The sequence below is a fragment of the Microtus pennsylvanicus genome, chromosome 6 (assembly GCF_037038515.1).
Source record: "Microtus pennsylvanicus isolate mMicPen1 chromosome 6, mMicPen1.hap1, whole genome shotgun sequence".
Classification (NCBI taxonomy): domain Eukaryota; kingdom Metazoa; phylum Chordata; class Mammalia; order Rodentia; family Cricetidae; genus Microtus; species Microtus pennsylvanicus.
In genome coordinates, this window is record NC_134584.1 from 49,747,067 (window position 1) to 49,997,275 (window position 250,209).

Below are 250,209 nucleotides of genomic sequence, written 5' to 3' on the forward strand. Positions count from 1 at the left end.
AAAGTTGGTGCCCCATTCTGCCCTCTTACAAACAATGACAGAGTGAATAAATTTGCCTCCATGCACCTGTTTGCAAGCCTGTCTCCAGTGGATGGTTCACAGACTCTGGAGTCCACCAGAATCACCTGAGTGGTTTCTTAGACCGCGCCTGCTGTCTGCTGCCTCCTGCCCCCTTTCTGAGCTTCTCCTCTGATTCTAGCGAGTTCTCAAGTGGTGCTGATGCTGCTGTAAGACTTTAAGACAATTCTGAAGCCATTTTTGACAACTCTGAATCCTCTCAGCCTCCGTGCCATAGTGCTTCCCCTCCTCCCCTGGGAACCAAGGACCTAACAGCTACACATGCACGTACTCAGTTGCTGAACAATTACCCATATACGTATGCTTTGATTCAGTCCCCTGGAAAACGGGGTCAAAATGACCTCTTACCTCATCTGATCTGGCAACAGCTCTCCAGTCAATTATTGGTAATAGCCTTTCTGAATAAGCCAATCACAATCCCCCTTGATTCTGTGGCCTTCTCCTTTAAAAGTAGCCTGTGCCCACTATTTGAGGTCTCTCTGCTTCCCGAATGCTGAGGGACCCTGTCATGACAGAATTAATAAAATCCTCATGCTTTTGCATTGGCTGTGGTGTGTGAGGTGGTCTCTGGGGACGACTCCTCCTCGGTGTTTGGACGCTAGAGTTCAACACTGCCAGCCTGAAAATCCCAGTCCCAGAACCGCTGTCCTAGGCTGTGCATGCTGGAGCCAATGGCTCCACCAAACACTTGTGCATCTTCCACATAGTAAGTAGTGACAAATGGCTCTGCAGAAGGACTTCAACCGTGCGCTTTCCCACAAGGAGCTGGAGTTCTTTCTCACAGCCATACTTGATGATGCAACACTTCTGAGGTTTGCCAGCCTACAGAACATGGAATTGTATTTCACCTTGGCTTCCATTTATGTTTCCCCAAGGAAGAGGCTCAGTAGCTGTCTGTAGTCCCCTGGGTTGTCTTTTACCTGCCTTGTGTATTCACTCTTTTTGCTATTTGCTAAATATTTAACCTGTAACAAAAGACAAATTTTGATTAATGGCCCACGACCCTACCTTCTGTGTTGGCCTTCACACTACATTTGAGTAGTCTCTCCATATTGCCGGGGCTCCTGCCCAGCAATTAAATAAAACCCACAAACCTCTCACCTTTCTCCATTATTTAGACATATGTATTGGCATTTCACTTTTATTTTAATAAATAAAGCTTATCTGAAGATCAGAGAGTAAAACAACCCCACTGGTCAGCCTTATTGTCAGGGACCAGCCTTGTCAAAAATAAAGAGTACAAAGACGTGAAAATAATCAAACAGAAACCATAGAATGGTACCAGGAGGGAGTTCCAGTGAATACTGAAATCACTCACGTTTAATTTCCAATTGCTTAAAATACCCCAACCCCAACAGGTAGGAGTAAGATAAAAGACTGCATTAACGTGATACAACGACTTGAACAGGCCAGTTGAAGGTTGTGTCCGTAGTTAAACGTTCAGTTGTTAGCACGGTCACACCCTAGACCGAAACATTCCGTAGGCAAACCACTCCCTGGGTGGAATCCATTGTTATCTCATCAGCGGAACTGGAACCTTAGTTGGATCCTTGGATTTCTGTTTGAGGTGGAAACACATCTACTTCTCTCGCTGAAAGACAAGGTCTGGATATTAGCACACCTGTTGATGTTAACCTTGAGAGAACAGGACCCTAAATCTAAGTGGGACCTTTGTTTGAGGTAGTAACACAATAACCTTGAAGGAATAGAGGTAAATTCCAACTCTCTGACCTTTGGTCGAGATAGAAAGAGGCTCACATTTTTGAACCTCCATACCTTACAGACCGGGTAGTGGTAACACACACCTTTAATCCCAGTAGCCGTACTAGTTGCCATAGAAACCAGTCTTAGACACAGTCTCAGTCTGAGATCCCTGAAGGCAGGATCGCCATTTCAGACTGAGGTCAAGGTATGAGTAAGTGACTGTTTTGCTTTTTGGATCTTCAGGTTGAACCCCAATTTCTCTCTCTGAGTTTTTATTAATTGTGCTGAATTCAGACATATCCTCACAGCCCCGCCCCCCACTCTGTGTCATAGTATCATCAGAGATCCAAAAATAGTTATCTCTTTGTGGGAGTCACAAACACTTTAAAAAAAAATTAGCCTTCTCTTCATAAAAAGAAAAAGTTGATAGGCTTCATATGTACTTTGAGTTAGCAGTGCCTAAGCGTGACTTACACCTGTAAATCCAGTACTCAGATGTATGAAACGTGAGTATTGCCGCGTGTTGGAGGTTAGTTAGCCTGGGCTACATGTTGAGTTCTAGGTCAACCTGGGCTACAGAGTGAGGCTATTTGAAATAAGAACCCTAAAACAAAGAGCTAAAACTAGCAAGCTCAGTTTAGTGACAACAATGTGCATTTTCTAGGGGACGGCCCATTCCACGCACAGCGGGAATCCGCTGTACCCGAGATGGACCGTAGGTGGCGCCGCAGGGACGGGTAAGTGCGTCCGGGGTTCCTCTAGGAGACGCGACTAGAGGGCGGGGCGATCCAGCCTCCGGTGCGGTGGGAGGAGCCTGCGGCCCGAGCCACGTGTTCACGGGCGCGCAGGCGCAGGATGGGGCACTCCCCCGGGAGTGAGGGCTGCTGGGCCGGATGACGTGGCCTGGCAGCGTCCGTGCCCGTCCTGCCTCCGGAGAACGGCGCTCCCGGAACGGCCCGCGGCCTAGTCCCGCCCAGCGCGCGTGTGCCTGCCTGCCGAGCCCAGGCTAGCGGCGGGGACTGCGGGGGACGGCGCGCCGCTGACATGGGGGAGTGACGCGCCTGCGCCCGCGCTTCCGGAGCGGCGGCGAGACATGAGGAGCGCCCGCGGCGCGGGCAGCGGCGGCTCCTGAGCCGGCATGGAGGACAAGTACGGCGGGGACGCGCGGGCCGGGCCCGGCGGCGGCCTCGGGCCTGTGGACGTGCCCAGTGCCCGGTAAGGAGCGACCCGCGGCGGACGGCGGTGCCGGACTGGCTCCCCTGCCGGCTGCCCCTGCGGTCCGTGGCTTGAGATCCGCAAGCGGGCGGGAGTCCGGGCTCGGGGCGCCCCGCCTGCCAGTTTCCAGGTCCCTGGAGAGACGATCGTGGGTGTCCCTCCCCGCCACGGTAACGCGGGGCTCCTTCCCCTCTCCCACGTCTGCTCGAGTGCCTATGCGGAAGGTGTCACCGTCTCGCGCGGAGAAACCAAAGTACAAGCCGATGAACTTAGGTGTTCAGCACTGCAAAAGTCCAGCCCTGCCTGTCGTTGGGTTTTCGTGGGAAGGAGTGGAAGGCTTATTTTATTTTAATAGTACGAAATGCGTGCTGCTCCCTTCTCCCAAATTCGTACGGTACAGGAATTGATGAAGTGAAAGTTCTTTCCCCTTCCCTCAAGCCTGAATAGTGTACAGCGGCACCAGGCAATTGTGTGTGTCCTTTCTGGCCTGTCCCAAGTTCTGAGGTAGTGTTAAAGATACATAAACTAGCCCAGCTTTTTTTTTAAACGAGATTCAGTTATTCTAAGCAGTGTGCCCTCTGAGATTTAGTGATTGTTTAATAATGCTCCTGGAACGTAGTAACTGCGTTACCAGCTAACTTTGGTTTGTGAAAAGGACACATGCTGAGTAGAATTTAAACCAACTGCGGGGTTTGTAGCGTACATTTGGCTTTCTGTGTATTTTGAGCGATTCATTTATAGTGTGTCACGTGTTAATCAGTGGCCCATAAGAGCTAAATGCGGACGGAGTTACTAGTATGGATTGGTAATAGAGGGGAAATACCAGACAGGAACAAGACTAGACCAATTCACAAAATTGGACTGTGGAAACAGACTAAAGTATCAGATGATTGTTACATTTCCTGTTGGAAACTACTGGTTTCATAGCCTTTTCATTGCCATAGTCTTAGGAAGTACAGATACTTCAGGGTAAAGTGTGCTGTACTCATTTACTCTCAAATAATGCAAGGGTTGTGTGTGTGTTAGAGTGTGAGTTGTTTAAAAGTGTGTGCTTATGAGCCTCCTGTCTTAGACCAGTATGGGAAGTGTCGGTCCTTGGCCGGCTTACCTGTGGCATTACTAGCCTAGCAGAGTTGCACTTCTTTTGTAGTTGATTGCAGAATCTAAATTTTGACTCAGGACTGGTTGAGTTTTCAGGTTGCCAGGGTTTTCTGTATGGTCAAGTGCTGGTTATTAACTGCAACAAAAATTATCGGATCCTCTCATTGTGCCTGTTTTCATGCCTGGGTTCACATATGTCTTAAATAAAGGATTCTGCTTCGGCTTCATTAAGTCTTTGGTGGTCAGGACAGCCAGCGTTTGCTGAGCACCTCCTGGGCCCCACAGACTCTTAGTCTACACCTCCCTTTAATCTTGACAGCAGCCCTACAAACTTAAGAAGTAGTGTCCTTGTTTGATATGTCAGGAAACTGAGCTGCCTGAGGTCACACAACTAATGAATGACCCGGAGTCCTTGTTTCACAACGCGTGTATTACATACGCCTTCTGCTCACACCTGTGGGTACTTGACTATGTATTCGATGAGGTGGACTGGTATTGTTATTATTATGTATCCTATTTCTTTTTGAGACAAGATGTCATACTGTGGTGGTCAGACCGGCTCCTCCTTCAGCCTTGTAAGTGCTAGGATTACAAGCCTAGACCACTGTGTCTGGTCAGCATACTGCATTGTTTGTATATATGTGTGTTTTATGTACTCAAGTGTCCTGCTCTGTCACTACCTTCTTCCCCTGCGACTAGGTCTCTCCCTCGACCTGGAGCTAGCCTGGCAGCCAGCAAGCCTCATCCAGCCTCCTGTCTCTTCAGTGCAGGGATTGGTTAGCACCCTGGCTTTTACATGGGTGCTGGAGATTCAAACTCAGGCCCTCACGCTTAAACAGCAAGTGCTCTTACCTACTGAACTATCTTCCCAGGCACTTGGCTTTTATTTATTTATTTATTTATTTTTGGTTTCTCCGGACAGGGTTTCACTGTGTAGCCTTAGCTATCTTGGAACTCACTCTGTAGACCAGGCTGTCCTTAAACTCACAGAGATGCTTCTGCCTGTGCCTCCCAAGTGCTGGAATTAAAAGCGAGTACCACCACCACCTGGCTTATTTTAGTTTTTTTTAGTTTTTATACATGTAAATGTTTGCTGGGTATATCCCGCTCCTACCCCTTTCTACCCCTCCTCTGTTGTAATATCTAGAGAACTATGAGTGACCGTGACGAGCGAAGTTCTTGGAGTTATAAACCCATATCCAGATTTTAATGATTGCAAGTTTAGAGGACTGAAGGACTGTCTAACCACAGAGGAGACCAGTTACTTTTTTTATGAGATCACTTAATAGCAAATTATGGTTTCTAAGTCGGGCTGAATGCTCTGCATTGCCCTGAGGTCCAGTGGCCTTTACAAGAGCCTCCCCTTCTCTAGTCATTTCCCTGCTTAACATGAACTACGTGTTCGTATGTGGTTATTTAGCCTTAGCCAGTGTTTCAGAGATGTCTAGCGGGAAGATGTATTAACTAGAACTTTCAAAGTCAAAGAATGCCGGAGCCAGCAGGATGGCTTGCTGCCAAGGCTGATGGCCTGAGTTTGGCCCCTTGGACCTGCACTTAGAAGAGGAGAACCAACTCCTACTAGTTCTCTGACCTCCGTGTGACAGTGCCTGCTGCATGTGCGCACATGCCTACACAAGTGACAACAGTGAAGTAAATATGTGTAAGAGAGGGGACATGAGTCAAAGAATGTCAAAATAATTTTCCTAATTTGATAATTATAGCAGAGTATATGTATTGCATGAAAGAGTCCAGTGTCAGAATATGTGTATGGTTGCAAATGTGCATAGAATAATATGTTTATACACATAGCGATGAAAAGGAAGAGGTTTGTAAAGCTATACCCAAATTGGTTACCTGTGAGGAGAAAGTTAGAAATGATTTAAAGCCTTTCCAATAATTGGCTGTTCAGGAGTTAACATTGTGACCTCTGGGGTGCTGTGCGTGCATGTGTGTATGAAAATAGAGTTTGCTTACTCTGACTAGCATATTATCAATGAGTGTTTTATGTGATCTATATCATTCAGGCACCAATTTTTGAAATTTTTAGTATTTATACAGAAGTCATGAATAAATCTATAATCTTTGTAAAATAAGTATGTTAAATATAATTTGCCTTTTCCTTGATTTCAGTCATATGTAATCTATTGCTGAACTAAATCACTAGATTGAGCTAAACTTAAAAGCAGTAGAATCTTCAAGGCCTTCTTCCGTGTTCCTGTTTTGCACACGTGCTGTGCTTTGACATAGCCTTCCCTTCCCTCTTCTTAATCCCTGCATGGTCTTTAGTGCACATAGATCTCAAACGCTGCCGAGAGACCTTTCAGTTCTCTACAGGTCGGTAGAATCTTCTGTAAATATACTCGGGTCTGTTTCCCTGTTCTCTCCTGGAGACCCGGAACTCCTTGAGGGCAGAGTGCTAGCCTGGATTGAGTGTCTTGGTTATTATGTTGAAGCTTGAAACTGGAGAGGCTCAAACAAATAGGGATTCTCTCACAAAAGAAACCAGAGGGGTCAGGTGGTGGTGGCGCACATCTTTAATCCCAGCACTCAGGAGGCAGAGGCAAGCAAATCTCTGTGAGTTTGAGGCCAGCCTGATCTACAGAGCGAGTTCCAGGATAGGCACCAAAGCTACACAGAGAAGTCCTGTCCCTGTCTCGAAAATTAAAAAAAAAAAAAAGGCCCACGGTGATACCCCCTGAGACAAATTCGTTACTATTGTTTACAGTGTATTAGCTTTCATATTCAGACATATAAAATGGATGCAACATCTTTAGCTAAATTTTTTAAATTTTATATATTTTGGGGTTGTTTTAGGTAAGTTAGGTGTGATATAATAGGCAAGAGAGTCGTAAGTTTTGAGACCAGTCTGGTCTACATAACAAGACTCTGTCTCAAATATAGGGGGTAATTTTTCCTTAAAGGCAGAAATAAGGTGGATCAGTTCAAGGTACTTCTTTCCCTGCTGAGAGGAAGAAATGAGGCTGTACCTGAAGCCACCCTGCCAGATCTCCCTTGGTCCCAAGGGCCATATGTAGCATCCAACACATACTGAGTGAGCATGGGATATTCATCCAAACCAAGCTGGAAGTTGGGCCTCTAGTGGTTAGGAATGAGTATTTGCCCGAATGTGGGGAAGCAGGAGTCTGGGGGCCTGGTTTCTTGGAAGCCTAAGCTCTCCCACCCGTACTTTGCAGCTTCTTGTAGTGATAACAGTGGCAGGGCTGTGTCCCCAGCACCCCGGCCACCTGGCTAGATTATGCCCCAAAATAACAACACACAAACTGTATTCTTTTAAACACTGCTTGGCCCATTTCTATCTAGCCTCTTCTAGGCTAATTTTCGCACCTGGACTAGCCCATTTCTAATTATCTGTGTAGCCCACGAGGTGGCTTACCAGGGAGATTCTAGCCTACGTCCATCCTGGGTCGGAGCTTCATCACATGTGCCTCAGAGAGCAGAGCTATCCCCAAGTCCACCCAGGAGAGAGGAGCATGGCGTCTCTGCTCCAGAGAGCAGAGCTGTTGAGTCTGAGCTCACTTCCTCTTCCTCCCAGCATTCTGTTCTGTTTACTCCTCCCACCTATGTTTTAACCTATGAGGGCCAAGCAGTTTCTTTATTGCTTAACCAATGAAATCAACAGATTGATATATGACACTCCCACATCAGCTTCCTCCTGCCCTTAGGAAGTATGTCCAGTCCTCCTTTTCGGAACTCTGGGTCTAGTCACTTTCTACCACAGCCAGTGCAGTCGTTATCAGGACAGAGGAGGGACAGATGCCTCTTGCTGTGTGTTGTAAATTTCTAGTCTCTTCACATACAGAATGTGGTTTCTGCTTTGTTTTTGTGAGTCTCATTTTTGACTAACAATAAATAAAGCATATTTCAAATTTCTCCTTGAATTTGCTAAACTATATATATTGTCTGTGGGGGTTAGGGAGCACTGGGAATTGAACCTATGACTTCCCACAATCTACGGAATCACTCTACCACTGAGCTACATCCTCAGCCTCTTGCTTATTTTTTTGTTGTTCTTTTTTTGAAGATCAGGTCTCACTAAGTTGACTGTGCTGATTTTAAACACACTTTCTTCCCAGGCAGGGGTCTGTGAGTTCAAGGACAGCTTCGTCTATGTAGTGAGTTCCAGGCCCGCCAGGGCTACATAGTGAGACCCTTTGGGGTCAGGGAGGGGGGCAGATCCTTCTACCCAGCTTCCCAAGTAACTGGGATTACCCTGCCTGCCTCAGTGTTGCTTTACATATGATGTTAATGTGCATTGAATATAAACCAAGAATATATGTACCAAAACATAAACGTAGTTGTGTGGATGGTGAGTTATTTGGGGGAAGGTTTTTATTGTTGGTTTTTGTGTGTTCATGTGTATTTCCATGATTTTTAATGTCCTCCTGTACTTGTAAACAAGATTACAGCAGTCGTAATGATTTTAATTATATTAAAATTGTTTCTGTTTTTATTTTTCAGATTAACAAAATATATTGTGTTACTGTGTTTAACCAAGTGTTTGAAGGCTGTGGGACTTTTTGAGTCATATGATCTCCTAAAAACGGTTCACATTGTACAGTTTATTTTTATATTAAAACTGGGGTGAGTATAGAGAGAACCTTAATGTTTCTTATTTCTCTGTATCTTTAAGAAATCTTACCTACCTATCCTATGAAGTTTATTCCTTCTGACAACTATTTGATAATTTTTTTCTTTAAATAGAAGCTTACATAAGGGTATAAGTCCAGAGACATATCAGAAATGGGTTATTTTAGCTAAGTGTAGCAGTCTGTAATCCCAGCACTAGGGAAGTTGAGTCAAGAGGATCATGAATTGGAGGCCAGCCCCAGTTTACATGTGAGACTGTCTCAAAATAAATTAAAAGATGGTTAAATTCTTACGACTTTCCAAACGCTGGGTTTTAGTTAGTTTGTGCTGCTAAGATTTTTGCAAAGCTCTTTTAATACCTATTTTAATAGATGCTTTGGTTCTTATCTATCTTAGGAACCAGTCTTTTGTATTATCTTGTATCATTTAATCTCATGGGGGTAGGTGGAAGGCTCCCCTTACACTCATGAGAACAAGTGTAAAACTATGTCTTTTTTTAATAAAAAAAAATAATAATTTTGACAGTTTCTTCCGTGGTTAAGAGCAGTTGCTGCTCTTGCAGAGGACCTGAAGTTCCCAGCGTCTACTTGTGTGGCTTACAATGCCTATGATGTCAACACCAGATCTGACACTCTGTGGCGCTGTGGGCACCAGTACACACATGCGGACAAACACGTCCACATACCTGAAAATAAAGTTCATCTTTAATAGTTTTGGCTTTGTACTTCCCTAGGGATTTATAGACTGTCCCTGATGTAGCTCAGTCTCGAGGCAGTCATAAAAATGTTACCTGGGGTTTGTCTTAGCACAGACATTCCATGTTTGCAAGTTAAATCATGCTGTGCTGTGTTCCCTACACAACCCATCAAAGGACAGGGTCCTCGTGTATAGTTTGTATATAGTGTTCTTCCTAAATACTGATTTTTGGATCTTGAGATTAATAGTAATTCTCCTGTGTGTTAATAAACGTTTATCAAAGACGCTTGAGGGTGTAATTTGGTGAGTTAAGAAAGAAATTCTTGACTGGAAGAATTGACCGTTTTTATATAACTAGTAAGAAGATAGCTGCATGTTACTGTTCAAGATTTATCACTACTAAATATAAGAGAAAATGAGTTGCTCTCTGTGCTTTGTTAAGGTATTGAAAGTATTAAGAGCTAAGTATAGTGGCTCATGCCAGTAATTCCACCACTTAGAAGACCCAGGCTAGAGAATCACAAGTTCAAGATCTGCCTGGACTGCATCATGAGATACTTATACAATACAATACAATAATGAGTCTTGACACTCTTTATTACTTCTGTGTTCTGAAGACAGTTACCAGAGAAGCTCCTGGTTTTTGCCATAGAAGCCTCTATCACTATAAAGGCAGTGGCTACTACACTTCTGTGACAGAGGCACTTTTGTGGCTGACTTTGAACTTGCTTTGTAGATCAGGCTGACCTTGAACTCAGATCTGCCTGCCTCTGCCTCCTAGGTTAGTGCTAGGATTAAAGGTGTGTACACCCAGCCTAGAGCAAGGTTTCTTTAAATGCTATAGTCATGAAAAATTTGGCAACAAAAACTTAATTCAAAATCGAATGCATAATGACTCTAAGGTGTTTCTGTAGTACGAATTAGCTGTAGCTGCAGTCTTGTTTCTGCACACAGTATGAATGCTTTGCACTGTGCATGTCATCTTGCCATACAGTTCCAAAGAATACTTCTGGCTCATCTTGACTAACACTCAAGACTCTTAGGTTTTGAATTAGTATTTTTACATTATATATAAAATTTTCTAGTCTTAGAGAAACATAATGGTTTAATTACAGAAAGCAAAGAGTCAATATTTCCTAGTGTCATTCTTCAGCATGTTCATATCACATTAATGTATCTAAGGATTGTACATACATCCATCTCATTAGGGTGCAAATTTGCTTTCACATCTAATAGTAAAACTGTATACACCAAAGCATTTAAGATATTTTAAAGCCGGCCTTTAATCCCAGCACTGGGGAGGCAGAGGCAGATGGATCTCTGTGAGTTTGAGGCCAGCCAGGTCTACAAGAGCTAGTTCCAGGACAGGCTCCAAAGCTACAGAGAAACCCTGTCTCAAAAAACAAAACAAAACAAAAAAAAGATATATTTTAAAGATAAAATTTTGCTGATTTGTTAGAAGTAAATGTTTGATTTATGTATATATTTTACATACCAATATATCACAATAGCATAAAAATATATCAGATAGGAAGGGGCCATAGGAAGAAAGAGTGTAAAAAGCTCTGCTCTGGAGGATAGCATGTTTCCAGTTCCAGTGTATTTGTTAAACTACACCTAATATTTAATGTAATGTTAATATATTATTCTTTCAATGTTTATAGGACTGCGTTTTTTATGGTTTTGTTTCAAAAACCGTTTTCTTCTGGGAAAACTATCACAAGGCATCAGGTGAGATGTCGGCAGAACATTTGGTCCTTCAGCTTCCCTTTCAGTAGTCCAGAATAAAGCGCCGTTTCTACAGTTTGCCTTTGTTGTTGCTTCTGTGTTTGAGACAGGATCTCCTATAGCCCGTTCTGGCCTCAATCTTGTTATGTGGCCAATGACGACCTTGCACTCCTGACGACCTTGCCTCTGCTTCCCTAGTGCTGCAGGCTCCCACCACCATTCCCAGTTTACATGGAGCTGATCCTGGGACTCACGCATCTAGCTACATCCCCAGTCCTAGAGTTAACTCTCCCCTGACTTGCCTTTCCAAAATTGAGGCTCCAACAGTGAACTATAAAATCTTAATGTAATGTAGAAAAGGGTAACAAATTTTAAAGGGGTGTCTTTAACACAGTCTCCTTACTCAGAAAGGTACACAGATCAGACATGGAGTCATGCACCAGAGGCTGGAGTGTCGCTGGGGAATAGATTATGTGCAGGGGGTAGAAGTTGGCCCCTAAAATCAGCTATATTCATGTCTTGTACTACTTACATGATTTCTTTATTCTTAATTTTGCTTACTTATAAAGTAAAGATAACAGTATTGTTTTGTGTATTTGTGAGGAATAAATTATTTTATCCATGGGTTTATTTTTTAATTATACCTCACATGTGAGTATGCAGTACATATGCAGTGTATCACCCTGGTCATCATCGTAATTCCCCTCAGATGCCTTCATGACAGAAAAGTTCCTCATTGAGCTTAGCCTCTCACAAAGTGACTCCCTGGAGTAGTTATATTTTACTGTGTGTCTCTTTCATGTCACAGTTATGGCCCTCTACCATATTATCAGCATGGCAAATTGAAGTTCTTCTATTTAAGATTTGTTTATGTATGCAGCATTTCTGCTTGCATGTGTCCCTGCAGGCCAGAAGAAGGCACCAGATCTTATTATAGATGGTTGCGAGCCATCCTGTGGGATGGGAATTGAACTCAGAACTCTGGAAGAACAACAGCATGTCTCTTAACCTCTGAGCCTTTGACCCCGGAAAGCAAGACATTTTAAAAATACAGTTAATCTTTTTAACTTCATCTAAGTTTCTTTCTCCATTTTCAGATAGCTATAGCATAAAAATTCCTCATGGAAAGCCAAACATGGTCGTAAATACATGTACTCATGATACCCACGACATCAGAAAGGAAGATTAATATGAGTTCAAGGCCAGCCTGACCTGTGTAGTGAGACCTTTTCTCCAAAAGAATCCTCATAGAGATTTTAAAAAAAAAAAAAAACAACCTTTATTCCTAGAAAACTAATGGAAAAAAATAGAAAATTGTGCTGTGTAGGAAAAAAAGATTTAAGACCTAAAAGGTAGGTGTAGTGGTGCACCTCTTTAATCCCAGCACTCAGGAAAGGAGACTGATTGATGGACCTCTATGAGTTTGAGGCCAGTCCAAGCTACATAGTAAGACTCTCAAAAAAAAAAGAAAGAAAAGAAAAGAAAAAACCTAGCAACAGATGAGAATATAGACAGTGGAAGTAAATCTAGCTAATAAGAGGATTTTGGCATAACGGGGTCTCACTGTTAGCCTGAGCAACTTGGAATTCATTATGCAGACCAGGTTGGCCTGAAATTGAAGGTGTGCCTGCCCTGTCTCCTGGGTTCAGAAATCAAAGACATGCTCTACCATGTGCTGCCTTCTGTAGGTGTTATTTAAGCGTGGAATATTTACTAGCAAATGGATATGACTGAGGTTTTTAATTTTTTTTCTATTTATAGTGGATCAAAATATTTAAACATGCAGTTGCTGGATGTATCATATCACTTTTGTGGTTTTTTGGCCTTACTCTTTGTGGACCACTAAGGTAAATAAAAACATGTATTTTCGCTATTTGTTTACATTTATTCATTTGAATCTTAATTTTGTTCTGTATCTTTTAGTATTTGCATGTGCATGTATGTAGAGGTCAGATGGGTCTTGGGGATCATGAAGATTATTATTGCCTGGTATTTTGTAGCCTCATTCTTTCTAAGACAGTTAATACCAAAATATTTTCCAAAGGAGTTGTCCATATTTCTCTTTCTCGTGTTTTGTGAAACCAAAGGGATTTTCTTTTCTTACTCTGACTGAGTTCATACTTCCTGAAAAAGGTCAGATCCATTCCTGAGCAGTGTTGTCTTTTCGTAGGACTTTGCTGCTGTTTGAACACAGTGATATTGTCGTTATCTCACTGCTCAGTGTGCTGTTCACTAGCTCTGGAGGAGGACCAGCGAAGGTAGGTTTGCCATCATTAAACACATTGTTCATAGCAAAAACAAACCATATCTTTTACCATTTATAATAATGAAGAGACTTAATACTAGCTAAACATTTTTCTGGTTTCATTTTGATATGATTATAGTTTCGTAGGAAGTTGTGAAAACAGTGCAGAGATGTGCTTTCTAGTCAATGTTTCCCAAAGGAGACCTAGAGGTTGCTAACAGTATAACCCATGCTTTAATCCTTTACTCGGGTTTAGCAGTGTCACGCATGTACTTGTAGATTGTGTAAACACCTGTATAACCACAGTAGAGAGCTGACAGATCACCTGCCAAGATCTCCTTCACGTGCCACCTGGAGCCCTCTGCCTTATTCTTCACCTTCATAGGAAAAGCCTGTGAGCTTGCTGTGTTTATTTAGTCTGCTGAACAATTACCCAGAGACTCACCAACTTGTCGTCCCTATTGAACAGAAATAATTTAAGTATTACTGTCTTTTGGAAAATGAGTTGTCAGTCTACCGTCCAAATGTTAGAGCTGGCACTATACTATCTCCATTTTACCAAATTAAAATATTCCTACTCATGGTGCCTTGTCCTGGAAACTGGCATCTGATTCCATAGCAGTTGCATCCCCTCCCCTACCACACACAATAAATAAATCTAATTTTTAACAGATAAGAGAATTTGAGGCTAGCCTGTACTACATAGTGAGACTCTACCTTTAAAAACAAAAAGATGGGGCAGCAGAGACCAGGGAAAGGAAAAATGAAAGGAAATGGGGGTTAAGAGAAAGGAACATTTTAATTGTGTAGATTTTTTTGTATGCTGCCTTTGGCCATAATTCTCACCGCACTAAGAATTTATTGAACAGATGAATGTCTTCTTTTCTTTTTCTTTCTTTTTTTTTTGTTTTGTTTTGTTTTTCAAGACAGGGTTTTCCCGTGTAACAGTCCTAGCTGTCCTGGAACTAGCTCTTATAGACCAGGCTGGCCTGAAACTCACTGGGATTCACCTGCCTCTGTCTCCCAAGTGCTGGGATTAAAGGTGTACACCGCCACCGCCAGGCCAAATGTCAGACATTTTTTTTGTTTTGTTTTGTTTGGAGACAGGGTTTCCTCTATAGCTTTGGAGCCTGTTCTGTAACTAGCTCTTGTATATCAGAGCTGGCCTCAAACAGAGATCCACCTGCCTCTGCCTCCTGAGTGCTGGGATTAAAGGCGTGTGCCACTGCCACCCAGAATGTCTTGTTTTTTTTTTGTTTTGGGGGGGTTTTTTTGGTGTTTTTTTGTTTTTTTTTTTTTTTTGGTTTTTCGAGACAGGGTTTCTCTGTGGCTTTGGAGCCTGTCCTGGAACTAGCTCTGTAGACCAAGCTGGTCTCGAACTCACAGAGATCCGCCTGCCTCTGCCTATCGAGTGCTGGGATTAAAGGCGTGCACCACCATCACCTGGCGGAAATGTCTTGTTTTCATTTAAATTTTTATTTACTGGAAGTTTTATAGTTCCATTGCTAAGTGTACATGATATTCTTATGTAAATGTGTGAAATAATACATGTAAGTATAAATATTGCATAAAATACTTGTGAGTTTACAGATAACAAATTGTAGTAAGAATATGAAGTTTTTATATATAACTTTCTGAAATGCTTATATAAACTAGGCTTATACATTTTCTCTTTAACTTTCTTTTATCCAAATTCTTTCCCTGCAATGACAACACAGACTTTAAAAGTTTATCAGGAAGCTGGGTGGTGGCGGCACATGCCTTTAGTCCCAGCACTCAGGAGGCATAGGCAGGCAGGTCTCTGAGTTGGAGAACAACCAGGGCTACACAGAGAAACCCTGTCTCTTAAACAAGGTTTATAAGGGCACTTGGGTATATGGCTGTGAGAGCAAGGACCTGAATCCAAGTCCCCAGCACCCATGTAAAAACCAGGCCCCAGGCCTTGCTCTTTATGCCTGTAACCCCATTGTGGTGTGGTAGAGACAGGTAGATCCTGGGGCAGGCAAGCTAGCCCGCCCAGTCAGAGCAGCCAGTTTCAATTTCGGATTCATTGAGAAACCCTATCTCAAAAAATACAGTAGAGAGGTAAGAGGATTGGAGTGTGGATTTCCAGCAACCCCTCTGGGTGGCTTACAACTGCTTGTAACTCCAACTCCTAGGGATCTGACACCCTCTTTTGTTCTCTGACGACACCTACTTTCATGTGCACAATTCCCACACACGTACACATAGTTTAAATAAAAACGAATCTTAAAAAAGTAGAGAGCGATAGAAATCACCAACTGTCTTCGTCTGTCTTCCTTATGCTTGCGTAAAGCACACACATCCACCATATGCATCTTTAACACTCTCTTAGGAATGATTTGATTTTCTCAGCATGGTCCCATGGACCTTTTCCCTAGGGGAGCACTAGCTAGACTGTTCTGTTTCTTAAATGTTGCAGAATGTGAAACAGCTCTACTAACTATTGTTCCTTAGATACTGAGGGCTTTTCAACCAAAAATTAGGAAACTTAGTCTGTAAACCTTAATGATTTGTTCATATTAATATGCCTGGTAACATTTTGAAGGAGATACAGTGCTAACATTAAAATGCTCTGCAGAGTTTATTTCTGTTGCTTTTATTATTTGTTATATTGTAAACTCTGTAAAGATGATAATGTCAAGTGTTAACTTTCACTAAATGTTCCATTTTTGTTTTGTCTTGTTTATCAAAACAGGGTTGCTTTGGAGCTTGCCCTGGAACTAACTCTGTAGACCAGGCTGGCCTTGAACTCACAGAGATCCACCTGTCTCCTCCCCAGTGCTGGGTTTAAAGACCACCACTGCCCAGTATACATTTTTAACTCTTCTGAAGACATGCTTAGTGGAGGATTGTGAGTACAAGGCCAGCCTGGGCTGTGTAGCAAGAGCCTGTCTCAGAAAGTGAAAGGGACAGAAACCTTTTCCTCTAGCATTAGTGCGGGTATCATGCTAATAATTAACCTTTTAATAAAAAAACAAAAATAGAACTTCTGTTTCTTCTCTTTCAGACAAGGGGGGCTGCATTTTTCATTATTGCTGTAATCTGTTTATTGCTTTTCGACAATGATGACCTCATGGCTAAGATGGCTGAACACCGTATCCTTTTGCACTAGATTAAAGTCTGAGAGAAAATTAGAAGCCGGCAGAATGGGAAAAAGAAGGAAATTAAACTCATGGGTCACAAGTGACTTTCAGAGATTCATGTTGACATTAATCACTGTTCAAGTAAATAGTAAAATTATTCCAAGTTGAATATTTTAGAATATCCCCAGTATTTTTCTACAGTGCTCATATTTTAGAATGTCCTGCTGCTGGAAAACAGCAAAACATTTAAAGTCCTTTGCCCTAGTTTTCACTGCCTTGCCCCGAATTGCTCTTGCCTGCTCAGTCCATACTCTTGAACCCATCTTCCAAGTCAAATATGTCTGTTCTCTACTCTCAACTCTATAACCTGCCTTATTCTTTTCCAGCCATACGCCTTTGTCTATTCTGCAATACACCAAAGTACCAGTTTTCCTCTGAGTGCTGACACTTGGTACCCTGGGGTTTATTAGTTTACTAATAGCAGTTTATTCTGTCACACTGAGATGGGGGCAGAAAAGGCTCCAGATTGTATCTGCTACATCCACTCCCAACACACCCTTCTGTCTGCTGCTCTCTTTGCTGGGCCTTGTGTGCTCAGCAATGTAGAGTAGACAAGTTGAAGACCGATTTTACAGACTGACCTGCAGATGTAGCATTAAGGTCTGCTTCCATCACAGGAGTGGACCAAAAAGATGCCTTGCCTATTTGTGCATCTTTTGGAGGCTAAGAACCAAAATGGAGTCACTATCTCAATACAGTCATAGTCATACAGCGGTCCACACACCCAGAAGCCAAGCATGGCAGCCCATCCTTATAAGCCCATCTCTTGGGAGGCGGGGCAGGGGTTCAGGATTGTGTAATTTGTACATTTTTTTTTTTAGAATTAAACTGAATTGTTTCAAAAGTACCATGTTACTAAGGGTAGTTGAAATGGCATACCCAGGCTGGTTTGTCTTCAAAATAATTAAACTTTGAACAGAACTTTCGCTTTGGGAGCTGAGTTTGAAAAGTGTTTTCCTTTACTACAGCTTCCTTAGCTGAAGGACATCATGACAGCGCTCTAACTCACATGCTTTATACAGCTATTGCCTTCTTAGGTGTGGCGGATCACAAGGTATGCTCTTCTCCATGTTGTAACTGTCACTGGGGGAGTGGGGGGCATGGGAGGCAGGGCTTCGGGTAGCCCAGCTCTCCTAGAACTTGATGGGTAGCCAAGGACGACCTTGAACTCTTGATCCTCCTACCTCTACCTCTAGGCCTATGCCACCATAGAAAGTATAATTTTTAAGTTTCGTTTAAACCTGGCATACGTCTTTACTCTTCACACTGAAGCAGCTGAGGTAAGAGGATCTCCAGTTTAAGGCCAACTATATTATCAATACTGTCAAAAATATATATATTTAAACTAATTTATCTCAGGACTGGAGAGGTGATCTCAAACGTTTGTAAAGAAATGTATAAGTCTTTACATATTTTGAATATGATAGTATATATGCTTTAATGAGATGTTTCTCGTTTCACTTATAGGGTGGTGTGCTCTTGCTGGTGCTGGCTTTATGTTGTAAAGTTGGTTTTCATACGGCTTCTAGAAAGCTCTCTATAGATGTTGGTGGAGCTAAACGCCTTCAGGCCTTATCCCAGCTTGTTTCTGTGTTTCTCCTTTGCCCGTGGGTGATTGTTCTTTCTGTGACAACTGAGGTAATTGTTTAACAAATAGAGTTACCATTAGAAATTTCAGTTCAGCATTTTTTAATTTGAGGTTGAGAGTAGTTTAAATTATCCTCATTTTTTTCTTTGATTTTTCCCCCCTTTTTTGAGTTAATTTTAATTGTTTATAAAAATGTAAGTCAGTACTATTACATTTACATATACTTCACATTCATTCCTATGGCCCAAAGGAATTGATGAAGAAAATCCAGCTAGTAGTCTTGAACTCAAAGATTTTTGGCTCCTTAGTATTATAAAATTAAACAAGCTTGGAGTTTTTTAGTACTCTGGAGAATACTAGGGAAATGTACTGATACTTTGTGACCCTTCCATGTTGGCATGCTGTGAATTGTATTGAGTCATGAGTATTTGTTTCTATATAGATAATCAACAAACATTCTGTGAAATCTGCTCTCCCCCCGTAGAATACTGATGGTGTTTTGTGTTGTCTGTTTCTGTTTCTAGAGTAAGGTTGAGTCTTGGTTTTCTCTCATCATGCCTTTCACCACAGTTATCTTTTTTGTCGTGATCCTGGACTTCTATATGGATTCCCTTTGTTCAGTCAAAATGGAAGTGTCCAAGTGTGCCCGCTATGGATCCTTGCCTGTTTTTATTAGTGCGCTCCTTTTTGGAAATTTCTGGACACATCCGATAACAGACCAACTCCGGGCTGTGAACAGAGCAGCACACCAGGAGGGCACGGAGCACGTCTTGTCTGGAGGAGTGGTAGTGAGCGCCGTGTTCTTCATTTTGTGTAAGCATTCGCCCTTGCTTTTATTTGCATTAATCTGCTGTGTGGTTTCTGCTGTTTAAACCTTCAGTATAGAGGTCGTTCAGTACTTGCATTTTAGTCCTTGTTGACAGTGACCATGTTGGTGACTTAAATGCTCAAAGCTTGTCTAATAGTCTCCTTTTCTCTTTGTAGCGGCCAACATCCTATCATCTCCCTCCAAACGAGGTCAGAAAGGCACCCTCATTGGTTATTCTCCTGAAGGAACACCCCTCTATCACTTCATGGGCGATGCTTTCCAGCACAGCTCACAGTCGGTCCCTAGGTTTATTAAGGAATCACTAAAACAGATTCTTGAGGAGAGCGACTCTAGGCAGATCTTCTACTTTTTGTGCTTGAATCTGGTAAGAATTCTAAATATTAGTCGTATTTTAAAGCACGGTGTTTTTATTTTGGCATGATACGTAATTTTAGCACTTTAGTTTCTGACAAAGATGAGCTAAAATTTACATTTTTCTCTAATTAGTAGCAAGTCACCTATTCAGACGAGGCACACAATTTCTGCAGTACTGTGGGAATTCTGGTTTAGTATGCTGTTTTAAACTACTGCTCCCGTAGCTTGTAAGAGGTGGAGTTGCCTCTTTAATAGGATGTCAGTGCACACTGCTGATACTGACGTTTTAAACCTTGCCTACAGATACACAGATCGAACAGTGCCTTCTAGTTATAAAATGGTTATGTCTGGGGCCGGGCGGTGGTGGCGCACGCCTTTAATCCCAGCACTCGGGAAGCAGAGGCAGGCGGATCTCTGTGAGTTCGAGACCAGCCTGGTCTACAAGAGCTAGTTCCAGGACAGGCTACAAAACCACAGAGAAATCCTGTCTCGGGGAAAAAAAAAATGGATATGTCTGATAGAGCTTAGTTCTTTATGATCTTATGAAATACAGTTTCCAGGTTAAGTGTCAGGTAGAGTTTGAAACACATCTTCAAAGACAGTTTGGGTAATTAAAGATTAAATTCTTATGATTAAAGTTAATAGAGTTCTTTACTGTAATTTATTCTCAACATGCTCCTCCTGTAATGTTTGAAACCTTTTTAGCTTTTTACATTTGTGGAGCTGTTCTATGGCGTATTAACCAATAGTCTAGGCCTGATCTCAGATGGATTCCACATGCTCTTTGATTGTTCAGCTTTGGTCATGGGACTCTTTGCTGCCCTGATGAGTCGATGGAAAGCAACCCGGATTTTCTCCTATGGGTAGGTATGCTATCAAGGCACTCAGTTTCTTTAAAACAGTTCAGATTCCATCTTCAGAAACAAAATACATTACATCCCATAGAGATAATGCCAAATCTTCACTTTTATTTCATTTTAAGTTAATGGGGAATAAGATCTACACATTGACTAATAATACTGATAATACTGACTGGCAGTCAGCTCAACAACATCTGTTTAAAAGCAAAGAGAAGAAATGCCACCTAAATCATTTGTGGTTTTGTTCATCATGTTTCTTTGAGGGCATGAAATATTCTTGACCATTGGCATCTTTTTGTTAAAAAGTATTTAAAATTTGAAGTGACTATATGAAAATATCCTCACATTATGACAATAATTGAACAAATGTCAAATCTCTTTTGCATGCAAGTTGTTTTAGTAAGACTTACTCTAGCTAGGCAGTAGTGGTACACGCTATTAGAAAGAGAAGCCATGTCTCATAAAACCAAAAAGAAAAAAAGAAAGAAACCTATTTAAATAAACATACCCCTTAGTGATTGTTTATATTTTGGAATTCTTGTGTGTGTGTGTGTTTTGTTTTAAGTGTGTGTTTGTGTCTGTGTATGTTTGAGTGTGTTGTATGTGTTGGCTGCTTATATGTGTGTACCGTATGCATACCTAATGCCCACACACTGGCCAGAAGAGACAGTCAGATGACTTGGGACGAAGTTAGACAGTTACAACTGCTGTGTAGTTGCAGGGACTCAAACTTGGGTTCTCTGCAAAAGCATAAAGAAGTGCTCATAACTTCTGACCAGTCTCTCCAGACCCAGTGAAAAGAGGATGAACCCAAAACACAGTAGTTTTGGTAGAGAACAGAATGTGTGCCGTGAGAGATACGGGACACATCAGAAGTTTAGAGAGAGATGATTTGTTGCTACAAAACCAGACAAGGCTTTCTGTAAGAAGGGCTGTATATATACAAAATTCCAATAAATATGTATTTGGGGTGACTTTTGAACATAAATAATATTTTTAAATTTTGATAATTTTATATTATTTACTTAGTAGTGTGAAAGCCTGGACTTGTTTCCTCACTTATTATAAGTTTATAATGTATATATTTAAAGTACTTGTTTTTCCTTTCTAAAAAGTACTCTGTGTTTTTAGGTATGGCCGGATAGAAATTCTCTCTGGGTTTATTAATGGACTTTTCCTGATAGTCATAGCTTTTTTTGTGTTTATGGAATCAGTGACTAGATTGATTGATCCTCCGGAACTAGACACAAACATGTTGACAGTAAGTATTTCTCTTTCCTCTTTGAGCTCCTGCTTGGTTCACGCTCTTCCATCAAGGCTCGACTGACCTAGGGCAGTTCTGACTTTGTTAAGTCAACATGACTTCCATTCTGGTGCATTGTCTCCTCGTGTACTGTTTCATTTCCTGTGGTCTTGGTGACAATTTTATCATGGTGTATTAAAAGAAAAGTTTCTTAAATAAATCTGAAGTTTTAAGTCATTTTTAAACAAGCTATAGTGATGTATACCTTTAATCTCAGCCCTTCAGAGATAGTCCAGAGGACTCTGTTTTATCACATTGCATTGTTATCATGGTTCTGTTTTATCTCTGTTATTAGTCTCTTACTGTGCCTGACTTATACTTTATCATAGGTATGTATGTGTAGAACAAAACGTAGCATATGTGGGTGGATTTGGTATCATCCTCAGGCGTACATTGAGGTCTTAAAACATACACCCCAGCCGGGCAGTGGTGGCACATGCCTTTAGTCCCGGCTCTCAGGAGGCAGAGGCTAGCAAATCTGAGTTCAAAACCAGATAGTTCCATGACAGGCTCCAAAGCTACAGAGAAACCATGTCTCAAAAAGGGGGGGGGGGCATATGCCCCAACAAAAACAAAGACTAATAATGTATTTACATTATTACTGCAGGCTTTTAGAAACCAATCCTTAGCCGGGCGGTGGTGGCGCACGCCTTTAATCCCAGCACTCGGGAGGCAGAGGCAGGCGGATCTCTGTGAGTTCGAGACCAGCCTGGTCTACAAGAGCTAGTTCCAGGACAGGCTCCAAAACCACAGAGAAACCCTGTCTCGGAAAAAAAAAAAAATAGAAACCAATCCTTTTCTCAGATACCTTGGACTAATAATGTTAACTTGTATTATGAAATGTACAGGTTTTGTTATGGTTTAATAAATATTTTTTCTTTCAAGATTGTATTTTTAGATACCTGAAGGCATTTGTACAATGTTAGAGATAAAATCAGAAAAATAAAAATTGTACATATTTTACCCAGTAGATTACATAACTATTATAACAATTTTAGTTCTTCCTGTACCCCAATCCTTATGCATTGTTTCTGTAGATGGCATGTCTCTTCTGTTGGGTGCTTTCTGTTAAGCCTCTTCATCTCACAGTTTCTCAGGCTCTCTGACCTGGGGTTGCATTCCTCCACAACTTAAGATGTACTCTTAGACCTTGAGTTATGTATCACTAACTTTTTAATGCTGGCACTTGAGTCTTTTAATTATGTGTATTTTGCCTATATGTATGTCTGTATACCATGTAACAGGCTAGAGAGGTCGTGGGATCCCCTGGAACTGGAGTTGTAAATGGTTGTGAGCTACCATGTAGGTGGTGGGACTCATATCTGGGTCCTCTGGAAGAGCAGCTAGTGCTCCTAACTGCAGAACCATCTCCCCCCTGACCTATAAGTAGCAAAATGACACTTAATTCCCAAATCATTGAAAGCAGTTTAGAGTTTTGGTTTGCTTGTACAGTTGAGCCAATGATGTGCCATCTGTTTTGAGACAGGGTCTCACAATGTAGCCCTAGCTCACCTAGAACTCACAGGGATCCAACTACCTCTGCTTCCTGAGTACTGGGATTAAAATTGTGCACTACCATGTACTGCCAGAATTTGCCATTCTTGATCACATTAGAGTAAATTCAAATATGTGTACCAGTTTTTTCTGTTTTGTTTTTTTTTTTTTAATAATTTTATTTTGGTTTTTCGAGACAGGGTTTCTCTGTGGTTTTGGAGCCTGTCCTGGAACTAGCTCTTGTAGACCAGGCTGGTCTCAAACTCACAGAGATTTGCCTGCCTCTGCCTCCTGAGTGCTGGGATTAAAGGCTTGCGCCACCACTGCCCGGCTTTTTCTGGTTTTTGAAAGTTAAAATTATCCAAAATTTTTTGCTTGTGGAACTTAGTGACGTTTACTGTGAAGTTCTTAAGCTGTGCGTAGGAAAAGTATACAGCCATGTAATAGCTTCTAAATAGCAACTTTGTTTTCTAAGTTTAAAACTAAAGTTTTGCCTATCTCCTTTCTGCTAGCCAGTCTCCATTGGAGGACTGATTGTAAACCTTATTGGGATCTGTGCCTTTAGCCATGCCCATAGCCATGGCCATGGAACTTCTCATGGACACTGCCACTCATCCGATCAAGGCCATTCTCACCATAATCATGGACACGGTGATCACGGTCACAGTCACGGCTTCACGGGTGGAGGCATGAATGCTAACATGAGGGGTGAGTTCTTAGGAAGTCCTGTCTCCTGAATTGATGTTCTTACTTGTTTTTATTAAATATTGGCCTGCTGGTGTTACCACTCTAGAGATGGTGGGACCTGGGAAAATGGAGCCAGTAATGAAGCAGACTAAAATCTCATGAAATAGCTGTCTTTATTTAGAGCCTTAGACAATTTGTACTCTGAGGGTTTGGTGCGGGAGAATTGTCTGTATTTTGTCAATCATATTTTAAATAAACGCTGATTGGCCAGGCAGGAAGTATAGGTGGGTTAACCAGACAGAAAGTAGAGGCAGGGTGATGAAAACAGGAAAATGCTGGGAAGGAGGAAGCCCATTTCTCCCCATTCCTGCCCAGATCACCAAAGAAGCAGTGTGTGACCTGCCCGCTGAAAAAGGTACCGAGCCATGTGGCTAACATAGATAAGAATAATGAGTTAATATAAGCTACAAGAGTTAACAAGAAGCCTGAGCTAATGGGCCAATAAGTTTTATAATTTATGGAGATCTCTGTGTGATTTTCTTTGGGGGCTTGCTGGATGTGGGAACTGGGCAGAAACCCCAACAAGCCAGCCCTCATGTTACAGAATGGCGCCCAGTGTGGGGGGATAATGCGTGAAACAATCCCACACCAGTTTGGATTCAAAGGGTTATTTATCTGAGGGGGGAAAAAACTTACAGAACACCACCCTACAACGACAGCCAGGAAAGGAGTCTAGTCGTTGGAGCTGCTTTTTAAAGAGAGAGACCACACCCCAGTGGGCTGGTATCTCAGCGACTATTGGCTGAAGAAGAGGGAGGAGCTCCCGCAGCAGGGTTAAGAAAAGTCACGAGTAAAGTTCGCATGAGTTCAAGCTGTATACAATCACAAGGACAAGCCACATGTGACAAAAATGTTTTTCCATGTAGAGAATAGTTTAAACATTTAATTGAACAACAGCAAGCATACTGAGTGATCTGAGTAAACTTACCCCATCTGCTATACCTGGGAGGAGCACAAAACATCTTCCAAAAAACAATCTGTGTTTTGAAGAAACTGAGGTCATAAGACTTTTGTCTTTTGTTTTCTTGGAGTTTTCTCACAAGCACTCAGAATTCTCACACGATTCTGTTCATGAACTGTCTTCTGAAATTCTGGTACAATTATTACTCAGGATTTTGTTGTTTTTTGGTTTTTTGTTTGCTTGTTTTGTTTATGAAGACAGAGTTTCTCTGAGTAGCCTTGGCTGTCCTGGAACTCGCTCTGTAGACTAGGCTGGCTTTCCTCTCCTTCTCAAATGCTAGAATTAAAGGCATAAGCCTGGTTTATTCAGGATTTTTTTTTTTTTTTTGGTTTTTCGAGACAGGGTTTCTCTGTAGCTTTGGTGACTGTCCCGGAACTAGCTCTTGTAGACCAGGCTGGCCTCGAACTCCCAGAGATCCGCCTGCCTCTGCCTCCCAAGTGCTGGGATTAAAGGCTTGCGCCACCACACCCGGCTCAGGATTTTTTTAAAGGAGAATGCTAAGACTATAGCTCAGTGAAGAGTACTTGCCTAGTGTGCCCAAGGCTCCCAACACTAAAGGAAGAGGGAAGCAGGGACTATAAATGCAGCAGCATCGATCAGCCTGGGGGACACAGTGTCAGTGAGGTAAGCTCATCACAGAAAGATGGCTTTCTCAGAAGTCTGCTCTCACGTGATGAGACTTAGGCTCAGCATGGAAAGGGAGCCAGGGAGAAAGGTAAGGACAGATGGGTTCTTGGGCCTGAGGTTCCTAATGAGTAGTTCTGAAGACCCACAGTCTATGAAATCTTACACCTGTAGGCCACATGATGGATTACTATACCATAAAAGGTAGGGAATGTTCACTCCACAATAAAGTCATCTTAAAAAATGGAAATGAAGGGGCTAGAGATGCCTACCTTTGATTATTAACATCATAAAACAAAAAAGGAAATACACTTGTGCTCAAATGGCCATGTTTGAATCAATTGCTGTACCATTAATAAACTTGTGACTGACAAAACAAATATTTTTTGTACTATAAAAAGACCTGGGTTTTATTCATCTCTTTTGGTATTGAATTGTTTATGCCAGTTAGTAATTTGGGTAATGCCAAAACTTGGCTCAAGCCAGATGGTGGTGGCACCCACCTTTAATCCCTGCACTCTGGGAGTGAGTTCCGGGACAGCCAAAGCTACACAGATAAAAAAAACTTAGCTTAAGGGAACTGGTACAGTGTGACTTGGTGGGTAAAGGCTCTTACTGATCAGTGATGCCTGTTGGCCAAAATGTAATCCTAGAATCCATGTAAAGGTGGAAGGAGAAAACCAACTCCACAAAATTGCATCTAACCACCACACATGCATCAAGGCATGTACGTCCATACACATATATCATCATACGTAGTAATAAATACATTTTTTTCAAAGAATACTTAATTTTACTTTGTTTTTGTAGGAATAGCTTTTAAGAACATGATTTTTTACACATACCAATTTGACTGCATTATTTTTAAAAGGTCCTTCTGAAAAGATTAAAAAATGCTTGGTTTTGTTTTGTATTTGGTTGTTCGGTGGGTTTTGTAAGGGTGGGGGGAATGAGACAGGGTTTCTCTGTGTAGCCCTGGCTGTTCTAGAACTCACTATGTGGATCATACTGACCTCACACTTAAGAGATCCACCAGCCTCTGCCCAAGTGCTGTGATTGAAGCTATGTGCCACCACTACCTGGCACTAAAAGCGCTCCGTTTTTTAGATAGTTATATTACTTTTTTAAAGACAAAAATCTTTAAAATTACAAAATTTTAGCCGGGCAGTGGTGGCGCACGCCTTTAATCCCAGCACTTGGGAGGCAGAGGCAGGCGGATCTCTGGGAGTTCGAGACCAACCTGGTCTACAAGAGCTAGTTCCAGGACAGGCTCCAAAGCCACAGAGAAACCCTGTCTCGAAAAACCAAAAAAAATTAAAAAATAAAAAAAAATAAAATTACAAAATTTTAAAGACAAAATGAGCTAGTGTTGAATGCAGAGTCGTACTGTGTAACTGACCTGGAACTCTCTGAGACCTGCCTTATGTTTTCCTCTTGAGTGCTGGGATTAAAGGCCTGAGCCACTGAACAGTAGAGCCTTCCCAGACAGATACTATGTCACGATTGCCTGCGTCCTTACAGAGTCTATACTCTGGGTTCCTTGACAGTAACTGTGCTTTAGCTGCTAACAAGGGGCCTGGCACTGATAGGCCAGTTAGATAAACTGTCCTTGCTCATGTCCTTAACATTTTATTTGTAGGTGTATTTCTCCATGTTCTGGCAGACACGCTGGGCAGCATTGGTGTGATTGTTTCCACAGTTCTTATAGAGCAGTTTGGATGGTTTATTGCCGATCCCCTGTGTTCCCTTTTTATTGCTGTGTTAATATTTCTCAGTGTTATCCCACTGATTAAAGACGCCTGTCAAGTCTTACTTCTGCGACTACCACCTGAATATGAAAAAGAACTACATATTGCTTTAGAAAAGGTAATTTCCTCACTACTTTATCCTTTAAAAATAGCGCTTAAAGTTGAGTAATTGTTTTAACAAATAATAAGGTATAAATTAATATAATAAAGTTTATCTTAAAGAACATAAATATAGTAGATCTGGCCTTAGTGGCTCAAGCCTGTAATCTCAGTTGCCCTGGAAAGTAAGATAAGATGAGCAAAAGTTTAAGACTAGCCTGGGCAACTTAAGTAAGTCTGTCTGAAGATAAAAAGAGCTAAGAATATGTATATTATAGTGACAGAGTACAGGGGAGAATGGGCAGGAGAGGGAGAAGGAGGAAGAAAAAGACAAGACAGTACACAAACCAAGAACTGAATAAGTATAAGATTCTGTATGACAAAGATGCTAAAAAAAGATTTTTTAAATGTATTATGTATACATTGTTCTGCCTGCAGGTCAGAAGAGGCACCAGATCTCATTACAAATGGTTGTGAGCCAACATGTGATTGCTGGGAATTGAACCCGGGTCCTCTGGAAGAGCAGCCAGTGCTCTTAACCACTGAGCCATCTCTCCAGCCCTGATGCTAATTTTCTAATCTCTATTCAGTTCTTTGTCATTAGAATTTTGTTTTTGGTTTCTTTTGGTCTCTTTTCAGTATTATTTTAAAATAAGGCAAGAAGCTATGGTTCAGTCAATAAAGTACCCACCTCACAACCCTGAGGATCTGAGTTCAATCCCCAGAACCCATGTCAAGATGCTAGGCATGTAATGTCACCTGTACTCCCAGGGGACCAGGATAGCCTGATTTAATAAGCTCCAGGCCTGTGAGATGCTTGGTTTGGGGTTTTTTTTGTTTTGTTTTGTTTTTTGATTTCCGAGACAGGGTTTCTCCGTAGCTTTTGGTTCCTGTCCTGGAAGTAGCTCTGTAGACCAGGCTGGCCTCGAACTCACAGAGATCCACCTGCCTCTGCCTCCCGAGTGCTGGGATTAAAGGTGTGTGCCACCACTGCCCGTCAAGATGCCTTGTTTTAAAGATGGATGGTATTTTTAAGGAAAACCTCACTAACCTCCACAGACAGACAGATACACATACACACACGTGTGCACATAAAAAACTTATTTGAAAAAGTGCTTAAGGGGCTGGAGAGATTGTTCAGCGGTTAAGAGCACTATAACTCCAGTTCTAAGGGATTCAACACCCTCACACAGACATACATGCAGGCAAAACACCAATGCACATAAAATAAAAATCATTTTTTAAAAAAAGGCACTTGAGAATAAACAAGAAAATAAACTTACAGAATTAACTGAGTAATTAGTAGAAGCCTGTTTTGTGATTATAAAGTTATAGAATTAGCTCACAAACTGATAGTATGTACTTACACCTTTTTTCTTTTTTTCTTTTTTTTTTTTTTTGAGATAGCGTCTTGCTACATACCTCTGGTTGGCCTGGCACTCACTGAGTAACCTAGGGTAGCCTTGAATTTGCGGCAGTTCTTCGTCAGTCTCACCAGTGCTAGGATTACAGTTTTCATTTTAATGAGTTACTTAAGTTTTCTCACATTCTCATAATCAATGAATACTATATCATACTTCTTTTAAAAGATTTTGTTGCTGGCTTATTTTTTAAGATAGGGTCTTGTGTAGCCCAGTCTGGACTTCAATTCCACATGTTGCCTGCTTCCCAAGTGCTAGGAATACAGGCATGTTCCACCACCATCTATTTTTTTTCCAGTATGAGGGACTGAACCCAGGGCTTTGTACGTGTTAGGCAAGCCCTCCATCAACTAACAACATCCTTAGTTCTAAAAAGTATTTTTTTTATTTTAAAAAATATCTCATAAGGATAAATTGCCATTTACCTCTCTAGTTGGCAGCTAGCAGTGTGAACCTGGGAGGGCGGAGCCTAAAGATGAGGTGGCCTGACAGTCTCATGACATAGCAGCTTTATTCAGAGCCTCAGTTTACACTCTGAGAGTTAGGAGTCACGTGAGCAAAGTGTCCCAGTCACAAGGACAAGCCGAATGTGGCAACAACATGGGCTTTTGCAGAGGCATATGGATAAATAACAGTAGCCAGGTGTAGGAGTGCTCTGAAGAACACTCACGGGTCCCATGGGAGGTGCACAGAAGCATTCCAAGAACAGTTCATGTTTTCAAAGAAATTGAGCTCACAAGACTCTGGTTTTCTTGGAGTTACCCACAAACACTTCAGAATTCCCCTCACGCAGCTCCATTCACCGACCATGTTCCAACAGTTAAGAGCACTTGTTGCTCCTACAGAAGACCCAGGTTCAGTTCCCTGTACCCACATGGCATCTTGATTGTCTGTAAATCTAGGGGATCCAGTGACCTTCATGAGCACTGCACACAGAGTGTATTTACATACATGAAAGCAAAACATTCACACAGACACACAAAAACTGTATCTTTAAATAACAACAACACATATGCCCATTACAGAGAAGTTTGAAGTACAGCAATGAGATGAAATTTGACAGCACTTTATAAGTTGTTTCACTGCATAAAATACTTGAGGGCTGGCCGTGGCTCAGCAGGTTAGAGCACTGGCTTATCTTCCAGAGGACCCAGCGTCAGTTCCCAGCATCCACGTGACTGCTCCAGTGGATCCAACACCCTCTTCTGGCCTCTGAACACCATGCACACACATAGTGTGCGTACACATGTAGACAGAACACCCATATACATAAAAGAAAAACAAAAATAAATACTTTAGCTTTCTCCATTTAATACCATATTGAAGAAATGTATATGTTAATGGCAATGCAATATTACATTTATTTAGCCAGTTTTCTGTAGTTGACAATTTAGCCAACCCTCTGTCTTGAAAACTAGGCTGTCTTTTAAATCTGTTATCTCTGTGACTGTATGCATGTGTGCGTGTACATTATCGGTGTAAAGGAAACTATAGTTATGTAAATATGCCCGGGCAATGTTTAGAGTAGGCGAAATATGTTCTCTGTGTCTTGAACAGCTTATTATAAACTGTATCTTTTTATTTCTTTGACCTCACCATAATGATTCCTAGATCAAATAATCTGTATATATTTTATAAAAATCATTTATATCACCTCTCTACTTAACTTCACAGATACAGAAAATTGAAGGATTAATATCATACCGAGACCCTCATTTTTGGCGCCACTCTGCCAATATTATAGCAGGAACAATTCATATACAGGTGACCTCTGATGTGCTGGAACAAAGAATTGTGCAGCAGGTAACTTTTGTCTGTGATAATTCACTTATAAGATTCTATACACTATAGGGCTTAGTAGCCATTTACTCATAAAATATCAATCTTGCTGGACCTGGTGGTGCTCGCCTTTAATCCCAGAACTCAGGGACACAGAAGCAGGCAGAGTTCCATGAGTTCTAGGCCAGCGTGGGCTACATCTCAAGACCCTGTCTGAAGAACAAAACTGTACTAACTACATTATTCTAAATTCTTTAATTTTCTGAATTTTTTAACAGATTACAGGAATACTTAAAGATGCTGGAGTAAACAACTTAACAATCCAAGTGGAAAAGGAGGCGTACTTTCAGCATATGTCTGGCCTGAGTACTGGATTTAATGATGTTCTGGCTATGACAAAACAGATGGAGTCTATGAAATACTGCAAAGATGGTACTTACATCATGTGAGGTGTGCCCGTGTGCATGGACTGTGGAGGCTGAGTATGTATAATGTCACATCAGCATGAAAGTTGCACACAACTGTACAAAGTCTTTTAAAGCTCCCTGCTGTTGGATTAAGGAGTCTTTTAAAAGAAAATTGAAATGCAGAATGAAGCATTATTTGTACAAGAAAACTGTTACTCTGTTTGAATTATGTGTATCATACTCTTAAATATGAATGAACATGATGTAATTATATCACATCATCTTCAGAAATGAACACATAATGATGGATTCTGGTAAAGACCAAATTTCTTCTGTGCATTTATTTTCTATCAGAAAGCATCCCCACTGTGAATATGTATTTACATGTTTATTACAAAGACCCAGAGGAAGTTTTTAGTCGATTTTTTGCATATCTGAAGGACAAAATGGGAATAAAATTCTATATTTATGAATTTTCTGTATATAAAACTGATTTCTAATTATAACTTAAGTATATTAAGTAAAAACTGTATTTCCACTTGAAATGTAAATTATTCAGGAGAAATTTCAACCCTGATTTGAGATAAACAATGAGAATAGAGAACTATAATATAGTTCCTGATGTATTACATGATTTAACCACTCCATTAAATAAATTTTTTTATTTTTGGTAGTATTTGCAAATGAATAATTGATTAGGGCAAAGAACTTGCACTAAGTTGTGTCGTGTTACTTTCTGTTGTCTTGCATCTCGGAAGTAGAATATCCTGTCTTGTGTGCATCTTACACCCCAAGACCCTTCTCATCCATCTGCCCACTAGAAGAAGGCTGAGTGAGATGGGTCAAAGACGCTTGGCAGATTTAAAACAAGAGTCTATAAGTAAGAGAAGAACAGTCACAGTGGCTAGAAGTGCCACCATAGGGTGATTTCCAAGACTAAGTATGGCAGCAGTGAACGTGAGGTTGAGAAGGAACATTATCCCAGCCATGTTAGAGTAAGAGAATAGCGTGGGGTTCATAACTCAATGTGAGTCAATACCCTAGACTCTGGCTGCTTATTGAGGGAGATACTTACAGATAGGTTTCACCGCGGTTTCATAAAAGAGGAAAGAAAGGCAGGTCTCCAAAAGAATCAAAAAAGGTATTTGAGCTTTGGGTGTGGAACACTCTTAACTCTGGACAGGTGACCCAATGGTGACAGAGTTTGCATCTTTGCTTCTTGACCAAGCAGGATTTGAAACAATCTGGTCCAATGTCATACTGGTCTCTGGGAGAATTTTACGAAAGACTCGATCTCCTGGGTTATATAAAGAAGTGACCCTGAAAAGGTATATTGATACCTGGGGTTGACCTTATCCTAGTACTCAGTGATAGATCTATCTTCCTTGGATTGGAGTCTGGAATGTCAAGGTCTTCTGCCAGGTCTAAGCCATTGATTCTGAGAGTGTGTAGACAGTATCGCCTGCAGCTCTCCCTCCCAGGATGTCTACAGTCTGAGACTTCCTCCTCTATAGGGACCGCCACCAATATTAGCCTCCTCATCCTGATGCATATAATAAAGCTGCTGAATTTTCTGGCTGCTGCAGGTGCATCCCCCTAAGAGCCTACATCCTACCAGATCCCAGCTTTTCTGAACACATTCCTGTTGTTTATTCATTATCTGTGACCTCCTCCGGTTACCCCCAAAGCCATGCGTGTCCTGGCAAACATGACAGTTTCCAAAAGGACCATTTCTTTAAATGCTATTAGAACGTTATCAGGAGCTGGGCAGTGGTGGCTGACACCTTTGATCCCAGCACTCAGGAGGCAGAGGCAAGCGGATCTCTGTGAGTTTGAGGCCAACCTGGTCTACAGAGCTAGTTACTGAGTAAGGGGTCTCCTTTTCTTTTAATGCGCTCTAGTCTGAAAGTCTGTTTTATATGACTTTGTTCACCTCCCAGGGACCAAATAATTCCAAAGGCAGTTTGAGGTCACTTTGACAGCAGACCAATTCAGTTCAGTAGCTGGACCAATTTTAGGGCCAAGATTTAGAGCCTAGTTATGATTTAGATGAAGCTTTTCTGTCCTCTACCTGGAGAGCGTGGGAAGCATCAGATCGAGAAAGACGACACGGGTCTGAGGTTCCTAAAATGACTATTTCTTGACTGGTGACAGTTGGCTTCGTTGCCTGTAGAAAAGGTGTTCACTGTCATTCTAGAAGTGGAATGAGCCCTCAAACTCCCTGTCTCATTGTGTGGCAGGCCGTGTGTAATTTGAGTGCGTCGTCTTGCTATCCTAGCTACAATAGCGTTAGGAGCTGTGTGTTTCAGAGCAACGTGCAAGGCTTCTCAGAACTTGACATGCCTGAGCGCTGGTGGTGTGCCATTCATGGTTCAACCTTGGACCCTGTGTCCAGGATAACGTCCATAGTTCTCACTGGTGACTCCAGAACACGGGGACTATTCTCCACCAAGAGCTTCCGGCTAAGTCAGACTCCCAAAGACCTGAGTAAGAGCACATGTAAGAAATCCCAGAATGGGGGCTGGAGAGATGGCTCAGATGTTAAGAGGATTGCCTCCTCTTCCAAAGGTCCTGAGTTCAATTCTCAGCAACCACATGGTGGCTCACAACCATCTGTAATGGGGTCTGTTGCCCTCTTCTGGCCTGCAGCATACACACAGACAGAATATTGTATACATAATAAATATTTTTAAAAAAAAAAAGAAGAAGAAATCCCAGAATGTAAGAGCTTTTAGGAAAAGGGAAGGATTGGGGAAGTCTCAACTAAGCAACCTGAGACACGCCACCTGATTCTCCCGTGTTCTGTACCTCCACACCAGACTGTTGGCTAGATCAAGGGTTGGCGTACTGGGTTGTTTTATGTCAACTTGACACAAACTGGAGTAACTGGAAAGGAGGGAACCTCAATTGAGAAAATGCCTCCGTAGATCTGGCTGAAATGTCTGCCGTCGGTGCTGCCTCGGGAGGCTATAGGACGCCCACGGTCCCTGCTGCTGCTGGCTGTTGTAGGCAAGGGAGCATCTTCTGCAGACTCATAGTTGAGAATGACAGATAGCAAAGATTTCTGTGACAACCCCTCCCCTTCACCCACCCACCCCGAAAATAGTCTAGACAGGAAGTCATTGAAGAAAACCCTTAAAAGTTGTTATGGGGGGGAGGGGGGCTGGAGAGATGGCTCAGCTGTTAAGAGCAGTTGACTGCTCTTCCAGAGGTCCAGAGTTCAATTCCCAGCAACTGCATGGTGGCTTATAACCATCTGGCCTGCAGGCATATATGCAGACAGAACACTGTATACATAATTAGGAAAAATATTGCTTTAAAAAAAAAGTTGTTATAGGGCAGCAGGGTGGTGGTGGTGCACGTGCTTAATCCCAGCACTCTGGAAACAAAGGTAGGTGGATATTAGTGAGTTCAAAGCCAGCCTGGTCTACACAGAGAAACCCCGTCTCAGAAGAAAAGAATGTGATAGCAATACTGAAGGGTAGATCTTCACAATTGATGGCTCTCGTGGGGGGGGGGGACAGTTATCTTTAAGGGACTGGCCATTGGAAGTTTGACCATGCTCCAGTGAGTATACTGGCAACACAAATTGGACTTGGTGTATTTTTTTCTTCTTGCTATATTGGGGCGGGGGGAAGGGGGATGCACAAGGATAAAGAAATAGAGAGGAGCCCTGGGAAGGGATGTGATCAGGGTATATTGTATGAAATTTCCAAAAATCAATAAAAATATTATGTTAAATAAATAAAGAGCTTTTCACACTGACCATGGGAATTCTTACCATATACCTGAATTCTTTGCATCTCATCTTCATTGCTGTGATTGTTTTCACTACATAGAACACTATGTATTTTCTACACTATGTAGCTTTCAGGGTACACCTTGTGAGCCAAAGACTAAATCAATCCATTCTGAAGGGTTTCTCTCTGTTCTGTTTACAAAATAGAAATTAAGCTATTTTCAAAAAAAAAAAAGTCAGCGGTAAAGCATGTTCTTAACTGCTGATTGATGGGGGAGTGCCCAACCCCTGGTGGGCGGAGCCATCCTGGGCTTCTCTAAGGAAGCAAACTGGGCAAAGCTGGAAAGCAGCCCTCCTCCTCTGTAGCAGCTACTGCTTGCATTCCTGTCCTGGCTTCCTCCAGCGACAGACTGAAATGTGGAGGAGGCAGCCAAACAAACCCTTCCTCCCCAGTTTGCTTTGGGCCACGGTGCTTCATGACAGCAATAGTAACCCTGAGTGGGACAGAAATTGGTACCAGGAGTGTAGGGAATTCTCAAGAGCATCTCACCTGGCGTAATCTCGCCTCCCTCAGCAGATATAACTCCCACCTCACCCCCTGAAACATGGCCTTTTGCACCTTTGATTGAGGAAATTAATCCTTCGTTGTCTGCTAAACCAGCAGTGACTGGATCTGAAGGGGATGCCAGGCCGGACAATACTGATCTCCCTAGGGACCCCCCAAATAGTGGCTTCTAGACCTATAACCAGACTGAAAGCTAAGCAGGCTCCTAGAGAGGAGGTAGAAAGTGTAGCCTGTGGGGAGGTGCGTACACCACTGAAGAGCTTCATGAATTTGCTAAAGCATTCAAGCACACGCCTGCGGAATACGTGTAGGAATGGGTTTTAAGGGTCTGGGATAATGGAGGAAGGAACAGAAAACTGGGTCAGGCTGAGTTGATTGATACGGGCCACCTGAGTAGAGATTCTAGGCTTAATATGGAAGCTCACACAATTTTTTTGAAAAAAAAAAAAGCTGTCAAAAGTTTGTTTGAATGGTTGGTTGAAGCATTGTCAAAAGATGGCCTACTGCCGGTTAGTGGTGGAGCATGCCTTTAATCTCAGCACCTGGGAAGCAGGTGAGTTTGAGGCCAGCCTGCCAGTCTACAGAGCGAGTTCCAGGACAGACTCCAAAGCTACAGAGAAACCTTGTTTAGAAAAACAAAAGAAAAAAGAAAAAAAAAACAAAAATCTGACCTACCGAAAAGGAGTTGGAGGTGCCTGATATCCCTTGGCTTAGTGTTGATGAAGGGAGTTTAAGGCTCAGGGAAACTGCAGTGCTCCAGTGGGTGGGTACCCTGTGTAAAACCCAATCCTCCACAACGGGAAGGTCCAAAAGACGTGCCCTTCATAATTCTATAAGACAAAAAAAATGGTAAGAGGACAGCACCAGCACATTTGAAGAGCTCTGCTGTCGCTCCGTTCCTCGTCCCAGACCTTAGGGTTGGAGACGCTGCAGCTCAGCTGGATTAATTAAATGCAATGGGTTTAGTTGGGCCTTGAAGTAGCAGAGGCCAGGTGGCAGCCCTGAATCGCCAAAGGCAAGGTGACTGAAGTTGCTGTAAAGGGCAGGCAGCTAGACAAAGCAAGGCCCTTAACGGCCTGACTCACTGGTCAGCCCAGGCAGAGTGATTTTGACATTACAGGACTCTGTGGGCTAATCAAGCAGGGTGTTTCCAGGCATGAAGTAGATAAGAAGTCTACTGAATTTTTGTTGGTAAGAGGAAAAGCTCCCAAACCAATGAAAGAAAGACCACATTGGATCATGGCAATAGGGAGTCTCAGTCCATAAACCAACTTCCAGACTTGAGCCAGTTTGCAGTCCCTGAACCCCTTGAACAAAGGGTTGGCTGAGTTCCCCTGAGGAAGGACCTTGATCAAATACTTAAGGGTCTTACTGCCAGCCTTTCCCCAGTCCTTCCTCAGGGGGACCTATGACCTTTAGCAAGGGTAACTGGCACTGAGGGAAAGGAAACAGCCATACTTTCCAGTGTCTATTGGATACTGGTTCTGAACTGACTCTGATTCCGGGAGAACCCAAGAAACACTGCGGCCCTCCACTAAAACAGGAGGTCAGGCGATTAAAGGGATTTTGGCTGACTCCTGACTCACGGTTGGTCCCAAAACTCATCCCATGGCTATTTCCCACCCCCAGAATGTATAATTGGGATAGATATACTTAGAAGTTGGCAGAATTCTCACGCTGCCTCCTGACCTGGGGGGCGGGGGGGCTATTATGATTGGAAAGACAAAATGGAAGCCTTTAGAGCTGCCTCTGCCTTCCAAACCAGTATTACATCCCCAGAGAAAATAGTATCACCAAGTCGGGCGGTGGTGGCGCACACCTTTAATCCCAGCAGAGGCAGAGGCGGGCGGATCTCTGAGTTCAAGGCCAGCTTGGTCTAGAGAATGAGTTCCAGTACTATAAGGCTGCACAGGAAAACCCTGTCTAGGGAAGAAAAAAAAAAGATTGTGTCACCACCAAGAACTTGAAAGATGCAGGGGTGGCGGTTCCCGCCACATTTCCCTTTAACTCTCCTAAGTGGCCAATGCAGAAGATAAATGGGACTCTTAGCTATTCCTCCAGCACCGTGTCTGCCTGCATGCCACCAAGCTGCCCGTCATGATGATAATGGACTGAACCTCTGAAACTGTAAGTGAGCCCCCTCAATTAAATGTTTTCATTTAGCCGGGCGATGGTGGCGCACGCCTTTAATCCCAGCACTCGGGAGGCAGAGGCAGGCGGATCTCTGTGAGTTCGAGACCAGCCTGGTCTACAGAGCTAGTTCCAGGACAGGCTCCAAAGCCACAGAGAAACCCTGTCTCGAAAAACCAAAAAAAAAAAAAACGTTTTCATTTATAAGAGTTGCTGTGGTCATGGTGTCTATTCACAACAATAGAAACCCTAACACATATGGTGACCCCCAACCATAAAATTATTTTTGTGGCTACTTCATAACTGTGTAATTTTGCTACTCTTTTGAACCATAATGTAAATCTTTTTGGAAACAGAGGTTTGCCAAAGGGGTATCAACCCTGGAGAACTGCTGCTTTAGGGTGTTTCTTGGGGTTACCATGTCCTGTGATTAATGTCAATGGAAAACTACAACAGCATAGTCAAGACAGAATGAGAAAGAGCACAGACCCATCAAGAATGAAGGTTTGGGTCCTTCTAGGAAAAAGCTAAGATCTGCTGAAGTGCTTGCTGAGGATGGAGGAAACACAGAACAGGTAGGAGAGGAGGTCGTTATAAATACCAGCTAAGGGCATGTGACCAGTTGCAGAAATGAGGTTTGTAATTGACATGAATGTTTCTGATGCATTTTGTTAAGAATGTGTTTGTAAATCGGGCGGTGGTCGTGCGTGCCTTTAATCCCAGCACTCGGGAGGCAGAGGCAGGCGGATCTCTGTGAGTTTGAGGCCAGCCTGGTCTATAAGAGCTAGTTCCAGGACAGGCTCTAAAAATCAACAAAAAATGTATTTGTATATATATTTGTGTTACATACATTTAATTCAGATTATTTGAGCTGGGAGCGATATGCTTTAATCCAGATCTAATCTGATCCACACTTTCTGCTGTATATAGAAGGACATGGAAGAAGGAAGCTTTTGCTCTTTGCCTGCGTGCCCTCAACTTGCTAGCAAGTCCACTCCTTCTCTGGCATTGGAGCCTACTTCTTTGGGATTCCAGCGTGTACTGAGGACCAGCTGAGACATCTAGCCTTGTGGGCTGAGCAACTACTGGATTCCAAATGAAAACAATAACCAGGGCACAATAATGCCTTAACATGACAAACTATCCCACTTTATAACTGTGAACATGTTATACATTTAACTAGGTCATAATTACGCCCCAAAATGGTATTGATCCCTCGTACAGTGGCAAACACATTATGAATTTAAAATAGGTGGCAGTGTCCCTCCAGGAACATTCTTTCAATAGCCAGCAACTGTTTGATTTGATTGACCACAGCCTGTAAGTCATTCTAACAAATTCCATGGAGAGAGAGAGAGAGAGATTCATTCTGTAAGTTCTGTGACTAGATAAAAGCCCTGAATGCAGTGGCTGAACATGAATTTTATATCTTTTGTATTTTATTTATTTTGGTGCAGGGTATGTGTGTGGGTGTACATTTGTCACGGCACACATGTGGAGGTCAGAGGAGCCAGCTCTTTCTTTCCTCCTGTGTGGGTTCAGGTCAGCAGGCTTAGCAGCAAGCTCCTTTATTCACTGAGCCATTGCACTAGCCTAACAAAAAGCATTTAAGAGTCTGTTGACAAATCAGGCATGGTGGCATTCACCTTTAAAGCCAGTACTCAGGAGGAAGAAGCAGGAGGATCTCTGTGAGTTCGATGCCAGTCTGATCTACATAGAGAGTTCCAGGATAGCCAGGGATACATACATAGAGACTCTGTCTAAAAATAAGTAAACAAATAAATGTCTGTTGTCATAAACAGACCACAGTGACTGTTATCATCAGCATAACTAAGGGTCACAGTTAAGGGTCAGCATCTGGTTGGGTTTTTTTTGTTTGTTTGTTTGTTTGTTTTTGGTTTTTCGAGACAGGGTTTCTCTGTGGCTTTGGAGCCTGTCCTGGAACTAGCTCTGTAGACCAGGCTGGTCTCGAACTCACAGAGATCTGCCTGCCTCTGCCTCCCGAGTGCTGGGATTAAAGATGTGCGCCACCATCGCCTGGCTCAGCATCTGGTTTTGATACAACCAAATCTTGTATAAAAATTTACTATTTCTTGGAGAGTGTGTGTGTATGTGAGGGGGGGAGGGAGAGAGAGAGAGAGAAGGGGGGTTAAAAAGATTTATTTTCTTTTTAATTATGTGAATGTGTGTGCGTATTGTGTTGGTATGTGGAAGGATGAGGCATAAAGCCACAAGGAAGGCACTGGATCCCCTGGAGCTGGAGTTACATGAGGCTGTGAGCTACTGGACACGGGTGCTGGAAACCAAACTCAGGTTCTCTGAAAAAGTAGTATATGCTCCTAACCAGAGAGACATCTCTTTGGATTCCAGCTTTTACTGTTTTTGGACCCAATTTGTTTTTAATTATGTGTATTGGTAGGTCTGTGTATGGAAGTATATTCTCAGTGAAATATAATAAAATATAGCTTTTTGCTATTGTGATTTTTTTTTAGCGTGTGTGTTGTAGCAAAAGCTAGAAGAGGGCTTTGGAGCTCCTGGAGCTGGAGTTTTAACCACTCCTAAGCCAATCAGCATGGACCCTGGAAATTCACCGTGAGTCTGCGCTGGAGAAGGGAGCTCAAACATAGGTTTAAGCCAATAGGCAGTCTTTATCAGCTGACCAGAGACTACACTGGGAATTCAGGATCGCAGTGTAGCCCTGAGTCTTTCTCAGGCTGAGCGTTTAAGCACAAAACATATCTTGGGTTAATAGCTACTGTTAGACACTAAGAGAGGGCCAGTCATTGTCTTCAGGTGAGTACCACCAAGGAGCCCACCAGGCGCCAATGAAAACTCATGGTCACACAGATGATCCTGAATAAGTTCAGTAGGTCTTTCTTTTCTTTCTTTCCTCCCTCCCTCCCTCCCTCCCTTCCTTTCTTAAGATAGAGCCTCATTACATAGCCCTAACTGGCCTGAAATTCTCTGTGTAGATCAGGCTGGCTTCAAACTCTTAGAGAAATGCTTGCCTCTGCCTCCCAAGTGCTCGGATTAAAAGTATTGACCACCACACCTGGTTTAAACTCAGTAGGCCTTTCAAAACAAAACCAACAAAAAACCCCACAAAAAAGTCAAGGCTTGCAGGGAGCAGGACGGGGTGGGGGACTAAGACTGGAGGGACAGCAGAGAGGGTAAGGGGCTATAATAATCAAAACGGCTTTATTCATGAAATTGGCAAAGAACAAACTCAATAAGGTTTTTTTTTTTCCTTTTTGGTGAGTGACTTAATCTGACTGGGATCCATTCGCAGCACCACAAAAGAAAATCAGCAAAGTCAAAGCACTACACACTCGCACAATAGCTAAAGTTGAAAACTTTAGCATCAGTTGACAAGGATGTGAAACAACAGGAACTCTTGTTTGTTGCACGGACATGGGAAATGACATGCATGGAGCCATGAATACTAATCCCAGTACTCAGGAGGCAGAGGCAGGAGGATTGCAGTAAATTTGAGTCCAGTCTGGTCTACACAAACAGGGTGTAGTCAGGCCAGTCAGAGTTGTTTCAAAAGAAAGGGGCAGCCAGTAGATGGGCCAGTGGAAAAAGACACCTACCACCGAGCATAACAACCTGGGTTTGATCCACTGGACCCACAACCATCCACACGGGCGCCTATGGGACCATTGGCAGTTAATGGTTGCTGGGAGAGAGGTTTTGATGTAGCCACTGAAAAGTTGCCTATGCGTTGTAAATAACACCTTCCCCATGCTATGCAATCAACCCTAATTCAACTCAGCCACACACAAAACAGAGAAAAAGCATTGCCACAACTCCCAGTTGCTTGGTCCTTGGTGGGACACGCCTTTAATCCCAACATTCAGGAAATTGAGGTAGGAAGATCACTACACATTCCAACGCCAGCCTCAGACACGTAGTCTTCCAAGCCAGAGTGAGCTATGATAAGACTTGTCTCAAACCAAGCTTTTGTGCGTGCACACAGAGAGGAGTGTGGTAGGTTCAGGGATATAGTATTTGCTTACTGAATATATTAATTTGTATAGCAAGGATTTCTAGAGGGCTGGGGATACAGCTCCACTGGCAGTGTTTACCCCGCATGCTCGAAAGCGCGGCTTCAATCTCCAGCGTGATGTAAAGTCGGTGCTGTGGTGTACACTTGCTATCCCCACCCTGAGGAGGTGGAGGGAGAATTGGAGATTTAAAAGCATTCGCAGCTCAAGCTTGAGATCCTAGTCAAAAATAAATAAAGACTCATTAGGGTTACTGAAAACTAAGGTGGAAAAAAAGTTTATGAAGTTAATAAAGAGCATAAGGTAAAAGAATGGAGAGTTGCATTAGGGATTCCTCTTAAAGAAGTAGATTTTCTTTTTGGTTTTTTGAGACAGGTTTCTCTGTAGCTTCGGGGCCTGTCCTGGAACTAGACCAGACTGAACTCACAGAGACACCCCCCCCCCATCTCTGCCTCCTGTAAACAAATAGATTTTACTTATTTTTTATTTACTTATTTTTTTAATTATTTATTATTTATACAGTGTTCTGTCTGCATGCCAGAAGAGGGAACCAGATCAAATTACAGATGGTTGTGAGCTACCATATGGTTGCTGGGAATTGAACTCAGGACCTCTGGAAGAGCAGCCAGTGCTTTTAACCTCTGAGCCATCTCCCCAGCCCCATTATTTACTTATTTTTGAAGTAATTGTAAGCTTACAGCAAAATTGAGCAGAAGGTACATTATCTTTTACCACTGGGGCAGAAACTGTGAGGGTGATATTTTAATTTGTTTAATTATAACAACTATTTATTATGTATATGTGTGCTATAACTTCATGCTGTAAATCTCAAATATCTATCCCAGATAGCTGTTGGAATAATCTTTTTCTTTTTGGTTTTTCTTTTTTTTTTTCTTCTCTGTAGCTTTGGAGCCTGTCCTCAAACTAGCTCTTGTAGACCAGGCTGGCCTCTAACTCACAAAGATCCACCTGCCTCTGCCTCCCGAGTGCTGGGATTATAGGCCAGTGCTACCACAGCCCGGCGTCGTTTTGGTTTTTCAAAGTAAGATTTCTCTGTGTAGCCCTAGCTGTCCTGGGATTCTCTCTGTAAACTAGACTGGCCTCGAACTCACATTCTCCTGCCTCTGCCTCACGAGTGCTGGGATTAAAGGAGGGTAAGAAACAATAGTAGGGCGTCTCCTAGGCTAGCATAGACTGCACAAAGTAGACTGCACACAAGTAGGCAATTGCACACCATGCCTACCTAAGGCAGGTGGCCGCACAGCAGGGAGTGCGCAGGCGCCGAGCCTGAGCTCGCGTGGGGTGGACCGGGCTGCGGGGGTCGCAACGTGGCTCTGGCCCCGCCCCCGCCGAATGTGGTCGCGGGATCGCCCAGGAAACGCATTCTGCGGGAACTTGCAGCGCCAATGGGAAGAGAGCGAGTGCCACGAACGGACCAATGAGGAGCGAGCGGCCCGGGGTTTAAACCCAGGCCCGGCAGACTCCTCTCGGCTTGCTGCGGAGGAACGGCTGTTGGTGTCTGCCTTTGGCTAGCCAGAAGTGGGCTCTTTGCTGCTGGTCGCTGAGCCTCTTCTACAGGAGGAGCCATGGCGCTCAGGGTCACTAGGGTGAGCCGGGCGGGGGCTGCGATCGTCGGCGCGGTCTTCTACCGCGGCGACCAGGCGAGGGAGGGGGGTCCCGGGGGGTCCCGGGCGAGGTGGGGGAGCGAAGGATCGGCTGGATGGTGGAAAAGATCTCTGAATCTATCTGGGCATAAGGACTGGGAGGAATGCACGGTGTACTTTTGTGATGAAGGCCCCAGAGCGAGCACTTTGCTTTCCCAGAGTGCTATCTACAGCTGAGGCTTTTGTGTTTTTTTCTTTCCGATGTAAATTCACGGTCTTTAGGATGGCATAAGGGGAAGTTGGGTAATAGGTGAGTGTAAAAAATCCGGGTGGAAACTCGGCGTGGCACGGCCCGAGGCTAGACCCTAGAATCCTGGCTTTCCCTCAGGGAGCCTCAGTTGAGTCTGTCCTTAATTAACGCTTGATTTCCTGGGGCCTCCATGAGTCCGCTCTCAAGTGATTTTTAACTTTTTTTCAGAGCACGAAACTTAACACGGAAAATAAGGCCAAGGTCAGCATGGCAGGCGCCAAGCGTGTGCCTGTGGCAATTGCTGCAGCCTCCAAGCCTGGGCTGAGACCAAGAACCGCTCTCGGAGATATTGGTAACAAAGTCAGCGAACAGGCACAGGCCAGACTGCCTCTGAAAAAGGTAACTATCTTCCTGGCCCAGCTGTCCTGAAAGAGCCTGACTTCCAGCTGTCACCCTTGGGAAAACCTTCTGTTTTCTCCATTCTGTCCATAGGAACTAAAAACTTCAGTTACTGGGAAAGTTTCAGCCAAAATCCCACCAAAACTTCTGGAGAAGGTTCCTGTGAGTGAGCCAGAGGTGGAAATTACTGAGCCTGAGCCTGAACCTGTTATGGAAGAAAAGCTTTCTCCTGAACCTATTTTGGTAAACACAGCATTTTTAAAACATCTCATTTCTTCTTTGACGCATTTCTCTCTGATACACACGGCAGCATTTAAGTATCTAAATATTATTGAGTGCTTATCAAAAGCCTTTACTGTGCACTAACACACTCTGGAGTAGGTATTAGCTATAATTAAGATGGTGGCAGATAAATGTGACTTTGTTTTGTGTAGACAGGGTCTCACTGCTGCTGGAGGGCCTGGAACTTGGAGGTTTGATTGCCTCCTGAGATCTGGGGTCAAGGGTGGGCACCATCATTTTTCTCTGTGTCTGTGTAGCCATCGCTGTCCTAACCTCTGGTGCTAGGATGAAGCAAATGGGTCAGATCTTTTCATTGCTTTATGTGTAGTTTCCTGAAGCAAAGGTTTTTGTTATAGTGCAGTAAGTCCAACTCTGTCTGAAATTAACAGAATGAAGCAGAGATGTGCTCATGAAACTTTTACTCTCTAATATGGCCACTAAATTAATAAATCTTAATTAATTTATTAGAGTAAATTTTTTTCAGACAGAAAATAAGATGAGTTGCCGGGCAGTGGTGGCGCACCCCTTTAATCCCAGGGAGTTCAAGGCCAGTCTGGTCTACAAGAGCTAGTTCCAGGACAGGAACCAAAAGCTACGGAGAAACCCTGTCTCGAAAATTCAAAAAAAAAAAAGAAAAGAAGATGAGTTAAATAGGGTGTGTGGTGGTGCAGCCTCTAATCCCTGCACTCTGGAGCAGAGGCTGGCGGATCTCTGAGTTCAAGGCCAGCCTAGTTGATTAGCAAGGTCCAGGCCAGCCAGGGCTACATATAGTGAGACCCTAATCAAAGGGGAAAAATGAGGTTTTGACTGGGATCGTAGCGCTGTCTGTTAGTTTTTCCTTTGACTTCCTTTATGTGTGTGTGCGCGTCTGTATTAGGCCAGAAGAGGGTCCCTTGGAGCTGGAGCCGCCCAATGTGGGTGCTAGGTTCTGAATTCTGGTCCTCATGGTGGAGCAGCAAGGGTTCCCTAATTGTGAGCCATCTTCAGCCCCAAACCCTCGTTCTCAAAAAAACAAAAACCAAAAAGTTTTTTACATTATGTTTTGTGTATGAGTGCACACTTGTAGAGGTCAGAAGATACCTTTTAAGTCAGTTTTTCCACCACATGGGGCCTGGGGGTTGATTCAAGTTGTTAAGCTTGGCAAGCAGACACATTTACCCATCTTGCCCAGTTCCTCCTGTTTTAAACTGGCTTAGTTTAAATTGGGATTTTTACTTTGAATGAATCCAGATCTCACTATCGAAACCTGACTGACGTGCAGTTTGCTATGGAGACCAGGCTGTCTTCAGGTCACAGAGATCTGCCTCCCACGTGCCCAGATTAAAGGCATATACCACCATGCCTGGCTCTGGAATGTCTTTTTTAAGATTTACTTTTCATGGGCAGGGCAGGGGTTTGCACTTGAATTCAGTGCTCAAGGAGGCCAGAAGAGGGCATCATATCCTGGAGCTGGAATTGTGAGTCAACCTGGTCCTGCATAAAAACAGGATGCCCTTGGCAAAAAATCAAGTGCTCTTTACAGCTAAGCCATCTCTCCTGCCCAGTATATACTTTTAATAATGCTTTTTCCTTTAGTGAAATGAATTACATTTATTTAGAATGATTTCTTGGGATTGAGGATACCAATACTGACTTTCCCAGACTATAGCAAGTTCTCTTTGTTTCATGGAGTCTCTCCTTTTTAAGGTTGATAATCCTTCTCCAAGCCCAATGGAAACATCTGGATGTGCCCCTGCAGAAGAATATTTGTGTCAGGCTTTCTCTGATGTAATTCTTGCCGTGAGTGATGTGGATGCAGATGATGGAGCTGACCCAAACCTCTGTAGTGAATATGTGAAAGACATATATGCTTATCTCAGACAACTGGAGGTCAGTATTGTTACAGTCTGCTTTTACTAAATGCTTCTAGGAGCTAAGTTTATTAAAAACTGTTTTCTTTCTTTCTTTTTTTTTTTTTTTAGACCAGATTTCCCTGTGTGCCCTGGCTGTCCTGGAACTGGCTCTGTAGACCAGGCTGGCCTCAAAAAGTTGTACGCCAGCCAGGCATTGGTGGCCTGCCTTTAATCCCAGCATTTGGGAGGCAGAGGCATGCTGGCCTCTGAGTTTGAGAGTGAGTTCCAGGCCATCTAGGGCCCACACAGAAACGTCTTGAAAAAGTAAAAACAGTGTGTGTGTGTGTGTGTGTGTGTGTATACATACGTGCATGTATGCTCATGCAAATGCATGCCCTTGGAGGTCAGAGGCAGCAAATTCCTCCTGGAGCTGACTTGCACTAATTGTGAACAGTTGGTGTCGGTGATGGGAAAGAAACTCGTGTCCTTTTACAAGAGCAGTACCCAGCTGGGTGGGGGTGGTGGTGGTGCTCGCCTTTACTAAAGAAAGACATAAATGCATTTGGGAGGCAGAGGCAGGTGGATCTCTGAGTTCAAGACTCGCCTGGTCTACAGGACAGGCTCCAAAGCTACACAGAGAAACTCTGTCTTGAAAAAACAAAAAGAGAAGTACCCACCTAATGACAGAGCTCCTCCTGAAAATACTACAGTCTGTATGTAACTCTAGTAGTTTGGAGGTGTCATCACTTTTGGTCACCTACCTATAGCAGTTTTCATTGAATACTTTTAGTCGGGCCTATTAATGTATATAAGAAATTTTTGCTGGGTGGTGGTGGCGCACGCCTTTAATCCCAGCACTTGGGAGGCAGAGGCAGGCGGATCTCTGATTCGAGGCCAGCCTGGTCTGTAAGAGCTAGTTCCAGGACAGAAACCCTGTCTGGAAAAACAACAAAACCAAAAAAAGTTGTATACCATCAATTCAGCAATTAGATATTTTTATCAACAACACACTTGAAATTTCTTCGCAATAGATAACACTTGAAATTCTGTTTTGAAACAGTAGAAATAGTCACTAAGTCCATGAAGTGGACTTGTCACACGAATACAGCATTTCTGTGTTGGGGAGATACCGCTATGCAGACACATCACAGGTGGTTTGAGGAGGAGGTTGATGAAGATGTTAAAGGGCTATAGCTGTCCCAACACGAGGTGTGTTAATCAGTGTGCTTGGCGGGGAAACTATTTCATGTGTCCAAAAGGAGCACACTCAAAAAATTCAAGTTGTTTTGTCAATTTTGGCTGCTTGGAAAACTTAATGGCATTACCCTTTCACCTCTTTAAACAAGACAGTTCTTCTAATGTAGCTTCATCACATTGCCACCCCGAAGCCTAGGAACAAAGTACAGGACCTTGGGCGTGCTAAGTGGGTGCTTAAGCCCTGAATTGTATCCCCAGCATTGTCGGGTTACCATTGGTCTATCCAGTCTCTTGTCCTTGTGACAGGGTGGTTGTGGCTGTGCTTATGTGGAGGTCAACAGTTGGTTCTCCTTCCGCCTTGACATCAGCACTTTACCCATTAAAGCCATCTTCTTGGCTCCCATTCCTTTTGACATCTATATTTTCTAAGGGAATCTGCAGTAAGATACCTGTCCAGGCGTGCTGTCTGTTAATTCTTGTTAATACTAAAAGGTTTTTGTTTTATATTTGTTTTCTAACTGCAGAATTGAATTTGGCAGTTGAACATAGTGGTCCTTGATGCCTTATTTTCTTTATGCTATGTTGGTGATTTGAATTTATAACTTAAAGCAAGATTCTAGCTGGTCTAAAACTTTCACGATTATTTTTTCTATATCACAAAGCTTAGGTTCTATAGTACCAATCTTTTTTTTTTTTTTTTGGTTTTGTTTTTTGTATTTTTTTTTTTTTGAGACAGGGTTTCTCTGTAGCTTTGGAACCTATCCTGGAACTAGCTCTGTGTAGACCAGGCTGGCCTTGAACTCACAGATCTGCCTGCTTCTGCCTCCCAAGTGCTGGGATTAAAGGCGTGCGCCACCACCACCCAGCTATAGTACTAATTTTGAATGAAGATGAATCAAATCTATATTGGTAGGAACTGACAACAGGTGCAAAGATGTGGGCCTGCAGTACCACTGGCTAATTGAATGTCACAGTGTCTTCAAAATATGAAGTCTGTCACACTCTTCTAATCCTTTCTTTTTTTTTAAATTAATTTATTTATTACGTATACACGTATGCCTGCAGGCCAGAAGAGGGCACCAGATCTCATTACAGATGGTTGTGAACCACCATGTGGTTACTGGGAATTGAATTCAGGACCTTTGGAAGAGCAGGCAATGCTCTTAACCACTGAGCCATCTCTCCAGCCCCTAATCCTTACTTTCTTAGTGAAGTTTTGCCCAGAGCTGTTTTATGTTAATTAACTGGTCTTTGTTGTCATTAATGGTACATAGAGTGGTGCCTCTAGGCTAACCGACATTTTCTTTTGCAGGAAGAACAGTCAGTTAGACCAAAATACTTACTGGGCCGTGAAGTCACTGGAAACATGAGAGCGATCCTAATTGACTGGCTGATCCAGGTTCAGATGAAATTTAGGCTGCTACAGGAGACCATGTACATGACTGTTTCCATTATTGACCGGTTCATGCAGGTGTGTATGATTCAGTAATTGCGAGTTCTCCATGCCTGAGTTCTGTGAGAGCCTTGCGGGGTGGGAAGTGGACACTGGCAGTTGAACCCAGGTCCCAGACATGGTGGCCAGATACCTTAACCACTGAGCCTGAAACAAATAGCTTTCCAGGGAGATGAGGTGTGGCCAGTTGATGTTCAAGTCCATATTGTTCATTAACATTCCAATACAGGATAATTGTGTGCCCAAGAAGATGCTGCAGCTGGTTGGTGTGACCGCTATGTTTATTGCAAGTAAATATGAAGAAATGTACCCTCCAGAAATAGGTGACTTTGCTTTTGTGACTAACAACACTTACACCAAGCACCAAATCAGACAGATGGAAATGAAGATTCTGAGAGTTCTAAACTTCAGTTTGGGTCGCCCTCTGCCTCTACACTTCCTCCGTAGAGCATCTAAAATTGGAGAGGTACAGATTACTTGAAATTTTTGCTTTGCCACATTAGATAATACAGATGCTGACTTAGATAAGTGGCTAACTACATGGGAGAAGGATATGGCTGTTACTATTTATAATCAACCTCTGTATTGTTTGGTTGCTTACTCTTTTTAATCTATAATGTATATAGTGTTCTGGGCACCAGATCTCATTGTAGATGGGTGTGAGCCATCATGTGGTTGCTGGGAATTGAACTCAGGACTCAGAACAGCAGTCAGTTCTCTTAACCTCTGAGCCATCTCTCCAGTCCAAGGTCGCTTACTCCTAAGACCTTCTGTGGGCCTTTGTATTTGAGAGTGTGCAGTCACAGATGGTACAGAGAGTGTGTAGTCACAGATAGGCCTTGCTTTGTAAGTGACTGCTGAAGTAAAGCTCTGCCAGAGAGGCTCAGCATGTGGCTCTGTTCCAGGTTGATGTTGAACAGCATACTTTGGCCAAATACCTCATGGAGCTCACAATGCTGGACTACGACATGGTGCACTTTCCTCCTTCTCAAATTGCAGCTGGAGCTTTTTGCTTAGCACTGAAGATCCTTGACAACGGTGAATGGGTAAGCTGTCTCTCCCAAACCCAAGCTTTCGATTGTAAATGGCCTTTGAATGCACACCTCCTCAGCCCTTAAGACGCTTTTGCGCCTAAACAGGAATGTGATGTGAAGGCTTCCATTTCTTCAGCTTTCCTCTTAGGATAACACCCTTTTGGAGTCTGCTTAAAATCCTTGCACACATGGAAGCTAAGCCAAGTGGTCTAAAACCCATTCACATTGTTATGTACCAGATGCTATCCTGACCTTGGGGTAGAGAAACCAGCAGCTACAATGCTGTGGTTAGATTTAGAGCACAGGCTCTTGCAGAAGCATACCTGGGCAAAGAGATGACTTAGATTTCAGCTGTGATTACCATGCACTATCCCCCTGCCGGACTCGTGAATAGCATCTGGAAAGTTTTATGAATGACTGGTGTTTTAACGTGTTTTTGGCTGGACAATGGTAGCGCACACCTTTAATCCCAGCATTCTGAAGGCACAGGCAGGCAGATCTCTGTGAGTTCAACAACAGACTGGTCTACAGAGCTAGTTCCAGGACAGGCTCAAGCTACAGAGAAACCCTGTCTCAAACCGTGTTTTTGCTGTCTTAGACACCGACTCTGCAGCACTACCTGTCCTACACTGAAGAATCCCTTTTGCCTGTTATGCAGCACCTGGCTAAGAATATCGTCACAGTGAACCGCGGCCTTACAAAGCACATGGTGAGTTAACTGAAATCTTAATTAAAGGTTAAGACCTTTAATTCTGCTGGTTGGTGGTGGCGCACACCTTTATCCCAGCACTTGGGAGGCAAAGGCAGGGGGTTCGAGGCTAGCCTGGTCTACAAGAGCTAGTTCCAGGACAGGCACCAAACAAAGCTACAATCTCTTTTCTCCCTCCAACCCCTCCAGTGCACACACCCCATTGGGAGGGTTTCTGTTTTCTTTCTTATATAGTTCTTATATAGTTCTTATATAGTTCTTCTCTCTTACAGACTGTCAAGAATAAGTATGCAACAGCCAAGCATGCCAAGATCAGCACTCTGGCACAGCTGAATTGTACACTGGTTCAAAATTTGTCCAAGGCTGTGGCAAAGGCATAACTCAAGTAGACCACCACTACACCCGCAAATGCGATTGGCACCATGTGCCGCCTGTACATAGTGTACGTACATTGTTTGTGTGTTCTTCAATAAAGGTCATTTTACTTCATAGCTCACCTCATTTGAATGGTTTGCTTCTGACTCTAGGATAACAAAAGTTGTCGTTTAGGAATTTTTTTTTCTTATTTTTTGTATCTTTTTTCTGTTTTTCATTTAGGAATATTTTTAAAACTGGTTTTACTTTAACAGGGGATCCAAGCAATGTATATAATTGTAGCCTATGTTTATATACCTTTTATGTGTCCTGATCATGTCTTAAGTCAACCTGCAAAGTCCTCTGCCTAGCTCTGGTTTCAACTGTATATCTACCGGCTTGTCCTTAGTTCCGTTTTCTTCAGGTGGTTGCTGCCCTTCACCATCTCTTGAGCTATGGACTTTCATAGCTGAAACCCAGGTTTTTGTGTGTAATTATTTATTTGTTCTTAATTGACTTGGAAAATAGGATGTTTAAAACTAAAGATATCTTCTAAAAGAACTTGCCCCTCAGTCTCAATGTCCTGTATAAATGTAATCATGCATGTGTTAACAAGGAAATATTTTTAATATGGGTTCATTTTTCCCAACAATGCCATTCACTGCCTATATTGCATTCATAGTGTGCATTTTGTACTGTATGTATTCAGTCTTCCCTTCAAAGACATTCGGACTGCATTCTCTCATTGCCTCTGTTATACATAGTACTGCTAAATGCTGTTTTGTGCTTTGCTTCACCTTATACGTAGCAGCTTTCCTAGGGGGAGTATGCTTCAAATTCTGACACAGCTGGATAAGACCAAGGTGCCACTTCCTCTCTTTCTTCTGTCTTGTGACTCTGGCAAAAATCATGTCTCTTTCTGTTTTAATTCATACATCCAGTAAGAAAGTTGAATAAAATTTTATTAATGGAAAGCTTTCCCAATTTTCCCATTTGCCCTTTTGACTGTTTGTTTTCCTTTGCTGTATAGAAACTTCATGTTGCTAATAAACATCTTTGCCTTCAAATACCGACTTGTGAGTTTAAGGCCAGACCCTGTCTCAAAATTTGTTTTTCTTTTTTTTTTTTTTTGGTTTTTCGAGACAGGGTTTCTCTGTGGCTTTGGAGCCTGTCCTGGAACTAGCTCTTGTAGACCGGCTGGTCTCGAACTCACAGAGATCCGCCTGCCTCTGCCTCCCAAGTGCTGAGATTAAAGGCCTGCGCCACCACCGCCCGGCTCAAAATTTGTTTTTCTAAAATGCTTTCTCTTTTAGGTGTATATTTCCTTAGTAAACTGTAAGCGGTATGATGGAGGTCACTGTGATAAAACATCTTAGGTGACAATGGCCTCTGATCTAATTGAAGGGTTGTGTACTGAGTTTTAGGAGTTTGTGGGGCCAGATACAGCTTGACTACTTACAAGTGCTTGGTGGTGTCAAATATTTGCCGCATGAACTTTGAGGTTGTTTGGTTGCCAGTACATGGTTTTACCTGTGTGCTAGCTTAGAGTACACTGGCATATATTTTCCCATTTGGAAACTTCTTGTTGAGCCTTCACTATAAAATCCTGAGTTTCCTCAAGCTTATTGCTGTGATTTTACTTTTTACTACTTTTCCATTCTATTTTTTTTATTGATATTTATTGAGCTCTACATTTTTCTCTGCTCCCCTCCCTGTCTCTCCCCTCTGCACTCCAGCCCTCCCCCAAGGTCCCCTTGCTCCCAATTTACTCAGGAGATTTTTTTTTTTTTTTGATTTTTCAAGACGGGGTTTCTCCGTAGTTTTTGGTGCCTGTCCTGGAACTAGCTCTTGTAGATCAGGCTGGCCTCGAACTCACAGAGATCTGCCTGTCTCTGCCTCCCGAGTGCTGGGATTAAAGGCGTGCGCCACCACTGCCTGGCTACTCAGGAGATCTTTTTCTACTTCCCATGTAGATAAGATCTGCGCAAGTCTCTGTTAGTGTCCTCAGTGTTGTATAAGTTCTCTGGGATTATGGTTTGTAGGCTGGCTTTCTTTGCTTTGTTTTAAAAACCACCTATGAGTGACTACATATGATAATTGTCTTTCTGTGTCTGGGTTACCTCATTTAAAATAATGTTTTCTAGCTCCATTTTCCTGCAAAATTCAAGCTGTCATTTTTTTCTGCTGTGTAGTACTCCATTGTGTAAATGTACCATATTTTCCTTATCCATTCTTTGGTTGAGGAGCATTTAGGTTGTTTTCAGTTTCTGGCTATGACAAAGCTGCTATGAACATGGTTGAGCAAATGTCCTTGTGGCATGATTGAGCATCCTTTGGATATATACCCAAAAGTGGTATTACTGGGTCTTGAGGAAGCTTGTTTCCTAATTTTCTGAGTAATTGCCACACTGACATCCAAAGGGGTTGTATCAGCTTGCATTCTCACCAGCAATGCAGAAGTGTTCCCTTTACCCCACAACCTCTCCAGCATAAGTTGTCATCAGTGTTTTTGATCTTCATTCTTTCAGGTGTAAGATGGAATTTCAGAGTTGTTTCAATTTGCATTTCTCTGACTAAGGATGTTGAACATTTCCTTAAGTATCTTTCCACCATTTTAGATTCCTCTGTTGAGTTCTCTGTTTGGGTCTGTACTCCATTTTTTTTGTTGTTGTTGTTGTTGGATTATGTGTTCTTTTGGTGTCCAATTTCTTGAGTTCTTGTATATTCTGGAGATCAGACCTCTGTCTAATTAATGTGGGGTTAGTGAAGATCTTTTCCCATTCTATAGGCTGTCATTTTGTCTTGTTGACTGTGTCCTTTGCTTTACAGAAGCTTTTCCGTTTCAGGAGGTCCCATTTATTGTTTCTCTCAGTGTCTGTGCTGCTGGGCTATATTTAGGAAGTGGTCTCATGTGCCAATGCACTTCCTACTTTCTCTTCTATAAAAGGTTCATTTGGCTGGCTTTATGTTGAGGTCTTTGATCCATTTGGACTTGAGTTTTGTGCATGGTGATATATATGGGTCTATTTTCATTCTTCTATATGTTGATATCCAGTTATGCCAGTACCATTTGTTTTTTTAAATATTTATTTATTATGTATACAGTATTCTCAGTAATTTGTCTGCAGGCCAGAAGAGGGCACCAGATCTCATTACAGATGGCTGTGAGCCACCATGTGGTTGCCGGGAATTGAACTCAGGACCTTTGGAAGAGCAGGCAATGCTCTTAACCTTTGAGCCACCTCTCCAGCCCGCCAGTACCATTTGTTAAATATGCTTTTTTCCATTTGCTGTTTTTTGCTTCTTTGCGATACTTTTTTAAATTAGAATATAATTACATAGCCGGGCGATGGTGGCGCACGCCTTTAATCCCAGCACTCGGGAGGCAGAGGCAGGCAGATCTCTGTGAGTTCGAGACCAGCCTGGTCTACAGAGCTAGTTCCAGGACAGGCTCCAAAGCCACAGAGAAACCCTGTCTCGAAAAAAAAAAAAAGAATATAATTACATAATTTTCCTTTACCTTTCTTCAACTTCTCCCATGTTAATGCTCCCCTTACATTCTCAAATTTACGGCCTCTGACTTTATATATATGTTTCTATGTTCATAAAGTAATATGCTTAGACTGTATAATGTTACTTGTGTGTATAGTTTCAGCACTGACCATTTTGGTATTAGAGATGAACTAGAGAACCTCCTAGGGAAGACTTCTGTCATTTTCAGCATTCCTTCGTTTCCTGTAGTTAGACAACTACAGGTTGGGACCCACCTGAGTTTCCCCCTTCCGTGTGAGCATGTCTGGCGTCATGTTGTTGAGACTTCATGGATGTAGCTTCCCTAACTTTTCATGGGGACAGACTCAGTCTTCCTGTTCACTGACTTTTAGCAATATTTATGCCCCCTCTTCAGTGTCTCTTGAGTGAGCCTTAAGTGAGTTGGGGTGGGACACTACAAGATAACTTGCTCTGAACTGTGAGAGGTTGTGGTTTTCTGTGGGTACAAGATAAGAATTTAGAACGCTGGCGCACGCCTTTAATCCCAGCACTCGGGAGGCAGAGGCAGGCGGATCTCTGTGAGTTCGAGACCAGCCTGGTCTACAGAGCTAGTTCCAGGACAGGCTCCAAAGCCACAGAGAAACCCTGTCTCGAAAAACCAAAAAAAAAAAAAAAAAAAAAAAAAAAAAAAAGAATTTAGAACGCAGTGCTTCTAACAGCTGTCTCCAGCTGGCCTGGCTCTCAGTGTTTCCTCACCCTCCTAAATGCTGGAATTACAGTGCTTCACAGCCTGCCTTAGGTTTGTTTCTATTGGTATGGGGGGAGGGGTGGCATAACTCAGGTCTCATATGCTTGTAATTTAATCACCACCCAGTAAAGATTTTAAATCTTGAATTTTTGAGAATTTGGTATAAGGTGTTTTGTTCCAATTTGCCACCCCAATCCCTTCCAACCCAACTTTGTATCCTGGGATCTGAGTTTTAAATTTATTCTAACACCCTCTCCCACCCCTGGGTTTCTGTAGCCATAGCTGTCCTGGAACTCACTCAGACCAACCTGACTTTTTTTTTTTTTTTTTGTCTCTACCTCCCAAGTGCTAGGATTAAAGGTATGGTTCCCACCACCCATGTGGGGGTAGCTCTGTATAACAGCCCTAGCTGTCCTGGAACTAGCTCCATAGATCAGGCTGGCTTCAAACTCAAGAAGATCCAAAAGACATGCACTTTAAACAGAAACTAACAGGACAGGCAAGGTGTGATCTACTTGGAATAGCAAGAGAGAACATCCAGCACTCCAAAGAAGTGCTGTGCTTGTTCAACAAGGCGCTAGATATACATAACCTTAAGTGACCATGGAAACCTTAACAGATCAAGCATTAATATAGGGCCAGCTTTCCTCCATTCCTCAACTTCAAGGCTCAATTGTAACCTATCAAGTCAAACAGCCAATTTTCAAATGATTTTCAATCCCAAACTTCCGGCCAACTGGCAAACAGAACCTTGCCACATACTCTGTCCAGGTAATTACTGTACATCCCAGGCTGGCCTTGAACTCACAATCTTCTCACAGTGAGCCTCACAAGTTCTGGGATTGTAGGCCTCCTTCCTCTTTCTGCTAGGAATCTCACTGTTAGCTGAATGGAGGACCAGAGCAAGGAATTGAAAGACCAATCGTGGGTGTGACATGGTAAACGCTGGGCTACTTAAGGCATTCGTTTCTCCACTAAACGGGAGATACGAACCTTACGGCCGATGAACAAATACCTAATAGAGACTGGGGATATAGTTCAATAACCAAGGGATCCTAGACTTCTTCCCAGCACTGAAAGAGAAAAGTTTTCAGTACAATACTTCAAGAGCCATGTCATTCTCAGCACTTGAAAGGTGGAGGCTGAGGATTGGGAGTTCAAGACCAGCTTTGAACTGTACGGGACCCGATCTCAAAAAATTAAAGAGGGAGGAGAGAGCGGAAGCTGGAGAGATGATGGGATGTTTAAGAACACTGGCGCCACTTTCAGAGGGGTCAAGTTCAGTTTTCAGCACCCACGTCAAGTGGCTCACCGTAACTCCAGTTTTGGGGGGACTCTGATGCCTTCTGGCCTCTGTAGCCACCACTACAAGCACATGGTTCATATATCCCATCCTCCAAACCCAGACCTGAAGTGTAGTAGCAGGAGGGATAATAACAGCACCCAGGCAGGACGAAAGTCAGAACTCCCGCCCCCCCCCCCAGCTCCCGCCCACTCTTAGTTTGAGTTAATTTACTCCCGGATTACCTCCCTTGGCTTGTTGCTGGGTCGATCGATACCCGAACATTCTATTTGCTAAGTAAACGCTTTACCACTTAGCTACATCTCCACATACCCCTACCCAAAAGCTTCTAATCGACAGAATGTGTTAGTGAGAGTTCAATCTACTTCTCCTTGGAAACCAGAGAAAAGAACGCAGCGCCGTAACTACAGCGGCAGGAGGTGGGGCTTTAGGGCGGAAGGGGCGGGGCGGAAATGGGCACTTCCGGGTTTCAATTTCGTGGCGGGACTAAACGCTCGGATGTTCCCATAGAGATCAAACCTATGGCCTCTGCAATGGAGCAGCCGAGGCAGAAGCCCGCAGCCGAGGCTGAGGACTGCGGAGAGGTGCGGGATCTGCCGCAGGCTGCGGAGAAGTGCTTCGAGGACCGCATCCGCCTGCTGCTCAGGTGCCCCCGCCCGGCATCCCGTCCTTGCTCAGGAGGCCCAGGGTTCAAATTCAGACTCACTGGCTGCCTCTTCTGGCTCCGAGCCTGAATGCACTTTTAAGCGTTTTAAATTCGTCACTGGGGAAGAGGGCAGCAAAGGATACCGTGCGTGCAGAGCTGCTGGGTCGGGGGTTAGATGGGCAGTGCCCGGTACTTGGCAAGGCTTCGAACCTGTTCTGTCTTACCTTGTCACTGTAGTCACGGCTGGTTGAGCAGTACGTCCAAGCCAAACTACAGGAAGCGGAGGAGCCCAACCTTTCCCCCACCCCCTTTTTTTTCTTTTGATTTTTCGAGATCGGGTTTCTCTGTATAGTTCTGTCTGCCTCAGGAGTGTTGGGATTGAGGCGTGTGCCACCCCCTCTCGGCCCAACCCACCTTTTGTTTCCTATGTTCTCCAGTTAGCGGTTTCTAGGGACATTTCTAGGGAAAATTTGACGTCAAGGAGCTGATTCAGCCCAAGGCCAGGACCAAATCCACTCTTCTGATCTTCTAAGAAAAGCTGTCTCCTGGACCGGAAATGGGACCCAGCGTCTGGTGTATGCGTAGCGAGTGCTCTACCACTGGGCTTCAGCGTAGTTCTTCCGTGTTTAAATAAGGATGGGAGCCAAAAAGATTTCATAACACGTGAATCCGAATGTTAATGCTCGTAAAGTTTTATTGGGACTCAGTTTCCTGCTACAGGGGCAGAGATTAATAGATAAAACAGACTGTATGACTCCCGAATTCTAAATTATTTGCTATCTGGTTCTTCACAGGAAAAAAAAAAAAGTATTTTTTGCAGACCTTTAAAAGTCATAACAAAGAGACTTGTTTGAATTTTTGGAACAGGGTCTTGCTGTGTAGCACTGGCAGTCTGTAATTATGTATGCCAGGCTAATCTTGAAATTTATAGTAATCCTCCTGCCTCTGCCTTCAGGGTGATAGAATTATAGGCATTAGCCACCATACCCAGCCATACAACGGCATATCTATTGGTTTTAACAAAATCTCAACCCTTGGATTTGACCGGTAAAGACTTAGGATCCAGATGCTGGTGTGAAAGCCTGCTAGCTCAGAGAGGCAGAGAAGGCACCCAGCTGGCCTTCCTCCTTAGCAGAGGTCCAGAAGCTGCCACTTTCTCAAATGAGTCTCCCTGTCCGTCCATCCTCCTGGCTCCCTCTAACTCTCTGTCATTTTTCCTGTGTTCGCTCCCTGTCAACTGGTTGCTTGTTCTGTCTCTTGACCTGTGGTTGACTTTATTTAATCCTGTTTACAATATTCAAGCAGAAAACTGTATTAAAGGTGTGTGTTAGGTCTGAGCCACACCACAACTAGAAACAGGTTTTTCCAGTAAATGACACGATCTCGGGATTCACAGTGTGATCAAATATCCTACAATACACTGTCTGTCTGCCTATGACAGCTTCTTTCCATTTCATCTGAAAAAGAAACTTTTTTGTGTATCTATACTTAACACTTCTACTTTAATCTGTAATAACTTGTCGGAGGCGGGGGTTTTGGCTGCCTGAAGCATACTGGGCAAGCGCTCTAAGACTGAGCTACATCAGCCCTTTTCTCACTCTTTATTTTGAGATCAAATTTGCTAAGTTGCCAAGACTGGTCTTGAACCTGCTCTGAAGCCCTGGTAGGCCTGTGCTGACTCTGTCCTCCTCCCTCAGCCCTCCAGGTCACTGGGATGACCAGCCTGGTACCTGTCACTTGGAGAACTTGCTGTAGTGTAAGCTTTCGTAATGTCAGCTGTTTCTTAGCTGTTGATATAGGTCTCTAAAAACCAACACTCAGGACTATGCAGCCGGCACTAGAAGCACTTGCTATCATTCTCAGCTTTTTTTTATATTTATTTTATATTTTATTTTGAATTAAGAATAACAGAACTAAAAAAAACTACTAAATATTAAGTACTTATCTTGCTACAAATATTTTTTGTTACTTTTTTTGTATTTACTGAAAATGCTTTTTAAGATTTTTAACCAGGTGGTAGTGGTGCACGCCTTTAATCCCAGCACTCAGGAGGCAGAGGCAGGAGGATCTTTGTAAATTCGAGGCCAGCCTGGTCTACAAGAGCTAGTTTCAGGGCATCTAGGACTGTTACACAGGGAAACCCTGTCTTGAAAAACCAAAAAAAAAAGAAAGAAAGAAAAGAAAAGAAAAAGAAAATAGAATTATAGAGCTAAAATTTTAACTTTTCCTCCAGGATACCCTTTTCCCACTGTATTCCATTTTATGACTTCCAAGTTTCATTGTTGCACAATGATTGTAACCACAATCCATAAATACTTTCCTATCTCTTCTCATTTTCAATTTGCAGGCTGAGAGCACAGACAAAACAGCAGCTCTTAGAATACAAGTCAGTGATTGATGCAAGTAAGTAGTTTCATTTTCAAGTACTTCTGCAAGTTGGCTGATGAATACTGTATTTTTTAAATTACTTATTTTTATTGTATATGCATGCATTTTGCCTGCTGTATATCTGTACCCATAAAGCCAAAGAAGCTGTTGGATGCCCTGGAACTGGAGTTGCAGAGGTTATGAACCACTATCTGGGTGGTGGGAAATGAGCCCAGATCCTCTGCAAGAGCAGCCAGGCCTTTTAAATGCTAAAGCCTTCTCCAGCCCCCAGGTTAATGGTATTCTTGGGGGCTGGGGAGAATCAGCTTTACAAAAAGTTGTTTTTCTCAGGCATGGTGACTCACACCTGTAAATCCAGTACTCAAGAGGTAAAGAGAATCAGATCTCTGTAAGTTTGAGGCCAACCTGAATTCCATATCGAGTTTCAGGCTAGCCCAAACTACACCATGAAACCCTGTCTCAAGAGATAAACAAATTGTGTAGATTCTGTGTAGCAACCCAGGTAAACAAAGAAACAAGCAAGAGAATTATGAAGGGTAGGAGGGTGCAGCAAAATGGCTCCGCTGGTTAAGGTGCTGGCCAATAAACCTGACACCTGAGTTCAGTGCCTAGAACCCGTGTGGTGGAGGGGAGAGCTGACTGTCCCGTGTGTTCCCTGTTATGCACACACACACACACACACACACACACACACAATACTTATTTAAAGAAAATTGTTACTGACTTAAAAAAAAACTTTTTACTTGTAGATGAAGAAAAAACTCCTGAAGAGACCATGCAAGAAAAACAAATGGAAGTGTATGTCATGTTTTAATATTTTATCTGTGGCTTTTACTAAGATTTCATCATACGATCCGTACCGCCTTCTTTTTTTTTTTTTTCCTTAGATGCTATCCACTTGGGTTCTTCATTTGTTTTTTTTTTTTGTTTTTTTTTTTTTAATTTATTTATTTATTAAGGATTTCTGCCTCCCCGCAACCGCCTCCCATTTCCCTCCCCCTCCCCCGATCAAGTCCTCCTCCCTCATCTGCTCGAAGAGCAATCAGGGTTCCCTGACCTGTGGGAAGCCCGAGGACTGCCCACCTCCATCCAGGTCTCCTAAGGTGAGCATCCAAACTGCCTAGGCTCCCACAAAGCCAGTACGAGCAGTAGGATCAAAAACCCTCTGCGATTGTTCTTGAGTTCTCAGTATTCCTCATTGTCCTCTATGTTCAGCCAGTCCGGATTTATCCCATGTTTTTTCAGACCTAGGCCAGCTGGCCTTGGTGAGTTCCCGATAGAACATCCCCATTGTCTCAGTGTGTGGGTGCACCCCTCGCGGTCCTGAGTTCCTTGCTCGTGCTCCGTCTCCTTCTGCTCCTGATTTGGACCTTGAGATTTCTGTCCCGTGCTCCTCTGTCTCTGTCTCCTTTCATCGCCTGATGAAGGTTAATATTCATGAGGATGCCTATGTGTTTGTCTTTGGGTTCACCTTCTTACTTAGCTTCTCTAGGAACATGCATTATAAGCCAAATGTCCTTTATTTATAGCTAGAAACCAAATATGAGTGAGTACATTCCATGTTCCTCTTTTTGGGTCTGGCTTACCTCACTCAGGATAGTGTTTTCTATTTCCATCCATTTGTATGCAAAATTCAAGAAGTCCTTGTTTTTTACTGCTGAGTAATACTCTAATATGTATATATTCCATACTTTCTTCATCCATTCTTCCGTTGAAGGGCATCTAGGCTTCTTTTTCACGGAGTCTTTCTTTGGCAGAGCTGTCTGTCTTTTCCTTTGTAATTCCAAATAAATAAGCCGCGCCTATGTTTGGAGGCTGTTGATTTGCAGCAGGGTGTTTGTTTGGCGTTGGGGCTGGTGGCTTCTGTGCTGTCTGGCATTCCCCCTCACTGGCTAGATCCAGCTTAGTGAGGAGGCTCAGCCTTCAGCTCCCCAGCTGTGGAGATGGGCTGCCTTGTGGTGAACCTTCGCTTTCTTCTGTTTTCCAAGACTTACTTCATACACATTGCAGTAACAACTTTACTAACATTGCAGAAATTCTTTGGTTCATGTTTCTTTAACAGTAAAATTGAAAACCTGGAAAATGAAATTGAAGATGTAAAAAGTAATTTCGAAAAGAAAAATCTGGCACTAAACAGGTAACTCTTACCTTAATACCACTAAGAATTGTGAACTAAATGCAAACATGAACTTGGAGAGGTTAAGGGGATTTTTTTTTCTTCTTTCTTTCTTTCTTTTTTTTTTTTTTTTTTTTTTGGTTTTTCAAGACAGGGTTGTCTCTAGCTTTGAAGCCTGTCCTGGAACTAGCTCTTGTAGACCAGGCTGGCCTCAAACTCACAGAGAGCCGCCTGCCTCTGCCTCCCGAGTGCTGGGATTAAAGGTGTGCTCCACCACTGCCCAGCAAGGGGATTATTTTTAACTAAGCTAAATTAAATGATGATTAAGGCCAGGCATAGCCTGTGATCCCAGCACTCAAAAGCTTGAAGCTGGAGGACCAGGAATTCAAAGCCAGCCTTGGCTACATAGGGAGATCCTATCTTTAAATGGAGGGTGGCATGCAAGGGGAAGCTGGGAGTAGTTGGTAGTGTATATTTTTAATCCCAGCACTTTGAGTACAGAGTCAGTTGGATCTTTTTGAGTTCAAGGTCAGCCTGGTCTACTTGGCAAGTTCAAAAACAGTCAGTCTGCCTAAGTGTTGAGACCCTATCTCAAAACAAAAAACAAAACAAAACAAAACAGAAGGGCACAGAAGAAAAGAGGGAGGAACAAAAGAGATGATGATTAGATAATGTTACAGAAACTTGACCCTGAAGAACTGCGTTATTCATTGGTATCTTCCTTTGAAGAAGGTATGTAGGAGGGTCTGATAAGGGGTCTTCATGAAGTTAACAGAGTTTCAAACATGCTGGTGTTTAAAAGCGGTACACAGGTCCATTTATTTCAGTAACTGTTAGTACATAGAATTGTGACAAAATTTTTCTGATGCAGAGTCTCATTCTATAGCCCAGGTTGGCCTGGAAATTGGGGTGCAGTTCAGATTGACCTAAAACTTACCAGAGTCTTCCTGCCTTAGCCATCCAAGTTCTGGGGTGACTGGAGAGGGCCACTTCCCTTATCATGAAGTTTAGATGTATTTTAATTACTGCTTTTGCTTTTGGGTTTGTCATTTTAGATTTGTTTGGGTTGTTCTGTGTTGTGTTTTGTTTAGAGATAAGAACCTAGGCTTGGAATTCATAAACTTCCTTTCTCCTGTTCTGGGACTACAGGCATACCAATTTCCAGGCGATACTGTTTTTAAAACATACTATGTTTTGTGTGTATTTGAGGCGAAATCAATCTTGTTAGTCTTATAAAAAGTTTTAATACCCTGTGTTATTTGTTCTGTGCAGTACAAGCTTTTTCTCTTAGGTCCCATTTTCTTTTTTGTTAATTAATGTTTCTTTTTCTTAGGATGAAACTTTCAGCTGCTCTTAGAAATAACTTGGAGAAGATGGGCGCTGAGAGTAGGTATGGCCTTTACATTTCTTTTCTTTCTTTTCTTTTTTTTTCTTTTCTTTTTTTGGAGACAGGGTTTCTCTGTAGCTTTGGAGCCTGTCCTGGAACTAGCTCTTGTAGACCAGGCTGGCCTCGAACTCACAGAGATCTGCCTGCCTCTGCCTCCCAAGTGCTGGAATTAAAGGTGTGCACCACCACCTCCCAGTGGCTTTTACATTTCTCCTGGGTTTGGAAAGAATGGGAACAAGAAGGGAGGTATGCAAAATGATTTTAGGTTGTGACTTTTAAAAATATATGTACATGAGTCAGTTGTGGTGCACAGCTTTAATCCCAGCACTGGGGGGCAAAGGCAGGAGGATCTCTGTGAGTTTGAGGCCATCTTGTTCTATATAGTGAGGTCCAGGACAGTCAGGACTATGTAGAGAGAGAGCCTATCTCAAAAAACTTAGAAAAAAAAGTGTGTGTGTGCATGTGTGTGGACAACTTGAGGAAAACTTATCCGTTTTCTCTTGACATATGGACCCTGCGAATGAAATAGGACACTACTTGTTTTTCATTGGTAGAAATGAGCTTGTTTTAACTGCCTGGGCTACAGGATGAGTTTAAGGATAGCCTGGACCACTTAATGAGCCCCTGTCTCAAAATAAATAGTTTTTAAAAAGGTCTGGGATGTAGCTCAGTGGTAGCTCTCATAGTTAGCAGGTATGATGGGGAAGTTCAGTAGCAGTTCTAAGACTCTGAAAGTCTTGGGAGGGATAAAGTGCCCTCCTGGGAGCCCCGAGAAGTTCTGGGATGGACCCTGCTGCCTCTCCCATCTTGATGTTTCAAGGCTGATTTATAACCTCTCCAGGTTCCCGCTGGCTCAGAGTCTGGATCCTAGACTCTGAAGTTTCAAGGCCAGGTGTGGTCGCGCCTGCCTTAAGCTCAGCTCTTGAGAGGCAGAGGCAGTCTGAACTCTGGGATTTTGAAGCTAGTCTGGACTCTTGTGAAACCTTGTCCTAAAATTTTTTTTTTTAACATTTATTCATTTTTGTATGGGGGTGGGTGGGTATGGCACCCACATGGAAGTGAGAGGACATCGCGTCTCTCCTCTGCTTAGGTTCCAGGGGTCAGACTCGGGTCATCAGGCTTGGCAGCGGGCAGTCTTACTCACTTAGCCCTCTTGGAACCTTACACCAGTAGTGAAGCTGGAGAGACAATACAGCAGCTAAGATCTGGCTGTGCTTCCAGAGGACCTGGGTTCCATACCCCACACCCACATGGCAGCTCACAACCATCTGGAATGCCAGTTCCCAGGGATCCAGTGTCGTTTTCTGGCCTCTGAGGGCACTACACGTGTTTTTTGTACTTATATATGTGCAGGTGGCAACCCACACACATAAAATAATAATTTAAAAAACAGAACAGTTTTATGTTAAAGGTGCAAAGTGCAATTTAGACTCCCGTTACGTAACAGAGGCCATGCGTTGTCTGCAGCCTATTTTGGTGTTTACCACTGCTAACAATCATTTGAGTAGGGCATCATTAGTGTGGACATCTCTAGCTCCTCCTGAGTGGTGCCTTAGATTCCTCCCTGAGCAAGCTGAAGCCCAGTGTAAGCAGTAAAACAAACCACCTTCAAGCTTTTAATTAAACACTCTCACCTTTAACCAGCCAAAGGTTCCCTTAGTTGGCTTCTGTGAATATCTTACAAATGTCCCTCCTCTGTCCCCTGGCTCTCGAAAAACACTGAGCCCTGGACTCTGGTGTGCTCCAAGTCACAGGTCTGTTCTGCTCAGATAAACTCATTACTTCGTGGTTGGGTTTTTTTGTTTGTTTGGTTTGGTTTTCTTATGGGTTTTTTGTTTTGGTTTTGATAAAGGTTCTTTCTGTGTTGGCCATGCTGGCCTTGAACTGATTTCATGGTACAGGCTGGCTTCAAACTCAAATCCTATCTTACCCTCCAAGTCCAGGAGTTGCTGGTTTGGCCCCTATGCCCCGTTTATACAGTCAGGGGTGAAATCTAGACCATGGTTCAGATTTGTTCATCCTAGGCAGGCAGTCTGCCAGCCAAGTACATTCCTAGCCCCAAAGTTTACTTTTTTTTTTAATTACTTGATATGGATGAGTGTGTGTGGTTGTGTTTGTATGTGTACCGCATGCATGAAGTGCCTGCAGAGGCCAGAAGAGGGCATTAGATCCCTGGAACTGGAGTTACAGTTGAATTGTTCAGTGAGCTGTCATGTATTTGCTGGGAACGCAAACTGGGTCTTCTGCAAGAGCAGTAAGTATCTTAACCACTGACCCAAGATTATTTTTAGCTTAAGTAGATAAATCATACTTTGTTTGCTTTGCAGTGTGCTCTCTGATGACATGAAGCAAATATTAAAACTACAGAAGTTGATAATGAAGTCCCAGAAGGTGAGCTGGCACATGGGGTGTGTGTTTTCAGGGTTTCGATGGGCATATTGGGCTAACTGTATGAATTCAGGATTGAGGTGTTCACTGGGACCGTGTGTCTGCAGACTGCTTTCCTTAGGTTGTTTTTGTTCTTTTACTGAAGGTATAGATTATCAACATAATTCAAGTGACTATTTTCTTCCCTTGGCTTTGTAGTAATAGGGGAATTGTATCAGTGCATATGCCTGTGGTCCTTAGCACTTAGGAAGCAGAGACAAGGACTAGGAGTTTGCTCATTCTTGGTTCCATAGTGAGTTGAGGCTAGCCTGGGCTATCTGAGAGATAACTGGGAGTACTGGAACAAGCCTTTGCTATTAATCCCAGCATGCAGGGTGAGTTCAAGGCCAGCTACATAGTAGACTTCTTTCTTCCTTCCTTCCTTCTTTCCTTCCTTCCTTCCTTCCTTCCTTCCTTCCTTTCTTTTTTTTCAAGACAGGGTTTCTTTGTGGCTTTGGAGCCTGTCCTGGAACTAGCTCTGTAAACCAGACTGGCTTCCAACTCACAGAGATCTGCCTGCCTCTGCCTCCCAAGTGCTGGAATTAAAGGTGTGCAACACCACCGCCCATCTAGTAGCCTTGTTTCAAAATCAGACACAAACAAAAAAAAAAGAAAAGACAAGAAGGGACTGGAGAGATGGCTTAACAGTTAAGAGCCTGGGCTGCTCTTCCAGAGGTCCTAAATTTAATCCCCAGCACCACATAGCAGCTCATAACTGTCTATAACTCCAGTTGTAGGGGATCATACACCCTCACATAGACATACATTCAGGCAAAATACCAATGCACATAAAAACAAAGACAAGGAGAAAGGGGGAAATTGGAGCCTAAGTCAAACTAGGCCTGAAGAGATTGCTCAGTGGTTGAGAGCACTGATCCTTCAGAGGTCCTGAGTTCAATTTCCACCAACTCACAACCATCTACAGTGGGATCTGATGCTTCTTGCATAAAGGTATACATGCAGATAGAGCCCTCATATATATTAAAACAAGAAGAAAAGAAAAAAAAAGAGGAAAATCAGACTAGTCGGAGGTGGTGGTGCACGCCTTTAAACTCACCACTCGGGTGGCAGAGGCAGGTGGATCTCTGTGAGTTCGAGGCCAGCCTGGTCTACAGAGTGAGCTCCAGGACAGCAAAGGCTACAAAGAGAAACTCTGCCTTGAAAAACCCAAAAAATAAAAAGTGAAGAAAATCAAACTCTGTGAAGCTCAGTGATATATGATTGCTTTATCATTGAGTGACATGTTTTCATTTTCATAAACAGGAGTCTGCGGAATTAGAGGGAAAACTGCTTGACATTAGAAAGAAGAGACTTCGTATGTAGACTGTGTTTACAATTTTTCTTACACGTGTGTGTGTGTGAGTGCTGGGGTACTCATGGGGAGGTTGGTGAACAACCCTTACGAGGTGATCTTTCCTTCCGCCACCCCAGCTCTCAGGCTTGGTCGCAAGGGCCCTTACTCACTGACATCTTGCTAGCCCTTGGTTTTGGTTTTTCCAGACAGGGTTTCTCTGTGTAGCCCTAGCTGTCCTGGAACTTGCTCTGTAGACCAGGCTGGCCTCAAACTCAGAGACCCGCCTGCCTCTGCTGGGATTAAAGCTTTGTACACCACTGCCACCTGGCCTCACTGACCCTTTTCAATTATTTAATTGCTTATAGAATACTTTTTATCTACTTCAGCTATTAACAGGGACAGATTTCTCAGCAGCTGATAAATTTAATTATCACAATTTCTGAACATGACACTTTCAGATTTTTAGATCATGGTCAGCTGTGGTGGTCTGCAAAGCGAGTTCCAGGACAACCAGTGCTTCACAAAGAAATTCTGTCTTGAAAAACCAATAAATAAATAAGTAATAATGAGAAAAGCATGTATCCTTTTGGTGAATGTAAAACTGAAAGTGGCTAAACATTTATGAGAACCAAGGCCTAGGAATTTAACTCAGTTGGTAGAGTTTACCCAACATGCAAAAAGCTGTAAATTTGGGTCTGGCATTAATCCCAACATGAGAGAGAGAGGGAGACAGAGAGAGAGACAGAGAGACAGGAGGATCAGGAATTCAAAGTCAGCCTGAACTATATGAGACCCTGTCTCAAAAAAACCAAACAGACCATAGAGAAGGCTCAGGGTTAAGAACGCCGACTGCTCTTCCAGGGTCCCCAGGTTGGACCCACACGACAGCTCATGATCATCTCTAACTTCGGGACCAGGACATCCTCTGTGTACTGCACACACTCGGTGCACAGAGCTACATGAAGGCAAAACACCATATACATAACAATAAAATAAATAACTTCTTGACTGGAATAACCAGGAAGTACTCTGCTTTATAATCTCTCATGGCCCTTGTTTATAAAGTTGTCCTCTGTGTCATGGGAACGCACGCCTTTTAGGTAAGTTCTGAGTTCCAGGTCAGCCAGGGCTACATATTGAAAATAAATATGTCCATTTAAAAAAAAGTAGCCTACTTAAAAAAAAAATGCCAGGTGGTGGTGGCGGTGAGGCAGAGGCAAACCATATAATGTTGTTTTATCTTTAACCTAACAGAATTAAAACAAGCTTCAAAAACTAAGCTTTTCGAGATACAAACTGAGAAGAACAAAGAGAAAGAGGATCTGGACAACATGGAAGATTTGGAAATGATAAAGACCATGCAGAAAAAGCTGCAGACGGAGATAAAGGTTACTACAGTCATTCAACATGTGTTCCAGGTAACAGTTCTATGCGTGAAGAACAGTGGTGGTGCACGCCTCTAAGGCAGAGGCAGGCAGATCTCTGTGAGTTCGAGACTAGCCTGGTCTACGAGAGCTAGTGCCAGGACAGGCCCCAAAGCTACAGAGAAACCCTGTCTCAAAAACCTCCCACAAAAAAAAAAAAAAAAGATATAACTGAACAGAGATGGGGAACAGTGGTGGCAGCACACACCTATTATCTGAACACACTTAGGAGAGAAAAGCAGAAGGATCAGGAGTTCAAGGCCATGTCTCCAAAATGCAGAAATTGACACAATGAGAGTTGTGTCATTGGTTAGGAGTAGTGGCTACTCCTTCTTCAAAGGTCTCAGGTTCAATTCCTAGAACTTACATAGCACTCATAACTATGTATCACTCTAGTCCCAAGGGATCTGATCTCCTCTTATGGCCTTCATGGCAATAGCCCTGGTAAGCAGATAGGCATTAGGCTTGTAGCTAAAAACCCATACATATAAAATTAATTATTTCAAAAAGGCAAAAACAAAAATGTCTTCTTTTTTAGGGGGTGGGGAGGCAGTTAGTGTTTTAAGACAGGGTTTCTCTGTGTAGCCTTGACTGTCCTGGAACTTGTTCTGTAGATCAGATTGGCCTTGAGCTCACAGAGATCCACCTGCCTCTGCCTGTAAGTGTTACAGTTAAAGGCATGCCTCACTGTTGCGGGAGGTCCTCCCGCTCCTCCAGCCTATAGCCGCTAAGATACCAGCCCATTGAGGTGTGGTCTCTCTCCCTTTAAAAAAGCGGCCACTTCCCTCTCCTCTCTCTCTTCACTTCCTGCTCTGCTGGCAACTAGACTCCCTTCCTGGTTGCGCAGAGGGCTGTTTTCTGGGACGGTGATCTGTAAGTTTTTTCCCCTTTAAATAAATACCACCCTATTAATCATAATTCCAAACTGGTGTGGCATTGTTTATGACTTACGCCTTCACCTCACCCACCACTGCCTGTCAAGAATGTTCCTTCTATAAAACAAATTTTTTAATGTTTTTATTCATAATAGCATAACACTTTCTAAAATCTGTGTAAATATTATTGCAATAAATAAGTCACTATCTTTGAGCCACTGTTTATTGATAGGAATGACCAGAATTCTTATTAATTATGATCCTAATCATTTCTTCATTGTCCACTCATTGTCTGCCACAGAAATGTTTGTCAACATTTTCAAAGGTTTAAAACGTTGATGAGGCCGGGTGGTAGTGGTGGCGCACACCTTTAATCCCAGCACTCAGGAGACAGGCAGATGGATCTCTGTGAGTTTGAGGCCAGCCTGGTCTACAAGAGCTAGTTCCAGGACAGGCTCCAGAGCTACAGAGAAACCCTGTCTCGAAAAATAAACAAAAACAAAAAACCGTTGATGAGCGAAACTTTTTTTTTCTTTTGAAAATAAAACGTACCCGTTCTAGTTACTGTTTCTCCAGAGAGGGATGAGGTGCACATAAGCAGAGCTAAGTGAGCCCGACTCCAGGCAACAGTACTTTCCTCGTAGTCTGACCGAACACTGCAAGGATTCTTAGTGAGTAAAATCTGACCAGGGAGCCCATAGGTGAACCCTGGAAATACCATCCGGCATTATGTGAAGCGAGGATGCCATGGTTGCTGTGGTCCTGCTCTTCCTCTTGATCACAGTGCTGCATCCCAGTAGATGCTCAGTGGATATTAGATGAGGTCAGTGCAAGGATGCTGGGGACATCGCTCAGTTGATAGTGTTCACCTGGCAGCACAGAGCCCTGGGTTTGGCTCCAGCACACATGACCTGGACATATTGGCAGGCTGCTGTAATCCCAGCACCCAGGAGGTGGAGGCAGGAGCATCAGAAGTTCAGCATCATCCTCAGCTACACAGCTGATGTATAGCAAGTTCAGTGCCATCCTGGACTACATGGAACCTGTCTGTCTGGGAAAAAAATAAAAAAAAGGAAAGGATTCATTAATCTTGTTAAATTAGGTACCTTTTTTTTTTTTTAATTGCAGGGCCTTATTTTGGGGAGTCAAACCAACTGGGCAGAGGATTCTGCCCTCAAGGAGATTGTGCTGCAGCTGGAGAAGGATCTCACCACGATCTAATAAGAATCCTGCTTCGGCACCTCAGCAGTGGTTTTGTGCCCAGTGCTCTAAATAGCAGAATTGGTGGAAAATGTAAGAGCTGGTTTGGGAGCTGCTCTGATGTGTCAGCTCGGAGGGCCCAGGTTGCTGTTATGATGTGAAGTCTTCTGTTTGAAACACGACCAAAGTGACTGGAATGCACTGCAGGAGTCTGAGCATTGCAGTCTTGGGAAGGAGGCATCTGGTCCAGCTGCTACAGAATGTGGACATCTTCACCACCATTTTCCCGGGAGTCCCTTCCAGGATGCTTTTGTGCATCTGTGCATTGGTTTATCAACCAGCACACTAGGAAGGATCCGAAGTATGAAATGTTGATTGTTTAAGTACTGTTGTGGATTGTGACTTTTTCTTTTTTCCCCTTCTCTATTTAGCATGCATTTTACTTTTGTAAGTTAATGAATTAAAAGAATAAATGTTACCATCTTATTAATTAAAAAAGAAAATGTCCAGTGGTTAAGGGCACTGGCTGTTGTTGCTGCAGAGGACCCAGGTTTGGTTCCCAGGACCCACCTGGCTGCTCACAACCATCTGTAACTCCTATTCCAGGGAATCTGACATCAGCTTCTGGCCTCAGCCGAGATACCAGGCACGCATGTGGAGCATGTACATACATGCAGGCAAAACACACACACATATGAAAAAAATCTTTAAACCAGGCAATGGTGGCTCACGCCTTTAATCCCAGTACTAGGGAGGCAGAGGTAGGTGGATCTCTGTGAGTTCAAGGCCAGCCTGGTCTACAAGAACTAGTTCCAGGACAGGCACCAAAACCACAGAGAAACCCTATTTTGAAAAAAAAAATATTTAAAAGAACAAAAAGTTGTCATTTTATAGTCTTTATGTTCCATTTTTGGGTAACTCGAGTATTTGGAGGTTGTGATGGTTAGTGTTAATTAGCTGCCTGGCAGAATCTACAGGCATCTGGGAGATGCCTGCTGGGGATTATCTTGATTGCCCCAGTTACGCTGAGAAGACCACTGTGCAGTGCTTTTCAGTGGTGGACCCTGGCTGTGGCTGTAACTCAGAAGTATTGTGCTTGCTTGGCATGCACAAGGCCCAGGGTTGGACCTCCAGCACTGGGTGTAGGAGGGACTAGCTGAAGGAGACCCTAGGGGTGGGCTCCTTAGTCATGTCTTCCTGCTGTGACACTCTAAAACTGTGAGCGTGAATGAATCCTTCCTACAGTCACCACTAGCTGTTTTACTCAGCAATGAAGAAGGGGTGGGGGGGGTTCATTTTCACATTTCTTTGTGCTTAGGACCTTAAGAGGGAAGGGTTATAAAGGCTGATGGTTTCAAAGGTTTTAAACCATCCATGGTTTTAATTTGAATCTGTGGTGAGGCAGATGACATGGTAGAGGAAACAAAGCTCTCAAGAAGTAAAAGAGGGCTGGAGAAATGGCTCAGTGGTTAAGAGCATTGCCTGCTCTTCCAGAGGTCCTAAATTCAATTCCCAGCAACCACAACCATCTATAATGAGGTCTGGTGCCCTCTGCTGGCCTGCAGGCATACATGAAAACAGAATATTATACACATATATATATATCTTTTTTAATATTTATTTATTATGTATACAATATTCTGTCTGTATGTATGCCTGCAGGCCAGAAGAGGGTGCCAGGCCCCATTACAGATGGCTGTGAGCCACCATGTGGTTGCTGGGAATTGAACTCAGGACCTTTGGAAGAGCAGGTAGCACTCTTAACCACTGAGCCATCTCTCCAGCCCCAGTATTATATATATAATAAATGAATAAATAAAAAAAAAGAAGTAAAAGAGAGCAAGGGCTCACTCATGGTATCCATCTTTCTCCCCCTGGGGCTCACATCTCAACGGTTCCACCACCTCCCAGCAGGCCCACAGACCAGTGACCGAACCTTCAATGCATGAGCTCTTGAGGGACACTTCAGATCTGAACTTCAGCAGGGTTTTTTTCAAAAGCAGTTTCACGTGGCTCAGATTGGCCTTGAACTCACTCTAACTAAAGCTGACCCTGAATTCCTGATCCTTTTGACTCTAACCACTGAGTACTGCACTTAATGTATCTGCATATCCAATATGCGGTCACCCTTTTAGAAGAAAGATAAACATAGAGATGAACTAGATAGATAGATAGATAGATAGATAGATAGATAGATAGATAGATAGATAGATAGATAGATAGGGATGGATGGATTCAGCATTCAAGTTGGGCAGTAATGGCACAAACACTTGGGAGGCAAAGGCACATGGATCTCTGAGCTCCAAGGCTACACAGAAAAAGCTCTGTCTTGAACTCCCACACCAAAAAAAAAAAAAAAAAAAAAGAACAGGAAAGATGTATCCAATGAATAATAGCATTTAAAATACATTATTTCTTGAGGAAAGGGTTGCTTTTTTTGAGATAGGTTGTTTTGTTTTTAAAGACAGGGTTTCTTTGTGTATCTCTGGCTGTCCTGGAGCTCTGTACACCAGGCTGGCCTCAAACTCAGCTCTGCCTGCCTCTGCTTCCCGAGTGCTGGGACTTAAGGCATGTGCCATCATGCCAAGCTTGATCTAGTCTTTAAATTAGCAGAAAATGATTTTGCCTAAATTAGCAGAAATAATTATTTGCTTAAATTTAAGTTCTGAATACTTCTCTTTGAAATATTTATAGTTATTAGTTATATATTTCATTTGATAAATCATCTTTATGTCTAGTTTTATGTTTTTGCCATAGTGCAATGTCTATAGGTTACTTTAATGTAAATTATATTTTTGTTATGCAGAAACGTTATTTTGGGAAATTACTGATTTGGAAAATTTGTGATTCAAAATCACAGCAACAAATAAATCAATAACTGCTTTTTCGGTCGTTTGTGGTGCTGGGAGTGAAACCCAGAATCTTGCCTGTAATAAGCAAGCTCCACCCAGCCCTCATGCATGTTCTGTCAATCAAGCTCAGCCTAGATTATCAGCATCATCTGGAAGAGCTTCGCCTTTTCCTGGGGTTTTATTGTTTTAGGCATTCCTTACTTAGCTGTAAGAGAGAAATATATCACTCTTCCCACAGCCCTGGGAAGTAACAGCCCCAAGTCCCAAACTGTAACAAATCTCCATCCATGTTATATAAAAGGATAGCATGTAATAATAAGTCATGAGGACTCTGTAGCCAACAAGATTTATCACATCTCACCTAGTCTCAGAGCTGCTCCCATGTAGAGGGATCGGCCTATATGTCACTTGTCTTGTAGTTTGTCTGTTTCTTCCTTCATGTCTACAGTTGAGATTTTCAGGAGGTCTATCCCGGTAAAATCTGATCTTTATTACTTTGAAGAAATCCATAGCTTTTGTTTCCTATGAAAACAAAGGCATAACATTTCCCCCAGAGCAACACATTTCCTGACTTCTACTCTGAAGTTAAGACAACTTTAAAATATATAGACTGGGGCTGGAGAAATGGCTCAGTGGTTAAGAGCATTGCCTGCTCTTCCAAAGGTCATGAGTTCAATTCCCGGCAACCACATGATGGCTCACAACCATCTGTAACGAGGTCTGCTGCCCTCTTCTGCTGTGCAGACACACACAGACAGAATATTGTATACATAATAAATAAATATTAAAAAGATAAAATATATAGACTGGTTTAATTCAGCAATTTTTCCCTACAATCCAATGTCTCTCATCTATTGTTTATTAGCATTTTAAAAAATTAAAGTTAATAGAACATTATGTACTCTATCTCGTGGCTCTCTGTACCCCTTTCTGTTTATTGAGCATCTCTTTAAAGTATGATTGGATCTTTCTACAACTGCTTGTCCTGAAGAACCGAATGGTCTGCCTGTAATATGCTTTATGTTGTAATAAGTGAAAGCCTTTCGTTTTCCCTGTTGATCTGCATTCATTAGTCCAGTGCAGCCTTTGCCACACCTCTCTGTATTCCAGAAGGCTGGGGCCTTCTTTTTCAATTATTTCTAGAAAAAAAAAATTTTTTTTTCTAGGAGCGCCTTGCCTACAATCCCTTTTGAAATGATCTTGCTTGCCAAAGCCAACACATTTGACCTTTTGGCTTTTCTCAAAACCTATAGAGATTACTTCTCCTATTAAAGTTGCATCATAAGTGTGAGATCCAAATGAGCCGTATTTCCAATCTACTCATCTTTTCCTGCTGATCTTGCCTTCAGAGGCCTGATCACCTTTTTGCATTCAGAATTAGCATTCCAGAAGCCGAAGATTTGATTAATATGTGTCTGACTTCTAGATCTGATACTGTCCTATTTACAGTTGAGGTCAAGAAATCAGTGAAAGCTTGTTTTGGGCCTTGTATAATTTTAGTAATGACTCAGACCTCTTTCCTGATTCTTTAACCTTGTCCCAAGCATTTAAAGCCACTAAATGACATGGTACCAAGGTGTGGTCATCAAATTCAAATTGCCTTTGCTATTCAGCATGCTGGCCTTCACCTAGAAAGTGATCTTGGGATATATTAATACATCTAGCCCTGTTTCATTGTTCTACGGCCCTAGCTTCCTCTTTCTGCCATGTTTACCTTTGTAACTGAGGACCAGCTTCCAAAGTTGCAGATGCCAAATCTTTCCAGTCTTGGGAGATAATTCTGTTCTGAGTTGCTCATGAGTTTAACATCTGCTGCACATAGGGTGAATGCATACCATATGAAGTGACTGCGTCCTTAAATCTCCTCATCTAATATTTCTACAGGATTCCACTTAACTTCTTCATAACCTAAAGTTGGTTTTCTAATAACCTTAGGTCACCCTTCTTCAGTTCACCATGTGGAGCCATGGTAGGTTCTTGGCTAAATTCCTCTGTGTCTGCGTATGTTTCCTATTTTCTTTTTTTTTTTTAAATATTTATTTATTTATTTATTTATTATGTATACAATATTCTGTCTGTATGCCTGAAGGCCAGAAGAGGGCACCAGACCTCTTTACAGATGGTTGTGAGCCACCATGTGGTTGCTGGGAATTGAACTCAGGACCTTTGGAAGAGCAGGCAATGCTCTTAACCACTGAGCCATCTCTCCAGCCCCTCCTATTTTCATTAATAGAAATAACTTCATTATTTCTAAGACTTGTATCAGCCAATGTTTCGTATTTGGCACAATTATCAAACCAATTTTTATATTTGGCACAAAAAACCACCGTGGCTCTTAAGGATAAAATATGAATTACCAGACTGACAGCAATTACAATTGGCATACGTCAATTTCAGCTGAGTCATTTAGCTCCTCAATTACTGCTTCCATTGTCAAGCCATCTATAGTAGCACTATACGGGATCCTCCCTCCCTGTCTTATGGTATTTTACACCCTTAACGTGGGAAGGATTTTTATCTTCTTAATATTATTTAACTCTCTCCTAAAGGACTTCCCAGGTGACTCACCAAATCTGCTGACTTGTCAGTTTTGCAGCAGCAGCGGCAGCAGCGGAGGCAGTAGTGACAAACTCGAGCCCCTTCCGCCGGAAGCGAGCCAGCTTTTCCGAGTCCCCACAAACAGCTACACTAGTTGGCCTGACCTGACCTCTCTATTCCCGTTGGAGTGCCAAATAATGCAGGTCTTTCTTTGGAACACCAGCTCCCAAATAGTGACATGGAGATTTTTTTATTACGAAAACTTAGCCTTAGCTTAGGCTTATTCCCAACTAGCTCACCTGGAGTTCAGACTGACCTCAAACATATGGTCTTCCTGCCCTGTTCCCAAGAGTGCTGGGGTTACAGGAATGAGTCTCTGTGCCGAGCCAGATTATGTAGAAGATATTCAAGACAGTGCCTTTCAAATGACTTCAAAATGAGATGCTCTTTCGTTCTTTGGGTTTTTTGTTTGCTTGCTTGCTTGATTTGGTTTGTTTTTTTCAAGACAGGGTTTCTCTTGAAAGACTCTAAATGCATTTGTAAGCTCCCTCAACCCTAAGGCATTTTTCTAAAACCTTACACTCACTCTATCTAGGAAAAGGGACGGCCGGGCGGTGGTGGCACACACCTTTAATCCCAGCACTCGGGAGGCAGAGGCAGGCAGATCTCTGTGAGTTCGAGACCAGCCTGGTCTGCAGAGCTAGTTCCAGGACAGGCTCCAAAGCCACAGAGAAACCCTGTCTCGAAAAACCAAAAAAAAAAAAAAAAAAAAAAGGAAGAAAGAAAAAATAACCACATGCTGGACTGCTCATCCCCCTGTGTCCTTGAGAATAAGCTTCAAATGTAACTCCATTTTGGGAATTAAGGCAAATACAACCCACAGATGTTAACTCAGTTCCTGATGTATTGATTTAGTCACTGAACCAAAGGTCAGGAAGACCACAGAGATGCTCTCCCTTACCACCTGACCACGCAACTATTCTCCTGCCCTGGAATAGACCAATCACTACTAGTAACCCTTTGTTTTTTGTTTTTTTGTTTTTTTTGTTTTTTGGTTTTTCGAGACAGGGTTTCTCTGTGGCTTTGGAACCTGTCCTGGAACTAGCTCTGTAGACCAGGCTGGTCTCGAACTCACAGAGATCCGCCTGCCTCTGCCTCCCGAGTGCTGGGATTAAAGGCGTGCGCCACCACCGCCCGGCTGAATAAGCCAATCCAATAAGTTGGAAAACAATTTACAGGTTCCCCCCCCCTTGTGTCTGTGGCTTTTCGCTTTAAAAGGTGGACTGTAACAGCTATCAATGTCCTTCATATCCCGAACCTGAAGGACCCTGTCATGACAGAATAAAAATCCTCTTGCTTTTGCATCAATTTGTGGTTATGTGAGCGGTGTCTGAAGCAACTCTTCCCTGATGTTTGGACATCTAGTCTAACACTCTGTGTAGCTCTGGCTGTCCTTTGTAGAGCAGGCTGGCTTCAAACTCACAGACATCCCCCTGCCTCTGCCTCCCAAGTTCTGGGATTAAAGGAGTGCACCACCACCACCCAGTGTGTTTGTATATTTGATTTCCAGCTGATGGCTCAATGTTTTGGAAAGTTGTGGAATTTTAATTTTTAATATTTTTTATGTTATGTGCACAAAAACACAGTTGTGGGTGTCAGAGGATGACCTTAAACTTTTTTTCTTCTTTTTTGAGACAGGGTTTCTCTCTAGCTATGGAGCCAGTCCTGGAACTTGCTCTGTAGACCAGGCAGGCCTTGAACTCACAGAGATCCACCTGCCTCAGTCTCCTGAGTACTGGGATTAAAGGCATGTGCCACCATTACTTGGCTCTTAAATTTTTTTAAAAAATAATTTATTTTTATTTTCTTTGCATTAGTGTTTTGCCTGCATGTATGTCTCTGTGAGCGTGTCAGATCTTGGAGGTACAGACAGTTCTGGGCTGCCGCGTGAATGCTAGGAATTGAACTCATGTCCTCTTGGAAGAGCGGTCGGTGCTTTTACCACTGAGCCATCACCTAGCCCCTATTTTTATTTATTTATTTATTTATCTATTTATTTATTTATTTACTTGGGTTTTTTGAGACAGGGTTTCTCTGTGGTTTTGCAGCCTGTCCTGGAACTAGCTCTTGTAGACCAGGCCGGTCTCGAACTCACAGAGATCCGCCTGCCTCTGCCTCCCAAGTGCTGGGATTAAAGGCGTGCACCACCACCACCCGGCTCCCTATTTTTAATATTTTTTAGATTTAATGTGTATGAGTGCTTTGTCTGCATGTATGCATGTACACCACAGGCATGTCTGGTGCCCTTGAAGTTCAGAAGATATCAGATTCCCTAGAACTGGACTTATAGATGGTCGTGAACTACCATGTGGATGCTGGGATATAAACCCAAGTTTATAGTAGCCAGTGCTCATAGTCACTGAACCATCTTTCCAGCCCAAGCTGTGCCATTTTCAAGAGGTAGAACGTCATTAAGGGCCTGAATCACGGAACCTTGAGGTTTTATACTCTGTGTCTACTTCCTGTGAGTTCTTTGGTTCCTGAATGAAGATGTGACAATACCAAATGCCTCACACTCCGGCCTCCATGCCTGCCTGTCCTGCCAGCATGAACCATCTTCCGTCAAACAAACAAACCATTCCTCCCTTAGATTGCTTTTTGCCAGGTATTCGGTCAGAGCAACAAGAAAAGGAACTAAGGCAATGCTATCTGACGACAGTCTTTGCTTTAGGGTTGGTGGCAGCTGGTGGTCCGATAATTTAATTAATGCATTCCAGAAACTTACCTAGTAGTTAAAAACATGTTATTTCAGACACAGAAATGGGTGATAATGGCTATCTGCAGGACTAAAGATAGCCTCAGATAATTTTGGCTCTCGATCTGCAGTATTCCAGTTCTCCACACACCATGCAGGCTTTGGTCAACCAGGCTGCAGAATCTTGAACACGGTGTGGCTTTTGCAGGAGACGTTAGTTCATAGCCGAGTAGGAACATCTAGGTAGATGCTTCCAGGGGTTCAAAGACCTGACTTCTCAGTCCTCAGAACTCGCAGCCTACAGAGAAGCTGCCCCTTTAAAAGCCAGCATCCTTCTTTTACCCTTCTTTTAAGCTGGCCAGAAGCCACTTAACCAGACATGCCACCAACCCTGTGGCCAGTCTGATAACAAGACTGATGTTGCGTCACGACCCAGACAGGAAAAGCGGAGAATGCTTTACAGAGCAGAAAGAGTTAGCTGACCTACACAGGCAGGAGGCAGACGATTCCTATGAACCCGGATTTTAAGGATGTTTTATTTAGAGCTTTGGCATGAGATTTGGCTCAAAAGGTGGTTTGGGTGGGTACCTGCCTTGAAATACAAGACTTAACCCTTTGCCAAAGACCCCGAGGTTTGGTGCACACTTACCAACACCCAAAGAGATTGTCCAACACTGAGCTAAACTACAGCACCTGAATTGCTGTAGCCGTTGTGGAAGAGGGGACTGAAAAGCCTGGAGTAGTGGTTCTCAATCTCTGGGCTGCACGGACCCTTTCACAGGGGTCGCATATCAGATACCCTGGGTATCAGATATTTACAGTGTGATTCATAACAGTAGCAAAATTACAGTCATGAAGTAGCAATGACAAATTGTATGACTGGGGAACTGGATTAAAGGGTTGCAGCATTGGGAAGGTTGAGAACCACTGGCCTCGAGAATACTAGAGATGTATATCAGTTGGTGGAGTGCCTGCCTGGCATGCATGAGGCCTTCAGATCAACCCCGAGTACCAGGTAAACCAGGCTTTGTGGTACATGCCTGTAATCCTGTAATCCCAGCATTCAAGAGGAGCAGACAGGAGGATCAGAACATCAAAGCCATGCTCACTTACCTTATATCAAGTCTGAGACCAGCTTAGGCTATGTGAGACCCTGTCTAAAAAACAAAGCTCAGGAAGGGCCTGGAGAGGTAGTTCAGTTAAGAGCACTGGCTGCTCTTCTAGAGGGCTGGGTTTGATTTCCAGCACACATCCAATTCCAGGGGGATTTGGCGCTCTCTTCCGGCTTCCATGGGGGCAAGTGGATTCACGGATGAAATAGGTCCCTGACCTTAGCACACCTGACACCATGATAGAAGTAACATTCAGGTCTAGGAACTCAGCATGTAGGTAGCAACACCTGCCAAAAAAAAAAAAAAATACAAAACAGGGAACTAAGACCTGATCCATCAGAGTCCATAGTTCTGGGCAAGTTCTCCTGCTTTTGATTTCTATAGTTCCTCTTCAAACTAACTGTTCTTATTAACTGAGGTATGTCAATCAGGATATGGATTTTTGTGGTTAAAAGCTCCCCTGAGCTGGGTGGTGGTCCACACCTTTAATCCCAGCGCTACAAGGTAGAGACAAGAGGATCTCTATGAGTTCGCGGCCAGCCTGGACTATAAGAGCTAGTTACAGGACAGCCTCCAAAGCTACAGAGAAACCCTGTCTCGGAAAAAAAAAAGCCCAAAAACAAAACCAAACCTCACACTGAGAAAGGCTCAGGATTGTACTCAAGTCTCAAAAGCCCAGTGTAACCCCCATCCAGCTAATAAAGACTTTTTGTTTTGTTTTGTTTTGTTTTTTGAGACAGGGTTTCTTTGTGGCTTTGGAGCCTGTTCTGGAACTAGCTCTTGTAGACCAGGCTGGTCTCGAACTCACAGAGATCCTCCTGCCTCTGCCTCCCAAGTGCTGGGATTAAAGGCGTGTGCCACCACCACCCAGCCATAAAGACTTTTGTTTGTTTTTCGAGACAGGGTCTAATAAAGACTTTCTACTGACTTGAATCTTGTCCAAGAGGTCTTCTCTGGTGAATACCTCACAACACAAACATTCATGTAGGCAAAACACTGATACTCAGAATTCTTTGTTTGTTTGTTTGTTTTTCGAGACAGGGTTTCTCTATAGCTTTGGAGCCTGTCCTGGAACTCTGTAGATGAGGCTAGACTCAAACTCACAGAGATCTGCCTGTCTCTGCCTCCCAATTGCTGGGAATTAAGGCATGTACCACCACTGCCCAGCCATAATTTTTTTTTTTTTACTGTTTCAAAAGTTCAGGGAAATGAACCTACTGAAGAGGATATTCTTTTTTACTTAGTTTGCCTGTTTGAAACAGTGTCTCCCTTGTGTGGCCTGGAACTCACTATGTAAACCAGGTGGCCTCTATCTTAGAGAGATCCCCTGCCTCCTGAGTGTAGTGAGGTCCCACCATGCCCAGGGAGAATCCGCTTTGTTTGTTTGTTTGTTTTGTTTTGTTTTGAGACAAGGTTTCTCTGTAGCTTTGGAGCCTGTCCTATAACTAGCTCTTGTAGACCAGCTTGGCCTCACAAAGATCTGCTCTGAAGCCTAGAGGGATGTGAGCCCCAGCTTCAGGCACGGTATCTGATAGGACCAGGTAGTGCCTTGCTCCATGTCCCACTTTTGACTTGAACAGGCCTAGCTTCCCTTGACTCTGGCTCTGCTCTCCACAGGGATGAGTGCCAGGAAGGTGAAGCGTATCCCCTCTCAGGTGGTCCTGCAAGCCTCATCACCACAGCTCCCTGCTGCGATGGAGGGCTCTACCACACAGGTGTTAAACTGAAGAGATCTAAAATAAAGGGCTCATGAAACTAACTACAGATTCTAGACAGAAAGTGAAGGGCCAGTCCTGAGACAAATTCCCTCAGCCACCTGCAGTTCAGCCAGACATCACACAGGAAATGTGTACTGGATGGAAGGGGCCATGGCATGTCCTAACATTTCAGTGGGAGAAAACATCAAGTGTTCATTTTAGCTCAAATTCCCTGCACACATTCCTGGAATAGTTTAGTTCCTGAAGAGAGTGTTGCTACTTCTTGGTTGTTTAGTTCCCCACTCCAGAAAGCAATGTGGACTTGGTAGTGAACCTCCAGGGTCAAAGCAAAGAACAGTTCTTTTAAAGGGAACAAAAGATCTCTTACTCTGAGCCAAACATCAGTAACTATGACCGGAGAACACTGATTCCGGGTGCCTTGAATGATGTGTTCCACGGTGGAGAGGTCACATGAACTTCTACAGTGGTGGGAACATCAGGAGGCAACTCCAGCAAAGCCGAAGACTTTGCTTCAGGTCTCTGGTACTATCTGATGACATTCTTATTTGGGTGGAAGCTATTGATGTTCTAGATTAATGTGTTCAAAGGTGTTCTAGATTAATATGGTCATTGGTGTTCTAGATTAATATGTTAATTGGTGTTCTAGATTAATATGTTCAAAGGGTCTTCTCTCATAGTCACAAAATGTTCCCTCAGATATAGGGTTGGTAATGTTATGTAGGAGGCTAGCTCTGGGAGGGAGTAACCAACAGGCCACCAAAGATAGGGTGGACTCACACACACACACACACACACACACACACACACACACACACACACAATGGGTGGACCAGCTAAAGGCCTTGAAATGGTGCAGAGATAATGGTGGTGGTTGGCTGGTGGTCAAGATATAAAGACAGTAACTAGTCAAGTAGAGATAGATAGGCTAGCTCAGGCTGGGAAATAAACTGGCAGGTCCATGCTAGCTAGGCAAGACTGTAGCAGCTCTAAGATCTCCCGTGTGCAGAGAGCTGTAAAATCTTCAGCTGTGGGCGTCCTTAAACCCTATGCATAGTCTTGAATCTTATCTACTTACATATACTCGGCTTCTGAGAAAAGTGTACCCCTGTCCTAGAAGATCCAGCTTAGGGCAGGAGGAAAACAGAGAGAGAAAAGGAATAAATACGAACCCCATGGCTATCAGGGTGGAGGCTTTTGCTGCCTGGCTTAGCCTGCAGTTTTTGAGGGGAGAGCACATTTACGTATTTATCTATTTTTGTGTATATATGCACATATGTGCATGCATGTACACACATCATGTCATGCCTTCAGAACCAGAAGACAACAGTTCTCCTGTGACGCAGGTCCTGGGGATTGAATGGAGCCCAGATCATTGGGCTTGGTGGCAAGCACCATTCCTCATGTCACCAGCCACAAACCTATACTTTCTCTAAAGACTCTATGCTTGTTTCCTTGGTCGTTCCAACTGAATTATTTTTATTTTTTAAAGAGTTATTTATTTATTTATTATGTATGTAGTGCGTTCTGCCTGTATGTATGTCTGATTTGTTACCCTTGCTCTACCACTGTGTCCCATCTGAATTCTTTTTCAGGAACGTAAAAATCCAGACTGATGCTGGGTGGAGACCACAGGAAACTATAGACGTCGCTATAAACCAGTGACTCTCAGCCTGTGGGTCACGACCCCTTCGGCAAACCTCTATCTCCAAAAATCCTTACATTGCCACTCATAACAGTATCAAAATTACAGCTATGAAGTGGCAATGAGAATAATTTTATGGTTGGGGGTCACCACGACACGAGGAACTGTCAAAAGGTCACAGCACTAGGAAGATTGAGAACCACCGCTAAAAACAGCAGCAGTACATGGCTACTAAGCGGATCTTTAAAGATCGCTCAAGATGGTTTGGGCTCTCAATCCACAGCATTCCGTTTCTCCACAGTCAAGAAGTCCTGGCGTCAATCAACTGCAGAATCTTCCGCATAAATGTGGCTCTAGGAAACTTCAGCTTAGTTTCCCATACAGAAAAAAAGGACGCGGCCTGGTTCCCCTGTGTGGTAATACACACCTATAATCCCAGAATTTGGAAGGTAAAGGTGTCAAGATCAGAAGTTCAAGGTCATCCTTGGCTACTAGCAAATTTGAGGCCAGCCTGGGCTATGTGAGACCTTTCAAAAACCAATAAATAAAACAAAAGAGAATACACATGGGTGATGTGGAGTGAACTCCCTGGCCTCTTGCTCCTTTACTCCATCCTTTCTCCTTTTCCACCTCTCAAGAGTGAAACTGGCTGGTCGGTGGTGGCGCATGCCTTCAATCCCAGCACTCAGGAGGCAGAGGCAGGCAGATCTCTGTGAGTTCGAGACCAGCCTGGTCTACAGAGCGAGTTCTGGAACAGTCATGGAACTGTGAAACTGTGGCAGAGCACATCTGCACTTCGGTCCCTCAGAGGCAGGTGGAGCACAAGTTTCCACCAGCCTGGTCCACACAGTGACGCCCAGGTCTGCCTGGGCTCTGTAGCTTGACACTGTCTCAAGGAAAACAAAAGGGCACACCTCGGATCTCAGATCCTTTCTAATAGTGCTCTGGGGCCAGACCTAGGAAGCTCTGCTCTCACCTCCGGAGGCTGTTGTCCTACGTCTAACCCAGAACTGGGCTGAAGGGCAAGGCCGAGTCAAGGTCGAGTGTCTGAAATCTGCCAATGCTGGGCTCAGTGCTGCTTCCAAAGGAGAAAATATTTGCTCTGGGTTCATGCAATCCAGCTGGATGAGCCAAACACCCATGCCCTCCCAAACCTCCAGGCAGGGAGGCGCTGCCAAACTCCACCCCTTCTTCTTGCAGGAAGAGGGCACGTCCTTAAGTCCTCTAGCTGAAGCATGTGTGTTTGTGCACGTGTGTGCATGCATGTGTGTATGTGTGCGCGTGCGTGTGTGTGTGTGCGCGCGCGCACGGCAACCAGAGATCAACCTCATGTAGCATCCCTCTGAAATCCACTTTGCTTTGGAGACAGACTCTCTCACTAACCTGGAGCTCCCCTGATTGGTCCAGACTGGCTTGTTTACACCTTCCCAGCACTGGGATTATGTGTGTACGCCATGACGCCTGTTCTTTTGATGAGTTTCAAGAAGTTTTCGTTTTTGTATAGCAAATAGTACTGGTTGAGCTATTTCCTGGGCTTAGAAATATATTTTACTTTTATTTTTTTAAAGGTCTTTTAAACTTATTTTTATTTTATGTGCATGAGTGTTTTGCCTGCATGTATGTCTGTGTACCATGTTTGTGCCTGGTGCCCTCAGAGGCCAGAGGAATAAAGACGATTGTGAGCCACCAGGTGATACTGGGAATCAAACTCATGTCCTCCGGAGGAGCAGCCAGTGCTCCTAACTGCTGAACCATCTCTTCTACCCGCTGGAAACATGTTTGAGTGTCTGCCTCACAGCTGAATCAACACTCTCCTGGTTTTATTTTTATTTTTAATTTTTTTAATGGCTTTTTCGAGACAGGGTTTCTCTGTAGCTTTGGTGCCTGTCCTGGAACTAGCTCTTGTAGACCAGGCTGGCCTCGAACTCACAGAGATCTGCCTGCCTCTGCTTCCCAAGTGCTGGGATTAAAGGTGTGTGCCATCACCGCCTGGCCACTCTCCTGGTTTTATTACAGAACGTAGGACACCAGAAGTGTTCGGAGGCAGAGCTCTTGACATTTTAGCCTCCATTTCTGATTCACGAGAAGGGAAGTATTAACGGCAACATTTAGGGTGTACCTGGTGTACCTGCTGTATGGATTTTCATGCAATCTCCACAAAGACCTCCTCAAATAGGCTGGTGGAAATTACATCCATTAACCCCGTCCCCTCTTTCTCTTTCTGATCTCTCTTCCTGTTGTACCCTTCTGAATGCTGGGATTCATGGGCTTGCATCACTACACCCAGTTTAAACTTTCTTTTTCCTTCAAGACTCTTTACTTAATAAGAGCATATAAATATTTCCATGCTGGGTGTGTGGTGGTGCGTGCCTTTAATCCTAGAACCCAGGAGACTGAGACAGATGGACCTCTGCAGGTTTGTGGCTAGATGGTCTACAGAGCATGTTCCAGGCCAGTTGGGGTACACAGAAAGACCCTTCCAATGTAGTAGCGGTGTGTTTAAGATGGCAGCATGTGAGCTGGGGAGATGTCTCCGAAGTTAAGGGCACTCACTGCAGGGGACTCTGATTTAGTTCCCAGCACACGGTAGCTCATGACCATTTTCCAGCTCCCGGATTTCTCATGCTCTCTTCTGACCTCCACTGGTACAACAAGCCCATTATGCCCATACATACATGTAGGCAAAATACACACATACATAAAAATAAGCATAAATACATTTTTTTTTGTTTTTTGAGACAGGGTTTCTCTGTTGCTTTGGAGCCTGTCCTGTAACTAGCTCTTGTAGACCAGGCTGGCCTCGAACTCACAGAGATCTACCTGCTTCTGCCTCCCTGAGTACTGGGATTAAAGGCGGGCGCCACCACCACCCGGTTTAAATAATTTCTAAAAGTCATACTCTACCACTCCTGAGGAAAATGCATTGTAACCCTTATCTAATTTATACAGACTCCATAAAGTTTTAAGCCATTACCCTTGTCATTTAGAGCTAGCCCCATTGGAGTAGGTGTTTCCATTTCTTTGGGCATTTGGACATGCCTGAGGATGGCCCTCAGGCAGCTAACGGACCTCTTCTATCTCAGCCTCATCGCTTATTGCCATCCCTCACCTGGGCTCCAAGATGGCATATCCAAGTTACTCCCCAAACCTTGGAGCCCAAACCTGCCCTAAGATACCTTTCACCTGCTTCAGTGACCCCCACCCAAAAATGTTCAGCATGACTTGTTATGATATGATTGACTTTTTTTTATTCTGTAACTTGTCTACACAGATATCCAAAGATTATTTTGAACTGCCATTACTACTTAACTTGACAGAACAGAACAGTTTTAGTTTGCTTGCATAAATATTGAAGGTTTTCATATGGTTTTCCCCTGTAGAAATCCTTTCCCATACTCTCCTTCATGGCAATCTCAAATTTGGCTCAGAGATTTATTCATCCTGCTGACAGCTAATCAATAAATATTTTAATTATAATTGAATTGAGTCTATGGTTATTTTCCCCAATGTCACAGACTCCATAGCAACAACTTTACCCAATGAACCATCTTACTGGCTCTAGTTTTGTTGTTTTGTTTTTTTTTGAGACAGGGTCTCATGTAATCCAGGTTGTCTCTGAACTCACTGTGTAGCTGACATTGGTCTTAAACCTCTGATTCTTTGGCCACCCACTCCCAAGTGTTAGAATTATAAGCATATGTCTTTAGTTACATTCATTTTATTTGGTAGTATTGGGAATCGAACTCAAAGTCTTGTACATGCTAACCAGTGCTTTAGTACTAAGCTGTATGTGCAACCTCTAAATACATTTTTTTAGTTTATATTTTATGTATGAGTTCTCTGCATGCCAGAAGAGGGTATCAGATCCTATTATAGATGGTTGTGAGCCACCAGGTGTTTGCTGGGAATTGAACTCAGATTCTCTGGAAGAGCAGCCAATGCTCTTAACTGCTGAGCCACCTCCCCGGTCCTCTTAAATACATTCTTCTCTCTCTCTCTCTCTCTCTCTCTCTCTCTCTCTCTCTCTCTCTCTCTCTCTCTCTCTCTCACACACACACACACACACACACACACACACACACACACACACACACACGGTGTTAAACTGTTACGTCAGTATAGAGACTTGCTATTTCAGTTAGACTAATAAGTCTGTTTCTGATTAGTAACCCCTGGGATTCATCTGTCTTTACCCCCCAGCAATACGGATGTTGGGTGTGTGTGCACACCCATGCATTCCTTCTGAGACTAGAGAAGGATTTGGAGGTCAGAGGACGATTTGTGTATTTATCATTCTCAGCTTTATTCCTTTGAGACAAGGTCTCTCACTGAAACTGGACCTAGATTGGTGGCCAACTATCCTCAATGGTCTGATCCTCCTGCCTCCACCCTTAGACAGCACTGTGGCTACAGGTGGGTGTGGGGCCACACCCAACTATTTATATGGGCTTTGGGGAACCAAACTCGGGTCCTCATGCTTGCTCAGCAAATCAGTTACCTGAAGAAGGACCCATGTTGAGCGCCAAATGAAGAAGGACGCTTAAAAGAAATCCTATAGTTACCCACTGTACCTTTTTAGTCCTGATATTTATTTATTTATATATTTTTTAATATTTATTTATTATGTATACAATGTTCTGTCTGTGTGTATGCCTGCAGGCCAGAAGAGGGCACCAGACCTCATTACAGATGGTTGTGAGCCACCATGTGGTTGCTGGGAATTGAACTCAGGACCTTTGGAAGAGCAGGCAATGCTCTTAACCACTGAGCCATCTCTCCAGCCCCCTGATAATTATTTCTTATAGTTCTGTATTAATCTACGCCTTTCTTAGCAGAAAGATGATAACTAGGTACTGGAGACAGCTCTGCAGTTTAGAGTGCATACTGCTCTTGACCAGGGTTCAGTTCCTGCACACATGTTCATTGTTAGCAATCAGCTATAACTCCAGATACAGGGAGATCCGATGCCTCTCAGTTCCGAGGATACCTGAACTCATGGGTACAATGCCCCCTTAGCTGAAAATAAATCCTGTGAAAAATGATAACTGAGAAGCTGGCAAGATGGCTCAGCTGCTGAGAATGCAAACTGCTTTTGCTGAAGACCAAAGTTCAATTCCCAGATCCTGGATCAGGGAGCTCACAACTGCTTGTAATTGTAGGGGATCCAATGCCTCTAGCTCCTCAGGCAACTATACTCACATGCACATATAAACACAAGTTTTTAAAACGAGAAGTGAAAACCTTCTCATCTCTGGTGGTTAGGAGCTGAGAAGCAATCAGCTGACCGACCCTGAGAGCCTTGGGATTTAGAAGTCCATCTCTTCTGTGTGCTTGCCTGCGGAAGGGCCCACCCTGAGTTTCTCTTCAGCACCACAAGACAAAGAGCTAGTACTTCTGACTACAGTGCCCTCCTTCCTGCTTCTTCTCTGAAATGCTGGTCCAGGTGTCACTTGATTCTGCCCTCGGTTACCACAACAGATGGTTCTTGCCAAGTGATTGTTGTTTGTGGAGCTCTGATAGTCTTTACCTTTCTCCTTTTGCCTCTCCACCCAATGCCATATAGTCCAGGTTTTTGTTGTGTCAGCTGCTCACTTGTGTACCAATATCCCGTATTTGTGATAAATCACGAATCATTAACCTTTATCAGCAAAATTAATAACTCGATATTTACAGCAGTTTAAAGCTATATTACTTACAAAGTTATGTCAAAAAGGCCACAACATCTATTATAGTGAGATAAGCATATAGATACACATTTATATATGTAAGCATATATATATATATATACACACACATCAATATGCACACATATTTTTTATTCATGTAGTATTTAGAATTAAACTCAGGGCCTTACACATGCTACATATGTGTCTTATGGGTTATACCCCTATCTTTTACATATTAGGATCTAATAGTCCATGCTGTTGCCCTAGCTGGCCTCAAACATACAGCACCTCTGTTTCAGCTTTAAGCATTAATATTACTATAGAATAGATTTGAATATAATAAATTAAGATGGCTGGTTATGTTTCAAAACTTAGACTATGATCCAGGAGTAGTGGTGTATGCCTTTTGTCCCAGCACTCGGGAGTCAGAGCCAGTGAATCTCTGTGAGTATGAGGTCATCCTGGTTTACATAGTGATTACCCAGACAGCCAGGGTTATATATAGAGAGACTCTGCCTCAAAAAACATGAACAAAAATTAGTCCATGAAATTTCTTTTTTTTTTTGGTTTTTCGAGACAGGGTTTCTCTGTGGTTTTGGAGCCTGTCCTGGAACTAGCTCTTGTAGACCAGGCTGGTCTCGAACTCACAGAGATCCGCCTGCCTCTGCCTCCCGAGTGCTGGGATTAAAGGCGTGCGCCACCACCGCCCGGCTAGTCCATGAAATTTCTGAGTACTCTCAAACTTGGCGAAAAAATGTAGTTAAATATCAGGAATAGTGAGTTATGGAAAACAAGCTGAAATCAAGCAATGCCCACCAGCAAGGGAGTAGGGATTGGCTCCCATTAAGTCAGAATTAACCCTTCCTTTTGTGCGCTAAGTAAATCTCAGGGTTTTTTTTTCTTTAATTAAAAATATTTTTTTTCATGCAACATATTCTGATTATGATTTTTCCTACTTCTCTTGGTTTCTACCCAGCTCACCTCCCATCCAGAACCACGACCTTTCTGTCTCTGGTTAGAAAAACAAACAGGCATCTAAGGAGAAATGATACAGTACAATAAGATAAATCAAAAACAAGCAAAGTGGAATAGGACAAAATAGCCAAACAAGAAAAAGAGCCAAAGAAAAAGCACAAGAAGGGCACACATATACAAAGACACACACGTTCACACACACACACAGGAATCCCATTAAATATACGAAACCGGAAACAGTAATACACACACACACACACACACACACACACACACACACACACACACACACACACGTATTCAAAGGACCTGCAAGGTTTAAAAAAAAAGTGTCCTGACTTAACATTCTTAGACAAAGAACCGCCAAAGGTGCAGGTGAGTTCATTTTCTGTCGGCCATCTGTTGGTTGACATGCCGCCTACCCTAAGAGTGGTTTGTTCCCCAGTGAGACACCCTTGGAGAAAATTTTTCATTCGCAAGTGGCTATCGATTGGAGATAGGCTGTGGGTTAGAGATGGGGGCACGAATTCATTTCTCCTTCAGCTCTGGAACCCCATCTGAGCATATCCTATGCATGCTGCCCCCGTCTTTGTTCCTGTGAGCCAGCCCTGTTGTATCTAGAGGGCCTTGATTCCTTGGTGTCCTCTGGCTCCTAACACTTTTCCTCCTCTTCTGCAGAGTTCTCTGACCCCTGAGGGGAAAGTTTAGATGCAGACATCCTTTTTAGGGCCGAGTGCTCCCAGGTCTCTCATGATACATATCGTCTGGCTGTGGGTCTCCGTATTTCTTCCTATCTGTTGCAGGAGGAGACTTCACAGATGATGGCTGCGCAAGGGAGGCATCTATGTAACTTCCAAGTTTTAATAAAATTATTTATGTTAGGAAACCACAGGAGGTTGTATTACTTCTGTTTCAGATTAAATTTTGTAAAAGGCGAAAGATTTATACGATCTGAAGAGAAACCAGAGTTCAGATTAAATTTTGAACTGTACTGAAATTAGAAACTAGCTATCTGGGAGGGAAATGGTCCTAGATAACTTGGGATGGTGAACCAAACAATTCAACCGGTTGCTGCAAAAGCGCTACAATAGAAAAGGCCAGAGTTGAGCGCCAAGGGCGGGGAAGAGGGGTGGGTCCTGGAGCGGAGGGGTGGAGCTTGCCTTTACAGCTCCTCAGTGACATCACACCGGCTCCGCCCCGCGCTGCTCACTCCCGATACTTCTGCCGCTCGCCTGCGCCCCGGAAGCTGCCCCTGCTCGGGGGTCACGATGGGCAGCAAGATGGCTTCCGCCAGCAGGGTCGTGCAGGTAAATCCTGGGCCACTCCCGCGCATGGGAAGGAGGGATGGTGCAAATGCAGCAGCCGCGCCGGAGCGGCGGGGAGAGGCGGTGGCGGAGAACGCGCTGTGACCGCGGCCCGGGCCAGCGGGCGTGTGTCTGAGAATGGGACTTGGGCTCCCGGTGGCCGGGAGTAAGGAGGGTCTAGCGCCGAGGGTTCGAGCCGCGCGGCGGGAGGCAGCCTCTGGTAGTATAGGCTCGTGCTCGCCCGAGGTCTCTGGACTCCCCAGCGCCTCATTAGCCCTAGGAGTCTGCGGACTGCGCTGCCCTCCGGCAGCTTGGCCAATCGCCGTTTAAAATTGTCTGTGATGTCCCCCCAGTCAGCCAATCCGGAGGAAGGCCGTAGCGGGGCGGGGGAAGGAAGCAAATCCTGGTTCTGACCTGGTGTCCCTTCAAGGACTTGGGAATGGCTGGATAACTAGCCTCTTGGGCTGCTTCCTCACCTTGAACCTGGTCAGATCTGATCTCTTCGGACGCCTGGCTACAGATGTGGGGATGTGTGAAATGTCACGCTAGTTGAGTTTATTACCTGCTAGTGTGTATGTTTCAGGGTTTGTTTGCTAAGCCTTTTCCCATTGTGTTTAGATAGAGTAACATTGCTAGAGTAACACATTAGCTAGAGTAACATTGCTAATCCACCCAGCAATTACTAACTCCTGACAGCTTTTGTACCTGCCTCCCCAGCTGTAGTCTGATTTAATAGGAGGTAAAATTCATGACTAAGTAGACACAGCCTTTTGTAATTAGAGAGTTTTTAAAATTTGGAATGTGGAGTATTTTCTGATTAGCTTTCACTTTTGTTATAAGTGCATTTTCCTTTGCAGGAAAACACCTTCTAAAAGACCTTTCCCGTGAAGGGGTCTGAGTGATGACCTTTGGTACCATCGCAATGACTAATCCTCAGTTACTTGTAGGCATTGAGGATTCAGCAAGTAGAGAATAGCCAACAAAAGTCCTCTGTCTATACCATATAACCTCACATATCAGTAATGCATATATAACTCGGGCTGAAATGAATATGAGCAGACATGTTGGCTTACACCATTAATCCCAGTTCTCAGGAAGCAGAGGCAGACAAATCTGTGAGGTAGAGGCTCACCTGGTGTGCAGAGCAAGTTACAGCCAGACCTACATAGTAAAACCATGTCTCAGGAAAAAAAAAAGGTTGGAGCCAGGCAGTGGCGGCGCATGCCCTTAATGCCAGCACTTGGGAGGCAGAGGCAGGTGGATCTCTGTGAGTTCGAGGCCAGCCTGGTCTACAAGAGCTAGTTCCAGGACAGGCTCCAAAGTTTCAGAGAAACCCTGTCTCGAAAAAAACAAAAAAGAAACAGGGTCTCTCTATGTAGTTCCATCTGTCCTGAAACTTGCTCTGTAGACCAGATTGGCCTTGAACTCACAAACATCTACTTGTCTCTGCCTCGAGAGGCACTAGCAAAGGCATGTACCAACTTAGAACAGGTGTTTTTAATTGCCTAATATGCTTTTTGTGTGTTGTCTGTTTTAAACTGCTAAGTAGTAACATAGCAGGGAAGTCATACTTGGTACAAATTAGGACATTTCAGAGTCCTTTCCCTATCAGTCAGAAAGGCTTCCACGACACAAGGTCACATCATCTTCATTGTTTTATTATTTTTTTATTTTTATGTATATATTTTGTGTGTCTGAGCCCAGAGTGGGCATCAGATCCCCTGGAGCTGTAGTTACAGGTACTTATGAGCTGCCTGCTGTGGGTGCTGGGAACTGAACTCTGGTCCCTTGCAAAAGCAGAAAGTGGTCTTGAGCACTGAGCCATCTCTGTGGCCAATTCACTGTGGGTTTTGGTTTTAACGTTTTGCTCACTATTGTGATGTATATAGAGTACACGTATGTATGGCGATCAGAGGACAACCTTTGGGAGTCAGTTGTCTCTTTCCGCTGTGGGTACCACCTTGTCGGGGTTGCTTAGCAAGTGCTGTGTTTTCATGTGCGTGTGTGCATGTTTATCCAGTGTGTGTGTCTGTGTGTGTGTGTGAGGGAATGTGATGTGCATGTGGATGGAGGCCGTCAGAGGTATCACATGGCCCCTGGAGGAACAGGCAGTAAGGAGCTGTCCTGGTGTGGTGCTGGGAATTAAATTCCAGTCCTCTGCAAGAGCAGTACAGTACATGCTCTTAACAGAACCCTCTCTCCACCCCTTAAGTAGTACTGTATTTTAATGAAGGTATTTAATCATGAGGACTGACTAGTAGGTTGTTGCTTTTATAGTTAATGAGGTCATTTTTTTTCTCACGTCTTATTTTCCATCAGGTAGTGAAGCCACATACTCCATTAATAAGGTTCCCTGACAGAAGAGACAATCCTAAACCCAGTGGTAAGTTGTATTTCATTTAGGTAGTTTCTAAAATGTGCACATTCATATTTAGAAGTGAATATTATAGACAGTATTTCTCACTTTATAATCAGGTAAGTTGTTGTACTTTAGATCAAAATGGTACCTGAATAGCATGCAAGTAATTAACTTTTAAAATTCGTTGTTTATTTACTTTTATGTAGGGTCTTACTATATAACTCTTGCTGACCTGGAACTGGATATGTAGACCAGGCTAGTCTTGAACTCATAGAGCTTCTCTGCCTCTCAGAGTGCTGGGAATAGACATAAACATACATACATATATACATACATACATACATACATACATGAGAGAGAATATTGTAATAGCTCAAGAAGCCATGTATAGTGGTGTGTAGCTATAATTTTAGCACTCACAAGATTGAGGAGGAGGAGGATAGTTACAAGCAAATTGAAGAATGACTCATTTCCTCAAGTTTTATTTAATGTGTATGTTTTGTCACATGTATGTCTGTGTACCACAGGCAGGCCTGGTACCCACAGAGGCCAGAAGAGAGTGTCAGACCCTCTGGAAATGAGGTTACAGCTTGATCACCTCTGTGGGTGCTGGGAATTAAACCTATGTCCTCTGGAAAAGCCAAAAGTTCTTTTTTTTTTAAATATTTATTTATTATGTATACAATATTCTGTTGGCGTGTATGCCTAAAGGCCAGAAGAGGGCACCAGACCTCATTACAGATGGTTGTGAACCACCATGTGGTTGCTGGGAATTGAACTCAGGACCTCTGGAAGAGCAGTCAGTGCTCTTAACATCTGAGCCATTTCTCCAGCCCCCTAGCTAGCTTTTCTTAAATTAACCCGACTACTTTTTGCCTCTGGGCTTTTTCCTTTTCTTATTTCTGTCTATCTTTCACTTACTCCATGGCTGGTTGGGTGCCTGGCCCCTGACTTCTTCCTCTCCTTGGTCTCTTGCTCTCTTTATTTATTCTCTCTGTCTGCCAGCCCCACCTATCCTTTCTCCTGCCTCGCTATTGGCCATTCAGCTCTTTATTAGACGTCAGGTGTCTTAGACAGGCAAAGAATCACAGCTTCACAGAGTTAAACAAATGCAGCATAAACAAAAGCAACTCATCTTTACATCGTTAAACAAATGTTCCACAGCAGAAACAGAACACCTTAGAATAATTTTCCACAGCAAAGACGCCTGGATAATTTGTCTAATTAGTATTTTTGTTTTTAATTTCAGCCTCAGACCTTTTGAGATCTGCTGGGCTACCCTCTCACTCCTCTGTAATTTCACAGCATTCTAAAGGAAGCACATCCCCAGATCTGCTGATGCATCCGGGTTCGCCAGACACTACACTAAAAACATTACCTCACAAGTACAGAAGGAAACCTATATCTCAAGAAGAAATGGACTTCATCCAGGTATGCTGTGCTCTTCAGCACAGGTTTGTGCAGATTGCCGTGACATTTTGGCTTAGCAGTGGTCATTTGCTGATCGCATGTTCCCTTTGTTTTGTCATCTGGAATTAGAGCTAAGGGAGATGGACAGGCCAGGGCTATCTCTGTAGGGACCCTCAGTAAGGATGCATGATACATGAGGAAATGACCCCATACGAAGGACTGGGGAATGTTGCTCATTAGTAGAACTCCTGCCTAGCATGTGCCAAAACCGGGGATCAGTCCCAACAAATCCAGCCATCTGAAAAAAAAAAAAAAAAGCTGTTTGAGTGAGGGGCTAATAACTTTCCAAAGAAAGACCACGGAGAAATTTGAGGCTGATGTTATCAATCATCAATCTTTCTTTTTCTTTTCTTTTTTTTTTTTTTTGAGTCAGGGTTTCTCTGTGTATCTCTGGCTGTCCTTGAACTCGCTCTGTAGACCAGGCTGGCCTCAAACTCACAGAGACCACCTGCCTCTGCCTCCCGAGTGCTGGGATTAGAGTCCACCACTACACCCAGTTTTGTCATCAATATTGAGTCCTTTCTAGATCTGAATTTGTAACATTTACCATAAGTGCTTCAAACTATGAAAAACCATAAATTTTGTTTTGTTTTGTTTTTTAAGATAGGGTTTCTGTGTACAGCTCTGATTGTCCTGGAACTCTTTGTAGACCAGGCCGACCTTGAACTCACAGAGATCTGCTTGCCTCTTCTTCCTGAGAGTTGTGATTAATAAGGCCTGCACCACCATAGCCTAGCTTTTTTTTTTTTTTTTTTTTTTTTTTTTTTTTTTTTTTATCCGAGGCTGGAGAGATGGCTAAGAGGTTAAGAGCACTGACTTCTCTTCCAGAGGTCCCGAGTTCAATTCCCAGCAACCATATGGTGGCTCACAACCATCTTTAATAAGATCTGTTGCCTTCTTCTGGCCTACAGGCATACATGCAGGCAGAACACTATATACATAATAAGTAAATATTTTTTTTTTTTTAAATTTTTTTAGTAAATATTTTTTAAAATTTTATTTTATTGATATTTATTGAGCTCTACATTTTTCTCTGCTCCCCTCCCTGCCTCTCCCTCCTCCCTTCAATCCTCCCCCAAGGTCCCCATGCCCCCAATTTACTCAGGAGATCTTGTCTTTTTCTACTTCCCATGTAGATTAGATCTATGTAAGTCTCTCTTAGTGTCCGCATTGTTGTCTAAGTTCTCTGGGATTGTGATTTGTGGGATAGCTTTCTTTGCTTTATGTTTAAAAACCACCTATGAGTGAGTACATGTGATAATTGTCTTTCTGTGTCTGGGTTACCTCACTCAAAATGATGTTTTCTAGCTCCATCCATTTTCCTGCAAAATTCAAGCTGTCGTTCTTTTCTGTTATGTAGTACTCCATTGTGTAAATATACCACATTTTTCTTATCATTCTTCAATCGAGGGGCATTTAGGTTGTTTCCAGGTTTTGGCTATGACAAACATAAGTAAATATTTTTAAAAAAGAAAAAAAAATTAACTGTCTGGGCATGGTAGCTCACAACTGTACTCTCAGATCTCAGAAGGCTGAGGAAAGAGGATTGCCGTGATTTCTTAGAGACCAGTCTGGACTATCTAGTGAATTTTTAGGCCAGTTCGGGCTACAGAGTGAGGCCTTGTCTGAAAAAATCAGCGACAGCCTGAGATCATTTCTATAGTATAAATAATGGCCAATTCAGTCCTTCGTCTCATGGCTTTTTGCTTCTCTTTTCAGCGTGGAGGTCCAGAATGACCGCTGTGGCTGCTGTTTGTCGCCAGACAAAAGGATTATCTTTACAATAAAGGACTTCCAAAATGTCAAATGAAAATTGTATATTAAGCAACCTTAATAAATATTCTGCAAAAAGAACGAAGTATAGAAACTCTAGATGGCCACTTGTATCTCCTCAATGTATCTTGGTCAGCTTCTCTAGCAAGCTGGCCTGCATACCTATTAAAGTCACAGTTTTACATATTAGCCTGTTAACTTACTCTTGATTATGAACTGTTACCAGTGATGAGCTATTAAGTATCTAGTGAACAATCAAATTTTCTCCTTTGTTTGTTTAGACATAAAGATGATTTATTAAGTGTAATTCCTGCTGTAAGGAATCTTTTCTCCTGAAATTAGATGAGGAACAATGAGATATTTCCACTTTTTTTTTTAAAAAAAAAGATTTATTTATTATGTATACAGTGTTCTGTCTGCATATCAGAGACAGGCAGATCTCAGGGAGTTCGAGGCCAGCCTGGTCTACAAAGTGAATTCCAGGACATCCAGAGCTGCTACACAGAGCCCTGTCTTGGGGAAAAAACAAAACAAAACAAAAAAAACCAAGTGTCTGTATTGTAGGGAGCATTGGCAACTGTGAGTGAGTGGAGCCCTGAGTTAGCATGAGCATGGCTGTGTCTAGGACTCGAAGGCCTCAGCCCAACAGGAACGGTAAAGCCTTCCTTGGCTAGGATCAGAGGGACCGAGTATTGGTGTCTATGAGTGAGTGATGGATGTGTACAAAGACTAGCAGCTGCAGCTTCTTCCTCCTGATGTTCTTCCTGCCTGAGATGCTGTCCTACAGATACTTACCTACACTAGCCAGCTCCTCCCCATGTGCTATACCTGATGAACTCAGGTTCCAGGAGCAGCAGGAGAACCCCAGCGTTACTGTACATATGTCTATGTGTATGTCACTTCACTGTGTCACCGTTCCGAGTCAGGGTTCCAGAACCCAAGCCCAGTGGGTCACAGCAGTGGACATGAAAAGTTTCTGCACCCCAATAAGCCTCTTGGCTGATGCAGCAATCCAAATCAAACCGAATCAGAAAAAGCCTGGATTTAATGAATAAAATGCTTCCAGATGATTTGCCAGCCCTCAAGAGAGGACATAGGGAGGAGAGACAAAAAAAAAAAAAATCCAAAAATTAACTTTTCTGGAGGGCAGTTTAAGTACCTTTTTGGAGTGGTCTTGAGCATCTCTGGGGTAGGAATTGTATTTGTGTTCACTTGTCTTTCAGAGATGCAGCAGGGTCTGGGGAGAGATGGGAGAGGAGGATTGAGGTGGTGCTTCCACCAGAACACTCCAGACTCTTTGGGTATATGGATGCCAGGGCCTGGGGTGGAATTTCCACCCGAACATCCCAGACTCCTTGGGTATAGGGACGCCAGTTCATGCCTGGCTGCTTCCTGCTTGGGAAGATGTGAGGAGGGGGAATAAGGAGTCGCTGGGCTCACACTCAGCAGGACGCATGGGTGGAGAAGCATCCATTAACTGTCATCCTGGAAACCTCAGGCATCTGTTGCTTGAGCAAGCAGAAAAGGCAAGATGCTAGGAAAAATAGATTATTAATACCTGCCCTAGTTGTACTGAGTGTGAGATCACCGACTCCTGATTCCCCCTCCTCACATCTTCCCCTGCCCGCAGGAAGCAGCCAGGCATGAACTGGCGTCCCTATACCCAAGGAGTCTGGGATGTTCAGGTGGAAACTCCACCTCAAGTACCTGGCATCCATATACCCAATGAGTGTGGAATGTTCTGGTGGAAGTGCCACCTCAATCCCTTTCCCCCATCTCTTTCTCCCTAGACACTGTATCATTTCAGAAAGCCTAGCAAACAGAGAAGCTCAAGACCACGCCTACAGGGTATTTAAACTGCCCCCCCCCGCCAGAAAACAGATGTGTTTTTTTGGTTTACTTGTCTCCTCTCTGGGGGACCAGAAAATTGTCCAGGGGCATTTTGCCCATTAAACCTGGGCTTTTTCTGATTCAGTTTAATTTGGTCTGATTTGGATTGATGTGTCCATCAAGGTGCAGAAACTTTTCAGCATAAAGTAAAAATAATGCATAAGATGAATATAGCATAGGAACAAAATTTCACCACTTATTCAAATTGCAAATTACTACTTACTACATCTGGAAGGATGTTCATTTGTCTAACTGTTTGTGATCATGTTTGTAAATCCTGATAAATAACTTTCACTATCTTAATGGCTGAGAGTCTTAAAATCCAACTTACTTGGCAACCAAAGAAACTATAATGGGTTCTCCTGCTAATCTTCACACATACTTGACTAAATCTTCTTCCATACTTGTAATGACTTCTAGAATATACTTTATAAAGCAGTCGTCCTTAATGTTGACTAGTTCATGATCAATGGATACTAGAATTATGTTCTTTTCTCTTGTTCAATCGCCTGTGGGCTAATCTTTTTTGTCATTCCAGAGTTGGTTTGTTTTTCTTGCAAGTTCTGGGCTATGAATGAATGTTGTCCCGATGAGAAATAAAGGTTTATATTTGATGTTAGTAGTAAGCTATTCTGGTAGCATGAAAAATATATAATTCATCTTTTTCTTTATTCTTTTTTCTTTCTTTTGAGACAGGGTCTTACTATGTAGTTTGGTTGACCTGGAACTCATACATAGACCAGGGTGACTTCAAATGCATAGAAATCCCTGCTTCTGCAGTGCTGGCATTAAAGGCATGCACTGACGTGCCCAGTTCTGTATATTTTGTGGTAAAGCCATAGCTCGATCAGTAGAGTGCTTGTCAGGCAGAACCCAAATGAAAAGCTGGGAGCAGTTGTGTACCTGTAATCCTTCTGGGCAGGCAGAAAGACAAGTCCCTGGAACTCTCTGACCACCCAGGCTACATGAATTAGTGAGCTCTGGGTTTAGTGAGAGACTGTCTCAGAAACACAGATGTGGAGCTGGAGAGATGGCTCAGAGGATAAGAGCACTGGCTGCTCTTCCTGAGGTCCTGAGTTCAATTCTCAGCAACCACATGATGGCTCACAACCATCTATAATGAGAGTGCCCTCTTCTGGCATGCAGGAATACATGCAGGCAGAACACAGCATACATAATAAATGTAATAATAAAAATAATAAAATGGAACAAGATCCCCAGAAAGGTCTCCGTGAACCCTAAAAAACTTTTATTTTTGATTATGAACACTGTATACATAATAAATCTTAAAAAAAATTAGATGTAGTGATTGAAGAAGACACCCAACACTGACCTCTAGCTTCTGTATATACACCCTAAATACATGCATACACCACACAAAAACACATAGGCGAATTACTTTGGGCTTGAGATATAGTTTAGTGAGCTCTTGCCTAGCATTCACAAGGCCTTGAACTCCATCCCATGGTTTCAAAACAAAAAGATGGTTTTCTGCAGTCTATAGGTGCCTTACTTGGACCTAAGTGGTGGCAAAAGGCTGAAGCAGTAATAGGTAGCTAACCAGTTGCCAGACATTTGCTTCACCCCTGCAAAGTTATTTAAGCCTTCCAGAAGTGTTTGAGTAAATCCTGTCATAGAGAAGGAAACTAGGTATAGACAGAGATAAATTTAAGTCATTCGTCTAGTGACTGAGTGCTGGCTGACCAGTATTCAAAAGCAGGGATCTGGATCCAGAGCCACTTCTACACTATACTGGCATCTATTAGTCTTTGTACTCTGCTGCTATGTCCAACATATCTCTAAAAATTAAGATTCCTAATTCTTAGAAACATCAGTAGCAAAGAAAGAGGAAAACATTGCCTTTTGACAGCTACTCCAGCTAATAATTTAGGGATCAGCCTGTTCTGGGATCTTATCGGCTAGGAACCAAAATTTTAGTATCATTCTGGCAAAGCCATCTGTTTTACAACAGTAGTTCACCAACAAGCCTTCTTGATTTTCTTTGCCCTGTCCAGTCTATAGTGTGGTCTCTTAGCAGTCAGGACAAACTCTTCAAAACATCACCTGGGACAAGAGAGATGGACCAGTGGGACAAAAAGACCTCATCTTCAAGCCTGAAGTCCTGACCTTCAAATGTGTACCATGGTACAATAAATAAAATGGAATAAAAAATAATCTGATTCTGTTGTTAAAACCGCATGTTTAAAACTGTGAGCCCCAGTTGTCTCTCTGTTTAGAGCATTTAGGATCCTGTCTCAGAGTTAACTTTTTTCCTGAGACAGGATCTCACTGTGTGGACCTGGATTGTCTGGACCGCATTATCTTTTAATCTTCCACTACAACGGAATGTTATAGTTCATGGCTTTTTTTAGGTTCACGATAATATTTGGCACATAGAAAGCAATACATATGTGTTAAATTTTTTTATTTATTTTGAGACAAGTTCTCTTGTATCCCTGGTTAGCCTTGAACTTACTGAGTAGATCAGGCTGGCCTCAAACTCGCAGAGATCTGCCTGTCTCTACCTCCCTAGTGCTGGGATTAAAGGTATACATGCTACTTAAAAGAGTTTTTTTTTTAAAAAAAGATTTATTTATTGTATATACAGTGTTCTGCATGCATGCATGCATGCATGCCTGTAGGCCAGAAGAGGGTACCAGATTTCATTGCAGGTGGTTGTAAGTCAACATGTGGTTGCTGGGAATTGAACCCAGGACCTTTAAGAAGAGCAGGCAGTGCTCCCAACCACTGAGCCATCTCTCCAGCCCTTAAATGAGTTTTTTATTGTAGCATAATTTATGTTAACTAAGAAGTTGGGTTCTAATAACAACCAGGTTGGTGATGTTGTTGTTGCAGAATCTTGTGATTCATGAAGTAGGCAGAAGTCATACTAGAATCATAGAACTCCCAATGACCAACATGGTCTTTTTATTGTTGTTATGTCTGTAGCCCAGGTTCTCCAGGAAATTGCAAACTTCCTGTCTCAGCTTCCAGAGTCCTTATGTGCCTGCCATACCTGGTGGAACAGGATGTGTGTGGATGGAACAGGATGCATGGGAATGGAACAGAAGAACAAAGAACGGCAGGGGAAAATCTGACTGGTTAACTGGGCTCATTTTCCTTTATCATAAGGGGTAAAGCTCTTCTTTTTGTCACCTAAAACCGGCCAGTTTGGGAGATCTGGCTGCTAGTTTCTTGGAAAGTCAGGTAAGTGACTTAGTTTCTGTTTAGTATGGAACTTCAGGATGCTTGGTTGCCTTTGGTTTGACCTGGTCAACTCTGTAGAAGCTCGATTTGAACAAATGATGTCATCGATTTTATTAACAAATGTATTAAGGGCATGGAGATGACTCAACTCTTAAGAGCATTTGCTCTTCCAGAGGACCCAGGTTGAGTTCTTGGCACCCACATGGTGGCTCACAGCCATTTGTAACTCCAGTTCCTGGGGATCCAATGCCCTCTCCTCACCTTCGTGGGCACTGTGCACCTATGATACTCAGACACATGCAGGCAAAACACCATACACATAAAATAAAAATTAAAAGCAATGGCATTAAAACGTGTGATTCTTGGTTTAGAAGTAATTTTGGCTTCATTTGTTTTCTCGAGAGAGAAAAAGCTGAACAATGTGAAAATAAATTCTTAAATTCAGCAGAGAACTGAGGTCTCAGCAAAACCACCCTGCAAACGGGAGCGATATGAAGACAAAAATATGACTCAAACGGAAACCATTGCTGGAGCCAGTTATCTGGCAGACAGATAGGCTTGAAGCATAATCACAGCTGACAGTGTTACTATGTCTAAACGCTGTTTTTCTTAATTCATTAGTTTAGATTTTATAGAAGACAAAAGACATGTTCTATAACATAATGTTCAGCAGGGCTGGATTTTGCTTCCCTTGGCCTGTTCATAAATCAGCCTTTAAGAATTTGGCTCTCCTTAGAAGGAGGGGTTTGGTGTCCATAGCTACTGGGGCGACAGGACAACGGAAAGTAAAACCAGTGCGGGGCCAAGCCTTACACCCTAGCTAAACTCCCGAACTCAGAAACACCGTGTCGTAACGCTGACCTATCCTTGGAAGCGAAGCAAATCCAAGCTAAAACCAAACACAAAAACATTAACGAATTGACAGCTAGCTAAAAGACGTCGCTTCCGGCCTCGGTGCGCACGTGGCACCCCTCCTGGCCCCTACCAGCTTCCGTAGGGCCGGCCCCGCCCACAGAGGTTGAGTGCGCCCAGTGGACGGAAGTAGCTGTTGGGAGCTTTTAGACGCTTTAAATTCCTGCGGGGTGGCGGCCCTGGCTTTCTGCTGGAGTCAGGCTTCCCACTCGCATGGCTGTGGACGTGAAGTCTCGAGCGAAGCGCTATGAGAAGCTGGACTTCCTCGGGGAGGGACAGGTGAGGAGGTCCTTCTCACGCTGGCACAGCCCGGCCATCGCGGGCTCTCTTTCGGGGAGGGTGGCCTGACTGGTGCCCCGTCGCAGCCTCCCGGGCCTCCCTCCCTTCTGGACTAGAGGCCGTCCGGCCGCCTAGCAAGCCGCTGCGAGAACGCTCCGGATCCTGGGTTTAAAAAAGGGGTAGGGGAGGGGACCCAGAACCAACCACGTAAAGACCTCTCACTGCCTTCCTTTCTAGTTTGCTACGGTCTATAAGGCCAGAGATAAGAACACCAACCAGATTGTCGCCATTAAGAAAGTGAGTTACCTTTTACGTCGTTGTCTCTCTGGTCTTTGTGTCTTGCTTGCCACGTAGCCCTCGCTGGCTCTGTTTAGACCCGGCTGGCCTAGAACTGCTGTAGCCTTCCGCTTCTCTGCCGTGCGAGTGCTGGGTTCGTAGGCGTGCTCCAGCACGCCAGGCAACTCTTACAGAATACTTGTGCACGATCAGTTGATTGGCGTGACCAGTTGTCTTTGAGACAGTCTTGCTATGTAGTCCAGGTTGGTCTCCAGCTCGAGGAAATCCTCCTGCCTCTGCCTCCCGAGTGCCGGGATTGCAGGTATTTACGTTTTGCTCTGTTTTAAGACGCACCATCACGCTCTGATGGTGGGAGTTGCCCGCCTTCTAGAGACAATTAGGGTCTGTGTTTCAAAGTGGAACTCGAGCTGAACCAGTTTTTGGTCAAACGATATAAACCAGAACTTTTTGCTCCATAAAAGTTGGTCGTTGTTGGCCAAGGAGGCAGGTACTGCCATCTCCTCAGTTCTTTGGATGCCATGGTCTTTCCAGGCCACAGGTGGTTGGTTATAGCTATGTTATCTGTGCACAAAGGTTTTCATCGGCATTAACAACGTGGATGTGGTACCCTTTCTAAAATGATTGAAGTGACTCTTAAACTTAAATTCATTGAGAACGCTTCAAATTCATTGAGAACGCTTCTGACATAGCTTCCTGCACGCCAGACGCTTCGACTTACTTTTCTTCCCCCAGTTTCAGACAGCCTGTAGAATAGGTCAAAGTGTCCTTGTTTCACCCTGAGGGGCGTGAGTTAGATGACTTCAAGATCACACAGCTAATAGTTGCTGAGGCTAGGACTAGAGCTGTCCGATGCTCTTTCTCACACGACCGAACTCCGTGGCCATCTCAGGACCACTCTGTTTTTCCTCACATGACTCAGGGCCTGTTGGTGTCGTTGACCTCCATATTCTGTTTTCCTCCTTTATACGTTCATTACTCCCTTGAAGTGTGAATGACCAGGCTTCCCTCTTCCAGCCTCCCAGGTCCTCTTTGTCACTTGTTTTTTTGTTTTTGTTTTTTGAGACAGGGTTTCTCTGTGGCTTTGGAACCTCTCCTGGAACTAGCTCTTGTAGACCAGGCTGGCCTCGAACTCACAGAGATCCCCCTGCCTCTGCCTCCCGAGTGCTGGGATTAAAGGTCTGTGCTGCAGCCAAGGGACTTGTTTCGCCTTTTTAAAAGCCCTTATGACCAGCCTCAAAAGTTACTATGTAACTCCTGCCTCTATCTCTTGTTCTAGGTATCCTATGTCATTATAAAATGTTTCTTCCTTAAAGGTGACTTTAATACTTATTTTATTTCAAATAATTCATTTTTGTGGTTTTAAAAGTTACTAATAAGCAAAGGCTTTTAACATACTATATTATCTCTTGTTTTGTTTTTTTAGTTTCTTTAACTTTCCATTGATATTTATCTCCTGAACTGTTGTAATATGGAGCGGTGGGGCTGCGTCCCCAGCACCCCGGCTGCCTGGCTAGCTTATGTCCCGAAATAACAACACACAAACTGTATTCATTTAAACACTGCTTGGCCCATTTCTATCTAGCCTCTTCTAGGCTAATTCTCACATATTAATTTAGCCCATTTCTAATCATCTGTGTTGCACCCCAAGGTGCGCTTACCGGGAAGATTCTAGCCTATGTCCATCCTAGGTCGGAGTTGAATCGCGTCTGCCGGGAGAGCGGAGCATGGCGTCTCTGTCTGAGGTGTCTTACCTCACTTCCTCTTCCTCCCAGCATTCTGTTCTGTTTACTCCACCCACCTATGTTCTAAGCTATGAGCCCAAGCAGTTTGTTTATTACTTAACCAATGAAATCAACAGATTGATATATGACACTCCCACATCACTGAACATTTGGCTGGTTTGAGGGTCTTCCCTCAAACTTAGACATCATTTGTACTTTCTTCTGTGAACATTGAGGGTTTGGTGCTGTGACCCTTCCTTTTTCAACCCTCATAACTTCTACTCATGTTCATTTGCTGACAACCTTTTTTGATTTTACAAAAAAAAAAAAGACTCATTAAACTGCTTTTACTATGACTTGGACTTCTTCAAATAAAAATACCGCTGGTGTGACTTAACAGTGAAGGGCACTGGCTGTTCTTATAGAAGACCCAAGTTCCCAGGACTCATGTGGTGGCTAACAACTGTCCGATACTCCAGTTCCAGGAGATCCAACATCTGCTTCTGTCCTCAGCAGGCACAGAGCATGCATGTGGTCCACAGATATGCATGCAGGCAATACCCATGCACATAAAATGAATATTTAAAAAATTACATGAAATTGCCATGTTTTTTTCTGTTTCTTAGCTTACTTAGCCAGTTTGCCCTGTTGATGGCTTTGCGTTGCTGTGTGAGTATGTCTCCTAGGTATTTGTGGTATGTGCAGGTGTTTTTCAAGTCTGCCCCTGCATGCCACAGTAGGACATCTGACTTCCTCCACTGTTCTTTGTCTTGATTGCCTTTGAAACAAGGGCTCTCAATAAAGCCTGATGCTTGCAATTTTGGTTTGTCTAGCAAGACAGACTGGATGATTGGCTGGCTCACCAGCAAGCCCTCTGAATCTTCTGTTCCAGTCTCCCCGTGGTGGGACTTCAGGCACACATAGTCATGATTGGCCTTTTACATAGATGCCGAGGGTTGGAATTCACATCCTCATGCTTGCAGAACCAGTGTTCCCCACCGAACCATCTCCCCAGGACTCCTCTCCCCCTTAAACTTTTATTTATATGTATGCATGTGTGCCTCCATGAGCGTGTATGCAGGTTGAACCCAGGGCCTTGAGCATTCTAGGCAAGTGCTTTGTCATTGAGCCACATTCCTAGCCTATATTACTGATTTTTGCTTCTGAATGTTTAAGTATTTTGTGTATGTATGGTATCTCGGGGTGAGAGCCATGCTGCTATGTTAGAGGACAGTTTGTGTAAGTGTATGAGGGGGATGGAGTGAAGTCTTGGAGTTGTTTAAAAATTTTAGCTGATTTAAGCATAGCAGAATACTAATCACTTCAATCTTGGTGATAAAGGACTTCATGAGATAATTCTTAGTTGTTGGTTTCATGGGGTTTTTTTTGTTCTTGTTTTTTGTTTGTTTGTTTTTGAGATAGAGTTTGTCTGTGTAACCCTGTCTTAGAACTTCCTCTGCAGTCCAGGCTGGCCTCTAACTCACAGAGGTCCACCTGCTGAGATTAAAGGTGTATGCCACTGCCACCCAGTTTGAGATTATTCTATTTTTATTGTGTGTCTATTTGAGTTCTTCCCCATATAAATTTTATAATCAGTTTGTCAGTGCCCTCTGTCTTACATTTTGTGCTGTGATATGTGGCCTGCTTTTAAATAGAAGGTTCTCTTTGTAGTATACATTAGCAGCTTTTTTCTAAAGGAAGTATACGTGTTTTCCAGAGGTCATTTTTCAGTGATTGACAACTGTTGTATAAAGTACTTAGGAGCAGAATGCTCTTTGACCTGGTTACTGCTTTGTATGAGACTAAACTTCTTAGCATAGTGAGCTATGCTTAGTCAATGTTAACTGTTTCTTACATCTGTTACATTTTATGAGTTTGTTTTGTAAAAAACATTGGATTATTGGACATATTACCAACTATATGTGTTATTTTCTGTTCATGCCATTTTTTTCTCCCAAGTATACTAAATTGAAGTAATTTTGGAGAAATAAAGTAGCATACCCTCTGTTGCTGGTCTCTATTTAACTTGAAAAGATAAAAGGATATCTGGATGTAGTAATTAACACGTATAAGCGTAGTATTCAGAGGCTAAGATGAGGATTTGAAAGTTAGGGCCAACCTGGACTATGTATAGCAAGAGCCTTTCTCAAAAACAAAGCAAAATAAACAAAAACTTAAATAAAAAGGGGGAGCCAGGCGGTGGAGGTGCATCATGCAAACTTTAGTCCCTTTAATCTCCCCAAAAGCACTCAAGGCAGAGGCAGGCAGATCAATGTGAATTTGAGGCTAACCTGACCTACAGAGTGAGGTCCAGGACAGCCAGGGCTATACAGAGAAACCCTGTCTCAAAAAAACAAAGAAGGTGGGAGCATAAAGGAATCAGTTATTGTTTGTGTGTGTGTTTACATGTACCACAGCATGTTTTATGGTACATGTCAGAGAACAGCTTGTGGTAATTCTTCGCTTCCACATTGTGGGTCCAGAGGTTTAACATTAAATTGTACAGTTAGCAGATGAGCCTGTTGTTTGCATGTGTAGTTCAGAAGGTTAAAGTATATGCTTGATTCATTTTGGTCCTGCTGTGCTGGAGCTCCAACTCTGCCTTCCACTGTCATGACTCACTCTGTTCCTGGGCAATACTTTCAGCCTTTGAATTCCCAGTTGTTCTCATGATCTACCTTATCGCTACAATTTTTTTTAAGACAGGGTCTAAAACTCAGGATGTAAACCTGACTTTACTCAAATTCTAACTCAGGAGATCTGCTGCTTTGTTTCATGAGTGCTAGGATTAAAGGAATGCCCATCAGTCTAGCTGTTTCGACCCATTTGAAGCAGAATCTTGCTCTGTAGCCCAGGCTCTGCCTCCCAAGTATTGAGACGACAGGTGTGCACCACCGTGGCCGTCCTGCTTGTACATAAGTTGTTGTGCATGTAGATTATATATTAACACATTGCGAGTTTTTGTTTAGTTTTATTTTAAAATTTTTGTTGTTGTATGTGCATCAGTGCTTCACTTCTGTGTCTGTCTGTGCACCACTTGTACAAGGTCAGAAGTGGGCATTAGATCCCAGTGGAGCTGGCGGTTGTAAGCTGTGTGTGGTTGCTGGAAATTGAACCTGGGTCCTTTGGAAGCATTCAGTGTTCTCAACCCCTGCACCACCTCCATCCTCCGCACATTGTTAATGTGTTTTGGTTTCCCCCACTTTCTCTCCCAGATCAAACTTGGACACAGATCAGAAGCTAAAGATGGTAAGTATTACATATAATTTGACCAAATAGGAGATGCATTTATTCTGATCTGAGGAGATGAGGAAAATGCCAGTGAGAGCTGACAAATAATTCTATAGCATTATTACAGTGTCTCTAATACAGTGGTTCTCAACCTGTGGGTCTCGACCCCTTTGGAGGTCAAACATCTCTTTCACAGTGCTGGTATGTCAGATATCTTGTATATCATATATTCACATTATGATTCATAACAGTAGCCAAAATTATAGTTAAGAAGTAGCAATAGCAATAATTTTATGGTTGAGGTCACTACAACATGAACTGTATTAAAACATTACGAAGGTTGAGACCACTGGTCTCGAGTAAAGACAAGCCTGATAGAAACAACGTTCAAGCCATGCGATAGTGGCAGATCTGAGTTCGAGGACAGGCTCCGAAGCTATAGAGAAACCCTGTCTCAAAGCCGAAAAAAGAAAAACAAACAACATAAAAGCATTGGAAGGATTCAAATCATGTAAATTAAATGGAGGGCAGTAAGGTTGTTGGGCCCTTGAGTGGATGTCCTCCGTGCTGGTTTTGGTGTTGTAACCTTTTGTATTTCTGGTTTTGTTTTGTTTTGTTTTTTGAGACAGGGTTTCTCTGTCGCTTTGGAGCCTGTCCTGGAACTAGCTCTTGTAGACCAGGCTGGTCTCGAACTCACAGAGATCCGCCTGCCTCTGCCTCCCGAGTGCTGGGATTAAATCCGCCCAGTGCATTTCTGGTTTTCTAATTGCTTTGAAAAATTGAAGGATACATCTTCACAGAACACAAAGTTTCTATAAATTGGACACATTAGGGAAAGATTTACTTCTTATTCCAAAGCCTTTTAGAGTGTCAGGCCCAGTGTAGCAGATAATAGTTACTATGAAAAAGTCCTCATCTGTGGTCATTTGTATTGAAAAAAAGGTGTCCTTAGTGCCATTTTGCTATTAGCACACAGAGTCTTCCTCTAATGTTTGTTGGACAGGAGAGAAGATTTATCACGTCTGTTGCATGTCTGTAATGTAAGGATTTTCAGAATGATGTGCTGTAGAAATAAGTACTTCACCATTTTTCATAGACGATGTTAAGTCACTTTAAAACAATGTGAGAAAAAGAACTTACACAAATAGTAAAAATTATTTGTTTTTTTTTTTTATGTGTGAAATGTTTATTTCCTGAAATGGCCTTTTCTAAAAAACACATTTGTTAAAGGTTCGAGATTTGAGAATCATTGTTCATTTTTGCATTCTTTTTCCATAGGTATAAATAGAACAGCCTTAAGAGAGATAAAACTGTTACAGGAGCTCAGTCATCCCAATATAATTGGTGTGAGTATGATCTAAGTTGTTTGCTTTTGGGATCCTCCATATTCTGAATATGGTGAATGTTGATCAGAGGCTCAGCAAGATGAGTTAATGTAGCTGAGCCTTGAAAGTTGGTCAGCTTGAAATTTATTTTCTTTATTTTTTGGTTTTTCAAGATAGGGTTTCTTGTGCAACATTCCTGAATGTTCTGGAACTTGCTTTGTAAACCAGGCTGGCCTCAAACTCACTGAGACCAAACTGTCTCTGCCTCCCGATACTGGGCTTAATTAAGCCTTTAAAGGTGTGCACCCCCACCGCCTGACTTGAAATGTATCTTCTGTCCCACTTTTGCTGTGAGTAGTATCATTAGCATTATGCATGATGATGCGTTGAGTCAGGTGTTGCCATACAGGCTAATTTCGTCAGAAATTATTTTGAGTCCTAGAGAGCTGTAGGCACAGGGTTAAAAGTAGCAGCTTGCATTCAGATACAGAACCTTTCTTTTTGTCTGCATGAGGGCTGGAATATGTTCTTTCGATTTTTGCCAGCTAGCCAATTGAAGGCATTTATGGTGCCTGCAGTAAGTAGTACCTGCAGTGGGCAGTCACACATTCAGTGGATGACAGATGAGCTTTAGAAGAGACTCTTTTTCTTGTTTTGTTTGGTGGCCTTTTGTGTAGTGTTGCCTTGAACTCATAGACGCAGGTGATCTTGCCTTCCAAGTAATTGGTGTTGTGGGGTATCCACCAGAGAAGACAACTCAGGCTTGGGTTCAAGCCAATAGAGTTAATAAGTTAATGAGTCTTATTAACTGGCTGGCAGCTACACTGACTGGAATCCAGTGTAGCACCAAGCATTTCTCAAAGTGAGCTTTTATACACAAAAAGCATATTCTGGGTTGACATTCTTCAGTTAATAAGAACAGTTAGCCAGAATCGGAGCTATAGAAGCCAAAAAGAAGCAAGGTTAGTACGTTTTCCCAGAACTATGGACTTTGATGGATTAGGTCTTTGTTTTCATTTGGCAGGTGGTACTATCTACACACTGAGTTTTATGACCTGAATGGTTTTCCCATAATGGAGTCTGTTGTGCTAAGGTGTGGGACCCTGTTACAGTCAGTTGCTGTAATTACTGTACTGGAACTACAAGTGTGTATCACTTTGCCTGACAAGAATTTTCTTAAGCATTTTGCTTAGAATTTTATTTATTTATTCATTTATTTGGCTTTTATCTTCTTTTGTTTGAGACAGGGTTTTTCTGTGTAGCTCTGCCTGTCCTGGAACTCACTCTGTAGCCTCTGCCTACTGAGTGCTGGGATTAAAGGTGTGCATCACCATGACAAGGCAGAGACTCTCCTTCAAAACCAGAGCTCGGTGATTTGGGTGGTTTTGTTAGTTAACTTGCTCTGGGAAACCCTTTTTCCCTTCTAAGGCTGGAATTGCAGGCACACCTTTCCTACCTGGAGTTTACATGGTTTCTGAATCTGAACTCTGGTCCAGTTTTATGTATGTGACAAGGCTATAACTGCTGAGCCCTATCCCCAATCCCAGAAAATTTTTTTCAACTAGAAACTAAGGTGAAAATTTCTCTTCTTGTTTGGTTTGGTTTGGTTTGATTTGGTTTGGTTTTTGAGACAGTATTTTTCTGTGTAGCCTGTCCTGGAATGCTCTCTGTAGACCATGCTGGTCATGAACTCAGAAATCTACCTGCCTCTACCTTTAGTGCTGGGATTAAAGGCGTGTGCCACCACCATCAGGGCTGTGGAATTTTGATTTATTTTTTTATTCTAATACTTGGGGGTTTAGGGAGAGGAGTTTTTAAGTTTTTAGTGAGTTTGTTAAGTAAGATTTAATATTTTTGTGCCTGAGAAAACTAACTCCTGTCAAAAAATGGGGCGAATGTTAATAAAAGACTTTCATGTTTACAGGAAATTACCAGCAGTTTAAAATTTTAAGTCAGGCAGTGCACATTTGTATTATAATTACTGAGAGATAGTGGCAGAGGAAGGCAGGTTGTGAGTTCAGGCCAGTCTGGACCACATAGCAGGCTCTAGGTCAGCTTGAGTTACATAGTGATATCTGGTCTCAACCTTTTCTGTTAGAGCATCTGCCAGTACTGTGGGGCAGGGTGGGAGAGGAAGCAAACAAATAATTCTTAAAAAAAGTTTTCATCAACACTAAATTCCAACATTAATACAGAATAACAATATAATTGCTTTGTTTTACTTTGCTTTGCTTTGCAGCTCCTTGATGCATTTGGACATAAATCTAACATTAGCCTTGTCTTTGATTTCATGGAAACTGACCTGGAGGTAAGATTAGGGTTCCTAGAGACTTTCCCCATGTAGTGAGAGTGGAACCTGTGTGTTTGTTTTGTTTTAATAGGATACTGACCCACAAAAAATGGCTCTCTTGCAGAAGTCAAAAAGACCTCTGATTTCTTTACATTTAGCTGTACTTCTAGTATTAAGTACAGAGATTTAGATTTTTTTAAAGTCTCATGCTTTTCATTAATTGAATCTCAGAAAAACTGACAACTCAAGGATTTAAAACAACTAGAATTTTCATACATTGCTGGTTTGATTGCAACAGTTTTGTGTGTGTGTGTGCTGTAATATATATTACTTATATATAATTGTATATAATATGTAATATAGTGTATATAATAAGTAATATATAATGTATATAATAAGTAATATAGTAACTTTTGAAAATAAGACAGTTTGTTCTAAAATTAAAGTCACATTTACTATCATATCAAAGGTAAAAGGGATTTTTTATAACACAGTATCAAATAATAAAAGGAATTTGCTAAGTATATAGGCTGGTGACAATGCTATATCTTATAGGTCCTAGCATCAATACCACTAATTTACCAATATTATGTATAATAACATTAGTAAAATTGCAGTCATTAGTAATAATGTAATCTATCAACCATTGTTTGCTATTTATCCAAGAAAAAAACATTGCTAGCAAAGAAATCACTTGGTGTATGGGTGTTCATTAAAATTGGAAACAGCTAAAATGTACTTCATCTAGTGGATATTTAAGCAGATTCGTCACCCATATAAGAAAATATTGCCCAGTAATAAAAGGAACCAATACGTCTTACAATAAACTAGCAGAGCTTACAGATAATCATTGGATTCGGTTCTCTTTTCCTCTCTGTTGCCATCAGTCATGAGCTTACATTTCACTCTATTTTCCCAGCCAATTCCAAGCTTGGTAGTCTTAGTCTAATTACCCTGGTAAGGAAATGCTTGACTCCCTTTGATTCTGCTGTAAGTACTTGGGTTTCTGGTTTTTTGTTTGTTTTATTTTGTTTTGTGGAGCTCTGGCTGTCCTGGAGCTTGCTCTACAGCGCAGGCTGACTTCAAACTCAGAGATTGGCCTGCCTGTGCCTCCTGAGCACTGAGACTAAAGGTGTGCACCACAACCAACGGGCATTATTTGGGTTTCTTGAATGATATTAAGTTTTAGGTCATAGGTCATATATCTGTTCTTAAGCATCCTGTCTCTTGGCAAAGTTGCTATAGTGAGGAGGTCTCAGGTAGAGGTTAGATCGGTCTTACTTTTACCATGTGACCTGAGCTGGGATGAAGTGATTTCCCAAAGCAATACTAAATGCACTTGTCAGAAGGTACGAACAAAGCCTACAGACATTCAATACTTTTGTAAAAATTTTTATTTGTTGTTTTTAATTGAGCTATACATTTTTTTCCTACTCCCCTACCTTCTTTTCCTCTTCTCTCCGCTCCCCCTGCCTCCCACACACCTAGTTTACTCAGGAGATTTTGTCTTTTTTCGCCTTTCTAGGTGGATCTGCTTGCCTCTGCCTCCCAAGTGCTGGAATTAAAGACATGTGCCACCACAGCCCAGCAGAGAATATCTTGTTTTCTCTGTCTGTGTTGATTGAAAGCTTTGTTGGATATAGTATTCTGTACTGGCATCCGTGGTCTCTTAATGTCTGTATAACACCTGACCAGGACCTTCTGGCTTTCATTGTTTCCATCAAGAAGTCAGCTGTAATTCTGATAGGTCTGCCTTTATATGTTACTTGGCCTTTTTCTTTAATATTTTCTTTATTCTGTATGTTTAGTGTTTTGATTATTATGTGACAAGGGTACTTCCTTTTTTGGTAAGGTCTATTTGGTGTTCTGTAAGCTTCTTTTTAAAATTTATTTATTTTTTTATTTATTTGCATACCCAATCTCCCTCCACTCCCACCCCCACCCCCGTCCTTTTCCTCCCCTTTCCCCACCCTACTTCCCATCCTCTCCTGAGAGGTTAAGGCCTCCCCTGGGAAGTTCCCTGAATTTTTGTTGGCATATCCTTCTTTAGGCTGGGAAGGTTTTCTCCTATGATTTTGCTGGGTATATTTTCTGTACCTTTGAGCTGGACTTCTCCTTCTTCTATCCCTATTATTCTTAGGTTTAGTTTTTTCATGGTATCCCAGATATCCTGGATGTTTTGTGTTAAGAATTTATTGGATTTAACTTTCTTCGATTAATCTATTTCCTCTCTCATATCTTCTATGCCTGAGATTATCTCTTCCATCTCTTGTATTCTGTCGTTTATGCTTGCATCTGTAGTTCCTGATTATTTACTGAGATTTTCCTTTTCCAGATTGCTCTTGGTTTTTTTTTTTTTTTATTGCCTCTATTTCAGTTTTCTAGTCTTGAACCATTTCTTTCACCTGTTTGATTGCTTTTTCTTGGTCTTGATTTCTTTAAGGAATTTGTTGATTTCTTCCAATATTTTGGTTGCCTTTTTGTAGACCAGGCTGGCCTCGAACTCTAGGTGCCTATGGCCCCAAGGCTCAGGTGATTATTCCTCCTAGCATTGGTGAGGCTGAGGCTCCAGTGGTCAGATAGTTTCTGGAGGCCACTGCTGTTGTCACGCCTGCTGCGTTGCTGCTCACGCTTCCCCTGCCAGTAGCCTGGCCCAGCCTGCCCACCATGCTACTGCTCACTTTTCTGTTTTCCTCTTAAAGATTTATTTATGTATTATAAATTTTAAAATTATAAATATAATATTAATTTATTTTATATGCATTGGTGTTTTACCTGCATGTATGTCTGTGAGGATGTCAGATCCTCTGGAACTGGAGTTACAGATAGTTGCAAGCTGCCATATTGGTGCTAGGAATTGAACCCGGCTCCTGGAAGAGAGCTCTTAACCAGTGAGCTCTCTTGCCAGCCCTGATATTTGATACTAGTAATCCAGAGTTGTAGTGTGCACAGTATTGCTTTCTCCTGAAAATGATGATGCTTTTTAACCTGCTAATTTTGGAAATTCGTGTGATATCTTCTAAAGGGAAGTTGGATAACCTCTCATAGAAGTACATGTGTATGAGCCGGGCATGGTGGCATGCCTTTAATCCTAGCACTGGGGAGGCAGAGGCAGTCAAATCTCTTTGAGTTTAAGGCCAGCCTGGTCTACAGAGCGAGTGCCAGGACTGGTTCCAAAGCTACACAGAGAACCCCTGTCTCAACAAGCCATAAACAAACAAACAAACAAAAGAAATACATGTGTATGGGTACATTCTGTGTATTTTTTTATTTGTTAGAGTTCGTTTGGAATAATGGAACATACTTGTGTGTTGCCTGTCTACTTTATAGGTTATAATAAAGGACAGTAGTCTTGTGTTGACACCATCCCACATTAAAGCCTACATGTTGATGACTCTTCAGGGGTTAGAATATTTACATCAGCATTGGATTCTACACAGGGTAAGATTTTAAGTAATGCTCCATCCGTCCATCCATCCACCCATGAGAAGTCTTGATTTGTATTCAAGGATGGCCTGGGGTTTTTCATGTAGCCCAGGTTGGCCTCAAATTCTTGATTCTTCTGATTTCAACTCCTCATTTCTGGGCTTGTAGGTGTGTTTTACTACACCTGACTTTTAATGTTGCTGCTTAAGTTTAATTAAACTTTATGTCATTGGTTAGTTCAGGTTTTTATTTTATGTATTTGAATGCATGTGTTTATGTGTGTGAGTGCAGGTGCATAAGTGAAGAAGGGTATGTGTCAGTTCTCGCCAGCCACTCTGTGGATCCTGAGAATAAAATTTAGATCATTAAGTTTACTGCAGATGGCTCTACCTGCTGAACCACATTGCCAGCTCAGTTGGTGGTTTTTGTTTTGAAGATGGGGTCTTCCCCTTTAGCCAAAAGTCTTAGTTAGGGTTTCTGTTGTTGTGAAAAGACACCATGACCACAGCAACTGTTAGAAGGAAACCTTTTTTTCAGGGCAGGGTTTCTCTGTAGCTATGGTGCCTGTCCTGGAATGAGTTCTTGTATAACAGGCTGGCCTCGAACTCACAGAGATCCGCCTGCCTCTGCCTCCAGAGTGCTGGGATTAAAGGCTTGTGCTAGGACCGCCAGACTATAAGGGAAAACATTTAATTGAAGGTGGTTCACTTACAGTTTCAGAGGTTCAGACCATTATCATCATGGCGGGTGACATGGCAGTGTACAGAATGACATGGCGGTCTGTGTGTTACACTGAGGGAATTGTGAACGAAAGAGACCTCAGAGCCCTCAGAGCACAGTGACACTCTTCCTCCAGCAAAGCCAGACCTCCTACTAGTGCCACACCCTTTGGGGGCCAGTTACATTCAAACCACCACCCCCGGGCTGTCTGTGTATTCATTATCCTTTGTCTTCACTTTCCTACCAGTCTGTGCCAGTATGCCTAGTTTTCTTGTTTTAAAGTTAAGCTAACAGGAGCTGAGGCCATAGCTTAGTTAGTAAACAAATCCTAACATATATGAAGTCCTATATTCCAATCTTCAACATCACATTTGCTCCATACACTGCAGTCCAGCACTTGGGAGTAAAGGTAGAAGCATCAGAAAGTCAAGTTTGCCCTTTTTCATTACCTAGTGAATTCAAAGCCAGCCTGGGCTACGTAAGACTCTGAATCAAATAAATTAATACATAAGGTACGTAGTTAGGTAAGCTAGTTAAATGTATCATTATGTTATTTTCCTCTAATCCTACTTGATTTTGTTTGATACAGGATTTGAAACCAAACAACTTGTTGTTGGATGAGAATGGAGTTCTGAAACTGGCAGATTTTGGCCTGGCCAAGTCATTTGGGAGTCCCAATAGGGCTTACACGCATCAGGTTGTGACCAGGTGAGAACGCCTTAAGAAATTGAGAGTTTAGGTGTTAGGCTAGTTATCACAACTGAGCATCAGCTAACTTCTCTGAAATACCTTTGCAGAACTCGGGAGTGAGTCCCTGTTGGTGTTGTCTGAAATCCAGCCCTTCTTATATTAAGTCTAATATAAGTAAAACACAAAGCCACAGTAAAAACACAAAGCTCTTTCAGAAAGAATCTAATTAACTCAGTCTTCAGATATATTTTTGATGAGATAGCGATTAACTTAACTATACTTTGAATCTCCGAATAACTCTTTTCACTCAGAAAAATTCTAAGTGGGGCATGGTGTCAAGCTCCTTTAATTTCAACATTGGGAGGCAGAACCAAATTGGTGAGGTGGAACCAAAATAATAATAATAATAATAATAATAAAAGAGTTAGGGGGTCAGACATGGTGTCTCACTTGAAATCCCAACACTTCTAAATGCAGAGGCAGGAAGATCAAAACTTCTAGGTATGGGCTAGAGAGGAGTTCTCTCCAGTTAAGAGCACAGCTGTTCTTCCAGAGGTCCTGAGTTCCATTCCCAGAAACCACAGGGTTTCTCAACAACTTTCTATAGTGGGATCTGATGGCGCTCTTCTGGCATAAAGTTATACATACAGATACATAAAATAGTCAATAAATCTTAATTCAGGGTTTGCCTTAATTAGTGATCTTGAGACCGGACTAAACTGCTTAAGATCCTGTTTTCAAAAAAATAAAAAACAAGAAATTTAAGAAAGAATGAGACAAGGATTTGATGCATTTGGATTTTAGAAAAGTTATATGCTAGCATATTAATGGGAAAAGTGTAGTAGAAAATAAATTTTGGATAGAATTTCAGGAATAGTATTCTTGAGACCTGGCAAGGCAGGGTGCTTCAGGACTCATGGTGAGTGGTTCGTTCTAAAAATATGCAAGGATAGTTTATCTTTTAACAATTCGCCTTAGCTGGACAGTGACGGTGCACGCCTTTAACCCCAGCACTCGGGAGGCCGAGACAGGCAGATCTCTGTGAGTTTGAGGCCAGCCTGGTCTACATACTGAGTTCAGGACATCAGAGCTTCTTAGTGAGACCCTGTCCAAAAAAAAAACATTAGCCTTAGTAGTTGGATTCTCGTATGATATTATTTCATTCTTTCCTAGATGGTACCGGGCCCCTGAATTACTGTTTGGAGCTAGGATGTATGGTGTGGGTGTGGACATGTGGGCTGTTGGCTGTATATTAGCAGAATTGCTTCTAAGGGTAAGTCCTAAATTCATGTACACGCTTAAGTACGGTTGATAAAATTCTCATAATTTTTTAGGAATTATCTTTTCATCATAATCCTACAACAAGAAATTGATAAGCAAAGTCAGTTTGTTAAAAGTTAGTTTCAACAGTTACTATAGTCCTAGGATGTGGGAGAGTGAGGCAGGAGGGTCAAAGTGAGCCCAAGACTAGATTGAGTTGCATGGTAAAATTCTGTCTCACAAAACAAAGCCTCAGCGACTTGGGAGGAATCATGGTCATTTTCACATTGCTATGACAAAATACCTGACAAATAACATTAAGGAAGGGTGGCTTTGTTTAGGTTCACAGCCTGAGAGTATAGTCCATCATGGCAGAGAAGTCATGGCAACGGAAGAGAGGTAAATGCTCGTATCTACTCCCTTTTATTTAATCCTGGATCCCTGACCCTGACCTCTTTAATGAACACAATTTACAAATGTAAGCATCGTAGCTGGGTTGGGACAGTATCATGGCAGTCTGGAGCCAAGGAATAACAACAGAATCATCATAAATACAGTTAACAGCCCTGCTCCAGGGAAAGGTTTCCCCATTGCAAATGTAACAACTCTGCTCTGGCTGAGAAAGGTTGGGTTTCCCATGGAAGTTGTTAACAGCTCTGCTCCACTAGGGGAAAGTTTCCCCAGTACTCTCCACTTCACACAATCACAACAAACCTCACCAAAAACCAAAAAAAAAAAAAAGAAGACAAATCTCTGAGCATAAGGGAAAACACCCTGACTTGGCCCCAGGACCAGGGCTTGAAATCCCACCAATCCCAAGCCACTCTGGGAAGCCTCCCCAAACTAAGAAACCTCATATAAACTCTGAACTCTGTTCAGTTTGCTGCTGTTTCTTACCCTAGAGGCTGTCACCCTCCTGAATTCTGCCTTCCCAGTGAATCTCTTGAGCGAGGTTTTTGGTTTTTCGAAACAGGGTTTCTCTGTGTTACAGTCTTGGCTGTCCTGGAACTAGCTCTGTAGACCAGGCTGGCCTCAAACTCACAGAGATCCACCTGCCTCTGCTTCCTGAGTGCTGGGATTAAAGGTGTGCACCACTACCGCCTGACTAAGGTTTGTTTTCTTGGTGATTGTACATTCCACCAGGCTGACAAGATTAACCATTACAGAGGCTGGTAAAATAACTCAGTTGATAAAATGTTTTCTGCACAAGCTTGAGACATTTTTGAATTCTTCCTACTAGAGCTTCTACAAACTCTGGACCCGTTAGAAAACAAACTGTTGATTGGGGGGGAAGGTGTGAGAAGGTAGAGAATCAATGGCATAGACAGCAGGAGTCAGGTAAAACAAAAAGCAGACTTGTTTATTCAGCAATGGGGAGAGCTTTATATACCCTCCTCCCCACACCCAGACTGCATTCGACCCAGTGATATTGCATGGTCACTCCCCCTCATTGGCTAGGCACGATCAGGACCTCTGACAGCACCTGTTGCTAGGCCCTCAGGTAGACTCCAGGTGGGCTCATCTCTCGGCCTGGTAGGCCTTATCTTCCTACAAGTCACACGTTAATTTGTTCAGGAACATTTAAAAATAGAAAGTGTGGTGGCTTACACTGTGATTCCAGCACCTGGGAGGCTGAGGCAGGAAAAATTACCTTGAGTTTGAAGTTGGCCTGTGTTACAGAGTGAGACTGTTCCACCCAGTCCCTCACTCACCACTGTAGTGGGATGACGACAGTGAAAAGTTGGCTAATAAGTACTTGAACTAATCCTAAGAGTATCAGATGTAAGCAACAGTCACTATTGCCCACCACTGAAATCATCCAGGGAAGAATTCCAGGGCTTGACTCTAGACACTGCTCAAAGGCATGGCCGAGGATTAGATGGCCGCAAAGTTGCTTTGAGTCTCTTCTGGTAACTTCCAAACTCAGCTTTTTGGGCGCTAGACTGATGACTCGGCACTGAAGAGGACCCGAGATCCAGCACCTGGTTCACGGTAGCTCTCAATTTCATACCCTCGTCTACCCTCTGAGGGTGCTAGGCATGAACATGGTACACAGATGTACATGCATTTGTTCATAATAGGAAATAATAAAATTTAAAAATCTGCTGTGTGGAGTGTGTTGGAAATCTGCTCTAGGGCGCCGAGGGAAGCGCTTCAAACTGTGTGTAGTGCATGATGCGAAATTACCAAAGAATCAATAAAGAATTGATGTATGTACCTGCTAGAAACTGCCCAGATTTGCTTTTTACAGAGAGGGCAGAAGGTGAGTTTGGAGCTGAAAAGCAATAAACCGATAATGGAAGTCAGTGCTTTTAACAGCTGTTTTAGCTCTTTCCAGCCCTATTGACGTAAGTGTTTAATTGTTGCAGAGTTAGGCATTTTGGTTTGGTTTTGTTGTTGTTACTGTTGTTTGTTTGTTTGTTTTAAATTTATTTATTGATGTATTTTATTTTATATGAGTGCTCTATTATGACAGAAGAGGGCATCAGATTCCCTTACAGATGGTTGGGAGCCACCATGTGGTTGCTGGGAATTGAACTCAGGACCTCTGGAAGAGCAGCCAGTGCTCTTAACTACCCACTGAGCCATCTCTCCAGCCCTAAGTTTAATTTTTTTATTACAACATTTTATAGCATTTTTCATGTAATCATTCTCAATAACAGCCTTGAAATGTCTATTTCTTACTTTTAGGTTCCTTTTTTGCCTGGAGATTCAGACCTTGATCAGCTAACGAGAATATTTGAAACCTTGGGTACACCAACTGAAGAGCAGTGGCCGGTAAGCCGTTCTGTGTTCTCTGAAGGTGGTCATGCTCTGCAAGGTGTGTTTGCTGCGCAGGTGTGCAGCTACATAGCTAGTGCTGAAGTGCCAAAGGACCAAGGCCTTCTCCATGCTGGATAAGTACTCTGTCACTGAACTAATTTACAAAGTATCCTCATAGGTGGCCATGGTGGCATTTAATTATAATCAAGAGCTGTGGTGATGTTTTGTTTATGACCTAACAAATAAAGCTAAGCCACTAGTTAGCCATAGGGGCTAGGCAGTGGTGGCACACACATTTAATCCGAGCACTCGGTTGACACAGGCAGACAGATCCCTCTTTTTTCTTATGTTTTGCTTTTTTGTTTTGTTTCTTTGTTTCATTTCTGTCTCTAAATGCTTTACTTAAGTTTGAACTGTAAATTTTCTTTCAGGACATGTGTAGTCTTCCAGATTATGTGACTTTTAAGAGTTTCCCTGGGATCCCACTGCAACACATCTTCATTGCAGCAGGAGACGACTTGCTCGATCTCATCCAAGGCTTGTTCCTGTTTAATCCGTGTGCTAGAATCACAGCTTCACAGGTACTTATATTAGGAAACTAAGGATCATCTTGGCAGCATTAATAAAACAAAATTCAAATGTCTAAGATTTTCTAATAGCCTTTAAATATCAAGAAGATTTATATCGCATGGGGGTGTATGTATTTGTTCCCTTTCCCCAAGTTATAAACACTTTCCAGGCTGATATTAAATTTTACATGTAAGAATTTATGCTTGCCTAAGGTGTGTATGTGTGTTCACTCAAACTGTTGTATTTCAGATGAGCATATTTTTTTGTTTGTTTTCGAAACCGTGTCTCTGTGTAGCTCTGACTATCCTAGAACTAGCTCTGTAGACCAGGCTGACCCGAACTCACAGAGATCTGCCTTCCTCTGCCTTCTGAGTGTTGGAATTAAAGGTGTGTGCCACTACTGCCCACCAACTTTTTTGTTTTGAAAGAGAAGAATAAGAAGATGGGTGGGTCCAGAGGAACTGGGAGGAGTTGGGAAAGGGGAAAGAAAATGATCAAAATACATTATACTCTTAGAAAAGTCCTGATCTCGCCTCAGCCTCCCAACTACAGGCATGTGGCACCATGCTCTGACTCTGGGAGACATACCCAGAGTGATTAAACTACAGTGGCTGTTGGATAGTCCTAGTATATTATAAATAGGCATTAACTGACAAACTTGTCATTTGAGAGGAAACTACTTTTATAAAGTTTGTAAATGCTGCAATATTATAGTCTAGTGGTTAATAGAAACCTTGGATAAGTCTAAGTGAATTTTCACCCATTTGCAGTGGATTATTGTATTTGTAGTTCATAGATTCCAGTACAGTCTATGCTGTTAGAAATATGAGAAGGGAGTGAGCCCCCCTCCTGCAGTAACAGCACCAGCCAGTTGTAGGATGCTGATGTTTATCTGTAGTAGTTATAACCACATTCTTGATACTGATTCTTTGCTTTGGGACATGGGGTATTACATACTATTTTTAATGCTATCAACAATTTGGGGCTATATTTTCCTACATGCAGCACAAACATTGAAGCATTACTTTCGAGCTGGGCATGGTGCTGCATGCCTGCCACCCAACACTCAGAACAAGCAGGAGGAGTGCTACAAGTGGGCGGCCAGCCTGGGCTAATGCCAGGTTTCATACCAGCCAGTGCTTTGCAGTTAGGCCTCGGCTAAAATAAAACAAAAGAGATGGACCTTACATTGGGTTTATTTTCTTTGAAAAGGCATTGAAGACTAAGTATTTCAGTAATCGTCCAGGGCCAACACCTGGATGCCAGCTTCCAAGACCAAACTGTCCAGCGGAAGCCCTAAAGGAACAGCCAAATCCAGCCATGGCAACGAAACGAAAAAGAACAGAGGCCTTAGAACAAGGTAAAGATCCCCATTGGTAACCAACAAACAAACAAATGAAAGAAGTGACATCAGAAAGCACTAAATAGCTCGTGTATAGCTAGTGACTGGAAGCCAGTTAAGAAAATGGAGCCGTGAGCTGTTTAAACCCTCAACTGAGGATCCTTCAGGTCCTTTTGAGTAGACCTCAGTTGTGAGAGCTCTCCATGGGTGCCTTCTTACCCTCACCGCTCCCCTCATAATAAGCTTTTGTGTGGCTGTCTGTGACTCTGCCATCTGTGGAGACCGGAAGAGGCTTCAGATGCCAAAGCTGGCATTGCAGGAAGTGCACATGCACACTCCAGGGACCAAATCTGGGCTCCCCGCTCTGGACGACCGCGCAACTTTCTAGCCCTGGCACACACACCCATTGTGTCCCCCTTTTGTATTTTTGTTTTGTTTTGCTTTTTTTGTTTGTTTGTTTGGCACGAAGCCTCTCACTATGTATCTCTGACTGGTTTGCTGGCCTTATATTTACAAGATCCACCTCCCTCTGCCTCTTGAGTGCTAGGACTAAATGTATCTTCAGCACACCCAGCTTTTTCTTTTTTTCTTTTCTTTTTTTTTTCTTTTTTTGATGGGGTATGTGTGTGTCTGTGTCTCTGTCCCAGATCTCTGTAGTAGACCAGGCTGGCCTCAAACTCACAGAGATCTGCCTGCTTCTACTTTCCAAGTGCTGGGATAAAAGGCTTATGCCACCAATGCCCGGATAATTTTTTTTTTGACTTTGTTATTTTTTTTTAATTTAATTTATTTTTATGCATATGGGTATTTTATTTGCATGTATGTCTCTGTACCACATGTGTGCAGTACCTGTGAAGAACAGAAGAGGGCATCGGATCCCTGGAACTGGCAGTACTGGTGGCTTTGAGCTGCTGTGTGGCTGTTGGCAGTTGGACCCGGGTTCTCTGAGAGAGCAGTGAGTGCTCTTAAGAGCTGAGCCAGTTCTCCAGCCTTTGTCCCGCAGTTCCTAAGTGTACTGTGTTAATGTTTAACAGGTGTTGTCAGTCAGCTAATGGCATTGGAATGCAGTGCCTGAACAACCTTTTTGTTTTCCTTTCAGGAATATTGCCCAAGAAGCTAATTTTTTAGTTACAGCCAACAATGGACAGTGTTTCACTGCTGAAAGAAATAATCCAAAAGGCAAATAATAGAAAAAAATAGGGAACATTAAATGCTGTAGAAGAGAACTTGTAAATATTCTACACATGTAAAAATATGTAAAAGTATGGTTATTTTTATTAAATGTATTTTAAAATAAAATATTTGTGATTTATGATTAACATACAGAAATAAATCTAGTTCTCTGAAATGTAATTCATAGTGCTTTAGGAGATCCTTAATATATAATGCTGGTCGTTCTGCAGCTCTGGATGATATACCACCTCAAGTTCATTAGGAGTAGTATTTAAAACAGAAAAATACTGTTTAACAGTTTTGCTGATACTAACCACTACCCAGACTAAGTAGACCTGAGAAGATAAAACTGACACCTCCCTTAATACTCTTCCACTTGGAACTCACTGTGATCCTCCTGCCTCAGGTCTTAAATTGTTTTGGTTATTCTGGCATGACCAGCCTTCTTAATACGTTCTATTCCATTCCTTTTTACCGTCCCAAAGGAAACAGCTTTGGGGAAATTTGTGTTTATCATTCCATGGTTTTATATTGTTCCCTTCAGAGAACTCTGTCTCCCCTGTTAGCTTTGATCCTAGCGGGTGAAGGGGGTAGATCTCAGAGTTCCAGGCCAGCAAGGGCTACATATAACATTCTCAAATAACAAAAACCTACTACATCTCATGCTATTGGTTTGTTTTTTACTTAGAACCTTCCTTTCCATATTAATGGATATGAATCTAGTTACCATATAATAATGTATTGTAAATAATGCTATTTACCTGTGCTTTGTTTACAGACTGTTATTTTTCTATTGCTGATAAAATTTATCCTAAAAATAACATGAATGGTGAAGCATAGTGGCTTATCCCTTAATTCTCAGGAGGCAGAGGCAGGTGGATCTCTGAGTTCAAGGCCGGCTGGTCAATAGAGTGAGTTTAGTTAGGGGTAGCTTAGTGTAGAGAGTTTTCCCAGCATATATGAGCCCCTGATTTAAGTACCTGGCACTGTTAAAATAAATGACACAAATCTAGGGGTAATAGTTCCTAGGTGAGATAACTAGCTAGCATGCTTCAAGTTCCTTAAGCATTTCAACAAGGCTAAAACATAGTGTTGGCCACTTTAGCTTTTTTTTTTCTAAGTTATTATGTGCATGGTGCTTTGTCTACATGTATGTCTATGTAATGTGTGCATTCCTGGTGCCTCTGGAGGCCAGAAAATAGCATTAGATTTTCTGGAACTGGAACTGTGTGTAGTTGTAAGCCACCATGAGGGTGCTGGAAATCAAACGCAGGTCCTCTAGAAGAGCAAGCAGCCAGTGCCGAATTACTGAGTCATTTCTCCAGCCCCATACGAACTTCACGTATGGAAGGTTTGGGAGAGCAAAGCTTCACTCTTGTTCTGCATTTTCCTTGAGTCCCATTGGGGGTTCAAAAAATAAGACTGATATGCCAGGCAGTGGTGGCACATGCCTCTAATTCCAGCACTCAGGAGGCAGAAGCAGGCAGATCTCTGTGAGGTCATTTTCAGTCTGGTCTACAGAGAGAGTTCCAGGACAGATTCCAAACCCTGTCTCAAAATCAAAACAAAAATAAATAGATTGATATAAACTTCATAGAAGAACTGTACAAATTTATTATTTAATGTAAGTATACACAGGGACTAAATTTGGCTGCTCATAAGTGTTTGGCACAAGAGCCTCCCAAAGACATAGAGAACAAGTCAGGAGTCGGCTTCATATCTGGGTGTGGTGGGCAGAGGCAGGTAGGTCTCCCTGGTTTCCTGATGTCCATAGTGAGTTCTCAGTCAGCCTCAGGTCATCATGAGACCCTGTCTCAGAGATGACAGAGTCTGCTACTTATATATTATATCAGAAAAGAGTAGTAACGAAAAAGTGCTAAGTCAGAATGGCTTAGTCCAGAGTAGTTAGCTTGAGAGGGAATTGGCCAGGAAAATAAGGATTAACAGGGCTAGTTATACAAATTCATGAGCTTTTTCATCCTTGATGCTGAAGATGCATCTTTTCACGGGAGAATTTCATCTCTTGCTTTTATTTACTTATTTTTTAAGCTTATGTGGATGGGTGCTTTGCTTGTTTGTGTATCTCTTGGAATTGGCGTTAACATAGTTGATTTTTCTCATGGGCTGCTGTTGATAAAATTCCTTCTGTTGAGATAGAAACAATGCCTACCCCCTCTTACCGTCCACAGACAGCCCATTGAGCTTAGTTAGGCTTACTCACAGAGCAGTGGGGGAGCCACAGCAGAAAGCCTGCACCCAACATGGATGTGACTCCCTGTGGCCGCATAAATGGGGACCCTCCCATACGCCCCAAGACCTATGTTATGTGCGGTTAGGGCAGAATCGTGAGTGACTGATAGGAACTGGTAGCTGCATACTCACTTGAAGGTCACATGACCCTCCCCAACCCCCCTTCTTCCAAGAGGGAAAGTGTACAGTCAAGCCCAGCTAGACTTGTGAAGATGTCGGCAGACTGGTGTAGAGAATAGTTCTGTACTGGATAGCAGCTACTGGAGAAAAACTGGTTTATAAAAAATAATAAAAGAAGGGGTGGGAGGCTGGGCTCAGGATAGGCGAGCTTGCTGGAGTCAAGTTCCCAACCCTGACACAGGGCATCTCTGTTACTTTTCACTCTAGCTCCAGGGAATCTGCTGCCCTCTTCTGGCCTCCTGTGGATCTGCACTCACATGCCCCACACATGAAAATAAACTTTTTTATTTTTGAGGCAAGGTTTCAGGTAATCAGGGCCTACCTGGCCCTTAACTAGGTATTAGAGACCTGCCTACTTCTGTCTTCAGAGTTCTGGGATTAAAGGTGTACACCACCATGCCTGGCCCAAAATAAATCTTTAAAAGAAAAAAAAAAAAAAGAGTTCCTGACTTGTTACCTGTATAAAGATAAATTTACATATGACTTTAATTTTATTTTTAAATCTTTTCATGCCAGTACCAGGAGCACATGTGCAATTTATCTAATGTGCATACTTATTTATGAGGTCATAAAAATGTATGCATTTCTGTTAATGTGGACATTGTCCTGTTTCTGTGTAGTTTGATAATTTGTTGCATCCACACCAGACAGAATTATGCCTTCAAAGAGTTTGGAAGAAAAAAGTGATTTTTTAAAAAAATCCCTTTAGCACTTCTCTTCCTATGGTTGAATTTCACAGCATGTCTTGCACGTATTGATTATATCATTATCCCTTTTATAGCCTTTCAGACATCAAGTTGTCCAATCCATGAAGTATATTTTATTAAAGACTGAAAATAGCAGAAACAAGGTCAGAATAGTTTAGCTTCCAAACCACTGAGTCGGTTGACAGCTACAACAAAAATGTAAATCTATCCTTAGTGAAGCGTGGGCAGTTGATGGCAGTGGAGCACACAGCTAAATCTGAGATAATAGTGCCAAAGGAACCTTAAATGTGTCTTACCAGATTTTGTATTGTACACTTAAAGGTATGGTTGGCCTGTGTTGCCCAGGCTGCCCTAGAACTCATGATCCTCCTGGCTGTTTCCTAGGAGCTGGGATTACAGGTACAGCCACCATGCCCAGCTTCTTCCCTGCTGGGTTTAGGGGGCTGCTCTGTGCAAGTATGTGGTCCTTTGTATTGTTATACTAAGCCACTGTTTTTAATTTTTTTGTTAAACTTACGTATGTGTGCATATTCATGCATGCACACATGCTACAGAACATGTATGGTGGCCAGAGGACAGCTTGCAGGCATTGGTTCTCTTTCACTATGTAGTTCAGAGGGACCAAACTCAGGTTGTCATGCTTGACAGCAAGCTGAGCCATCCCACTGCAGACTTAGGTTTTAATGCCTTTTGGTTTGAAACAGGGGCTCTACAATATATAGCCCAAAGTGGCCTCAAACTCTGCCTCCCAAGTGGGATTACAGGCATGCGCTACCACGCCAGGCTACTAATGGGCTTCTGTATTGCTTAGAGCCTTGATAACCATTTAAGATACCTGTGCTAGCCTTAACACACCTGCATGTACTCCTGCCTGTCTGCAGGGTAAGATCCTAGCTGGATCACATACAAGCTTTGCAGATTTTTAACCTTTAAAAAAAAAAAACTTATAAAACATATATGCCTTTTTGTTTATAATTATTTTTCCTTCATTTGTAGATTTTTTTCTAGCAGAGCAATGTAGAGGTTATACAGTGTTCCTGTTTCATGCCCTCCACCCTGTTATGTACTTCCTATCGGAGAAATTGTGTGACTTTTCTGTGTTGTGCACTTGTGTTTGATGTGTTGGTACGAGTGTCTCCCTGAATACGTGTCACCGCCCACTTGAGGAGCTGCTCTGTGAAGGCTGTAGGTGTACTTCACTGTTCCCACAGCCCCACAGATGGCGTGGATGTGCCTTACTGCTCTGTGCTTGCCGCCATGGGCGGACAAGGATGTGACCTCATCCCATGTTTCCACTGTGCAAGCACAAGCCCGACCTTTGTGGGACCCGTTATTTAAATCCGAATTGAATGAGTGTGAAATAGTCACTCTCTGCTGAAGTAGACGTACATAAGTTAGTGAGCAAGACTGTTACCAAGTCCTTCTGAGTGGAGGTTTTATTTTGTTTGTTTTGGGACAGAGACACGCAGTGTAGTCCAGGCTGCTCTTGACAATCCTCCCTCAGTCTCCCAAGTGCTGGGGTCATAGGCATTAAGTCACCCCAGTTTTGTCATCCCTCAGTAGTTCCCTATCCATGATAGCACACTGCTGGGTCAGAGTCATGTGATGACTATACTTTCCCTTTACCTGTCTAACACGTCTGTCCGTGACTTCAGGTAAGATTACCGCATCCACAGTCTAAATGGACCAGAAACGTCGTAGTCACTCTTAGACTGTATCATGAGATACGCTGTCCACTGGGGAGGAGGCGGCTAAAGTATTCTCTTTAATATTCAGTGTTTCATAATGAAGAAGTCTGTTACATTTCGCTCGGCAGGACACGTGCTGAGAAAAGCAGTTAGGGGATTTTGCCATTTTCCAGCTTGTACAGTCCAGCATCACTGGGCTGTGTCGTCTAATGGAGCCACTGCTGTGTGTGGCCTGTTGACCACAGTGTGGATATATAGTATATAACTTAGTAACCTAAGAGTTGACGTGTTCATACCATTTTCCAGTGATTTCAATAACTTGATGTCCAACTCTTTTAAAAACACATGGCAGGCAGGTGGGCAATGGTGGCGCACGCCTTTAATCCAGGCACACAGGAGGCAGAGGCACGCAGATCTCTGTGAGTTCCAGAACAGCCTGCTCTACAAAGTGAGTTCTAGGACACACAGAGCACACAGAGAAACCCTGTCTCAAAAAAAAAAAACAAGACCAAAACAAAACATGGCAGGCAGAAGCATAAACGTAGCCTTTATCATGGCTCAGGCAACTTCAGCTGAGACCTTTTCTGGGCCCATCATGTCACTTCCAGGACAGAATGAGAGAGCTGCTGAGGTAAATGTCAGCTTTGGCTACAGAATGTCTCTACTGACCGAAAAACTGCACTGAAAGGAACTAGCGATTAGTATGAAAATAGCGCTAAAATCCCACCATAACGTTACTGACGAGAATGAGACAATCATTTCAAAATTTGGAATGGTAGGTAAAAATTTCTGAAAATGGCAGATAAGGGTTTTTTTAACAGTTGGTCCTAAGTATTGTTTATTATATTGATATTTATCTGACCTAAGACCCATATATTTATCCTAAATAAATACTAGTACTATTATGTTAGTAAAGGGTTTTTTTTAAATATTTTTATTCTATTATTTATGGGGTTTTTTTGCTTGGTTGTTTTTTGAGACAGGATCTCACTTCATAGACCAGCCTGCCTCTGCCTTCTGAGTGCTGGGATGAGGTGTGCACCACCATGCCCAGTTTCATTTATGTAGGGACAAGTCTAAACCGCAGGGAAGTGTGGCGATCAGAGGACAGTCCTGGGAGTTGGGTCTCTCCTAACTCAAGTCGTGTTTACCCACTGAACCATGCCACCAGCTCTAGTTTTGGTTTTTGAGACAATTTTTATTGCTAGGTTGCATCCAGGCTTTCCTAATACTTGCTCACCAGAAGTCAGCCTTGGGTTTTGCCCACCTTTTTTTTGAGGCGGGTCTCTTGCTGCAGTCTGGGGCTCTCCTATTAGGAGGAGCTGGCTAGCCTGGAAACCTCTGCATCTCCAGCGGTCAGGTGTGCTCCATCACACCTGGCTTTTCCTGTGGCTGCTGAGGATCGGATTCAGCCTCATGCTAGCAAGGGAACACTGCACGACTGAGCTATCTCCCCAGCTCCACAAATAACTGAATTTTTCCCAAGAATACTTGTCATTGATACTGTCAAAATGTGAAAAAGCACTTTATAAATAAAATGTCAACATAGTACATATAGAGTACAGAACTAATACATTTCTTATAGAACGTGTTAAAGGTTTGAGTACTTGAGCTGCATCCTAAAACTAAAAGGGAGGGATGTGGTTAAACACATATATTGTTAATACATGTATTAAGATATAACGAACTTACTGCTTTGTAAATTACTATGCTAACATTTTTAAAATATTTAGAAAACATACAACTTCTTAATATTATCAAAATTATGTAATTCTTTTTGTGGTTTTTGGCAGTATCTATATCTCGCTGTATCTTGTCGGCCCTCAAATCATAGTATTTTTGCCTCGGGCTCCCAAGTGCTGGGATTTATTTATAAATTAGGATCCTCCATACTCTGGGTTCTCTTTCAAAGTCTTTGCAATGCTGAACATCAAACCTGAGGCCTTTATGGTTTTTCAAGACAGGGTTTCTCTGTGGAGCCCTGGCTGTCCTGGAACTTGCTCTATAGACCAGGCTGGCCTCAGAGTTAGATTGCCTGCTTCTGCTTCCTGAGTGCTGGGATTGAAGGTGTGCGCCACCATGTGCTAAACCCAAGGCCTTATGCACACTGACCAAGTGTCCTACCTCTGAGATACATTTCCAGCCCAGACTTGATTTTTAACAGCTCTAATTCTGATTCCAGCTGGTTTGTTTTTAAAATATATTTGATGGCAAAGAATGGGATCTTTTAAGAGTCCTTGAGCAGTCTGAATCTCTCTGGGGGTGGTGGACTGAACAAATACAGCCCACAGGATCAGAAACGTGGACATTTGAGTGTGCTGGGTCACACAAAACACAGCGTCCTGAAACTTCCTGCCAGGGGGCTGTGAATGGGGATTTCTGGTTCGTGGGAATTTTGTCCTTATTCTTCTTGGCGGCAATGTCTTTGTCTTCCAGCGCCCGAGCAAGCATGTAACTGACCTTTCTTTGATGAGCCAGTGCTTCTTCTTTGTCATTCAACTGTAAGCAGAAGTTAGGGATGTACCAGTTAGTGTATCAGGAAAAGGAGCGTTGCATTTTATCAGAGGACTGCATTCTAAATTTAGATTGGTCATATTTTAGGATAATCTTGAATCAAATGCTGTGGGATTTAAGTGAATTTTTTAAAATTTATTTGTTGTGCATGTTTATATCTGTGCCATGATGTATGTGTGGGTGTTGGAGAAGAATTTGAGGAGTCATTATGTGTGTCTTGGAACCAAATTCAGGGCCTGGCAGCAGGCTCCAATCTTGATGGGTGAAATCATGCTTTTTATTTTAAACTTTCATTTATGCATATGTTTGTATATGTGCCATGTGTGTGCAGGTGCCTAAGAAGGCCAGAAGAGGGCGTCAGGTCCTCCAAAACTGGATTTACAGGTTGTTGTGAGTGCTGGGAACGAAAGTAAATGCTCCTCACTGAGGAGCCAAACTGAGCCGTGTCTCCAGCCCCAGGGGCTGGAAGGGCAGCAGTGAGGGGCTCATTAAGTAGGGTACTCAATGCTGCTTGCTTGATTGAGTCCAGTCCTTGGAACTCACATAAAGGTGAAGAAGAGAGCCAGTCTACACGTGCCATGGCATGCCGTGCTCACACATGCATCATACATACAACAATGATAGTAAAACTTTCTTTAAAAAAACCCAAGGAATTAGTGTTACTTCTCTGTAACCTGTAAGTTACCTAGAGATGGGGAAGATTGTATATCTGTGTGTAATCTCAACATGTACTGGCTTGTGAAAAATATTTAAAGCTGTATCTGAATTGTTTTTTATGTATTCATATACAAATAAACGTCAGCAGAGTTAACGTGTGTCTGCTCTGAGCACTCGTGTCGGTGTCTTTGGTGTCTTTGTTTCACAGCCGTCTGTGGAAGGTGCCAGGACTGACATCAGGTCGTGTTGGTGACAAAGGGTTTGGAACTCTTAACTGCTCATAACTCCAGGCCGCACAGAAATGAAGGGAGCTGAGCTGGCACACACACCCCAATCAGCTGTCACAGAAGGGATCCTCACAGGAGTGGGGAGAGCTGGCAGGGAGAGGTTGGGGCATGGTGCCTGGTGGAGAAAAGGGTTTAAGAGGCCTAGAATGGGAGCCCATGGATTGTCTGACCCGCAGTCCCTAACCAAAACCAAGTGACAGTCTGGCACTAACCAAGTCTACTAGCATCTTAAGGACTTCTTGTGGGCTGTCTTGGTCTTCAGTCCTCTTAGAACTGTTTTCTGAAGGGAGCATCCCCAGCAGTCTCTGCCTTAAGGTCTTCTTTCTCCTTTGGGACGCATATCCTGGAATGGAGTGGGAGAATCTGGCTGAGAAAATTACTCTCACTGATGTTAACTGCAGTAAAAGCCAAGGCTGATTAATTCCTGCAGCAATCCAGAAGTCATTCTCACAAACCCACAAGGACCAGTGTTGCTGGTTGCACAGCATGATGGGGGAATGGATTTCAGGTATGGGTGGGTGGAGACCTGGAGAGGGTCATCACAGTCTTCTGGAGCAGCAGAAATCCAGATCTGTGTGAGATCACTAACCACGCTACGTGGAAATACTGCAGAGGCCCGACAGGCGCAGGCTGCTGCAGCCCCATCCATGTGAACAGCCAGAAGGGCCTGCACGGGATCCTCGCTCCGCCTCTTAACCACTAAGCTTTAGATGCGTTTTCTGAGCTTCCCCTGTCCTCTGAATCGGGAGCACTGCCTTCCCATTTACCATTGTCATTTCTCATGATGACAAAACATCCATAAAGTTTGCCATCTTCAGCATTTCATTCTGTACACAAGCTACGGGAGTTTGAGAAGAAATTCTGAAGCCAGATGGTGCTTAGACAACTCACTGCCGTATTAAACTTGGTTAAAATGGTAGAGTTTGTGAACATTTTATCATCATAGAAACATAACTGAAAACACCTAGTCCAGTATTAGTATACAATATAATTCTCTATATCTTGATTATCACCAAAAGACAAAATTTGTAGAAAATGCCAGGTGTGGTAGCACACACTTGTAATCCCAGCCCTGGGAGGCAGATAGACACACATGACAAGCACATGGAGTCAGAGGACAACTTTGGGGAGCCAGTTCTTCCATTGTGTGGGTCCCAGGCTTAAACTCAAGCCTAGGCTGGATTGAGTTTCTGGTCCTCCTTCCTCTCCTAATTGCTGGGGTTCCTGACATGTGCACCATGCCCAGCTAAATACATTTTCTTTTCTGTTGTTTTTGAGACAAGGTCTCACTAGGTATTCCTGATGAGCCTACAACTTCTACACAGACCACACCGGCGTGGGATTCTGTCTCCCCGGTGCCAGGATTAAAGGTGTGCACCACCATGCCCAGCTAAACGATATTTTCAGTGTTACTTTCCTCTTGGCATTTGAGTCGTCTGCCTCAGCTTCTGAGCTCGGATTACAAACCTGCACCACCATTCCCAGCTCATCAGAGCACTTGCATTAATTATGTCTCTTCCCACAAACCACAGGTCCTGCCTTAGGTAGAAGAGTACCTCAGCAGAGGACCTGAGTTCAGTTCTCATTACAACCCCCTGTAACTCCAGCTCCGGGGAGTTCAGCACCCTCTTCTGGTCTTCCCAGGCTGTTGAGGAATATTTGTTTATGCAATGATATGTTGCATTTGTTTAATTATATAAAGATGCGCTGCATTTGTTTCACCTTGCCTCCCTAAGGCACCTGATTGGTCTAATAAAAAGCTAATACTAGGCAGGACTGCAGGGTAGAGAGAGTAAGCAAGAGGAGGAATCTAGGCTTGACAGAGACAGGAAGAAAGAAAAGAGATGCCAGGGGCCAGCCAGCCAGACACATAGGAAGCAGGAAAGTAGGGTACACAGCATGAAAGGTAGAAAGCCCATTGGCAAAACAGATGAATAGAAACTCGTTAAGTTAAAAGAGCTAGCGGGACAAGCCTAAGCTAAGGCCGAGCATTCAAAATTAAGTGTGTCTATTTGGGAGCTGATTTGGGGCCCAAAGAAAATTCTGACATGGTAGGTGCCAGCATGCACATGTGTGTGCATACACACACACACCTCTAAGTGTTGGAAAGAACTTATTCTATCTCCTTATGGTTTTATTAACTTCGAAGCTCATTTGTATATGTAATTGCTATTGTCGTCCTTTTAGAATTTCTGCCTCTACCTCCTGATTGTAGCAGCACAGTTATGTGCCGCCATGCTTGGTGCTTCACAGGTGCTAACTTAAAACAAAGAAAATCATCAGTGTGTGTTCGTGTGTGTGTGTGGGGCATATGTATCAGGCATGGCCTGCTTATGGAGGTCAGAGGGCAGCTGTATGGAGTCAGTCAGCTTTCTCCTGAAGTGTCTGGGATAAACGTTGGCATGAAATACTTGTTTTCACCATAAACATCAGCGTGAACAGTTGCTTTCTAGAAATACTTGAAGAAGTCATAGCGGAAAACTGACTGTTTGCTGTTATCTACGCAGTTGTTTTTCTGAAGGAGCTGTCCAGCCTTCACGTGACTTTGGTCACAAGACGGTGCTGGCACACCTGGGTATCTTGAATTACTGGGTGCTGTACACAATAAGGGCTAAGGTTGCTGGGGTGTGATGCTTTCCCTCAGAGAGCATAAAGATTAGATTGGGGCTTTGTGTATGAAGGATCTGTTTTACCCAAAAAAGCACCTGTAGTATAATATAAGTACATACGCCTTTGCACGCTGCTCAGCGTTCAGTTTGTAGAAATGGCTCCTCCCTGCTGCCAGAGAGCTGAGAGTCATCCTAGAGTGACCCTGTCTCCAACCGACCCTCAAAATACACAACACCCCACACCCTCCACTTTTGGGGTCAGGCTCGGTAGCAAGTCCTTTTAGGTGCTGAGCCATCGGTTTAGCCCTGACACTTGCTAAGTTTAAAATGAATAGCAGCTCCATGAAAAGCTCCAGTTATACCTCTTTCCTGTGCCGACTTGGCCCACATCCCAGAGCAGCTAACACCCCCTTCTCCGTAGTTACCCTCGTCTTTCGGGTGCTGCCTGTTGGTCCAGGCTGCTGCTCGTCCACACTTATCCGCGTGTGCCAGTCTCAGCGCCTGGTCGTTTCTCCTGGTCAGCTGTTGTTCAAAAGCAATTCTGAATGCATCTGCCATTATATGAGCCTCTTCCTTACTTTTCTGCAGAATTTCCAGCTGAAAGAGAGTTGGGGAGCCATGAGAGGTGAAACTGGAGCCGTCTTTTCATATGAATCGCTGTGTTCCTAGCCTCTATTCCCTCTAGCTTGTCTGCGTAAGTCAGCGCTTGCCCATTCTACCGGCACTCTGGATGCTAGCACCCTGTGCCAACCCCCCTGCTCTTGAAACTCACCACCCCTGCTGAGCCCTGTGCCAGTCCTGGAGGAAGGACACAGCCGGAAAGGAGGAGAGCGCCTAAGGCTGTGCACCTCCCTAGCTGAGCTTGAGTCTGATCCATGTGGTTCTATGCTGTTCTTCAGGAGTAGCTAATGTGTAGCTGTTAGCCTTCCTAAGCGATCTAAAGGCTTTAAATTCTCTGTCTTCAAAAAAGGTAAACCAGTGGCTGGGCGTAGTGGCACACACCTTTAATGCCAGCAATGGAGAGGCAGAGACAGGCAGATCTCTGAGTTCAAGTCTGGCCTAGTCTATAGAGTTAGTTCCAGGACAGTCAGGGGTACACAGAGAAACCCTGTCTCAAAACAAACAGCCAAATCATAAATTTGGTTTGTACACATAAACATTCATAATTAAAGTCCAATTATAAGGGCAACTATCAGCTGGTTAAATGCCTGGCCTGTTGATGATAAAGACAGTTGTCATCCTGTTAACCTATGAGAGGACTGAGGCTTATTCTGCCCACAGCCTCACGGACGCAAACGATGGTGCTAAGAGCACAGCTGGTCAACTCTACTTATTTTAATGTAAACACACCGTTTCCCTCTATTAACTGCGATTTGAAGGCCATGTAGAAATGAGAAAATATGAATTTAAGAAATATTAATTACACACTTAGCCAAACGACTTTACCTGGCTTCAGATTTCACGCAATGCACTATGTGTGTTTTGGAACCAGGTAAACGAAGTCTAATGCACAAGTTAATTCTATTACATAAAACCAAGCGTAGTTTCCTCAGCCAGTGACTCCTAAGATAAAACTCATTATTGCAAATCCTGCCATTTATCCTCCAGCTAATAAAGGGCCTGAACCAAGACATCTGATAAATACCTCATGTCTGAGCTGAAGAACCAGTTTCCGAGTGGACGCTGCCATTTTGGCACAAGAACAGGGGTTCCCTCCAGGACCGCGACACAGGCAGGCTCCAAGAACTGCAAGCTTGAAACCCAAAGGCATTGCCTGTTACCACGTGTCACGCTGTCTGAGACACATAGACACACACACCCCACAGCCATGCTAGTCAAGCCTCTGATTCAATAAAGTGGACAGTGTATATGTGTGTGTATAATATATATGATGTATATTATATATACATATATATTTTTTTAAAGAAAACAGGAGTTCGTGATCTGAGTAGAAATGGCCACAAATGAAACATCATTTCTTGCAATAAACACTTCAAAGAGTTTACATTCCTTCCTTCTCAATCTCAAAACCTTTAATGCTGGCATTCATCTCCAATAGCTTTGGATGTGCAGCAAGAATTTAGCCTAACCAAGTCTTAAATACTAACACCCAAAGTGAGTGCTGCCTGTGGTAGGCGTGGCCTCGTAGCCTGCATTCCCTGTGTCCCTCTCCTCCAACAAGACTGTGGGCAGAATGAACAATGAATTTTATTTTACCCTGGGGAAAGCAATCACGGCTCCATTCTTTAAAAAAATTACTCTGTGGGGCTGGAGAGGTGGCTCACTGGATAAGAGCACTGGCTGCTTTTCCAGAGCCCTGAGTTCAATTCCCAGCAACCACAGGCTTTCTCACAGCCATCTATAGTGGGATCTGATGCCCTCTTCTGGCATAAGGTTGTACATGCAGATAGAGCCCTCACACAAAGATCAATCAAAAAATAAATATATTTCTTGGTCAATGACTATAATGAAGTCACTTGTAGCCCTGGCCCCTCAAAACTTGATTAAAGCTTAAGTGAAGAAGCAGGGTCATTCTTGGAAGAAAAGAAAAAAGGAAAGCAAAGCAAGAACCTCCCTTCGGTTTTCCGCCCATGATAGCAGCTAGGCACACTTACTAATTTAGCAGAGGCCGTCTGTAGTAGTGAACCATGCGTTCTGAAGTTTCATAAGGAATTTACCATAAAACTACCTAACTCCAGTCTGCCTAGGTGTAAGTCACTAGCAGTGTGACAGAGAAAATCACCCCACATTCCTGTCTCCCCTCGTGTGTGACATGAAGCTTGAGTCAGAGCATGAGGGTTCAATGTGTCAGTCTTAGAGGACCCGACACCGGCGAAGGGCGCGACAGTGCTTGTTCATGCCTTGTCACCGTGAGAAAAATACCTGAACCCACCCAGCCTTGGTTCCCTTTGCAGCCCCTGGAAAGAGCCAGTCCCACCCAGCAGGGAGGTGTGGCTCAAAGGGCACGGTAGCAGCAGCTGGCAAGAAGCGACCTGGGCGGTCACGGGCCTCTCGCACCCGAGTCTGAGGCGCTAAGTATGTTGCTGTCCTGAGCAGGCTGCAGGGAATAGGAAAGCAGCCGTCCCTGCCGTGCGGCTTTCCCGGGTGCACACGTACCTCGAGTCCGGATACCTCTGTAAAGGCACTGTCCTCCTGAGCCATGTTCTCCCGAGCCACCTTCTGCTGTTTGATATCAAGCATGGCAAGTGTCTCCAAATACCGCTGGTTCAAAACTAGGAAGGGCCACACATGACACTGTGAGCTCTCTGAGGCCAGCTACAGCCTCTCTATGGAGTCACACAGAAGCCACACACTTACTTCTAAGTGACACTTATCAGCCAGTACACAAGACTGGGCTTCATCCAGAAACCTAGCTGATGAAACAGGAAGTAGCATGGGAGAAAAGAGATACCGAGTAGCTCCTTTTTGTTGTTGTTTTTTTTTTTTTTCAGGACAGGTTTCTCTGTTTAACAGCTCTGGCTGTCCTGGAACTCACTCTATAGACCAGGCTGACCTCGAACTCAGAGATCCTCCTGCCTCTGCCTGAAATGCTAGATGGGATTAAAGGTGTGTGCTGGCCAGGCGGTAGTGGCCTATGCCTTTAATTCCTGCACTCAGGAGGCAGAGGCAGGCACATCTGGGGTTGGGGGGGAGAAAAAAAAAGAATCAAGGTGTGTGCCACCAAGTGGATTTTTTATTTTTTTTAAGATTTATTTATTTATTATGTATACAGTGTTCTGCCTGCACACCAGAAGAAGGCACCAGATCTCATTACAGACGGCTGTGAGCCACCATGTGGATGCTGGGAACTGAACTCAGGACCTCCAGAAGAGTGATCACTTAAGAAGAGCTCTTAACCTCCAAGTCATCTCTCCAGCCCCTTTGCTTTTTCTTTTTCATTTTTTTAAAAAAGTGAACATGTAAGGTAGATTATCCAGCGACTTTGAGAATGTTGCAGGAATATTTCTGGAATAAGTACGTTGATACCAATGGGACCGAAAGAGATAGGAAGTCAGGATACCCCCCAAAAGGTTTCCATGCCAGGTCTCTTTTGTATTCTCATTTGATACTCTAAAACCACGTGGGACAGACAGAAAAATAAGATTTTACAGAAGCCTACATGGCAGCAGGTTGGTCAGGGCAACCACCGATTGTTTCAGCTGTTCCTTCAGGTCATTATGTTCCAGGGGCAAGGAAACTTATGCTTGTCGAATAGGCAGTAAAAGTGGTGCTGTGACTAAATTGATAAATCGCTGTGTGATAATGGGCCTTTTCCACCTTATTCTACTTCAGACAAGGAAAAGACTGCGGAGTGAGATCTCATGTACTATATTCATGTCAAATGTGCCAGTTACCCAAATCCCAGCAGATTTTTTTCTATTAAGCATTTTCCAGCCAGGTGTAGTGGCGCACGCCTTTGATCCCGGCACTTGGACTCGGGAGGCAGAGACAGGCAGATCTCTGAGTTTGAGGCCAGTGTGGTCTACAGAGTGAGTTCCAGGATGGTCAGAGCTACACAGAGAACCCTGTCTGGAACAAAGAACAACAGCAGGGAGTTTCCACAGAGGGCTGGGTGCAACGGTGATTTCTAGGCCAGTCTGATCACTGCCTAGTAAGACCCTGTCTCAAGAAACAAAACGGTTTTCATAGGAGAGGCCCTCACCAGGGTCAAAAAGAAAGGGAAGGGATCCTGTTTAGTGGAGAACAGAAAACAGTAACTTTCCTCTCGAGGAAGAGTGAACAAGGGGGGGGGGGGGGCTAGTGATTCTGGAACTTTCTGCCCTAGACTACCAGAGGTACAGCTGGATGCTCAGACACACGTGTGTCCAGATCTCATCTGGGCGTTTCGTGAGCACCAGGAGCCTCTGAGCCACGCTGATTCAGGGTTTGTTCCCTTCAAACGGTCACTTAGTTTCTGCTGAGGGGAGGAATTAGCATCTTTTCTTAAAAATTTGTTACAAAAATCAGTACAAGCAGGGCTCTTCCAATGTTGACCATAAGGTGGCTCATTGTATACGGGCTGTGCAATATACAGACTTTACACCTAAGGGTACACACATGGCCGGTCGGTGGAGCCCAGACTGTGTCTACCTCATGGCAATCCTCCTGCCTCAGCCTCCCAAACTGGACCGAAGGGATGGTGAAGAGGAACTGTGCACAGCCTTTACTTTGGAATATTTCAGAAAACTGTAGAATGATTGAGGGCACTGACTGCGCACACAGTTTGCCAGCACTACTGAATTAATCACTTTTACTTTAGAGTTTTCAAGAACTATAGTTCAGACATGGACACAATGTACTTTGATATATTCACCTCCCACTCCCTCCACCAACACCTCCCAATTGCTGCTTTTTGTTTGTTTTCTTGAGACAGAATCTCCCGTGTAGCCTATGGCTGTTGTTAAACTGTGTAGACCAGGCTGGCCTCAAACTCACAGAGATCTACCTGCCTCTGCTTCCTGAGTGCTGGGATTAAAGGGTGAGTACCACCATGGCTTGCCCAATTGTTTATTTTAAACAATTAAAGGATTAATCTGATGTTGTATGGATTTCACCTTGATAGTCTTATTTAAGAAATCTTTTAAAAAATCTAAACGATACATTTTTATTTTCCCTAAATTATATTACTTCAAAATACTAGCACTCTGTCTATATTGACAAGAGTGTTCTTGCTGCAGTATATTCTGTATTTGCTATCTTTTTTTTAATATTTATTTATTTATTATGTATACAGCATTCCATGTGTGCCCACAAGCCAGAAGGGGGCGCCAGGTCTCATTATAGATGGCTGTAAGCCACCATGTGGTTGCTGGGAATTGAACTCAGGACCTCTGGAAGAGCAGTCAGTGCTCTTAACCACTGAGCCATCTCTCCAGCCCCTGTATTTGCTATCTTTAAACATATTTTATTATTATTATTATTATTATTTTAGTTATAAACTGATTGGCCCATTAGCTCAGGCTTCTTATTATTTTTTTAATTAATTTATTTATTAAAGATTTCTGCCTCCTCCCCGCCACCGCCTCCCATTTCCCTCCCCCTCCCCCAATCAAGTCCCCCTCCCTCATCAGCTCAAAGAGCAATCAGGGTTCCCTGACCTGTGGGAAGTCCAAGGACCACCCACCTCCATCCAGGTCTAGTAAGGTGAGCATCCAAACTGCCTAGGCTCCCACAAAGCCAGTACGTGCAGTAGGATCAAAAACCCATTGCCATTGTTCTTGAGTTCTCAGTAGTCCTCATTGTCCGCTATGTTCAGCGAGTCCGGTTTTATCCCGTGCTTTTTCAGACCCAGGCCAGCTGGCCTTGGTGAGTTCCCGATAGAACATCCCCATTGTTTCAGTGTGTGGGTGCACCCCTCACGGTCCTGAGTTCCTTGCTCGTGCTCTCTCTCCTTCTGCTCCTGATTTGGACCTTATTATTATTTTTTTAGAGGCAAGGTTTCTGTGTAGCCCTGGCTGTATACTCTGTAGATCAGGCTGGCCTTGAACTCTGTCTGTCTCTGCCTCCTGCAAGTGCTGGGAATAAAGATATTCGCCACCACCCCAGGCTAACATATTTTAAGAGAATCATTAAAATCCATTACTCACCAGCATTTTCAGACTTGAGCGCTTTAATTTCTTCTGTTTTCACCTTCAGATTCTCTCTGAGGACAGTATTGTCACAGCTTAGTCTGCAAAGGGAAACTTAACTGAATAATTAAAGTATTAACACCTCGATGAGCAAAACTATCTTTATTTCTACAATTTATTACATTTTATTTGTGGGACATTTTAACAGCGCACATATTGGGGTCAAAGGACAGCCTGTGGGAGTGGGTTCTCCCCTTCTGCTATGTGGGTGGTGGGATCGAACTCAGGTCTTCGGGATTGGTGGCAAATGTTTTTTATCTACTCAGCCATCTCGCCAACCTTCAATTATTATTATTTGGTTTTTTGAGACAGGGTTTCTCTGTCTATCTCTGGTTATCCTGGAACTAGCTCTTGTAGACCAGGCTAGCCTCGAACACACAGAGAACCTCCTGCCTCTGCCTCCCTGAGTGCTGGGATTAAAGGTGTACCACCATCACCTGGTGTCACATTGATATAATTTTAATTTAACTTAATAACCATTTGGACACTGACGCTGTGCTTGGGCCATCTAAGACAGGCCCTCAAGTAAACCTTGGATACTGGTCAGTTCTGAGTAGGTATGGGGATCATAACCACTGGGCTAAGTTAAATGAGGGGACTGACGACAGGAAGCTGTGCATGGGGGGAGGGTATGAGGGATCTGAACTCAGGTCTTGTGAGGCAAACACTTTACCCACTGAGCCATCTCCCCAGGCTGCTTCCTTTGCTGTTGTTGCTTTACAAATGCTAACTAGGCCCTCTACCACTGAGCAGCATCCTTGGTATGTGCCCTGCCACAATACCTGGCTCTACTATATACGCAGTACTAGGAAAACAACAGAAAAATATGGGAATGGAAAGTAGATCAGCAATAAGAATTTTATTTATAATTTTCTCAAAGAAGAAGAAAGCCTAAAATGGCATTTGAATGACATGCATTTTAAAATTTTCCTTGGGAAAATTATGGATGATACCTACCTATATGGACTATATACTATACCTACCCAGGCTGAGGATGGGCTCGGCTGTGCCCGAGGACGATGGCCCTCAGTTGTGATGGAACTGCACAGCATGCACAGGCCCTAGGTTTAGTTTTCGATGCCATCAAAATACAAACCTGTCATACTTTTGGATCCACGATTCCTCTATATTTTTAAATCTATCCTGATCAAATTCCATTTCCCACTGCAAGGCATTTATTTCCTATAGAAAGAGAAATAATACCTTCAGATAAAAAAACAAATAAAAGAACATTTCGTGGAAAATTATCAGTATAAATCTTTCTGAGACACTGAATGGGTGAAAGGCATTAATTTATGCTCTTGGAAGAGTCTATGGCATTTGAAAATTACATCAGGCTGGGCATTGGGGGTACATACCTTAATCCAATCCCAGCACTTGGGAGGCAGAGGCAGCCAGATCTCTGTAAATTCAAGGCCAGCCTAGTCTACAGAGTGAGTTCCAAGACAGCCAGGGCTGTTAGACAGAGAAACTCTGCCATTAAAAGAAAAAACAAAAAACAAAAACGGGGCTGGAGAGATGGCTCAGAGGTTAAGAGCATTGCCTGCTCTTCCAAAGGTCCTGAGTTCAATTCCCAGCAACCACATGGTGGCTCACAACCATCTGTAATGAGATTTGGTGCCCTCTTCTGGCCTGCAGGCATACACACAGACAGAATATTGTATACATAATAAATAAATAATTAAAAAAAAACAAAAAACACACAACAAATGGACTTTTTTTTTTAAGCTCTCAGACACACTTTGATAAAGCTCACCGAACACAGCAAAGAAATTTCAAATTATTTATGTTCAAAATTTGGTTATAAGGGCTGGAGAGATGGCTCAGCAGTTAAGAGCATTGCCTGCTCTTCCAGAGGTCCTGAGTTCAATTCCCAGCAACCACATGGTGGCTCACAACCATCCGTAATGAGGTCTGGTGCCCTCTTCTGGCCTTCAAGCATACATACAGAAAGAATATTGCATACATAACAAAATTTGGTTATAGTGAGCCCAGATTTCTCAGGGTCCACTTCTGCCCATGTAGACACCAGAAACTACTTCTTGGAGTCTTTACCCAAATGGCCCCATCAGGGGAGAATACGATTTATGTAAGAAAATGACATCTGTGATTATCCTAATTCCATGTCTAGTGAGGTGTTCGGAAACACGCTGACCCTGCCTGGGGCAGAGGACAAAAAAGGAAAAAGATAAAAAGTGCTAAATTGTCAGACCTGCTGCCATATATTATATATTTATATATATATATTATGTATTTATATAAGACCTGCTGCCATATATTATATATATATATATTATGTATTTATATAAGACCTGCTGCCATATATTATATATATATATAATGTATTTATATAAGACCTGCTGCCATATATTATATATATATATATTATGTATTTATATAAGACCTGCTGCCATATATTATATATATATATATTATGTATTTATATAAGACCTGCTGCCATATATTATATATATATATATTATGTATTTATATAAGACCTGCTGCCATATATTATATATATATATATTATGTATTTATATAAGACCTGCTGCCATATATTATATATTTATATATATATATTATGTATTTATATAAGACCTGCTGCCATATATTATATATATATATTATGTATTTATATAAGACCTGCTGCCATATATTATATATATATATATTATGTATTTATATAAGACCTGCTGCCATATATTATATATATATATATTATGTATTTATATAAGACCTGCTGCCATATATTATATATATATATTATGTATTTATATAAGACCTGCTGCCATATATTATATATTTATATATATATATATTATGTATTTATATAAGACCTGCTGCCATATATTATATATTTATATATATATATTATGTATTTATATAAGACCTGCTGCCATATATTATATATTTATATATATATATTATGTATTTATATAAGACCTGCTGCCATATATTATATATTTATATATATATATTATGTATTTATATAAGACCTGCTGCCCATAAAAGGCCGCACTTTACTCGCGTGACAATCTATTTTAAAATTTATGAGTCTAAAGCCGGGCGATGGTGGCGCATGCCTTTAATCCCAGCACTTGGGAGGCAGAGACAGGCGGATCTCTGTGAGTTCGAGACCAGCCTGGTCTACAAGAGCTAGTTCCAGGACAGGCTCCAAAGCCACAGAGAAACCCTGTCTCGAAAAGCCAAAAAAAAAAAAAAAAAAAAAAAAAATTATGAGTCCAGGGGCTGGAGAGATGGCTCAGTGGTTAAGAGCACTGGCTGCTCTTCCAGAAGACCCTGGTTCAATTCCCAGCACCCACATGGCCACTCACAACTGTCTATAACTCCAGTTCCAAGGGAGCCAATACTCTCATACAGGTAAACCAATGTACATGAAATAAAAATAAATCATTGAAAAAATGTCAGTGTCCAAAGGGAAAACCGTCAGAGATTGCAGAACTCCTTGCGGGAGAGTAAGCACAAATGAAACACCTGTTACCACACCGAGCCTAAGAAAATTCTATCTAGGGGTTGGAGAGATGGCTTAGAGGTTAAGAGCATTGTCTGCTCTTCCAAAGGTCCTGAGTTCAATTCCCAGCAACCACATGGGGGCTCACAACCATCTGTAATGGGGTCTGTGCCCTCTTCTGGCCTTCAGGCATACACACAGACAGAATATTTTATACATAATAAATCAATAAATATTTAAAAAAAGAGAAAATTCTATCTAAATATTATCAGATTGAGCACATCAATGCTATATTTGCAAATACCTTCTCCAGAGATCGCTTTTGTTCTATGGTTTTTTGAAGCACTGTCTGTGTGTGACTTGTGGCCTTGTCAAGCACTGCCTAAGAAAAAATAAAAATAGCGTCAGTAAAATTAAGCTTTAAACCCTCTTATTTGCATAATATATGAGCATATTCCTATATGCATATTTTATTTTTAAAGATTTATTTATTTTCAATACACATACTTTATTTTCAATGTCTGTGTGTCTGCATATAAATGTGTGCATGTGCGTGCTGGTGCCTGAGGCGCCCTTTTGGAAGGGGGTGTCGGATCCCCTGGAGCTGGAGTTACAGGCAGTTATGAGCTACCTGACTAAAAAGAAAGTATTGTTGGGCGGTGGTGGCACACACCTTTAATCCCAGGACTGGAAGGCAGAGGCAAGCGGATCTCTGAGTTTGAGGCCAGCCTGCTCTACAGAGAGAGGTCTAGGACAGCCAATGCTACACAGAGAAACCCTGTCTCAATAAACTAAAAAGGAGGAGGAACAAGAAGGAGAAGAAAGTATTTGTTATATGATTTCAGCCACAATAAGGCTGGCACTTCCGGGTTCTGGTGCCACGCATGTGCAGACAAGCCCTCAGGCAGAAGTGCCTAAAGGCCCCTGGGATGTTTTTTTTTTTTTTTTAAATATTTATTTATTTATTATATATACAATATACAATGTTCTGTCTGTGTGTATCCCTGCAGGCCAGGAGAGGGCACCAGACCTCATTACAGATGGTTGTGAGCCACCATGTGGTTGCTGGGAATTGAACTCAGGACCTTTGGAAGAGTAGGCAATGCTCTTAACCACTGAGCCATCTCTCCAGCCCCCAGGCCCCTGGGATGTTAAAGGGCCCCGTGATCCACATGAGGTGTGGCTGCATCATCCACTATGACTCAGCTAAGCCCTTGCACGCATGTATGATATCCGTCATCTGCGTCTGACGTAGTCACGTCAACCCCCTGTGCACATGCGCTAGGCAGCTTTTAAAAGCTGGAAGCGCTGTCTCCCACTCCCTCCCTCCCTCCCTCCCTCCCTCCCTCTCTCCCTCCCTCCCTCTCTCCCTCTCTTCTCTCCCTCCCTCTCTCCCTCTCTCTCTCTGTCTCTCTCTCTCTCCCCACCCCCACCTCACCAGGCCTGTACACACCCCCTTAATAAACTCCTAAGTGGGTTTGTTGCCTGTTCTGCGTTTCCTTCTTACTCGCACCAGGTAATTTCAGTATTGACACATGATTTAACATGATTGGACCTCAAAAGCACGCTAACCAAATAATTACAGACACAAATGGTTATGTTTGTTTGAAAGAGAAATCGGTTAAAAAGTGTATGGGTGATTCTTTTTAAGTTTTTTTTTTTTTTTTTGAGATTTATTTTATATACAGTGTTCTGTCGGCATGTACACCTGTGTGCCAGAAGAGGTCACCAGATTTCATTACAGATGTTTGTGAGCTGGGAATTAAACCCGGATCCTCTGGGAGAGCAGCCAATGCCCTTAGCCTCTGAGTGATCTCTCCAGCCCCTACAAGATTTATTTCTTTTTTTAAAAAAGAATATTGCAAATGTTTGCTCTAAAATTAAGTTCTAGTGATACCTATACAACTCAGTAGTTAATAAAAAAAATAACTGCACCTCAAAAACCCAACAATATTAAACACCGATTCTTTTATTTTACAAGGTAAAAACATCACTAATTACTGTCGTTTCTGCTGCTGTTGCTGGTGGTGATGGTGCTAGTGGTGGTGGTGTGTGTGTGTGTTTCCAAAACAGGGTCTCAGGATGTAACCAGACCTGATCTAGAACTCTCAATCCTCCTACCACTGCCTCCTGAGTGCAGGGATTATAATTCCACTCGTTACTGAAATGTGTTAAGTGATGAAAATTTCAGAAATAAATTCTTACCATGCTTTGAAGGATTTTCAATGCTTCCTCTTTACCTTCAAGTTGTCTTTGAGAGGCTTCAAGTTCAGTTTTTAAAATCTCTACTTCCTGAGGACAGAAATACAGTAAGCCTTCCCGTTTACAAGGCATGGAATTCCTGAACTGTCAACATGGCTAGTCCACATTTACCCTTAAACAGGGCTGTGAGTTCCTAGAGACGCTGCAGGGAGCCTGTCGGAATATGCCCAAGAGCCTCACTACCAAGCTCCAGTCTGACGGGACAGCAGCCCACTCCAGCATGTGGTTCTGGTAGGCCTTGCCCTTGTCCCCAGTCCTCTGCCTTGCTAAAACCCGTTAGATTACAGTCCTAAAGCTAGCCACCAAGGTCCATCCCCTTGTTTGGTCACTTCATCCCCGTGACACTGACTACCATTGAAGTCCAGCAACTTGGAAGCTCACCTAATTAACATGCCCAATTAAAATGAAATACCTGGGCTGGAGAGATGGCTCAGGAGTTAAGAGCATTGCCTGCTCTTCCAAAGGTCCTGAGTTCAATTCCCAGCAACCACATGGTGGCTCACAACCATCTGTAATGAGGTCTGGTGCCCTCTTCTGGCCTTCAGGCATACACACATAATAAATGTTTAAAAAAAAAATAAAAATAAAATAAAATGAAATACCTCCTCCTAACATGGGGTTTCCCCCTTTACCCTTATAAACTGCTATTTCCTATGGGCCACATTGTTGTGATTGGAGCAGTGGGGCTGCGTGTGTCTCCTCTCTATCCAGGGACAGTCCTTTGTCCCTCCAGGACAAATACCCCTGCCCCTTTTCCCTTGTCCCCTTCTCCCTCATCCCCATCTCCTTTATTACTGCATCCTACCCTATTCTAACACAGACCTCCCTGTCTCCTCTTAAAAATTACACCTGCGAGGTCATTTTCTGATGTTTTTCTGCCTGTCAGAAAGCAACCAATTAACCTTTTCTTCCCTGCTTAATAAAGGATCTCTCATAAGGAAAAGAAAAATCTCGGTGCTGTTCTGTTTGACAAAGGATCTCAAAGGATTCTCAGCTGGGCATAGCAGCACATGCCCTTAATCCCAGCACTTGGGAGGCAGAGATATGGCATCTGCAAGGAAGCAATGCCAATTGTAGTTTAGATAGGTTTAGAGAAGCCAGGTAGAGAACCGACTGGCATGCTTGAAGGGCGCGGGTGTGCTTATACAAGAGGACTTTAAAAGGCAAGAACCAGGGCCAGCAAGATGACTCAGCAGGTTATGGAGCTTGCCATCAAGTCTGACCACCGGAGTTCAATCCCTGGAACCCACAAGATGGAAGGAGAGAACCAACTCCAGCAAGCTGTTCTCTGATGTCTACACGTGTGCTGTGCACAGGTGCCCACACAAACATAAACAAAGAAAGAAAAGGGAGGGAGGGAGGGAGGGACAGTCAGAGAAAGAGAGAGACAGAGACGGAGAGAATAAGAAAGGGAGCCTGTTGAAAACTAGGTGCCCAAGAGATGAAGGGAAGAAGGCAGAGGTCTGGAGGAATGGATGGGGGTGCAAGGCCCACTTCGTTGCAGGACATACCTCTAAAGTTTCATGAAGACGCTGCCTTAATTGTTCATTTGACAATTCTGAGTTAGAATCTATTGGAGGAAAAATTGAATAGTTTCTTTAGTTAAATACATGGCATTTAGCTGGCCATGGTGGCAGACTCCTTAAATCCCAGCGCTCGGGAGGCAGAGATAGGTGGATCTCTGTAAGCCTCAGGCCAGCCTGGTTTACATAGTGAATTCCAGAACAACCAGGGCTATGTAGAGAAACCCTGTCCCAAATGCCCTGTCCCCACCCCTCTGCAAAATACAGAGAATCTGATTATAAATATCAAATATGTATTTTCTTTAAATTGCAAAATGAAAAAATTATAATATGATAACTAATGATAAAATACGTAAAGTTAAAAGATAAGTGGCTTTGAAAAAACAGCATTAAAGGGGGTTGTGATATGAAGCATGTGATGAACTGGCTGCCACACAAATGTGTAGAAACACATGAATGTTCTAGTTGAATAAATGGATTTTAATGTTTGTCTTCAGTAGCAATAACAATGCCTAGGAACCAAACTTTCTTTCCAAGAACAATAACTTACTGAAGTTCTTCTGTAACTTTTTGTTGGTGGTTTTTTTTTTTTTTTTTCGAGACAGGCTTTCTCTGTTTTTTTCTCTGAATAGCTCTGTTTTTTCTCTGGAGTCCATCCTGGAACTTGCTCTGCAAAGCAGGTTGGTCTTGAACTTACAGAAATCCTCTTGCCTCTGCCTCCCGAGTGCTGGGATTAAAGACGTGCACCACCACTGCCTGATGGTCTTCTGTAGCTTTAGTTGCATATTTTGTTGGTTATTATTTGTAGTGGAATATTAAAAGGGCCATTGCATGGCATTTACTCTGGAGTGATGGCCACATAGGTCTTTAAATAATCCCTGGTAAATAATCAGAGATTGTTATCTGAAATTTATGGGGTTGCTCTTTCTTGGGAATTTCTGAACCTTAGCATAACCTCAGTCATAAGACACTTCTGGGCCTTTCTGTTGTTGTTGCTGCTGTTTTGGGTTTTTTTGTTTTGTTTTGTTTTTTGAGACAGGGTTTCTCTGTATAACAACCATAGCTGTTCTGGAACTAGCTCTGTAGACCAGGGTGGCCTCGAACTCACAGAGATCCGCCTGCCTCTGCCTCCCAAGAGCTGTGGTTAAAGGTGCTGCACCACCGCCCTGCCAAACCTGGAATTCTTAGGATTGTTATGATTGTGCTTGCTTAGGTCATGGTTCCTTAAGACAACTTCTAGTTCGGATAAGAGATTTTGGTACGCAGGGACTGACTTGCTAAAAGGCCTTTTGGGTGTCAATAAAAGAGCTTCTAGGCAGTCAGTTCATGAAGACTGATTTTCCTGTGCTAAAGCTGACCACTTCCTGCAGTCTCTCCCTCCCTCCCTCCCTCCCTCCCTCCCTCCCTCCCTCCCTCCCTCCCTCCCTCCCTCCCTCCCTCCCTCTCTCTCTCTCTCTCTCTCCTCGTGGAGAGTGATTTTGTAAGCATTGCACCTCAGATGGAAAGGGACCTGGCAGTGGGGAGTCGAGGAATACCACAGAAGCGGAACAGCTTACAGCCCTGCTCTAGGGAAAGGTTTCTCCAATATAGCAGCTCTGCTCTGGGAGGAGAGAGCTTCCCCAGCAAAGTTGTTACAGTTCGGCTCTGCTCCCCCGGAGTAGAGCAACTTGGCCCTTTGGGCTGGAGAGATGGCTCAGCAGTTAAGAACGCTGGCTGTACTTCCAGCGGTCCTGAGTTTAATTCCCATCAAACACGTGATAACTCACAACTATCTATAGTGAGGTCTGGCGCCCTCTTCTGGCCTGCAGGCATACATGCAGACCAGAATACTGTATACATAATGGGCCCAGGGCAACCGAGCTACACACAATGGGGCCCGAGCAATGTGGGGCCCTGGGTAGCCTGGCCACACGTGAGGCCCGGGATGCACAGCCTGCCACCACAGGCAGCACAGGGTTCCAGGAAAAGCTGTAAATTGACACCACCCAGGGAGGGCCAAGACTAAAAGGAAGTACCTGACAGTCTAACCATTAGATAAGATTAGATAAAACCAAGGGAAGTCCCTGAGCCCAGGACTCACCTATTCACCTTTAGCAAAGATCCCGGGACAAACAACAACGAGTCAAAGTCCTGAATCCTGTAAATCCCCTCACCCCAACCTCTACTACGATAAAAACCCTATCCCGATTGGCCTTGGGATTCTCTGCTCTCAACCGCTACAAATCGGACAGACGGAGAGCCCAAGCCTCTGTGGTGGCCTTTGGGGGACCCTACGACCTGGGCGTAACACATAATAAATGAATAAATCTTTAAAAAACAACTCCATTCTACTAGGTTTCCCCAGTGAAGTTGTTACAGCCCTGCTCGCTCCTGCTCCACCAAAAAGTTGTTACTTTTCTCCTCCGCTCCATTCCGGCAAAGGAACCCAAACCTCATTTAAGAGATTTATCGGGAGGGAAGAATCCAGGAGAGCAGCTGCCTCTGCCAGGGTGGAAGAAGGGCAGCAGCAAATGAACAGGTGCTCCTTAGGGATGGCGTTTTCCAGGGAGATTTTCTGGGTGGGAACTGGTCAGGTTTCTCGCTCAGGGATTGCTTGGCTTTCTGCTTAGCCAGTGAGGAGGCAGATTTGGCTCTGATTCCGGAGCCAAAGTATGTTTCTTTCACTGGCACTTTTTAGCCTTTTGGCTCTAATTTCAGGGCCAGGGCATATTTCTTTCACTGACTGTGATTCCAGGGCCAGAGTGTGTTTCTCTGGTTGGTCCTTTTCCCTCCTGATTTCCCTGCTGCTTTTGCTAAAGCTTATGGGGCCCTGCAGAGTCTCTCTCTTCCGCTGACCCGAGTTAACTCAGAACACAAAGTATTCCCAGAACCTAGACCCGGGTATTGGGCACCTAGGGAACTCTGGGGTGGGGGGTGGGGGCATAAGACTGCATAACAAGAGAAAAAGGCATTAAGTAGCCACCAGAGTCACACATGGATGATATCAAAGCAGATTAGCTACTGTTGGACCAGCAAAGCATAGCTCCCCTCCACTGGGGTTCCCAAGCCCAAGAGGCAGGAAGCAACTCCCTCCAGGCAACCCAGCGGCAATAAATTATGTTACTTGAGGGCCAAGGAGAAAACACGTGTGTGCCCCAGGCCCACTTCTATGGCGTCTGCATGTGCATTTGGCAATGTTACAGGTGATTCTGGTTATAACAGTTCTGCTCGTGTACTCGTTCTTCATGTTCTTTTTTTCTTCCACACCAGTGGCTTCTGAAAATATGGATGCACTGTACGTTAATACAAATCTCACTGATCTGATAGAACGGGCAGGCACTGATGAAAGACCCGGATAAATCCAGACCCCTCTAGCAGAAAGAATAGGGCCAAAAAAAAAAAAAAAATCTAGCAGGAAAAATAGAGCCAAAAATCTAGGGGAGAGAAGAACCAAAAATCTAGGTTAGCTGGTTCAGTGACTCTGTTCCAGGAACTAGCTGACCATAAAGTTAGATTATAATCTTGAGAATAATCTTGAAAAATGGGGAGTTACCCCCTTGTAATGATCATTAGTATTTTCAGAATTTTCCAATGACACCCTCCCTACCCCCTTTGAGTTGTGGTTTCTTCCCCTAAATACTCCTCTCCCAGTTACTCAGGGTCAAACTCCTCTACCCCTGCATGGGAAATTAGTTTCGGCCCCAGCTGGTTCCTGTCCTGTCAATAAACCTCATGTGATTGTAGCAAGGACGGTCCCACGTGAGTTCTTGGGGGTCGTGTTCCTGGGAGACTTGAGAGTCTCCCCTCTTTCACTAAAAGAATTGGGGAGGGGCTGGAGAGATGGCTCAGTGGTTAAGAGCACCGCCTGCTCTTCCAAAGGTCGTGAGTTCAGTTCCCAGCAACCACAAAGTGGCTCACAACCATCTGTAATGAGATCTGGTGCCCTCTTCTGGCCTGCAGACAGAGTAATGAGAATACTGTATACATAATAAATAAATAAATCTAAAAAAAAAAAGAATTGGGGAAATTTGGGGAAAATGAAGAAATTGTTCTTGCCTGATTATGACACTTGGTAAAAGAATTATACTGAAACAGAAAGGTACTGGCTATGATGAATAAAGTTTCTGAAGAACCTAGGGCTTTGGGGGTGAATGCCTTTGGCCTTGTAAATCAAAATTGGAATTGTGAGGAACAACAATGGGAAAGGTATGACAATGGAGTGAAACCCGCTGAACTACGCTTCTGTAAACTGCAGGTAGTTAGTCTCTGAGGTGAAAGCCTCAGAAGTTGTTTAATAATTAACCCAGCTAAGAATTAAGAATATAGTGGCTGGCATGGGGCTTGGGAACTGGGAAAATGTCATAATGAATGATGATGTTCTGATTTCAAAGAATTTTTGTACTTTCTGTGAACTGCTTTGTTCCTGAAATGATTAACCTGGGACAAGAAAAAAAAATCAAGTTCCTTGTGTAAAATTCACAATGAAAGACTGAGGTTTGAAGCTTGGGGCAGAGAGACACAGAAAGGGAAAGAAATAAGAGAGAGTGAGAGAGAATTAGAAGACCCCTCCTTGCAGCTGAGAGCCTGCCAGCTTGCATTAGAATCCTGTGTCCGCGTACTCACTTAGCCTTCCGGACATCCCAGATTCGAGACCCACTTCTCTGCTGAGGCTGGTCCCCAGCATCCTACCATACTCAGAAACAAAACATCAGCTACCTCTGAACTCCCCACATTCCTTAAGAGACTAAGAAGTGGACCAGTGAGGTGACTCAGCAAGAAAAGGCACCTGCTGCCAGGAGTGATGACGTCGGCTGGGTCCTTGGGACCCGCATGGTGCAAGGAAAGAACTGGCTTCAGGTTGGGGCATTCCTTGACATGTGCTCGCCCCACCTCCTTAAACAAGTAAATTTAATCTAAATAGTCTTAAAGAGATAGAGATGAAAATCTCCTGCGGTTACTGATTTTCGCGTGCCAGGAGAGTGAGAGCATTGATAATCTCCACAAGGGAAGGAAGAAGAGAAAGCCGCGGAGGAGGAGTTCTCACCAGCGCTGCTCTGCCGCCTGTAGCCGGACGCTCTGCGTCCGTCAGCGCGTGTATCCCGCAAGCCCTCAGTCCCGGAATACTGAAAACTGGTTTCGCTTCTTTCTTCCCCCTTTCTTGGAAACGGAGGGGGGCTTAGGTTCCTTCCATCTGACCTTTTCTTAGATGCAATCGAACACGAAACTTCATAAATCCCGCCGGGTCTTCCTCCGAGGCCATACCCTAGGTCACCTTCCGTCATGTCATCTTCCTCTGTTTCCCAGATGTCCTCAGTCTCACTCGGCGACCTCGTCACTTTGCTCATCAGCCAAATGCGGCTTTTATCATAAGGGAAGACAGGCTGCCTGTAGTGAAGGGAAGCAGTAATTAAAAACCAGTCAGCGGATGCGTGATTCCTCTTCTGCTTTTCCCCCCACAAAGACATGAAAGGTTTTATGTCAAAAAGATGCCTATACATCCATGCTCATTGCCACTAACTTACAGCTGCCAAGCTATAAATAAAGAAAATGTGTGTGCATTCACGGAGAGGAGTATTATTCAATGGTAAAAGCCGGGGGGGGGGGGCCAGGAGGGGAGAGCTGGAGAAATGGCTCGGTGGTTAAGAGCACTGGCTGCTCTTACAGAGATCTTCCTGCCTGCGCCTCCTGAACTCTGAGGTGAAAGGCATGGGCTATGATGCCCAGCGTCCCCTCCTGTTTCCATCTCCCTCCCTCCCTTCTTTCCCTAGCACATAGAACTGTGTAACATATCCCCCATATTTTGCTTATTTCTCAAATTATACCACAAACCCGTCTGATAAGGTGGGGGATTGAGTGGAGCAGGAGGCGAATCACTGTGTATATGTGCTAGGTTAGCTCAGCCGCGGCCCAAACCTGCTCCAGACACCCTCACGCAGAAGGGACACGCCAACAGGTCCCAAAGCCCTGTCTGCTTCACCCCGTACTCTAGAGCCTAATTCAGTTTCTGAAACACAAATGCGGCTCAATAAAGACTTGTTTACTAAACAAAAAGGAGAGAACGAGCGAATATAAAACTTGACTCTTCTAGGACAAGGATGTACAATAGTTGTGTTGTCAAGGCTACAAGGCTACACACTGGGCGCCACAAGACTTGCCCCCCCCCTTTTAAATTTTTTTGAGACAGGGCTTTTCTGTGTAGTTTTGGAGCCTGTCCTGGGACTCGTTCTGTAGACCAGGCTGGCCTTGAACTCACAGAGATCCGCCTGCCTGTGCTTCCCGAGTGCTGGGATTAAAGGTGCGTGCCACCACCGCCCGGCAAGACTTGCTTTCTTTTCCAGAAGAAAATGTCTTCTAGAAACAGCATTTTAGAGGACGCACCACCGAGGAGCCCCCTCCACCCCCGCCCCTGGGGTCACTTACTAGGTCAAGCTCAGGGAGCAAGTGCTGCAGACACTCAGCCTCCTTCCTTCAGGACGGAGTGCGGTGAACTCCGGCTTTCAACACCGGGCATTTCAACACGGCGGTTCTGCTGCAACTGTGTAGAAATGTTTCACTTTAAACACAACTATGAGTTAAAGAGTCTATTGTCAAGTTCAATTCAATGAGAAGAAAATATAATGATGATGATGATGATAGTAATAGCAAAAAAATAATCCCAGTAACAAGCCTCAGATAAGACTGGGAATACAAATATCCCGCTGCTTAAGAAGATGCTTACTGGGACTTTCAAAGACACTGAACCAGTCCTGACTTTTTGCTGAGATGGCTTTTTTTTTTTTTTTTGTATCTCTGTTACTTAACTCTGGCGGTAGTGGCCCAGGCTGGCCTTGAACTCACAGAGATCCACCTGCCTCTCCTTCCCAAGTTAAAGGCGTGCACTACTATGCCCATCCTGAATAGTCCCATATTTTAACCAGAGTGGTAGTTTGTCAAAACTCAACAAATAATGCACTTATTTTTTGTACTTTTTAAATTTTTTTTTATTTTAAACACGTTGGTGTTTTGCCTACATATATATGTACATATACAGATATATATCTCTACGTGAGTGTTGGATACCCTGGAACTGGACAGCCGTGAGCTGCCATATCGGTGCTGGGAATTAAACACAGTTCTCTGGAAGTGCCCGCCCTGAGCCATCTCCCCAGTTCTCAAATTGTATACTTATACTGGCATGTTTTATTATATGTACATTTTATTTCAGTAATAGTCTAACATTTTAAAACATAAAACATACAAGAAAAATTGGGCTGAGATACATGGAATTAGTTGGGCTCTCCCAGAAAAAAAAAATTCTGAACCCATTATACAGCCCAGAATGGTCTTGAACTCTAGATCCTTCTGCCCCAGCCTACCAAATGCTGGGATTACTAATCTATGTCACCAGGTCTGAAAGCAGTTTTTAAAAACAGGATGTCACCAGGCGATGGTGGTGCAGGATTTGATCCTAGCAGTCGGGAAGGAAACGCAGGTGGATCTCTGTGGGTTCGAGACCAGTCTGGTCTACAAAGAGAGTTCCAGGACGGGAAGGCCAGGGCTGCTACACAGAGAAACCCTGTCTTGAAAAAAACAAACCAAAAAAGAAAAGAGAAAGAAAGGAAGGAAGGAAGGAAGGAAGGAAGGAAGGAAGGAAGGAAGGAAGGAAGGAAGGAAAACAGGGAAGAAAAAAAAAACACAAACAAAATGAGAACCAAAATGTCACGGTGCTCAACTGGGAAGGCTGGCTTTCTGCAGCCGAAGTGCTTTCATTAGAGAACTTCGTTCTCACAAAAGACTTCCTTCCAGAAGGACAGGGCTTTTATGGTGAGCAGCACTCAAGAGGTAGCGATGGTCTTTGGAGCCTCCAGCCTGGCAACAAGTCTTCCTCTGTTGTGGATCATGGGATACACAAGAACTTGCAGGCCGGGCGGTGGTGGTACGTGCCTTTAATCCCAGCACTCGGGAGGCAGAGGCAGGCGGATCTCTGGGAGTTCAGCCTGGTCTACAAGAGCTAGTTCTAGGATAGGCACCAAAAACTACAGAGAAACCCTGTCTCGAAAATCCAAAAAAAATAAATAAATAAAAAAAGAACTTGCAGAACCAGAATAAAAACCCGGAGCAGTGAAGCAGAGAACCACCGAAAGCAGCTTATTAGCTTCATTCTTATTCAGTTTTTACAGTCACCGCCCCTTTATAAGAAGGCATGGTTATTTTCTTTAAAAAGATATCTGGGGATGGGGTCTGCTGCTTGGGCGGCAGACTGCGGGCATAGCGTGCAGCAGACCCTGGGCTGGATTCCCAGCATTCAATGGTTCTGGTGTGGCGGTACACAACACTCAAGAGGTAGAGGCAGGAGGATTAGAAGTTTACGGTCAACAGGCGGTGGTGGCGCACGCCTTTAACCCCAGCACTTGGAAGGCAGAGGCAGGCGGATCTCTGCAAGTTCGAGGCCAGCCTGGTCTACAAGAGCTAGTTCCAGGACAGGTAGGGCTGTTACACAGAGAAACCCTGTCTCGAAAAATAAAAATAAAATAAGAAAATACAACAACAGAAATTTGCAGTCAGGGCTGGGGAGGTGGCTCAGGGCTTTAGAGCACTGACTGCTCTTCCAGAGGACCTGGCTTCAATTCCTAGCATCATCCACATGACAGCTAGCAACTGTCTGTAACTACAAGATCTGATACCGTTACACCAGCATGCCTATAGGCAAAACACTAATGCAAATAAAATAAAAATAAATTATTTTTTAAAAAGTTTAAGGTCATCCTCTGACACCTATAAGTGTGTTTTTGTCTTGTTTTTAATCTATTTTAACTTACTTGTCAAGGTAGATGGGAAATTATTTATTGAACCAAAGAATAATGTCTTGGGAGACTACATTTACCCCTACTATAGAGTCCTGCTTGATAAATGCAATTTTGGGTCTTCACTAAGAATGAGGCTCACTGATAGAAAGTTTGCCTAGCAACAAAGAAGACAGAACTGGTCAACACAAGGGGAAAGGAAGTCTCTGAGAGTAAACCATGGATAACCACAGAGCGAGACAAGGTGTTTTGTTTTGTTTTCTGAGATAAGATCCTGTTAATACAGTCTAGGCTGATTTCAAATTTGTTGTGTGGCACAGACTGGCTTCAAACTTGCAATCATTCTGAATCTATTTCCTGAGTACTGCATCAACACACCAAGTGAGCACAACACACCAAGTGTGCATTAGCACATCCACTGGGCATCAACATATCAAGTGAGTGTGCATCAGCACATCCCCTGTGAACAACACAAGTGGCATCAGTACATCCAGTGTGCATCAACAGATCAGGTGTGCACAACACATCAGGTGTGCATCAACACATCCCGTTTAAGGATTTACTGTGATTTTTGTTTTCTGAGACACGTTCTAGATTTCTGCGCAGCCCAGGCTGACCTTGAACTTGGGGTCTTAGCCTGTCTCTTGAAGGCTGGAATTGCAATCATTCCTGGCCATATCGGGCAAGATTCTTTTCTTTTCAAGGCATTCTCTTCCTATGTAGCTCTGGCTGGCCTGGGTACTTGTTATGTAGCTCAGGTGGCCTTAAACTTTTGATAACACTCCTAGGATTGTAGGAGAGTACCACCATGCCCAGCTCACCAGCTCGAGAACATCTGTTAATGTACCCCACGTATTCAAACGGAGTGAATTGTCTTGCTGAATATAATGAGTTTTCCTATCTATGCTATTGCTTTGGTGGGGGTTTTGTTTTGTTTTGACGAGGGGAATTGAACCCAAAGCCTGATGCATAAAGGGTAAAGGCTTTGCCACTACGTTATATCCCTCTCTAATGCCCTTGCCTCAAGACAGGGTTTCTCTGTTTAGCCCCTGGTCATTCTGGAACCCGCTCTGTAAACCAGGCTGTCTTGAACTCAGAGATGTGTCTGCTCTGTCTCTACCTTCTGAATTCTGAGACTAAAGGTGTGTGCCAACACCTCCTGGCTCTAATGTTTTTTCTTTCTTTTTCTTTTACATTTATTTATTTGTTATGTATACAATGTTCTGTCTGCATGCATGCCTGCAGGCCAGAAGAGGGTGCCAGATCTCATTACAGATGGTTGTGAGTCACTATGTGGTTGGTTGCTGGGAATTGAGCTCAGGACCTTTGGAAGAGCAGGCAATGCTCTTAACCACTGAGCCATCTCTCCAGTCCTCTAATGTTTTTTTTAAAAAATATTTATTTATTTATTTGTTATGTATACAATATTCTGTCTGTGTGTATGTCTGCAGGCCAGAAGAGGGCACCAGACCTCATTACAGATGGTTGTGAGCCACCATGTGGTTGCCGGGAATTGAATGAACTCAGGACCTTTGGAAGAGCAGGCAATGCTCTTAACCACTGAGCCATCTCTCCAGCCCCTGTTTTTTTTTTCTAAATGTAACTTTGATGGGCATTGGCTGTGTAGTATTCAAATGTGAAAGGAAAAATCAAGCTTTACTTTGGGGACACATTACTTCTTAGGATTATGTTGTGGGATAATCTTTTTGCACACTGTGAAGATGTGCCTTTGCCAAAGCCTTCTGGTTAGTTTAATAAAGAGTTGAATGGGGCTGGAGAGATGGCTCAGTGGTTAAGAGCATTGCCTGCTCTTCCAGAGGTCCTGAGTTCAATTCCCAGCAACCACATGGTGGCTCACAGCCATCTGAAATGAGATCTGATGCCCTCTTCTGGCCTGCAGGCAGACACACAGACAAAATATTATATACATAATAAATAAATAAAATAAAAAAAAATAAAGAGTTGAATGGTCAATATCTAGGCAGGAAGAGGTAGGCGGGATTTCTGGACAGAGAAAAAAGAAGAGGAGATGAATCTAGGCACAGGAGAGATGCTAGAAGACAGAGAGGAAATAGGGGTGCAAGATGAAAGAGATGTAAAAAGCGACAAGGCAAAATGTAGACTAATATGAACAGATTAATTTAAATTATAAGACCTAGTGGGATAAGGCTAAGCTATAGGCCAAGCTTTCATAATTAATAATAAGTATCTGTGTTGTTTTCTGTGAGCTGGTGGATCAAAGAAAAATCCGTCTACAGAATTATAAGCCTTCTAGTGAGTTTAATATGTTTGATATCAACTGGGGCAACAGCAGGATGTGGAATAGGGAAAGTGCTGCCTTGGGAGTCTGAGCTCAAATTCTTAGCTGCTGATCTCGGATTCTGACTGAGTCATTGGCTCCAAAATGAGTTTAAATAGAATGACTGGACAGGGTCATTTGGAGCACCATTGGGCATATATCTGAGATCAGCTACACTAGTCAAATAAATAATATGAATTTTATTAATTGAGCATCAAGCCAGCTTGGTGGTGTCTGACCTAGTATTCAAGAGACTGAGGAAGAAAGATTGCTTAAATGCCTCCAAAGGAAGGATTTGTGCACCAGTATACCTACCTATTGAGTGAGATTACATATAAATTTTTGTTTTTGCTTTTTCAAGACAGGTTTTCTCTGTGTAGCCTTGGTTCTCCTGGAACTCACTCTGTAGACCAGGATGGCCTTGAACTCACAGAGATTGACCTGCCTCTGCCTTCCAAGCACTGGCTTGGAATTTTTTTCTTTGGAGCATTATACTTCTATTTCTGTACTAGTATTTTGCAAAGGGTACTTCTCCACCCTACTTTTATTTCTAGAAATAAAAGGGTTCGTTTGTTTTCACTGAGAACTATTTTCCTATTGCAAGCATACATGACTTGACCAAATAACACAGGTAGGCAGTGGGTATAGCCAGAACCAGAAATCATATCTGGCTCCCTGTCCAGTCCTCTGGATACTTGAGAAAGGACACATAAACAGACTGCTGACAATCTTCCTGTTTTTCACTAAAATAACTCTGAAAAAGAGCGAACTGCTAGCGCTAACTCCCTGAGCCTCTCTCTCCAAGTCTGTAGGAGATATGAATCTTTAACTTCACATCAGGTCTCTGGGATACCTGGATTTCTCAACCAAGCAAGAAAGCAGCTCAGGAGCTAGAGCTGGCTCAGAGGTTAAGAGCACAGACTGCTCTTCCAGAGGTCCTGAGTTCAATTCCCAGCAACCACATGGTGGCTCACAGTCATCAATAATGAGATTTGGTGCCCTCTCCTGGTGTGTGGGGATACATGGAAGGAATGTTGTATACATAATGTGCGTGTGTATGTATGTATATATATACATATATAATACAATAATATATTGTATACATAATAAATAAAAAAGCAGCTCTCTTTTGTCAAGAGGGTCACACAGCTGCCTTCCGTGGCTTTTTTATTCCTCTGGTTTCTTCTGTATAGTCTGCCCTTGCTTTTACTGCTCTTAGACACATTATTTCCAGCTCAGTACTTGGCTTGTTCAAATACAGCTCAAAGCAAGTTCATTCTCTTCCCACTCCCCGAATCCATGTCTCTCTTCTGGAGTTCTCTTTGTTCTAAAATGTGTCAACCATGTTCTAAAACCCTTAAGTGAAAAACTCTGGAATACATTTTTCCCTCTTTTTTTCTTTGATCTTCGAATACATTCAATTGTTAAGGCTTCAAGACTCACAAAAATCTTCCCAAATCCTATCTTTTCCACTTCAATTTCCTGGTTGAATTTCTGATTCCTTTTGGCTACAAAGCCACCCTACACATACATCGCTGCCGTGTATGTGATCCAATGATGTCCCTTTCTGACCCTAAGACGGTAGTGGCTTCCACTAGTTTAAGGAACGTGTCTCATTTGCTCACACCTAACAAATGCTAAAAGATATTTGTTGAAGAGAATTGAGAGAGGACAAATTCCAAGGGGGAAAACAGGCCAGCAGGATCTACCCCCACTCGCCCGACAACTGCTTCAGCAAACAAGTTGATCAAACAGACACTACCTACTACTTCCTGTCTTGCCGGGGAGAAAACTAACTTAGCCCTCATCAGCGAGCCTCGGCCGCTTCATCTTGCTGTGGGGCTTTATATGCTAACTTTTAACCTTAGAATGATTTTAGATTTCTAATAAGTTGCAAAGACTTAGACCTATACATTCTCCACTCAAATTCCTCCAAGTTTAGCATTCGGTACATTTATCAAAAATTGAGAGCAAGCCACCGGTGCAGTTACCAACTAAACCACAGACTTCCGTGGATCTTCTGTTTTTCTCGAGGATTTTTGTTCGTTCCTTTCGGTTTCAGGATCGAAACCAGGATATTGCATAGCATTCGGTGCGTTGCAGCTCTATGGCTCAAAATTGATAAATAATAGCAGGAAGAAGCAGGGAACGGGGTTTTTGAGATCGGTATTCCCCATTGTCAGACGAGGCCGTTAATGGCTGGCTGTACCGGAAAAGGAGCCAGTTTGCTAATCTGACCACCAATTGCAGTTTCCACTACAGAGCAGCCGGGCTCCCGACCCTCCCCACCGCAGGTTCCCAGGGCGCTGGCCTGACGAGGGCCGTCTGCGCACCGGTCCCAAGGATCGAACCTTCAGCCCCTTCAGTGCTCACCCCGCACCGCCGCACGTCCTCAGGCCCCGTGACTGCACGACCACCGCCAGGAACCGGGAAGGGTGGCCAGGTCCAGGTGGGCCAGCGGCGCGCCACTCCTCCTGAGCCCCGTGTCCGAGCCTCCGTGCAACCGGATGTTAGCTGCCCTCCTCCAACTTCAGCTCCAAAGCCGGATGGACAAATAAAAGCCTGAGATTTAGAACCGCCTAGGATACAGTGAGCGTTAATACACGCAAACTTAACTGGTCCCAACTTTGAGACTTTAGGAACCCCTTAAGAGAAAAATGCGCCCCAGGTGAGGTTCCCGGGGAAAGGCAGATCTGGGAAGGCAGGCTTTCAGCAGTTAGAAACCCAGAAGGCAGCTTGGGCCATTGGGAGTGCGGGAGCAAAGGCGCGGCAGGAGGGAATGCTTGCAGAGCGCTGGTGGCAAGATTGCTTTGTTCATTTTCTATCTCAGACGCTTTCATCCGACGTGCTGGACCAGCTTCATTACCTTGTTAAAATGATCGTGTGCTAATTCTCCGCGCCCACACCTGTTACAACAGAGGGCTTGGCGGCTACCAAACACTTTCCTAGGCTTAAATAATACTCTGGTTTAAAAACAGAGATCAGATCCTTTTCTTGCAGTAATAATCCTCTCATTTCTTCTCCAGAGCCCGTCTGTATTGTCCCGACTTGGTTTCTGTAGTTGGTTCCATTACCTGGATTGAAACTAGTGAATTACTTCTAGGGGTGGCTGTGTAAATTCAGAGTTCTCTTTTTATAAGACTGCCTGGCGTGGTAATAATATATGTTATCGTTCAGGTGTCTGTGATAGTAAGAATCTGTAAACATATGTCCAACCAGAGAAATAATTAACTCAAATTAAGAGATTAGGTTAAGTCCTGAAATTTGGGGGGGGGGGGGAGACACCTGGTGTCAACCTAGACTCCATAAACACACATGCACCTGCATTCATGTATTCTGCAAATACATATATGCATATGTATCACACACACACATCTTTTAACAAAGGTGACCTGTACACTTTATCTTTTGTAGGGTACTGGTGATTGTATGTAGTATCTTGTGGTGGTTGGGATGAGAACTCCCATAAGCTCATATATTTTTGAGTGCTTGGTTCCTAGCTGCTGTAAGGGTTAAGAGGCGTGGCCTTTTTGGAGGTGTGTCACGGGGTAAAGGGTGGGCTTTAAGGTTTCAAAAGCACTAACCAGGCCCAGTCTCTCTGCCTCCTGCTTGTGGATCAGATGTGAGCTCTCAGCTACTGCTCCAGTGCCATGCCTGCCTGTCTGCCAACATGCTCCCTGCCTGGTCAGACTCACCCTCTGAAACTGTAAGCAAACTTCCCAGTCAATGCTTTCTTTTATAAGTTGCCTTGGTTATGGTGTCTCTTCATAGCAATGGAGGTGACCAAGATATGCTTCATACATCTAATCATGCATGCCACCGCTGAGCCACACCCCTACAACAACTGTACATCAAATTTTAAAACCGGAATTTTAAGATAAAAAGTATCTAAAAAACAATTGAGAGCTATTTTCCCCCCCTGAGAGAGGGTTTCTCTGTAGCTTTGGAGCCTGTCCTGAAACTAGCTCCTGTAGACCACACTGGCCTCTAACTCACAGAGATCCGCCTGTCTCTGCCTCCCGAGTGCTGGGATTCGAGGCATACGTCATCGCCATCCAGTGAGAGCTATTTTCTTTTTGTTATATTTTGCTTTTCAAGACAGGGTTTCTCTGTGTAGTCCTGGCTATTCTGGAACTAGCTCTGTAGACCAGGCTGGTCTCAAACTCAGAGATTTGCCTGCCTCTGCTTCCCGACAGCTGAGATTAAAGGTGTACTGCCTTGCGAGTCTGTATTTTCTAAGATAATATAATCCTCACATAAATAAAATACAGAATAACGTGCATGATGTCATTTTGTGTGTGTGTGCATGGCCAGAGAACCACCTTGGACATTTCTTAAACACCGTAGCCTGTAACCCATGAAGTAGGCTAGGTTGGCAAAGAGCATGTTTGTATGTGTGGGCGCCCTTGGGCACACACACGTGGAAGCCAAAGTTGTCTTCCTTGATCATTATGCTATTGAAGCAGTCTCTTGCTGAGCCCAGAGCGAGTCATTCCAGCCGGTCTAGTTGCCTGCTTACCCCAAGGGGTGTCTCTGCCGCCAGTGCTGTTTACAGGCACAGTGCTTGGCCTCACACTTGGGCAGTGAACACTTCATCCACTGAGCCATCTCCCCAGCCCTCCAGTTATTAAACCCACTTTTATTTTGTGTATGCACGTGTGTATGTGGAATGTCGGTTCTCTCCTTCTACTGAACTCATGTCCTCAGCCTTGGTGTCGAGTGCTTTATTTACTCAACCATCTCATCAGTCCCCTCTGATTTTTAAAATAAAAAAGCAATACTCTGGTGGTGAATCTTTAGTTTTCCATTTTTATTTTGAGAGATCACCTACATTTTAGTAAATTTAAGATATGTACCCATTGACCAGATTTATTATCCATTGAGTTTGATTTTTTAGGTTTAATCCTTAATAAAATAATTTATATTAGTATCTGAGATTCTTTAAGCTTTCTCATGGAGAAAAAGAAATCCAGGCAGCAGCTAGAGCTGCAACATAGTTTTCTTCTGCTGATCCTTGGGCATTCTGTTATGTGACTGAGTGATATCAATAAGGGTAGCTATACAGTGGCCAGGCTGGTTCCCCCACACCCCCTTTGAGACAGAGTCTTAACTACATAGCCCTGCTTGGCCTAGAACTCACTAAGTGGAACAGCTTCTGCCTCCCAGGATCTGGGATCAACGGTGTGCACCACCACGCCTGGCTAACCTCCTCTAGGTCAAGAGTTATGATCTTTGACCCACTGCTCAATCCACTTTGAAATCTGGTTGATGTTATCCTCTAGCTGCTCTGGTTCATTACTGGGCAGCTGGTGCACAATTTCTTCTCTATAAGATGCTCTGGCTTCTTCATAAAGAATTTGGAAAATCTCACACTGAATGTTGTCTTGTAGTTTCTTCGCATTATAACCCCTAGAAGGCAGAGAGGTAAAGCAAATAGAATGTATTAAATATGGCTTTGGGAACAAGTTAGAAATTGGACACTGTGAATATATCAGCAATTACCTAAGATACTTCTCATAATCTCTTTGCCTAAGAAATCGGCTAGCATCTGAACAAGACTTCTTTGACATGAGAGCTAAAGTAAGAATTATGACACTAACATTTGAGTTTATCTGAATCCCTTGCTAGTTTATTAGCTGCTCATATAATTAGTCAATAAACAAGTTCCCACCTCAAGTCAGATTCTCAGATAGGAGTAAAGGATCCATAGCAAGAATTTATGAAAGACAGACAGTATACACAAAGGAGAACATGGAATATCATACACCGATTAGATAATTCATCATAAAAATGTTATCTGTATTTTACTAATCCCAAAGATAATAAAAGAATTTATATAATATTTAGGCAGTATATAAAATAATCAACTAAACAGCCAGTTAAAAAGCTGAGGGGCCAGAGAACCCTTAGACATGGCATCCACGCCCTCGATTGCTAAAAAGCCACCGAGGTCATTTGGAGCCTTTGATGGCAATAGAGATAACAATGATGGCAGTTGAAGAGCCAGCCCAACTCCATTTTGTTCCTAGAAGCCACTTTGTACTTGTAGTTAAGTTTCTGTTTTTCAGACCAGGGCTGCGCCCCACTCCCAATCATAAAATATTCTGTATAGGGCTGGAGAGATGGCTCAGAGGTTAAGAGCATTGCCTGCTCTTCCAAAGGTCCAGAGTTCAATTCCCAGCAACCATGTGGTGGCTCACATCCATCTGTAATGGGGTCTGGTGCCCTCTTCTGGCCTTCAGGCATACACACAGACAGAATATTGTATACATAATAAATAAATAAGTATTTAAAAAATATTCTGTGTAACAAATGCTCCAGGACAATTTCCTTAGCTGCTTTGTAAAATCCTACCTGCCTGGTCTCATTTCTGCAACCACACTTGCTTGGAAAAAAAAGGAAATCCCCCACCTTGCAGTTTTGCCCTAAAAGCGGGGAGGGTATGGGAAATTGGCTTGAGGCTGGTCTCATGAATCCTGCCTTGATGTGAACACGAATAAAGCTTGCTTTAGTTTGGCCATAATTTGGGTCAGTGGTCTTTATCATCGAGTCTACAGGAATAATAGTTTCTCCTTAACATCTAAGCTTCAGGAATCAGTGACCTTTGACAATATGGCCATGTACTCTCTAAACTTGCTCTTCCAGAAGCCCTGAGTTCAAGTCCCAGCAACCACATGGTGACTCTCAACCATCTATAATGAGATCTGGTGCCCTCTTCTGGCCCACAGGCATATATGCAGGCAGAACACTGTATGCTTAGATAAATAAATCTTTTAAAAAAGGTTTATAGTGGCTTTTCACTATTAAAAGAAAAAGATGGAAATTTACATCTTGCTTAGCCTAGTTTGTCATATATTTACTCCTTGTCCTCTGTTCAAGGATTTTACTCACATCCATTGGCCAATCAGAGCTGGCCATTCTGACCCTAGATTTGACAAAATTCTGGAGCTTTTCTTTCTGATACTGTCTGCTAACTCCCTCTAGACTCTCCACCTGCCTATAGTCTGGATCAAAAGATATCAGAAAAAGTTTTCTTCCAAGTTCCCTTTTCTGGTTAAATCTAATGTTCTATGTGGGTAGGTCCAATACACACACACATACATATATACATACATATACACACACACAAATATATACATTATGTATACAGTGTTCTGCATTTATCCATGCAGGCCAGAAGAGGGCACCAGATCTCATTACAGATGGTTGTGAGCCATCATGTGGTTGCTGGGAATTAACTCAGGACCTCTGGAAGAGCAGCCAGTGCTCTTAACCTCTCCAGTCCCCAAAATATATTTTAATGATTGTAAAATGCTGTTATCTTGTTAATCTTCATAAACTTCCCCCTTGATGTATGGATAATTTTGAATGAGTAGTGTTCAAACTAAAAATATTATTGACTCTTTTTGTAGGAAAGGCCTTGTATCAAGGATAAAGCATGATTATTTGGGGGTTTCTTTCTTTTAGCTCTTGTAGACCAGGCTGACCTTGAACCCACAGAAATTCGCCTGCCTCTGCCTCCCAAATGCTGGGATTAAATGGGATTAAAGCTGTGTGCTACCACCGCCTGGCTATTTGGGGGTTTCTATCTCTTATATTTTACTAAATCAAATTTTCAGTTGAAGCTGGGCAGTGGTGGTACACGCCTTTAACTCTAACACTTGGGAGGCAGTAAGCAGGCAGACCTCTGAGTTCAAGGCCAATCTGGTCCACAGAGTGAGTTCCTGGACAGCCAGGACTATTACACAGAGAAACCCTGTCTCAAAAATCCAAATCTAAATCAGTGTTTTTTTTCTTTTCCTTACCGTGTTTCAAGTCTTTTGTACAGTATACTATTATCTGTTCTCAACACAAAAACTATATGAAACCAGCGTTCAGGAAAGAAATCACAACCATGGTAATCAACGATAACGCCGCCTTCGCTCATCTGACTCTCTAACTCATCAACGACCTGCAACAGACACACAACAGATAGATGAATAACGGCCCTAAGAAAAACAGAACCTGACTTTCCCAAAAAGCTAACAAATGCACGCTCGTCTGTTCAGCACACTTACTCGATCTTCATCTAAAATGGGACAACCGTACTCTTCATCGTAGCCGTCATACAACTGCCCTGGAAGAGATTTCATCAGTTGGTTAATATTTCCTAAGTAGCTTTCACTGATTTTCAGTTGACTCCAGGTTTGTGGGAACACAACAATGATTCTTTCAGATGCAAGAAAGGGCATCAGTACAACAGCTGAGACACGTTCCATCGCCATGATGCGGTTGGCAAACACATAAAGCAATGCTGAAAAACTGGAATTTTATCTAGAAGGAAACCTGGGTGGCAACACATCTTAACATATCTTTTAAGTTATCTTGTTTGTTTTGTTTTCCAACAGGGTTTCAAGGTAGTTTTGGTGCCTGTCCTGGAACTCATATAGATTTGCCTGCCTCTGCCTCCCAAGTGCTAGGAATAAAGGCGTGTGCCACCACCACCTGGCAGGAACATATCTTAAACTTACTTTGTTTGCTGTGTGCTCTTGAGTCAGCCCACCCTGGCCTCAAACCAGGAATCCTAATCCCCACTTCTAGGATCACAGGCACATACCAATCATTATGTCCAGCTTATCCAAAACCTTTACTTTTTTCTTTTTTTAAATTAAGATTTTATTGGGGGTTGGCAAGATGGCTCAGCAGTTAGGAGCACTCTACTGTTCTAAAGGTCCTGATTTCGTATCCAAGCAACCACACGGTGGCTTACAACCATCTATAGCTGGGTCCAGTGCACCCTTCTAGTGTATAGACAAAGCACTTGTATACATAAGATACATAAGCAAACGCTTAAAATTTTATTTTTACTTATGTGAGTGCATGTGTCAGTGAGTACAGATTCCTGAGGAGGCCAGAAGTGTTGAAACCATGAAACTTGTGCTATAGGATGCTGGCTGTAAACCACAAGATAGGTGTTGGGAACTGAACTCTGGTCTCCACAAGAGCAGAATGCAGGTTTTTTTTGTTGTTTGTTTTGTTTTTTCTGAGACAAGATTTCTTTGTATTGCCTTAGTGGTCCTAGAACTAGATCTGTAGACTAGGCTGGCCTCTACCAGAGATCTTTCTGCCTCTGCCTCTTGAGTACTGGGATTAAAGGTGTGCACCACCACTACCACCCCCAGCTATAATTTTTTAGTAAGAGATTCATGTTTTACAACTCCTCCCCTCTAAGACAGGGACTAGCTGTGTGAATCTGGCTGGCCTTCAACTCACAGAAATCCATCTGTCTCATAAAGGTTGGAATTAAGGGCCTTAGCCACCACACCTGGATAAAAGGCTTATTTTTAATTACGTGTATGTCTGAGTCTAGTTATGTGCATGAATGTGGGTGCCTGCAAAGGCCAGAGTCGCTGGATCTCCAGAGAACTGGAGTCACAGACAGTTGTGAGCCATCCAATGTGGTGCAGGAACTGAAGTTGGGTTCTCTGCAAAAGCAGCGTGCATTCTTAATGTCTAGGTCATCTTTCCAGCCTTTCTCGGAAATTTTTAAACAGCAAAATTGAAATAACTTTAAATAAGGGGAGGGGACCAACAGCACCAGAGTTTGTGGGGCTATCAGTGCAAGAAATTAACATTTTTGTTGTTATTGATTGGTAGGAAAAGAGAATACATGGATAGACAAATATAAACAGTCTCACACACAGTAGGATTGGGCTCCAATTCCAGCATGCTGGATGCAAAGGCAGGCAGATCTCTGGGAGTTTGAGGACAGCCTAGTCTACACAGTGAGTTCTAGGACATTCAGGACTATGCAGAGAGACCCTGTCTCAAAACAAAACAAAACAACAAACCCAAACTAAACCAAAGCAAGATTGGGTTCCAGATGAAGGTCAAGAATATAAACTTGCTGGTGCATGCAAGGTGGCAGTGGCACACACCTTTAATCCCAGCACTCGGGAGGCAGAGACAGGTCAGTCTTTTGAGTTAGAGGCCAGACTGGTCTACAGAGTGAGTTCCAGAACAGCTAGAGATACAGAGAAACCCTGTCTCAGAAAACAAAAAACCAAGAAACAAAAAAGAATATAAACTTACTCCAAGCAGTCTCGGGTTCTTGCTTCCCTGATCTCTCCCTTTCTTAAGGACTGGGGAAGAGGAATCAATGTCGTCATTTCTCAGAATCTCCAAAAGCCATTCTTCTCGCCAGGTGGTGGTGGTGCACACCTTTTAACCCCAAGCACTTGGGAGGCAGAGGAAGGCAGATCTCTGTGAGTTCGAGACCAGCATGGCCTACAGAGCAAGTTCCAGGATAGAGAAACCCTGTCTCGAAAAAAATTAAAAACCAAAACTCCAAAACAAAACTAAAAAGCCATTTCTCTGAGCTAGACAGTCTTGGGCCTGTGGCTGTAGCGCAGCAGAGAGGGCACTTGCTTACCATTCACAAGGCCAGTCTCATAGTTAGGCAGAGGCTTGAGAGACAGCTCATCAGCTAATGGCACTTGCTCTTCTTTCAGAGGACACCTGGGTTCAATTCCCAGAGCTCACATGGTGACTCACAACTGTTTGTGACTCCAGTTCCAAGGGGTCTGACACTTTCTTCTGGCCTCTGTGGGCACCAGGCATACACATGGTACACATACAAACATGTAGGCAAAAAACAAAAACAAAACAAAAAAAAACCCGAAGTGCGAATAACTTAGTTGGCAGAGGGCTCGCTGATTGTGCAGGAGCCCTGGGTTTGAGTGTCAGCGTTAAATAAGCCCGGTGTAAAATCACATGCCTAGAATCAAGTACTCAGGACAACCAGGAGCCCAAGGCCACTCTCGGTTACCTAACAAGTTATAGGCCCGCCTGGGACAGAAGAGTTCCAGTCTCAAAACAAGAACAACCCAAGCGACAAGCACAGTCACAGAGAGGCAAATTCAGCTTTAGGAATAGAGCTCAGTGGAGAGTGCTCGCCTGACACGCACGTGGCCTCTGGTGCCTGCCACTGAATTAGAAAAATGGAAGAAAAGGTTGGGGATTTCAACTCAACATTAGAAGTTTCAACAATTCACAGGTTCAAGAGAAGTGTTCTTTCTTTCTGTTTTTCCCCCCCAAAGATAGGGTTTCTCTGTGTATCTCTGACTATCCTGGAACTCACTTTGTAGGCCAGACTGGCCTCGAACTCAAGAGATCCGCCTGCCTCTGCCTCCCAAGTGCTGGGATTGAAGCCTTAAGTTCTGTTTCTTTTTTTTTCTGCTGCTGTTGTTTTGGTTTTTCAAGACAGGGTTTCTGTGTAGCTTTGGAGCCTGTTCTGGAACTCACTCTATAGACCAGGCTGGCCTCGAACTCACAGAGACCCGCCTGCCTCTGCTTCCAGAGTGCTGGAATTAAAGGCATGCACCACCACCACTTGGCTTGAGTTTTAAGAGGTAAAATAATCTCACCCTCACTACAATCTAGACTTTAGTCATACTTTTGCCACCAGAAGCACAGTACTTAGTCAATTTCCTACCTAATTCCTCCTATATTTTGTTACAGGCTGAAATTAAGTCAATGGAATGAGCCCCCTTGCACCTGCTGTGACTTGTCTTCATGGGATAAATGCTCCATTAGCACAAACAGTATCAGGCTAAGAAACTAAACTGCTTTGGTGTGGCAAAGACTCAACAAACAACACTGCTGCTTCCTTGCCAAATACGAGCTAACTCATAAACCAACACCAAGTGCTGTCAGTAAGTTTAAAATAACAGAAGCAGTTGTGAAAGTCAGGGCATTAGACCAGGTGGTAGTGGCGGCGCACACGTTTAATCCCAGCACTCGGAAGGCAGAGGCAGGCGAATCTCTGTGAGTTCAGGCCACCCTGGTCTACAAGAGCGAGTTCCAGGTTAGGCTCCAACAGAGAAATCCTGTCTTGAAAAGCCAAATAAGTAAATAAAATAATTAAATTAAAAAAAATCAAGAGAGGGCACCCTTGATCACACAACAAGCATCCGTGGTCACTGGCTGCAGCAGTGATGTCGTATTTGGGAACTACCCCATTCCTGTTCCATATGCAGTGGTTCCCTTTCTCATGGCTGTGGCAAACGCCCACCACAGCAGGAGCAAAGGTCTGAGACATGCTTTCAGGAGTCTGTTCTTGTGGCAGAGAAGGCAGGACAGAGCTGCTTCAGTCCGAGGTGGTGGGAGCCTGCAACTGCCACTACTTCACATGGTGTCCAAACCAGGAAGAGGGGAGACAGGAACCATCAAGGATAGTCCCCAGCACCTCTGTCACCATCTGGGGACGTGAACCCATGGGGCTGAAGAGAGGCATTTTGGTGAAGAGCATGCTCCTGCATCAGGCCTCCTTTGATGTAGAAAGGAAGATTATTTTTTATCATTATTATTCTATGTGTACATGGTTTGTGTAGGAGAATATGTAGACAATGAGCATGTGAGTCTTCACATGCGTGATTCTACCTATGCTGACTCATCTCACTGGCCTCCTTTTGTAAGGTATGTATGTTTTTTCCAAGACAGGTTTTCTCTGTGTAGCCCTGGCTGTCCCGGAACTCTCTTTGCAGACTAGGCTGACCTCAAACTCATATCTGCCTTAAGTGCTAGAATTAAGTGTTCTATAATCATTACCTGGCTGATGAAGGATATTTTAAATCATGCCAACATATTTTAATATAACAAGTGAAATACAAACTTTCAAATACTCATTTCCATAAAACTTGTTTTTTTTTTTTGAAACAGGGTCTCTTTGTATGGTTTTGGAGTCTATACTAGAACTTGCTCTGTAGACCAGGCTAGCCTCAAACTCAGAGATCCACCTGCCTCTGCTTCCTGGAATGTTGAGATTAAAGGCATGGACCACCACTGTCCAGGCTCCACAAAACTTTTTATCACACAGGATGTACCAGTGATTGAAGTGATAATAAGGACACATTAATGAACAAGATATATAGACAAGTAAATACAATCCCTTCCCTTAAAGAACTTATAATAAACTGGAGATGACAGCAAGTCTGGAAATGGGACTGTATTGCCAGAGGAATTGGATGAGTACCTAGCATAACCTCAAGGTGTTAGGGGAGGCTCAAAAGTAGTGTGTGTATGTATCTGTGTGTGTTGCATGCATACAAAGGTATGGGTGTGTGCGTACCTTTGTAGCGATCAGAGCAGGACACTGGGTGTCTTCCTCTACTGCTATTGGCCTGACTGCCTCAAGACAGGGCTTCTCACTAAATAAACAGGGCTCACTGTCTGGGTTAGGGTGGCTGCCCGGCAAGCTCCCACCAACTGCCTGTCTCCACCCACCAACACTGAGGCACCTGCAGCATGCATCTCCCTGCTTTTTACCTTGTGCTTCCAGACCCAGAGTTCTTATCTACTGAGCTAGCTCCCCAGCTCCTAGGAGTAATTTCTAAGCAAAGATTTGAAGTAGTTAGCTGGAGATGGGGTAGAGAGAACTGAGCAGACAGTTTTAACCCAAAGAAAGCAAGATAATCAAAGAGAGTGCCTAAGGACCGGAGGAGGGAACCATTGGAAAATAGTTTAAGCTAAAGTCAGATCAAAAAGGCCATTAAGACTGCATAAAGAGTTTAGATCAAGGTATATTAAACATGGGATACAGTGATTCACTTCTCATTTTAAAAGATCATTTTGTTTTCTGAGTAAACAGTGAATTGGAGCGAAATCTGGAAGCAGCAGGTATTCTTTATGAAGAATTTAGAATTCTCGGTAACCAGTCACTACAGTATGTACTGAGGGTGACAGTAGAGATGGATTTTAAAGTTCACTTCATACAGTTTAGAACATTAAGAGGAAGCTGATTCTATCAGTTGTTCATACACATGATTTTGTCTTGTTTTTGAAGACAGGGTTTTTCTGTGTAACAATTCTGGCTGTGCTAGAACTCGCTTTGTAGACCAGCCCGGCCTTCAACTCAGAGATGCCCCTGCTTCTGCCTCCCAGTGCTACTTCTCACCTTTTCTTTATCAAGAGAGAAGTGAAAGATTAGAGATTGAGGTTTCTCACATATGGGCTGGCACCTAAGGTGGCATGCACCAAATAAACCACATGCCGGGATGTATACCTGTAATTGCACTAAGGAAGGACAGACAGAAGCACCAGAACAGACTATTCTCAGCTATGCACTAAGTAGTTGGTCGGCCTAAGCTACATGAGACCTTGTTCAAAACAAAACAAAACTGGCTCAACAAGTAAAGGTATTTGCTGCCTTACCACCCTCCCAGGAGTTTGATCCCCAGGGCCCATGTGGTGGAAGGTGAGGGAGGACTGACTCTTGTACGTTGTGCTCTGACCTCCATGTGTGCCATGACAAACTCACACCAGTACAAACATACAGAGTAAGTAATAAAACAAAAACCCTAGGCACAGTCCCAATGGCCAGGGAGATGGGAAAGGAGGACTATATAGATTTTCCCCAGAGAAACTATCAGAAGTTAGAGACCAAGTAGAACTGTGCAGAGAATGTGTTTGTGTGGGAAGTTAGAACCAGGAGGTAGTAAGAAGAATCAAAGATGATTTCAGTCCTGCTCTTTAAATACACTAATTTGGAGATGTGTGCTTAGAAGTTTAGACAGTTATGCAGAATAGGTGTCTAGTGTTCCTCAGCTCAGGGAAATATCTAGCAGGAGCTTGCCAACTCCTGAGTTGAGACAAACCAAGATCCTATCTATGGAGCAAGAAGCTGTGGTAGTGTATGCTTAGCATGAATGTAATTCTATCTGCAATGAATTCAATGAGCTACATTATTCTACCAGTCCCAGACCTATGGGTACCCTGGAGTTAGCCTTCATCGGGTTAAAGACTAATAAACTGGGGGTAGGGAAATTAAGGACGCTAAAAACACTAAAACAATTGTATATGAGAAAGAACATCACGTGGAGAGCAATGTGAGGGGATACAGGATAATAATATAAGCAATCTTACACACTCATGGTACTGAGATGCTAAGTCAGGAGACTCATTTGAGCAAGAAGCAAAGTTGTAAAGTTTAAGTGAGGCAGGGATCTAGAGAGATGGCTCAATGGCTAAGAGTACTGGCCACTCTTCCAGAGGACCCAGATTCAATTCCCAACACCCACCTGTCTTATAACCGTCTGTGACTCCAGTCCCAGGTATCCAAAGCCTCCACGGGCACCAGGCACATGTGTGGTACACTTACATACAGACAAACACCCATATACATAAAAAATTGGAAAGAAGTGAGGTAGAAAGTAAGAAATGCCAAGAGTCTTAAATATGGCCAAAGGAATGCCTTTAATCTCAGCACTTGGGGAGGAAGAGGCAGGACAAACTCTATAAATTTAAGGCCAGCATGGCCAAAATAGTTCCAAGACAGTTGGCACTACTCAGAGAGACCCTGCCTCAAAATAAATAATTACATCATCAGAAGACATCAGAGGTAGGTAGCACAGCAAATAACAAAGGCTGTAACTGTTGTAATCTGTTGGCCTGGTTTGTCACCTGAGAACCCTGTCCCTTTAAGAGACAAGTCCCCTCCCTGAAGGTGTAAGTCACAAACAATCCCATACCAGTTTGGAATTATGACCAATAGAGAAGCTATTTATTTAAAGGGGAAAAACTTACAGATCACCATCCCAGACAACAGCCCTCTGCTCAATCAGGAAGGGAGCCTAGTCGCGGGAAGCCAGAGTGAGTGCAGAGGGAAGTGGCAGCTTTTTTGAAAGGGAGATCGCACCCCAGTGGGCTAGTATCTCAGCTGCTAGGAGGAACGCAGCCTGCTCTCTCTGTCCCTCTTCTGAAGAGGTAACTAATGCCTCTCCCTCCTCCCCTCTTCTCCCCTTCCCTTTCTCCTCCATAATCCACTAAGTAAACTTTATACCCACACTCTCTGCATGGCATATCTGTCTCTCTTACCCACCGCTGTCTCCCACCCGCAGAGGACGACGGGAGGGGGGGAGGCACGTGATTGCTGCCTCTCCTGGGACTGGTCCCCCACCACATGTTTATAAATAATAACAGTTAACAACTTCAAGATGAGGGGAAAATTGCTTTGAAAACATAATTGCCAAAGTACCAAGAATCAAATTGACAAATGACAATTTTATTTTTTATGCATAAAGTTTGATGAAAAACCATTACTAGCTCTATTAAAACTCAACATTTCAATCGAAAAGCACGGAAAGCATACTTATTAAATACCACTTTCTAAAATACAGCTTTAGAACATCTAACATGCTTAATTTCAGTACAATGGATTCAAGACCAAGTATACATGTTACATGCATCAAGACTAGATTACAAATTATCATAGTCATCATCATCATCATCGTCATCGTCATCATCATCATCCCGTTTTCTTTTCAGTGCATTTGCTGACTCATTGGCTGTATTCTGTGATACCATATTAGTGGTAATCAGAATGTTTTTGGACCCAATTAGCGACGGATTAATCAGAACATTCTGAACTGTTGATGCTGCGGGAATTGAAGCTTTCACAGCAGGGGACTGGGAAGCAGGCATCTGCACTGTGAACCTTTGTCCTGTGAGGGACATTGGGGTGCCCACTTTAGTTGAGACAGACATGGTCTGTGGAGTTGGTGTGCCTAGTGTGGGAGTACTGGGTCTGCTAGAAACTGAGCCAACACTTAATCGCGGAACCGTGATTCTTCCTGCAGGAGTAGGTGCCTTTTTTTGCAAAGACTTAAGCCTATAGTTTGGAGCAGTTAAACAATATCTATCAGGTGGCAATCTAGGCCCTGAGTACGGCTTGATCAACGGCAAAGGGGTTTGATTTCTTTGTCTTGCAATATCTAATAAAAAATCCCTCGGGGGAGGAGAAGTGAAAGACTGGTCGGCCCGGCACTGGATTGCCAATCGCACATCGTCTGCATCAACAGTAGCTTTCTTAGCATGGCTGGAATAAATTTTAGCATCATCTAGAATTGTGGTCACATATCGGAAGGCAAACTCCAACATCTGATTTATAACTCTTGGCTCATACTCTGTAATCCCCATATCCTTCAGGATTTGGGCCATCATCTGTGCATCTTTCGGCATGCTCTTGGGAGACGCCATCTTGCCAGACTCCATGATATCCGGTGATCAGACTTTAGGTCATTTAAAAAAAATATGGAAATTAGATCAAACCGAAATAGTTACTTTAGTAGCAACTGTTAGGAATTTAAAATTTTCAAATGTGTTAAAATTTTCAAAACTCTATCTAAAATGTAAAACAGCAATCTCTGTATACCTAAACTTCCCTCTGCTTAAAAATACTGAGTTCCTTCTCTGAGTGTGGAATATAAAAAGATGACACAAACAGTTAAGTAATAAAAGATTAGGGGAAAACAGGGTAAAATCAGTAAAAATACCATTTCAGACTATATGCAGCGAGTCTGGGCAGGCAACTATCAGAGCTAAAGTGACTGATAAAAATAACAGTAATATCCTACTGCTTGAGTCCACAGTAATCTGTCCTTCATGAAAGATCAATAAACTCACACTTGTTTAAAAACCACCCACAGCATTTTCCCTCTTCTTCATATTCAGACCTTATCTATCCAACCCCTCACAGAAGCTGTCCCCATTATTACTGTTCACAAACACTGGGTTAGGGAAGGGGAAAATGTCCAAAATAACTATGTAACAATACTCGGCATGTAGTCTTTTATTTTCTGTGTCCATAGCAGAACACAAATTGCTTACTACTGGTGTCTTTCTGCTTTCTGGACCCTCTAGCAACACTTAGCTAATTAGTACTAACACTCTACTACCTGACTTAAAAACATAAATCCAACATCAAAGTGTACCTTACCTTCTTGAGCTAAATCACCCACATTAACGTACTTCAGTCCTGATCTTGACGCAAGTTCTTTGCCTAGTGTGGTTTTTCCAACCCCGGGTGTACCTGTAAAAGAAGTCACAGAAAAACACGGTTCAAATGCTATTTATTAGATGTCAGTTGGTCTGCCCTGAAGGGTCTTAACTGACACAAAAATTTTCTTAATTAGCAATCACATGAATATATACCATGACCTAATAAAAATTCCCCAGAAAGCCTGGTGTGGTGAGCACTCAGGGGGCAGAGACAGATGAATCTCTGTGAGTTCAAAACCAGCCTGGTCTACATTGTGAGTTTCAGAACAGCCAAGGAAACACAGAGAGACCTTGTCTCAAAACCAAACCAACTAAACAAAAAATTCTTCAGAAATGACTCGGTGTCAGTCTCTGTATCCTAATTTCCAGGGGTAGGATTTCGGCAATTTTGATGCAAATTCTGCCCGCAACAACATGAACCTTCCCAGCCTAAAACTGGGCACCTCAAATAAACTGCCATCATTTACTGCTTTAATGAAGAAATTTAGGTGGCATGAGAGCATGTCACTACTCCTCACCCCTAACTCTGATAACTTCCCCAGAGGGAACTACTATAAACCAGGCCTTTCTCAGCTTTCTGTGTTTGTGATATCTAAGGGACATAACGTCCTACTTGGTACGTGTTTAAACAAGCGCACACATACACACACTGTATATATCCACACACAGCACTGATATCCTATACATTGTCCTTCGCCTTTCTCCTTTTATTGTTAACACAATTATAAAACAATCAAAACATAATTAAAGCTGTTCAAACTTAAGTAACCCTGATAAATCATGCCTCTAAAATGTATTTAGAAAAACATTTCCACTGTGGCACAGCAATCTGAAGCCTTGACTCAACTTGTGTGAACTCTGAACTCAACATGGTTATTTTATTTTAGTCTGACTTCTCATGGTGTAGCTCTTGTTTTGACAGGGAGCTATGCATTCCAGGCTAGCCTTTCTGGTTTTCCTTAGTATCAGGATAACAAACATAAATTATGCCATCCAGTTTATGTAGTCGTGGGGATCCAACTCAGGGCTTCATGCCTACATCTCCAGGGTCTCAAATTGTAGCCTACTAGCTTCAATGCCTTATAGGAACCCCAAGATACTGTCTGTCCAAGCAAATCAGATATTGTAAAATATGTAAGGACTCTCTTCTTTTTTGGTTCTTCGAGACCGGGTTTCGCTGTAGCTTTGGAGCCTGTCCTGGAACTAGTGAAGACCGGGCTGGCCTCGAACTCAGAGATCCGCCTCCTTCCTCCACCTCCCGAGTGCTGGGATTAAAGGCGTGCGACACCACCCACAGGCCCTCCTAAGGACTCTTAAAGGCTAAAATTTGCTTATGGTTCATTAGCTGACAAAAACCCTGCTTCCACAAATAGGATCTTATTTTTTTTTTGTATAAAAGAATAGCATCTACGCCCATTTAATTTTTGTACGACTGGCCTACGATGGTATTAGACGCTACAATTTATATTTCCAGTAAAAGCTTCGAAGATCCAGCAGAGCCCCACCCACGATCGGCTCCAGATCTAACATTCCACGGCACCAACGGCCACATAGGCTCAGCTTTCACACCGAAACAACGACAAAGCCTGTGACACCAACCGACCAAAACCGTTAACCGGTCACGTCTCTTCACGAACATCTAAAGCATTTACCGAAATCTTTTAGGCAGTGTTTCCCAGAAGCAAAAGGAAAGAGAAAAAAAAAATCACGACTAGGAAGGCCCAAGGATCCCACCATCACCCCATCTCCTATCGGCTAGAAACCGCTTTTACCGCACTTGGATGGAGAAACCCCGAGCCCAACCCCGACAAAGGACCCGCATCCCTGCCCGTTCTCCGAGCGAAATACCAGATTCACAAAGACCAAGCCTCGGGCGGGGCAGCGAAGCGGGACCGGCCGCCGCTCTCCTTCCTCGCCGCGCCGCGTCCGGCCACCCGGATTACCGCCCCCTCCCCCCAACGGCCGCGCGCGCCGGGTCCTCACGCGACAGCCACACGCCACGCCGCGCGGCCCGAGGCGACCCCCTCCTGCCTCCCCCGGACCTCACGGCCCCTCGGCGTCCCCGGCCCGGCCCCGCCGCGCGCCCTAACCGGTGAGCAGGATGTTCGGAAGCTTCATAGTCCTCCTTCCCAGGCCGCCAGCGCCTCGGCTCACGCGCCCAACGCGCTCTCCAGGGAGGAGCCGGAAAGGGCGGGCGGGCGGGTGACCGTGTGCGCCCGCGGCTCGCTTTCCTCCCGGCCCCACTCGGGGCTCCCGACGCGCTTCAGGCGCCCTGACACGCACCGATGACTTTTCGGTATCCGGTGCTACGCTTCTATCGAACGGTGGAACCCGGGCCCCAACCCCGGCCGGCGTTTTGGGTCAGGCAGTACGCCGGACGCCTATGCGACTCGGTCTGCTGCCCGCCCCGCCCCTCTGGCAGCGTCGCGGAAGCGCCGGCGGTCAGGAAGGTCCCCAGGAGGCGGTCCCTCCTGGAAGCCTGCGGCGGAGTTGGGAGGCTGGGCCGCTATCTTCCCACAGGGAGGAGATCCTGGGCTCCTTCGCTCCGTTCCGCCCACGAGGGGACGCGGCTCCGGGGAAGTAAGGCCGCGGCGGCTTCGGCTGTGCTTATTAGTGTCCTAGAGGCGTAAGGCTAGCTTCGTCTTCCCGCCTACCTGGGCTGTCCTCCCGACCCGCCCTCCCATATGGACTGCTGTAGGATGTGGGTGACGAGCCCCGAGCCGTGATGTGAGGTGTCAGCTCTGCGGAATTACCGAGGACTGCTGTGTGAGCTGAGTGTGAGCCCTGTGCAGCGTGTGCGGCGGAGGGGGATCGGCTGGGGATGCTTCCTGAAGGTCTCGTTTTTCTCCAGCTAGTCCACGAGCCTGGCACCATCTGAGACAGTTGTCTGTTTATTGGAGGAGGAGATTGTCAGTCTTGTTTTCAAAGAGTCCAGTAACGGACTTGAGCGTCTTGTGTTTCGACAAGTATATTTTCTTGAGTAGATGTTTTTGTGCCCTTTTGAAACTTCAGGCTCTAATCCTAAATTATATCAGGGAAGAGGATTTGTTTTACTAGGTGGGAAACTTTTAGTGTGTGGGCTTGTGAAAAACGTATACCACTACAGGTTGGTTATTAGATAAAATTGTAGTCATTTAAACTAAACTTTGCTTTAGGATTTTAACATATTAATTTCCTCTCATTAGTTCTCGAGCCCCTATTATGTGGCTAATTGTGTATTTAAATACCGATTACTATAATTCTGTATTTATAGTTTTTCCTAACTTGAGAATTTTTTTTCTTTTTTTCCCAGGTGAATTACACTTCAGTGTACTCCAAATTGTATACTACTGATGGGAACTATTAAAGTTTATAATGTCAGAAACTTTCCTTAGACCAAAGGTTTCTTCCACAAAGGTATGAGTGGCTGTGTAGTGATTGCCTAAAGACAGTGACAAAGCCGGATGGTGGTGGTGCACGCCTTTAATCCCAGCACTTGGCAGGCAGATCTCTGATTTCTAAGCCAGCCTGGTCTACAGAGTGAGTTACAGGACAGCCAGAATGGTTTCCTGTCGCAAGGCCCCCTCCCACCTCTCCGACTCCCCCCCCCCCCCAAAGAAAAGACAATGGCAAAAGGTTGTTTGTTCTCAGTGACTTAATCCTAGCAGAGTAGTGATGGTCCAATGTCTGTTGAGATTAGCCACCTAAAGTCTGGTAATAAGCTGCAAAACAACCAGAACCTTAATTCTGGAAAAAAAAATTTTAAATCTTTCAAAAAAAAATAAATCTTTCAAAACAATTTCTCTATGTAGACCTGGCTGTCTTGGAACTTACTCTATAGATCAGGCTGCCTCTGTCTCCCGAGTTGCTGGGATTAAAGGCTAGAGCCACTGCCCAGCTTTGAGAAAGCATTTGTAGTCCCAGTAACACAGAGTGAGCACTCTTGAATAGAAGAGACAGTATGTGTGTGGTAATTTGTTAGCTTAGCCATGGACTCTACTTCTTAGAAGTCACGAAGTTCAGTGTGTCGTTTTTCAGCAAGATAGGAATTTAGGTGCAAGGGGTGTCCAGATGTTATCATCTGCAAGGGAACTGGGAACCACTTCCCTACAGGTGGCTCCAGCTTTTTTTTTAATTTCAAGTAAATTATGTCGCTTTGTTGTTTTTCTTTTTTCATGGTAGAAAGAAGAAATGACAAAAAGTATAAATAATATGCAAATCAATATTTTTGTCAATAAGTTTAGCATAGAACTGTTTTCATGCACTTTTAAATACAGAAAAATGAAAACATTTATAGTAACATTGCCAGTGTTTTAGTACAGAAAAAAAATGAATCAACTGGTTATGACCATGTTTTTTTTCTCCACAACTTTCTTTTTCTACTGCTGATAATATTCCTAACCTTTTGACCTAAGAGTGAAGTGTAATTGGGATTGATAAAGTAGTTATCAGCCCACATTTCCTCCCACAAGCCTTATTTCCACCTCTAGTTTTGGGCTCTATCTCTGAGAGGAGCATTATCTTAACGAAGAGTTCCCAACTGTAATTAAGTCCCCTCCACTGTTGGTATCAGTCTCCAACGTAGGGGTCAAGGCTGGAGCCAGGGCCTAGTGATGTGGGCAAGCATTCTACTGCTGAACAACGCCCTGACCCAAGCAGAGTATCCTTGAATCTGATCTTCCCTCATTCGTCAGGCAGGACATTTCAAAGCCAGGCGAAAATGAGATTTTTTTTCTAGATTTATTATAGAGTAGAGCAGGCTATCCCAAACTTGCGACCATCCTCTTGCTCATGTCTCTTCACTGCAAGGCTGAGAAGCTTGTGCTACCACACCCAGACATTTAAGAAAATTTCATTATCTGGAAAACACTTTTAGTGCTGTTATTTTAGGTTGAAATTGCTCAATTCAGTATTTTTTTCTTTGACAAGGTTTATGTTACAACCCTGGCTCTCCTGAAACCTTCTCTGTAGACTGGGCTAGCTTCAAACTCAAAGAGATCCACCTGCCTCTGCCTCCAAAGTACTGGGATTAAAGTCCTGTGTCACCACCGCTTGGCTTTTACCTAAGTTATTAAAGAAAAGGAAGTAGTGGAAGGAAACAGGGAGAAGTTAGCAGTTTCTGTAGACCAGAAAACATGGACTGGAATGTATGGAATTTGCTGGTCTTTCCTAAAGTTTCTGAGATTAAGATAGCACCTTCCCTAGAAAGCCTGTTTTACTAAAGTGTAGACTGCTCCATTACAGCTGTAAGTACCAGGCACAGCATTAGAGCATTAGAATTTCCTATCTTTATAAAGTCTGAAGACTAATCTGGCACTTAATACAGGTTCTCGTTTCTCCCCAGCACTCAGGAGGCAGAGGCAGGCTGATCTCTGTGAGTTTGAGTCCAGCCTGGTCAAAAGACGGAGTCAGGATTGCCAGGACTACACAGAGAAACCCTGTCTCAAAAAAAAAAAAAAAAAAAAAGACAGAGAGAGAGAAAAGGAAAAGTTGAGGAAGTACTGAGTGTACTTGGGAGGCTGAGACAGGAGCAGCTCTGATTCAAGGCTTTTCTTGGCTACATAGTATGTTCTGGGTCAGCCTGTGCATGACGCTGTTTCAAAAAATACTTATAGTAGATATATAATTTGTAGGACTTTTGAGGGTTATAGTCATATTTCTAAAGTAACTCAGTTATATAGGGAATAGGTATAAAACTTGCAGTAATTTTAGTTTTGTTTGTTTGCAGGTCACAGACTGGGTAGACCCATCATTTGATGGTTTTTCAGCGACTACTGCCATCACTACTATCACTGCCTCGTCTTTAGGTTTGAATAATTCAAGTCACAGAAGGAAAAAATCGCCCTCCACATTAGACAGTAACAGATTGCCAAATAGGAAAAGAGGAAAGCTGTTTTCTTTAGAGCAGACCTATGGTGTAGAAACTTCAAAAGAGTATCTGTCTGATGTTGAGCCGTGGGTGGATAAATATAAACCGGAAACTCAGGTATGCATTGGATATCATACAAACATGCCTATGTCATTTTAAGATGGATGAATATGGATAACAAAGATGTTTTCAGATGTTTTATTCATAAGAATCTTTTTAGCTTGCTATTGTGCCTCACACACCCAGGAGGCTAGCAGACCTAGTGAATTCAATGCCAGCAAATTCTAGGAAAACCAGGGATATAAAGAGGGACCCAGTCACAAAAAAGAAAAAAGAAATTAGTAAAATGAAGTAGAAGAAACACACACATGTATGTGTATGTATGTTAAAAGCCTATGATATGACCAAGTTGTTCTGTAGTTATCCCATCTTTTCCCTGTCTTTGACCCAGACTAGAATTTACAAATGTACCCTACCCCCCCAAGAATATAATGCTGGATTTTTAAAAAGTTCCATGATAACAGATGTACAAAAAATTGCCATACAGCGTATCAGCATGAGGATAAGGTTTTTCCATAAAAACATAAAAATTGAGGGTCTGGAGCGATGGCTCAGCAGATTATAACACTGACTGCTCTTCCAGAGGACCCAGATTTCATTCCAGGTATCCACAACTATCTGTAACTTCAGTTCTAGGGGATTTGATGCCCTCTGAGGATACCAGACATAGTGCATTGATATACACAAGTGGGCAAAACACCATACATATAAAATGAGTAATAGAAAAGAATGATCTGATAAGGCTGAGAAGGGTACAGGCACGCACAGGCTGGAAGGAGTGGACAGACTCCTGCAAGCTGTTGGCAACCTCCCCAAAACAAATAAATGTAAAGAATATATAAAAATTTAAGTATAATCAAGAGACCTTATTTTATAATAGCACCTTACTGTTTTTCAATTACTGTTTAATGAATTCATTTTTTATTTTATGTGTGAGTGTTTTGCCTCCATGAATGTATTAGCACCACTTGTGTGCCTGGTGCCTATAGAGATGGAGAGTATTGGATCCCCTGGAACTGGAGTTAAAGATGGCTGTGACTCACCATGTAATTTCTGGGAATCAACCATGTCCTCTAGAGGAGCAACCAGTGCTTCTAATTGATGAGCTATCTCTTCAGCTCCTGTTTTGCACTTTTTGTTCACTAAAATGTTCATATTAAAAGGTGCTGGTAGGCTTAAAATGTTTTAAAACATTTTTAACCTCAAATTTTTATCTTAGCATGAACTTGCTGTGCATAAAAAGAAAATTGAAGAGGTTGAAGCCTGGTTAAAAGCTGAAGTCTTAAAAATGAAGCCAAAACAGGTAATTAAGTAAGAAATGCATTTAAAATATTTAGCATCATGTGTTTTCTCACTTAACAAGATGTTAATCTGTTTTTCTTCCTCTTTATTGAGAAATTGTCTCACTATATAGTCATGGCTGGCCAGGTTGGCCTCAAATTAACGGAAGTCTGCCTACCTCTGTCCCTGGAATGCTGGGGTTACAGATGTGCTCACTATGTAGCTCAGGCTTCTCTGGAACTGATTGTACAACCTTGAGTTTATCCAAGTTCTGGGGTTATAAACATGAGCCGCCATGCCTGACAAGAAGCTAATTTTTTATGATCACTTTGTTTATATGTCTTCATATTAACCTTCAACAGAAGCTTCCTGATTTGTTATTTCCAACCTCTGAAAGCCTCCTCGAGGGGCCGGGAGATGGTTCAGTGGGTGAAGGTCCTTAGACAACTTAGACAACCTGAATTCATATAGTGAGTCTAGTCTGTTGAGGTGATTGTGTTTTTAGCACATCTCATTATTTCATAGTAAAGCCAGCAGGCAATTTACATAGTAATGGTTTTTTAAAAAAAACTAACTATAACTAAACCTGTTTAGTCCTCAATAATATTAACCGGATGTTTTGTTTCGCTTCCTTATTCCACAATTATTCTTAGCCCTTCCATAAAAGGTACACTATTTTCTCTTCCTCTTTGTCTTCTGAAAGTTTGAGCTCATATTTCAGCCAAGTTTGTTAGTACACACCTTTAATCCCAGAAATCAGTCAGACTCAGGAGAATATCTTGAGTTCAAGGTCAGGCTGTCCTCCACTGCAAGTACTAAGTAGTACTAAGTAGTGAAACAACAGACAGAGCCGTGGGGTGCATGCCTTTCATCCCAGCACTCTGGAGGCAGAGGCAGTAGGATCTGTGGGTTCCAGGACAGCCAGGGCTGCACAGAGAAACCCTGTCTCAAGAAAGCAACAACAACAAAAACCCCAACAGAGAACCCTGACATTTCAGGCAGACTTTGAGATAGTATATAATACCTCACTTTAACATTTTGTGTTATTACTTTGAGTGCTCTGGGCATCACTTTAGACTTTTATCCTAATTTATTATATATACCATATTCTGCTTTTTAAAAATTCATGTATGTTTTGTATTTATGATGTATCAGGAAGCGGATGGGTCTGCTTTCTTCTTTGCCATGGCAGAGTCAATCATGGTCTTAATCAGCCAGACAGGTACTCTACCACAGAGCTACATCCTCAGACCTTTGTTATTATAGGAGTGGGGCTTTTTTGTCAGACTTCCTTTGAACTGCCAGCCCCCAAATAATGACATGGAGACTTATTATTAATCATGAAAGCTTGACCTTTGTTTAGGCTTGTTCCACTAGCTCTTATATCTTAAATTAACCCGTTTCTATTAACGGGTTTTGCAATGTGGCTCTTTACTTCTCTTCCATTTTGTATGGCTGACTCCCTCTGCATCTCCCATGTGCCTAGTGTCCCCTAAGTTCTTCTCTCTGCCTTAAGTCCTGCGTATCTTCTGCCTCCTAGCTATTGGCTCTTCAGCTTCTTCTTTTTTTTTTTTTTTGGATTTTTCGAGACAGGGTTTCTTTCAGAGGACCCAGGTTTGGTTCCCAGCAATCAAATCAAACGGTTCACAAACTGCCTGTAACTCCAGTCCCAGGGGATCCAGTGCCCTCTTCTGGCCTTTGTGGGCACACATACATGTGACACGTAAACACATATACGTAGAAATAAAATAATTTTGGAGAGAAAGTATTGTTGTAAGCATTTCCAAATTACTTATTATTACGAATATTATTATTATTATGGGGGGGGGGCTTGAGACAAGGTTTTTCTGTGTAGCCTTAGCTGTCCTGGAACTCATTCTGTAGAGAAGGCTGGCCTCAAACTCAGAGATCCTTCCTCTGCCTCATGAGTGCCGGAATTAAAGGTGGGTGCCATCACCATCTGGCTACATTTTAGTTTTTCATGGTATCTTTCATTCAAAATATGGTAAAGCAACAAGGCATGATGGCACAGGTCTTTAATTCCAGACCTTTCTGAGTTTGAGGCCAGCCAGTACTACATAGTGAGACCCTGTCTCAACCCCCCCAACCCCCTCCAAAGCAAACATGTTAAAGCTGTGTACCACTAATTGATGGAGTAGTTGCTGTTCTGACTTGAGATTCTGCTGAGAACCTACCCTCTAACTCTCTTACTGGGAACAGAATTTTAGAATGTGGCTCTACTTAGTATTTTAGAATCTAGGCACCGACTATATTTCATGAAAAAAACACACGTATCTCCTACACATGAGCTACCTTCTTATTTTAATTGATCTGTTTGTAATAGGAGCCAGGCAGTAGTGGCACATGCCTTTAGTCCCAGCACTTAGGAGGCAGAGGCAGGTGGAGCTCTGTGAGTTTGTGGCCAGTCTGGTCTATAAAGCAAGTTATAGAGCAGCCAGGGCTGTTACACAGAGAAGCCCTGTCTCCAAAACCAAAATTTAAAAAAGAGGAAGAAAAAAGTGTAATCTCTTCTCAGTACTCACGGTGGTTGTGCTTTGTAAAGTTTTTAAGTTAGAAAATATCAAACTATTGTCCTGTTGAAATACAGGAGTAGGGGCCTGGAGAGATGGCTCAGCATTTAAGAGCATGAAGAGCACTTCCAGAGTTCAATTCCCAGCAACTATATGGTGACTCACAGCCATCTATAATGAGATATGGTGCCCTCTTCTGGCCTGCAGGCATGCATGCACAACATTGCATATCCAATAGTAAAAGTAATAGTAATAATAATAAAATACAAGAGTAGATTTCTATAAGCCTCTAGTCAGAATTGCTGTAAGCTTTTTGTCAGACTGTCATTTCATTCTACTTGTGTTTTAGATTTATGAATGAGGAGGGGAATTAAACCAGGGTGTTGTACAGACTAAATAGGTGTTCTAGTGAGCTTCACACTCAGCCCCAGCCTGTAGGTGCCAGGGGTCTAACTCAGCTCCTCATGCTGTGTAGCAACCATTTTTCTGATTGAACACTCTCCAGCCCCTGCAATTGAATTTTATGAATTCAAATAACCTCTTAAGAATCCTGTGTCCTTTGTAGCAAAAATTTAATTGTTTTAATTTAGTTACTAAGTTGTTTTTGAAAATATACAATATAGGACTTGAGGAATTTTCAGAAGAAAATAATTGTTTCATTTCATCTGTAATTTAGCTTTAAAATGTGTTTATATTACGTATTTAATAGACCTTTGTAGGAATAATAACTACTAAGAAAAATTTTTTAAATTGTGTCGCATTCTAGTCATTGTGGTTTTAATTCGTGTTTGTATTTGGTTTTAGGGTGGGTCTATTTTATTAATAACAGGTCCTCCAGGATGTGGGAAGACAACTACTCTAAAAATACTATCAAAGGAGCATGGGGTCCAAGTACAAGAATGGGTTAATCCCGTTTTACCAGACTTCCAAAAAGATGATTACAAGGAGTTACTTAATTTAGGTAAGTTTTGCTGCAAAGGTGCTGGAGTTACAAAGAAAGCTTTACTTAATGAAACTTCCAGGTCAAGTAGTAAGAGCGCATGTTTCTCCCATGCTCATCAGTTTGAGGAGAAACTGAGAAAGGCGCCGATAGAGTAGAGCGGGGTTCTTAGAAGATTAAATTTAAACTCTTTTAAGATAACAAGCTGATTTTTGTGGGGCTTTTTGTTTGTTTTTCATTTTTTTGCATTTATTTATTGACTGTATGTTTGTGTATGTACATGTGTGCATGCGCAAACGTGTCCATGCCGTGGCTTTCACGCAGAAGTCAATCTCTCCTTTGGGGAGTCAGTTCTCTCCTTCCGCTGTAGGTTCTGAGTCTGCTCAGTTTATGCTGTTTGAGACAGTGTTTCATGTACCTTGGTTTGCCCTAACTTGTGATCCTCCTACTTCCGCTTCCACACGCTAGGATTATAGGCATGTGGCACCACACTAGATTAATAGGATCTCAGATTTTCATTATTTATGGAGTTCCACACTGTAAGGTCTTCTGTTTCAGTGTCAATCAAGTCTTAGAACATGATAAAGGAACTTGCCTCTCAATAAAATAGCTTACATCTCAGCACTTAGGAGACAGATCTCTGTGAGTTCCAGACCAGCCTAGTTCTGGCCATCTAGGGCTGCACAGTGAGACCCTGTCTCTAAACTAAAGCACTCCCCTTAAAAAAAAAAAATTGCTGGGCAGTGGTGGCACTTCTTTCTTTCTTTCTTTCTTTCTTTCTTTCTTTCTTTCTTTCTTTCTTTCTTTCTTTCTGTATTTTAAGATGGTTTCTCTGTAGCTTTGGTGTCTGTCCTGTCCTGGAACTAGCTCTTGTAGACCAGGCTGGCCTCGAACTCACAAAGATCCACCTGCCTCTGCCTCCCAAGTGCTGGGATTAAAGGTGTGCACTATCACCGCCCAGCTGCACATACCTTTAATCCCAGCAATTGGGAGGTAGAAGCAGACTTATCTCTTTGAGTTCAAGACCAATTCATCTACATAGTGAATTCCAGGACAGCCAGGGCTGTGTATGTCGAGAGACCCTCTCTCTTAAAACAAAACAAAACAAAAGATACAGTAGTGATATCATGATCTCAAGATAGCATTACAACTCCTTTCCTTCCTTCCCTCTTCCATGATGGTTCTTGAGTCTTGGGAGGGGTGAGAGAGATGTTTTCTTGGGCTGGAGAGATGGCTCAGCTGTAAGAGCACTGGCTGCTCTTTTAACTGCTGAGCCATCTTTCTAGCCCAACTGCTGTTTTTTAAGTCAGTTAACTTTGTGATACTTTCATTGGAATAGAAAAATTATTCTTGCCAGGCGGTGGTGGCGCACGCCTTTAATCCCGGCACTTGGGAGACCAGCCTGGTCTACAAGAGCTAGTTCAAGGACAGGCTCCAAAACCACAGAGAAACCCTGTCTCGAAAAAGAAAAAAAAGAAAAGAAAAGAAAAACTATTCTTGGCCATCATACTAGTCTTTTGAAATGATATCTTATTTTAAATTTAAATTTAAACCATTTCAAATAATTGAAAGATAGTCTTCAGTACTGTAAGTTGTATCATTTAAATGAATTTTATGTGTACAATATTTGTATAATATTAATGTATGTAATTTGAAAATAAAATAATAAATGTATTTCTTTTCAGATTCAAAAGTCTACATAGTTCCATACCAATCTCAGACAGCAGTCTTCAGTGACTTTCTGTTGAGAGCCACCAAGTACAGCAAACTGCAGATGCTCGGAGATGATCTGACAACTGATAAGAAGATAATTCTGGTTGAAGTAAGGACAGCTTTTACAGTGCTGCTGGAACTCTTGTGTAGACAGTTGTGAGATACATTAGTAGCAGTTTTGTGATAGCAGAGGCCTGAAGGTTGTTTCAGTACTCATCAACAGAATAAATAGTGTAGGTTACAGTAGAGGAGCTGTATGATAGCATAGCTTTCAACTGCAATGCCATCAGTATAGAAAAGCAGAGGAAATCTATGGAAAGTTAATTTCCTCGGTGACAATAAATGCCCTTTAATTTCTCTGAAAACTGTGATCAAAATACTTTGGATAAGTAATGTTTTTTCTTGACAAATAAAAGTTTAAAAATAAATATGCAATGGAATATCACTGAGCTAATACTTGTCCCTTATGTTCAACAGGATTTACCTAACCAGTTTTATCGGGATTCTCATGCTTTACATGAAATTCTAAGGTCAGTGTCATTGGAAACCAGTGTTTCAAGCTCCATATTAGAGGTGGGGTTGTAATTCAGTGGTAGAACGTTTGTCTGGCATGAACAGCTAAATTGCTTGAATTTCAGCATCATCTTGTTATTTTAGGAAATATGTGCAGATTGGCCGGTGTCCTCTTGTATTCATAATCTCTGACAGCGTCAGTGGAGATAACAATCAGCGGTTACTCTTTCCCAAAAAGATTCAAGAGGAGTGTTCTATTTCAAACATTAGGTAAGAAATTGTTCTTATGCTTTGTTTTGTTTTTGTCTTGTTTTTTCGAGACAGGGTTTCCCTATGTAGTCATGACTGTCTTGGAACTCACTCTGTAGACCAGGCTGTCCCAGAACTCAGAGATCCACCTGCCTCTGCCTCCTGAATGCTGGGATTAAAGACGTGTGCCACCATTGCCCAGTTTAAACTATTTTTAATTTTTTTTTTTGTTTTGTTTTTTGAGACAGGGTTTCTCTGTGGCTTTGGAGCCTGTCCTGGAACTAGCTCTGTAGACCAGGCTGGTCTCAAACTCACAGAGATCTGCCTGCCTCTGCCTCCCGAGTGCTGGGATTAAAGGTGTGCGCCACCACCGCCTAGCTAAACTATTTTTAAATTAATAATTTAAGCACCATATTTTTTCATTTTACAGTTTCAACCCAGTGGCACCAACAATTATGATGAAATTTCTTAATAGAATCATGACTATAGAAGCTAGTAAGGTAAGTCTAACTTAAAATTTATATTGTAGCTATGGAAAACACAGCTTAGATGGAGGACACTACTGCTATAGAAATACATGTCTTAGCATTCTCTGTTTCTTTCTGTGTGTATGCATGTGAAAAGTTGGTAACAGTTGGAGACTAGCTTCATGGTATATATAGTCTTTGCCTAGCTTGTGAAAGGCTCTGGTTTCAATCCCCAGAATGCCAAAAGTTGTATACAGGACCATGACATCAATATAATTGTTCCTTATTGGGGAAAATACTTGTTTTGTCAGAGGGTATTAATGACATTATTTAAAATGTTGCTATACTTTTATTTTGTGTTCATGTGAATTCATTTATGGAGAGGGAAAGTGTTCCACAGGGCACATGTGGAGATGAGAGGACAACTTGCAGGAGTCGACTCTTCTATCATGTGGGTTCTGGGGGGGGGGGGGGGGGAATTTAGGTCATCAGGTTTGGCAGCAAGTCCCTTACCCACTGACCCTTACCAGCCCTTCAATAAATAACATTTTAAGGGGCTGGAGAGATGGCTCAGAGGTTAAGAGCATTGCCTGCTCTTCCAAAGGTCCTGAGTTCAATTCCCAGCAACCACATGGTGGCTCACAACCATCTGTAATGAGATCTGGTGCCTTCTTCTGGCCTGTAGGCATACACACAGACAGAATATTGTATACGTAATAAATAAATATTTTAAAAAAATAACATTTTAATAATGAAATAGATTTAAAGCTACTAACTTAAAAATCACCTCAGTGGTATTAGGTAAGAAATTAAACCTATTGAAAACAAATACTATAAGTCTGCCTAGATTAAAAATATTAACTCTGCCAAGCAGTAGTAACATATTGCCTTTTATCCCAGCACTAGGAAAGTAAGGCAAGAGGATTTCATGAGTTTGAGGCCAGCCTGGTCTATAAAGTGAATTCCAGGACAGCCAGTACTGGCAGTGAAACCCTGTCTCAAAAAGGCAAAGCAAAAACCTCAAAATAAAAATCATTAACTCTGCATGTTTGCCTAGACTTAGAGATCTTGAATATATTTATAGATACAAGCACACAGAAAGTATGGAAAGATACTAAATTTCTGTGACAGAGTTTGGTTTGGGAAGACAAACAACTTTCATAAAGAATTTCTAAGGGCTGGAAAGATGTCTCAATGCTTAAGAGCACCAGCTGCTTTTTCAGAGGACCTGGGTTCAGTTCCCATCAACTCCATGGAAGTTCACAGCTGTTTGTCACTCCAGTCTGGGGAGCAGATGTGGTCTTCTGACTGCTGAGGATGCTAGGCACATACCTAATACATGCGTACATACAGAAAAAAACCTCACATAAAATGTAAAAAATAAAATAACATTTGAAAAAAATAATTTTGAAACACTTTTGGTTAATAAAGAGAATAATGTGTAAATTTAAGTATTGTAGTATAGTTCTATTTTTCTATGATAGTTTTATAAGATCTGATGTCTGATAGACTATGAATAGTCAACATTGCTTTTAGAGAAAGGATCTCCCTAGGTAATCCATATGGGTTAGAATTTAGGATTCTTTTGCCTCAGTTCCCACATGCTGGGACTATAGCCATGTTCTACCTAATACCTGGGCTGTGCAAGTTTTTAGACATTCAAATTTGAAAAAAATCTAATTTGTATGTAAGTTCTCAAAATGGGCTTTAGTTTGCATGTATGTATTTATGTTTTGGCAAAACAGTTTAAATTGAATCTCTTCATTTTAGAATGGAGGAAGAGTTATTGTTCCTGATAAATCGTCCCTGGAGTTGCTCTGTCGAGGGTGTTCTGGTGATATCCGAAGTGCAATAAATAGCCTGCAGTTTTCTTCTTCGAAGGGTAACTAACTAGAAGACACATTCATAGAACAATGATAGGTTACTTTCTCTTAAACAGTCAATGAAATAAATCAGATTAAACCTCTGTGTAGTGCATAGGGATCAGTCCCAGGGACTTCCCTATAGTGGGCAGGTATTCCACTGAGCTTTTTATTCTCGGCCCAGACTAGACATGTAGTGGTCCCTCCTTATCTGTAGTTTAGTTGCCTGCCAGCTTTTAAATTTTACATTATACTGACTACTGACAAGGTCTTCCAGTGTTACACACCTTTAATCCTAGCACTCGGAGGCAGAGGCAGGCAGATCTCTGAATTTGAGGCCAGCCTGGTCTACAGAATGAGTTCCAGGACAGACAGGGCTACGTAGAGAGACCCTGTGACAAAAAAGAAAAGAATTCTGCTGTCCATCCTGGGAAGCCAATCATCTCTGGCATCTCTCTTTGTGTGTGTGTGCGCGCAGTAGACCAGGACAACTTTCCAAGTTGGTTCTCACTTTGGAACGCTTAGCTAGGCAAATCCTACAGCATAGGTATTTTTAGATTTATAGTTTTTTTTACTAATTATGTCTCTGTGTGGATATATTCACTTGAGTTTAGGGCCTGTGGAGTGCAGATCCCCCTGCATGCTTACTGTGGCATGTGCATGTGTTCGTCACACACACAGGCACACACACAAATATTTGTTTAAAAACTGCTTCAAGACAAAACATGATTCATTTACATACAGGCTTGGTACCGCAGTTTTCTTATTTATTTGTTTGTTTGTTTGTTTGTTTATTTATTTATTTTTGGTGTGGTGTTTTGGCTATGTGAGGATGCCTGCCGGATGCCCTGGAATCAGACTTACAGACAGTTGTGACTGTCACATGGGTGCTGGGTCTTCTGGGAGAGCAGGCAGTTTTCTTAACCACTGAGCCATCTCTCCAGCCCATCTTAATTATTTGTAATGTGGCTCAGGAAAGTCTTGGCTAGGCAGTATGAATGATTACATCTTTTTTGCTTTCATCTTCTTGCTTTTTACGTAGGGGTTGTGTTAAGGTTAAATGAAATAATACTTGATTATCATGGTACTTGATATATATGAGGACCTCTATACATGATTCATAGGTTTTCTTTTTTTGTGTTTTTGTTTTGTTTTAAAGATTTGTTATGTATAGAGTGTTCTGCCCGCACACCATAAGAGGGCATCAGATCTCATTACAGATAGTTGTGAGCTACCATGTAGTTGCTGGGAATTGAACTCATGACCTCTGGAAGAGCAGCCAGTGTTCTTAACCCCTGAGCCATCTCTATAGCCCTATTCATAGGTTTTAAAGTATTGTACTTCATTACATTTACTTTTGAACTTTTTCATAATAATTTCTGTATTTAATAACTTTATTCCCTCCATTAGACAAAAAGGATTGATAAACATGACATAGTAAAGCATAGCTCCACTAATAATGATGAGTTATGTTTTTATTCTAGTAATTATAAAAGACTGCATAGTACTTACCGTAAGCATTTAACAAGCTGTTAACATGGCATTAAAGAATTGACCTCAAAATAGAAACTATCTGTTGATCTCTCAAAATCCATCTAAAATCCTGGTTTCCTTATTCACAATTGTAGCAACTGTTTTTTTTTTTTGTTTTTTTTTAAATATTTATTTATTTATTATGTATACAATACAATATTCTGTCTGTGTGTATGCCTGTAGGCCAGAAGAGGGCACCAGACCTCATTACAGATGGTTGTGAGCCATCATGTGGTTGCTGGGAATTGAACTCAGGACCTTTGGAAGAGCAGGCAATGCTCTTAACCGCTGAGCCATCTCTCCAGCCCTGTAGCAACTGTTATTATTCAACTTATTCACAACTGTTCTCTGTTTGTGTGCTTAATAACCATAGAAAAATGGTACCCTAAAACTAGTCTGTATGCAGCCTATTCCTGTGGGAGTATAAATTCCTTAGATTCAGTACAGGAATTAGATGTTGGAAATCTAATGTGGGACAGTCTGAGATACTGGGTCATTAACACATTACTGTTCTGAACTCAGAGGAAAATGTTTACCACGATTTATGGGAGCAATTATAAAATTCATTTTTTTAAAAGATTTATTTATTATGTATGCAGTGTTATATGCCTGCAGGCCAGAAGAGGGTACCAGATCTCATTATAGATGGTTGTGAGCTACCATGTGGTTGCTGGGAATTGAACTCAGGATCCCTGGAACAGCAGCCAGTGCTCTTAACCTCTGAGCCACCCCTCCAGCCCTAAAATTCTTTTTTTTTTTTTTGGTTTTTCAAGACAGGGTTTCTCTGTAGCTTTTGGTTCCTGTCCTGGAACTAGCTCTTGTAGACCAGGCTGTTCTCGAACTCACAGAGATCCGCCTTCCTCTGCCTCCCGAGTGTGGGATTAAAGGCGTGTGGCACCACCGCCCGGCTAAAATTCATTTTTTTATTACATAGATTTATTTGGGTATGTGTATGTGTGTATGTTGGTACATCATGTCATGGTGTGTGAATGGACATTAGTGGATGATTTGAAGGGTCATTTCGCCTTCCGTGTGGGTGCCTGGAATCAAACTGAAGCTCTCAGGCTTACTTAGCATACCTCACTGACCCTTTACTTATAATAACTATCTGCTGCGACCATAGAATTTCTATGAGGGTAAAATTAGCTACCGTGTAGCATCCATCAAAAACAGTACCTTACATAAAACACTGTGGAAAAGGAGGTGATATGGTTATAGTACTGTGTTATTAAGTTTCTGGAAATTTGTAATGCCATGAGATAGTATTTTTATGGGGTTGGGATTATAAGATATTTTATTTTTTAATATTATTTTTTAAACCAGGTGGTGGTGGTGCACGCCTTTAATCCCAGCACTAAGGAGGCAGAGGCAAGTGGATCTCTGTTCAAGGCCTGGTCTACATAGTTAGGTCCAGGACAGGCTCTAAATCTATAAGAAACCCTCTCGGAAAAAAAAAATTAAGAATTTATGCGTATGGGTGTTTTGCCTGCATGTATGTCTGTGTACCACATGTGCTTGGCACCCATAGAGACCAAAAGAGGGCATCATATTTCCTGGATCTTGAGTTATAGATGGTTATGAGCTGCCATGTGGGTGCCAGAAATCAAACCTGGATCCTATGGAAGAGCAACAAGTACTCTTAACTGCTGAACAACGTCTCCAGCTCCTAAGAATTTAAATGACATTTATTCCATTTTAATAGTTAACAACAAATAGGATTCTTCACTAAGGTCATATTAAATTACTGCTCATTAGAAAAAGTTTTAGTTAGAATATTGAGTATAGGTATCTGAAATAGTCTTAGTTTTTATATTTTGATTTTTTAAAATGTCATTTGGATGTGCATTATTTAGGAGAGAACAGTTTATGGTCAAAGAAAAAAAGAACGTCACTGAAATCAGATGCTGCTGTATCGAAATCAAAGCAAAGAAAGAAATATAATAGTGCTTTGGAAAATCAAGAGATCCAAGCGATTGGTGGAAAAGATGTTTCTCTCTTTCTCTTCAGAGCTTTGGGGAAAATTCTGTACTCTAAAAGTAAGAAACATTTCTGCATTTTTTTTCATTATTTGTAGTACTCTCACTTCAGAAATAAGATACTATGTGTTTTGAAATGCCTTGTATTTTGTTTTGTTACTGGAAGGAGCTAGGGACCCTGCCAGATATTGCAGAGCCAGTGCTAAAATGTTTTCACCTATATGGAGCATTTTCTAAGACTATAGGTCATAGTCATGTCTGTAAGTTCTAGTTTCCTGAGGACGCCAGTCCATCTAGAGCAGCAGTTCTTAATCTGTGAGAAGACCCTTTCATAAGGGTCACCTAAGACCATCGCAAAACACAGATGTTTACATTATGATTCATAACTAGTAAAACTACAGTTATGAAGTAACAATGAAATAATTTTATAGTTGGGGGTCACCACAACATGAGGAACTGTATTGAAGGGTTGCAGTATTAAGAAGGCTGAGAGCCAGTGCTCTAGACCTTTAGTGGTAGAAGTTGGTAGCCCAAAGCAATTGTAATACTCAGCTCCAAATACTGGGTCCTGACCAGGGGCTAAGAAGCTTCAGGTTTCTTTGGCTTCTCTTAACTAACTTGCTGTCCTCATAACCGCAGGTGTCCATTGCTCTCATCTGTCTTCTTATTTGTTCCATTTAGCCTTTCCTCCCCCTCCCCTCCCAAACTTTCCCTCCTTTCAGGAAAATCCCAGACTTCTGTTCTCTATACACTAAATACCAATAGGATTCTGCAGGGAGAGACTGATCCAAAGTGGAAATGCCATGTAAGGGAAGTCTGGTGAAAATACTCATCTGCCTCTTGGCCTCCTTTCCTTCCAGCCTCAGTGCCCATTCTCACCTAGTTCCTTTCTTCCACCATTTCTTCATTCCCAGTGTTCACTTCTAACCTCTGCATTGGGGCCTAGCTTTCCTCTTCCTGAAGGTGGAATAGCCTCTCCTACACAGCAAATACAGCACTTTAGCCTTCCATCCTGACAGAAGGCAAAGGGAGAAAACAACCCAGAGCTGAAAGATGAAATGGGAAGTGCTTTGAGACATGTCAGTTTTTAAGTTCAGGAAAACATACCAGCTGGACATACCTTTAATCCCAGCACTTGGGAGGTGGAGGCAGGTGGATCTCTGTGAACAGAGTTCGAGGCCAGCCTGGTTTACAGAGCTAGTTCCAGGACAGCCAGAGCTACACAGAAAAACCCTGTCTGGAAAAAACAAAACAAAACAAAACAAAAAACAAGATCCATAATTTAAACATCACAATTCTGAATTTTGCCCTTGTTAGTGATGGTAGTTAAACTTGTTTGTTTTGATGTTTTGGTTTTTAATTTTTAACAACTTCCTTAGTGTTTTGAAATTAATATACCTAAAGTATTGAAAATCAGGTCATGAAAGCGCTGTGATTGGAAAGATGACTTTAGCTTTAGTAACCCCAGAGGTTTTCTTACAGGAGCACCTTTAACAGAATCAGACTCACCCCGCTTGCCTGCCCACCTCTCAGAGCATGAGCGGGACACCTTACTTGTTCAGCCCGAGGTAAGGACTTTTGTAACACTTGGGACTTGGCTTAATATGTGTTATCTATGTGCCTAAGCGTCTGTTCATTGCATTTGCACCAAAATTTATATATTTATGCCTCTTTTTATAGGAAATAGTGGAAATGTCACATATGCCAGGAGACTTTTTTAATTTATACCTTCACCAAAACTACATAGATTTCTTCGTGGAAGTGGATGATCTTGTGAGAGCCAGTGAGTTTCTGAGCTTTGCAGATGTCCTCGGTGGTGACTGGAATGTAAGATCATTTGACTTAAATAGTTTTGTATTTCTTCAGGAAAAAGTTGAGTTTTCTGTTTCATATATGTTGTGACTCTCCTACTGTGCTAGATCTAATTATTTAAGCCAGTGTTTATAATAAAATCTCAGATTGCCGGGCAGTGTTGGCGCACGCCTTTAATCCCAGCACTCGGGAGGCAGAGGCAGGTGGATCTCTGGGAGTTTGAGGCCAGCCTGGTCTACAAGAGCTAGTTCCAGGACGGGCACCAAAGCTACAGAGAAACCCTGTCTCGAAAAACCAAAAAAAAAAAATCTCAGGTTATTTGATTTTTCTGATGATATAGAGCACTATTTTTTCTGATATTCTTTTCTAATTTTATTTATATTACTTATTTATGTCTATGAGCTTGATGTCCATGGAGGTCAGAAGACATTGAATCTCCTGGAACTGGAGTAATAGATGGTTGTGAACCTCCATGTGGGTGTTAGGAACCAAACCTGGGTCCTCAACAAGAACAACACATGCTCTTAACCACTGAGCCATCTCTCCAGCCTCTGTTTTCTAATTTTAAAGTTAACATATACTCAGACCATTTTTAAAGACTTATTTTTAATTATGTATAGATGTGCACTCTGAGTCTGGGGTTACAGACAGCTCTGAACTGCGTGGGTCTTGGTGCTGGGAGCCAGACTCAGGTCCTCTGGAGGAGCAGCAAGTGCCCTCCTTAAGGAGTCAGTCACTGACAAAACAGATTTTTGTTTTTAAAATAACTCTAAAATGTGGGGGCTGGAGAGATGGCTCAGTGGTTAAGAGCATTGCCTGCTCTTCCAAAGGTCCTGAGTTCAATTCCCAGCAACCACATGATGGCTCACAACCATCTGTGATGAGGTCTGGTGCCCTCTTCTGACCTGCAGGCATAAACGCAGACAACAAATAAAAAAGAAAAAAAAAAACTCTAAAATGTGTATCAGCTGGAAGTGTGCCTCCGTGGTAAAGCATATGCTTAGGAGCACAAAGGCCGGTATTGACCCTCCATACTAGAAAGTCACCTGTCATTTCTTTCTCATTAACGTGGGGGTATCAGAGGACAGCTCTGTGGAGTTGGTGCTCTCTTTCCACTTTTTTGTAGGTTCTTATTAAACCCACAGTATCATCACACTTAATAAAGTTGCTGTTAATTTAGTTACTGTTAATTTAGCTTGAGCATAATGGTACACACTTGTAGTTCTGCCACTCAGGAAGGTAAGGCAGGAGGTATCAACGTTAAGACTAGCCTGGCTTACTTAGGAGACCCAAGACAAAAATAGTTTAGTAATATGCTATCATTTTCTCCCCCGCCCCCCCCCCCCCGAAACAGGGTGTCTCTGTATAGCTCTGGCTGTTTTGGAGCTCGCTCTGTAGACCAGGCTGGCCTCGAACTCAGAGATATGACTGCCTATGCCTCCCAAATGCTAGGATTAAAGGTGTGCACCATCACCTCTGGCTGTTATCATTATTTTCTAGTTGCCCCCAAAATGTTTCTCCTGACCCTACCAAAGCCTTTCCCAATTCCACCAAAGTCTACTCAGTACATTTGTTTCCCTGTTTCAGTTGAATTTGTCTTAAGTAATTTTATAGCAATATTTTTAAGGCTTTGAGGATATTGGGAAACATATGCAAAGCAACTAAGCATAGGGGGTCTTAATCTGTGTCAGTACTACCAACAGTAGTATTTCATGTGTTGCTTCACATCTTGTCTCTCCTGCTAGACACGCTCTTTACTCAGGGAATATAGTACATCTGTAGCTACGAGAGGTGTGATGCATTCCAATAAATCCCGGGGATTCGCTCATTGCCAAGGAGGAGGATCAAGCTTTCGACCCTTACATAAACCTCAGTGGTTCCTAATACATAAAAAGGTAAAAAAAAAAAAAAGTACATTTTTAAGCTATAATCTCAGCACTGCTGGCTGAGGTGAGAGGATTGTGAATTCAAGTCCATCTGGGCTAACTACATAGTGAGACTCTGTATACTGTGAACTTCATTATGTATGCATTGTATCTCCAAGTGGAAGTTTGGTTTGTTTGGTTCGGTTTTAAAGAGTCTTGTGTATCACTGGTTGTCCCTGAACAGCTTCTGATCCCTCTATCCTGTGCTGCCTTGCCCAGCTTATTTTCTTAACACCTAAAGTGTGTGTGTGTGTGTGTGTGTGTGTGTGTGTGTGTGTGTGTGCGCGTGTGTGCGCGCGCGCGCACGTGCAAACTACTTGATGGCTCACAACTATCTGTAATAAGATATGGTGCCCTCTTCTGGCCTGCAGACAGACGATTGTAAATAAATAATAATAAATAAATAAATATATCTTTATAAAAAAAGTCTAAAATTGAATAAACTACAAAATTAAACCTTAGGATACAAATTTCAGTAAAGAGCAGGGCAGTGGTGGCATACATCTTTAATCCCAGCACTTGGGAGGCAGAGGCAGGCGGATCTCTGAGTTTGAGGTCAGCCTGGTCTACAGAATGAGTTCCAGGACAGGCCTCATAGCTACTAAGAAACCTTGTCTTGATAAACAAAGCAAAAACTATTTTTTTAGCCGGGCGGTGGTGGCGCACGCCTTTAATCCCAGCACTTGGGAGGCAGAGGCAGGCGGATCTCTGTGAGTTCGAGGCCAGCCTGGTCTACAAGAGCTAGTGCCAGGACAGGCTCCAAAACCACAGAGAAACCCTGTCTCGAAAAACAAAAAAAAAAAACCAACTTTTTTTTTCAGTGAAGAGCGGTGAACTTGCGGTTTGTTGCACTGGCTGTGGTGATTACAGTAATGCACAGTCCCACAGCCTGAGAACCTCACTGGGTTTTACCATGGTGTACCATCATTGGTGTTCCCATCAGACAGGCACTGAGCGAGGACTGTGCCTTCCATGAGAACACCTGGTAAATGCACATGTGTGAGGCTGCTGCGGGGCAATGGGATATTGTTAGTAATGCTAGGACAATTATAACTGCTACTTACATAACTTTCTAAAATTGTGTGTCTGTGTGTTGGGGAGAAGACCATAGAGATCAAAAGACAACAGCTTGAGAGATTCAAGGGATTCAGGTCTCAGGCTTGGCAACACCTTTCTATCTCTCCAGCCTCAGATAAATGCTTTAAAGTATGTTTATACACTCAGAGGGAGGAATCCTATTTGGAGACCAACCTGGTTGCATGGAAAAAAAAGTATCTTTATGGTACATAAACTTAGTCTTTGTGGCATAATAAACTTTATCTATGAATTCATAACCACTTTTGCTTGATTTGGTTTTAAATTTTTTATTAAACTTTATTTTTTTTAATATTTATTTATTTATTATGTATACAATATTCTTTCTGTGTGTATGCCTAAAGGCCAGAAGAGGGCACCAGACCTCATTACAGATGGTTGTGACCATGTGGTTGCTGGGAGTTGAACTCAGGACCTTTGGAAGAACAGGCACTGCTCTTAACCGCTGAGCCATCTCTCCAGCCCCGATAAACTTTCTAATAAATAAAAATATCACACACCAAATTAACCAGACCCAAAGTATTAATGAACTTATATAAAGTTAGAATTGGCATTTGTTTGAAACAGGATTTCACTGTGTAGCTCTGATTGCCCTGGAACTTGTTATGAAGATGAGGGTAGCCTCAAATTCACAGAAATCTGCATGCCTCTGCCTCTTGGGTGCTGGAATTAAAGTAATCACCATGCCACACGTATAACCATCTTAAAATTTTATTTTCCTTTCATTGTCTTTCTCCCATACAGTATCGAGAAAATTGCCTGGCCGCAAAAGCCCTCTTTTTTGACTTCTGCCTACCAGCTTTGTGTCTTCAGACTCAGCTCTTGCCGTATCTTGCTCTGCTGACCATTCCAATGCGAAATAAAGGTAACGTGTTTCTTTCCTATAGAGAACTTGTTACCTATTAGTTGTAGAATCCACCCCCACGATGCTTTAGTCTATAGGACTGACATCTGGTTTTCATTCCTTCTAGATTTTTGTCTGAATTGTACTATGAGGAGTAGCTTTGATTCTTTTTCATTGGTTTTCATTTTTGGTATCTCTTGATAAAGACTCTGGGATCTTCGGTTGCAGCTCGTCACTATCATTATTTTGATCTCAGGTTGTTCACAGTTGTCTAGTTGATGCTGCTTTAAGCTGTGGTTTTATTTCCTTTTATTACTATTTTTTAATTATGTGTATGTGTCTGTGTGTGGGTATGTGCACATGGATGCAAATGCAGTCAGAGGGCAGAAAGGATGTTGGAACTACAGGTGGTTGTGAGTTGCCTGATGTTGGGAACCCAATTTGGGTCCTCTGCTGTAAACATGCTTAACAGCTGAGCCATCTCTCTGGAAACCCAGTGTCATTTCTAAGCTTTGTCTATAAAACAAAGCTAGACAAATTTGTGTGTATAACATAAGTCCATAATAGAACATCTAGTTTCTACCTAGCCCGACAGTGTTTATTCTAACCCTTTCCCTTTCCATATCTGTATTTCTGTTGTGATTGTTACTGTTTTGTAGGACTGGAGGCCAGACTTGATTTTCTTTGATTACAAGTACTTGGAATCAAATTGAGGGCCTTCCTTGTGCAAGCTAAATGAATTTGTATCACTGAAATATATTCCAGATATACCTCCCCCTTTGAATAATGAAATTGCCTACCATTTTTCTAGATGTATTTTCTTGTGTGATCATTATACGCATATGTACTTTTTATGTATGTGTCGGTGTGTGCATGTGCACATAGAAGTCAGAAGACAACTTCAGGTGTTGTTCCTCAGCTACTATCCACTGTTTTTTTCTTTTTTTTAAATCCAAGACAGGGTTTCACTGTGTAACCCAGGCTGTCTTGGAACTCACTCTGTAGATCTGGTCTTGAACTCACGGAGATCTGTCTGCATCTGTCTCCCAAGTGCTGAAATTAAAGGCGTGTACCACCACAATCTGGCCAAAAAATGATTTTTAATTGACAAATTTAAACTGTATATATTTATGGTATATGTGACATTTTTATGTGTGTATGTATACCTTATAGAATAGCTAAACCAATTTTTTTTCTTTTCTTCTTTTTTTTTTTTTTTTTTGGTTTTTCAAAAGAGGTTTCTCTGTGTAGCCCAGACTGTTCTGGATCTAGCTCTGTAGACCAGGCTGGCCTCAAACTCACAGAGATCCACCTGTCTCTGTCTCCTGAGTGCTGGCATTAAAGACATGTGCCACCAGTTGGCAAAAGTAATTTTTGAATGATGGTGTTTAAAACTTTATTTAAATGTTTTTTTTCAGCTCAGATTTCTTTTATCCAAGATATTGGAAGACTTCCTTTGAAACAAAACTTTGGAAGGTAAGCTGATCATCTTAATTCCTAAAGAATTCTTTCTGAAATGTCCACTGAATGTATTTGCATACAGTCAGTAAATACAGAACAGCTTGAGGCTTGGTGACAGACAGGTTTAATTCCAGACCGGAGAAAATGTTGGCAGGTGGATTTCTGCTAGCCACAGCTTTGAAGATAGATCCTGACTCTGATTAATTAATTATTTTAAAAAAGAACTATGGCTAGAGAGATGAGGGTTCCCTAGTTGAGAGTACAGACTGTTCCTCCTGGACCTGAGTTTGTTTCCCAGCACCCACGCTGGGCAGCTTATAACTGCCTGTAACTATGGCTACGGTATCTGACTTCCTATAAACATAAAAGTGAATAAAGTATCTTTTTCCAATTTCTAGCAGATAACTATAGGAAATAAAAATGTATATAAAGAAGGTTTACAGCTTTGTTGTCTTGAGGTGAGGAGGATCTCACTATGTAGCTGAGGCTCGACTCAGGACTTCTCATTCTCTTGTCGTAGCCTCCCAAGTGCTAGTATTACATGCTGTACCACCATCCCTGACTGAAGTTTTAGTGTTTTTTTTTTTTTTTTTTTGAAACAGGGTTTCTTTATATGGTTTTGGCTGTCCTGGAACTCAGAGATCCAGTGTCTGCCTTTTTCCCCTGAGTTCTCGGATTAAAGGAGTGAGCACCATGCCCAGCTTTAGTTTCTATTTTTAAAATTATAAATTAAATAATATAAAATGTAGTCCTATTCATGTTTCCTGAGATTTCTGTTTTCTGCTCATTTTTAATGTATATATAAACATTAGTGCATAGGAACTCTACTGGAGACATTAACCCTCTTGTAGGCAGTAGGGTTTATTCAGTTTCTCATTCACCTTGCATTTTGTGTAAGTGGAAAGACCTCTTAGGTTACAATTGAAAGGAATCTCCTGTTTGGTAACTACTGACGTCTGCCCTGTGAATCCCACAGGTTGAAAATGGAAGCCCTGACCGAGCGAGAGCTCATAGAGCCCGACAGCGAGGATGAGTTCCCCCGTACTGGAGGGCGGCCTGCACAGGACACTCAGGGTGAAGCCTCGCAGACTGCTGACCCAGAGCCCTGGTCTCTCCCCCTGAGTCAGAACAGCGGGAGTGACCTGCCTGCTAGCCAGCCGCAGCCCTTCTCCTCCAGAGTGGACGTGGAGGAAGAGGAGGAGGAGGAGGACATCATAATAGAGGACTATGACAGTGATGGGACTTAGAGAACACCTGTCAGTCAAGGTGTTACTGGAGAGACTTGTTTTCAGTCATTCAGGACTACAGAAATTGGTACTTGAACAGCATTAACACACTTCTGGTGCATGGCAAGCCGTTTGCTGATTGCTCAGAGTTCCTTCCAAGCCGCTGACTTGAGTCATCCTGAAGTAAAGCAGGGCTCAAGTACGAAGTCTTTAGTATTTATTTAGTCTTGTGAAAGCTTTAGGGAGGAGCGGTCACAGTGTGAAGTATGGTTCTCGGTGTCCTGCTTAAATATCAGAAAATGTGAAGGAGTAATCCAGAATACAGACTTTATGGGGTGTTGTAAATTGATTTGTAAAACAATTTATGAGTATAAATAAACTTTGTGCCTTATTTACAGTTTGCAAGTAGCTTCTCAGATACTGTTTGGTATGTTGTACAGTGAAATATTTTAGATACTTCTGGAAAATATTTACATAATTTATATAAAAATTAAAATGTTGACTTTCATCGTGTTTTTCTTATCTTTTAACATTGCCTACCACGCATTGTCTCCTTCGGTCCAGTCGTAAGTAGAACAAATGTTCTAAAGATGGACGGGGCAAGTAGCGCCTTACACTGTACTAGTTTCCTGGCAGGATCTGGGCTGGCCAAGGGCTGGGTAGGGAACCTGCGCGGGTGAGGCCGGCAGGAGGGATCTGAACTGACGGGCGAGTGGGCGGGGCGCTGTGGCTCGACCACGCCTTAGGATCCCGATCCCAGTTTCGGTGCCCGCGGTGGGAGGCGCAGGGAGGCCGTTCTTCCGGCCAGGTGAGTGAGTCCGCGATGGGACGCTGCGCCCGTGGGGTGAGGGGCTTTAACCCCCGCAGCCAGGCTGAAGCCCGAGCACGTGGGCGAGCCGGCTGGGGGCGGCGGGAGGCTTTCCCTGTAGCGACAGGTGCGGCCGGCTGGACCGCCTCCTTCCGGGCGCCGGGCGGCACCGCCCTCGCCACTTTCCCCGGCTGTCCTGACCGGGACAACGGCCACCTTGGGGCGGAAGCCAGAGTGGATTTTCCAGAGAAGGCGGCCAAGTCGGGAGGCGCACCGGTGGGTACAGCCGTCGAACCGGGAGGCTGCATGGGAGAGCCCCGCGAGAACGCTGGTGATTGTCAGCGGCGGCTGCCGCTCGCTGCTCCCCACCCCAAATCCCGCTGCAGTCCACCTTCTGGAGGCGGCAAAACTGTAAAGGGCGGTTGTGCGTGTGTAAAGGTAATCAGGCTTGATTCCTGTGACGTGCAGGGAACCATTTTTCTGGCCAGGGCTGTGGCATTCCTAAGTCCCTGGCCCCAACCAAACAAAGACCTGCGATCTCAACGACCTGGATGGAGCCTAGGGGGCTCTGGAGCAACCCGTAAGACGTCAGGAGTTTCTATATGTTTAAGATGTGGTAAAATACCACTGACCATTCCTTTCGACGCATTTAAATTTGTTGTTGTTTATTTAAATGATAAAGTGATGTATTATTTCAAAGAGACGTTTTCCACAGGTGAAGATGAACTGAACCCGTTACAGTGAGTCACACTTTTAACAGTGAGTTAAAGTAACCAGCAGGATGCCCTGTAAACCCTCTGTACCCTAGATACTTCAAACCTTGTTCAGTTTGTTGTTTGCTTCTACATTCATTTGTTTTGTTTTGATTTTTTTTTTCTTTTGAGATAGCCTTCCTCTGTGGTTAACAGTGCTGGCTGTCCTGAAACTCGCTTTGTAGACAGGCTGGCCTCGAACTCACAGAGGTCCTTCTGCTTCTATCTCCAAAGTGCTGGGATTAAAAGTGTGTGCCACCAGTGGGCTTTGCTTCTACATTCTCAAGCATGTGTTGATAGAAACTTAGGACAACAGAGAGAGAAAGACAAGGGTAAGTGCTGTTGTGCTGGCTGGTTTCGTGTCAGCCTGACACAGGTTAGAGCCCCTTAGAAGAGGGAATCTCAGTTAAGAAACTGTTCCTGATAGGTTGGCCTGTGGGCAAGCTTCTGGTGCATTTTCTCGGTCAGTGATTGATGTTGGAGGGCCCAGCTCACTATGGGTAGTGTCATCCCGGGCTGGGTAGTCCTGGACACTATAAGAAAGCAAACTAAGCAAGCCAAGAGGAGAAAGTCAGTAACCAGTACTTCTCCATGGCTTCCGAGTTCCTGTCCTGACTTCCCTCAGCAATGGAGTGTGATCTGAGTGCTGCGACCTGTAATAAACCCTTTCCTCCCCTGGTTATGGTCATGGTGTTTATCACAGCAATAGAAACCTCAACTATGGGCTAGAGACATGGCTCTGCTCCTCCAGAGATTCTGAGTTCTATTCCCAGCACCTACATGGTGGCTCATAAACATCTATAGTGGGACCCAATGCCCTTTTCTGGCCTGCAGGCATACATGCAGATAGTATACTCATACACATAAAATAAATATTCTTTAAAAAGAAAAGAAAGCAACTTTATCAAAATATGCCTAAGAAACTGAACAGAATCCTCAAAAGAAGAAACACACATTTTAAAAGAAAAAAAAAAGAAACCTCAACTAAGACAGCTGTCATTCAGAGAGCTTTTGGTTTGGTTTGCACACCTTGCTCGGTTATCAATATCAATACCCCAGTCTAGGAGTCCCTCATTGGAGGACCCTGAAATCCCTTCTGGGACTCCACCTGCTGTGCTCCATCTATTCCATCTATCGGGTGGATTTTATGTGGGTGAGTGTTTTGTCTGCATATGTGCCTGCGCCATATGTGTTCAGTGGCCTTGGAGGCTGAAGATCATGTTAGATCCGGTGGAACTGGAGTCACAATTGATCGTAAGCCTCCTTGTAAGTGCTGGGAATTGAACCCAGGTCCTCTGGAAGAGCAGCCATTGTTTTTAACCACTGAGCCATTTCTCCAGACCCTCTGGCACTACTTCTATGTAATCTCTTCTGGCAGAGGAGGAATAGGACAGGGAAGGAGAAGTGAAATATAAATAGGATTGGTCTATGTTTAAAGTTTTCTGTAACTACATATTTTACGTCCCCTATGTCTAGAATGCAAGGCCTCACTGTGTCTGTGGCTAGCACCGGGATGCTTTGGATATTAGCAGCGTCCTTATCTTAGCCTTCCCCTCTCGATGGTACTCGAGTGTATGAACATCCACGGAGATCCTACTAAAACAAGCCGGATCACACCACTCCTCAACTTCGAATCCTCTGGCTCATCACCCCTTAGTAGCCAGTGGATTTAAGGTCTCTGGTGAATCGGTCAGTTTCCTTCTGTCCTGCATCTTGTTCTGCCTCTGCCTTGCTGAGCTCTCTGATGTGGCATTTCCCTAGCATGTTAGGCAATCCCTAAGGGCGTTTGGGACTTTCTCTGTAGCTGTTTCTTTTGCCTGGAGCGCTCCTTCCAGGCGTCTGCTTAGTTTCCCCTTCACCTTTATACTGTCACTTTCTCCATGGCTGTGCTAAAATGAAATCCTGCTGCCTGCAGTGCGCTCCCTACTCCCCTTTTAAAACGTTGATCCTGCACACCTAATCCCAGCACTCAGGAGGCAGAAATGCGAGGATCTCTGTGAGTTCAAGGCCAGCTTAGTCTACAGAGCGAGTTCCAGGACAGCTCCAAACCCTGCTCAAAAACACCAAACCAAACCAAACCGGAAAAAAACCCAACTTTGATCCTTAGTGCTTTATGCATTTCACTTATCACCTGCTGCTCACAGTGGGATTTTAGTTCCACAAAAGTGGGAAAGTTAAATACAGCCTTAATGTGCCTGATTTATCAAGGTTTTCAGTCTTTGTTGACTAATGGGTCTCCTCCATTTTACCAGATAAAATAATGCCTTAGGATTTCCAAATGTCCAACACCTTAAAGGTGAGAGTACGTTTTTTATTTTGACATAATTTCGAGTTTAGTATCACAGGTCTAGTTGAATAAATGCCAATAAAAAAGCATAAATGGGAAAAAGGAAGAAATTCAGTGTGCCTCAAACCTAGTAGTTCATCATCAGTAAGTGGATTTTTTTATTCTATACATATTTAGGTTATTGCTTTCATCAAAGAAGGCAACAGACTCAGTCAAAGTGCTTTCAATAATTTTTTCAGGTATATTAAGTTCCATGCTTTACTTGTCCATGGCAACAGCAGATTGCCTTCAGCTGCTGTGGGAACAGTCATATTTATAGTTAGGGCTGCTGTTGTTTTACATTTCTGGGCCACCACGGATCTCAGCGTCTTTGCCTCTGAGAACTCAGTTTCTAAAGTCTAGTGCCAGCTGTAACTATTGTGGGAGGGAAGAGCAAACCCCTCAGCTAACCTTTTCACTGGTTTGCTGTTTTGTGTGTAGGGGTGTTCTGCTTGCATGTATGTCAGTCCCCCAGAGGCCAGAAGAGGGCATCAGATCCTCTGGGACTTGGGTTATAGCTGATTGTGGGCCCCTGTATGGGTGCTGAGAATTGAACTGGCCCTCTTGAAGAGCAGCCAGTGCTCTTAACCTCTGAGCCATCGCTCTAACCCCTCGGCTAACTCTTTTGGTTAGAAAGGGAAAGGCCACACACTTGCTGTGTTTTAAGACCCCCTTTAATGGCTCCTTGTTCCTCCCGAAGCAAATGTGCGCTCATGAAAATGAAGAGTATTTGCTGAGCCATCAGATTGTGGTACACTCAGACTCTTCTTGTTGTTGTTTTGTTTTTTGAGACAGGATTTCTCTGTGCTACAGCCCTGGCTGTTCTGGAATTCTCTTTGTAGACCAGACTGTCCTCGAGCTCACAGAGATCCACCTGCCTCTGTCTCCCAAGTACTGAGACTAAAGGTGTGCGCCACCACTGCCTGGCATACTCTGACTTAAATATTTGATTTAGATGTCTAAAGACAAGATTATACTTGGGAATATGTTAGTATTTTCTATTGCTCAAGTTTTTTTTTTTTGTTTTTATATTTTGTCCATAGAGTTTCATACACAAATTAGACTTAAATGCTTTACTATATAAAATTCAAAACTAATATTTAAAATCTTTGTTGCACCAAAATGCAATGGTGTGCTATGCGGTAGTGGCGCAAACCTTTAATCCCAGCAGTTGGGAGGCAGAGACAGGCAGATCTCTGTGAGTTCGAGGCCAGCCTGGTCTGTGGAGCGAGTTCCAGGACAGGCTCCAAAGCTACAGAAAAATCCTGTCTAGGAAAAAAAAATGCAATTGCATAGAATACTTAAATATATTTCTGGATAATCTAATTGTTACATATGTTTAAAATGTGTTTATCATTTTATATACAATAATACTTGGATATAATTATGTCTGCCACCTGAATCATTTTTTTAACTAAGTGACTTATAAAATAATTGGATTTTATTTATGGAGGATTAAGTAACTAGACATTCTAACTTTAATCTTGTCCACAGGTGTGAAAACCCCAAATGTCGTCAAGTGATGGAAGGTCCAGGATTCGGGACAGGGGCTACAGTGAGGTTCCAGGGGACATTCCTGGTCCAGATGGTACCATAAGAACCCTCCAGTCCCTTCAGAGCAGTGAGCTGGCTCTGAGCGCAGATCCTTTGCCGCCTCCCCCTCTCCCATTACAGCCACCATTTGGCCCGAGCTTCTCCTCAAGTGACACAGAGGAACCAGCCGTAGCACCAGACCTCAAGCCGGTAAGGCGCTTTGTCCCCGACTCCTGGAAGAACTTCTTCAGAGGGAAGAAAAAGGATCCAGAATGGGATAAGCCGGTGTCTGATATCAGATACATCTCGGATGGTGTGGAGTGCTCACCTCCGGCCTCTCCAGGGAGACCGAACCACTTCCCACCCAGTTCTTACAAAGATCCTTCTGGAGGGTCGGAAGGTGCCTTCAACTCCCAGCGGGGGGCAGATGCCATGTTTCCTCAGGACCCCTACGCATCCCTAGACCGGCGCACACAGACGGCCCGGACCTACAGCGAGAAGGTGGAGGAGTACAATCAGCGATATGCCTACATGAAGTCGTGGGCAGGCCTGCTGAGAATTCTGGGTGTGGCCGAACTGCTTCTGGGGGCTGGCGTCTTCGCCTGTGTCACGGCTTACATCCACAAGGACAACGAGTGGTACAACTTGTTTGGGTATACACAGCCCTATGGCACGGCGGGTCTGGGCAGCACATATGGGGGTTATTACTACAGTGGCCCCAAGACCCCTTTCGTACTCGTGGTGGCTGGGTTGGCTTGGATCGCCACTATTATTATTCTGGTGCTGGGCATGTCCATGTACTACCGCACCATTCTTTTGGACTCTAACTGGTGGCCCCTGACGGAGTTTGGCGTGAACGTCGCCTTGTTTATCCTGTACATGGCCGCAGCCATCGTCTATGTGAATGACACCAACCGAGGTGGCCTGTGCTACTATCCATTATTTAACACGCCGATGAATGCAGTGTTCTGCCGGGTAGAAGGAGGTCAGATCGCAGCAATGATCTTCCTGTTTGTCACCATGATAGTGTATCTCCTCAGCGCCCTGGTCTGTCTAAAGCTCTGGAGGCACGAGGCAGCCCGGAGGCACCGGGAATTCATGGAGCAGCAGGAGGTAGGTGACTTTCTCAATACCTTTGTTCTACTTTGCTTTGTTTTTCTGTTGCTGCCAAAATTACAGCATCCTTGTCAAGGTCTTTCTGGATCTGGATCTGTATTTAATTGAGCTGAATTTTAAGAGTCTTGCTTTGACTGGGATAACCCACAGTTATTGCACACACACACACACACACACACACGCACACACGCATGCCCGCACGCACACACGCATGCACGCACGCACACGAGGGTATGGCTAAGGCAAATGGTGGCCTAACCTTAACCCCTGCTGTTGGGAAGTTAAAACAGGACAATTCTGAATTCAAGTCTAGCCTGGGCCACGTAGTTTGAGGCTTGCCTGAGCTCCTTTTCAACCCCCTGTCTCACAAAGGAAAAACAGAAAAGCATACGGTGACTTTGTTTGCCTTAAACACAAACATTGACTAACTAAGTTGTGGTAAACATAGAGGTCACCTACTGGCTTGTGATGGTTCATCATTATTTTGGAAAGGTCTGTATTCCAAAATAAGAAAGTACCGCATTTATTTTTCTCTCTTGCATTTTACTTATTAAAAATAACAATAAAAATAATAAGTAATGAGATTAATATAAAGGAAAAAGTGATGGTGCTATGTAATGGATAAGATCATGTAAAAAGTCTCATTTGAAAGTATTTGAGTTTGACAGTAGCAAGCATTAGGTTTGCTGTGCTACTTCCGGTCTGCCCTGAGATATGTTGATGTTTTACACTTTCCAGTAGGTGCCGTGGAATCTCCTATTCCACCGAAAATTAGTTTGCCTTAAATTTGTCCCTAATTAAGTTGACCTTATTGTAAGCATTTCCGTTCCTGCTTTCCCCAAGGCTTCCTAGATTCTATATAATTGCACATGTAAAAATAAAGATTAAACCCCGTCCCTTTAAGAGCACATTTTATGAATGTGATACATGTTTGTTTATTTGAGACGTGGTCTCACTGTGTGGCCCCAGCTGGCCTGGAACTCATTATATAGACCAGGACTTCACAGAGATCGGCCTGTCTCCGCCTCTGCTGGAATCAAAGGTGTGCTCCACCACGCCCTGCAAATGATTTTTATAACACTTATATGGTAATCAAGAAACTTTGAATGGTCTAGTGTGAATCTGTGAAAGTACTTCTATTGTTACAGTTACTTCGAAAAATGTACCTCAGCTGGTGAGGGGGTTGGCACACTCGGGAGGCAAAGGCAGGTGGATCTCTGTGAGTTCGAGGCCAACCTGGTCTAAAAGAGCTAGTTCCAGGACAGGCTCCAAAGCCTCAGAGAAACCCTGTCTTGAAACCCCCCCCCCCCCCCCGGAAGGAAGGAAGGAAGGAAGGAAGGAAGGAAGGAAGGAAGGAAGGAAGGAAGAAAGGAAGAAAGGAAGAAAGGAAGAAAAGAAGGAACAGGATTTTACTATACAGCTATGGCTGGCCTGACACTGTGTATCAAGCTGACCTTGCTCAGCCTCTGAGGTGCTGGTGTTACAGGGGTGCGCCTGTGCCCCCCACCTAAGAACTTTTAATTATAATGTGTGGGATTCAAAACAGGAAGACTTAGACTCCTCCTCATAAGTTTTTGCTAGCTTAATATTCATTTTTAATTATTTAAATTTCATGTCTACTACATTAATATAATTATTAGCATAATGTTTTTCCTTCAATAAAAATGTATTTTGTGGTGGTGGCACACGCCTTTTCCCAGCACTTGGGAGGCAGAGGCAGGTTGATCTCTGAGTTTAGGCTAGCTTGGTCTTTAGAATGAGTTCCAGGACAGTAGGGTTACAGAAAAACCCTGTCTTTTTTTGTTTGTTTGTTTGTTTGTTTGTTTCGAGACAGGGTTTCTCTGTAGCTTTGGAGCCTGTCCTTGAACTAGCTCTTGTAAACCAGGCTGGCCTCGAACTCACAGAGATCCTCCTGCCTCTGCCTCCCAAGTGCTGAGATTAAAGGCCTGCGCCACCACCGCCCGGCAGAAAAACCCTGTTTTATGCAAAAACTCCAACAACTAGTTTTGTTTTATTTGAGAAGAGGTCTTATTATGTAGCCCAGGTTGGACTCAAACTGATTGTAAAGCCCAGGATGACTTACAACTCACCACAGTCCTCCTGCCTCAGCCTCCCAGAGAGTTAGAATTTCAGGCATAAACTAGTGTATTCATCTTAAAAACTTTATGTAAGATTTTTTTTACAATATTTGATTAAGCTTGAATTATTGAAGGTGATATTACAGCCTTTGGCGGTTTTTCTTCTATTAATTTTATAAAGTGACTGTATCAACTTTTTAATTATCCAAAGTGCTGGACATGGTAAGTCACATCTGTAATCCCAGCACTTGGGGCAGAAGCAAAAAGACGGCCACAAGATTAAGGCCAGCCTAATCATGTTGTGAGTTCTAGGCTAGGCTAGCCTAGGCTACTAGGCTACCTAACAAGATCATATGTCATAAACAAAACAAAACAAAATAACAATTTAATCACCCAAGATAAAGTAACCAGGAATAAATAAAATCTAGGTAATTCAAGCAACCTATCTAATAGTAACCACCATTCCCACATCTCCAAATCCTCCCGGCTTACAGGGAAACACAGTCACCTGAAGTCCTCTGGTTCCCTACTGGTCCATAGGTGAACAAGTATGGAGAACAGACATCAAGAAGAGCTTCCAGACATTGAGATTGGGCTAGAAGTGCACATGGATGGAAACATTTGGAAATCAGCTTCTAGGGCTGGAGAGAAGGCTTAGCAGTTAAGAGCGCTGACTGCTTTTCCAGGGGTCTTGAGTTCAATTCCCAGCAACCACATGGTGCTCACAACTATCTATAATCAGATCTGGTGTCCTCTTCTGGCCTGCAGGCAGGACACTGTGTACATAAATAAATAAATCTTAAAAAAAAAATGGCCAGGCGGTGGTGGCTCACGCCTTTAATCCCAGCACTCGGGAGGCAGAGGCAGGCGGATATCTGTGAATTCGAGACCAGCCTGGTCTACAGAGCTAGTTCCAGGACAGGCTCCAAAGCCACAGCGAAACCCTGTCTCGAAAAACCAAAAAAAAAAAAAGAAAGAAAAAAAAGAAAAAAAAAAGAAAATTAGCTTCTATATTTTACGCACGCGTGTATGTATGTGTGTGATGTACACTTGCATGTGGGGGCCAGAAGAGGGCATGGGATCCCCAGATGCTGAATTTACAGGCAGTTGTGAGCCTCTGCAAGAGCAGTAAGCACTCCAGACTGTTGGGCTATCTCTTCAGCCGCTTGAGAAATCATTTTAACTCTTTTGTTGTTGTTGTTTCAGATAAATGACCCATCATTGTCATCAAAAAGGAGAATGGTAAGAGCAACATTAAGTTGTCCCGTATCTGTAGATTTGCTAAACATTTATCTCTTGTGTATATTTGTTGACAATAGACTCATCCATGCGTGAAACTATGCTGCCAAGCTCGGATGAAGACTTTTGGCTTTTTTCTACACTGTAAGGACCAGATTAGGCAGTTCTCCCTCAATTCCCTTTTCATTTTATTACACGAACTTTTTGTAATGAGTATGCTGGGTCTTCCTTGTATGTGTGTTTATTTGCTGTGAGTTCTTGCTGTGTGGCCCAGGCTGGCCTTTTAATGCATGCTGCCTGTGCCTGCTTCTGCCTCCTGTGCTGTGGGACTCTTGGCTTACTAACTATGCCTGGCTAATTTTCTTCGATGGAAATCATTCTTCCTGAGCCTGGGGTACAGCTCAGTTGGTAGACTGCTTGCCTAGCATGTATGAAGCCCTGGATTCTCCCCCCCCCACCCCCCCAGCACTGAACAAACTGAGCACCCTGGCCCAGGGCTGTAATCCTAGTTTGCAGGAGAATCAGAAATTCAAGGTCATTGTCTCAGTTAGAGTTTCTATTGCTATGATAAAACACAGGCACCAGAAGCAACTTGGGCGCACAGCAGCCCGTCCTTGAAGGGAAAAGTCAGGACAGAAACTCAGGCACGGCAGTGTACACATATACACACACATTTGACATGGGAAATCTATCTTATAATGCCAGCACTCGTTAACAGATAATGTCAAGACCTAGTATCAAAATTATGCAGAATGCTAACATTTGGAAGAATATTCACAATATCCTAAGTATTTGGAATAAAGGTCAGTGGTAGAATGCTTACCTGCCTGGTGTGTTTGAGGCCCTGGGTTTAATCCCCATCCCTGAAATCCTTCCATTTATTCATCTGCCCACCCATCCAGCCATCATCTTTGGGGACATTTGAACGTGCGTCCACTTTGCAATTGCTTACTTCCCGGTGCCAGGATGGACAGGGTCACCTCACTGGGCCGCAGTATGGCAGTGATGTGTGTTCTTGTCCTGGGTAGAATTGTCTGGACTTTGTGGTCATTCCCACTGAAGGCAGTGGGATTTACCAATGGACTTCAGTGCAGAACAGAGTCAACCTAAAAAGCCAGGAAGATGCAAGGGAAAGCAGCCCTCAGTGTCCAGCAGTCGGGTCCCCGCTGGATGGGATGTACAGGTGGGACAGGGCTTTTAAGATCTGCCAGAGAGTTCTGGGACTTCTCTTTCAGTCTGCCTAGGGCCAGACAGCGTGTACAGGTTTTCCTGGTCCTCGATACTGAGAGGCCCTGGAATAGTTAGGAATCATGGTAGAATGTCCATTCTGTTGTTGTTGTTGTTTGTTTGTTTTTTTTCTTCTGAGACAGGGTTTCTCTGTATAGCCCTGGCTATCCTGGAACTTGCTCTGTAGACCAGACTGGCCTCTAACTCCCGCCTGCCTCTGCCTCCCAAGTGCTGGGCCTAAAGGTCTGCACCACTATCCAGCCAAAACACATCCCTTTAAAGACCTCTTGAGAGATGGAATCCAGAAATAGCTTAGGGGTATTTCAAGAGGGACTCCCATTAATCAGCTGGACTTAGCCAATGAGATAGAAAGTTCTAGAACCTGGATTTCCATGGGTGTGATTTATTTCACCTGCCTTCCCCTGGGTCCTATGAGGGACGGTTTGGGAGAGAGAGTGACTGACACCTTGATGAACTTTACAATTAGGCTGCTCTGAATCAGGGCTCTGGGGCAGCTTCCTTCTCGCTCTTTGATCCTGAGAAAATTACTTATCTTCTCTGAACTTGATGTTTCCTGTCCACCATTTGGGCTGAAGAGTAGGCTGAACCTTATTGTTTATATTATATTTTATTTTGTTTTTGGTTTTTTGAGACAGGGTTTCTCGTTTTGGGTTTTTTTTTCTCTCTGCATTTTTCTCTGCTTCCCTCCCTGCCTCTCCCCTACCCCCTTCAGCCCTCCCCCAAGGTTCCCATGCTCCCAATTTACTCAGGAGATCTTGTCTTTTTCTACTTTTTACTTCCCATGTAGATTAGATCTATGTAAGTCTCTCTTAGTGTCCGCACTGTTGTCTAAGTTCTCTGGGATTGTTGTGGTTTGTAGGCTGGCTTTCTTTGCTTTATGTTTAAAAACCACCTATGAGTGACTACATGTGATAATTGTCTTTCTGTGTCTAGGTTACCTCACTCAAAATGATGTTTTCTAGCTCCATCCATTTTCCTGCAAAATTCAAACTGTCATTATTTTTTTCTGCTGTGTAGTACTCCATTGTGTAAATGTACCACATTTTTCTTATCCGGTCTTTGGTTGAGCTGCATTTATGTTGTTCCCAGGTTCTGGCTATGATAAGCAATGCTGCTATGAACATAGTTGAGCACATGTCCCTGTGGCACGATTGACCATCCTTTGGATATATACCCAAAAGTGGTATTACTGGGTCTTGAGGAAGGTTGTTTCCTAATTTTCTGAGAAATCACCACGCTGCCATCCAAAGGGGCTGTACCAGCTTGCATTCCCACCAGCAATGCAGGAGTGTTCCCTTTTCCCCACAACCTCTCCAGCATAAGCTGTCATCAGTGTTTTTGATCTTGGCCATTCTTACAAGTGTAAGAATGGAATTTCAGAGTTGTTTTGATTTGCATTTCTCTGATGACTAAGTATGTTGACCATTTCCTTAAGTGTCTTTCAGCCATTTTTTTTTATTTTTTTATTTTTGGTTTTTTCGAGACAGGGTTTCTCTGTGGTTTTGGAGCCTGTCCTGGAACTAGCTCTTGTAGACCAGGCTGGTCTCGAACTCACAGAGATCCGCCTGCCTCTGCCTCCCGAGTGCTGGGATTAAAGGCGTGAGCCACCACCGCCCGGCCATTTTTTTTTAAAGATTCATTTATTATGTATACAACATTCCTTCGATGCATGTTTGTATGTCAGAAGAGGGCCCCAGATCTCATTATAGATGGTTGTGAGCCACCATGTGGTTGCTGGGAATTGAACTCAGGACCTTTGGAAGAGCAATCAGTGCTCTTAACCTCTGAGCCATCTCTCCAGCTCCCTCTTTCAGCCATTTTAGATTCCTCTGTTGAGAGTTCTCTGTTTAGGTCTGTACTCCATTTTTTTTATTGGATTATGTGTTGTTTTGGTGTCTAATTTCTTGAGTTCTTTGTATATTTTGGAGATCAGACCTCTGTCTAATGTGGGGTTAGTGAAGATCTTTTCCCATTCTGTAGGCTGTCGTTTTGTCTTGTTGACTATGTCCTTTGCTTTACAGAAGCTTTTCAGTTTCAGGAGGTCCTATTTATTAATTGTTTCTCTCAGAGTCTGTGCTGCTGGGGTTATGTTTAGGAAGTGGTCTCCTATGCCAATGAGTTCAAGTGTACTTCCCACTTTCTCTTCTATAAGGTTCAGTGTGGCTGGCTTTATGTTGAGGTCTTTGGTCCATTTGGACTTGAGTTTTGTGCATGGTGATAGATATGGGTCTATTTTCATTCTTCTACATGTTGATATCCAGTTAAGCCAGCACCACTTGTTAAATATGCTTTATTTTTTCCGTTTGATATTTTTTGCTTCTTTGTTAAAAATCAGGTGTTTGAAGATGTGTGGATTAATATTTACATCTTCTGTTTGGTTCCATTGGTCCTCCTGTCTGTTCTTATGCCAATACCAGGCTGTTTTCAGTACTGTAGCTCTGTAGTAGAGTTTGAAGTCAGGGATTGTAATGCCTCCAGAAGTTCTTTTATTATTGTACAGGATTGTTTTGGCTATCCTGGGTTTTTTGCTTTTCCATATGAAGTTGAGTACCGTTCTTTTGAGGTATTTGAAGAAATTTTTTTGGGATTTTGATGGGCATTGCGTTGAATCTGTAGATTGCTTTTGGAAAGATTTCCTAAACAGGCTTTCTCTGTAGCTTTGGAGCCTGTCCTGAAACTTGCTCTGTAGACCAGGTTGGCCTCGAACTCACAGAGATCCACTCGGGAGGCAGAGAGAGACACACACACTGAAAATGGCGTGGATGTTTGAAGCCTCAAAGCCCACCCCAGTGACACACCTCCTCCAGTAATTTCTTTCCAAGCAGTTCCACCAACTGGGGATCAGGTATTCAAACATATGAGCCATGGGGCCATTGTCATGCAGACGACATTAGTAAGACACCTTGCTTCTGTTCCTTATTCTGTCCCCTCTTGTTTCCCTGGAGTCCCCGAGGCTTTTGGTGTGATCTTCTCCCATCAGGCTTGTGGGCTTGGAGCTTCTCCTTTCCTGGTTCCTTTTCTTGGGCTGGTTAACAGCCTCCACTAGCTCAGGGCCTGTGCCATTTGGTGAGGTAAGAGCTGGTGGCTTTGACAGTGAGCTAAAGTTAAACCAAACCTCAAGACCAGTCCGGAAACAGGGAGGTGGGAAGACAAAGGACTTGTAAAAGCTGCCAAAGCAATGGAGGGCAAGGCTTCAGAATTCTTGATTGCGTGTTTGCACTCTTTTGTTGGTTTTTGTTTTGTTTGTATTATGTAGAGAAGAAAGGAGTTTCTGCATTGGGGCCTCGTTTTCCTGCAGCTGTGGCTAGCACTGCCTGCTTTATTCGTCAGGCTTGTTTCCAGTATGCGCCTGGACCTTCAGGGCGCTTTAGCATGTGAACAATATACATTTAATCAAATAGGTTTTCTGCATCTTTTTCATATAAAGTGTCAGGGAATCTTGGGTTAGGGTACAGTGCATTGCATTGGTGGAACACAGCTAGCCTGGCATGCTCAAAACCTCTGGAGTCAGTCTCTAGCATCACAAAAATCAAACACTTGCAGAATTTAGTTGGGGTTTTTCTGATTGTAACCCCCCAGCAGGTCAGTTAGTCTAGGGTTGTAACCCGCCTGGCAGGTCAGTTATTCCAGGGTCCCGAAGAGGCGCTATCTGAAAAGACGTGGGCGGGAAAGAGGAACGAGGCCAAGCAAGATCTGTTTTCAAAGCCTCCGTTTATTAGCATAATGGTTGTGGCTTATATAGCCCCTGGATGAGGAATTTGGGTTGGGATCGGGGGCAGGGGCATGGCAAGGGCAGGAAGGGATCTTGCAGCAATGGTCACAAGTCGACACTTGGTCATGAGTCGGTCATGAGGTCACGAGTCGACACACCTAGTGTTCTCTATGCCAAGCGGAATCGTTCCTTTTGTGATTCCAACCACAAACAGTTCTCTAGATAGTTGGAATGTGGGGCAGGTTTCCCTAACAGATAGCTCTCAAGATAGTTGGGTGTGGAGTGGGTTCTGCCAACAAACAGTTCTCAATACAGTTGGGGTGTGGGGCTCTGTGCAAACATTCCCAGGACAATGGTCTCTGCAATACTTTTTGGGGAAATGGCTCCAGAAGTCCGATTAGTTTCTGTGTGACCTTGGAGGGTTCACTTAGCCTTTCTGAACCTTACCTTAGGCGTCGGACCCTTCTTGCATCTACCAGCCTTGGGTGTTCTGGGTGCAGTGCTGTTAAATGCTGAGCTACCTTTGACTGCGTGTTCTAGAAGATTCCTCTGCATCTTCCACTCACGTGTCCCGTCTGCTGGCTTTTTTAGAAACCTCTCCCAGTCCTTCGCAGTCATTTTTCTTCTTTCCTGAATATGTAATATTTTTACTGCTTTGTAATATGCTGATTAGGAGCGGGAGGTGCCGGCCTCTCCCCGCTGCCGTTTCCAGACGTGACTCTGTTCAGCTGTTGCGTTGAGACCATCGCTGTGTGTTTAAGACATGGAACTCTCAACAGCTGTTTTTTTTTCACGTTTCGTCTTCCTACTCCCGCTTCGTTCTCTCCCAGTAACTTGGGTGGACTCTTTCCCTGTTCCCTTGTACAGTCGATTCTTTATCTCTTCCCCTGCAGTGCGAAGTGGCCACCAGTGACAGGCAGAGAGACCAAGAAGTTAATTTCAAAGAGTCGAGAACAGTGAAAATGACCCCTGAGCTTCAAAGCGGGCACATCCCTCCGGGCTACATTCCCAAGCCCATCGTGATGCCTGACTACGTGGCGTGAGTCCATCTCGGTTTTTCTAGCATCTTCTAGTTTGTCATCAAGCCAGCACTGTGTTTAAAGTCATTTATGTGAGCGGTCCTTTGTTATCCGGGGTAAGGTTGGAAAATAAGAAAGGTCCGCCAGGCCTGGGCACTGAGTGAGCGGACCCAGTTCAGCTATTCAGCTTGCGTTTCCCGCTCTGTGGATGGAACCCAGGGTCTTGAGCCTGCTAGGGAAGTGCCACCACAGACCTCCTGCAGGGTAAAGTTGTCACCCGGATTTGTGATTTTCCTCAGAAAATATCCTGTGATTCGGACGGATGACGATCGAGAACGATACAAAGCTGTGTTCCAAGACCAGTTCTCAGAGTACAAAGAGCTGTCTGCGGAAGTGCAGGCCATCCTGAGGAAGTTCGAGGAGCTGGATGCGGTGATGAGCAGACTGCCACGTCACGCTGAGAACCCCCAGGTCAGTGGCCACCCCTGCTGAGAGGAGACTGCCATGGGTTGGGGGTCCCCAAGGCCTGTCTGCTGTCTGTCAAAGTGTTTGAGACCTCAAGGTCACTAGGCAGAGGTTCCATTCCCGTCAGTAGAGCACTGTGTGCAGAGCATTAGGTTTGATCCCAGCGCTACCAAGAAAAAGGGAGAAAGAGAGCTGAACAAATTTTATAACTTAATGTCTTTTACCATTGCTGCCTTCTTTTTCTTTTGCTTTTTGTTTTTTCTTGTTATTTTGTTTTGTTTTCTGAGACAGGGTTTCTCTGTAGCTTTGGTTCCTGTCCTGGAACTAGCTCTTGTAGACCAGGCTGGCCTTGAACTCACAGAGATCCGCTAACAGGACTACAGAACTAGTTCCAGGATAACCAGGACTATACAGAGAAAAGCTGTCTTGAACCCCCCCCCCCCCCAAAAAAAAAAAGATAAAGGATGGTTAGGCATGGGTGGCGCACACCTTTAATCTCAGCACTCAAGAGACAGAGGCAGGCAGATCTCTGAATTCAAATCAGCCTGATCTACAGAGAGCTCCAGGCCCATGAGGACTGCACAGTGAGACCCTGTCTGTGTCCTGTAAGCAGGAGAATCCAGCAAACACTGAACTAGTGGGTCAGGCACTACCATTTGGAAAATACTCAAGGCCAACGGGCCCAAAAGGGTAACCAAGTTTAGAGGTCTTCAGAGGTGTGCAAGAAGAGTTGCCAAGTCTGCAGGCCCGGCTGCTTGGGAACTGAGCAAGAGAAGCTCCTGAACCCAGGAGTTCTAGGCCTGGGGAATGTTGTGAGATCTTGTCTCAAAAGAAGTTGTGTAGAAAATGAAGTCATGTAGGAAAAACAAGGCATTCACGGAGAAATGGAAATATTTCTGTAGTCCTCTGTCTCACTTATATTTATATAATATATAAATTATATTTATATATAACACTTATTTAATTATATAGTATTATATTTATGTTTAGTATAAAATGTATAATAAAATTAGAAGGGACCTTCTACTAGCTCTTCTCAGGAGTCGAACAGTCCCGGCCTCTTCCTCGAACACACCTGACTCACGAGGAGAGCTGTCGGGGAGGATGAAGATGAGGGAAAGGACCAGTGTGGTGGTTTTTATTTATCTCTCTATCAGGATCATTGCGAATAAGTGAACCTCCTGACAAGCATTTGAAGGTTATGGATATTGTTTGTGGTGGGGGAAGAATTTTAGGACAGACGGTTCGCCCAGCGTCACAGGGCTGCTTGTAACACTTGGCGGAGAGCAGTGCCTGGCAGGGAGTTAGTTGCAAATGTTTATCAGTGAATTTTTTTTTTTTTTTTTTTTGGTTTTTCGAGACAGGGTTTCTCTGTGGTTTTGGAGCCTGTCCTGGAACTAGCTCTTGTAGACCAGGCTGAGTGAATTATATTTTTGTGTAGCTATTTTCATTCTAGCTTTGTGCAAAGAACAGGGAGGTTTGTTTTTGAGGCAGGGTCCCCCTCTGTAGCCCAGACTGACTTTGAATTCAGAGTGGTGTCCGACGTCTGCCCCCAAGTGCCAACATTGCAGGCATGTGACACTGCGCTTGGCAAAAAATAGTTTTTTTGTGCTAATTCCCAGTGTGCTTTGAGACATGAATTGAGTAATTGCGTGTTTTAACTAAGATAAAAATATATTATCTTTAGGAACACGAGAGAATTTCAAGAATCCATGAAGAGTTTAGGAAGAAAAAGAATGTGAGTAGAATCAGTTGTCTTTGTCTGTGTCCTTGTCTCGGTACGTTGGTGATAACTGACAGACCTCCAGTTTCTCTTAAGCTAGATTATGAAATGTCTCTCATGGAGTCTCTATTGACTTGTGAGATTCTGCAAAGGGCGGAGTTGGGAAAAATCCGGGAGGGACCTTTATTCATTATTTCCCACACTTGTTCTTCACATATATTGACTACTAAAGGTTCCTTTCTACTCTCCAGTTCCCCTCAGTTTTTCTGTGACCCTAAAGCACAGGCTGTCTTGTGTTGACAGAGAGTGTTCTAATTATCAGATCGTATCTGCCGGTAACTCCGCTGCTTTCTGTGTGAGGACGTGTCTGTCAGTCACCGAGGAAAGCTGAATTAATAACTGTTTCTTTCGTAGGACCCTTCATTTCTGGAAAAGAAGGAGCGTTGTGATTACCTCAAGAACAAACTTTCTCACATAAAGCAAAGAATTCAAGAGTATGATAAAGTAATGAACTGGGATACGCAAGGATATTCTTAGCCTGTTTGAAACTGTTCTTATAGTCAACCATTTCTTCACTGCCTTTATATGCTGGTCTCATGGGTGAGAATCTGGCTCTTCCAGGTCAGCTTCTGCTAGGTTTAACATCCGAGGCTAAACGCTGTGATCTTACTCAAACATTTCAAACCCACCTAGAGCCTTTCCTGAGACTGGAGAGACCGTGTATTCGTCTGATTCCAGTTTAAGATGCTGGGTTGATAGAGCAGCTGCCCAGCCTGTGTGAAGGTTCAGTCCCAGCACTGAGTAAACAGTGCATTATGTTTAATGCCTGGGAGGCAGGAAGATAAGGAGTTCAAAGTCAACCTTTGTGCAGTGAGTTCAAGGCCAGCCTGGACTGTGTGAAGTCCTATCTTGAAAAATGAAAATAAATTAAAAAAAAATTAAGATGGAGAAGAAGAAACACTACTTCTGGTTTCTTTCTATTCAGCAGGATCTAGCCAATTATTTCCCTGATAGAATTATGGTTTCTGCCTCATATAGCTTCCATTCAGATAATTGATTAATGTCCAAAGGATTTTACATAGTGGAGAAACCAGAGTAACACATGGAACAGGCAGAGGCCCAGAAAGTTCCAGCTTCTAAATGACCTAACTTGTCTTTCTGAGTGACAGGCACTACATCTGCATATTCAAATAAGTAAATAAATAAGACGATAAAATGTGGTGGTGTGTGCACACTGTCCTAGCACTCAGCAGCTGAGGCAGAAGCATGCCAAGATCAAAGCCAGCTTGGGCTACAAAGCAAGACTCTGTTGTTTTGTTTTGTTTTTAAATGTGAGATATTCTCATTTTGTACATTTAAAAATATCTAGCTTAACATTAAAATTAAATGTTAAGGACATTTAACTTTATGAAACTTTATTTTACTGTATTATAAATGTTAATCTTTTAAGACTGATGCTGTAGAATCGATTCTTTTTTAATGTTATATCAATGCATAGATGCATTAAAATGTCAATTACCTGCTATTTTGTGTGTGTTCCTTGTTGCTTTTCAAACATTCCTGTGTTCACTAAGAATGTTCTTTTTTTTTTTTTTTTTTTTTTTTTTTTTTTTTTTTTTTTTTGGTTTTTCGAGACAGGGTTTCTCTGTAGCTTTGGAGCCTGTCCCGGAACTAGCTCTGTAGACCAGGCTGGCCTCCCAGAGATCCGCCTGCCTCTGCCTCCCGAGTGCTGGGATTAAAGGCGTGCGCCACCACCACCCAGCAAGAATGTTCTTGAAAGTACTTTCCTTAATCAGAAAATAAACTGGAGGGCTGGAGAGACAGCTCAGTGGTTAAGAGCTCACATTGCTCTTGCAAGGGACCTGTGACCTCTTCTCAGTACCCACATCGGGTTGCTGACAGTCACCTGTCCCTGCCACCTTTGCCTCCCCTGGCACCACACAAACCCACACAGACACACTCATACGTCTTACATGTAATTAAAAATCTTTTGTTCTTGTTTCCAAGACAGGGATACTCTGTGTAGCCCTGGCTGTCCTGAAACTCACTCTGTAGACAGGCTGGCCTCAAACTCAGAGACCTGCCTGCCTCTGCCTCCTGAGTGCTGGGATTAATGGCTTGGGCTACCACTGCCCGGCTAATAATTATTTTCTTAAAAAGAAAGAAACTGGAAAGTCATGAATACCTATAGGTCACAATGCTCAGGTGATTTAATATTGTCTCCTATCCTGTTTGAGCAAATTGTGAGTCAGACCACTAGAAATGCATGCCTGTGAGCCCAGGACTTAGGATCCCAGCACCCAGTCAGAGGTCGGAGGATCCCAGAAAGTTCCAGACCCACTAGGGCTGAAATCCAAAACAAACAACAACAAAACAAGCTAGGAAAGTCGGGGAGTCCCCAGAAAACTGGGCCATCGGCTCTGGAGAGAGAGACAGGGAGAACCCAGCCTGGTATATGGTGACTTGGCAAGACCAGGCTGGTGGGAAAAGCACTTGGGAGGCAGAGACAGGTGGATTTCTGAGTTTGAGGCCAGCCTGGTCTACTGAGTTCCAGACACTAAACACTAAATGTTTAGTCTCAAACACTAAAATACAAAAACCTAGATTTGTATGATTCTACTTTTATTTTTTTTATTATATATACAACATTCCTTCCATGTGTGCCTGCAGGCCGGAAGAGGGCACCAGATCTCACTATAGATGGCTGTGAGCCACCATGTGGTTGCTGGGAATTGAACTCAGGACCTCTGGAAGAGCAGCCAGTGCTCTTAACCGCTGAGCCATCCTTCCAGCCCTCTGCTTTTATTTTTGGTTAAAGTTAGATGAGGTAATTTTTCTGAAATCCACATTTTTGTGCTTATCACTTATTTCATTTTAATGTAATTTCATATATTATTATCTTAAGGTTTTTGATGTTTATATCAGATGATGGAAAGAACAAGGAATGAGAATTAGGTCTAAGCTATGTGACCTCATCAAGTCCTCCTGACTGAACAATGAGATCAGACGACAGAAAGTACAACAGCCATGTTGTCACCGCCTGAATATCCTGATGTTTAGTTTTATAGAGTTGGCTTAGTGAGGTTACTGGTAAGAACTTTCCCTTGAGCCAAAGAATAATTCATTGTTAATGAAGGGAGGCATGATCTCATCGTGTAATCAGGACTCTGGGGGCTGTGTGTATCGGCTCAGCCTGTTATCTCCACAGTGACATTCATATACTCAGACAGAAGCGATTCACAAAGACCAAAGCCACAGTGTACTAGTTAGTCACTGTGAAAGGGGAGAAGCGGGCTGGGACCAGGGACATTTTCTGGTAACAGGACAAAGATTCGGTTCCTTCTTTATGAGGAAGTTAGGCGGCTGTGGAGGTGGCAGTCAAGAAGGCACTGGGCTTGTTGAGAAACCCTTCCTCAACAAATAGGATGAAATAGGGGACAGTTTCCTTCCAGACACCAAAATCAGGTCTTCACAAGCAAGCACACCCATCCACACACGGGCCCACAGGTGCATACATACACATACATATGCACAACACACACACACACACACACATATTCACACACACACGGACATATGCACTCATACACACCCATCCACACATATGCACATGACACACACACACACCCCAAAAACAAATCTAAAGCTATAGTTAATGGCTGCTCTGCCTCCAGAGTGCACACATATGGCACACATACACATATGCAGGCAAAACACTCAGACACATAAAGGAAAAATAAGTCTTTTTTTTAAAAATAAAAAGACCAATGTAAATTTAGAAAAATAATCATTTTATAAACTGGAAACTGCCTGTTGTGTTTTCATGATTTTTTTAATTACTATTTTGTTTTTAAGCTTGAATACAAAATAATGAGCTTCGTTGCGGTCTAGCGATCTTAGGAGGACATTTACTGAGTTGTAGCTGGGGCGGCAGAACTATCTGATAATTGCTGGTTTCACGCGTCATGTTTGAAACTTGTGGCCATGTGTGTATGTATCCATGTGCCTGAGACTCTGAGCCTGACCTCACAACCAAGGTGGCAAGTTCCGACAGTGTTCTCCTCTCTGTCTCCAGGAGCAGAACTGAGTGAGACCGAAAGTCAGAAAATGAAGGGACCTGCAGATGACTTATACTCCTCTTAACACTGTATAGCTTTGGAGCCTGTCCTGGCACTCACTCTGTAGACCAGGCTGGCCTCAAATTCACAGAAACCCACCTGCCTCTGCCTCCCAAGTGCTGGGATTAAAGGTGCACATTTTGACACGTTTATTCTAATACACCTGTGTTTGAGGCAGGAGGCAAAGGAAGGAGTGGCAGGCGAGGAAAGAGCTGCTTGTTAACGAAGTGTAAAATATTCAGTTCTGTCCCATTTGAACTTTTCTCGTGACCTGAACACCTGCCAGTGTTGTTGGTATTCAAGGGTACTCTGGGAACTTTTATTGCCAAAGGGCAAACCTAAGTCAAGCCATTAAGAACCCCCACCTCCAGGCCTGTCATGTGACTCAGCACTAGACGCCACCAGGAGGCCGAAACTGCTGCGGTTCATATACTTGTTGGTGACAGCCAGGGATTTCCTTAGAAACACTGAATTAGCCTTTGAAATCAGAGAACAAGGATTGCATACTCTGCTGCAGGAACAACGAAGACAACTGATGTCTGTATGTCCTGTGTCCACGAGCAGTCCATGAGGGACTGCTGGGCTGTCGATGGGAAGCTGTTCCTAAAGATGCTGAAAAAAAAAAAAACCCTGCTCCCAGGCTGGGGATGCAGCTCCAAGGTAGAGCACTTGCCTGGTGTGCATGAGGCCCTGTCTTCCGTCCCTAATACAGAAACAAAGGATGGAAGGACGGATGAAAGGAGGAAACAGAGGGAAGAGAGGAGGGAGGGAGAAAGGGAGGGAGGAAGCGAAGAGCCTAGAAATGGCTCGGTGGGTAAAGAGTACTTGCTGCAGAAACACGAGGACCTGAGTTTGGATCCCAGGATCCTGTAAAAAGCCTAGCATGTAACCCCAGTACTGAGGGATTGGGAGGGAACTGGAGACGGAATGATCATAGCAGCGTGCTGGTGGGCTCCAGGTTCAGAGAGAAGCCCTTCTCCAGGAAGATGGCAAAGCGTGACAGAGGATGTCCCATGTTCTCCTAGCCTCCATATGCTTAAAAACCAGTGCGCGCGCGCGCACACACACACACACACACGTACATATACCATATTTACACACACACACACACACAAACTATTCTTCCTCTCTGCGACATTCATCAGCAGTTCGTGAAGGTTCCAGTTTCTCCACATCTTGTTTTGTTCTGTAAGGCAGAGCCTCACACAGACCAGGCTGACCTTAAACTCCCAGTTCTGCCCCGACCCGCTGAGTACCAGCGTAACCTAGGACTACCAGCATGCCAACATAACACTTGGCCAATTTCTCCAAATGTTTCCCAATTCTCTCTCTCCTTTCTTCTGCTGTACTTTTAGTACCAGTCACCCTAGTGTATGTGAAGTGCTCTAACGTGGTGGTCTTGATGTACATTTCTCTGAGGATGATGGTCATACGTCTGTCTTCTCTGAAGAAATACCAACTAAGTCCTTTTTTGTCTTTTTTTTCCCCTGATTTTTCAAGACAGGGTTTCCCAGTGTAGTCCCGACTGTCCTGGAACCTGATCTGTAGACCAGGCTGGCCTTGAACTCATGATCCTCCTTCCGCTGCCTTCTTCAGCAAATCCTACCAGCGTGCACCACCACAACTGGCCTTTGTGCCTTTTTAAATTAGACTGATTTTTAGTTACAGAGTTCCTTTCTATATTTTAGATTTGATTTAGGTATGCATATTGTTTGTTTTTTTTCTGGTGATGGGAACTGAGCTAGGGCCTTAGGCATGTTAGAAAAGTGCTTGTCACTGAGCAATATTCAGAACTCACAGGTTGACCTTGCTTGTTCACCAGTAGATGTGAAAACAGCCTCCAGAAAAATCACAGTCAGATTCTCTTCAGAAGCAAAAATAATTCAGTCTGTCCTGGCTTGAAGGTGCTTGCTTGCAGGTGTTACCGCGTGCGTTCTAGTCATGCTCCACAGATTACTTACAGATAGCAGGTCATAAAAATTAAAAATAAATAAACCGGGTGGTGGCGCACTCCTTTAATCCCAGTGCTTCTGAAGCAGAGGCAGGTGGATCTCTCTGTTCAAGGTCAGCCTGGTCTACAAAGGGAGCTCTAGGACAGCCAGAGTGATTGTATAGACAGAACCTGTCTCAAAAATAAATAAATAAAACCAAAAGAAAAAAAATTAAATGAGTTTAAAAATATGGCCGGTGGGCTGGAGAGATGGCTCAATGGTTGAGAGCATTGCCTGCTCTTCCAAAGGTCCTGAGTTCAATTCCCAGCAACCACATGGTGGCTCACAACCATCTGTAATGAGGCCTAGTGCCCTCTTCTGGCCTGCAGGCATACACACAGACAGAATATTGTATACATAATAAATAAATAAATAAATAGATAAATAAATATTTTTTAAAAAAATATGGCCGTGAGATGACTTGGCGGGTAAAGGTGCTTACTGCTTTGATGCGAGCCTGAAGATTGGACTTGGCCCCAGAACTCACAGAGTTGGGAGGAGGGAAGGGGTTCTGCAGAGTTATCTGATGGACACGTGCACACTGTGGCACGTGGGCCCCTCACCCCAACAGTAACAAACATTTGGAGGGGGTTCGAGACAGGGTTTCTCTGTGAAACAGTCCTGGCTATACTGGAACTCACTCTGTAGACCAGGCTAGCCTCAAATTCACAGAGATCCACCTGCCTCTGCCTCCCGAGTGCTGGGATTAAAGGAGTGCACCACCACTGCCCGCAAAACAATATTTTTATGCATAAAAATCAAGCAACAAAATCCAAGAGATCTTTTGCATGCACCTGCATCTGTAGTTCCTGAGGCTGCTTCTGGCCTCCTTACATCAAGCCTGGGAAGCCATAAACCAAGTGGGAAATGGAACGGATTTGCTCCACAAGTGTTTTTTGTTGTATTTTATTTTTCAGACAGATTCTCACTAAATGTAGCCTTGGCTGGCCTGGAACTTGCTATGTAAAAGAGGTTGAGGCTGATGTGAAACTCATAAAGACCCACGTGCCTCTCTCTGTCACCACATCCAGTCAATTGCTTTGGGCTTGTAGTGGGAAATGGAAACTCCAGTTTGACCTTGAGACCTCTAAGGTCAAAGGATCTTTAAAGAAAGTAGGGGGTAAAATTGGGACAGTGGAAGCTGAAAGATAAATACCAAGGGAAAGAATATGAAAGCGGGTGGTGGAGATGGCGCGGCCTCACAACCTGCATTCCACTGCCAGGCCCCACCACTGCCAGGCCCCATGTGGTGGAAGAAAAGAACGTGCCCCAACGTTGTCCTCTGACCTCCACAAGCACAAGGTGGCACACCTGCGAGCACACGGGCACATACCCACACACAGAATGCAATAAATAATAAATAAATGTAATAAGAATATAAAGTATAATCTAAAATAAATTCCTGCTGGGCAGCGGTGGTGCATGCCTTTAACCCCAGCACTCAGAAGGCAGAGGCAGGCAGATCTCTGAGAGTTCGAGGCCAGCCTGGTCTACAAGAGCTAGTTCCAGAACAATTAGCGCTGTTACACAGAGAAACTCTGTCTAGAAAAACCAAAATAAATAAATTAATTAATTAAATTTAAAAAAAACCCTCTGGGATTACTAACCAACTCATATGCTTTTCTCTTTGTTGATTTCAGCAACACTGTTTCTTGGGAATATTGCACAGGGCTGAGGTCTTCTAAGCAACTCCAAATATTTGCTTCCATGCTTTGACCTTTGCCTTGATTGCAGACCAGTTTAACTAGGCCCAAGACAAGATACAAGCTTTGGATGTTTTTGATATTGTATAAGTGTACAAAGGCCAAAGTCCATACTGAGAAAACCTGACTGTTTCAAAACTAACAGCAGAGAGATTGGGTTATCTATCTATCTATATCTATGTTTATATATATCTGGAGGGCTTCCTTTGTTTTAGTTTTGAGGTATTTTTTCTTATGTAAAGTGGGGGAGACTTGGGTGTGGTAGCATGCACCTGTAGTTCCAGCCACATGGGAGGTTGAAGGCAAGATGATAACTTGAGCCCAGAAGTACCAGGCCAGTCAGAATAATACAGCTAGGCTTGGTCTCAGACAACAAAAAGAGCGAGAGAGGCAGAGAAAGAAAGAAAGAAAAAAAGAAAGAAAGAATCACATTTGTATTCTTTTCTTTTCTTTTTTTTTTAAGATTTTATTTATTTATTACGTATACAGTATTCTCAGTATTCTGTCTGAAGGTATACCTTCAGGCCAGAAGAGGGCACCAGATCTCATTGCAGATGGTTGTGAGCCACCATGTGGTTGCTGGGAATTGAACTCAGGACCTTTGGAAGAGCAGGCAGTGCTCTTAACCACTGAGCCATCTCTCCAGCCCCTTTTTTTGGTTTTTCGAGACACGGTTTCTCTGTGGCTTTAGAGCCTGTCCTGGAACTAGCTCTGTAGACCAGGCTGGTCTGGAACTCACAGAGATCCGCTTGCCTCTGACTCCCAAGTGCTGGGATTAAAGGGTGCGCCACCATGGCCCGGCTCTGTATTCTTTTCTTAAGCCTTTGCTTGAAGAGGCTAGGAGGTGGGAGAAGGTTGCTAAGGGCTGTTTTCTGTCTCCTCTTAAAGCCCACTCCGCCCTCTGTTATTTCGCCAGCCTGTGTGTGAATTAGCGGGCACAGCCAGCCAGTTCAAAGGGCTCCAGTGGGTGTTCCTTCCTTTTCTTTACACGTCTAAAAAACTGCGGACAGCAATAACCAGTTCCCAGGGATAAGGAACGGATATGACATCACAACTTAGTGACTTTGAGGCAGGAATAGAAAATTTAGAAATGCTTAAATTCTTTATTATTTTTAAGCCTGGAAGGAGGAGGGGCATCTGTGACACTGACCTGTGGCCCTGGATATCTAAGGACACGGACAGTCCGGCACGTAGCTGTCTTCTCTACAAAATCCTTGTGTTCTTGACTGGGAGTATGTAGAAGTGGACTTTCCTGTTTGTCTTCTAGCCCATTCTGGGACGTCCCTCTCCAGTTGTGGCTATGTAAGGAGGAGGAGCCTGCAGAGGTTCCAAAAGCACATTTCCCTCTTAACTTAAAAACAAAACAAAACCAAACAAACAAACAAAAAGACTTGACAGCTGAGTACAGCGACGTGTGCACCTGAAGGTTAGAAGATGGCTTGAGTCCGGGGGCGTGAGGCCACTCTGGGCAACACAGCAGGAAGTCTCTCCCTTACCCTCTACCCCAAAGTTGGGTTTCTCTGTAGAGCCCTGTCTGTTCTGGAACTCACTCTGTAGACCAGGCAGGCCTTGAATTCACAGAGATCCAGCTACCTCCGCTTCCAAATGCTAGGATTAAAGGCGTGAGCTACCACTGCCTGGTAGGACCTCTTCTTAAAACAAACAAAACTGGGGTGGAGTTGATTCTTCCGTCCTTCCTGAGCGTCCGTCTAGACTTTGGAATTGTCCTCCAGTGAAGAAGTTTTAAATTATGAAGGCCACAGGAGCTCCACCCAACCAAATAAAATGTACAGGCATTAAAACAGTCTCCTGCTTTCCCGTCAGGAACCTGTGTTTAGTTTATTGTCTGCAGCGTCCAACTCAGGACCAATCTTTCCTACTACCTACGTACCACACCTATGTAGACTCAAGACCCCTACCTTCAGGCCTCCATCCATTTATTCCATAGCTTACCACCTACTGGGGGATGGTTTGGAGCTTAGACATCTCCTAAAGACTTGTGCAGGAGTACACCCCTGGAGGGGATGTCCGGTCTCTGTCTCACTTTTTCTTTTGTAGTACTGAGGATGGAACACAGGGTCCTGTAAGTTTTAGGTTTGTTTCTTTTCTTTTCTTTTTTTCTTTTTTTTTTTGGTTTTTCGAGACAGGGTTTCTCTGTGGTTTTGGAGCCTGTCCTGGAACTAGCTCTTGTAGACCAGGCTGGTCTTGAACTCACAGAGATCCGCCTGCCTCTGCCTCCCAAGTGCTGGGATTAAAGGCGTGCGCCACCACCGCCCGGCTTTTAGGTTTGTTTCTTGAGACTGGATCTTTAAAGTTTTCCAGGCTAGTCTCAAACTTGAAATCTATTTACCTCGGCCTCCCATGTAGCTGGGATTACAGGTGTGTGCCACTATGCCCAGCTCCCATCTCTCCCTCTCCTCACCATTTTCTCCCTCTTTCTCTTCTTCCTCCTCCTCCCCCTTCTACTCCCATCTTCCTCCTCTTTTTCCTCCATCTCATCCTTGTTCTTCCCCCACTATTCCCAACTGGTGAGAATAAGATCACCACTTCAATTTTTATTCCCCCCAAGACAGGATTTCTCTGTAGCTTTGGAGCCTTTCCTGGCACTCTCTCTGTAGACCAGGCTGGCCTCAAACTCACGGAGATCCACCTGTCTCTGCCTCTGCAGTGCTGGGATTAAAGTGCCGCCGCTGCCCGGCTCACTACTTCAAATTGTGAGCCACATTTGAAGCAAGCTCTCTCAAATACTGGCCAGGACGATGGACACTGATCAGGTCCAAACCCGGTATTCTCAGATGGCATTGAATTACATTAGACAGGGCTGATAAAGCCAAGACCCACCAGGCTACACAGTAACTGCCTTTGTCCAATCAGGAACAAGCAGACATCCTGACGTACTTCCTGCCTACGTGTGCTCAAGCACATCCCATGCAGTTGGGGCAACCATGGTTGTATGATCAAGCACATCCCGTGCAGTTGGGGCAACCATGGTTGTTTACAGAAGCAAGCACACGTGACTTGTTAGTGTATGTGAACGATGGCCCCCCTCCACATTCCAGGAAGTTGTCTGTCTTTGGGCAAGTGGAGCTTATGGGTAAGAGGCATTTTTGTTTCCTAGATCGTTAAGCACAGTAATTTAAACTTAAAACATTCCCATGGTTGTTCTGTCTCATCTCAGGCCCTCAAACAACAGAGCCAAGCATCCACAGATTGCAAGTTCTGGAACCTGCAACAAAAGTATATTTTTACTTCTTTTAAAATAATTATCTTATGCCAGGTAGTAGTGGCACAGGCCTTTGATTGCAGCACTCAGGAGGCAGAAGCAAGCAGATGTCTAAGTTCTAGACCAGCCTGGTCTACAGAGTGAGTTCCAGGACAGCCAGGGCTACACAGAGAAGCCCTGTCCCGAAAAACCAAAATAAAATAAAAAGATTATCTCAAAGGCTGGAAAGATTGCTCAGCGGTTAAGAGCTCTGAACGCTCTTTAAGAAGACACAGGTTTGGTTCCCAGCACCCACACTGATAGCTCACAGGCATCTGTAACTCCAGTCCCCAGGGCATCTGATGCTCTCTCTGACCTCTTCAGGCTCTAGGTATACACATGATACATAGCTACACATGCAGACATAACTTTCATACACATCAAATAAAGAAATAAACTTTAAAAATTGATAAAAAGATTATCCCAGGTATTTTGTCATGGTGACAGGACACTGGAACATCTGCATAGGGACACCATGCTGCCATTTGGAAAGAAAAGTGAACAAACCCTAGTGGAAACCTCAGGAGTGCTCACAGTCAGCTTGGTACCTCATTTTCTTGTTTTTTTGTTTGTTTGTTTGTTTTGTTTTGTTTTTCGAGACAAGATTTCTCTGTGTAACAGTTCTGGCTTTCCTGGAACTCGCTCTGTGGACCAGGCTGGCCTCGAACTCACTGAGATCTGCTTGCCTCTGCCTCCCAATTGCTGGGATTAAAGGCATGTGCCACCACCTCCGGGCTTGGTGCCTCCATTTCCAAACAAACCAAACTAACTAGTCTGGCCTGGTCCCATACACTTGACACTTTTTTCTGCTAATTCTCAGCATATCTGTATTATCCTATTTTACAAATGAGAACCAATGAAGGCTAGAATAATTACATTACATGCTCAAGGTCATAGGGTCAGTGACAGGATAGAATCCCCTAAGAGCTATTTATCGTTCAAAACACATTATCTATTGTGGGGGTGGAGAAAGGGCTCAGAGGTTAACCTGTTGCTCTCTCTTGCAGAGGACTGGAACTTGTTTTCCAGCATCCATGTGTCTATTCACGTCTGCCTCTATCTCCAGGGAATCCAACATTCTTTTCTGGCCTCCATGAGTACCAGATACACACATGACACACATACATATAAGCACTCACACATACATGTAAGATCCAAATACACATAAAATCAAGTGTTGGGATTAAAGGTGTGTGCCGTCAAAGCCAGGCCACCAGAAATTTTCAGTTCTGTGTAATAACAATTTTAAGATATATTAGTTAACAAATCCCAATATTTCACACATAGAATATTTCACTGAATTTGAATAATACTTTTAAAATACACATTTTTTTTAAATTTTGGTGTTTACAAGATAGACTCTCATGATATAGCTCTGAACTCATCACAGAGCCCAAGTTGGCTAAACTTACAGTGATCCTCCTGCTTCTGCCTCGTGAGTACTGGGATCATACTGAGATTAAGTCTCATTACACCTGGCCTCTTTTTTTTTTTTTTTGGAAACAGGATCTCACATGACCTTGAATTCATGGTAAGCTATAACTTCCCTAGTGATGGAACCACAAGCATGACTTCCCATGGGCTCCGAAATGTTTTTCTAAACTGCAAACCAGCCAAGTGTGATGGCAGGCAGATGGAGAGTTCAAGGGCAGCCTGAGATACACGGCAAGCTCTAAGCCAGTTGACTTGGCTGGTGATGCAGTTAAGTGGTAGAGTACTCGAACACCATGAAAGAGACTCCATCATCATTGGGGGAATAATGACAAAGACTTTAGCCAACCCTCCTGGGACGTAGCATGGACAGGAAAGAAACCAGTGGTTTTTTGTTTGTTGTTTGTTTGTTTTGTTTTTTAAGGCACTAAGATTGGGGATGGATTCGTGCTATTATTATTGGTTTGACCATTGTAGCCATTGTTATAGTTGCTTTTCTGTCGCCAAGACAAAACATCATGACCAAGGCTACTTATACCTTTTTGTTGTTGTTGTTGGTTTTTCGAGACAGGGTTTCTCTGTGGTTTTGGAGCCTGTCCTGGAACTAGCTCTTGTAGACCAGGCTGGTCTCGAACTCACAGAGATCCGCCTGCCTCTGCCTCCCAAATGCTGGGATTAAGGGCGTGCGCCACCACCGCCAGGCTTCCAAGGCTACTTATAAAAGAAAGCATTTAATCTGGGGGTTTGCAGTTCCAGAGGGTTAGAGTCCATGACCACCATGCTGAGAAGCATGGCAACAGGCAGGCAGCCAATCTGGGCTATGTAGCAAGATCCTGTCTATTCAGCACAAGCAAGGGGGCCTGAGTTCAGACCTCCAGCACACAGATAAAAGCTGAATTATTTCCCAGCATTTGTAATCCCAGGTAATCCTATGGTATGGTTCAAGCAAAAATGGTGCTGTGCAGCGGCAGAAACGCTGCAGGTCCCAAAGCAGCTGCAGCGGGTCCCAAGACCATGGTGGGCCATGAAGACAGCCAGTCCCAAGCAGGGAGCCCCCAAGTGGTCTGCCGGCCATGAGGGCCAGCAGGTCCTAGGCAGGGAGCCACATGGTAGGTGAGAGACCGAGACAAACAGGCACACCACGAGACCATGCAGCAGATCCCCAAGGCAGCTGGTCCCGGGCAGGGAGCCACACAGAGGCAGGTGAGAGACAGAGACATATAGGCAGGCCATGCAGAGTGAGGTTGGATGTTTATTTAGTGGGTTATAGAGGGAAACAGGGAAGGGAGAAGAGCAGAGAGGCAGAGAGAGAGAGAGAGAGAGAGAGAGAGAGAGAGAGAGAGAGGTGGGGAGGGGGTAGAGGAGAGGAGCCCAGCAGCAGCTACCTCTTTGGGAGAGAGACAGAAGGGAAGGACTTGGGATACAGGTAGAAAGGAAGATCTGCCTGCCTTGGTGGTGGTGGGGGGGGTAGGAGTGGGCGGGGCTTGTCTCTTAAAGGGACAGGACAGACCATTACACCTAGCACTGGTGGCAGGGGAGAACAGAGAAGGGAGAATCTCTGGAATAATGGCACGTTCCAGATTCAGTGGGAGACTCTGCCTGAAGGGAATAAAGCGGATCGTGGTAGAGCAGGACCTCTAATGTCATGGGGGCCTCTGTGCACACACAGACCCATATGCCCTTACAGATGAGCATGTGTGCACACACATATTCCACATGCACATACCCCCTCACATGAAGCTTTTAAAGAATAAATAAACTGGGTGGTGATGGCACATGCCTGTAATCTCAGCACTTGGAAGGTAGGAGGATTTCTCAGTTTGAGACCAGCCTGGTTTATAGAGTGAGTTCCAGGAGAGCCAGGGTTACACAGGAACACCCTATCTCAAAAAACCAAAATAAATAAATAAACATATTACTTTAAAAAAAATTAGTATTTACCAGCTTGGTGGTAAATCACAACTTTCTGAGGCTTATTTTCCCTAATTTATAAATGGGGATGATGTTAATTTCCACCTGGCAAAGGTTGTGTAAAACTGTATGCAAGACTAGACTCCTTGGGGCTGGGATGTAACTCAGTTGGCAGAGTGCTTGCCTGGTGTATTTGATTACTTTTCCCGTATTGGTGACAAATATCTGACATAAACCAGGAAAGGAAAGGGTTTATTGACTTTCACATTCCTGGGGCACAGCAGATCACGGCAGGGATCATGGCAGCGGGGTGTAAGGCAACTGATCACACAGCAGCCACAGTCCAGGAAACTGCTTTTACACTTTTCCTTTTTCCTTACTCAAGCTCCCGGATCATAGACTAGCACCACCCTCAGTTGGCCTTGGGCAGGGTGAGGGGTGGGGTGGGGATGGGGGATGGGAGGGGGCAGGAGGGGGGTGTCTGGTGTCTTCCCACCTCAGATAACCTAATCTAGGTAATTCCTCATAGGTGTGCCCAGAGGCTGACCAAGTCCAGATAATCCTTCCAAGACTTTCCCATTAGGTTATTTCCTGGATCCAAGACCCTGTCAAGTTGATAATCAGTACTAGTCACAAGAAGCTCAAAGAGTGGGGGATCCCAGCCTGATGGGCAGGGTGGTACACACCTGTAATCTTAGCACTTGGGAGGTGGGGTCAAGAGAATCAGAAATTCAAGGTCATCTTCAGTGGCACAGAGTTTAAGATCAGCCTAGGAGATGTGTGTGTGTCTGTGTGTGTGTGTGTGTGTGTGTGTGTGTGTATACATATATGTGTGTGTGGATATATGGATACATGTATATATATATATACATATTTTAAGTCCTGGCACAAAAGAAATACCATTTAATGGTCATTTAGTAAGTACAATACTTGATATATCAAGATTATTTTGGCTCACTGCAATCAAAAGCCCACTTAAGGTGGCTAAACCCACATAACTGGAAGTACAGAGCAGGGGCTGCACTTTTGTTTTTTTTTTTCTAAGTTCTTTCAGCTTTGTCTCCTCTCCCTGTGGATTTGATCCTTACATGGGTGCCCTATGTTCATCTGCATGCTGATTGGCTTAGGAGTGCAGTCCTGGTCTAATCACCAACGGGGCACTAAGACTTAGTGGCCAATAGAAACTACTCCTAGATCTGAAGTTGGGATCAGCCACGTAACCATCCAGCTGTCTGGGGGAAATGAATGTAAGCATAAAATTAGCATTTGGTACCTAGGAAGAGGTAAAGAGATTCAATTACAGTCGACAGCCATGTATCAAGCATTAGGGGCAGGTGTGGGCACCAGGATCTCTCAGTTGTAGGAGGCAGTTACCTAAAGTGCAATGCAATCTCACAGGGATCTGTGATATGGGGTTCTGAACCCCAGTGTCACCCATTTCTAATTGTGAAATTTGGGACAAGATTTCAACATATAGCTGTGTGTGGTGGCACACTCACTTGGAAGGCAGAGGCAGGTGGATCTCTGTGAGTTTTAGGCCAGCCTGGTTTACAAATCAAGTTCCAGGACAGGGACAGCCAGGACTGTTAGGCAGAGAAATGTAGGGGCACACAGAGAAGCACTGAGAAGCCAGGAAGATAAGCACACAGCTCACCTCTTCACTAGAATGAGGTGCGTAGCTGCTCTTCCTGGAAGGCTTGGAATGATGTACTTTTACAGCCTGGTGATCCTTTGCTGTCTGATGGGACAGGCTCTGCCCATATCTCCCAGAATTTATTTTTTACTTATCCAAGAGCCCTTTCCACAAATCTTGAGCATTGCTTTTATAAAACCCACTCTTGTGGGTAAGGTCACTTGTGCTGTATAACAGCCTATGTGACTTCTAAGTCATCTTAGGACCAGTCTGATCCCAACACCCACAGGCATTATGTTTACCCGAGTCAAGCTTCCTAGACCCGAAATTGTGGGCACTATCTCTGAGTCAGCAGTACCTATTCTTGTGAAAGAAGCCAGATGCACTTCATAAGGAATCTCAATGAAAACATGTCAAACTGTACACTCTGAACTGAGTTCATTGTTATCCATATACCTTTTTCAAAAACTGTGCTGTGCTTAAATATGGCTAAAGTAAAATGATTTGCGCTAGATTCTAGAAGTCCCGGTCCAGCACTAGTTACAATAAAATAGGGTCGAGCCAAGTTTCATTTTTGTCTTTTCATGGGTCCCGTCCCCCCCCCCCTGCTGTAAAGCCTACAGGAGACTCACCACAAAGAAACCCTGTCTTGAAGTAGAAAAAAAAATTTCAACATCTATAACTCAGCTTCTTTTACCACAAAAACCGACATTTAACTTGGAATGTTTCAAATAATACTTATAGAATCATCGTATGAAACACAGATAATAGTAATTTATTTTTCTAGTAATAATAATCTATATAATATTTTTATTAATAATCTATTTATTATTCTAATAATCTATTTTTTCTCCCAGGGTCCAAAGGCTGTAGGAGCACAGCGAGGAAGTGACCGATTTACCTGTGGCACCAGACCAGGTTCCTATATCACAAGGGTCCTAAGCAGCTTCCAGATGACAGTTGTGGGCATTTGGAATAATACCTATTATTTTTCTTAAAAAGCTGTATATATTTTAACCCCTGAGTTTCTATAAAAACAGCCAATTGGCGGGCGGTGGTGGCACACGCCTTTAATCCCAGCACTCGGGAGGCAGAGGCAGGTGGATCTCTGTGAGTTCGAGACCAGCCTGGTCTACAAGAGCTAGTTCCAGGACAGGCTCCAAAAACCACAGAGAAACCCTGTCTCGAAAAAAAAAAAACAAAAACAAACAAACAATCAAAAAAAACCCCAAAAACCAGCCAATTGGTTCTGGAAATTCTTAGAGCTCAAAGCAACTTTGCTTTTTTCGCGTGCTACCATGGTGACCCAAGGCCATGCCATGTAGAACTGCTCTAGCAGGGAAAGGAACAAATACTTGATATTCATCTTCATTGTTTTCTGTGAGTTGGTTTCCTGTTATTTTTTTTTCTTCTTCTTCTTCTTCTGTCTGGGGGAAGGGAGTAGAGGAAACTTCCTGGTTAACCCCCTTCTGTGGGGAACATGCTTGAAAAAACAAACAGAAGGAAAGGGCAGAGTTTCTCATCAAAGCCATTACCAGGGGAACTCGACTCTTGTGTACTTAAGGGTAATATTACAACCCTGAAAGCTAGCCACTTACTCAAAGTGACAGCAGTGCAAAGTATGAGGGGACAGAGACAAATCCCAGAAAATACACTTTCTAGGAGGAGGGACCTTCACATACTTATATAAGTCAAGAAAGGAAGTGATTTTGTGTCAGACAGTTAAGCGATTATAGTCAGTTTGGGAACATGTGCAGAATTAAGAGAAGCCACTGTTTAGAAAAAAAAAAAGAAAGAAAGCTTAAAAGTAGGAGTCAGTATTTGGGAGGCAGAGGCTGGTGGATCTCTGTGAGTTCAAGACCAGCCTGAACTACAAAACCAAGTTCCAAGACAGCCAGGACTGTTACACAGAGGAACCCTATCTCAAACAAAAAACAAAACAAAACAAAAAGTAGGAGTCAGCCCCTCAACTTAGTCTTGAGGCACCTGATTTTAGAATATTGACCTCCAAACACAGAGGAGAAAGAACGCTGCAGGCAGAGGAATTTATGGGGGCAAAGAGCAAGTCCTAGAGAGGGGCCTCTGTGCAGGCAGCTAAGCAGGTCTATCAGGAAGGGAGGGTGTCCTGTGGCCCTTATCTCCACCTCTCACCCAGCAATTGTCCCATTATTATTATTAAAATTATTATTTTGTATGACTCATTTTATAAGCCTACATAAGAGAAAAGCTTGCTTTGATTTTTTTTCCCCCCTAAACCCCTTACCCTCCTTAGTAAGTGTGCTGGTTAATTTTCTTTAATTTGACACAAACAAGAGTTCTCTGGGATGAAAGAACCTCAGTTGAGGGGTTGTCGCCATCAGAGTGGCCTGTGGGCGTCTCTGTATGTCATTTTCTTCATTAAGGACTGATGTGGGAGGGCATAGCCTATGGTGAGGAGTGCCGACTCTCGGCCCATGGTCCTGGGTTGTCTAAGAAGGCAAGCTGAGTGAGACAGCCAGGGAACAAGCCAGTGAGCAGCACTCCTCCATGGCCTCTACCTGAGCTCATGCCTTGGCTTCCTCCCATAACAGACTGTAGACTGTGAGCCAAATAAACCCTTTCCTTACCAATCTGGTTTTGGTCAGTGTTTTATCGCAGCAGCAGAAGAGCAGACAGGACAGGAAGTAAATAAGGGACATATATCTTATGGAGGGGAAGGGACTGATCAGTTCATTAAAGGTGAATAGAAGATAGGTTATCAGAAAAAACTTAAGTGGTGAAAATCCAATACTTTAATGAAATAGGATGTGTGGTATTCTGTTTCTTCACACACATGAATACACACATGCACACACACATATGGGGAGAGGCATGGTGGTACATTCCTATAATCCTAGCACTTGGGAGGTAGAAGCAGGGGAATCAGGAGTTCAAGGTCATGTAAGGATTCACAACAAGTTTAAGGTTAGCCTGAGCTCTATGAGACCCTGCCTGAAAAAAAATTCTTTTCCTCAGCAGTATTGGATATTATCGATAATGATATCTTATAGTTTTAGAGAATAACTACTGTTATAATCAGTGAAATAACGGAATCCAAAAGGGATCAGGAATGGAGAATCAGTGTATTGTCCCAAAGAATAGAGAGCAGTTATAAAGAGGACCACACCCTCAAATTTATCCTTCATCCCATCGCCCTCGTGAGGTAATGTCCTGGGAAGGCCATGGCATTGTCTCACAAATTTGTATTGTTGTTGCTGTTGCTTTAATCGAAACTGTGAACCGAGTCCTGAAAGTAAACTGCTCAAAATTTAAGACTAAAGAGACATGACAAAGAAATGCAAGGACTTGTCTCTAATTGGCAGTTGAATTTTAGAGGACCCTGAACAATACAAATGAGATAAGATCTCATAACAACGTTGCATTTGGGAAGTATGCTATGGCACAGCTGGGCACGTAAGAGAAGGTCCAGGGCCGGGCGGTGGTGGCACATGCCTTTAATCCCAGCACTCAGGAGGCAGAGGCAGGCGGATCTCTGTGAGTTCAAGGCCAGCCTGGTCTACGAGAGCTAGTTCCAGGACAGGAACCAAAAGCTACGGAGAAACCCTGTCTCGAAAATCCAAAAAAAAAAAAAAAAAAAAAAAAGTAAAGGTCCAGGTCCTCGAGAGACAGATATGCTGAAGTACTTAGGCAGGCTATCTAAAATTACTTTTGGAGCCCAAGGATATAACTCGTGAAAGAGCACAATTATTATGTGCAAGTCCCTAGAGTTGATCCCCAGAGCACACCTACACACACGCACACACACACACACACACATGCACGCGCGCGCACGCACACACACACACAGGCACACACCTACACACACGTGCGTGCACACACACACGCACACACAGAAAAGCTTAAACAACCAAATGTATGTGTTAGAATAAAAAAATTAGGCATAAACTGGGCAGTGGTGGTGCACGCCTTTAATCCCAGCACTCAGGAGGCAGAGGCAGGCGGATCTCTGTGAGTTCGTAGCCAGCCTCGTCTACAGTGAGTTCTAGGACAGGCTCCAAAGCTACACAGAAAACCCCTGTTTTGAAAAATGAAAATAAACAAACAAAAAATTAGGCATAAAAAGTGTTCTATGTATAAATATGTATGTGTGAGAAAGTAAACATTTCACCATAAACTGGAGAATTTTGGTAAAGAAACAGCTATACATGCTATTTTCTCTTCCTTTCTTTCTTTCTTTCTTTCTTTCTTTCTTTCTTTCTTTCTTTCTTTCTTTCTTTCTTTCTTTCTTTCTGAGACAGGGTCTCTCTGTAGCTTTGGTGCCTATCCTGGATAAAACAACATTTGCTTTCTTTCTCTAGTCTTTAAAAATAAGAGAACCCTGTGATTAGGGCAGAACTTCTAACATCCTGCCCAGTGTTTCCTGAGTCCTGTGTCAGGGCCTCTTCCACCCAAGGCGCCAGCTTCTGTCTTTAACACTCAGGTGGGAAGACGTGGGAGTTATAGGATGCTCTCAAAGCATCTTGGCTCTTCCTCAACTTTAATCCTTTCTAGGCAGAAGCCACAAACTTTAGAGAGAAAATGCTTGCATTATCTAAAATACTATTTAAAAAAATAAGAAAATGCTTAGCTGGAAATTCAAAACTCCATAAAATTCATAAGCTTTCGGGGGCCATGGCTCAAGAAAAAACAGGATTGTTGGTTTCACCTTTTTTTTTTTTCTTCCTTGTCTTTTGTCCCTTTTGTCCTGGAGGTACTTCTGTGATACCTTGGGTGGAATTCTCTGATAACGTAAAACCAGGTGCCACTAGTATTGCGTAAGGTGTCCCGTACAGGACTTTCCCCTCCCCTGTGGACGAGATTTCTGGTGAGATTCCTAGAAAATCACAGGTTCAAGGCCAGGAAGGGAAAAGGCCTTAGGCAGGTGATAATTGTGCCGCCGCCAGCAAAGTCTGTGACTGGATTCCAGAGAGAGGAACTTCTCCCCCAATCCGCAACACCTTCTTAAGTACCAGGATTTTCCCTGCCTTTTTATTCTGCTTCACTCTCTCTAAAGGGGCCGGGTTCCAACCTCAGGGTGTTTGTGACCAGGATCTCTGCATAGCTAGCTCCCTCACCATTAAAGCTCCAATTCAGGTGTCCCTTGGAGGAGCTGCTGGTGACTCCCCTCCCAGGGACCTGCCTCCAATCTGGCCTCCTGGTCACCCCTGTCCAGTTAGCCTGTTTGCTTTCTTCATTCTGCCAGTCACTCTCTGAAATGATCTTGTTCTTTCTCAGATTAGAACTTCCGAATGGGTGTCTTCCCCGCCCCAGTTTCAGCAAGGGGACCTGTCTATCCTGAGCTCACAGGATCTCCAGGACTTACTGCACATATTACATATTTGCTTAGTTGTGTTTTGATTTTTGCTGTGCTGGGGGATCAAACTTGGGGCTCTGCCATAGAACTGTTTCCCCAACTCTGAATCAACACTGTGTCTGAATAAAAACTCCCATATGTGTCCCAAGGACCAAGCCTTCTGTCGACGAGAACCAGAGTGAACTTTCCTTTGCAGGCTCCTACAGCACCTCAAAAACCAAAAACCAGAAACTCGGCCTGTGGAGGTTCTGATGATAAAAATCAGAACTGTCCCTCACAGCCAGCTCAAGTTGTGACCTATTTCATACCCACTCAAATGCAGTGGTTTTTCCTAAAGCTAGATTGTGTATATGTGTGTTTTGAGACAGTGTTTCTCTGTGTAACAGCTCTGATTGTCTTGGAAATCACTTTGTACACCAGGCTGGCCTAGAACTCACAAAATGCTCCCTTTACTATCCACCTCTGTACCTCCTGAGTGCTGGGATTATAGGTGTGCACCAACACTGCCTGGCAAAGCTAGATTTTTTAAATGATAAATTATAAGGTTTTGCCGGGCGGTGGTGGCGCACGCCTTTAATCCCAGCACTCGGGAGGCAGAGGCAGGCGGATCTCTGTGAGTTCGAGACCAGCCTGGTCTACAAGAGCTAGTTCCAGGACAGGCTCCAAAACCACAGAGAAACCCTGTCTCAAAAAACCAAAAAAAAAAAAAAATAAGGTTTTTAATTATTATTTATTAAAATTTGGAAACATAGGAGGTCAACGGCCCTATGAAGTTAAAATTAGATATGTAAACAAAATATTTGCAGTATTTGGTTAATGTTTATTTTATTTCATTTTTTTAATATTTATTTATTTATTATGTATGTGTGCAATATTCTTTCTGTGTGTATGCCTGCAGGCAAGAAGAAGGCACCAGACCTCATTACAGATGGTTGTGAGCCACCATGTGGTTGCTCGGAATTGAACTCAGGACCTTTGGAAGAGCAGGCAATGCTCTTAACCGCTGAGCCATCTCTCCAGCCCCTAATGTTTATTTTATACTCCTTTTTCTTTTGAACTAAAAGTCTCAGGAGGGGCTGGAGAAATGGCTCAGAGGTTAAGAGCACTTGCTGGTCTTGCAGATGACCTGAGTTCAATTCCCACTGCCCATAAGAGTCCTCACAACTGGCTATAACTCCAGTTCCAGGACATCTGACACCTTCTTCTGGCCTCCATACGCACTAGGCATGAATGTAGTGTAATACATACATGCAGGCAAAACACTTATACACACAGAAAATTAAAATAAAACCTTTTTAAAAATTCAGAAAGGAGCAGAGCTGTGGTGGCGTACGCCTTTAATCCCAGCACTTGAGAAGCAGAGGCAGGTGGATCTCTGTGAGTTTGAGGCCAGCCTGGTCTATATATATAGAGAGCTAGTTCCAGAACAGCCAGGGCTACACAGAGAAACCCTAACTTGAAAAATGAAAGCAAAAAGATTCAGGAAGTTTAGGTCCTAAAATAGCTAGGAGGCCAATTTTTTACTCAAGGAATAACTGACAATGAAGAAATTAAGAAGTCAACTGGAATCTTGTTATATATATTATTCATCTATCTATCTATCTATCTATCATCTATCTATCTATCATCTATCTATCTATCTATCTATTTATCTATCTATCTATCTATCTATCCCATCCTATACCAAACCCATTTACGTCATTCTCATAGGATTGGGACAACCCTGACCTTACAAAGTTATTTCCTGTTGGTAGGTGAGGAATGTTCCCTGCACACCTGCACACAGGTCGCCAACCATCTCTAACAATGCCTCTAAGTCCTAGTGGAAGTTTATCAGCCAGGCATGAAGACACACGCCTGAAACCCCAGCACAGGCCGGAAGAGGCAGGAGGACCGTGGGTTTAAGGCTGGCCTGAGCTATACTGCAAGACTTGGGAAAAAAAAATTCTGGGAAAATATAAAATTTTTCCTACAAAGGAATGCATAAAACATACCATTAATAAACTATTATAAGGTAAACAGCCGTGTAGAAATTAAAAAGAAAGTTACACCCAAAGGAAGGAACAGAGCATTTATCAACCATGGAATGTTGCCTAGTGATAATTAGTAGTTCAAAAACACAGAAAGAATGTTTAGAACATAAATTATCTCAGGAATCAGACAGCCTGTGATTGACTGAGTCCTGGCTTAGCAGATAAAGAGGAAATGATGGGACCATTCTGAACTTTGGTCCTCCAAGGCCTAAAATGAGGAAAACAATAGTAGCTATCAGTTTCCTGAAGGCCAAACTGTAGAGCTCACAGTGCAGAAGGCCAGCGGCTGGGGATGGTGGGGATGGTGGGATGGCGGGGATGGCGTCTGTTATTAATGATTCTGCTCGCTGAGGCTCCAGGTGCTGACACCCAAGCACTCACCGGACTCTTTGTTTCCCCAGGATCCCTCCCAGGAAGCTCTTGCTTCATACACAAGCATGGAGCAGCTTGTGGCTTACTCACCTAGAACAGGCGCCCTGTGAGAAACTGCTCCACACGTTCTTCCACGAATGTGTCCAAGGAAACTGCCTTCTGTGCGCAGGGCGCCTCCCTCCTTGTTACTAGCTGGTATAACAGCGGCCTGAAGGCCACTCCAACTGAGGTGCTCTTAAGCAAACACCAGACATTGAATTCTTTCACTAGACTGGCACAGCTGAGTGGAAAAATCTTAATGTCTCCTTCTTTCCCCTCCTCTAAACCCTGATACTAGAGATCGAAGCCTTGAAGAGAAATGTGCTGGTTTCATAGCGGCAGGTGGCAGGGATTCAGCAGGGACCTTGGGTTTGGGACTATTGGTTAGGTGTTATTCCACAATAGCTTAACAGATGTGTAATGGGGTATAACAAGGAGCTGCCACATTCATTGAGACTCCTTTTTTGCCTCAGAATACAGTGTGTTTTGGGGGATATGCTCTTCCAAACTATAATAGGGTTCTAATTTTATTTATATTGTTCATGTGATGCTAAGGAGGGCGGGTCTTGCAAATACTAGTGGACACCCCATCACTGAGGTATATGCCTGGCCTGCATTGACTTTCTACAAATTATATTTTATCCATATGTGTGTGCCCACTCTCATGCCTTGGTTTGTGTGGAAGTCAGAGGTCAGCTTGTGGGAGCTGGTTCTCTCTTTCCACTGCACTGGACCCAAGGCTCCATCTCAGGTTGCTAGGCTTGTTGACAAGGAGATACATTGCAAGTTTCAGGCTATCCTGAGCTCCAGGAAACCCTGCCACCTCACCTATCCCTGTTTCATTTTTGAGACAGAAGCTTAGGAGGTTGCCCAAACAGGTCTTGACCTTGTTATCATTTTGATCAGCCTCCTGAGTAGCTCAAGACGGTACTATTTATTATGCCTTTAAATGGGGTGAAGCTCCTGAGTAGCTCAAGAAGGTACTATTTATTATGCCTTTAAATGGGGTGAAGGCTTTTATACTTTTTTCTTTAATCTAATTCACTTACTAAATTGCAACACTGAGATTTGATTGAACACAGATTCCTTCCTTTCTTTCTTGTTTCCTCTTTCATTTTTTTGAGACAGGATTTCTGTGTGTACCCCTGGCTGTCCTCGATCTGTAGACCAGGCTGGCCTTGAACTCAGAGATCCACCTGGTTTGCTTCCTGAGTTCTGGGATCAAAGGTGTTATCTGTCTTATAAAAAGAAAGAAAAAAAAAACTTTTTCTAAAAAAAAAAAAACAAACAATTTTTATGTGTATAGGTGTTCTGCTTGCATATATGCCTGTGCACCATATACATGCCTGGTGCCCACAAAGACCTGAGGAGGGCACTGGATGTCCTGAGATTGGAGTTACAAACAGTCATGAGCCACCATGTATGTGGGTGCTGGGAATCCAGCCCAGGTTCTGTGTAAGAGCAGTCAGTGTTTCTAACCACTGAGCCACCTCTCTAGCTTTTGGTTTTAAATCTTAATGATTTTGGTGAAAATCTACTTATAGATCCTCTAATAAAAACAATTACTGTTTCTATTAATTATTATGAATCACACTGGTTTGTTATTAATAAATAACAAAAATTATTAATTATTAATCATACTGCTTTGTTATTAATAAAAGTCACTGTTTTATTATTTCTGGGTAGAGTGAATTTTGATTGAATAATGTTCAAGAGTGAACAATAGTACATAATACTATGGTAAGTAGCCAAGTAGCCAAAAAGGATTATTTGGTTAAAAACTTTACTCTGCTACAAATTATGATTATATAAGTGATTAAATATAGCATGGCTTCCCTTAGTGTCCAACTTGTTTTGTTTTAGTATTGAGGAACGATGTGCTTAAGGCTGAATTTTCTCTGTAGACCCTTTCAGTTACTACCCCTAGTAGGCACAATATTAGGCAGCAGTGGAAAAAAACAGGCTTAGATCTTTGCATGCTATAATATTGTTTGGAAAGTTAATCTGAATCTAATGAAAACAGCATATAGTGTTTTAACAGAAAACATATGAAGTTGACATTTTTACAATGAAAAATAATCAACTTGCCAGTTTCACATAGCTCAACTTAGTTTTTAAAATTTTTACATTCATAATCAGTTGTGAGTAGAAGGCAAGTTTAATTAAAATAGAGGCTTTATCCTGCTGTGCAGAGTAAGGACTCAGAAAAACAGTGAGGCTGGAGATATGGTTCAGTGGTAGAGCATGCGCTTAGGCATGGACGAGGCTCTTGGTTCAATCTCCATCCCTGACAGACAAGTGGAAGAACTGGGAGGAGAAGGAAGAGGAAGGGAGGGGAAGGAAGAGGATGACAAAGAGGGAGAAGTAGTCTTCTTGAATGAGTGATGTGGATGAGCGAACAGGTCAGGAGGGTGTGATGCGGCTGCAAGACAGCACTCGGGAGACAGAGGCAGGAGGACTGTAAAGAAATGACAAGAACCGACCTTCCTCCAAACACAAGGTACCTTTTTGTTTACATTTAGGGTAAGAATAAGAAAAATAATACCATGTGTATGTTATCTTCTTGAAATGAAAAAAAAATTACTTGAAAGCTCACTAAAGAGTTTGGGGAACGTATGTTCATGCAACCATATGCATGACTGTTCACAAATAGTATTCTTTATAATAGCCCCAAAGGAGAAACAACCTCAATTTCCAACAACTGATAAAAGGGTGAATAAAATGTGGCATATCCATGCAATGGGCTATTAGTCTTAATAAGAGTAAGTAAGGTACTAATACATGGGTCAGCATGGGTGAGCTGTGAAGGGAGTGTACTAAGTAAAAGACACTGATGTCATAGATTGTATTACCCATTAGTATAAAATGTCCAGAATAGCCTGGTGGTGGTTTTGCACACCCTTACTCCCTACACTCAAGAGGCAGAGGCAGGTGGGTCTCTATAAGTTCAAAGCCAGCCTGCGTTACAGAGCAAGTTCCAGCACAGCCAAGGGTGTTACACAGAGAAACCCTGTTTTAACCCCCCACCAAAAAAGTCCAGACTAGGCAAGTCAATAGAGATAGAAAACACATTAATATGCTGGGCAGTGGTGGGGTACACCTTTAATCTTAGCACTCAGGAGGCAGAGGCAAGCAGATCTCTGTAAGTTTGAGTCCAGCCTGGTCTATTAAGTGAGTTCCAGGACAGCCTGGGTAACACAGAGAAACCCTGTCTCAAAAATACTAAAAACAGCCGGGCGATGGTGGCGCACGCCTTTAATCCCAGCACTCGGGAGGCAGAGGCAGGCGGATCTCTGTGAGTTCGAGACCAGCCTGGTTTACAGAGCTAGTTCCAGGACAGGCTCCAAAGCCACAGAGAAACCCTGTCTCGAAAAACCAAAAAAAAATACTAAAAACAAACAAACAAACAAAAAAAAACATGAAAAAACCTATTAATAGTAATGGGGGCTAGGGAAGGCAAGGGGGAAACAGAAATGACTAGTAGGTACTGGTTTCTTTTGAAATGGTGGCAATGGTTATACAACCGGTGACTGCAAAAAATTATTACATGCACAATTTATTCTTAAAAATATTTTAATTCAGGTATTTATCTTAAGTGTATGGGTAATTCGCCTGTATGTTTATGCACCACTTGAGTGCCCACTGCCAAAGGAGGCCAGAAGAGGGTGTCCTAGTCCCCAGAACTAGGGCTACAGGTCTTGTGAGACACCCTGTGGAGTGGGAAACTGAAGCCCAACAGAAGAGCAGTCACTGCTTTTAACCACTCAGCCATCTTTTCTGTCCCTGAGCGAACATTTTACAAGGACATATTTTTCGTCTGCGAACCAAGGATGGGACCCGAGGGCCTCAAACGTGGCAGGCAGGTGTTCCAGGGACAAAATGCACCTCGCCCCCAATCAACCCATAGTATTAGTATTTATTTTTAAGTAGAAAACAACAGCTGCAAAAACCTCCTATGAGGTCCTCTTCAGAACAGGGCAAAATACATTATAATAGGTGTTTACAAACGATGGGGTATTAGGAAATGTTTCCTTGTTTAATTACAATCTGGGTTGGAATGTTCAGAGATTTTAGCAATCTGACAGCTAACATTAAGAGGATTAACCTGACTTCCTTACTGTTAACATGAATTTAATCTGCATCACTCAAAAACTACAGTCACAATGGAATAATTATAGCAATGACTTCACGAAAAATTGCTAATTAGATTAGCAATCTATTAAGGCTGTCATTTAAATTTTTACTTCCTGAAGTACCGAATTGTGCCTTAAGAGCTGATGGAAAGGAGAGTCACACCTCTAGCTGCTTAATCAGAGGCAGAGAAGAGGAAGGGATGGGACGGAAAGTTCTGGGCAATGCAGACATTCAAGATCGGAACACAAAAGGAAACAGGACTTACGAAATTTAAATCCTCATCTTTGGTGCAGATAGGTAAATAACGAGCTAAAATCTCTATATCGTAGCGGACAATTAATAAGAACCAGAACACACACGCGCACACATAC

The 250,209-nt window shown here is 43.2% G+C and overlaps 10 protein-coding genes and 1 long non-coding RNA gene across 26 annotated transcripts; 7 read left to right on the plus strand and 4 right to left on the minus strand.

Moving 5' to 3' along the window:
• Positions 1-2,782: 2,782 nt before the first annotated feature.
• On the plus strand, positions 2,783-31,429 carry Slc30a5 (solute carrier family 30 member 5). The gene is made up of 16 exons (XM_075976176.1): positions 2,783-2,997; positions 8,578-8,700; positions 11,067-11,133; positions 12,892-12,977; positions 13,301-13,388; positions 16,407-16,494; positions 17,520-17,596; positions 18,010-18,180; positions 18,655-18,943; positions 19,115-19,323; positions 20,019-20,176; positions 21,305-21,434; positions 23,483-23,678; positions 26,942-27,168; positions 30,245-30,373; positions 30,628-31,429. The coding sequence occupies exons 1-16, from the start codon at positions 2,921-2,923 to the stop codon at positions 30,796-30,798; spliced, it is 2,286 nt and encodes a 761-aa protein (XP_075832291.1). The 5' UTR covers positions 2,783-2,920; the 3' UTR covers positions 30,799-31,429.
• An 11,216-nt stretch (positions 31,430-42,645) lies between these two features.
• Ccnb1 (cyclin B1) lies at positions 42,646-51,366 on the plus strand. The gene is made up of 9 exons (XM_075976177.1): positions 42,646-42,804; positions 43,280-43,450; positions 43,544-43,693; positions 45,419-45,601; positions 48,074-48,232; positions 48,444-48,680; positions 49,120-49,260; positions 49,847-49,957; positions 50,230-51,366. Exons 1-9 carry the CDS (start codon positions 42,784-42,786, stop codon positions 50,335-50,337), a joined length of 1,281 nt encoding a protein of 426 aa, XP_075832292.1. The 5' UTR covers positions 42,646-42,783; the 3' UTR covers positions 50,338-51,366.
• A 4,953-nt stretch (positions 51,367-56,319) lies between these two features.
• Cenph (centromere protein H) lies at positions 56,320-70,289 on the plus strand. 2 transcript variants are annotated; one of them, XM_075976178.1, is made up of 9 exons: positions 56,320-56,500; positions 58,848-58,903; positions 59,638-59,686; positions 60,951-61,025; positions 62,338-62,394; positions 64,719-64,782; positions 66,082-66,133; positions 67,367-67,530; positions 69,540-70,289. In XM_075976178.1, exons 1-9 carry the CDS (start codon positions 56,376-56,378, stop codon positions 69,630-69,632), a joined length of 735 nt encoding a protein of 244 aa, XP_075832293.1. In that variant the 5' UTR covers positions 56,320-56,375; the 3' UTR covers positions 69,633-70,289. The 2 variants fall into 2 exon arrangements, with proteins under 2 accessions (XP_075832293.1, XP_075832295.1); XM_075976180.1 differs by lacking the exon at positions 69,540-70,289 and adding an exon at positions 67,788-67,902 and having other exon boundaries at positions 67,367-67,545.
• Positions 60,013-72,980, minus strand: LOC142851951 (uncharacterized). The gene is made up of 3 exons (XR_012910890.1): positions 72,825-72,980; positions 68,964-69,458; positions 60,013-60,963 (listed from the first exon to the last, which is right to left on the minus strand). It is a non-coding gene; the product is annotated as an uncharacterized LOC142851951 (long non-coding RNA).
• A 17,076-nt stretch (positions 72,981-90,056) lies between these two features.
• On the plus strand, positions 90,057-95,874 carry Kgd4 (alpha-ketoglutarate dehydrogenase subunit 4). The gene is made up of 4 exons (XM_075976181.1): positions 90,057-90,176; positions 92,493-92,556; positions 93,782-93,963; positions 95,722-95,874. The coding sequence occupies exons 1-4, from the start codon at positions 90,138-90,140 to the stop codon at positions 95,737-95,739; spliced, it is 303 nt and encodes a 100-aa protein (XP_075832296.1). The 5' UTR covers positions 90,057-90,137; the 3' UTR covers positions 95,740-95,874.
• Positions 95,875-101,865: 5,991 nt separating this feature from the next.
• On the plus strand, positions 101,866-128,215 carry Cdk7 (cyclin dependent kinase 7). 2 transcript variants are annotated; one of them, XM_075976184.1, is made up of 12 exons: positions 101,866-102,063; positions 102,301-102,360; positions 107,297-107,330; positions 108,591-108,658; positions 110,877-110,945; positions 114,258-114,368; positions 115,663-115,781; positions 116,937-117,036; positions 119,715-119,801; positions 120,218-120,367; positions 121,569-121,716; positions 122,798-128,215. In XM_075976184.1, the coding sequence occupies exons 1-12, from the start codon at positions 101,998-102,000 to the stop codon at positions 122,824-122,826; spliced, it is 1,041 nt and encodes a 346-aa protein (XP_075832299.1). In that variant the 5' UTR covers positions 101,866-101,997; the 3' UTR covers positions 122,827-128,215. The 2 variants fall into 2 exon arrangements, with proteins under 2 accessions (XP_075832299.1, XP_075832300.1); XM_075976185.1 differs by lacking the exons at positions 101,866-102,063; positions 102,301-102,360; positions 107,297-107,330 and having other exon boundaries at positions 108,609-108,656; positions 122,798-122,997.
• A 990-nt stretch (positions 128,216-129,205) lies between these two features.
• Positions 129,206-161,254, minus strand: Ccdc125 (coiled-coil domain containing 125). Of its 2 annotated transcripts, XM_075976182.1 has the most exons (13): positions 161,084-161,254; positions 154,049-154,163; positions 152,673-153,013; positions 147,638-147,696; positions 146,070-146,156; positions 144,169-144,246; positions 141,489-141,574; positions 140,351-140,433; positions 136,881-136,996; positions 135,409-135,516; positions 134,189-134,360; positions 131,367-131,497; positions 129,206-130,195 (listed from the first exon to the last, which is right to left on the minus strand). In XM_075976182.1, the coding sequence occupies exons 3-13, from the start codon at positions 152,971-152,973 to the stop codon at positions 129,890-129,892; spliced, it is 1,527 nt and encodes a 508-aa protein (XP_075832297.1). In that variant the 5' UTR covers positions 152,974-153,013; positions 154,049-154,163; positions 161,084-161,254; the 3' UTR covers positions 129,206-129,889. The 2 variants fall into 2 exon arrangements, with proteins under 2 accessions (XP_075832297.1, XP_075832298.1); XM_075976183.1 differs by lacking the exons at positions 144,169-144,246; positions 161,084-161,254 and having other exon boundaries at positions 129,740-130,195; positions 154,049-154,164.
• A 2,245-nt stretch (positions 161,255-163,499) lies between these two features.
• On the minus strand, positions 163,500-178,748 carry Ak6 (adenylate kinase 6). Its single transcript, XM_075976194.1, has 5 exons — positions 178,615-178,748; positions 176,463-176,555; positions 166,768-166,826; positions 166,516-166,661; positions 163,500-164,119 (listed from the first exon to the last, which is right to left on the minus strand). The coding sequence occupies exons 1-5, from the start codon at positions 178,640-178,642 to the stop codon at positions 163,927-163,929; spliced, it is 519 nt and encodes a 172-aa protein (XP_075832309.1). The 5' UTR covers positions 178,643-178,748; the 3' UTR covers positions 163,500-163,926.
• Positions 174,729-178,661, minus strand: Taf9 (TATA-box binding protein associated factor 9). Its single transcript, XM_075976193.1, has 3 exons — positions 178,615-178,661; positions 176,463-176,555; positions 174,729-175,755 (listed from the first exon to the last, which is right to left on the minus strand). Exon 3 carries the CDS (start codon positions 175,736-175,738, stop codon positions 174,944-174,946), a length of 795 nt encoding a protein of 264 aa, XP_075832308.1. The 5' UTR covers positions 175,739-175,755; positions 176,463-176,555; positions 178,615-178,661; the 3' UTR covers positions 174,729-174,943.
• Rad17 (RAD17 checkpoint clamp loader component) lies at positions 178,484-204,368 on the plus strand. 6 transcript variants are annotated; one of them, XM_075976191.1, is made up of 17 exons: positions 178,484-178,616; positions 179,817-179,920; positions 182,232-182,489; positions 183,652-183,735; positions 187,049-187,205; positions 188,870-189,006; positions 189,375-189,427; positions 189,555-189,680; positions 190,090-190,159; positions 191,897-192,008; positions 195,375-195,557; positions 196,980-197,065; positions 197,178-197,324; positions 199,055-199,204; positions 201,074-201,194; positions 202,592-202,649; positions 203,611-204,368. In XM_075976191.1, the coding sequence occupies exons 2-17, from the start codon at positions 179,879-179,881 to the stop codon at positions 203,879-203,881; spliced, it is 2,055 nt and encodes a 684-aa protein (XP_075832306.1). In that variant the 5' UTR covers positions 178,484-178,616; positions 179,817-179,878; the 3' UTR covers positions 203,882-204,368. The 6 variants fall into 6 exon arrangements, with proteins under 6 accessions (XP_075832306.1, XP_075832303.1, XP_075832304.1 ...); XM_075976188.1 differs by lacking the exon at positions 178,484-178,616 and adding an exon at positions 178,965-179,301; XM_075976189.1 differs by lacking the exon at positions 178,484-178,616 and adding an exon at positions 178,981-179,358.
• Positions 204,369-204,565: 197 nt separating this feature from the next.
• Positions 204,566-223,509, plus strand: Marveld2 (MARVEL domain containing 2). Of its 8 annotated transcripts, none has more exons than XM_075976200.1 (8): positions 204,719-204,944; positions 207,673-207,716; positions 209,241-210,392; positions 213,680-213,715; positions 219,566-219,711; positions 219,991-220,162; positions 221,844-221,894; positions 222,294-223,509. In XM_075976200.1, the coding sequence occupies exons 3-8, from the start codon at positions 209,256-209,258 to the stop codon at positions 222,414-222,416; spliced, it is 1,665 nt and encodes a 554-aa protein (XP_075832315.1). In that variant the 5' UTR covers positions 204,719-204,944; positions 207,673-207,716; positions 209,241-209,255; the 3' UTR covers positions 222,417-223,509. The 8 variants fall into 8 exon arrangements, with proteins under 8 accessions (XP_075832312.1, XP_075832318.1, XP_075832315.1 ...); XM_075976202.1 differs by lacking the exons at positions 204,719-204,944; positions 207,673-207,716 and adding exons at positions 205,411-205,427; positions 205,655-205,752; XM_075976197.1 differs by lacking the exons at positions 204,719-204,944; positions 207,673-207,716 and adding an exon at positions 204,566-204,668.
• Positions 223,510-250,209: the final 26,700 nt, after the last annotated feature.

Excerpts from the sequence above, each read along its gene's own strand:
- Slc30a5 (XM_075976176.1), top strand. The coding sequence starts at position 2,921 with ATGGAGGACAAGTACGGCGGGGACGCGCGGGCCGGGCCCGGCGGCGGC. Across the intron at positions 2,998-8,577 it reads GTGGACGTGCCCAGTGCCCG|ATTAACAAAATATATTGTGT; the intron begins GTAAGGAGCGAC and ends TTTATTTTTCAG. Across the intron at positions 17,597-18,009 it reads TAGGTGTGGCGGATCACAAG|GGTGGTGTGCTCTTGCTGGT; the intron begins GTATGCTCTTCT and ends TTTCACTTATAG.
- Ccnb1 (XM_075976177.1), top strand. The coding sequence starts at position 42,784 with ATGGCGCTCAGGGTCACTAGG. Across the intron at positions 43,451-43,543 it reads CCAGACTGCCTCTGAAAAAG|GAACTAAAAACTTCAGTTAC; the intron begins GTAACTATCTTC and ends TTCTGTCCATAG. Across the intron at positions 43,694-45,418 it reads TTTCTCCTGAACCTATTTTG|GTTGATAATCCTTCTCCAAG; the intron begins GTAAACACAGCA and ends CTCCTTTTTAAG.
- Cenph (XM_075976178.1), top strand. The coding sequence starts at position 56,376 with ATGGCCTCTGCAATGGAGCAGCCGAGGCAGAAGCCCGCAGCCGAGGCT. Across the intron at positions 61,026-62,337 it reads AAAAATCTGGCACTAAACAG|GATGAAACTTTCAGCTGCTC; the intron begins GTAACTCTTACC and ends TCTTTTTCTTAG. Across the intron at positions 66,134-67,366 it reads CATTAGAAAGAAGAGACTTC|AATTAAAACAAGCTTCAAAA; the intron begins GTATGTAGACTG and ends TTAACCTAACAG.
- Kgd4 (XM_075976181.1), top strand. The coding sequence starts at position 90,138 with ATGGGCAGCAAGATGGCTTCCGCCAGCAGGGTCGTGCAG. Across the intron at positions 90,177-92,492 it reads CCGCCAGCAGGGTCGTGCAG|GTAGTGAAGCCACATACTCC; the intron begins GTAAATCCTGGG and ends ATTTTCCATCAG. Across the intron at positions 92,557-93,781 it reads AGACAATCCTAAACCCAGTG|CCTCAGACCTTTTGAGATCT; the intron begins GTAAGTTGTATT and ends TTTTAATTTCAG.
- Cdk7 (XM_075976184.1), top strand. The coding sequence starts at position 101,998 with ATGGCTGTGGACGTGAAGTCTCGAGCGAAGCGCTATGAGAAGCTGGAC. Across the intron at positions 102,361-107,296 it reads AGATTGTCGCCATTAAGAAA|ATCAAACTTGGACACAGATC; the intron begins GTGAGTTACCTT and ends TTTCTCTCCCAG. Across the intron at positions 107,331-108,590 it reads CAGATCAGAAGCTAAAGATG|GTATAAATAGAACAGCCTTA; the intron begins GTAAGTATTACA and ends CTTTTTCCATAG.
- Ccdc125 (XM_075976182.1), bottom strand. The coding sequence starts at position 152,973 with ATGAGCAAAGTGACGAGGTCGCCGAGTGAGACTGAGGACATCTGGGAA. Across the intron at positions 147,697-152,672 it reads CAGGCGGCAGAGCAGCGCTG|ATTCTAACTCAGAATTGTCA; the intron begins GTGAGAACTCCT and ends TTCCTCCAATAG. Across the intron at positions 146,157-147,637 it reads GTCTTCATGAAACTTTAGAG|GAAGTAGAGATTTTAAAAAC; the intron begins GTATGTCCTGCA and ends TTCTGTCCTCAG.
- Taf9 (XM_075976193.1), bottom strand. The coding sequence starts at position 175,738 with ATGGAGTCTGGCAAGATGGCGTCTCCCAAGAGCATGCCGAAAGATGCA.
- Ak6 (XM_075976194.1), bottom strand. The coding sequence starts at position 178,642 with ATGAAGCTTCCGAACATCCTGCTCACCG. Across the intron at positions 166,827-176,462 it reads GGGTGATTTAGCTCAAGAAG|GGCAGTTGTATGACGGCTAC; the intron begins GTAAGGTACACT and ends AATCTCTTCCAG. Across the intron at positions 166,662-166,767 it reads CCATTTTAGATGAAGATCGA|GTCGTTGATGAGTTAGAGAG; the intron begins GTAAGTGTGCTG and ends TGTCTGTTGCAG.
- Rad17 (XM_075976191.1), top strand. The coding sequence starts at position 179,879 with ATGTCAGAAACTTTCCTTAGACCAAAGGTTTCTTCCACAAAG. Across the intron at positions 183,736-187,048 it reads TAAAAATGAAGCCAAAACAG|GGTGGGTCTATTTTATTAAT; the intron begins GTAATTAAGTAA and ends ATTTGGTTTTAG. Across the intron at positions 202,650-203,610 it reads TTGAAACAAAACTTTGGAAG|GTTGAAAATGGAAGCCCTGA; the intron begins GTAAGCTGATCA and ends TGAATCCCACAG.
- Marveld2 (XM_075976197.1), top strand. The coding sequence starts at position 209,256 with ATGTCGTCAAGTGATGGAAGGTCCAGGATTCGGGACAGGGGCTACAGT. Across the intron at positions 219,712-219,990 it reads GTGATGCCTGACTACGTGGC|AAAATATCCTGTGATTCGGA; the intron begins GTGAGTCCATCT and ends GATTTTCCTCAG. Across the intron at positions 220,163-221,843 it reads GTCACGCTGAGAACCCCCAG|GAACACGAGAGAATTTCAAG; the intron begins GTCAGTGGCCAC and ends TATTATCTTTAG.